Genomic DNA, 288,358 nt, shown 5'->3' on the forward strand with positions numbered 1-288,358 from the left:
ATGAGGAAGAAGCCCCAATGCCAAAACTACACCATCTGAGGCTAAAACGACCAAGCTAATGGTGGCATAATACTTTGCGTCTGTACATATACATGATTGTGGTATTAGGTCAAGAAGCGCATTGGTAAGAAACGTGCAATAGCTCAAACGGGGGACTCGTATTGTTCATTTTTCTTAAGGCATCTATTTTGTATAACGTCTTCTGTCGAGTCACCTCGAGTGACTTTATTTGCATTTCTTGGGGGAGGGGAGGGGGAGTGTCACTTGCACTTGTAGTAGAATTATAAATAGATACTTTACATATTTATACATATATACATATATATATATATCTATATCTATACAGTATATGGGAATTCCAAAAGAAATTAGTTTCTAGAGCTAAAACAAACAAGAGAAAAAAAAAAACTTTCTTTTTGGTGTTGCTCGAATGTCCAGGACCATTTGTAGTGAATGCTGCTAGAACTGGTAGATGTCTTTGTACTGTACATTAAGACCGCCAAAACCACAACACCACAAAGTGGTCATTTCAAAAGTGAACAACTAAAAAGGGTATTGACAATACATATCAGCGGTGGCGGTTGACGCTAAGCATTAGAAAAACTACTGATGCAATAGAACATCCTCTTTTAGTTATCAGTGAATTAGTTGTTACATAAACTATTTGGAGATTGCAAAAAAATGGGAATATAATTTATGAATAATTTTGGCTAACAAACAGTAAATAGTTTGGTTGTTTGAAAACGTTTGCCTGCATCAACTGAGCCTTTGAAAAAGTCTGAAAAGGGGAAACACGGGAAGTGTGAACAATCTATTTCAATTTCAAAAAATATATATATAAATATAATTCTCAATGTTTTATAATTGCTGTTTGCATGGTACCATGTGGCGATATTTGTTTTCGTGGTTTTTATAGTGACGCCGCGTGCTAAAGACGACAGTGGAGGGGGAAAGGCTGCCAAACGTCATTTTAGAAAAGAAAATAATTAAAAAACAGTTCACTTTACTGTTACTTGTTCTATTTATTGCTTAAAGTAGTCTTGTGAAAGAGTTATTTCTGTTGCGAGAATTTGGGGTGGTCATTTGTACATATGAATGAATCACTACAGCCACTGTTACTAGTGTTGTCTTTTCTTGTACACTGTTTGATCACTGTGGACTCAAGTCTTAGAGTTTTGTAAGATGATGTGCAATATTATTTATCTATTTGTTTTTGTTATTTATATCAGATCTCTACACTTGCTCTTTTTTTTGTCCTATTTGTCAGTCAGACGCATGGTTCGCTTTCATCCTGAAACGGAGAGACTGCAGCAGCGCTTTAGCGCCTTCTAGTGGCGCTAGCGTGCAGTGCAGATCTCAACGCCACCATCCACTGAAAAGCATGTTTTCTCTTTCTCTGAAACAAAGAGCTTTTTCTTTGAAATTAAGGATGAAAAACAAGCAATTGACCACCAACGTTCCTCTGTTTAGGCGAAAAAAAGAATTGAACTTTTTCAGATGTAGTGAAGTGTGCACATTTTGACTTTTTATGTCTGTCCACTTAACACAAAGAAAATTAAGTGTTGCTTCCTTTTGGATAAAAATCATAACGCAAACTGTGGCGAAACATGCTTTTCGTTGGGAAAACTTTTTTTTTTTCTGTTACCAAATTGTTGTTTTTCATCAGACTAGTTTGTATGTGTGTCTGTGTGTGAGTGCTCGCACGTGCGTGCTCATGTGTTTCGAATTTAAAACCATTTTTTATTACAGTACTTTTTTTTATTTTGATTTTGAAAATTCTATGTCCTGTATTTCCATTTTTATGAACTAAAACACAAACAAAAGTATGTTGTTGGATTTATCGGGGTGGGGGGGGGGGGGGGGGGGGGGGGGGGGGGGGACAAGACATCAACCCTAATATCATTTTGATTGGAGCAATGATTTTGTTTTACTGTCCAGTGACAAGCATTAATTTGCAAATAATTGTTTTTCAGTCCAAATTTATGTCGCGATGTGGACAAAGCTCACAACATGTGCATGTTTGGAATGCAATTTGGATAAAAATCCGATTGGAATACATATTTTGATGCAAATTTTGAGGTCTTTTTGTTTTTTATTGATGTGTCGTCAGTTGGCAGTGCAAGTCATTGTTGTCCAATGAAAAGCATGTATTTCCAAACACTTTTTTTGTTTTTGCTTAATCAATGTGATCAATACAGTATTTTAAACTGGATCAAGATGGACCCCCATTAAACCCGTGCCCACCGCACACAAACTGCTTTGTTTTGAAAAGATCTCATATACTTTGATTTCCTCCTTGCCAAAATACAAAGATTTCCTAACACGCAGAGTTCGTAGTGCTCAAAAATATTCATCCATTACTCCACAAAACCTTTCATCCTACCTCACCCTCCCCTCCTCCCCAACCTCCAGCTATGTATTTTAAATGTGACTGCAGCATCATTCTCAAAATTAATCCAAGAATATAAAACCTGCGCTTCCAACGCCGGGAGCGGCTCTGCTCGGACACTGCCCAAACAGTCCGTTTTGGAACCAGCGCGCACACCCCACACTGACCCAACCTACCCCAATTCCACCCCAAGCAACTAACTGTAGCATGACACACACACACACACACACACAAAAAAGCTGCCTGTGATCATTCCTCAAGTCTCCATCCTTAAATGGATGTCAAGGGCTCCGATTGAACACGAGTGAGCAGGTACGGGAGCAAAACAAAAAAAACAACACACCCCATATTGTGGAAAAGAGGTCACTCCTAATGTTGTGACAATATACATGTGACTTGAGTACATTACTAAAAAGAAAAAAAAAAAAAAAGCTGTAGCCATGTGCTGCGAGCAGAGCCGCTCTCCAATCACATTGTAAGCATTGTGTGCATGCATGTATGAACATGATTAATATAATTGAGTTTTTGTGCCCTCAAACGTGTTTTTTTCCCCTCTTTTTTGGGGGGTCACGCACTATTTCCCACCACTCCTCGCTTTCTTTTATCACTGGAAGAGTTTCCAAATTATTATTATTGTTATTATTAGAGTACAGAATTCTATTTTTCATGTATTATCTTGAGACAATGACTACCAAAGTATATTTAACTATATATATATATATATATATATATATATATATATATATGTATATATATATATATATATATATATATATATATATATATATATATATATATATATATATATATATATATATATCATGAACATGTTGTGCAAATTTGGGGAGAATCTGTAGCCACAAGTTGAACAAGAAACATGCCAAAAGAGTAAAGCCCATTTTATGATTTGAGAAAATACATGTGCAGCTAGACCAAGGGTGTCAAACATATGGCCCACCGGCCACAAATCCAACTCACAAGGAGGTTTGATCTGGTCCGCAAGATGATTTTGGGAAAGATTAAGAAAATAAATAAAAAATAGGACCAAACCCATTTGTATGGTGTCCATAATCCTTCGACAAAATTCTTACTTTCTTTAGCAATGCTCAGATGAGCACTGCAACTTCGCCACACTCACGTGAAATAGTTTGCTGATCATTTCAGGGACCACCACACTAGTGTTCACCTTAGCTCCTGGCTTCGTCATGCTACTGCTCAATGCAGATGAAATCATTTGATCACACATTTGCCTTTGGTCCGTTTTGTATGATAAACAACCATTGTTGATTTGTTTTTAATTTGATTTATTTACAGCTCAGCAGTTAGCACACAGGGCTTCCATGTTTGACTTGACATCATGACTTAGCCACCCAGTGTCCAAAAACCCTCCCCCCACAATTTTATTGTTTAATCTTTGGAATTCAATGCATGCCTTAAAAAAATTGTACAACCACGTTTTGATTGAGGCGTTTTCTTTCCACTGAATATTTGTTTTATTGTATTTGATTTTCTACAGTATATAAAATAGTGTATTTTATGTAGAAATGGGAGGGAAAAAAACAATTATTCCCCATTCAAATCAAGCAATTTAAGGAAAATTAATATATTGACATGTATAAGAGACTAAAAATCAACTTATTTTACTTATCTTTGTATAAACATATCCAACAACAATTCTTAAAAGTGACTGCCGCTATCCTGCTTGGAATTTGGGACCAGATTGGCACGTAGGAAATATCTACATATTACTTGACACATTTTTTTTTCCCTTCAGTTTTATATACGTAGCATGATTCTCCCAGTCTGGCCAACTTAATACATTTTTCTTCATGATGCGCATGTGCTTAATTGAGTTTGACACCTCTGATCTAGACAAAAGAGAAACGCTAAATTATTTGTGCTTTATAAACAAGACAATCCCTGCCTAATTTGATGAAATCAATTTCAATATTTATGTCATTTCATGTGAAGCCGTACACTACAAAGTGTCGTTACATTGAGTTACGCAATGTTCCAATTTATACAGGCAGCAGCAGCAGCAGCAGCAGATCACGACTTGATCAACCTCACGCATAGCCAAACTCACTTTTATTTTTAAAATTAACCAGTAACGTAATATGTCAAAATTATGCTGAATATTTCCTAGGCTTGTCCTGAGAGTAAAATTGCAAATTTAACATCCAATTTACTGTTTCCATAAAATGTCAACTTTGGGCACCACGATGCCAAAAATCCTAACCTTGTTCTCAATTAACAGGAGTCGTGGGAACAACTTTGTATGGCTACCAGAAACTTTACTGCAGGTTGTCAAAAAGTACTGCAAACATGCACGTCACAAGTTCACAACTGCGAAAGGTTTTTCCACAGTGAATTTTTCGTCATTGCGTTGTATTGATCCTTTCAGTTTTGTGGGGTGAAATGTGTTTTGCAGATGTGCTGGGGGCGGGAGGGCTGGTGGTGAGAGTGGGCTACGTGTAAATAAATTAAATAGTTAGTGTGGGAGTGTTTATTTTTTGTGTCTGTGTAAGTTAAATACCGTATTCTAAGGTTTGAAAAAAAAAATAGAAAAAAGTCAACATATATATTCTCTATTGTGTTTCATGGTACATTATATTAAAAAAAAAAAGAAAATAGTAGTTTTATCTTACATTTCAAATGCTTCTATCTCTATGGCTTCTGGCTATGATACCCATTCTATTTTATAGATTTGTCAGCACAAAATGCAATAAACCAATACCATTTTATTACAGCAGTTGTGTGGTGATTTTTTTTTTTTTAATCAACTCTTAAAAAGCAGGAGGAACAGTCTATGAACAAACATTCACATAAGTGGAAAAGACCGCAAAATCACCCTTACACCAACAGAACATGGACTTCAAACATGGGTTACAAATATTGACAAGATTTTAAAAAAAAACAAAAAAAAAAAACAACAAAAGGTTAAAAAAAAAAACGTCTTGAATACTCAATATTGTCGGGGATACATCTGTGCCATCGAGCCCATGTTGGCTGCTGGTCGAACTGGTGGAAGCTGCTGTTGTTGAAGGTTCAGTTGGGACTGGTGGTGCATTTGTTGTTGCTGTGGTTGTTGCTGTTGAGATGCCAAGTTGGCGGAATTCACTAGGTGGTTGAGAGCCGGTCCACTCTGGATGAGAGTGTCCAGAGCTTTCTGGACACTCGGGTTATCAAAATTGATACCGCCAGTGGCGTTGGCGGCTCTCGGACCACCTGCGGTGGCGGCGGCAGACGAGTTGCGGCCTATTGAGGAGCCGTAGCCTTGAGAAGCCACTCCGCCGGGGCGCGCCGAGCTGTAGTCCTGAGACTGTGCGGTGGTGGCAGAGGAGGAGCCTGAAGCGCTCGAGCTGCTCTTAAACAGACTAAGGATCTTGGCCTGAAGCTCCTGGTTAGGGGTGGTCTGCGTGCTTAGAGGAGTCGACAGTGGTGCCATTTGGCCAGACTGGGCCGCCATGTGGCCAGACTGGGTGGCCATGTGGCCCGACTGTGCCGTCATGTGGCCCGACTGTGCCGTCATGTGGCCCGACTGTGCCGTCATGTGGCCCGACTGTGCCGTCATGTGGCCCGACTGTGCCGTCATGTGGCCCGAATGTGCCGTCATGTGGCCCGAATGTGCAGTCATGTGGCCCGACTGTGCCGCCATGTGGCCCGACTGTGCCGCCATGTGGCCCGACTGTGCCGCCATGTGGCCCGATTGTGCCGTCATGTGGCTCGATTGTGCCGTCATGGGGCTGGACTGAACCACCATGGTGCTTGACTGCTGTGGTGCCATGAGACCAGATTGAGGCGCCATGAGCCCCGAATGCGGGGCCATGTGACTGGCTTGCTGCGGCACTGGGCGGCCAGAAAGAGCCGTAGGCAGTGCTGCCACCACACCCGCAACAGGCAGTCCCAGAGCTGAGGGCTGCTGGTCAGCGGTGACGGGAAGGGCTGCAACTGTCCGGAAAGACGGGTTACCAAGTTAGCATGTTAGGACAACCATGGTGCTTGCTGCAGCGACACGTGGTTTATTGATCGGTTGTACCTGCGTGAGGATCCGCGGGATTTCGTGTCAATCGTGCTCGCTTGTCACTGAGGTAAGCAATCAGACCGTCCAATTCCTCTGGCGTCAAAAACCTGCTCGATGACAACAACAAAAAAAGTTTCAGCTCTTATGGGCCAAAGGCAAGGTGCGTTCCGTACTTCACTGAGGGGGCTGCCATCACGAAGCCACGGTGCAATTGACTAAATAATTGAAAGACTGTTAGGAAAGTCAAAACCCAGATTGTACTTCAATGGGGGCATCCCTCACAGCAAACCAAAGAAAAATACTGCAAAAGATAGAGCGTAATCATCTATGTACTTGCACATATACGCATCTTCACCATTTGTAGGTTTTGTGCTTTGACTATGGCAACATCTGGTGGAACCTGTACCTTGTACCTTCCTTATACCGCCTATACAGGAGGTAGTACAGTGGGCCCCCGTGTTACAAGATTAATCCGTTCAGCGGTTAGGGTCGTAAGGCGAATTGGCCAAAAGACGGGCAACCCAAACCTATGTTAAATAGCTAATGTGTTTAGAACCCCAGGTAAAAACATCAAAATTGTACATACATATTAAAAATTGCTACCAAAATAGTAAGTTCTACATATATATATATTATATATATATATGTATACATATATATACATATACATATATATAATATACATGTATACAATCAGAAAATATCATAAATAAAAAAAATATAGAAAGGATTTATTTACCTTTGAGTGGCGCTTGTTATGCCCATATTCCCTAGTAAGGGTAGCTTACTAGCACAGGGGTGGCCAAGTTCGGTCCTCAAGAGCCACAATCCAGCCTGTTTTCATTGTGTCTCTTCAACTAACACACCTGATTCAAATGATTAGCTCATCAGCATGCTTTGCACAATCCTGATAACGACGCTGATTTGACTCAGGTGTGTTGGTTGAAGAGATACATTGAAAACAGTCTGGATTGTGGCTCTTGAGGACCGAACTTGGCCACCCCTGTACTAGCAGCTAGCTTTGTATTTCTTGGTTATCTCCAACTTCGTTTCCATGACGTTTCATCATTTTATTTCTCTCTCTAGCATCACTAGCAATCTTGGGACCCATGGCTAACCCTTTAAACTTTGAATAAAGCAGTAAAATGCACTATCAATATGGTTTTGTAACCACTCACAATCGAACAAAGCTTTACCGTTACGTCATTTTGAAACAAGTGAAGCCGACCAATAGCAGACCACCATCCCCGTGAGGAGACGCCGACCAAAAGCAGACCGGCATTGTTGTCATACGTTGCATTGAAGCAGTTAGACGGCAATAGTAAACAAGTGCAATTACCTAAAAACGCCAGCAAATGGTGGCAAAACAACAAATACAGCCAAACCCCTTGCATCATGACAGTTATTTTAGACACATAACCGGGAAAATGTCATAAAAAGGGGATAAAAAACTTCCACTTCGCAACATGAAAATGATGTAAATCACGGACATTGTAACACGGGGGTCCACTGTATATATTACACATATACCTGTTATAAAACTCCTATATACATGTATTGTTGTCGGTCATTTGTTTGTTGGTCACATATGACTCACAAATAAACTAAGAAAAAAATCAAGTTTGTCACAGACAGACAAAAAAAAATTAAAATTCACACTGGTATGAATAATTTTGAAGAAAGTGTACATGCAGTACAGTGAAAAGCACATCCGCCTCACAGTTAAAAGAGACCCGAGTTCGAATCCACCATGCTTCGGCCTTCCTGTGTGGGGTTTGCATGTTCTCTCTGAGATTAAATTGTCCTGTGGTGTGATTGGGTGCGTGAATGGTTGTTCGGGGTGTCCCTCGCCTTTGGCCTGAAGCCGGCTTATGGAAGTGACAATCACCCTCTTCAAATCAAGATTGAGTGTCCTGCTAGACACGCGATTGGCTGGACCATCGACCCGTGAGAGCAGGAGTTTTAATCTACTCCCGCCTCAACTCCTGCCTTCTTAGACCAAGAGGGAAGATCCGGTCTCAATCGTAAAACACAGACTGTTGATAGAGCCAAGGGAGAGGAGTAGAGACCTTCACTGGACCGTGGGAAATCTCTTATTTTTCTTTTATAATAAAACGCCATTTCAAGTGTAAACGCTATTCGTTATCATGTTTGATTATTGACAACTTTGACTTTAATTCGACTTCCGGGTGCCGCTAATATGACTGTGACTGCCGCGAGACTTCAAAGGATGGAAAGGGGTAACTGTGAGTTCCTGTATAAGCTTTAATAATGTAAGATTTAAGCATAATTATGTACTGCCGTAATATTTGTCTTAAATATGTATAGTTTGAAGACGGTACACATTTAAAAATCCCCCCCCCCCCCCCCCCCATTTCCGTGGGGGTGGGTGGCCCGCTACTTCGCAGTTATGACTTATCGCAGGGGGGGGGGGGGGGGGGGGGGGGGGGGTTATCGGGTTATAATTGTGTGGTTATCGGCCTCCTCAACTACTGATAATCAGAACTAGGCCTGAAAAAAAAAAAACTCGTGTGAATGTATACCCCGGCAATTCAATTTTCAATTTCTGACCAATCAAGTTTAATTTCTGACACACAAAATCTCTCAACACACACGAATGTTTAGCAGAACAGTGGTTATAAATCACAGAATAATTATTTTTTTGTTTACCTGTTCTCTGCAAGCAGCGTGATGGACGTTAGCACAGAGACAGGATGGCTCTCACGGTCAGGCTCACGCAGCAGCACGTCGTCAGCCATTTTGGCGGCCTTACGAACCATTTCCTCGCGCTCCTTCTCACGGGTCTCCATCTTGTAAGTGTCATAATTGTGCCCGATCAGCATCATGGCATCCTGCATCGGCATGTTCCGGTGTTCTGGTAATGGTCAAAGGAGACATGCAGTTTTCAACTGCCCCAAAAATTCAAACAATTACGAGGGATGTTGATAACATACCTCATATGATTCATGAAAAAAAATCCCACTGGCTAAAGAATAATCCCATACTTTAAATCCTATTTTGTTCAAATTTGCTTGTTTTGAGGTGTGGGTCTTGACGTGTGCAAATGAGCTTCAGAGAGAGGGGTGTGCCAATAAGAATATGATTCTATTATAAAAGACATCTAGGTAAGACATTTCCAACGGTCTGGTGAAGGTCTGCTCCTCTCTCCCTCTCTGCCTGCACAATGTGTGTGTGCCTACTGCTGTGGGTGCGAAAGTGCCTTTGGGGCGAGAGCTGGGGCGGGAGTAGATTCAAACCCCACAGCCGTATAGCTCATGAAGCACACCCCAGCTCTGTTGTTTACAACAGACATGCAGGAGGCAGAGACGTTCGAGGAGCAAAGACGGCGTTTCCCAGACAGTTGGAAACCTCTTGCCTAGATTTCGTTTACAATAAAATGGTATTAATAAACAATAAAATAAAATGGTAAAGAGTAAACTCTCCATTGTAATCATCTTTGATCATATACAGATTAGACTTTAATTCGACGTCTGGGCCGCGACTAATATGACTGCAGCTGCGCGAGACTTCAAAAGAAAGGGCTTCTTCCGTCGGCGGGCGGCAATCCAGATTGCTAAAGCAGCTTCCATACGGACGACCGTTTTATTACAAGCCGTCACAACTGGCTTCGCTGAATTGCCAAAGATGATGGAAGCTGTCTTATAATGTTCGCCTCGTCCTCGATGTAGCAAACGGTTGATTCTTTCACTCCCAAATGGCGGGCAACGGCCGCCTAACTTCTCCTTTCGAGAAGTATCACCACTCAGCAATTGTCATCATTTTTTGATGCCGTTTAGGCTCAGAACAAGCCTTCGTGGGAGCAGCACGCTTGGGGGCTATTGCATAAGTTCAAGACGTAATAAAAAAAAACCCTTGAAGTCGTGAATATGCATAATGGAAAAAACATCGGCGATGTGGTGAATCCGCGTAATGGAAAAAAAAATCCGCGATGTGACGAATCCTCGATAGTGGAACCGCGAAGTAGCGAGGGTTCACTGTATACTAAATGCAGGTTTATTTCTTTTGATTTTGATGGACATTCCAACTTTTAACAATGGAGGATATAGCTACATGTTGGAAAGCCCACATTATTTAAATTAAGAGTGCCCAAACTTTTATTAGAGCTCAGTGCAAGATCTACTATTCCAGCAGCCCACCTCCAGCGATTTACCAGGGGGTGGTAGGGCACCCCAAAATGTTTGTGAGGCACTATTGTTGACATCCCAATAACCAGTGATGCAAAAACACAAAAATATAAGAAATTGATATTTCACAGTGATATTACCAAACAATGTTAAGTGATATAGTTTAGTGAACTCCATGAATGAAAATACACATCTGGGCAGTGTGACTCACATGTTCAGACTTTGTCAAACTGCAGAGACAGGTAGAGTCTGATTTGCTGAGCTTACTTAGGCTTGCAGTACTCATTGCAGGCAGGGAACAATAAAATGATGGAGGCAGGATACACACTTACCAAGGAGTAACTACGAGATGAGATTTTTCTTTCCGTTTTATTTATTTATTTATTTTAAAGCTTGTGAGTAATCATAACGCAAAATAAAGACCAACAAAATACTGATGGCACATAACTGATATTGACATCAGAATGCTAACATTTATATGTTTGAGATCCCTTTTTTCTGGTAACAATAAATATTCTAATTTCTAGAAACGACATGGAGTTATTTGTGTCTCAATGCGGGTGGTCACTGAACATGTTTTCTTTGCACATAATGTTGGAACGGTATTAGAGATCCCCACCTAACAGAGACTCTGCTACATTGAAATCGGAGTATTTTCTGTTCTAAATATAGCATATTTAAGTTACCTTGAGGTGTGCCAAACAGGATGTTGACGGTGCAGGAACGGTGCACCTGGTGCTGCTGGGTAATTATGATTGCGAAGGGAGTGCGTGCACGGCCCACATCCTCCAGCGCCTGAGTCAGGGACACCTCAGTGTTGAGGAAGATCAAGTCCACCACCATGCCCAAGTCATGGACTTTGCGCCCAACAGTCTCAGCATACTCTCGGCTGTTAGTTTGAGCAAACACAGATACACATACACATACACACACACACGCGCACACACACACACACACGCACACACACACACACACACACACACACACACACACACACACAGAGGCCACACAAAGTGGGGAGAAAATTAAAACACGATTGATGAGTTTTAAAACTTGATTTGAAGTGATGTTCACCGAGAGAAGAGCGCTGCCTTACTTCTGTGCCTTGTTGACGACAATCACGGAGCAGTCAACAGGGCGTTCCGTTTCATGCCGGCGCTGCAGCTCTTCATAGTACTGTCGATAAAGTTCGTTACGTCGTCGCTCCTCAGGGCGAATGCTGTCATCTGTCGGTGATGACAGAGGCTAGCATTTAATGTTTTCACACTTTAAGAATGTCCAATATTTGAAAAGGTTAAAAATATTTAAAGAGGTTCCTCCCTCTCAATAACCCCCCCCCCCCCCCCCCCCCCCCCTTTTCTGCATGTCAGGCCACTCTGTGCATTCTGCCCATTTCTAATTTCTTGCTTATTCTACACTCTCACACCAGTCGCACCCATGTAGAGGAAAAAGGCTTGAAGTGAGCTTATGATGACAGGAGCAAGACAGGAGCAATTCGCAACTCCCCTACACATCCCCGTACGTGCAAGAGAAAATATACACCGATCTCAAAGTCAAAGTCAAATTCAAGTTTATTGTCAATTTCTTCACATGTGCTTAACATACAAAGGAATCGAAATTGCGTTTCTCACTATTCTCTGCGTTTTACATGTACAATAACAAAGTGCAGGTGCGCAAGACGAGACAAACCTAAAAACTAGATATTTATCTATAGTAATGTAAAGTGCAGTATGTGTGATTTACTTTGCCTAGTGTTACTAAACTAACAACTAAAACTAAAAACTAAATACGAAAAACCAGGTATGGCAAGAGTACCCCAAGAGAAAACATAAGTAGAAGCATATGACAGGACAATCCAACAGTACGAGACAAAGCAGGACAACTCTGGCTGTGGTTGTCCCAGTTGTGTGCATTTGAGGTAGTTGTTATAGTTCTAAGTGTAATCGCTAGTGCAATAGAAGTATAATTATAAATAAACATGGCAGCAGCAAGTCTGTGCAAATTTTTATAAGTGCATGAGTAAAGTTTGAGTTTAGGTGGGGGGCCAGCTAGGTGTTTCTTCTGGCTGAGGCTGAATGTGAGAGAGAGGAGTGGAGAGAGAGAGAGTTCAGCAGTTTCACGGGACTGCTTTTCACTGTCATATATAGTGGATTCCTTTAGGTGAATATCGGCTTTGAATATTGGTCATCGGCCCCCTTGAACAGATATTTACTATCAATAGTGTTTTTAAGCGATTTCAAGTGTATTTTTAAAATTCTCTCGAATTGTCTGTGTGCTCAAGCTGGTGCTCAACTGATGGTAAGAGCAAGCTGACGGTAGTTCAACATGGCTTGCTTTTCTGTGTCAAACTATCAGGGTACTCGGCACACGGACACTCGCGCTAAACAGTTAGCAAGTAAACAAAACACTAGTTACACTAACATCACACCATTTGAGCATAGTCCGATAATTGTTTTTATAGTTAATTTGCCACACCCACTCAAACGAATGACCATAATTGGACAATTGGCCTTGAAGGCGGTAGATTATATTAAACATTTTCTTTTTAGGGCTACCTTGTTTCAATGGTCATCCTCAGAAAAAAGAAAGTTTAATTATAATTGACACCTGACCCTCAACCCGCAATTTTGGTCAGCGATAGTAGCTAGAGCTCAAATATTGCCTCGGTGGATTACAATATGGCAAACGTCAAACCTATTTTAGGAGTCTCCAAAGAGTTGGGGCTTAAATTCTATTAATTGAAAGAAAATGATGTTTTACCTTCATCACGCCTCCCATTCCATGGGTCTTTGTATGGGTCCCTGTACAGATCATCCTTTCTTCTGGCATAGTAGTCGTCGGCAGGGTTTGCACCACGGTAGTAACGGTCATATTCCTCTCTGCTGCATTAAAAAATTTGGAAGGATTCAACCAAGTATTTATGGAGCTCCAACTGCAATGTGTAGGACTTACTTGTAGGCAGGATCTCGCGGTGTACCTCTTAGGTCCTTGTCTCTGTTTTCAGACCCGCGGTAGCGGTACTCATGGTCGCGTGAGTGGCTTCCCGATCTTGTTTCTCTGCCAGAGTCTCTGGCAGGGTCCCTCCCATCACGTTCTCGGGATTCACGTGCATCGCGATCTCGATTATCACGGGGGAACACCGGTGAGCGGGACCGAGGCCGGGGATCCTTGGCATCCCCATAACCACCATACGGCCTGAGTTGGAAGGAAAAAGCAGTGAGATGATCCATTCTCAAACTTTTTTTTTTAAATCATATAATTGGCACTTAAAACACAGTATGTAATACAAGTAAATAAGCACAAATAAATGCAATTAAGAAGACTCCAGCGCAACATGTGGATCTTGCTCCAAATGAAGATCTTGATTCCAGAATCAAAAATACCCATTTTGAGTGTTTACTCAGCTTATTAGAGTGCCGTTTCCCCGAAAGTCACATCATGCTGTAAATAAGCAGTCACGCATTAAGATTTAAAAAAAAGAAAGAAAAAAGGTTGAATACGCACAGCTTGCTTGTTTATCGAAAAACCAACACTCGTCAGTGTGCACGAGGTGTGTGAAACGTACCAGAAATTAGGTCACGGTAAAACCCAATCTATAAACTACAAGAAGTCCCTTTGATGTGTGTCAGAGGATCGCTTAGTCAGCATATATACAATGAGTCCCGCGGCGCTTTGTTTCACACGCAATGAGGCAACTGAGCATCCAACAGTTTCCAGCTGAGAAGAGAAATGTCACGGCGGAGCATACTTCCGACAAACCTGAGACAATGCGAATTCTCAATGTCACCAGGGCGACCCATTTTCAAGACAAGCACCTTAGGAAGACTGTTGATGGACCTGCGGTTGATGCCCTAAGTACTATATCCTTCCAGGGCGGCATAAAGGTATGCATAGAGGCCAAGTATGTGCATCAAAACTCCAGGGGTTGGAAAAGGGGGAAACTTGTAGTTCAGTGAAAAAAAATACGTTGATAAAAGCTGTGCAAATGCAAATTTACTTCCTCGATGTGTCATTAGCAAACCCTTGCTAAACTTGTTTTAGTGAAAGCTCATTTTGAGAGATAAACACATTTTTTGGCACAGAATCTTCACTTGTATTTGATTTTAATTATTGGCAAAAGTTGGCTCTACCAGAGATACATACACATTTTCCTTTAAAACATGTTAATTCAAAAATTGTCTAAGTGGTTCCCATCACAGATGCCTATTAGTAAGGCAGGCTGAACAAACCCACGGTTATGTAAAATAAAAATACTTCATACCACCATGGTTTTAATGTACACAGGAGGACCTTGATTAAGACAGTTCTTTTCACGGGAACACTGAATACCCCAAATTTATTCAGAGGTTCGAGAAATGGAAGTCAATCACAGCAGTACAAGTCATGTTTGTATCAAAAAATAAGACTAGAAAAAAAAAATTGTTTCTGTGCATGGACTCATTCTTGTGCATTCTTGTGCCCCATGTCTGCATTTTCTTATATGTGCTACTCCCATCAGTCAACCCACCCGAAAACAGAACAAACTACACACTGTATGCAAATTGCTGAATGCAGCAAATGCAAACTAAATAAATCAATTTGTAATACAAGAATGGTCAGTTGGGAATTTAACTCAATGAAGTAAAGAGAAATTCCATTCATAGGAAATGAGCAACTTAACACAGTGACAAATCGAAACTAATGACAAAAACAACTTTTCAGGGATGCGACTACCAATACCATGCCCCAGCATAAGGGCAATAGCATTTTTATTGACAAGTCCTTACTCCACATAACGACAGCTAATATCCATGTTAATCCTCTTATGTCTTTACTGAAATTTTTGCAGTTCTGTATATACATTTATGAGATGTATATTCATGCTTACTAATGCTTTGTTGGTCTTTTCCCAAAAAGTATAGCTCCTAATTCTGTTCTTGTACATTTTTTTTTTTTAAATATAAAGGCTCAATGTCTAGATATACTGACAAAATCATGTAACCAATTGTTACAAAAAAAATACAAAAACAAAGGGTGTGAGCGTGTTGGGTGGGCTGCATTGGCATGATAAAAAGTTTACAAATGTAAATACATGTTTTAGCATCTCAGCATTGTAGAGGCACTACACTTTTCAGACATACTGCAATGTAACTCATTGAAAATTCAACGCTCATAAGGAAACACTGATGTAAAAGGAATTTAAAAGCAAAAATATGATGACAAAAACTCTCCCTTGCTTCCTTTCACACTCCAAAAACATGCATGGCAGGTGTATTGAATACTCTACATCAGTGGTCCCCAACCTTTTTATCACCATGGACCGGTCTACCCCTTAAGATTTATATTGCGGGGGGGGCTGCTCTAAAAACCACATCATCCTTCTCACTATGTATGTTATATCAAAAGGGGTCAAAAAAACAAAGATCAAGCACAAACGTATGAACTGTTAAACTAAATCATCTCCAAAACATTATTTCGGGTGCAGCCCACGCGGCCCGGTACCAGTTGATCCGGTCCGCGGACCGTTGGTTGGGGACCACTATTCTAAATCACCAATGTTGTGCCCGTGAGTACCAGGTATCCCTCAAGGATGACAAGTACCCTGCAGGCCTATTCTGCAAATAGCTAACAAGACATAGAACATTGGTGATTTTCTATGAATTTTTCTCAACATTTACAACAGTGGTTCCTTAATTATAGTGAACAATCATTAACATGATTGGTGTCTTCACATAAACTGATAGCCCTTCGTATTACTCAGTACCAAAGTAGCAGCTAAATTGTCCTTAGGTTGTGATTGTGTGTGTGAATGGTTGTTTGCAATTGGCTGGCAACTAGTTAAGGGCGTCGCCTGCTTACTGGTCAAATTCTGCTGGAATAGGAACCAGCAAGCCAGCAATCTTAATGAAGATAAGCTGTTATAGAAAATGGAATGATTACAAAAAAAAAGCACAGAATTCTGAGGAAAAGAAAAACATTTGGGATGGTGCAGCAACACACCCTTTAAAACCCTTTTAGCCAGTGAATACAGCCAACTAACATTTACGAAATATTAATCTTAACCTGCAGCAGCATTTAAACATGCCATTGTAGTCAAATTTTTTTAAAAGAGCTGTCATGTTTGAAAGGAAAAGCCTTGTGTGACCTCATGACATTTTCCACAAAGGTTAAAGAAAGGCGGTATAAGTTAGGAAGCAAGCGAGTAACAAAAAAAAAAAAAAAAAAGTATGGATGGGCAATACTCCTCGACACATTTTATAGATGGCAAAGCTCTAAATTTTCTGTCAACAAAAACTAACAGTAGTGCACATAATGCTGCATCTGAATTGGTATTTTTTTTCCAAGTATTTTTTTTATTTTGATCGAGTGTGAATTGGACTGACAGCTGACATCTTGATTCTACTTCATCCAGATTCAATTCTAAAATATGTATTAATCAACTTGTGATAAGAACCATCCATTTAAATACGAGTACAAAGAAAATAAGAGGCTAAGGAAAAAAAAATGTGAATATGAATAAATTGTGACATTGCCTTACAGGATTTATTGTTTACTTGGTAAAGTTCCTGTCAAAGAAATGAGGCAAATACACAATACTGTCTTCCATCACCTCCATAAAACAAAGATAAGTCGACCACAACCCTTCAAGGTTTAAATTCTTGTTTTAGTTGCTTTTGACCGGCTGCTTTGGAGACGATCGTAGTTCTTCCCACCGAATTTGTGTTACTTTACCTGCGTGGAGGGCTCTGCTGGGTATGAAGTTTAGCGGACCGTCGCTCCACTGCCATATTTACATCTGAAAATAAATCAATCCAAACGTTGAACAAAAAACAATGGCATGTCAATCAGATCACGCGCAAAACGAAAGGAAACTCTTCACGTCAACGTCAAAGGAATTCCCACGGTCCAAAATGAAAATGGGATCCATTACTCCAATCTTGGGCTTCCTTACTGGACAAGGTCAAAATGCAGCATATGAAGACGCGGTCTGCCAAATTCGGTTCGCGATGACGAGAAGAAAATGCTTTTTTCACCCAAAGGTTCATGGCGCGGCTCAACTCCACAACGTATTAAAGCCATTCCGAAGTAAATGCAAAGACAATTAGGGGAAATTAAACGAGGAGTACAACTGTTTATTTGCTTTGTACGCCAATCATTCAAAATGTCTTCCAACAAAGTTTCCATGCAGAAAAGGCAAACACATGGTAACGAATGATTTCATCTACTTCATCCTTGTACTCAAAATGTATTAACTCAACTGAGAAAATCTAAAAAACAAGATAATCTCAATATAGACCAGTAATTTCATTTATTTGCATCATTTTAATTCTGCTCGTCACATCTTACGCATAAAAAGCATAGTCAGACTTGGTGCAGTCAAGGCTTACCTATTTTATAACCTTTATAAATCCGACCCTTTTGGGCCAACTTTGCAGCTTCAGCTTCCTCTACACGTTCAAATTGTACAAATCCATATCCACGTAACAGGGAAACGCCTGAAAAAGGGAAATTTTAGGTGGAACAAAGCACTGAAGTGGATACCTACCCATTTAGCTAAGCGCAGTAGAAATAAAGCTACAGTCTTAAATGTTTAGGAGTCAAGACAAATAAAAGCTACACAATTAGATGAGACAATTATCTACAAATAAGATTTAAATTATATTGGTCATAATGAGGCATTTACTGACCAAGTATCTTTCCATATGGACTGAAAAGCTCTTCCAAATCTTTCTTATCCATGTCTGAAGTCGGCAAATTCCCAACAAAAATCCTTCGTTCCATCTCCCGGGGATCGGTACTGCTACAGGTGCGTGAGAAGTGCGCGGGCGATGGACTCCGGCTTCTTCGGCGAGACATGACTTGATCCCAAAGGTTTTGCGGATTTGTTCTTCGTATGATCGGAAACGCTCGGAAATGTTTAGTTTTGAGCGGATACAAGCATCCACGATCCTGAAACATGTCAATGGGGTGACAAAACAGATTAAAATTTCTCTGTAGGATGAGAAGTTGTAAATGGAGCAGCGGTCGCGCATTGGAAAGGGGAAAATTCAAATCACGCCGCACGAGTCGGAAAGTCTAAAGAAATTCGGCCGAGCGCATTTCGCTAAAAGGCGCAATTTCTAGATGTGTATCCATCGATTGTACTTGACGCAGCAAATGGCCGGAACAATGAAATGATTGTTTTATTGGTGGTCATACGTTCACCAAAAAGCTTCAGCAAGGATCCCTGTTGCAATTTGTAAAGGGAGCATATTGCACTGGTGGCAAAAGTTGAATTCAAAATGAGTTGGGCTTCAGGCCTGCATTGGTCCCATGGGGTGTTCAGACACCATTTTTTTAATGCTTGCAATTTCTATAATATTACAAAATCTGTTTCCCTCTTTTTCCAGGAACTTTCCTGACTCAAAATCAGTTGTATGATTGACCCTATGAACTTTTAAGTATTGTGGTGTACCCTGCATGACCAACATTATTTGAAAACCCCGTGTGACCAAAGCAGGGTTAAACCGTTGCGTACAGGAAATCCTGTGGAAAACGCCTGAGGGCTAGAGTAGTTAGCCCTGATTAATGCAAGTCGGGTAACGCCACAGTCCATCACTAAAGCCTTCTGTCTTCTTCGGGTGTCACCCACGCATCACTGAGGTAATGCAGAATGTAGTTCTCCTTCATGCTACCGCACATCCAATCCGCATTTTTTTTTTGTAGTTTCACTTAAAATCGTGGTTGCGCTTTTCTTACACATTTGTTGGCAGTCCGACATCTGTATGCCAAATGCCCCCAAAATTTAACGGCAGTAGTTGGCTTCCATTTGCACATCTTTGCAGTGTTTTGAAGTTGAATCAAAGATGTGCATTATTCCACACCTCACACAGCCTCTCCTAGATGTGATACATCGATTTCATTTCAAAAATGGCGGTAGTGAGAAACCCAGCCAGGAAAAAGGGAGTACGTCATCACATAAAGAAATTGCGGAGGCGTCGATTGATGAGCAGAAACAACACCTGACGTGCGTGTCAAGTCGGCTGCAGATGTGCTACAGACATGTCACACGAAAACGCATTGGTCACGTGATGCAATGCGGCCATTGTCACACAAGCGTGGCATATAGAAGCCATATTTAAATATGTTAAGATATTAATCAAGTCACACAGTAAATATTTGGATAAAAACATTTTATGACAAAAATAAATTAATCAACTGAAATAAAAAACGTAAAATCAGTCATCGAGTCTGCCTTCTTATATTTATGCATTCTTAAGACGCAACGCACTTTCGTAACCTCAAGTCCAAAAACTTCTGTACAACGAGAAATTGTTTGTCTTGGCAAAGACACACTTCAAACCAGAAACAAAAAAGGCACACTTAACATTGCTCACTTAGTCTGATGAGCCCCTGTGAGAATGTACAAACACTACGTGCAAAATGACAATAGGTATTTGAAAGATGTAAAAATTAAAATCTGAGACGAGAAAATCCTAACGTATAATTTTTTCCTTGTCCTCCTTGGCAGTCGCTCCTTGCAAATGGTAATTGAAATGCAAGTGTCTTGACAAAAATAACTTTGGAGATATGATCGAAAGATATTGACAACTTGGTTTTTTCAAAGAAACGTTTGCTTTTGAACGATACTGACGGCACAACGCAAAATTCTTTCAAATTAAAATGTAGCCTTTACAAACAAGAAATGACAGGTAAACATTTCTATTAGGAAGGATTGATGTTCAGCTAACAGCCTTGCAAATACCTTGGTAGTTATGTGGAAGGTGAGGATGGCGGTTCCAATCAAATTGAGGTGCGTCTGAAAGAAATTACAAAAAGTGTTTAATGGATACTTAATTGAAGAAATCTGGTAGTGGCCAACACAAAATACACCACAAATATACACACAGACAAGACATTCACAATTTGGGCACGTTGATGTTAGTATCAGCTTGAGTAATTACAGTTTTCAAAGGCAATTTCTGAAAAGTAAATGTTTTATTCTTTACTTTTTAAAATGTTAGGTTGTTTTTTGTTTTTTTTAAACAAGACGTAGAAAGCTTTGAATTTCGTCATCCTTCAAACTGTTCACATCCACTAAGCGGCGTACTTTCATCGGCACCCGGTGACTACGCGATACAAAGATGTTCCGTGGGCCATGCACCATCACCGTTTATGTCCAAGTATTTAAATTAAATAGAACGTTCTTTACAAGAGGATTGCAGTGTCTAATCATCTGATTCTGGGTCAAATCACGCGGGACTCAACTGCCTGCGTCCCAGCTTGTCTATGTCGTTTCAACTATGAAACAAACAATATGGAGTCCGTCACCCAAGACCACACAAGCTTCTGCAAATTACGAAATTCGAAGCAAATAAACATTCACGCTAAAGAGGAAAACAAAGTCAATCTCTACAATTTATAGCCTGCACATTTAGCCGCTTTTTAAATACAGGAATCCGGGTCGTCTTTGTTAACGTACCTCAGGTCGCGCGCGTACACAACTGTTAGCCATTAACTGTTAGCTTAGCTCGCAAGCACGCAAACGAACTAGCACCGTCGTTATTTTTCAAAGCAGAGAGAAGCCACGTTTCTCTAAACACATCAAGACTTTGTAGTTACCTTCAAAGGGAAGTTGAATACGGTTTTATACGGTCAAATCCACGTCTGCGCTCTCTTCAAACAAATTCGACGACCCCGAGCTCTTCTTCGTTGTGCAAATCAGGCTAAAAGATGGACGCGGATGAGCATTTCCGCTACGATTATTCACTCGCTGCCGCCGCCCACAGGTCGGATGAATTGCGGATATACGTCCATGTACCATATTTTTTGATGGAGGATGGATAGGAAAAAAGATGAGTAACATCTAGGAGGAATTTAACACATGTAAATCCACTCTTTAAATAAAATGTAACGTATTTGTATCCGTAATAGCTTGAGTGCACGAGTCAGAACTGTGTATGATATGTTTTCTTGTGACTCGAATCAAATGTGTGTCATTGGATATTTCCCTCGAGACTACGAACTAAAATTGAGTGTTTTATACATTATGTTCTTGTCATTATAAAGCTAAAACTTGCGATTTGCAAAGTATTTTTCATACAACGCTCTCTTGTTCGACACTATCTTGTACGTACAGAGCTCCACTATATCGGACGGAGTCTGTGCACAAATCTCTCCTGTGGATTGCCATCTGTGGGTACAAATCGCTTTTCTGTGAGTAGGAGTGAACAATATGCAAATTGAGGTCATGCCAAGGTATCAGGGAAAATCGTTGAAACTGCAAGTCATCCATCGCGCATGCGTCAAAAAGAAACCAGCATGGCTGATGTCTATGCCAGGGAATACAGAGCTTTCAAATGGTCATCTCGTTTCACGTTTGTGAAATATTTTTCACATGTTGCAGACCAACATCATTACCGCCACAAATGTATGTTAAAAAAGTTTTTTTTTTTTTTCACATAGACTTGATCATTTTATTTAAGTGGAAGTTGCCATTGGTACAGATTGACAAAAAAGTGGGGTTAAAAAAAAAAAAAAAACCTTGATACTGAATTTTATTAATGGAAAGTTAGAAATATATGGAATAAGAGATGTGGAATGAAAATAAAAAGTTTCCTAGGTGATAGAAATCAGTACGTGCAGTTTAACAATTTAAAATCAGACGAGTTGTAGGTAACCTAAGGGGTTCCTCAAGGCTGTGTACTTGGCCCTAAATTATATTATATATATCAATGACATTTGCCGTGTCGTAATATATTAATTGCTGACACACCGTTGTAATCCTCCACAGAAAATCTGGTCAACTTCTGACTACTGTGGAAAAGGAAGTAAAAATATGAAGAACTGTTTTGACACAATTTATCTTTGAGTATAAATAAAATGGAAATGATCATATTTGGCACTAGAAAACTAAACAGTAAGATAAAACGACTCTTGATGAAATTGAAATAGAAAAACAATCTTGGGAGTGTTATAATTGATGCAAAGCTATGCAGAAAAACACATCTGCAGTGAGTTTTAAACATTACAAATAACTCACCTGTGTAGTTTCTAAAGAAAGCAGAGCTATGCTCACATTTGTACATGCTTTGTAAAGACAGGTCACTAAATTACAATGAACAGTCAATTGAAATGAATTCAGAGATGCTTAATATTACTGTAATTAATCCAAACTTGCATTTTGGTGTGTCACAAAAATTAGTTTAACAATGTTCACTTTGGATGAAAACTTAATTGTTAATGTATTTGTGAACAGCAGTGTGTTGGTGTCTAAATGCATTCTGGCATCGGAAATACTTTCAAGAAAGTTTAAGTTTAGTGTGTGCGTGTGTGTTGACTCTGATCAGAAGCTAGCACATGCACGGTGAACTTGGGGAATGCTGCTTTTCTGCCTACATTACCACCATTATCCAATAAATACCTTTTCACAGCGACAAGATTTTTGTGCACTGATAAGAACTCTCTTGTCACGTTAGTGTGCTTGGTGTGCAGCAAGGATCTGCAGTAAACAATGCATCTTTGTTGGATGTCCATAAGCCTATCCTTTAACAGAAACTGAAAGGAACAAACAGCCTTAATGCAAGCAACTGTCAAAGTAAACCAAAGTGCAGCAAAGGCAAGATTCTTTCCAGCCTGAGGAAGGTTGCTGGGCCGGCCTCAAATAGCATCGACGAGCTGCCTGCATGACAATACCTTCAGGGAACCAGCAGCTGGTCTGATCCATTCCCAGAGGTACAACTGTCATCAGTACCCTTCTCTTGGTGTCACTTAATGTGACATCATCAGATTCATTCTTTCCCATTTTTCTGAAAGACTCAGAAGATACCATTTGCCACCAGTTTCTACGTGAATGATTGTCCGGTAATCGTTAGCATGACTTTTATTTTGGTTGGTTTTAACTTCCTGTTTACCATTCAGGCCTTCCAGTTGGGGAAAGGCAAGGTGCGATTTGAATGTCATGCATTTTAGTGTGACCTGGTTGTGCTGCCATTCATGTGGATTGTAATGCTGCGGAAAGATTTACAGTTTAATATATCTCAAGGCAAAGGTGAGTCCATTAAGAATAACAATTACACATTGTTTTGCCAGATAGTTAAAAAGGTGTTTTATGACTCTTAAGGTTTCACTGCATGATGATGACGACGACATAGTTGTCCTTTTGCAAGCGGAAAACAACTTGACAACCACCAAAGAGTGTTCAGGATATGCATGCACTTCTCAAAAAAAGTAAATGATATTTGGCTTTGGGATGAAATTTCAGAATGGATGTGAAGTGGGCCATAACCTTTCAAGTGAAGCGACTTGTCCTGTATAAAGTTTTGAATGCCTATCTACAACCAAGCGTACAGTGTTTCAATACCTTGTGCATTGCTTGTTTCAGGTAAATGTGAACAGTCACCAACTCTAAGTCATGAAGTGAAACTGTCTCTGCCTTATTACTATGTCTTCACAGACACACGGTGAGAGCAGTTTGAATTGTGAAGGATCGTAGGTGTTTATGTCGGCATTGTATCATGTCTTTGCTACTACAAAATTTATCTGCAGTTTTGCCTCAATCTACTGGTATTGAAAAAAAAATATAACAGCATCTTAACCTCCAACATGAAAGATAAAAAAAAAAAAAAGCTCACTTGAACAAAGGTTTATCCTGAAATACTGTAGCTTCCTTCAACACTCCAAAAACATGCAAGACAGGTGTATTGCACATTCTAAATTGTCCTTAGGGGTGACTGGTTGTTCTTCCCTCTGTGCCCTGCAATTGACCGGCAATCAGTTCAGGGTGTCCCCTGCCTACTGCCCGTAAGCAGCTAGAAAGGGCACCATTAAGCCTGCGACCCTAGTGAGGATAAGCGGCTCTAGAAAATGGATGGATGGATAGCTGAAAACCCCTATATTTATATATATATATATATATATATATATATATATATATATATATATAGTTTAAATTAAAGATAAAATGTCTGCATTAGAACCACAAGAATTTAAACAAAGCTCAATTGGTCTATCAGGTCTGGTATAGAATACCAAACGGCGCACTAGAACAGAGACGGCACCAAGGGAGGAAAAACAAACTCCTCACTGTTACTTACTAAACTCCTGTAATATGCACAAAGAATGGCGACCTGCTGCAAACGTGCAAACAAACGATGCAAGCAAGACGTGACTTCCAGGCTAACCAGTCCAGCACAGATTCCAGCAGCGGGCGGGGATACCAATGAGCAGAATCCATCATGCTTGCCTTTACATTCAGGAAAGTTTGGGGTCTGTCAGTCATACAGTACATTTTGGCTCATGTTATTTTGACTGCTTTCCACTGTGCCAACGATCTATGCGAGCTAGTAATCATTAAGAGTAATACGGCAAGCACTGCTATGTTGCACGTTTGTCACATTAAAGGAACACGGAGGCAATTTATCTGTGATGCTCACAAGGCAAAGGCAAATACAGCAATCATTTGTTGCTCTAAATGAGAATGCCTCGGCACAAAGTGTACTTTGCAACGACAACACATTGAGAAGGATGTAGAAAATGTACAAAAAGGCACTAGGTGTTAACGCACGCATGTGTCGATATAGCAGGGCAAAACTCTAGACTGGACCTTCCTCAGAGAAATAGGATATTAGCAAGGAAGGATGTTCCCCATCCTTGCACGACGATATTGAACATGCGCTTCAAATCATTGCCGGATTACAAAAGATAAAAGAAAACACTTTGTTTTAAAGACAAAGGGAAGTAAAGCATTTTTTTTTCCTAAACATCAATTTCAAATAGACAGTTCATTTCCAGTATGTTTTGTTAAATTCGCCTGTCTGACTCCTATGAAATGCAGGATACAGTACAAGATGCCATTGGGGGGAAAAAAAAAAAAGAGTCTTTTTCATGTTTTCCCTCTCACTCCTTGTTTCGTGATTTTCACCAGGATGTCTTGATGGTTGACTCAAAAGAGCAAGCAGCCGCCTCGCTTCTTGCGCTTGCGGACCTGCAGTGCTGCCCTGGTGGCCATCTCGAATACTTCCCGCACACCATCCTTGGTTTTGGCGGAGCACTCCAGATAGCCAAAGGCATTGATCCTGTTGGCCATTTCGCGGCCTTCTTCAGTCTTGACCGGCTCCTGTGTGGGAGACAGGAAGTTCTCAATTTACAAACGTTTTGGCATGCAACATTTCAACATTATAAACTTTGCACAATAGTTTAAGGACATGAAGATACCAGTTCCTGCGATACTTGAAAGATTTCCATTATATAAGAAATCAAGACTTTTTAGAGATTAATGATACAATGACATAATTCTGTTCCACTGCTGCCATTTGAACAGAACCCCATCAAAACTCTACTCTTCCATTGGAAAGACAAGGCATTTCTTCTACCCAGGCTTTCCAATGACCCTTAATTGACCCTTAATCTTAATTGGAAGTCTCACTGCCCTTCGTCTCAGACAAACTTCTCCTCACCAAAAATAACTAAAACCCCATCCTTTTGCAAGTTAATCACCGCATCATTCAACAAGAATTATTAGTGACTGTATACGTACATTTTTTGTCGCTTTCTTATGCCATTTTTTTAAACACTTGTTAAGCTTTGTGTTAAGTGTTTATCACCCCTAGCAAGCCTCACTTCTCCACATGCATGAGATCCACGAAGAGAGCCAAATCTAAGGCCACAAATTCACCTTAATGCATTTAAACACGAAGTAGCAACATCTACTGTACCCTATCCAGACAATATTTAAGAAAATGACAACATATGGTAATTTCAAGACTTCTATTATACTTAAGGACGATTGGGGACTTGATTGCAGAAAATCAGATTTTAAGGAGACATGGCCCGCGTGCCAGATCTGGGCCGCGACAAGGTTGAAAAAAAAAAAGGAATAGGACCAAACACATTAGTCCGCTGTCTATAATACTGCAATGCCCTTGCATGTGTAAAAGGATTCTCTCAGTCGTGGGTCTGTCTGATCGCTTCTTTTATAGGAAGAAAAAAAGTGAAAAAGGGTTAACAAGCATGTGGTCCTCAAGCGCGGTCTGCCACAACTCATACTCGTGCTCGGCAGGCTTCCTCGTGCCTGACAACAATGAACGTTACAATACATAAAAAAATCTTACTCTTACAAGTAATGCCAAGAGCAGCACTATAACCTACAAGTGGAAGTGACCAGTCGCCATGCTTGTGCCAAATAACTTGCTGATTGCTTCAGTGACAGAAAGTGAAACATTCACGCTAGCATTTGCATCTAGCCTCAGTGCAGGTAAAATTCCTTAATCAAAAGGTTTCACAATTTGCCTGGGTCGTCATCTGGGCCATTACCAGACACCCAACCTGTTGGATGTTGGTTGGTTGGTACCTGTTGTATTAAACAATCAGTCTTGTATTTCTATTGAAATTTATTTACAGCTCAACCATTAGCACATAGAATCATTGTATTCAACATGACATCATGACTTCTTGTTATTTTTTTAACATCTTCAGTTGTGTATATCATTATATGGGTGCCACTCTTGGTGCCCAAAATGAGACATTACAGCACCATTTTATTCTGTTCAATTCTTTGCCATTCACTGTGCTCCTTGCAAAAAAGTTGCACAACCACAGATTTTGACTATTTATTTGTTTGTTTATTTTTAGTTCATCACACGATCCTTCCAAAATATGTATAAATATGTATGAAAATGTATAAATGGTCAAAAAACATTCAATTAACACCATGCAAATTAAGGAAAACTGCCATAATGGGATACATAGGGGAGCAAAAAGTTATTTGACTTCATCCTTTTTTTTTTCCTTTTTTCTTTTTTAATTTACGAGTCAATTTTATATTTACAGCTGACTCTCGCTATTCCTGAGGAATTGAGATCAGGTCAACATGCAGAGCAGAAATCGAGATATAATTAGCACTGTTTTAAAGATATATACAGAGAGGGGGAATTCAGCTCTAGAAAGTAAAAACCCTGCCAAAGTTTGGCTTTAGTCACGGGTGCTTCCACTTAACTGGCAGGTTAATGAGCTCATTTGACTGCAGGTTGAATAGAAGTACAGTACCTGTGGCATAAGGGTTTTTTTTACTTTCTGGACCTGGTTTTTCCATTTCTGAATACAGTAGTATGATTTTACCAGTCCGGTCCACTTGAGGTTTGGTATTCCTCCATGCAACCCCTGATCTAAAATCAGTTTGACATCCCTGATCCACGGGCACACTACCTCTCTTAGCTGCGACACTTTTCAATATTGGCCCATCAATCAAGGATTCATTTCTATTTGTTGTATTTTAATATCCATTTTCTATTTTGCCTGTCCTCATTTGTATCATGGATCAGTTACAGCCTTTTAGAGGCGTTGTCCGAATCGATATAATGATAATTTGACTTTGAATCATATTGGTTTACATCCTTATACAATCTCCGATATAATAACTCATACACAAGCAGTCCATTCCAGATGCCGCTCCTGCACTTCTATCGAAAAAATGAATCATGTTTTCTTAGTCAATAACTGGTGCTATTTTTTTGTTTGAACAGTAAACCTTTATAAAGTTTCTTCTGAGTTTCTACTAAAAAAAAAAATGTAGTCACTAAAAGCATATATTGCTGATAGCGTTTCAGATCAATAGTAGTACTGGACAGTACTATAGGCTGCAATATAGCAATAATATCAGAAGTGAAAACGTTGTATTGGGACATCCCAACAGTCTTTAACAGATAACTTCAGACAAAAAACAGGTTACCCACAAGTGCAGTGAAAAGACTATTCCTGTTTCTTTACCCTGTCTGTGGGCTGATTTTGAAAAGGTGCCAACATCCGGGCCGTTATCAGTGTACCTGCTTCATCTTGGCCAGCTCTCTTCGCGTGTGCTCGTCATTCCTCAGGTCCTTCTTATTCCCCACCAGAATGATGGGAACATTGGGACAGAAGTGCTTCACCTCAGGTGTCCACTTCTCAGGAATGTTTTCTATCCCAAGCGAGAGAGAGTGAGAGGAAGGATATAAGATGATGTACTCATGGGGTTAACTGTAAAAAGGAGGACAGGCTGTACAGAGTCACTTCTCATGATGGACTGCTTTATTGGCTGCTCAAGCTAAGGATGTTTTTAGCTCCATTAATCCCACCTGAGATCGGGCTGTTAATGTACTGACATAATCCTAAGGAATCAAACATTTTCTGTGATGTCATGAGCAAGATACCAACTAAATCAAACACACCTAAACTGTCCGGGCTATCAATGGAAAAACACATTAGGATGACGTCAGTGTCTGGATAGGAGAGAGGCCTCAACCTGTCGTAGTCCTCTTGGCCTGCAGTATCCCACAACGCCAACTCCACCTGCATTAAAAGTAGCAAGAAACGTGTCTAGGATGTTAAAAGAAACCTTCAACATTTACTCAGAGAATTAAAAGATCACAAAGAGCTGAAAAAATACACAATTGCCATTAAATTAGTATTGTTGAGCATCATCTCCTGCTAATTGTTGCAATGTATGAGTTAGGGCCTGTGAGATGGTGTGAGTAATCCCCACACCATCTTAAAGAGTACCAGTAGTGCACAGAAGATTAAAAAAGAAAAAAAAAAAGTAAGATGCAGCAAGGCACAACATCTATGCGGTAAGAGCAATAGAGCCGATTTGAGAAAGATCTGTACAATAAAACTCATTTTTAAAAAGACATTAAATCACAAATATGCCAAACGTCATTTATATGCAAATGTTACACTGTGGAAAGTACTTCAATATCATTTTAGTCATGTCGTCTTCCTTGGTGAGTCTTTTTAGATTTGCCCATAGTTCAAAGACAGACGCAAAAGCTCGGCAGTGTCCTGTTTTCTCTACCCTCAGAAATTTTTACAGTAGCTGCTTATGAAGCGACACGCCTCTACTTCTCTTGCGTGCTTGTGTGAAATCCAGACAAACGATTTTGCATAACCAAAATATCAGTTTTCGCCTATATTCTTTTGTTTTTCTCTTTTGTCAAAAACCTAAAAAGCATTTTTAGGTTTTACATTTTCGGTCAAAAGTTTGACGGCCGAAAATTTGGTGCATGTTTACAATACCTAATTACCGCAATTAACTAGGCTTCCATCTTATATTTTATTTGTTGGTATGTAAATGAATAAATAAAAAAAGAAAGAAGCCTACCTTTGTTACAGATATATACAGTAACATTTAAACAATTCAAACATTCAAGACTCACAACAGGAGTACATTTAAATAGGTGTTAAACTACTGAACAAGAATAATATTCAGAGCCATGATATGCAGTTTAATTTTATCAGTCATCCAAGTTTTAATGAGTTTCTATATATCCTTTTCTGCGCTCACATACCGCTGGATAGGAAACACTGCATTGGAGGACCTAATCACATTATAAGAGCTGGTCCCTTTGCTTTGAACAAAATAATTTTTACATATAGCAAAGCATTTTTCTGATGTCTTCATTTAAAATTACATACAAAAAAAAAGAATGTTTTCCAGCCACTGCTTGTTGTAGGCAGTCCCTGTTACAGTAAAATATATTGCAACTATCATTTTGAGTCTTTTTTTTTTTTTAATCCTAGGAAATTATGGGATACCATATGAGACAACTATACATGAGTAAACATGGTCATGCTCTACCTTACTGAGATGGCATGTAACCAAATCTGGTGCAGTAAAAATTGAAAAAGTTGGTAGCACCAGTGCTAGTAGTGCTGAGTCCAAATACAACTTTCTTGCTCTTTATGGAAATATACTTGCGTACGCACATTTGCGTGAAACACCTGCCCTCTCTGCCCAAACAATTTCTTGAGGAAACGCTGATACACACAATATGCTCCGACCCATTATGCCCCAAATCAGAAAACTCTCAATCTGCGTTTGTTTTTAACAGGCAATTTTCTACTCCATTCGTCATCATTTATTCATGCATAGACCTAGTTGTTAGGGTCAAACTCTAGAAATTATATATTTTGGGGTCTAAAATTTGGAGGAGGTTGCTTCCCCAGTCATCACCGTCTGAATCCTCATCTTATTTGTGTTGTACTTGCTGAGGACATTTACAGGGATTGCCCTCAACCCTACAAGCTGTTGATTAATTCAATTAGGGAGCGTGGGAGATTAGTGGGTATCAAACCAAATACCTACTGTGCTTGCGCATGGGCTAACAAGTGCAACTTCTTGCTCTGCTCCAATACTAATTAATCAATCTAAAAAGAGCACAAAAACTCAAAGATCTTTCACTTAAAACTCAAAAGTAAAAGTGATGCCTTTAGCGAGCACGGGCATGAGACCCAAAATAGAGGTCTGCAGAGGCAGGAGGTGGGAGGTAGCAGCATGACGCATGAGCAAGTGTAGCGACCATGGTCCCACGGGCTGTAGGCTTTTGGGAGCAAAGCAGAAAGAACCAGAAACATCTAATTTTAGAGAAACCCAGAGCCGCTTAAAGGTGAGAGATTTCAGTGAAAGCACAAATCCATATTATCTGGTTGTATAACAGTGTAATTGTGAAGGGCGGGGTGGAGTGTAAATCCTCCAAAAGTCACAGTGATCCCCCACTGGACCAAAGTCCACTGTGGATATGTAAATTTGAATTTCCTTTCATCCAATTGCCAAAAAAACAGGAAATGGGAGACTTTTATCGCATGGGACGAAGTCTAAAAGGATGGAACGGGGATTTGTGAAGACGACGTCTTCATTCCACATCTGAACAGGAAGCCGGGAGGTAGAGTCATTTCCTGTTATGCTGTTAAGTGGTGATCTGTGTGCGGGGAAACAAATCCCTCTGACAGAACAAGATATTTACAGCTCACACAAGACAAAACTCAGGACTCCGATAAGCAAAAAATAAAAGATGAAAAGGATTGCTACAATTCATTTGGTGTATGGTTTGGAAAACATTACAGTGTAATAAAAAAAAAAAAAAATCTTTCTAGGTTTCCTTCAATGACAAATTAACTACGCACCTATTGACTCATTTTACCACCGGTAACTATGTACAGGATAGCACTATTTGAGGAAGTTCATTGCCTCTGACATTTTTGGGGAATCGAGGGTACACTTAGATTAAGTACATGCAGAATGTACTTAAGTGTCACATCCCTAAATGTTCTTCTGTGATTTGTTCTGCATTACGTGCATGGCATGGCATGGCAATGCATGGCATGGAATGGCTCATGCAAACAACTGGCTAGTAGAGATGATCCTGATTGACTTGAGTTATAGATTTAGGTTCAGCACCCAAAATGTACATACGATGTTTATGGCAATACAGTGTGGAGTCCAAATTATAATTTTAGCTGGAATAGATGGGGATATACCTTTAAGATATTTCAAAAAGTAAAATGTTCTTTTTATTTATTTTTCTGAATCAGCATTTTGATTAGTATGGTGCCTCGGTTTCTATTCTGTTCTTTTTACAATAAAAACACAGATTGCTCTCTATCACGGTATGGACTTCCAGCATGGTACAAACCTGTTTGGAATCCACTTCAATATCAGCAATATAGTTCTCAAACACTGTTGGCACATAGACTTCAGGAAACTGGTCTTTACTGAAAACGATGAGGAGGCAAGTTTTCCCACAAGCGCCATCGCCGACAATAACTAGCTTCTTCCGAATGGCCGCCATACCTGTCAAGACAAAAACAGGAGGATGTCATATTTTGAAGTTAGCCAGACAGACCCAGAATTATTCTCCAATTACAATTTAATGCATATACCTCATGATTTTGACAGACTATTTCCATTTAGATTCAAGTGACACACCTGATATGTTGTGGTTTACACATACGTATGAAACAACCCACAGATTTCAAAATTGACTGTACAATGGGTCAACGCTGAGCAGTGACAACAGATTAGTGTGAATATTCAACTTTACATTATTTTTAGTAGGCTCTGTCTGACGACGGCTCGGTGAGGCAGTGGTTAGAACGTTTGCCTCACAGTTCAGGGACTCTAGTTTGAATCCTGCTGGCATTGTACATAAGTATATAACAAAATTGGACGTGCTGCTTCAAACCCTGATTTATCATGGGTTTTCAAAATGAATAATTGTCTGAAAATTAAATATTGTAATTTTAAGAATGTGCGCAGTAAGGGGAGGCTTGGTGGTGCGGTGAATAGCACGTCCGCTTTACAGTTATGGGGACCTGAGTTCAAATCCACTTGGCTCCAGCCTTCCTGTGAGGAGCTTGCATCTTCTCCCCGAGCAAGCGAGGGTTCTCTCCGGGAACTCCAGCTTCCTCCCACACTCCAAAAACATGCATGGCAGGTATATTCCACATACTAAATTGTCCTTAGGTGTGACTGGGTTTGTGAATGGTTGTTTGTCTCTGCGTGTCCTGCAATTGGCTGGCAACCAGTTGAGGGTGTCCCCCGCCTACTGCCCAAAGTCAGATGGGATAGGCACCAGCAAGCCTGCGACCCTTTGTGAGGAGAAGCAACTCTAGAAAGTGGATGGATGGGCTCTGGCTTAATTGTCTAGCTTTGTTAACCCACACACCTCCAGATTGTAAGAGTGACTTTGAAAGAAAATCAGACAAAAATGCTCCAAGCAGTGGAAGGAAAAGGAGAAGAGGGATAACGTCTAGGGCAATAACAGGGTATGGTTTGAATGCTCCATCCTCAGTTACCGCAACCATATCTTTTCATACCAGTTTATTTTGTAATCAAGCAGTACTCTGAATGCCTTGTAACACAAGTGTGAAAGGGCGACGGAGAACCCTCCTACCCCCCCTCCCCGCCCCCTCCAAAAAAAAAACAAAAGAAAAATATTCCGCTTCCTGTTTGTGAAGCCACGGTGACTCTTTTGTGAGCCTGTGAGAATTGAATTGGACATGCGAGCACGTACGCAATTAATCACACTTGTATACATACAAAGGCTCTGTGGATTCTATTTCGCCCCTCCAGAGTGCCAGAGGCGGTGCTAAAAGCACGGAATAAGACTTTGCTTTGCTTGATTTCAAAGTAAAAAAGTAAAAAAAAAAACAAAAAAAACAAGTCTTGTGGTTTCCAAGAGCTTTGTCTATGTTATCGTGAATGAATGAATGAAAAAACCCATAATTAATTCAGCACACATATCTTCAGTTAGAGGTGTGTAAACACTTCAAGTTAATGGTAATGTCGGTTGAACCGGTTTGTATAAAATCAATCCGGTTTGATGTTGTACACATTGAAGTAAAAAATAAATGAAGAAATAAATAAAAATCTGTAAACGACACCAAGACACCACATGACTTAATGCATGAAAAGAACAAGGCTTTCTCATTGGCTTCTGATGCTCCAATTTTGCAGATAATGAGTCTATTTGTTAATTAAGCTCAATGAAGAGAAAATAGCAACTGCAAACAGCTCTGGCAATACAGTACTACCTTTACCGACTTCTCCGGTCTGACTGACAACGCAGTTACACATTGTGAATACCATGTGTTGAATTGACAACTGAGATAGCAAACAATAAACTAGTTCATGGGGTATATTACATATGACTTAGCAATGGAAAAACTTTAACGTGGATCCACAGAAACAAACCGAGGCAGTCGTGCAACTATTCTTGCAATGTGGTGGGTTAATGAATACACTCCTTTTCCCTTGCTGAGACGGTTTCCAGAGAATTAGGAGCGGATGGCCGTTATGAATGGTTGAAACAGAGACAAAGCAGAACGTGACCCTGTTCTGCGAGGTAGGGCCACTTTGCAGATTTCGTAATGACCAGCACACACAAAGGAGAGCTCTTACAAGCATGCAAAAATTGTTATGGGAAGTCACACTTGGATGTCACAGCTTGACAGAGGCTGACAATTATTGGCTGCACCATTATAAATTAGCGAACACTCTGACGCAGGTTACAAATAACCTTATGAGCTCTTTACTTCACCTTTAAGACAATAAACAATACAGTAAATAACTTGTGTATTTTTTTCAATACAGAAAAATAAAATAAAAAAAGTGTGATTTTTCTCGATGAGTAGATTAATCAAGCCTATTTTGCTTGACATTAGTTAACGCCAACATACTAAATTGTCCTTAAGTGCGATCGGGTTTGTGGACTGTTGTTCGTCCATGTGTGCCTTGCAAATGGCTGATAACCAGTTCAGGGTGTCCCCTGCCTACTGCCTGAAGACAGCTGGGATAGGCACCAGCAAATCTGCGACCCTTGTGGGGATAAGCAATTCTTTGCTTAGTTTTAAATGGTAACTCATTTTGAAATTTCTCAAATTGAAATTTAAGACAGCCCTCTTCCTTTAACCATGGAGCGTGAATTACAAACTAGTCTATGTCCACAAAAACTCCCAAAATTTAATAAAAAGTAATACAAAAACAGCCAAGTAACAGCTGTTGATTGAAATAGGCTAACTGATTTGGCAATCATTTTTTTAAAATAACAAAATATATGGAGTTATGTGGAAAGGGCTTGAATTTTTATATCTAGATTTCCAATGTTCAAGTTACGATTGTTACGAGTTCCTGCCTGGTTGATTTGCACAGGAAGTGAGGTAGTTCTGCAACCATTATCCTGTCTTTTAGCGTACTGTTGGTGACGTCAACAATTGATCGTGTACAATGTGTCCGAGTTACATCCTCTCTAAAGGAGACAAAGGGCTTATGTTCAATAAAAGGGACATGATTATGGCCAAAGTCATCAGAATATTACTGCGGTTCAACCAGCCTCTATGTGAAAAGGAGAGGTCAAGCCAGCTGCCCCAAATTTATTTCATTCTTGGCATAATGACATCCAAAATAAAAGGCTCCCGTTTGGCTGACTTGGACGTGTACATTTTGGGTTATAAATTATTAAATTATTTGTAAATGTGCAGTTCCCGTCATGTCCCTAAAAGGCGTGGTCGAGGGGACATGGGGGAAGTCCTGAATTCCGGAGTTCTCCTCTGAATAAATGGCCCTCGAACGCTGACCCAAGGTGGAGCTTGCAGTTGACGAAATAGGCAGAGAAGAGGCAGAGTTAGCAATTAGCACTCACTTTATTATTTTTAAACATAACTCTAAGATCAGTGCTTCTCAATTATATTTTGCCAAGTATCCCCTCGGAAAGAAAAACCTTTCGCGCCCCACTGACTATAAATAAGATTATTATCGATATAAATTGTATGAGTATACCTAAACCTGTATCTTTTTAGCATTAACAAAAGAGCAATATGAATCAACTTTCAGCAACTGTTAATTATTTTTTGACACCGTTTATACGGGTTACAGATTAGTCTAAAACAGAAAAAATAGCCAAGTGCATCAAAGTGCCTGAAACTGAATTTAAAAAAAGAAAAAGAAAGAAAGAAAGAAAATTCTTATTTTATTGCAGTTACACTTCACATGACAAAAACAAAGCCTTTTCCCTGAGGTCATCCGTGCCCCCACCTGGCATCAGCTCACATACCCCCAGGGGGGTCCGCCCCACTATTAGAGCACTGTCTTAGATGGATGTCACCAAGTCCATTTTCCGCCTCAACAACTTTTCTGCCGCCACGTCTTTAGCACGTTCTCACTCGCGCATCTACTCCCCTGCATGCCATACCCAGCTCCCCATTGGCATCATACTCGCAACAGAGGGTTATTTTCAATCTTGAGCTAAAAGAAAAAAAAACCCAAAAAAACATTCATACAAGCATACTTACGTAAAATAACAGACAGCTAATGAAGGTGAAGTGCCGCTGGTTATCAGCGGCCATTTTCTGAATGCATAGGTTGAAAAAAAATAGGCATGGCTGGCTTGACTTGGTCTTTTTGAATGGAGGCTGGCTTGACCGCATTATTTATTGCCCTTTTGATATCATCCTAATTCTGTCAGAGGTATTCCTTCTGAAAAAAAAAAAAAAAAAAAAAATCACCTCACACTCATTGCAGGGCATCCTCTCTTTACAATGAAAAAATTGGTGGAAAATCCACATGCAAGAGATTTAAATATTTCTGTTATCAAATTTCTATAGCGTTCCAGGGACACCATCTCACTCAACCTGCTTATGTTAGCACTACCACTAGGGACGGGTTAAAACACGGATTCCTGTTTAACTCCGTTTTTCTTTTTTCGAGAGAGATTTCAAAATGTTCTGGCATTTTTACATTTTGGATTAACATATATTGGATTCTTCAAATTTATCTGTGAAAACAAACAAAAAAATCACAATATTAAAACACAAAATCCAATTTCATTGTTGTATTTTCATGAAAAACGGCTTTTATACTGTGTTTTAAACCAATTACAATTATTGCTCCGTTTTTTAATTTGAGTTTCAGAATCGGAAATAAAATGAACACAAGGTACACAGATCAACAATGATCCGATGTTGAACAACTGTTTAATAAGGTTACTGTTTGAAATGAATTTCAAAGATATAGAAAAATATATATATATATAAATATATTCCATACGTATTTTAAATGGTCACTCATGTATTTTCGCGCCACAACTGGATGCACAAAAGAGTCTGTATTAACATACCAATACTTGAAAGAAAAAAAAATGGAGAGAAAGGCATTCCAGTGCAGTCTGCTTGATAAGTAGGCCAAACTACTTTAGAAAGGGGCAGAGGCGAAGCCAGTCAGCGACACCAGCTGTCCCCGCTACCTTAAGCGGTACACAAAAATGTCTTATCAGTCTAAATCTGTTGGGATACACAGATCACATTAAGGATCAGACATGCTCCTAAAGTAATCTTGTGGGGAAGATAGCAAAAGTGAACCTATAGAACTCAAACTTATACTGTACTTTGCATTTCCTGAAACCATATAATGTATGGCTGGGGCAAAGTCGACCAAGTTAGGTAATTCAACTTCTAAAATTAAAAGGTTGACAAAAAACATCTGCCTCGAAACTTAGAGAACCCATGTTTACGTCATCGTTTTCTCCATGACCATTACTGTACTTGCATTACTTAAGAGTCACCTCTCACCCCCCCCCCCCCAACACACAAACACACACACACACACACACACACACACACACACAACAGCATTAAGATATCCCAAGTTTGGGATCAAAATAGCGTAATATGCACACCAAATAATACATGGACGGCAATGCAACGGTTCGCTTTTATTTTGAAGTTAGCCTTCATAGCTGTGTTTGCGGTGTTTGCTTGAGTTCTAGTGACTCCATTTTAATTGTTATCAGATCACAGAGCTATCATCATCAATGCACTGCTACTAAAACAAAACATGGAAAACCATTGGGCCATCAAATTCAGTCTAACATTTGGATCTAGTTAACTATGTTTCCAAAACCTAATGAAATAACCAGGCAGAACATCAATCAAGAACATCGGTTGAAAAAAAACGCCCAAAAAACTACAGTCTTAAGTTATCGCTTAGGTTTGTTGTTATTTTAGCACCCTGAATTGACAGTTGAACCTGATTTCAGAAAATCCCTGTGTTGTTTACATCAGAAGCTGCTCAGTCTCGGAACGAAAGATTATGGCGACCATGCTACCGGGAGGAACTTCCAAATCGAAGCATACCAAGGCCGTTTGTGTCATGCATTACTTGTTAAGGCGCAGTTTATTTTGAAGCATTGGCTGGCTTTCTCACTTCTGACTGTTTCACTATAATTCAGTCGCTTGACAGAGAGCACATTTCCCATAGGTTTCAATGTACTTCTGACCCAACAAAACTTAAAAATAAATAAATAAAAAATACAAAAAACAGATCTTGTCCCATAGTTACTGCCCAGTAAATGTGTCTATCTCGTCTGTGTCATTTTACGCATCCCTGGCTGAAAAGAGAAGCAATGAGTACTGCAAGCCCAAGTAAGGTGACAGTCTCTCACTGTAGTTGGACAAATTTATAAATGTGAGTGAACCAGCCCAGATGTGTATTTTCTTTTGTATGGTGTTCACTAAAACCAATCAATCAATGAAAATGAGGAGCTATTTATTGTGTTGGAGCTGAGCTGTATTTGCCACCCATCACTGGTCATTAGGATACCAACAACCAACCTCCTTATAAAAATGTGTGTGTGTGTGTGTGTGTGTGTTTGTATCATTGTTTACAAGAGGTTGGCTGCTAAAAAAAACAAGATCTCGGGGCAAAAAAGTTTGGGCACCCCTGAGATATAAAAGCAATTGATTCAGTGATGCTATTCGTAAGACAAACCATTCATGATTGTGGTGCTACAGTTTTCCCAGTGAAATGGAAATGACATTAATTCATTCCAGGCCCCTAGCTGAGTTTAACTGGCATTTTTATTTTCAACACACACACACACACACACACACACACACACACACACACACACACACACACACACACACACACACACACACACACACACACACACACACACACACACACACACACACACACACACAAATCCAGCTATTTTTGATAATTAACGTTAACTAATGAAGAGGGAGCTGAGAGCCTCCATGAATTTAAAGATGAAGCAACAAACTTTGATAGCTTGAAATGAAACATAAAAAAGCTACGGCGTGTATGCAGGTCACTCCTGCTTTTGTCCATTTCCATGGGCACCTTAAAGCCGCATTGTGTAGAATTAAAAATTGCCGATTATTGTTGTTACGTAAATGTAGCACATGCACTATGGTCTTTCAGAGAGATCATACCTTGGAAGCATACTGCAAGCGAATGAAAGCAAGTGAATACAAATACAATTTGCCACTGGTTTCAGTGCACAGTAGCGTGGAGTCTACAAAAGTTGGGCAAACGTGTATTTTGTTTGCACTATGACTGCTCATCTTGCAATAAAGTTGGGCAAATATCTTAACACTGGTTAGTTACCCCGGTCTTCTGTGGACATAAACAAGGACACCACAACTGGAGGTGGAAGTCCATCGGCACCAACACATGGAGACTGACACAAGCACTACACAGTATGGACTCACGATAAAAATCCAACACTTACACACTCTTCTAAACGTGAACACAACTCTTACCAGTAAAGTAGAAATCAGGACAGCGACCCAGACACACGATTAACATCAGGCAACAACACCGCGCATGTAGCGAACAGTCCGCAATACAAGGCAGCCACTTGGTCAGGTAAGTTCTTGTATCCATATGTCTTTGCCGGCGTTTCCTTTTGTCTCAAGCGTGTAGAATAACTAGATTCTAATGCCATAATGAATTTCTGTGCACTGTTGTGAAACTTGAGCTGCTAGTGGACCCCTTCCCTCATTCTCTTCCTTCTCCTTTTATTTATAATTGGCATACAAACATTTTATTTCACATTTTTTCCATTATTTTTTTGTGTTTGGCTGACAAACCAGAAATTCGTTTGGCTGCACGCAAGACATAAACGGACATCCAAAACATGATTGGAATCATGCTGGCAAAAATGTTCCTCTTTCGCTTTCCGTCACTAAAAGAAACATGGTGGCCTCCATCTGAGTTTTTTTTTTTTTTTTTAATGAAGAACTGTCTAAATATTACACATTGGCCCTTTAAGAAACCCCTCCAAGGAGTCTTCATGCACAGTAGGTAATGTCTTACTGCATGGGTGTGTTTCTCTTTAAGCTTTCAAAAACCTAATTGAAATATGATAAGTTATTAAAGTCTCGATAAAGACCAACTGAATTAGTAAATGTGCAGGATCTGACATAATCCTGTGATTCCCCTCATTCCCATGGGGATGCGGAAGATACCACCATGAAGACATTCCAAGGGTAAACGTTTGCCTCTGGGGGGACATTTTATGAGACCTTTTGAAGTTGTTCTACGTATAGTACAGTGTACATACGTAATTATATAATATGAGGGTTTTTTTTATGTTTGGAGATGCTACATGGCCTACTGACAATAAAAAAAAGTGACGGCTTAATTAATAAGGAATTGAAGCAGCGTCCAGGAATCTGTCGGGCGGCTCTTTCGATTTACCTTCTTTTTATACAAGTCGCCTCGGTGAACAAAGTGCACCAAGCCATGGTAGGTGTGTAAAATATCTGCTTTTCACACTATGAACTTTTTGATGTTGTTTAATACACCAAAGTCAATCAGAGATTAGAGGCACAGAGGAGGTTAGTTTGTCCAAAGGGGAAAGGGCGAATGTTTGGACAAGGAGCCACCACCCTAAATGAGTCACAACTACGATGTCACACAAAAAAAGAATGAAATGAAGAAAAGTACAGTTTTTATGCAAATGAATCTTAGTTACCTTCTCGCCAGCCACTTGAGTACTCTTTTCAAATATGAAGTCTCGGTCACACTTCCTTCCCAGACTTTGCCTTCTTTTTCACTGCAGTACTCGCCGATTGCTACACAGGGACAGGCAGCAAAACCCGCCCACTTGATTACTTACGTTAGCCAACTGATTCCGTCTAAGTTTTGAGAATAAAATATTTCCCTCACATAGAAATGTTATCCATTGAAAATGTGACGATAATGCATGATTTCTTAATATGATGATTATCAAATGTAGATTTAATAAAATTTGCTGCATATACGATTAGAACTACAAGGATAAATTGACGACCATCACTTTTGTTTTAAAGGCCCGTTATTCTAGTTTCCGGTATATCATGTCCTTTTGCGATTAGGCTGCTGCTGCAAAACGGCAGGATTCAGTCCCGTGCCTCCCCTCACTGGTCGAAGATGACATCATCTACAAAGTGAGAAAGAGCTACCACTACCAGTGCAACAGGGAGCGCTCAATTTGAAACTATGCTAGTTTATACCGTGGAGTAGCAATTACTTCCAGAGTATCATATTGTTATAACATGACGTGAATGACCGCAACAGAATAATGGATGATGCATGTTTCTTAAATCAGATCTACGTTTTTCACAATTACTGTCTGAGTAAACCTTTTAATTAAAGAAATACCAAGTAGAGAAAAAAATCCCCGGGCTTTATTGAGCCAAGGAAGCGCATATTTACAAAATTTCATGGCACTCCACCAAAAGGTAATTAAAATCATGCCTCAGTATAGTCAGTAAGAAACCTTAGGCCTGTTTGATAGAAGACAGATTGATATTTTCGTTTAATGTGTGGCAAGTGGCTGAACAGGCTAATTTGGACAAAGATACGATTTTTGGAATATATCAACAATTTTTTTTTTTATCCAATTATAAGCGACCTTGGCAAAGTGGTTGGGAATCATTGAATGAAGAAAAATGCAAGTAAATGCTTAAGACTTCACACTATATAATTTATTTTTATGATGAAATGTAGAATGTGAAAGGGAAAATGTGTAAATGCTTATTTAAAGTGGAATTATATTACGTCTACTAAAGCCAACATATAGAAACAGCAATACCACATATAATACAGCCAAGACAGCAAAGGTGTAGTGAAAGAGCAAGGGACAATGTTTAAGATTTAGATTGTTTTTCATTGCTTGACATCAGGTGCTGCATTCACCATTGTCCGTAGCTATAACTGACATGGCAGCGTCCGGAGGAGTGCCATCCCCTCATGTAATATAATTTATTTGATAACTAGACCTACAATTACATTTAAAACATACTGTTGGTCATTAAAAACACATTATTTGCAAGTTTGGGGAATTTATAATCATTTAATGTTTTACTTTTTAATGAAAAACGGTCTAAATCTTACACATGTCCCTCTAAGGCATCTCTTATATCAGATACATATGCATGACTGAAAAAAAAAAAAAAACACACCAAAAAAACCCCACAGTAACCATTGCTTTTACTATAGAGCAAAACAGCAATCAGAAACACAGATGCGTCCATAAAGTCAAAGCTTTTATGTCTTGTGTCGCGTACTCAGGGACTATCAAAGTCCAACTGATAAAGTTGCTCACATGCCAACAGGTGCAATGCTAACATGTAGCAACTTCAGAAACAAATTTTCCAAAATGAAGAACAATAGCCCAGAGAGACAAATGGGAAAATTGTGATTTATTTCTAAAGAGGAAAATGACATCATACACATTTCAAGTCGGCCTTATCTTATATATCACATCTTTCTAAACAAGCACTTACGGATAAGAGATAAAAATAAAACATTTTCAGTACCCTTTTAAAAATATATGGAGAATCTAAATAACAATCATAAGGACAAAAACAATAAAAAGAGGTAAACGTTACATTTAAGGTCATATCCCTAGCATGGTGTGATAATACAAACGCTTTAGTCTTTTTTTTTTTTTTATAAGGCATATGTGTGAAATTTATCACAGCTTACTATACCTAGACATTGTTACCCTTAAAAAACAAAAACAAAAAGCAATGATTCTTACCCTTCATGCTTAACATGTACAGTGTCTGCTGTTTTCAACATCAAAAATGACATCAATATGTGCAAACATTCTTCAAGTGCTGTTCTACCTTCATCACCAACAAAGCAGAATACAGACTGATAATGATTATGTGGCGTAGGGAAAGGTCCATTTACTTCAACCCCATGCTTCATTTTTTCCATGTTTTCATTCTAGCCTTGTGCCACAAAGGCATCTCTTTGGTTTCCTCACATTCTTGACGCTACACAGAGGCTCATTTATAGAAAAAGGATTCACATTTGTGAGTGTTGTGAAGATGCACAGACCATGCCAAATTTTTAACTAGCTGCCCAGCCTTGAACGTAAAGAGAAAGTACGACGCAGGGGGGGTTCAATCTCACCAGCAACTGTCACTGAGGAAGGCGACACAGTTGGAAATTTTCCTGTTAGGAGTCGGGAAGTGTAGGGTCCAAAAATCTACAGATGGATGAAGGTGCTGCTCAGACCCGAGTCTTCTCCCGGAAGGGTGAGGTGAGATTGGGTCACTCTTTTTTTCTTTCGCTAGAAGTTGTCGTGTCTCAAGTTTCTACCTCGTGTCCCGCCAGTGGAACAACAAACACTGTGATGTCGTCGCCTGAGCCCAGCCTGTCATTGGGAAGCCGCCATCCGCGCTCTTTCAGAACTCCTCGGGAGCGCATCAGCAGGTCCTGTGCCGCCAGTGTGTACCTGTGCCAAACATACATAAATAAGCATTTATTTATTCAGCTATTTATTGAAAGACAGTAATATACTTAGAATGAGCACAGTAAATGTGAGGTATGTTGCAGTCAGAGCCTATTTTGAAAGCCGCTAACACACGCCACCCTGTCACCTTAAAGCACATTGAAATTACCTCATGGGGTCCGAGGGATCGCAACAAGCCAGGTAGGCCGTGACAGCATCTGCCACCTCCTTGTCTGTGGTTACGTCCCAGAGTCCATCCGTGCCCATGACTAGAACGTCGTCTGGACCGTGTTTATTGTCATCAAAGTTGTAGACCTGCACCTATCAGAAAAGTGTATGAATTTCCTGTTATATTTGATATAATTAACTTTAAAATTGGATATGACAGTAATTTATCATAACTTGTTTGCTCTAGTCAAGGTCAAAAGTTTATTTAGTTATATAATCCTCACAAAGCAAAATAATGGCATAAAAACAACACACAACAAAGGCGTTCAGCGGGGAAAGTCAGTCTCCACACTTTAACAAGGTTATTATGATTATTATTGTTATTATATTATATTGTTATATCATACTGTTCACTTGGTTAAGGCAGTAATACAGCAAAATAAATAAAATAAGTTTATAAAGGTTTGATTAGAAACAAACTCAATCTTAATATTAATGTCACAATTTTGATGATGTGCTTATATACTAGAGCAACTTAGTAAAGGCTCGAAGTGACTCTAGTGGTAAGCTATGAGTAGAGTATTTATATAAAAATTCAAAAGAAAGGCAAGCCTGACACTCAAGTTGCTTTGTATTATGTTTGAAGGTGGGTGCTCACCTCAGGGACGCAGGAGAGGAATGGCTTGATATAAATGTTGGAGCTATACACCTTCAGGTCGTGATCGCCCAAACCGCGAGTAACTCCGATAGTCGCCATGACACGTGCCTGTTTAACACACGCACGCATGCGCACACACATGCACGCACACACACATGCGTACACACACACAACTAATGAGAGGGTTTCTTAAAGGAGGAGTCAAGTGAAATATTTCCTTCTGAAAAAAATAAATCCATGAGTAGAAATGACTGAATCACATCAGTGTGTGCATACTCCCTAGTGGACGTGATTGTTAATTGCAGTCTAGTGCCGAGGGAACTCACACTGGCAGTCCTTCTCAAATAGTGGTGCACTACCCCCCATGGTGGGGTGCGATGCAATGAGTGGCAACAGCATTTTTTTCTTCTGATTCAAATGAATGATTATTGTGGTTTAGAAAGCGCAGTTACAAGCAGCACAATCTTTATCTTTTTTCAGTGTCAGGGTGAGCTGTAATTTGATCAAAGTAAAAAGTCAACGTTTGATGAAAGTTTATTTAAATTGCTTTTTTCCCTTTTGTTAATGTTTTGTTAATAAAGGATACCATTTGAGGAGCAAAATAAAAAGGAAATAATTGAGAAACACTGCTTTTATTATAGATTGGAGGTGTCAAAATGTGTTTTGATTCCAATCGTCTGCAAAGCATCAGAGATCTTACCGTGCTTTTAATATTTTGCTGTAGTTGCATCTTACCTTTTTACCTTCTCCGTATATAAGAGGAAATTTCAAATCATCTTCAACGATTGTCTTGTAAGCCCTACAACAAAAAAGCACAAACCCCCAGAATATAAATGTAACATCACAATTAATCAACACAGTGACACCTCTAAAGTCAACCACACCGGAGGCCGGACAAGTAGTTAAGTTATAACGCGAATGCGTTGAAATGATTTTCAAAAGTATGTATGTGTGCGCGTGAGTGCAACTCACACAGCGGCAAGCAAGGCAATAAAGATGAGCAACTGGCTGTTGATGACATATGTAAACATATGCATGCATATGTGCATCCCCATTTTATTGGCGATTGACATACACACCAGAAACTCACTCGGCTCCACACAAGACACAAACTGACATTCAAAACGTGATGTGAATTACATTGCCGAAGGTTTTCCTCCTTTGCTTGCTGTAGCTAAAAGGAATATGACTGCCCTCATCTGGGTGGCCCTCCCCATGTAATATAAATAGTGATTACTAGACCTGCTAATATATATGAAAAAATATGTTGGTTGGAAAAAATATTTTGGTTGGATAGAACACATTCATTTATTATACCTTATTGAAATGTATAGTGGGTTTTCAAAATGAATAATGGTCTAAATATTACATATTGTCACTTAAACCAAATATGTGTACTGCAATGGGCGGCTCGGTGGCGCAGTGAATCGCACATCCACCTCACAGTTAAAAGGACCTGAGTTCAAATCCACCTGGCTCCGGCCTTCCTGTGTGGAGATTGCATGTTCTCCGAGAGCCACACGGGTTCACTCCGGCTTCCTCCCACACTCCAAAAATATGCATGCCAGGTGTGTTGGACATACTAAGGTGTGATGGGGTGCGTGAATGGTTGTTCGTTTCTGTGTACCCTGCAATTGGCTGGCAACCAGCTCAGGGTGTCCCCCGCATACTGTCTGGAGACAGCTGGGATAGGTGCCAGCAGCCATAGTAAGGATAAACAAAATTGAAAATGGATGGATGGATTTTTGGGGTGGCTGCAGGTGGATAATTTAACTGTTTCTAATTATATTTACTAGAGAGTTGTTAATAAGACATTTTATGATTGTGTTTTGTTTTGTATGCAGGGTTGTTTTCACAAGGTTACAACCTGATTGAATGCATTGATGGACTTTTTTTTTTTTATCTGGGTTTGAGATGTCCGACTGCATTTGAATTCACCGCTCAGTTAGCAGCTCATGCTAACGACTTTTGCCGTATCATATGATAACAGCATGATTAATAAGAGGTTCCTTAGCATCCTTAATAAGCGAATGAACTTGATTTTGGGATGGCGGTGTAAACACTAGCTGATGTTTTATCGACTTAATGCATCCATATCCATAAGTGAAGCAAAGGAAACGAACAGCTGTTAGTAAACAAATGAGCATGCATTAGGGAGTGCTGTTCGGGCTTACCAGCCACTCATTGTATGGTCTCTGTACAGGATTTTCTTGCCCAGCTCACCGTGCTGGATCCTGCGAGGGAACTCAATGTGAGTAAACTCGTTGCCCAAAAGCTCAGGCCTCAGGAAGCCCTGCAGTCAAACCAAGAACACATATTACAAACTGTGTTGAGTCCATTTATCCATTGAGGCATTTATCCATTCCTTTTCTACAGCGCTAGCCCTCATTATTTTTGTGGGTGAGCTGAAGACTATTCGCGCTAGCTTGAGGCAAGGGGAGCACTCCCTTGATTTGTCACCAGTAAATCACAGGCGTCATCAAAACAATAGACTAGTGATGTATTAAATCTTGACTATTGTATTCCTTTGTAGACTTTCCTCCCACATTCCACAAACATCTGTTAGGTGTATTTTCATTTCATTCGACACTCAAAATTATCTAAATTGCCCATAGATATGAATGCTTGTTTGTCAGTTTTTGCCATGTGATTTGCTGGCAACCAGTCCAGTAGATACCCTGCTTTTCTTACCAAATGCCAGTTGCGATAGGCTGCAGCGACCCCAGTAACTAGGTAAAGTACAAAGAAGATGCATACATGTATTTTTTGTATATGTTCATTACAAATTTTAAGACAAACAAAGGTTTCATATTTGAGGTACCGGATGATGATGACCGGATGGAAGGCGAAAACCCCCCCAAAACAAAACAAAACAAAAAAAAAAACAAACAAAAAAACAAAACAAAAAAACTTGTCAGTGTTTCAAATATTGCATCATGACAAGATGAAAAGTACCAGATACTGTAGACGCTGTCTTTCTGACTCTGGTGTAAACTCGTTGGTCATTGGAAAAATTTCCTTATTCCGGATTATTATGGCCCTGCAGTGACAAGAATTGCAATTGTAAGGTATAAACCTTTTATTAAGCTTATATATTTATAGAATATAGTCCACTAAATGCCTATTCTCAGATACAGTGAGATGAGCCTGCAGTGAGCAAAAGTAACACTCAGGAGGCACATGAAGCATCCATAACAAAGGTGGATAGTGATTCAGATTAATTCATTTTAAAATAAAAAATATTTGTTAAATTTGGGGAAAATAAGATATGTGCATATATGTGTGTGCATGTGGTATCAATATATAAGGATGAAATAAAAAGGCTGCCCTTCGTTTTTGGTTCTTAATTTTTTTTGTTTGTTTTAACAACTGTGATTCATTTTTCAGACAAATTTGACTTGCTTCATAACAGAAGGAATTGGAGAAACTACATTTGACATACAAACGACACAATGGATCTCACCTGCTATCTCCAGCATTGGCCACGTAGAGTTTGCCCATTAGATGTATCGCAGCTAAGGCACAACAGCCACCAGAAATGGCATAAGATGTTTTCTCCTTTTCGATCAGGTCATCCTGAAATGAAGTCACAAGACCAAAAGTAAACAAGACTTAATCAAGGCAAAACCTAAAACTATTCATCACACTTTGATAGCAATCTTCACTAATGTACTAGTAATAGACAGAAAAAGATATCTATAAAGCTCCAGATATCTGTTTTGGTCTAAGATAACTGCTTTTAAGTAGAGCTTTTCCAATTGTGTTGTTTATCTGCTGTACTATAGCAATAAAGTTATTCTATTCTATTCTATTCTATTCTATTCTATTCTATTCCTTTCCACTGGTCCTGTTAGGATAGACAATTGATTTTGTGTTTTTTCTTACGTTGGCATGTAGGCTTTATTTTTCTAGCTTTCCAGAGGCCCCATAATTTTCCACATGGTGTAACCAATAGGAAAATCAGAGAGCATTGTATTGGTAAAATAAAAGCTATTCTCTGAAATTTCCTGGTCACGCTAGAGCAGTGCTTCTCAAAAGTGTGTGTGTGTGTGTGTGTGTGTGTGGGGGGGGGGGGGGGGGGGGTGCCAGGTAATCAAGTATAATTGTAGTAATTATTTTTTTTTCAGGCACTTTGATTCATTTGGTTATTTTTTTCTGTTTTAGACTAAGTTGTAATCTGTATAAATGCTTTACAAATTAATTCACAGTTGTTGAAAGTTCATATTGGTTTTTTTTTTGTCTTTCCTTAATGTTAAAAAGGATACAGGTTTAGGTATCTTATAGTGCTTCTAGTGGGGGGGGGGGGGTTCTGTTTCTTAGAGGGACTTGGTAAAATATAATTGAGAAGCACTGCGCTAAAGTGTGTTTTCACAAGCATAAACAAACACACATACTAAAAATGTCTAAGTTGTCAGGTTGATCAAAGCCTAATTGCTCAATTATTATCAGAAACCACATGTTTTCATGCATTTTAAGGCACCCAAAAAGTAAAAATAATGACAAACAGTAATTCCTAAAAAGCCTAAGCAGTGCCTGGTGTTTCAATACTTTTATACACTTACCATATTTCTCAGAGTACAAGTCGACCTCTCCCTTTTCTATTTCAATTTGGGAGAATTTTACAAAAAAAGTGATTAAAAGTCTACCCCTGACTTTAGTGGTTACGTAGATTATCATGGCTGTCCAACTAAAAGACATGCTGTGTGTTATTAAAATGACAAAATTAAGGTACTTTTAGAGGCATTTCTACATCATACAGTATATCGAATGACATACTGTTGCGGTTATGGGGGGAGGGGTGGGAGCGAAACAAGACTGAGAGGCAATGTACGCATGCGTGTAGATGCAAATGCTGAACCTAATGTTGCAAGAATAACATTTAGTAGAATTTTCAATGCTTTTTTTTCAACACAGCTGAATATTAATTTGTCGAAAAGCCCTAAAAGTCGTCACTATCCGACAAGCCAAGAGATAATTTGCTGATCATCTTACTTGGGATATTCCCCCACGGTTTCTTTACCCAAGTGACGACTGCAGTGAGATCACAGTGTGGAATGTTGCACTTTGCTGTTTCTCCCCCCCACCTGCCGACATCCAGGCTTGTTCAAGGATACATCCATGGGCTGAAGGAGACATGTCAATCCGTTTTTTTCCCCTCAATAATGCGTCAAAGTCCGGCGTAAAAAAAAATTATTCATGCAGCCTCATTGTTGACAACAAAGAGGCAATTAGGCGGCGCTTGACAAAAGTGCATTATGCAACGTTCTGTGTGCTCTATAACAGCATACTATATTGAATTAGAGGTATATAAAATAATGTTAAGCCTTGTAAATGACACATTACTTATTTCTCATTCAAATAAATGTTATTCAAACACAGATATGTGGAAAATATTGTTCTGTTTTGAGTTGTACTCATGAGAAATGCGGTAAACAAAGGTAAAGATTGTGTATTATTGTCCTATATTGATTTTTTTTCTCATGTCTGCTCACCATCTGCTTGAATGCAGTCTCAATGACACCCATCACCAAGCTCTCCAGACTGACGACCTTCTCCATGTGGTAGCGCATCCCCGAATCGCTAATAGCGTCAGCTTCCTCGGACTCCTGCGCAGCCCCCTTTTTGGTATCGGCCTGGTAAGGGCTGCCGTTCTTGGCCAAACAGATAGGCGGCGCCGCCCCTTCGTGATTCTTCAACAAGTGGAAAATTTCACCCAGTCGGTCCCGAATAAGGCGGTGGAGCAGCTTGGAGGCCATGATGGCAGCACCAGACCCAGCGTGTCCATCAAAGATGCCCCAGAAGTAGATAGGGATCCCTGTGCCATCCTGAAGAAAAAAAGTTCAAATTCCTTACTCATTTAAAAAGAGTAACACTGCTTGATATATTTAACATCATATCTTAGATCAGGTTACACCATCAACATCAACTTTCTACCAGCAAACAATAGTCAATTAATTTCCTGCATTTGGACCACAAGTCTCTAGTAACAGGATGACTGAAATTTTGACTCCTCTGTCGCCCCTATGGGACTTTGCCATCAGAACAACACAGCGTACGAAATACAGTAAAAGATGAGGAAGTGTCCCTTGCCAAACATTTTATCTCACATCCACTCTCTTGGCTTCCCAATTGGAAGTTGTCATTGCAGTTTTGCCCTTGGCTCACCCCGTTGTCCTCCTGCAGAGTGGAGTTGCGCTGTTTGCCGCTGGGCTTCCTTACAAACAACTTCTCGCAGGAAGCCTGATCTTCATTTAGCATGCTCTTGCCAGCATTGATCACCCTGGTGTGGAAAGAGTCACAAGTTAGCTACACGAAATATAATAAAAATGCTTGTGTTTTTTTTTTTTTTTTTTTGTGAGGCAAGTGGGAAAAGGATAAAGATCTTTCCCACAGGTAACTTGCAAAAGCAATTAATTAATTGCAATTAATTTTACCCCGTATGCCGTAAGGTGGGTTCAGTTTGTTTCACGACCACGTTCATAATCCAAATGATCTCTCTTCATTGAAATAAAGGTATATGCACCAAATCCATCCCAGCCAAAGGGAAAAAAAAAATCCACATTTGTTTTCTATTAGATTGTTTCAAGAAAGATTGCACTCAATTTATTTGACATTTGCCAGAATAAGGACATGCAAATGTTGTTTATGTAAATATGTGGATTGTGTCCACTCTATTGCCATCCCACTGTTTTAAAGGGGTGACCAAGATGCTAATACAGGTACACCCTACTTGAACAAATAAAATAATTTGATTGGGTAAAAATAATACAGAACACCTGTAACTGGTTTCCATCACAGGGCACACATAAAAAGGAATATTGCCAAAAAAAAGGCCAAAAAGGCCCAATAGTAATTCTCCAGTTTGATGGCATCTGTTTCGAGGATTGCTTCCATGGCAGGCACAGACCATCTTAAAACCACAACTTCTATCAGCTTCCTCGACAATGGAGGCGAGGAACATGGTCTGCTTGGACTCAATATCCCCCGCCTCCCCCGGGATGTGGGAGAATCTCTGCCGGAGGTGGGAGTTGAAACTCCTACTGACAGGGGATTCTTCCAGACATTCCCACCATACCCTCACAATACATTTGGGTCTGCCAAGCCTGAACGGCATCCTCCTCCACCATTGGAGCCAACACACCACCAGGTGGTGATTCAGCTGACAGCTCTACCACTCTCTTCACTTGACTGTCCAAAAAATGTGGCCGCAAATCCGTTGATACAACCCCAAAGTCACTCAACAAACCGCGGCCTAGGGTGTCCTGGTGCCAAGTGCACATATGGACACCCTTATGTTTGAACATGGTGTTATTTATGGACAATCCATGGCGAGTGCCGAGATCCAATAACAAAACACCGCTCGGGTTCAGATCGAGGGGGCTTATTCCTACCTATCACGGCCCTCCAGGTCTCACAGTCATTGCCCACTTAAGCATTGAAATCCCCCAGCAGAACTAGGGAGTACCCAGAAGGAGAACTCTCCAGAACACCCTCCAATGACCCCAAGTGTCTCTCACTGTGGGAAACTCCACAGTGGAAGAGGCCAACTCCTATCAAGAGGACTCGTACCAAAGTCCAAGCTATGTGTGGAAGCGAGTATGACAATATCTTGCTGGAGCTTCTCTGTCTCGCACACCAGCTCGGGCTCTTTCCCTGCCAGAGAGGTTCATTCAGCTACCTCCTAGCGTGCATAAAAATGGGTAGATTTGGCTGCTCAATTTATACAGTTTTTGACACAATATTAATCAGAATACCCTGTTTAGACTAATGGGGCACCACATTCTCAATTTGCGCAAGGCCTGGTCTTGACATGTTATTCAGATATCCCCCCCATTGACTGATGTCTCACTCCAAGGTTTGGTCAAAAGTTGACAGCTCTGCACCTTTAAGGAAAAGTGACATTTTTCACACGGTTCTTGTTTAAAATCCTCATTGATCAGATTGCAGAGGTTTATTTACTGTTGTCATTTGAAATATAGTCACACTCAATTACATTGTACATCACATTTGCACTGGAAACCAGTTACATAATTCTGGCTTCATGCAGAGAGAGGGTTAGGAATATTCGCTCATGTAAAATGAACATAATGAGACAAGAAGAAGAGGGGGCCTCTGGCAAAATCATGCAAATGAAAGGAAACGCAAACACAATCTCTGACCGCTGGCTCTCCAGATAGTTTAGCTGATTACAATTGTCACAGAAATCTCTGGTATGGGAAAGGCCCAAATGGACAAATCCAACAAATCTGGATTATATTCTACTCTCCAAAAGGAAAAAAAAAAGTTTTTTCACTCCCTCCTTTCTAATCAGTTGAAAGCCAAGGGCTCAGTGGAGAGGGTGCACATCTGAACTAATGGCGATGAAGACTTAAAAGTCTCATGACAGTCATTTAAACTTGCTGGGCTCTTTGGCACACAAACCAGCACAGAGAGACACTCTTCCATATTACAGCCTGCTCCCCACCCCCCACCAACCACCACCAATTGCTTGTACTTTATTATGAACTGGCCAACAGTTTTCCTGTATCGTATTTGCACAAGTGATGTCCTGGAGGACTTTAATTGCTCAAGTTCAGATGAGGGAAGCATTTGGAAAAATACTAATGTTAATTTGCAAACGTTAAAGCCAAAGTGCATTTAAAAAAAAACTATTATGGACAAATGAGCAGCAAAAGGGACTATACATTTGAATGACTATCTTAAGTTCTTGGTTTGCGTCAGCCATCTTTTGTGGCGTTTGCATGTGAAACTGTGGGTCAAATTGAGCCAATATGAAAAAGTAATATTCTTGATATGAAAAGGCTCCCGTTGGAATATTATTGCTGATTCCAGCAAAAAAATATGCTGTATATAATGAAGGACAGAGAGTAAAACGCTAACTATCGTTACACAGTACAAAGTGGTTTATATTTTACTTATGGGGCAGCATGGTGTAACTGTGGTCTGCCTCACTACTCCGATGTTCTCAACTCAAATTCCAGCCCCATGGAATATTCATGGTCTCCCTACGTGTTCTCCAGGTTCTCCAGCTTCCCCACATATTACAAAAAATGTACTAGAATTATTTAAGACTCGTAATTGTCAATAAGTGTTGATGTGAGTGCAAATGCTTATTTGTCGACTGTGGCCTGTGATTGGCTGCTGACCAGCCTAGCCCAGTATTTCACCCTAAATCAATACGCCCAATACAGTACAGTCACAGTATGAGCTAATAGCAATGACAAGTGGCCACCATCTTTGTAAAACTTTCTAAAAAAAAAAAACATGGAATGAAAAACAATTGTTGTTGTTCAATTCTGAATGTCAAACGGATCATGGTATTGACTTGATTTATTTATAAAAAATAAAACCGTGTTGCAATCTTTTCAGAGCAAGTGTGATTTCTTTTGCTAACATTTTTCTTGTATGATGATGCCGATAATTCGATGATCATCTTTTTTCCCCACAATGTGCTATACTCTAAATATTCATTTTTCAAATTTCATATTAACAGTGAATCAAGAACAAAACAACAAAACAGACAGCCACAAACCTACATGCACACACACGTTTTCACGGCTTGTGAGGACTACATTAACATAATGCATTAACTATAGTAGCACCTAACCATCAGATATGATTGCCTAAGCCTAACCAGCCTTAACCTGAAGCCTGACCCAAATCAAATTTATACAGTGATGCCTTCTTTTTTGCCGTTATTGGCCGGAACCCCCTGACTATTTAAAAAATAAATAAATAAATAAACGTGAAAAGTCTTAATACTATATATAATATTTAAGACAAATATTACTGCAGTACACATATTTACTTAAATCTTAAATTAAATATTAAACCTTATACAGTAACTTAACAGTTACCCCTTTCCATCCTTTGAAGTCTCACAGCAGACGGGTTCATATTAGCGGTGCCCTTGCAGTGTCCTGCAAGACATTCAACCTTACTTCAAGAGGGAGATTGGCACTTCTATAGGACACTCGATTAGTTTCCGGCGCAACCATCGAGGAATGAGGGCAGGAATTGTAATCTACTCCCGCCCCAACTCCCGCTCCTTACACAGACCGGTCTCAATCGTAAAACACATAGGCTGTTGCTCTGGATAGAGCCAAAGGGAAAGGAGCAAAGACCTTCACTGGACCATTGAAAATCTCTTACCTGCATTTCTTTCATAATAAAATGGTATTTCAAGTGTAAACTCTCACTGTTATAATGTCTGATTATGTAAAGCTTTGACTTTAATTTGACTTCCGCAGCTATGACCGCGGCTGCCGCGAGACTTCAAAGGATGAAAAGGGGTAGCTGTTCAGTTACTATATAAGGTTTAATCATTTAAGATTTAAGTAAACAACTTATACTGCAGTAGTTCGACGTCCGTGGCAAGTCTATTTAATGTTAAATCGTCTGTCTGGCACGCAGGAAATCGTCACAGCACCTTTCTCCGCAATATTGCCCCCCCGCCCCAAAAAAAAATCTGCAATGCACTGAGGGTGCGTTAGGCAAGTAGTGAGGGATCACTGTCCTCTAAAAGCAAGTCTTGCTCCTCAAAAAAGGTATGAACAAGTGAGGACTGCACTTAATGTCTTCACTTCTCCAAAATATCCTCACTATGTCAGTAGAAAACTTAAAACGGTTCTTACAAGTATAGCCGTACTGAAACAAACACACATACGTTTGTGCGACTATATTTGTAAGGACATCTACTGAAATTATGAGTTTCCTAGCCCCTAAACTTAACCATCAGAATTATTGTCGAACGCTAACAGGCAAAATAACGTGAAATTACAATGGAATCAGTGGGTGTGCACCTCATTGATCAACAAAGTTCAATAAAGGTTTCCACAGTTCTTCGAACTCCTCTCCCCTCCTTCCATAGTGCAGAGTCAGTTTATCCATCAATTCCTTTGTCCATTGAAGGTACAGTACATCCATTTTTTCTTCATCAATGAAATCAGCCTCTGGCCTGCAGCAGTCCAAAGTTGATCAGAGTAGATTTGTTTGCGCAAACCACATCTGGTTAAGGTAGAACCAGCACAAAATGTTTTGCAATGTGAAGGATAGTAATTCCACAAATATTTGACATAATCTGTCCCACTCCTCTCCATTACTTTTGTATTTTTTTAGGCTTTAAGACATGTGCCATTCTCCCTGCTATAGCCTCCTCAGTCAGAGTTCCGTGCCTGTGATCTATCAATAGAGGAGTCAATGTCTCAAGTTACGTACCAAAACGGAGTAGCATAAAGAAATTAAACCCTTATCCTCACTGTGTTTCAAGTGAGAGATGCTCCAAGTTTGAGATGGGAGTTTCTGAATGAAGTTTTGTACTTCTGACTATATGAAGTATGTGAACTGCAGACATTTAAAGAAGTGTTTTTTATGTGTCTGATATTTCTGATGATCAGCATAATCTTGATGTCATTTTTTTGTTTTGTTTTACCATTTCATCTCACATTCAGGTAATGACCATTGATAAGCATACTATCGCGCTGATTTCTGGTTTTAAAATAATTTCTATCACAAGCAAGTTACCGTTTACAGCCATAGAACAAAAGCGGAGGCTTTTAGATGCAGCTACTACGTTAGAGTCATGCTTGTCACATGAGTCTAGTGACCTTTTAATTGAACATCAGGTCTACGGCGTGGGAGGATATGAGTGGAAACAACAAATCAACAATTGCACCCAGTGACCAAAAACCACAGTGAATGACTGTTAAAAGTGGAATGTGCAAAGAGCAGAGTTCAACAAGAGGAAGCTGAGGTGTTCAGTATAAAAATAAATAAATTAAAAAACATGCTTGCCTAAGGTTACATACGATTTGTAGATGTTGCATTATATTGGGTCATCTTCCCATTTTATAAAAGTTGGAACCCAACTTCCTATATCATGTAGTAACAAAAGAAATCCTGCTTATTAATAGCTCACCAGTCATAAAGTCACATCTTTTTTTCTGTGAAATCTATCCTCAGCTAATCATGGAAAAACTTGCCAATGTAGATATTGCCAATTTAGCTTGCTCAAGGAGATCAGGCAAACTCCACACAAGAAGGCCCGAGCAAGGTGGATTTGAACTCGGGTACCTGAACTGTGAGGCGGATGTGCTAAACACTGTGTCGTGAACAACACAGTATTGTTTTGAAATCACATTCAGAACACCAATCAAGTGACGACTGACATTTTTCTTTTTCAAGTGATTTTCTATGTTTAATGTCATACGGGCGACCAACAATAGTTTGGCGGTCGACCACGTGCGAGGCCCTGAGCACCACTGGGTTAGAAGATCCACCACACAGAGCAGAGGTTGTGGATGGAATCCGGGCTCCAGTCTCGATGGACAGATGGCTATTAAGTCTATTTTGAAAGCACTTTTTAATTCTGGCATATACTGTTGAACTTTTGTATTGCATTCCTCCTAACATACCAAATGTTGCATCCTCAAGACGAATTTTATCCAAAGCCAATTTAAACACCACGCATCCCTTATTGCTTTTGTTGTCATGCAAAGTAATTAACAGGGGATTAGCCTGCGGCCTGTGAGTGTACTTCCTGGCAATTATTACACTCAAATTAATTAAATATGACGAGGGGAAAAATGACTGGCCATTGAGTCTATTTTCTGCCCTTTTTGTGTTTTTTGCACTCTTTCAGAATCCCAAAGCTTGCAAATGTGCCTTTTGTATATGACTGTACAGCAATAAGACAAAAACATTTTAGACAATGTGCACATACTTGGTTGAAGTGATGTTGAATGTGTCAGCGCATCAGTTAGCATAGATTAAAACCAGATTTATGCCAAAACTCCAAATTCTTTGTATACACACAGTGAACGACAAAACTGTCACTGTAATTAAACTAAATTAATTGCCAAAACTTCAGGATGGCCAAAACATGACTGAATGCTATTTTCCTGTTGTTGTTAATCTATTTAGTACGAAGGCAGCAGAAATATCCATCGCAGATTCTATAGGGTGGCTTTCGTGTGTCATCCAAGTTTGCAAAGTGTGACAAGGACTGCTTTCAAAGAAGACAGAGCAGTTGAATGGCTTCCATTGTTTTGTTTTTGCTTGTCTTTCCAGAACGGGCTGCGTGCAGGCATCATGGCACTGAAGCCGTACAGAAGCCGACAGGAAGCAGATTGATTCCTTTTTAACTATAATATCGATTTGGGGACATTTTAAATCGATTTCAATCATAGTAAATGACAATCCCGATTCTTATGTGAATCGACTCTTTGGCACACCCCGACAACATAGTATGACCTGATGGTAGAACATAGTGTTCCCTCACTACTTTGCAGTTCAATTATTGCAGTGACTGTCTATTGAGATGTTTTATGTAGTTACTTATTTTGCCGGTTCACCATAATTTATCACAGGCTTGACCTTTCATTTTAAATGTTAAATTTATCAATTTATTACGTGTAACAACCCAGTGTTAGGAAGCGTGGGACCATGTGGACGGGTTCATGACGAGAGAACACTGTGCTGCAGAACTCGATGGTGGAATTTACACACAAACACAGCTCTATACTGAGAAAAATCCAAGTGGGAACCTTTAGGGGAAAAACAGATGTTACTGTTGACACAGAAGAACCTGAGGGTAGTAACAAGACGGAACCAAAATACATAACCCGAGGATGAGAAACAATTCAGCAGAGAAGCAGCAGAACATGATGGAAGAAACTACATATCAGAACTTGAGTGTAGACCACAGAGAAGCTGGAAGATCAAACTTAAAAAAAAAGAACCAGATGGTAGAACCTGCACACCAAATTCTGAGAGTAGAGGCAGAACCTGATAGTAGAACCTACACAAGCAGCAACATTAACCGCAGCTGGAGCTAAAGGGAAGAACCTCTGCAGCAGAACCGGAGGGAGCCAGTGCAGCAGCATTTGAGTTAAGTGCCTGCTGCAGATGCGTCAGTGCAGCGAGGTGGTGAGCATCCTGCACTACCACTTGCAAACGTTGGTCGTGACGTGCAATCATAGAGCCATACTAACCAAAATAACTAAAAGAACTCCCAAATGTACGTTAGTCAGACACTCACTCAGCATATCCGGTGTGCCAGGGGAGCCTGCTGCCTCGCTTGAGCGTGAGCACCGGCCGCGAGGCGTGCTCGGTAGAGTACTGCAGCAGCTCCGGCGTAAGCTCCAGGAAATCCGGGCGGCCGTAGGGGAAGCGCGGCGGTAGGCCGTCAGCTCCCCCGGACTGCGCCCCGCCGCCTCCGCCTCCGCCGCCGCCGTGATGATTGTGATGGTGGTGGTGGTGGTGATGGCCGTGGGGCATCATCCCTCCCACCAGCGTGGACATGGCGCTTTTCACTTTGCTAATCATCGTCGGCATCGACTCGCGCTGTGCGCAAGGAAAAATAAAATAACAAAATGAAAGAGCGAAAAATCAAAGGATTCGCGCTGGAGAGGCGAACGGAAGACGCAGCCAGTGACGAAGAGCATTTCAGGAAGTGATATCGCTTTTTTTCCCTCTTGCTTCCTCAGAGCGCCCATGTGACACCAGGCGGTGTTTGTGTCTGTGAAAATCTAAATAAGGGTAAAAAATCTCTGGATCCATATCCTGGTGGGTTTGGATGCAACATGCAAACCCACAACATTATATAATTAATGTATTCCGACGATTTTGTAGCTAAACCGGAGTAACGCTAGTGGTTATTATTACGGTTACAGCAACTTTTTGTGTGTGTCTATTAAATAAAAATGTAATTTTCTTTATCAGATTCTGCTACATAGATTGCTGTTAATTCCGTGTTTATCCCGTGGTTTTGCTGCACGTTTTCCACTTTAAGGTTCTGTAGCTTCTATACACCCCTGGAAACCGCCACGTAGAAAATTTTTCGTTCATATGTAAATAAATGCAACATTCTTAAACCTCTTAATGCAGCTTCCACAAATATTTTTTTCTGAACTGCATATTTAAAGAATAACGAAAGACCCCAATGCAAATTCCAAGCGCATCTTCCCTAAATAACGAACATTTGGTTCTGAAGTTAACATGAAATCAAACGTGTTACGTTTACAAAACAGAAAGCAAACAACATGACCAAGTAGTCATTGTTTACTTCCATAGCAGGCCTCCGCTCCCTAAACACAGAAATACCCAATGCATATGGCCACCGATGAGGGGCGACATCATCAATTGAGCGACTGTCCAAATATTAATAGAATTAACTGTAGATTCTAACCTTGAAAGGTCGTATGTCGGGACTGTCAAGGACCCCCCTCTTGTGAAGTCAACCAAAGGTCTATCAGTTTGATCTAATGAGGCATAATAATGTAATAATTGATTGTAATTGTTACTGCCCCGGAGTTAATTCATCTGCAATATGGTTTTACTATTGTGTTCGTAGTTTGCCGTATCAAATGACTGCCCTTTTAAATATTCTGGTTACCCATGTAGTCAGACTGTGTGTTGTTCATTCAAATTTTCTTGTAGCTGATGCAATGTCAATGTAACCTATGTGGGGTGACATAACTGAGCTTTATCTGAGTACACAGTCCACCTCTCAGTGTATCAACGACTCTGATATCAACGGTCGTGGTGATTAATTACGCAACTACAGTATTTGACTATATTGCAAGTGACAGCTGTTATTGTGACTCCATCTGTCAACAGTTACAACACTTGATAAACTCGCACCTTGCGCTACAATATTGTTTAGTGTATTTCATTGAATTCCCCTTCATTTTGTCTTTAAATATATGTTTTTATATAACCGTTATATTTTCTTGTATTGCTATTTCATAGTATTTTTATGTTCTGTTTGTTCATTGCAATGTTATTATGTGCGTAGGTGGTTGGGGGCGGAGGAGGAGGAGCGTAAAGGGGATCAACAAACTTGAGCTTGCACTTTTGACAATTGTCCAGTAGATGGAGTCCAAGTAACACAAGATGGAGCTTGGACGCGTTGTTGATGCTTCCAAAAGAAACTCCCACTGACTTGAAACAAATTACTGTATTTACTTTTAGTGAAAGCTGCCAAGATTTAAGACTTGAGAGTAGTCCAGAAGATGGAGTCCAAGTAACACAAGATCGAGCTTGGACGCGTTGTTGCTGCTTCCAAACAAAGCTTCCTGATTTGAGACAAACTATTTACTTTTAGTGACAGCTGCCAAGATTTAAGACTCAGTGTAACAACTGTGATATGTGACATGAAAGCAAACTGTGAAGTAGTGATTAGCGGATCTTCCAATCGACATAATTTCCAGGATCCTTAGGTGTGAGGCCCTTGTGGAGTTTGTGATCTTGCAACTTATTTTTTAACTTATCTTTTGCTTCATTGTTTTTGTCATTGTTCATATTTCTTCATCATCAATGAAATCTTAGTGACACTCTTGGTAGCTACTGTATTGTTGTGGTCTTCTTGTCCTCATGACAGGATCCTCTTCAATAAATTGCGTCATCATTTTGCTGTCTATTCTATTCTATTCTATTCTATTCTGTTCTGTTCTATTCATCTAGTCCCAAATTTTATGCCTTGTCTTTGTGTGCTGCTTCATCTTTGTTATTACTACTTTTGTCTTAATCTTCATTGTGGCATTCATCCGTGGCATCAGCTTCTCATTGTTTTAATGTCATTATACTTTTCATTGGCAACTTTGCAAATTGTCTACTTATTTTACAAATGTCTTCCTTGGCTTTGTCTCCATCTTCTTTCTCATTTTCAGAGTCTTCCCTTTTGTTTTCATTATAAAATCTTTGCTGTCATTTTAAGCAACATCAATTCGACATTCTCCATCATTATCTTGATTTTTTGCCTCCTAATACAGTTTAAGTTCTTCTATTTCCTCAAACCTAGTTGCAGAAAATGTCATTTCTGTCAACATTACGATTGTTGTCTCTGTTTTCAGCGCTGTTAACTTAGCCGGCCATTATTGCGGTAATCTTTGCTTTGTTTTCTCAGTCTGCTTGTTTCTTGTCTTCATCTTTTGCCATCATCTGCTTGTGCTCCTTTGTTGTGTGTCATCTTCTCCATCTTCTGTTGCCACAATTCTTGATGGCTTTTGCAATTTATTGTATTTGTGCACTGTTGTCCATCACCTAACATAGCCCAACCTCACCCCGAAACGACACGGTTCCCTTTGTTTGAACTCGCCTTTGATTACAGCTGTCCGCCCTCTTTAGAGAGTCGGCCAAGATGGCTGCTCCTTTTCGGGCGGGCTCTTGATGAAAACCCATTAACAGCTCTTGCGGGACAGAGGTCGGCAAAAGACGTGGTGTGTGCGCAGAGCCATAAAGCCTTGATGTAGCGGCCTCTAGCCGAGCGTCTGCGGCAGAGGAAGAATAACTGTCCCGGCGGCTGCGGACCTGTTGGACTAACGGGGAGCATTAAGCGCCGCTTTCTCTGCATTATTGATGGTTTGCTCCATTCCTGAGGCCATTATGCCTCCTATTTTCCCTCTCACCGTAGCCGGCATGCCGTCCCACATGTGTTCAGACACACTTCGGCAACAATGAAGGCAAGTGATGGTTCACAGGGAGTCTCTGAATAGCTCCCTGCAGTGTGCTGTTATTTTAAGGTGAACCGCCGCATTCACCTTTGGATGATGCAGTCATCATATCACAGCAAAATGAATGAAAACTGCCATTGTAAGTTTTACAATACAATCCACACTTATGGACGGAGCCGAGGTAAGTGTCGCTTTTACAGAATTGAAACACAAGTCAGGCATGGGGTGGGCAAACCTTTCTGCAATTGGGCCACATTAGGGTTTTAAAACGTTCAGATGGGCCAGGTCATCTGTAGATTGGGCAAAATTAATTACGGTAATTAAGTCATTAAACATCGTTATCATCTTCCATTCATCCTTTATCGTAATCGCTTATCCTCACAGGCGTTGCGGGCGTGCTGGAATGTATCCCCGTTGTGTTCGGGGAGTAGGCGGAGTACACCCTGAACCTGTTGCCAGCCAATCACAGAGCACATAAAGACCATTAACCACCCACAAAAACATCTGAGGACAATTTAGAGTATTCAGTATACCAACCATGCAACCTACTTAATACTTAGATCGTTTTTTTTTTTTTATCTTGTACTCCAGCACTCACCTGGACAAACCAAAACTGAGTGTAAATGATCGCTGGTCTACAGCAGTGGTTCTCAAAGTGGGGTTCACGGACCCCCGAAGTTCTGTGGCCTGACTGCAGGGTGTAGTTTGGGTTATTAATAAAAAAATAAATATTTGTGTTCATTTTATTTTATATTAAATTGTGAACGTATTCGTGACTCTTCAATAAAGCAATCAATCCAAGCAGTTTAATAGATTTTTAAAGATGCAAAAATTTTGGAATATGTCAACGCATTTTGTGTTCACAATTGTCTGCTAACGAGGCAATGAAGCCAGCAAAGCTAAAGCAGCGATTTGTGGGAAATTGAGCCTATTTGTTATAAGGAAGCATGCAATTTGCAATTTTTATTTTCTAAACTTCACTCACTTAAAAATAACAAATGCACATGTTGTCAAATTGAATCTGTTGGTGAATAAAAAGGGCATTTATGTTTAGCTTAAATTCTTTTTTTGTTTTGTTTTTGCAAACATTTGAGATGGGGGCCCTTGGAAAATTTGCTTTCTAAAAGGATTTTCTGACTCCCAAAATTTTGAGAACCCCTGGTTTACAGACTATGTTTTCTGGGTTTTGAGACAAGTCCTTGGTGTAGTCAAGCTGAGATGGACGGACTCAGTCATGACCATGATGCCTTTGGCTTCCTCATCAGAGAGCAATGACTATGGTGGCATTGAAGGACAATAAGGCTACATTCTGGTTGATGGAGTGTAATTTATCTCTCAAGATGATGGTGGGGGATTACAAATTTAGCAAACTCATATTGATGTGACTAGCTCTACACTAACAACCCAGGCTAAACTAAGCTCCTCCCTGAAATGCAAAACTTATTCACTTGGTTGAGCTGTAGCACTGTCACATACAGGGATCAAGCCATGTTGCTAATAGCATAATTCTGCAAATAATGGATGCCCTATAATACTCATACTTGTGTACAGTTGCCACAGGATTGCAGAAAAGAACTTTGCTTGAATTAATGAGTAAAGCTCTTAACACACTTCAAAATAGCTCCTGGAAACCAAAATGTCACAGAATGGCAGTCATAAAAACGATTTTTTTCTTACATAGGGCATAAAGGTGAATCACAAGCAGCGAATTGCAAATATGCAGGACAACAATATACTTCCTTGACACCCATGACAATTTTTAAGACTTTGGCTGCATTTACTGGTGTCCTAGCCCTGGAAAGACAAGGTAAAAAACAAACAAACCAAAAAAAAATCATTAACAAGCAAGTGACATGTTTTCATCAAAATTGAAGATGGGAATTCACCCACAAGCCATCCGGATTCTCAACAAATTCCTCACAAACTAATGTGCCTCCTACTACATGCATGAAAAATATCTTGCACTAAAAATTTTGCACTACATGATATTATGCACTGCATTATTAGCACCATTGTCTGTTTGTTGTTTATTGCTATTTATTTATTGCTCGATTGTGGAATGTAGTCTGCTGCTCGGGGAAGTGAACAGTAGCCTATAAGAATTTCATTGTGTGGTACAACGATACATATGACAATAAATCGCTTGAATCTTGAAGTGTTATGAAGACACCAAATGGTGCAAACAAGAGGGCCTAAGAGATCAAGTCCTTTCTTTTCATCGCGACGCCAAAGTGACCACAGCTACCTCGTGACTCACCTGGGCTGCCACATCTGTCGTCGAAGCTCACAAAGCAGAAAAGCCAGCGCCGGGGGCTTCTCCTATCTGTGGCCACGCAGCTTGAGCCTCCTCACCTCAAGGCCGACCTCATCCTGTCATATGATTTAATGAGCGGAGCCCGTGTCACAGACTACGGTGTCAGTGGATGACGAGACGGGTCGGCACAATGCGCCAAAGATTAATGAGGTCATCTCTTTGCACTGTGAGCGCTTGACAGAGAGGATGGGGGGGAAATATGATGTCTTTGGGGATCATAATGACGGACATAAATATAATTAAAAGAGCAGCTTCCCTATTCATAGGCATTTATTGAGGTGTGTAGATTTAGAACCTCGCGTATATCAGCTTGAAAATTTTCAGCTCAGCCAGGTCAATTATGATGACCTGACATTCTTTGTTATTCATCCACCTGAGATTTGTGTATTTGCCCCTGTGTGTTTCCATTCAGGATGATTACCTTGCCACAGGGTGTGAACAACCAATTCAAAGCCAAATCCTTACTTTGAGAAAGGTATTGATTCAAAAAGATTTTCGACACTAGAGTGACACCCAGTAGTGTGGACTTTGTCTCATTGGTGGCAATGTGATGCTTTTTTTTTTTTAATCTATAAGAGGTTTACCATGTTTAAGGATAAATCCACTATAAAATTCACTGGCTAGATCCATGCTAAAACATTTAGTTTCTTTAGGGAGCCGTACCACAAAAAGGAAAAAAGGAAATTTGTTGTAGTATACAGTAGATGGTCACGCTGAAAAGACTAACCATGTAGTGTACATTTTTGTTTGGATGCTGTGTGCCCAAGAGATAATCCTGGATCTTCTCTTTTGAAATGCATCCAAAAATAAAAAGCTTTCTCCACTGATCTCTGTCACGACCCCCTGCAAAGTTAACAGAAATCTGTAAAACTGTCCTTGACCATAAACAAATGAAACTGAACCTAATTAGTTACATTACAATATTACTGCATTTTAAATGGAAGGCATTACACTTGCATTACTTTTATATTACTCTCATCAACATAACTGGAAATTTGGATTTGCCATTCTAAATGTAGCTCATTACACTCATTACACAGTCAGTGGAAGGTTGGCTTGAGGCTAAAAACACTACAAATCATTTCATCTGTATCGTATTGTAAACCTTTAAAGACAAGATACTAAATCTTTTTTGTATTTTAATCCCTTTATTACTCATTTTACTCATTACTCATTTATTATTCACAGCATAGTGATACATTGTTAATGCTATAGGCATAGGCACAGTTCATGCATTCCACAATTTCAATGTTGATATTCAAACTTAAATTCAGTTGGCTAGGTTAAGGACACGTTTCAAAAATAGATGATGTCGGTGGTGCTTACATTAGCAGCTAGCCTACAGTACATCATTGATCTTGTGTTTAACCTGAGTTTTTGTATGCTGCATCTTTATACACATTGACCATAACTATTTATAAAACTGTTTATAAACTATTTATAAAATTTGTGTTATTTGACCTAGTCATTATTGCTAGTTGCGACAAGGATCTTGCTGACATGTTTCCAAATGCTGGTGAATCCCCTGTGGAAAACGGCATCATACCTATTACCGATGACATACGCTGAAACGAGTCTCCTACCCTCTATAGGTGGAAGTGGCGTCCCTGAGCAAGAGAACGATAACTCTGCCTGCTGTGTTTCGTCCGCACTCTCAATCCTCTTTTCACTAATTTCACAGTACTATAACTGCACCCTAAATGGTTTGTCAAATTGCTGGTGCTATTTCGGAAGTGGACAGCTCTTTGGGTGCTGCGCATAAAGTACACCTAACTATTATATTCTTCTTGTCTTTATCTCTGACGAACTGAAAGTAATGCGCGTATGTCCATCTTGTGTACATATTGTACACATCTGCTGTAACAAGTACTAATAACAGAAAGAGCCGACCTGTTACATTGCATGATTGCTAAAATATTGTATAGTATTAACGAAAGTTAAGTTTAGATGTCTACAATACAATGTAACAAAAGTTAGGCAAATATAAGAGAGTATGCGACTCCTTAAACTTCATTGTTGCCGGAGGATTTTGTGTATTGAGCATGCTGAGAAGCAACTGTGTGAGAAATGGAAAAGAAAATTGTGATGACAACAAAATTAGTGGAGGGAAGAGTTCCTGGTGCCAATATTAGAGAAGAGAGATGACCTGCTCTGGAGCTTGCATGGTCATGAATATGTCAGCAGTCAATGCATGAAACAAGATAAAAATGATAACCACATCATTTGCTAGGGTCATAATAGCCTCAAAAAAAGTTCAAACATGTTCTTTCCTTTTCAAACGAGTCATGGGGTTTGTTGTATCTGTTTGATATGCGTCATACATTACGAAACGTTACAAAGCATAACAATGTTACAACAGATTACATTATGAGAGATGATGCATTTGGTTACTTTAATGAAAGGTATGTTAAGTTATACACTTTTTTTTTATTATTAATTGCAACGCACATGCTTTACTATGACTAGTCTGTGTCTAATGCTTTAAAATACATTATGATATGAAACAGTCAGAAGTGTAGAAACATCTTCAAACGTTATCCAACACAATAAAGGTATTAATTATCAACGCTTAATCATTTATTGTGCATTCTGTCAAATTAATTACAATTACAAATTTTAATTTTTCAACGTAAGATTCAATTATTATTATTACATTATTATTAATAATTATTTAATTATTAATTATTAAATTATTAAACTTAATTATTAAATTATTAATTATTATTATTAAATTATTAAAAATATTAAATTATTAAAACATTATTATTATTATTAAAAAATAATGAAGAAAACAATAAAATGGAGGGTGTTTCTAAACGTGTGACTGGTACAGGTATGTTACAGTATGGTTACCTTGCCAAAATATTCATCTATGGAACATATGGAACATTTTTACATCAATTATTTTGTTTTTACCATAATCATCACCTCAATATTATTAATTATGACAGTAATAGATTACAGATTACATTAATTCATTAACTAACTAACTATATATATATATATATATATATATATATATATATATATATATATATATATATATATATATATATATATATATATATATATATATATATATTTATATATATATATATATATATATATATACTGTATATGTGTGTGTGTGTGTGTGTGTGTGTGTGTGTGTGTGTGTGTGTGTGTGTAAAATCCGTGTTTTTACAACCACACATTTACTTTTGGAACATTACTGACACATTAGAACGCACTGATGGAGAGCGGAATACAACAAAAGATATTCAGAAAAGATAAGACAGGACACGATAACACGGACCCAAATGTCTGCGCTGTGTTTCATAGAAGTAAAGTGGTGTTTTCACTCAACCGAACGAGGTTGCGCTGTTGCGCTGTTCCTCCTCTCTTCTCCTCTCTCTGTGAGAACAACCCAGCTGTTTGACTTAAAGTGACCACTGGGAGGCGCTACAGCACCGACACAGAGCTTTCCTGCTCATCCGCAGAACAGAGCAATGAGTCCGGACTCTCTCGCCAGCCATCCGACGCCGCCAATTCAAATCATCCTTCCGACCGGAGGAAGGCGCAGCTCAAAAGAAAATACGACCGCAACTGGCACACAGGATGGAGGTTTTTTCTTTTATAATTTGTTCTAAAGAATGACAGACGGTAGAAATCATGCGTGACGGCTCGGCGTGTGCGCAAGACGTTCGGAAGCAGCCGAAAACGAGAAGTTGAGAGGCTACAACTTTTATCGACTTTCAAGTCCACTCGCTGCCTCTCGTATCCATCACATTTGTTCGGACCGGTGGATGGTTTGTGCGCCTCAAGGAGAACAACACAACAACAAAAAGAACAACACTAACTCTGTGTATCTTCTCACATGAAGGTTGTGTTTTGTGGAGCCGAGGGGAAATTGCTTTTGCTTAAACAAGAAGAAGATGTCTGACTGGGCTTTATGGTTGAAAATGGAGAATAAATGAAATCTCGGGATTAATTGACAGCACGACGACAGGTAGGATGCGCCTCACTCTTAATTACAGAGTATGAAGTTCATCCATACATGGCATTTTGAGTGTGTTCTGTCCCATAAATGAAACCTATTATGGCATTCAATGTTTTCCACTCATAATCTTGAATCCAATAAGGATATGCGACATGTTGTCTTGAAACGTGTATTTGTGCACCATCGTTCCTTCATTTTGGATGCAAACAGACGCTCATCCGTTTTTCCCTGCACTACATCCATGTTGAGTGAATGCAGAGCACAAGTTGATACGTGATCTTCAGATCAAACGGCAGGAGAGACCCCCCCCCCCCCTCCCCCCCATCGTCTCTTGAGCAAAGACTGCATTTTGTCAGCCTTGACATGATGTATAAGATAGCATCCCATTTGTGCATCTTTCATTACTAAGAAAGGCATTTGCTCTTCATTTGGGTTTACTTTCAGCTACCATAGAAGGAGCAAGGAAAACAACAACAACAAAAACGCTAACTTCAGCTCTACATTTGGAATAGTTCTGTACAGCATAGCAAAGATGGTACTGGAATCCTTGAAAAAAACCAATAGCTTCATCATTTAACATGACATCATACAAGTGGCTTCTTAACGATCACAGTGAAACCCCAATTCGTGACGAGGTACACACCCACCTGCATTAGGTGAAAAGATTCTTCATAGAGAGGCCATATTAAAAAAAATGTATTTTAAAAATGTATTTGTTCATTAAAAAAAAGAAAAAATCATTTCCTCCCACATGCTAAAACGTTGCCCTTCATTTTATGTTATGATGCATCATGATGTTACAATGATACATTATAAATTATAATATCCATCCATCCATTTTCTAGAGCCAGTTATCCTCACAAGCATCTCAGGCTTGCTGGTGCCTATCACTGCTGACTTCGGGCAGTATTTGGGTAAAACCCTGAACTGGTTGCCAGCCAATGGCAGGGCACACAGAGACGAACAGCCATTCTTGCACACAATCACACCTAAGTATGTCTTTCACACTTTAGTATGTGGAATACACCTGCCATGCATGTTTTTGGAGTGTGGGAGGAAGCCGGAGTGGCTCGAGCACAGGTGTCAAACTCAAGGCCCGGGGGCCAGAACCGTCCCGCCACATCATTTTATGTGGCCCACCAAATGCTGATTTGATTTCAAGTTTCTAGCTAATCTTGCACATTGTCTTCAAAAATAACCATTTTCTGTTCCCGAACAATCTTTTGAACAGTATTTATCGGCCTCTGTTTTCAAAACTAGGTAAAGATGTAAACCAGCAAAAATGGTGTTTATTAGACACGTGTTTTTCTATTCTTAAGTCCTAAATTTTCAGGATTTTAGAGAAATTAAAGCGGTACGTTAAAATTGAAGCTTTTTTAGACTATTTTAAAATTTATTCCGGCCCTCTAACAGACACTAGAAGTACAATGTGGCCCACGATAAAAAACAGTCTGACACCCTTGGCCTAGAGAGAACCCACATGGGCCTGGGGAGAACATGCAAACTCTCCACAGGAAGGCCGGTGCCAGGTGGATTTGAACTTGGGTTCCTTTAACTGTGAGGCAGACGTGCTATTCACTACGCCACCTAACCACCCAAAGTTATAATAGATACGTTGTGCTGTAATATGTTACAATCGGTGTGGGCTGTGGTTGACAGCAGCTGCTGTATGACTGTGCTTGACTATGAATGTTTGTGAACGATCTGGCATTCTAAAACAACTGAAAAAGTGCAAGAGTAATCCCTTTCCATTTGCTAGGGCATTACTGATGGCAATGAAATCAATCAACTTATTTGTGAGGGATAGGGAATAAGCCTTGCCACCAATAATCAATAAAATAATCTGAGAGTTATTGGTTCATGAAAGTGTATGGATTACACTAGATGGTGGCAGAGCATCTTTGAAGATTCTCAAGGCACTTCAGGATAATTCCTGCATAACCAAGCTGTCCCATGACTGTGGCAAACACAACTTTGGTCTTAACGGACCTCCTCCAGTCACTGCAAAAGTATTCCTTTGCACGAAGATGCGAAGATAGCACACAAGCACTAGGTTTGTCTAAATAAAGCTTCTTTCAGATTTGTAATGTACCATTAACCCTCTCCAGGCAGGCGTTGCAAATTTGCAACAATAATATGAGAGTCCCCTAGGTATTCCACGTGAATATTGATTTTTTTTTTTTAGAAGTTTGAAAAATAAAATAAAATACTCTTAATTTGAGCCAGAAAGGGTTAATGCCATAGCTACTCTTTGTCACTTTATGGACAACCCTATAACTGGACTAACATTGTGGTGTCTGAGACTTTTCTGAGATTTTTATATGAATACAGTATTGCTGGACCTCTTGAATCATTCACTGCCATTGACTAGTGTACTTGTAAATTACACTTTATTCGATGTGGATTGGTGGGGAGCATCTGGTTCTGTAAATGTCTAATTTAGATCCAACTTTACTGATGTACAACCACAAGTAGATGACAGCAATGACCCCATTTTTTATTTAAGATCAACAAAGTGTAAGAGTCCAATGTGAGAAATCTTGGAACTTTGTATATATATATATATATATATATATATATATATATATATATATATATATATATATATATATATATAAAACGGAGAAAGGCAGAGAGGTGAATGTCTACAATTACATTGGGTAGATTCTGTGCATGTACGAACACATTATTGTGTGGGTTATGAAAATGTGAATATTCTCTGAAATGGCTGGCGGTAAATGAGTTAACAGAGGTGAGTAGGCCGTCACCAACCACGAACTGTCCATCTCCAAAGAACGCTAATTTTACCAAACGGAAGCCCCATCAGCATTTTTAAGGGTTACCTCAGTAGTTGCGAAAAGTAAGATTAATCTTCATGGATAATCCGAATTATACTGCAACAATTGACCCCGTCATTACTCCATGCCTTTTTTGCAATTGACCAACAATCACACCTTGGTTTGGCTTGTATAAATAGTGGACCAATGTTGACAGAATGGGGGCAGGGCACCAGCAAAAATAAATAAATAAACAAATAAAAATGAAAGAGGCCACATTAAAAAAAAACCTAACTGCATGCATTGGAACTTAAAAATACTGTGTTTAAAGTAACCAACTTTGACTTCTTTGAGTCAGTGTTAGTCAAAACCCTTACTTTCACACTAGCAAGCCAACACCTTGGGTGAGAAGTCATTATTTATCATAATAGCCAGAGTCATTGTTTCCTGAAATACTGTACATCTGTACAACTGTACATCTATACAATTTCCCGAAACAAAATGCAGTACACATATAACAATATTATACACACTTATATTAAAAAAAGTACCTAAAGTATGTAAAAGGACATTTTTAAAATTATGAAAAGACATTTTTGTCATTGTGCTTTTTAGTTATGATTTGAATATAGATGATGGTGTGCAAAATGGCGCTGGCCACAAGACAATTGATCAAATGATAGGCTGTGAGCGAGCAAATCAGTGCATGACCTAGAAGTAGACTGAGATCAAAAAACCAAAGTCATTGTAAAAAAAAAAGACACTTAGTAAATTCAACAGCATACGTTTTGTATACTAGTTTAAGTTACATCCCTTAATCAGGTGATTAGTTTATGTCAGCATGTGATGCATATGGTTGTTGTCAGACAAAAACATTTTATGCCCATTCCATCCATCCATCCATCCATCCATCCATCCATCCATCCATTTTCTCCCCCTCATCCAGGGTGGGTACAGTAGCTTCACAGCAGGTAAGATCAGACTTCCCTCTACCTAGCCACTTCTTTTAAGCCCAGGCATTCCCGGGCTAGCCAAGAGACATCTCTTCAGCGTGTTCCAGTTCATCCACGGTGCCTCCTCCCAGTAGGATATGCCCGGAACTCCTCACCAGCGTGGTGCCCAGAAAGCATCCTAACCAGATGCCTGAGCCACCTCAACTGCCTTTTCTCAACGCAGAGGAGCAACTCTAAGCCCCTCTCTGATGACTGAGCTGTCAACCTATCTCTAAAGGAGAGCCCTAGAGCCAGCTTGGGACAACCAAGGTCCTCACCCCTGGACGCTGCTCAGCTCACACTGCACCAGACTCCTATGTCCTCTCCCACAGGCGGTGGATTTATGGGAAGGGAGACCCTCATCACCTTATTGGGCTGCGCCCGGCCAGACCCCAGTTGCTCACCCCGGTGACCCGTGTCCGAGCAAGAGAAAACGTTCTCCAAATCTCTCACTCATCATTAAAGGTGTGTGAGCTGTATTTGGTCTGGTCCCTCACCTAGGACCTGTTTGCCATGGGTGACCCTGCCATGGGCCAAGTGCCTCAGACAACTTAGCTCCTAGGATTATTGATACATACAAATCTCTCTACCATGGTAAGGTGATGGCTCATAGAGGGGAATTTGGTCAATTCCATGCTTTTTTTCCCCCTAAGATAGTATTGGTCAGTCTCCATGTGGGTGTGGTATTTTCACACATTTTTGACCAATCTAAATTGTTGCAAAAAGCCTTGCAACATAGATCAGCGGTCCCCAACCTTTTTATCACCACGGACCGGTCAACGCTTTAGATTTATATTGCGGACCGGGGGTGTGCTGACCACATCATCCTTCTCAATATGTATGTTCTCCCTGTGTAATATCACCATGGTGCAGGGGGTCCTGCTGCTGCTGGCTGCTCTAAAAATCACATCATCCTTCTCACTATGTATGTAATATGAACAGTGGCCAGAAGCAGCGCCAAAAAAAACAAAAAACAAAGATCAAGCACAAACGTATGAACTGTTAAACTAAATTATTTCCAAAACATTATTTCGGGTACAGCCCACGTGGCTCGGTACCAGTTGATCCATAGACCGGTACCGGGCCGTGGCCGGTTGGGGACCGCTGACGTAGATGATCAACACATTTGTGTTTGTCGGTTACCAAAAAGATGAGTTCTGGAGATGCGATGATGCAACCTGATGAAAGCCATATGCAAAACAGCACCATTACATTCAACGCTACTGGGCAAGACAACTGAATGTCAGGTGTTAAACTTTGCACACCTGTCCAAGGATTTCAAAATTCCTGTGTTTGATCTGATCTGGTAAATATTGAACATGTGCAACATTTATGATTGTCTGCTCAAATATTATTAGAGATCTTATTACAAGATATTAAGGTTAATATTAGATATTAAGATATTATTACAAGATCTAGCGTGAAAATCTCAAGATACTTCAAACCACAGAATAAGTGTGCAGGATACTTATTAGACGTTCAACAAAATGGTCTTTGCCCACCCTCATTGGAAGGGGAGAATCAGGGCCAAATTCATCGTGATTATTTTATGTATAAACCTATGTTAACTTATGTATAAGTGAAAAAAAAAATAAAATCATTGCTTTCTTGAATTAAAGACAGCAAGGACTAACAGTCAAATTTGTTCTGATTATTGCTTTCTCTAAAAGGGTTGTGGGTCACTTGTCTCCAGGCAGGTTAACCAAGCATTCATTTGCCAGACTCATTTTGGAACACAAAGGACCTTTTGGACCACCCTCAGTTTAGGGTTTCAATTTCAAGGAGGGTGGCGGGGGTGCTGGTGCTGCTGTCTACAGATGTTCAGAAGCCGTGTCAATTATTGTTTTAAAGAGACGCAAATGTGATTTGCATCATCCTGTCTCTCATACCCGTGTTAACCTTGTTCACTTTCATCCTTTTTGACAACTGTTGTGCGGTCAGCTGTTTTTTTTTCCCTCCCCCAGCTGCCCATCCTCTCTACCGCTCCCCTCAATTAGCACTATCATCGCATTTCATCCTGCGGAGAGCGCATGGTAATAACCTTACACGCCTATTGCAGGTTGATGCAATTCAACAGTGATTAATTGAAGTCTCCTCGGAGAGTCCGAGGAAGCATAGATACCCCCCACCTCCCCACTCCCCCCACCCCCTTGGCTGACAGGAGAGCCATTATATTGTTTTATAGATCACCATCAGTAGCCCTTGAAGCTGCCTGCGGCCCACTGTTGTCCTGGAGGCTTTTATTGTGCCACGTTATTGGCTGGCATTGCTGACAGGCGGAGCAAAGGCCACCTTGGGATTAGTGGATGTGGGGGGCTTGGGGGCTGAGTGACAGTTAGTGAGTGACAATCAGAAGCTAGAATTGGGTTGGGCTGTTAGGCTAGATTCACACTGCACTTGTCAAATGACACAATTCAGATTTTTTTTCCCCTATTCGACTTGTACCTCATCTTTTGATGGCAGTGTGAACAACACATATCTAATTTTTTCAAACGCGATCCAGGCCACTTGGGTATGTAGTACTAAATCCGATACGTATCCGGTCTTTTGACATGCAACTTCAGTCTGAAGGGCAACAAGCAAGCAACAAATGTCATAATTCTGTGCTCAAAAAGCTGGGAGCAGCTTGGAAAAAAACAGAACAAACCAATAGCATAGGAGGCAAAGGAAAAGATGTTTGAAAATACCCTGAGGAAGGGACAACAAAGTATATTTTCTCTATGTGTGTCTCGATCCAAACATGTGAGGGAGACATTGTTATCATGGCACAATATTACCCAATTTTATCTTTTTTTTTTTCCTTCTGGACACTACTGCTTGCCTGACCAGCTATGTTCTCTTTTGTTTGTTTATTTGTTATTTTGTTCATGTTTTGTTTGTGTATGTGTATTTCCTCACCCGTTATCCCTCACGTCCTCTATCTAGTTTCTTTTTGTATACGTATGTCTCCTTAACATACACTTGCAATGTTTCTTTTGCAATGGTTAAATGTTTACTCATCATGCATATGAACATTAGAAGTCTGTTTCTTTAGATTGATTTATTAAGAGCTTGGGTTGTATGTAATACACCAAATGAGATCTTGTTAAATGATACAATTCCAGATAATTTTAATCAGATCGATAATTATACTCTTTATAGATCTAAAGGAGGAGGCGGTGCTGCCTATGTCTCAAATAAATTGTCATTGCATATTATTATTCCAAATGAAATGCCTGTTTACTTTCTATTTATTAAAATTAGTTTCCACAAAAAAAAAATATTACCATTGGTAATATTTATAGACCACCTAATGCTTGCGCTGAATCTACTAAATGTATCCTATATACTATTAACTCTCGTGACAACACAAATGAAATAATCATATTGGGTGAATAAGTGGCTTGATCGCGCATGTTCTTTGGCAAATTTTACTCAATTTATGACATAACCCACTAGGATTGATCCTTTTCACAAAACAGAATCTCTGCTGGACTGGATTCTTGTTAGCCATCCTGACAGAATTCTAAATTCTGATGTACTTGCGGATTGCTTTAGCGATCATTGTATTACTTTTTCTGTTTGAAAAATTAAAATAGCGCAACTGCCCCCCCAGATTTGTTAAACAGTTTAATAACATAAATCACAACCTTTTTATTTCTGATTTACTTAATATAAAGTGGAGCAGGTTGCAGTTAATACCTACAGTTGGAGATGTATGGACTTTTCTTTATGTTAAACTGATGAAAAGTATTGACATGCGCCCTGTCTTACCATTAAGGTCAACGGCAGAGATTTCCCCTGGTTAATTGGTGAGATCATACATTTATATAAACTATGAGATAAAACATGGATAATCCATCTGATTGTGAAATGTAAAAAAAAGCAGAGGAATACCTGTACAACTAAAACTTGGAATACCAACTTATTCCAAGGATTGCCTAGGCAATGATTTCAATAACTCTAAACAATTTTGGAAAAGACTCAATAGCATAATTAATAACAAAATCAACAATCTGAACCATATTAATATCAACAGTGTTACTATTAAGGATCCTACTAGAATTGCTAGTGCATTTAGTCAGCCTTTTTCATCCATATGGAGTTCCCACGTTCTTAACCTCCACATGCTCTCTTATACTCGTTCTAAATGTAAAAGCTCCGTCTCTTCTAAAAAAAAATCACCCAGTCGATGTGCAAAAATCCATTTGTGAATTGAATTCACGTACTGCTGTTCATGATGATTTGAAGATATTTTTTTTGAAAACAGCTTCGCATATCTTGTCTTATCTATTATCTGAATTATTTAATTCATCATTATTGTCATGTGACATACCACTTAGCTGGAAATGGGACAGAGTTGTGCCAGTTCATAAATTCTATTATCAATAGTGTAGCAAAAATATATGAAAGTTTGATTTTTAATCAGTATGTCACAGTACATTAATAACGTTAATATATTACCTCCTTACCAGTCAGGCTTTTGACCGAATTTTTCCACAACCACTACTTTACTAAAATTCCCAAATAATGTATGTAAAAGTATGTTTTTGGATGCTATATTTATTGATCTCAGCAAGGCCTTTAACATAGTCAATCATTATCCCCTCTGCGATAAACTATATCATATTGGACTGTCCAGGGAGGCCATGGTGTGGTTCAACTCAATTTTTCATCACAGACAACAGTTTATTTATCAGGGCAGTCAGTCAGATTTTGTTATAGTAGGGAGAGGTGAACCCCAGGGATCTTCCCTGGGGCCACTCCTCTTTTCCATTTTCATTAATGATCTGCCAAATATCATTATAAATAGCAAATATCATTATATGTTCCCATACCTAAGAGGGAAATTGGTCGATGTGCCTTCTGCTACAAATCTCCATGTGACTGGAATAGTCTGCCAAATTGTATTACATCTGTAAATCGGCATAACATTCTTTTAAGTCAACAATTGTAACTTATTTTAACCCATTGTGTATTTGCTCCTGTTTCCCAAGAGACAATTAAATATTACAGCTTGTGTGTGTCTGATTTGTCTATTCATATTTTTTCCTCCATTTTTACTCTTGTAAGATTTTGGTTTCGTTAGATTGACATCTTTTGTCAAGAATTATGTCTGTATGAGTTTGGATGGGGGAGAAGTGGGTAACTGGGCAGAGATGTATTGTGTGTGTCTTTTGTTGTGATCTGTGTTTGTGTATTGGACCCCCTCTAAGAGGAGATGGTTCATCTCAAGGTGTTGATCCAAAATAAATGAAATGAACAGGTGTCAGGAGATGATTGGATTGCAGAGGATGAAGATAAGCATCCAAAAAAAAAAGGACACAACAACAGCTCATTTTTCAAGATTGGGGCTTGTTTCAAGTTAGGTAAGTTAAGGCGCCAGTGTATATAAAAGGATCCATCACCAATGTGGATAAAAAAGATGCTATGATAAGCTAGCAATGGAAAATGGACTTTTCAAGACAAAATTAATATTAGTGGGGATTTGAAATTTGATTAGATTGTTAACACCACCTGTACTTTCACCAATACACCTGTCTTGCAAGGTTAACATGTTTTTATTTTTTGTCTTTGACAAACAACTCTAAAGAAAGGAGAAAAAAAATCAGCATTCAGGGAGAAAAGACGGCCAGTGCATTGTAATTTTCACTTTTTAAAAAGCAACCTTGGCACTACAAACAGGTGCTGTCGGCAGGCGGGCCGAAGTGATCGCCGAGCCTGTTTGAAATGCATGAGCCACCAGGTGATTTCCAGAAGAGGAGGAGGTGGAGAATGGCTTGGAGAAAGAGGCTGGTCCGGAGTTTTTAAGAAGCCACCGCAGGCTGTATTTGTGTTCTCTGCCGGCTTGCCGCTTGCGCTGTCAGATCAATAGTGCATCACATGGGCGTGTGCCTTTGCGTTTGCGTGTGTGTGTGTGTGTGTATTGGCAAGCACGAGACTAAAACAATGCGTGTATTGACTTCATCATCTGAAGTGTGTGCACGCAAGATGAATATGGATACATGTATTACACGGGAGAAAAGTTCATTTGGTTCAGTACAGTATTCCCTTGCCAATAAAGGGGTTCAACATTTGTGCTAAATATAGTAAGATATCCCACACTCCCTTGGGGTTAAACATAGCGGGATCCGACTACGCTTTTTCATTATACCACTAATAAGATTCAAGACGACGATGACAATATGTTTTAAGTGGACTTTGAAAAGAAATTAAAAAGTACTCTGAGGCTTCAGACAAGCAGACGAGTATGGGAAATCTGTGTTTGATTTGAGATTTGGATCCTTTCGAACAATAGAAGACACAAAAGTAGTTTACCACTCTGCTAATGAATGTCAATCTTGTCAATTCTTTTTACAGTTGCCAACTTTCATCAATCAAAATAACCCTGAGATGTCATTGGACCATAATTCAGCCTATGAACATTTATTGGTGAGGAGTGGGTCATTTTGAGGGTGGATGATTGGGGGTGCACTGCGACAAAAAATAGATGCCACTCTATTACACAAAAATACTCAGCTAAATATACAGTAATATGTCCTTAAACAGCGACAGAACAGCTTCCCTAGAAATCACTTTAATCCCCATAAGAAAGCCATGCCTCCAAATTTGTGCCGGTGTCCATGCAATGTTGTCTGTTTCCCAAACAGCGACAGCATGTGGAAAGCTGTGTTTTGTGACATCACAGCAATGCGTGGGACACACACCAAGTGAGGTGATTGACGCTTGATCTCACTGCTGTTTCATCTGATCTTGGATCTGAGGAGTGAAATCTGCTGCATTTCCAAAAGGTGATCATATATGAATCATTTGGTGGCTCATAAAACAGTAGTCCCCAATCACTGGTCTGCAGCCCATTTGGGACCGTACTGCATCCCACATCTGACAGTGGGGGCTTGTCTAGTCATATGTCTTGTGGAAATTTCAGAAAAGCATGAACTCTGTTCATTTGCTTACTTGTAATATATATATGTATATATATATATATATATATATATATATATATATATATATATATATATATATATATATATATATATATATATATATATATATATATATATATATATAGTACTGTTTTAATGAATGCACATCAGTCAGTTTAATATTTTCACTGCATATTTTTCCTTTTGTTGAAGCAAGTACAGCGGAAGCACTACAAGCATTATAACACTTTTCACTGTATTCTTCCCTTGCACAGCAGTTGTGAGCAATAAAAAAGTTGGCCTGTCGATCTCCATGATTAGTCTCAATTTTGGAACATGCCGAGTCTTTCTGCGTGGAAGTGTGTTGACTGGCTAATGTGTGTAGAAAGCACTTTGTTCCACCCCTCGACATGCCATCTTCAGCTGGCGGCGAGAATCCGGCCGTTTGAAGCAAAAATGGGGAGGCCCACCGCAGTGCACAGAAGCAACGTTGTGGCACTGCCTGATGATGATGAGGACAAAGAGGCGAAGGAGGAGAAAGAGCACATGGCGTGTTTTATAGATGCCATTTAAAGGGAGCATGTCCACGATGGGCTCGGCTGTGATCAAGTGTAACCGCAGACAAAAAAACACGAAGACAATAAACAAACAAATTGGTTTCCTGGAAGCCAGCGGTGTCCCGTTCGCTCACTCATGCGGCCTGATGTGGCAAGCTGTTTCTACCACCTACCTCAGAGATTAGACTCGGAGAGCAAGGCACAACTCCATCTCTTATTTATTCAGCCTAATTTGCAGTGTGCATGTCTGCTGGTTGAGCGTGTGGATGAGACTGTGAGTGTGTGTGTATATGTGTGTGTGTGTGTGTGTGTGTGAGAGAGAGAGAGAGAGAGAGAGAGAGAGAGAGAGAGTGAGAGAGAGAGAGAAAGAGAGAGAGAGAGAGCTGGACTGCAGCAGTGTTTCTAAAAAGCAGACTGTCTGAGGCATCCATAGTCACATACCTGCATTCTAAAACAGCTGTCTCCATTATGCCGATTGCTTTTATTTATAGCAACATTTTAACAAGGATGAAAATATCATTGCAATTAAATGATCCCCTGCTAACCTGGTATAACACAGTAAGATGCCACAAGATGGTGCCAAAGACTCTGGCTAGTAGGAAAGTAGTTAACACTGTTTTGGATGTCAGGTGAGGATTTTGGACCCAGAATTAGACAGGACATGTAAGTGGAAAAAAAGTAGGTCTTTTTACACAAAAATCCAACATATCCACAGCGAGCATCAGCAAAAAGACTTGAAAGCTAGACTCGGAAAGTAGATTTAGAAACTAAACCTGGAAAGGTAGACGCCGAAATAAACTAGGAAATGACACGACTGATAGCTTTTGAGTTTGGTGTTCGTACAACATGTTACTGAACAACTCAAACTGAACAATTGACCGAAACACTGAAAGATACCATGCCACTCCTAACCCTATCCGACAAAATATGTTCCGTATGCATTGTAATGCAACAAATTAGTGCATCATGATTTCTTGGAGGCATAATCCACCCTTTGTTACCCTTTCTGCTGGCCTAACATAACCTGACATCATTATCATTACTATAATAAACTATAATAATTGTAATGAATGACAATTTCATTTTAAATTCATTTTTACCAAAAAAAAAATAATTCAAAAAAAAAAAAAAAAAAAAAAAAAAAAAATATATATATATATATATATATATATATATATATATATATATATATATATATATATATATATATATATATATATATAGTACTGTTTTAATGAATGCACATCAGTCAGTTTAATATTTCATTCATTCATTCATTTTTACCAAAAAAAAATAATTCAAAAAAAAAAAAAAAAAAAAAAAAAAAAATATATATATATATATATATATATATATATATATATATATATATATATATATATATATATATATTAATTTATAAAATTATTCTCCATATTCTGTTCTTTTCGTATCATATTATATCCATTTGGCTACACTCCTTCTAGTGTTGTATTTTTAGGTTGGAGTTTTTAACCAATTAGAATTCAGCTAACTTGTGTCACCAGGCTGTATGTAATCTGCTTGCTCCCGGAGGCACAAGGACATTCGTTTCAACAGTAACAGCAAACAGCGTCAACACGGACTTGGGTGGGAGAAGGTAGACTTCTTTGGAAACAATGTATGAGCATTACTTTTATTATTATTATTATTATTATTATTATTATTATTATTATTATTATTATTGCTGTATCGTATCATTTGACAGAACTACCTTGTTAATTTTTGTACTTTAATGATATAAACCCACCTCCTCCCACCCAAGTCGATGCAACGCACTCTTGTTTGCTTGTACCGGGTGAACACAACAAGCGATCTCATTGGATACCAAGCTGTCAATCAATGTGCTTTTACAAGCTCTGATTTGCTGTCTTTGTGGCACAAACGTAATGTGTGAGCAGAACAGAGCGCACGCAGAGGAAGAGTCGAGCGAGCGAGAGCTCGATGTTGAGCGAACACGATGTCGAGCGAGGGAGGGAGGAGTATCGTGAGCGAGAGCGAGATGTTGAGCGAGAGAGGGCTAAACAACAAAACCAAACCAATTATAATGAGTTGTTCTTTGTTGACGATCATGATCACAATTTGACCCCAACAATGAAAGGTATAGGCAAAAAAAAAGACCCCAAAAAATTTCAATATTTCCTTCAACCAGTACAAGTGATTCAAATGATTATTTGATGACTCAACCATGATGAGGACAGTGTTGAGAAGGAAGATGAAGACAGAACAAAAGCACACAGCAAATGGAACTGATAAGTTCCCTTTCCATAACTTCTAATGGGGGCAAATTACACATTCTAAACTAACACATTCTGAAATTACATCATTAACGCTATTTATCTACGTTGAGAAATGTTGCGTTTGGACTGAAAGAACATGTCCACTGTGTACCAACTTGAGCTGAGCACAAGAAGGAAGAACAGGAGGAGGAGCCTCATTCTGGAAGATAAAAGTGAAGCGTGAAGGGCTGCTGCTGCCCTTGAGCTTCTTTCACAACGTTGGCAAGATATGAGACATTGACAGTCAAATTCTGGCTTCAACACCAAATATGTTTTTCACTCTTGAAAAAAAAATCATGAGATGCAGAGCAGTGGAATTGCGGTTATCAAGTTTGCCTCAGTTATGTCCTTGGTTTATGTCCCATCCCACCAAGGTTTGTTGAGCAAATGCATAGCAATAACCCATAAGGGCACATGTGTCAAACTCAAGGCCGGAGGCCAAATCCGGCCCACAACATCATTTTATGTGGCCCGCAAAATGCTATTTATGACTTGAAAGGTTCTGACTTGAAGGTTCTGAAAAATAACCAATTTGCAAGTTGTCTTCAACTTGAACATGTTTATGGGAAAACAACAAGCATATTTGGTTCCCAGTCCCTCTTTTGTACAGTTTTTACTGACCTCTGATGTCAAAACTAGGTCAATGTAGGACGATCATACTTCAAATTGATTTGACCTCAGTCATAATGGCCCTCGGACAGAAACTAGAAGTACTATTTGTCGAGTGCTGGGAGCAAAGTATTACAAAAATATTGTAATTACAACTAGCAATAATGACAAGGTAACCTAACACAAATTTTCACTGTACAGTTATTGCTATTAATAATAGTCTATGAATAGTTCTGGTCAATGTGTATCAAGATGAAGCGTACAAATATCATGTTAGACAGCATGTTAAACATTTTAACAATGATGTACGCTAGCTGCTAATGTTAGCCCCCCCGAAACCATCTATTTTTAACACATCTGTCCCTAACCTCACTGACTGATTTTAGATTTTAATATTAACATTGAAATTGTGAAATGCACTGTTTTCGCCTACAGCATAAACAATGTATCACTATGCTGTGAGGCTAAGGTATAGAGGGAAAAAAAAAATAGTATCTTGTCTTGACAGGTTTACAATACAATACAGATGAAATATTTTGTCCTGGTTTTAGGCTTTAACCAACCTTTCACTGGATGTGTAATGAGCGTAATGAGCTACATATAGAATGGCAAATCCATATTTCCAGTTGTGTTGGTGAGAGTAATCAAATGAAAATGCAATTGCTTTGTCGTCTTCTGATCGGCATGTTTATCCTCCTCATTAAAACTATCATTTTCTTGAATTTCTTTGTCAACATTGTCTCCTGCTCTACTGTCTTCTCCATTGCAATCTTCATATTCTTTATAGCTCTCTTCTTTGTCGTCTTTGTTTGTGCGGTTGTCTCATCTATGTTGTTTTCTGCTTCCTCGTCATCTTCAACTTTCTTGTCTTCTGTTTCAGCACCGTCTTTGCATTTGTTGCCATTGTTATCACTGCAGATTTAGTTTTCATGGTGTTGTTCGTCATCTTACACATCTGCTATGTCTTTTCCAACTTTATCTTGTCGCTTAATCTTTTTACCATTCTTTGTCCTCTTCTTCTTCCTTATCGTCTACTGCTTTTCTTTGACACTATCTTCACCATGTTGACTTCTTATTATTAATCTTGGATGCTCTCTTCAGAGTCATCATTGTCTTCTTTCTTCATCTGTGTTGTCTTCATCTCACTTGTCATCTCAGTTTTCATCGTTTGTTTGGGCATTTTCATTTTTTTTCTTTCTCCAACGTCTTTAACAACTAATTTATCGGTCTTTGTTGGTGTTTTCATCACCATCTGCTTTTTTGTTATTTTTTTCCCTTTTTTTTGTACATTAGTAGTGATTCCTTTTTTGTCTAAAATGTTAGGCATCTTGACCTATATTGTAATTCTATGTTAATATTGATTAATACTAGAGGTGCAATAGTAAATTAAAAAACATTTGATAATCAAATGAATCCATCTATTTTCTTAGCCGCGTTTCCTCACTTGGGTCACAGACCTGTTGGGGCCAGCAGTCGGAACTTGTCAGCTTGGTGTGGTGAAAACATATTGGAATGTCAGAATTTATTGCGGGGCGGGGCATCAGAAAAGGTTTTCTGATTTATTATGTTGAATCGGGTCGGTGTTGTCGAAAGTTTAGTTCGAGATGATGATAGGAGATGAGAACCGACAAATGCTGAAAAAACATGCAGGGCAAAGAGTACCGTATCAAATACATACGCAAAAGGTATGTAGTTGCTGGCGTCGCTACAGTGTGTTCATAGTGATTTTTCTGAGCTGATCTGCCAAACAGGTCGACGCTGTAGGTGGGACCATAGACGAACAACCAATTCACGCTTACAATCACAACCATGGGCAATTTGGAAGTTCCACTATACCTACCATGCAAGTTTTGGGGAATGTGGGAGGAAACTGGATTACCCGGAAAAAACCCATGGTGGGTACAGGAAGAACTTGCAGACTCTACACAATAAGGTCAGGAATCAAATCCGTGACCTGTGAACTGTGAGGTTTACGGGCTAATCACTCACCTGCCCCTCAGGTCTATCAATTATTGTTTTTGTTAAGGGTGAAATGTCAGCCGACTAGTTAGCACATCTGCCTCACACTGGTCACAGAAGTCGTGGATTCTTCTCCAGCTTCTGCCTTCCTTGTATGCCGTTTGCATGTCTTCTCCATGCCTGCTTGAGTTTTCAATTATATGTACATTATTTTGCATTTGTGTCGACTTGGTCCCAATGAATTAGTGGCAGTGAACTGTAATTATATGTTGTAAAATATATAGTTTATCATTCATAATTTAATCATTAAATAATATTTTAAAAAAACATGAAGGAAAATAAGTTCCTTTATGGTCCCCTTTATATCCCAAGCTACATTTTTTTCTTAAATGCATGAAATGAATAGAAATAATCTATTTTTTTCATAAAATCCATCCATCCATCCATTTGTCGCATCCAATACGGAAGCGCTGTGTGCCAAGTGGTGATCTGGTAGGAAAGTTTATTTGAAAAGACATACAAGAGTGATTGTTTGTAATTCAACATAGACCAAAGCCGAACTTCTGGTATTGGCCCAGATGGCGACCCCGACTCATTTTAAATCTCTTAGTGGAAATAGAAGGATTTCAACTGAATTCGACAGTAGCAAGTAGCACGACAAAACTAGATGCTTAAGCTTACGTGAACACTTGTGTGGCATTTCACTTTCTGCTTCAAAAAAATTCATTTTGCTGGATAGATTAAACCTTCTTCTGGGCCAGACACAGCCCGTGGAATGAATGTTTGACACCTCTGATCTAAAATAGTGTTTTTGGGAGTATAAATGCTTGTTTGTCTTTGTGTGCCCTGTGATTGCCTGGCAACCATTTCAGGGTGTACCCTGCTCACTGCCCGAATACAATTAGGATACACTCTGGCTTGTGACTCATGTGGGATTAAGTGGTACAATAATAGATGGTTGGATCGATGAATGTTTTCTATAATCCATTAATTGTATAAAAAAAAAAAAAATGTCCAATTGCTCCGAATTTCAGCCTCTCAATAGGAAATATTCTCAGATTTCTCAAGGCCCGAAGAAGACAGATTAATATTGTGTTGAATTAAAGTAAAACAAACTGCTTTTATTTTGGAAAACGAGGATCATTGTGACGTGATAATTTTCTGACATGTTACCAAACCATTAAAAGACTCGTAAAAATCATTTAAGTTTGGAAAAGAAAGTCCCATTTAGTGATTTGTGAAAGTTTTTGACAGATTATTAAAATCATCAAAAGTTGGAGCCGTAATTAATATTATTCTAAAATTGTGATTTAATACAAAACAACATATACATTGCCTTCCAAATTGGCACAGTTTAATAACGAAATGCCCTTGTCCACTATTTGAGGTTATTTTACCCTAATTTTATGATTATCGAAGAGATTTATACCTGTTTACCTCTTTTTATATATAAAGAAAAATTAAATGCCTACACCTCGGAAAAAAAACAAAAACAATTTACTTCTCCTGACCTTGTTGTTCTCTCTGACTGTTGTCACACTCTGTCTTTCTTCTGCTCGCACACACACAAGCACACTCTTACACACACACAAATTCACAAGGTCCCTCACCAGCAATATCACCAGCAGCAATCGCAGCGTGTGGCGGGATTAATTTCTCCTGGGCTTTGGACGCGGGTGCAAGAAAATAAAAAGGAAGGCAACTCAGTGGAAACGGCCCATGTGCACCTCGCCTGATTCTTCTATTGCGTCTCTGCTTTGCATCCGCCTCTTGCATTTTGTGGTTGCGGCGCTTATATGCTCAATTGTTTGCTCTCCAGGCAAATCTGCGCAGAAGCATTGAATTGTTCCATTTGGCACCGTGGCAAATATTGGATCACACTTCTTTTATTAAATAAAGCCCAACTTGTGTTTGTGTGTTTTCTTTTTTGAGAATTTGGTAACTGGACTTTCCCTCTTCAACTAGTGCTAGTACTAAACAACAGTTAGTGTTACTGTGTGTGTGTGTGTGTGTGTGTGTGTGTGTGAGGGGGGGGCTTTCATGTCACAAAATTACCGACAATGATCCTCGTTTTACCAGTGGTGGACCGTCAGGGCCAGCAAGGCCTTCTCTGCTAGCCTGAAATAACCTGATATGATCATAACTATAATAAACTATCATAATCATAACTATAATAAAAGTGAATTTCATTTTAAATTTATTTTTTCTAAATATATATATTTCATATATAAAATTATTCTCCATATTCTGTTCTTTTCTTGTCATGTTATATCCATTTGGTTACGCTCTTTGCTGTGCTGTAGATTTATGATAGAGTTTTTAGCCAATTAGAATTCAGCTAACTTGTGTCGCTATGCTGTGTGAAATCTGCCTTCAGCAGAAGCCAGGGCATTCGCAACAACACGGCGCGGGCTTCTGCGCAAGCGCAGATGGATATGTGAGTGGCCGTAATGCTTAATAGACAGCTGTAATAGTCAACCGAGTCATAAGTTCGCCATCTAGAGGCCTCATGTTGAATGTGACGTGACTGGATGCTAAAGGTGGTGCTATATCGATCCACCAAGTTTAACGTTGGAAATAGTTAAACAATGTTATTGTTAAGAACTCGCTGAGTCACAATGTAATTGGTACAGAAAACAATATTATGGGTCTAATTAATCAGAAAAAAATTAGGTCTAATATTAGATATTACTTAAAACATTTTAATTGCATTTTGTTTTCTGCACAGCAGATATTTTTATTTACGCAATCACCCGTGACACCTCCTTTCAATCTAGCGCTTACATTAGCAGTATCTTGTGCTACATTCACATGATCTTTTCATATTTGTCAAATAAAAGATGACTGATGACTGGGGACAGGAGTGGTGGGTCTTGCACCACATTTATACCATGGCACATTGTTACTATTACTATTTTTGTGTGTGTCATGCATTACACTACCGCAAAGCAAAAAGTAATGAATTACAGTAATTACATCACGTTTGTAATGCATTACTCTCAACACTGGTCACTAGCAGTGGCAGCCGGCGCGTTTCACACGTATGCCTTCAGTGGTGTCCGATTTGAATGAATACACCTCAGAAGCACACATAAGCATTACTGGGCGTACAGCTTAATCGTGTACAACACAGCCTATTATCCGGACCATTTAAACCTCAATAAGCCCGCATCAGCAATTAAAACTTAGAACATACGTGATACTGTCAAAAGTTAAAAATAAAAGTTGAAATTATTTGTCCACAAAGTTGTATTAAATCCACCAAATGCAGGCCAGCTTTAACAGGGTTGTACGCTAAATTACAAATCACAGTTTAATATAAGAACATCATTTTATTTATCTACCATTAATTGAATATGTTGCAGAGAGATAGAACTATATTGTATCCAAGGAGCAAGGAGCAGTTCATCCACACAGCAGCTCAGACCAGCTCAGACAACCAGCGATCGTTCACATGTGACTCAACAATGTCACTTTTATTCCTTTTACAAACTCCACTGCCGAACGTGGCAACTCCTGAGCATTCAGCTGAATGGTTTCTCTATCAATGTCCTCCTTTTCTTACGTTGACTGCCTCATAAATCAATGCGTGCCGCAATCGCCCGCCAATACAACGTAAACAAGTCTAATACATGCCCCCCTCGTAGAATTCGTATAGCTGCCCAGCAACATGCCTGCCACAACCAGTGCGCAAAATTGAACGTCCCCCACCATACACACGCACAAATGAAATCCACCCAATACACTCCCAATTTAGCGGCAATGAGGAATTTCTTTTTTTTTTTTAATTTATTTTTGAAAAAGCCAGAGATTGACCGCTCTACAGATGCACAGGACACAGGGATTGTCACAGCCAAACGCCAAGATTGCTTGACCTGCATACCGCTGCCTCCCATGATGGGTATCCAATCACATCACATACATGTCACCACCTTGTGACCTGATTGGCTATTGCAACTGTCCGTTATCTGTAGGTGCCCTTTCACTCACAGTGCACAGACGCCAGCAACTGTTGATTGTGAAGGCCTCGGGCAGATTTCATACAGCCTTGTGACAGTTGGCTGAAATCTGATTGGATAAAAACTCTAACCTAAAACTACAACACTGGAAGGACCGTAACCAAATGGAGATAATATGACACACGACACAAAGAGAACATAATATATGCATTTACGAAAAATCAATTTAAAAAAAAACAAAAGAACAATTGAATTTTATTACAATTATGATAAATATGTCAGGTTATGTTAGGCCAGCGGAAAAGGCCTTGCTGGCTCTGACAGTCCGCCACTGTTCACTAAAGGCTTGGAGAAGTCGGTAAACACCGTTAATGAGATGACAACACTGAGTAGCCTTCACTTGTTGTAACATCCCAGCTCCCTGCCGGTTGCCATAGTAAATAGCCCCCTCCCCCATCCCTTGCCAACAAGTCATTTTAAAAGTGTAAACGGCATAAGGCTCTTAGAGTTTAGCATTTACATATAGGAGGACTTCTTCCCTTCCTTCCTTCCTTCATTGTGAGTACAGATATCATCCTCCTTTTGTTCAGAGGTGACATCTCCTCCCCCAGGCGCTAATTCATTTACAAATATTCAATAATTCATGTCAGCGACCCTGCCCCGGGCATCCTGCCGCTGGCGGGTGTGTCTGCATGGACACCTTTTGTGCTCACTAATTGCATACTGACTCACACCGAGGCAACAGTTTTTTGTTTTTTTGTTTTAAAGCAGATTTAGGGTTACAAAATTTGGATGCTTCACATGGAATTTAATTGGAATTGACAGGGGGTCCATTTAGCAAATGGCTGTAGTGTAGCTTATGAAGCACACCCACTTTCAATCAGTCATCTAAATCCTATCCACTATGGATGACATTCTCAAGACATTATGGATGTCTTGAGAAAATGATCCTGTGTGATTTTCCCGTGGTGTGAAATGTGTTCAGTTATTTTAGCTTATCAGTTTGCTCTGAAAATGTTTATAGCTGACAATTGAAAATGCAATACCTGATATCTGGTTTGGAGAGGGTAGTCACAATTGTCTGTGGAGATATGGTTATGTGCGTCCTGTGTTGGTCCTTTTGAGTACACCACATTCACTATAAGAGCAGTAATCAAAATGATAGAGCTGTGTGTTACGCGAGGGATGGGGGTGCTTCATTATAGCTATGACATGCCACGGGGCGAGGGTAAAGTAGGATGAAGAGTGGCGTAATTAAGAGCTGGAAATCACATCGAGGGAGTTTCATTACAGAGTAAAGATGTCGAGAGGCCAGCGTGCAATTTTCTTCATCAAAATTGACCTCAAGGAGACTCTCATTGGCAGTCTGTCAATGGTCTTGACTCACGACCCCGATAAAAACAATTAAACCGAGAGAGAATTTGAACACGGTTCCAGCCGCATACTGACATGCAATATCTTTCAACATGGGAGCACATACTTTATTGAGTCTTTTTAATCACTTGGCCTTCGTTTTTGAGGGTGTTTTATCCTTCGGGGATGAACTCTATAACCCCACGCCAAATTTATAAGATGCGATGACATCATCTTTATGCGATTTGTGGAATAAACAAAAAAAGTTGTAAATGTGTTAACTGCTGCTACAGCTGCGGAGTGGGGTTGTTGTGCATGAGGGGGGCTTTAGCACAGCCTTGCTTGTGCCAGAAATCAATGGAGGAAATATAGAAGCAATTATTTTGTGTCCAACACTCGCTGACAAAGTGGCAGCAGAGCGAGCCAAGGAAAAAACGCAGAATCAAGCCAAGAGCGCGGATATGGATCTGGTGGGTCATATAAGATCCTGTTAGGATGCTGCGATCCATCACTTTTTTTTTCCTTTCACCATTTTATTATTATGGGACTGGGGTTGATGATTTTTGTGTGCCTTGTGAGGGTAAACACACCTGAGAAAGGTCACGCTCCAGTGTGGAGTCCAATGAAACAAAATATTCGGAACAGCGTCATCACACAGCTGCCTTCTGAACTCAGTTTGCTATCTTGCTTTTATCTTGCTTACATTTAGTAGTGATGAAAATAAACTGTTAGCAAGTTCAAATTTTACGGGAATCGTTAACGACAACATAATACTTAGTATGAACTTAAATATACTGGCTATTTATCCTTTATCTCGACCAGCCTTTTGAACCTGATTACAAGGTAGCATGGAAAATGTGACATTTATGACAGAACATGTTAAAAACTCAACAAGTAGTCATGATGGCACATCAACTACAGAAGCGCTGTGCTAACCACTGAACTGTAAATAAAAAATATTTGAAAAGAAACACAAGACTGATTGTTTATAATACAACATGGACCATAACCAAACGTCTGGTAATGGCCCATATGGCAACCCCCACCCAGTGTGAATCTCTCTGGTACACTCGACACATTCTAGCTGCACTGAGCATTAGCAAGACGAAGCTAGATGTTAATGCTAATGTGAATTCTAGTGTAATATTCTACTTTCTGTCACTGAGTGATTAGCAAGCCCAAGGTCCATACGTTTAACACCCTTTGTTACTGTGTTTACCGTTCACAATATGTAAAAAAACAAAACATAGGAAAAAAGATGCTGTTAATAAAACAGAAAAATAATAACATGACATGATAACATTTAATTTGGTCTCCTGCACGACCAAAAAGATGGTTAATCAGACCAGCACATTCACAAAATGTTACCCTACCAACTATTAGCATGCTGGCATTTCATCAATTCTCATTGCTAATGGTGCTTGACTACTCACTAATCAATCTGCCTTATCACATTTTGTTCTTTTAAGTAGCTCTCTCGATAACCATAGCATAGCATGTGATTGCATTTTCACATTTTCAACATTTAAATCAAAACAAGTGGAAAGCTTTTTTTCCTATTGTGCTATATATTTTTTTAACTATTGTAGCTCTTTGATAATAATCATTATTAATGTATCCTCGCTTTCCTGCCTTTTTTTCAGAACTCCAATTGTTTCAATCGGTCATTACTGAGCCGAGCAAGAAGACGGTACCTTGTTCTGTCTTCCTCTTTTTTTCCTTTAAATATATTTCTTTACGCCTCCTTTGTGGCCCTATTAACAGCACAGGAAGTCCATGCTAAGCAAGGGATAGACGGGAATGGGGAAGAACTTGACAGAAGTGGCTCCTTCGCAGTTTTAATGATTTGACAGAGGGCATTTTTGGATAGAAATATGGCATATGTTGCCCAACCAGAAAGCCCCTGGGCTGAAGAAGGAGTGAAGGGTCGGTTACGTGAAACGGCACATTTTGCGGAGGCCGTCCTCTCCCCCGAAGAGCGTGTTCTACAATTGTGACAGGACATCAGCGGTCAGGGTTGAGGCAAGGAGGAGGAGTAGAACACGTCGGGCTGAAATGAAAGGGTTCTGGCTCACTGCTAATGAACAGTGATGGGTGATGGGAGCTGTCAAGTCCAAGAAAACAGGAGGTATTCATCATTCAAGGAAGGAATGGTTGTGTAATGTTTGCACGTTCTCCTATGCATATTACTATTAAATCCACCAGGACGAGCATTTTACTGTATATCAATGTACCTTAGTTCGACCTGGGCTGTTAGTGGAAGCAAACAAGACTGCATGGAGGTAATTTTAAGCTACTGTGGTTTCCACTTGATGACGAAGTCGTTTTGTCATTGTTGGCAAAAATTCAAACCAGACATAAAAACATTGAGAAGGATAATAGTGAGATACATGCTGCAACAGCAGTAAAAACACTTGCCTGTTTCATTCATGAGCATTTGTGGGGTTTCACACTTTTAAGTTCTGTTACAATGTAAAAAATCGGTCTGCATGTACAAAAGCTGTTACACTGAATTAGTCAATCATTTTCCTGCACCTAATACCCCGACCAATCCGCTGCAGAAAATTCCTTTTTGTTTGCTGTCAACTCATGTTGAAAACTATTTCAGTCTTTCTTAGATTGTGTTTTATTGTTGTCTGTATGTGTTTTCTTTTGTTTTTTGTTTTGTTTTTTCTACTGTTTGCTACTTACATCGGCTTTTGTTACTTTGGTTTTCTTATATCAGTTAAGAACCGATAATGTGGAGCATCTAGTGTATGAAAAATGTACTATGTGTACGCACACATACTGTGCACGTATTCAAACAGGCAGCGGAGCTTGTCGTTTGTGCTGCCGTGTTGTTTTTCGCGCTTGGCTGAGCGCAGCAGATGCATGGCATTTAAGTGTTCTTCTTTTGGGTAAAGCAGGTGGCCCACCATGATAGATCATCAATGTGGACTCTGGCTTTCCTTTTCTCGCGTTCACATGCAAAAGCAACAAGTCCCGTAGGGCCACAATGAGTCCTTTCTGAAGCCTGCTACAGCACTAATGTTACATGGCACATTAGCATAAAACTTGGTCAATATGGTATTCTTATTTTATTTTTTTTGTAAAATGTATGTATTCAAAAGCTGTACACTTGAATATTGTGTACAGTAAATCAATCCTTGGTTTTGATTCTCTTGAATCAATAATTCTGACAGGTAATTACAAAAACATGCACCCTAACTTTATTTTTACATCCTTTGCCCCATCAACATACAAGTGCCACTTTGCACTTTATTTTTCACACCCTCTGTACTTCGATTTTTTGTTTGTTTTTTCATTAAGCTGTATTGTGAAAAGACATGCTGTGAAGGTTTCCCTGCATGCCAGAGACAAGTTGACTGAAACCACAGATGCCACGTGTACTCCTACAAGATGCGTGATTGACTTCCAGTGCGACCTCGACCTATGAGGGCAGGAGTAAATTACAACTGTCACGCCAGTCTTGTCCATGCTGTTGACTGTCTGTGCTACAGCAGCATTGAACCTCACACGCCAGTGAGAGAGGAGTGTATGAAGTACATGAGGCATACGTGCACCGCAAGAGGACTATGTAAGTTGAGGACAGAAGAGAGTGTTGGGCAGATGTTATGAAGAGGGTTGTTGTAAGAAATTGGAATGCTGAGTGTAAACCCTGCTCCTCTGTTATCATGTCTGCTACGGGCTCTACTCTCGGTCGACTTGCGAGGGCTGTTACTCAAAGTGCAACTCCGGCACTCTGTGTCCCTCAACTACGGCCAAGGAACGGAAACTGCATTGGATAACAGTACAGTTACTGTTTAAGGTGTACTAATGAAAGATTTCAGTAATTATGTGTGGAGTAATAGTTGGCTCAAATATGTAAAGCATGAATACTTTTAACACATTTTAGGACAAATTCTGGCACCCACATACACATGCAGAAAAATTGGGGGTGGGGGTGTCCAACTTTACAGATTTCACTGTTCATGTGGTGTTTTCTACCCACTTAACCGAGAAAACACTGTAGCGAAAAATCACACACTGACGAAGGATCCACACTGTTTAAAACGCAATGTATGACTCAAATGCTCTTTTTTCAAATTTTAAATGAATTCATTCTTTTCTTTATTTGTATTTATTTATATTGTTTTATTTATATATTTATAATTAATCTTTTTAATGTATCACTCTCCCACGTTTAATGCAATGTATCAGAAAGTATTCTCAGCACTTCACTTTTCCTATATTTTGTCACATTACAGCCTCATTGCAACATTTATTCTCTTACCTCAAAATTCCACACATAATACAGTACTTCATTACGTTATAAATTTTATTTTTTAGACATTTTCTGAATTTATTATGAATAGAAAACTAAGAAATCACATTTACTTCAGTTTTCACAGCCCTAGTTGATCCACCTTCGTCAGCAATTATAGCCTCAAATCTTTTTGAATATGCTGGTGCAAGCTTAGCACGCCTATCATTCGACAGTTCTGCTCATTCTTCTTTGTCGTAATTCTCAAACTCCGAGTTGGGTAGGAGATGTCTGTGCACAGCCATTTTCAGGTTTCTTCAGAGATGTTCGGATTGAAATCTGGGCTCTGGCTGGGCCACTCCAGGACATTCACAGAATATTTCTGAAGCCAATCCTTTGGAGTTTGGCTGTGTGCGTCGGGTCGTTGTCCTGCTGAAAAATGAGCCTTCGCCCCATGTCAAGAGTGCTATGGAGCAGGTTTTCTTCCAGGTTATCTCTGTATAATTTCGGCATTCATTTTTCTTCCTATCTAGACTGCCAGTTCCTTCTCCTGAAAAACATGTTAATAGCATGATGTTGCTGTTGGGGGGATGTTGTTGTTGTGCCTGGTGTTCCTCAAACATGATGCCTGACATTCACACCAAAGAGCTCAATCTTTGTCTCATCAAACCAGAGAACTTTGTTTCTAATGGTCTGAGAGTCATTCGGGTGCCTTTTGGCACATTCGATAGGCTGCCATGTTCCTTATACAAAGGAGTGGCTTTTTTCTAACCCAGGGGTCAGCAACTTGAGACTCCGGAGCCATATGTGGCTCTTTCAGACTATGTGGACGCCGTAACAAGCCGTGCATTTTAACATCTTCATTTCATTGGTGGATTGCTGCAGAGATGGTTGTCCTTCTGGAAGGCTCTCCTCTCTCCACAGAGAAACACTGTTAGACATTTTGAACATTTTGTCTTATTCAAACCAATTGATTGTCGATCACATTTGTTTACTTATTTATTGCTGTTATCATTTATTTATTTATTTTGTTTACCGTTTTTTTTGTCTATGTTCCCTCCTCTGGCCCATTTCATTTCATTTCATTTCATTTCATTTCATTTTCTGCCTCTGATGCTCTTTATTCATGGGAAAAAGAGGAAAAGAAAAGGAGGAGGAAGAGGGTGATTTGGAGCTGAGCCCAGAGCAAACAGGACTAAAAATAATGAGTGTGTGTTTGGCTCTATTTGCTGCTTCTTGCCTCCTGCCCCTTCAGGAATATCGCTCAACGCACACATGAGCTCAGGGCATGTGGCCTCCTCCCTCATTTTCTTAAATGATCCAAAAAAGAAAAAAAAAAACCCTTTTATTGATCTGAACTTTGGATATAGGAGATTTCCTTGTCTTGCTTGCTTGCAATGCAGCTCTAAGAAAGTGTGTTGAAATGTTATTATTAGCAGTACAGTGACATCATCTCTCTGAGGGGAACGTGAAGAGAGTTTGCTGACAATACTTCCGAAAATAATTTTATTTCCTCTGTGAATGTGTGTGTGTGTGTATGTATGTCCTCTGCACTTTGAAACTGCTCATTTAATTGCAATCAAATGTTCACAGTGCACACGGCTTGGCATATGCACGCGTGATAATGATGTGAAAAAAAAAGCAGTTTGGAGTACGAGAAAATAAACACTCGTTAGTCAGCCGAAGATACGTTGGCAATGCCAAATCTCAAGTAGAGGCAAGAACAAGGGAAAATGCAGGTAATTGTGCTCTTCGTCGCTATAAACACGAACACAGCATTTTTCTTCCTTAATTATCTCACTTCTCGTGTCCGCCATGCTGGACCTTTTTTGTGTAGACTTTGGCAAGGGGGAAGCGTTAACCTGGACAGCAATTTTTACTGCACCATGCTGACTCAACCTGACACAGGAATAAACTTTGATTTTCATGAGAAAATCTGCAAGCAGTCAGTCGTGCGTCACATTTTTCATGGCACGTCCTCAAAATGGAAGAGGGGAACCCATCTGTCTCAAATATCTGCTTCCAGTTGGGTTTCATTTGGGGGAATTCCTGAGCTGGTACAATAGCAGCCATTCTTAAATTGTGGTTTGTGTACCACTATTGGTACGTGAAAGAATCACTGAATTAAATACGAATGCAATAACGTAGATTGCACACTAACAGTTCTGGCTAATCCGGTCATCGCTGATGGAGTGCCCACCTTTGGTGAGTACTATGCATTTCTGACGTGTGCTTTATGATCCCAAGACTTGAAAAAAAAATACACACATTGGTCAGTATAAATAATCATTTATAGTCAGTATTTTTACAACTTGTTACATCACAAAACACTTGCTGAAAGTGTGGAAGCACTCTCCAGCAGTGACAGATTGATTTGGTGTTGGATTGCCTAGCTCTGCATATGAGAATGAATGAAAATATCTATATTGTGGACTATAAAGTGCACCGGATTTTCAGGAATAGTCTCAATGCGCAGGCCTTATTTTGGAAATTTCCATATACTTATATGAACTAGGACAACAATTGAGTCAAACTTTATTTAACGTCAATACAACATTCATACGCACGTTGCAGTTATGATAATAATAAATATACAATGCTTTTCGCTTTTAAAGTTGGTCATTTTCGTGATACTTAAAGCTCTTTGTATTTTTTTAGGTGATACTTGTTGTAATAAGTTTGAAACATTCTATACTGGGGATTTCAAAGAGAAAAAGAAAGAAAGAAAGAAAGAAAGAAAGAAAGAAAGAAAGAAAGAAAGAAAGAAAGAAAGAAAGAAAGAAAGAAAGAAAAAGCTATTTCAAACCAAAATGGGAGACTTCTTGTTCAGTATTGTGTTTGCGTTTTGAGTCGTATAAAGTTTGCACTCATAATCTCTATGTGACTAGGAACTTGGCCATTTCCACTCCTTGGCCAAATAAATAAATAAATAAATAAATAAAATATTTGACATATTTGGGACCAACTGATGAAACAATTTGAAACTTTGAGACCCGGAAACAGTGTAAGTTCCGTATTTCTGAGAGCACAAGTTGACCTTGCTTTTAAGTCGACCCCCCTTTTTTACTTCAATTGGGGTGAATTTTACAAAAACGCAATTATAAGTCGACCCCTGAGTTTAGTGGTTACATACCATTTATAACACATGGTGATTGTTAACATCCAGCCGACATCCAAGCTGGATTCTTGAAAAAGAAAAAAACTCTACTTGTACTCTGAGAAATAGGTTACTTCTAACTTTCACCAGAACTGCCAAGAGATCAGCTTTTAAGTTTGTTTAACAGGGTAAATTTCCCACCATGACACTTCGATAACCAAGATTTAATAATATATCGAGTGTGTGTGTTTGTCAGATGTGTGCAACTTACAGTATTTTGCTGGTCGGGCATTTGTTATTTAATTGTCAATCACGTCCACTTGGATGACTTAGTGATGGGTTGATGAGGCGTTATAAAGCATGTCGGAACACTGACACATTGTTTTGATACTGTGTTGATTTTGTGTCATTAAAATCCTGATACCTACTGGACGTTAAAAATCCCCGCAGGCAACCCACTTGACAAACTGAACTGACCTAGTGCATACTAGGGGCATCACTAGACCTAACAAATTAGGAATTATGACAGATTATGATAAAGTATTAAATATAATGAATGATCTTACAATATGTCAAATTTAATAAACTGTTTTTCGGTAAATGTTTATACTTAAATGTCAATTTGCCCAATGTAAGTCAATGGTACTTTTTGGAATAGAAAATGAGGATTTGTGGGAAAAGGATAAACATTTAGACTAAGAAAAATACATGATGCCCTCTCGAAAATATGTAGAATAATATGAAATTGGAAGTATCAAAATAGAAAAAATATTATTCATCTGAGAAGTGAAGGAAGTGCAAATACAGTCTGGGGTCAAACCACGGACTCTTCCCGCTTTGGCCCAGTACTTTAACCACCGTAGCAAGCCGCCATTTTTGGTCTGACAGATAAAAATCGTTTGAGAACGAATGGAACTGTCTCTCATTGGGAGTGACTAATAACATTCCAACTGACAAACAATGGGACTGTTTCCCATTGGGACTGAATGTTGAATTGGTTTTTGAAAAATATGGAATTATGGAAAAAATAGTGAAGCAACCGTGTGATTTGAGTCGTTTTAGCGGTTGCGTCGTGTTGACAGACGCACTTCCTTATGAACACAGTTTGCTGCATTCTTGCCGTGTCGACACAGTTCATTACATGGTCACGTGGCTGTCTTAAAGCAGTACATACACCGACACAGGGGTCGTTATGTGAGTTCGGCACATGCCGGCGCGTCGGTGTTGTGAGACACCTCACTAATTAATATGCTTTAATCGTCAGTAATTTGATACAAGTCAGCTATCTCTTTATACCTCTCTATCTTACAGTTTTAAAAGACAGTTTTATTATCATTTGTCTAAATTTGTCTACATTTCATTTGTCACATACACTACAAGTAAAACAAAGCATTGCTGAGGTTGAAGTCTTTAATTAGGAAATTTAGAAAAACGTGAATCTTGTATTTCCTGTCCCATAGCAAAATGCAAATATGGTGCAGGCCATTGGTTGCTTGAAATATTAATCACCCGCATTACAAACGACCACTAGATGTCCTCATTGAGCGTCATAAAGCCCTCACTCGACCATCATTAATCCCAGAATGCCCTGCTTTATCAGCAAGACATTTCTTTATGTAAAACCTTTTTAAAAAGCAAAATAACACGCAAGAAAAATCTCTTAACCCTGAATTCTAAAAGTTACTTTTACATTTTTTGTCAGCGAGATTGCGTACAGTATGAGTTCTGTTTTTTCAAACCCAGAAGATAAAAAGGGTGGAACTCCAAATAAGTCTGGTAAAATTGGACTTGGATGATCAATGTAAAATTTCCACAATACTGGTATATCACTCAGCTGGGTATGGTTTTCCACCACTTAGAAATGTTAACTGACCATTATGGGATTAACATTAGACTTTTGACATTTGCACGAAATGAATCCAGCAATATTATTTGCAACTATACAAGTCAGTTGAAATAAAATTAAGTTGGCGAAAAGGGGCAGGACGGCAGTTCTGACGATTACAATAACAGATGAAAATTGCACTTCCGCCATTTTTAATTCTCCGTTTATTTTGGGCATCCTTTGTCGGTCCGTTGGCAAAATGACTGACGGACAGTCCATCGATGCTGACGAAGTGCCCACTTCTGGTGTTTGAGTGTAGATGTGGGTGTGTGTGCACGTGTGCCAAAGCAGCCTTGCCAGAGGCAGGCGAATATTTTTGTCTTCCTAACTCTTGTGTCATTTTCATCATGTCTTGCTTGAGCCACAGCCAAGAATGAGGTGCTTTAAGAGGCCTCACCAACAACCGAACCTTGTCAAAGTGCTAGTCCTTTTTTCTTTTTTTTCCCAAGAGGAACCTATTAGCAGAATCAGCAAACAATATTTAGAATTCTCATTACTTTTGATGGTGCTCAATAAGAATGTTATTTTAATTCCCATCCCGTGATAAATATGTCCACCAAACTCAATGGCAATTGGCTCAACTGATGTTGAGGGCGGTTAAATTATTGTTGTAATTTTCCAGGGGATGCCGTTGAGATGGCTTTGAGAGGGATGTGTTTGAGACCCATAAAACACATTTATTTTTTGTTTCATTTGATGAGCTCATGAAGTTGTCTGCTTCACATAAAAATATATGGTTTTAGACATGAGACCCTCAGAGATTTTTGCGCGGCCTGTTACAATAAACATGTCATCAAGACAGAACAGGTGTCAGTGTCTATTTTAGCATAAAAAAAGCTGGTCTCGCATTTTTTGGACCAAATCAGTCATGATGATGGTTATGATTCGGCAGTGCCCAGCATAGACATATCTAAATACCTATCACGCTACAATAGTATCTTGGGCCCTTTAGTAGTGCATAGTAAGTCACTCTCTTTCCATCAAATTGTCATTGTATTTTTGAAAATACATCAAACTATCATGTTTATTCAGACCTAAGCCCCAACAGAGGTCTTTTTAATCCCTTGCATCCCCCATCGACTTCCTTGCCGTCACTCTCTTCTGGGCTCTATTTAATTCCTCATTTTCTGCTTCACCTCCCAGCCTCCTTGCTCATCCTTGCTTCTTCAGCTTTATCCAAAGAAACCGCATGAGACCCCCGAGCACCCTCCGAACGCCTGGCCTCTGCCCCTGAGTGCGTTTACTTTTCTCAGATGCGCTCGAGCCAGTTCCTCCATCTACATTCGCGGCTGAGAATTAAAGATGGCCTCTTGCTCTTCCAAGCCGCTTTGATGTTTGCATGAAACATGACATGAAATTAGTCCTCTCAAATTACATTTGCGCACTGGCTGATTTGCATGCAGTTGCTTCTTTAGTCACCGTAATGAGTAACAATTTGGATGGATGCTGTTGCCTTTTTTAATCACGGTAACTGAAGTACTAAAATGCTAGATAAACATAGTGAAATGAAAGAATGTTTTAGGACATTTGTCTAATTTTGCCCTAATCTCGGCATGCCTCGCGGGAGGTAAATTGTGCACTGCTGGTTCCTGATTGGATGCTTGCTTGGAAGCTGGCTTGAAGCAAGACATACTGCTGGATGCTCGATTACTACAAGGAGGATAAAAACAGAAACGACATGGTAAAAAGATCCAACACACAGTGTTGGTGTTGAGTTTCTCTAGTCCTTTTTAGTGCTTTGATTAAACGTCTCTGAGCGTGTCCTGCAGGTTTTTCTGAGATGAAAAGCCTCTGAAAGACACTCATCCCAGCATAACATTTTGTTTGAGGTTAAAATTCAAGATTTATTCATTTATTTGTTTTAATACAGTGACTGTGCACTAGAGTAGTGGGTAGTAGTAGTAGTAGTTCCTTCCCCCCGGTTTTGAATAACTGTATTTTCCACACTATAAGGCGCACCCAAAAGCCTGCTTTTTTTTTTAAAAAAAAAACTGACGGGGCGCCTTATAATCTGGTGCGCCTTATATATGGATCAAATCATGTGCTGACTGCTTAAACTATAGTTTGCCTAAAAAATCCAGTTCAAACCGACCTGGCCCGAGGGTATTAAAGCCGACACAGCCCAGCGCGATTAATTAACTTGATTTAAGCGTGCGTGGCCCCACACTCATGTTTGTCATTTGAATTTCCCTGACTTTCCTTTATTCGTAACTTCTTTGCGCTCCATATCGTAATAGCGGGTCGAAAACATATAATGCGTGCCAAGGAAATAATTAAAAAGACAGCGGCACCACTCCTTCACCCAAACTCATACCACTGCATGTTTGTCGTTTAAATTTCCCTGACTTTTGTTTATCCGTAACTTCTTTCTGCTCCATAGAAATAGCGGGTCGAAAATATTTAATGCATGCAGAAGAAAAAATTAAAAAGACAGCGGCGCCACGCCTTCACCCGTGCTTGGCTCCAAACTCATACCGTTGCATGTTTGTCATTTAAATTTCCCTGACTTTTGTTTATTTTTAACATCTTTGTGCTCCATAACGAAATAGCTGGTCAAAAATATATAATGCATGCCGAGGGGAAAATCAAAAGGATTGCGGCAAAGCGTTCACAAGTGCATGGCTTGATCTGGATGTATTCTGCGCTCTGCAGCTCCTATTTAGTAGTTGAATAGCAATTACCAATAAAGCATTCTCTGTTTTATCTGATTCTTTTTAATAACAAATATTTCTTAGTATAATATCCATACTCTTATATTGTATGAATAAAGTTATATTCTATTAATAAAGTTTGATGTCTTTGCTGATTGTTTTTAAAACATTCCCTTAGTGAAGCACCATCTAGTGGCTGCATAACGCAACTCTATCTAGTGAATGCATAATGCAACCCCAGCCAGTACTATGGTTTCAACTCTATGTGCGCCTTATAATCCGGTGTGCCTTATATCTGGCATTTTTTAGAAACTCAGCCATTCATTGATGGTGCGCCTTATAATCCGGTGCGCCTTATAGTGCGGAAAATATGGTAGTTTATCGACAGTGGGCTTCCCAGTGAGTAGAAGTAAATAAGATAATCACACTTCGATGCTGACATTCTGAAATGGCTGCTGTTTCTACTGACCACTTTTCAATGCACAGGGTTCAGTCAAATGTGTCTTCAGTGGGTCTGATGTCACTTTGTCATGCTAGCTTGTTGTTCTTGCAGTCTGCTAAATAAAAACAAAACTTTCAAAAGTGGGACATTTATCCTGGGCTTTATTTTATATCATTTTTTTTCCAAAATATTATCTCCTCTGGTCTTGTGATTTCATTCTCATGAGACATTTTACCTCGTGAGATTTGAATCCCTTATAGTACAGATTTATCACACGGTGAACTCTCGCTACTTTGCGGTTCCACTATCGCTGATTCGCCACATAGCGGATTTTTTTCCATTACGCGTTTTTTTTTCATTACATATTGAACTTTTGCAATAGCTCCAAGCATGCTGCTCCCGAAAAGGCTTGTACAGAGCCTAAACGCCATCAAAAAATGTTGACAATTGCTTAGAAGGTGATACTTCTCGAAGGGAGAAGTTAGGCGACCGTGGCCCGCCATTTGGGAGGGAACGAATCCACCGTTCGCTACATTAAGGACAAGGCGAATTCAGCGAAATGAGTTGTTAAGGCTCATAATAAAACGATCGTCCGCTGCTTGAACAAACCGACCGAAGAACATAGTGAAGCCCTTTCTTTTGAAGTCTCACACAGCTGTGATCATATTCGTAGCGGCCCAGACGTTGATTCAAAGTCTAATCTGTACATGATCAAGCAATATTGAGTTTAAACCTGAAATACCATTTTATTATAAAAAAAAAAAAAAATCTAGGTAAGAGATTTCCAATGGTCTGGAGGAAGGCCTTCTCCTTATTGTTGAGTGTCTCTTCCTCTTGCTTGTTGACAACAGCGCTGGGGTGTGCTTCATTCGTTATACGACGCATGCCTGTGGAGTTTTAATCTACTCCCGCCCCGCAGGCACGTTCGTGTTAGTCATCAAGCGTACCCAAGAGCAAATGCACACACCTAGATTTCTTTTATAATAAAATGGTATTTTAAGTGTAAGCTATCCATTTTAATAATATTTAATCATGGACAGATTGGACTTTAACTCAACGTCCGGGCCACTGCTAATCTGACCGCAGCTGTGACTTTAAAGGAAAAGGGGAACAGTTCACTACTGTACAGTGTATAAGGTTTAATTTAAGATTTAAGTAAATATGTGTACTGGAGTAATATTAGTCTTAAATAATATGTACAGTATAGCATCCATGTCCTTTTCATGTTTAAAAAAAAAAAAAAAAGTTTAATTTTTTTGTACGTGAAAAGTGGGGGTGCTACTTCGCGAATTTTCCCCTAATGGCAGTTCCGGAATGGATCTGCCGCGATAAATGAGGATTCACTTTACTCCATTGCTAAATGTGTATGTATGACTTCTGCTGCCAAACCCCTTAGTGTTTTTTTTTTTCCAAATAAATGGCATGTTAGTTTTTACTTATTTATACATCCATCCAGCCACTACTTATCCATCCACAATCATAACCGTGTATTCTCAGACGGCGGGCGTGCTGGAACCTATTCCAACTGTTTTTGGGCTGCAGACAGGAGACACCTTAATCTGGTTCCAAGCCAATCGCCTGGCAAACAATGTTGAACAATCTATTACACTCACAAAGGACACCTATGGACAATTTTGACTGTTGAATATACCCACTATGCGTATGGGAGGATAACCTGAGAACCTGGGGAAAACCCACACAGGTACAGGGAGGACATACATACAGGATGGCTGGAGCCGGAGGCGAACTCGCGACCTCTGCACTATGAGGTGGACGTGCTAGCCAGTTTTCCACCGTGCAGCACTTATCCATTATTTATTTATGTATTTAATTATTAAAGTATTTTCACGATGTAGCTCAGTCAACGCTTCAGAGAAACAGGAGGTGGTACTTGTACTGTACAGAATAATCTATAATCACCATTTTGAAAGTCAGGACGTCGTCAGTGCAGCTGTCCCCACCTTAACTCAGCACCCGATTACGTGCCGCTTTTGTCGTGCATGTGTCGCCGTGATAAAGACGCAACTAGGCAGATGTGTGAGAAAGATGTCATCCTCCGCCTCCTCGTCATCCTCATCCTCATCATGCCACACCAGATGCCAGTGTGTTAAAAGTGACACACTTTCAGCCCACTCTTGTGTGTGCACACTCATTCAAAGTGACTTCACTACGCTTGTATGCATCTGTTATAATTTTTTTTTAAAATAACCAAATATTTGTATTTATTTACTTCTTTTTACTGCACCGCAGCCTTGGGCCGCCAGTCTTTTCAGATTGTATGAAATTCAATAAGCACACTATTTAATTGCGCTCCACTTGCATCACAGCAAGTTAACGCTGTTGTTGTGCAATCCCAAACTGTCCATTTGTCCTAGTGTTGAAAAAAAAAACTCGTATTGCAGTTGGTAGATTTAGCACAATAGCACAAAAAACAAAATACAAAGTAATTATAATGAACGTTTGTGGAAAGCTCAGCTCAAATTTTGATTAGCATATTGTGTATATGTAAATGTTCAGGGGTGCACATACCTTTTTTCGTTACTCACATCAGTATCCGAACGTAGTGTTTGCTGCGTAGTGTTCGGTACGCAAACTTTCTTTCTTAAAAGGTCTTACTCAATGTCATTAATTTTAGTTTTTAGTTCAGTTAGTTATATATTTCAAACTATATATATTTGCAAAATATGATTACACAAATGAAAAAATGCAGTCTGTATATACAGTATATATATATATATATATATATATATATATATATATATATATATATATATATATATATATATATATATATATATATATATATATTTCTTTTTCTAAACACATTAGTCAATCAACACACTTCCACGCAGAAAGTCTCAGCATGTTCCAAAGCTTTTGTTCCAAAGTTATTGTTTGTGAGCAATAAAAAAGTTGGCCTGTCGATCTCCATGATTAGTCTCAATTTTGGAATATATATATATATATATATATATATATATATATATATATATATATATATATATATATATATATATATATATATATATATATATATATATATATATATATATAAAGGAAACCATAAGTTCTATTCACATGCCTGAAAAGGAATGGGACAAAGTACCATTTATCTTACCCCGCCCCCTTTTAACAACTCCTAAAGTCCCTAGCCATGAATCATATTGCATCACTTATCCCAACAAAACACTTGATTATGTTCTACCTTCTGATCGCTGAACACTTGACTTACACCTCCACAATGTTGAAATGTGCTCAACAGAAACATTTAATTCTCGGTGTCACTCCCACATTAAGCGCACTGGTTGTGTGCACTCAGCGATGTCGCGTTATTCAAGCTTGCATCCACAAAAAGTTTCAGAAGTCCATCAGTTATGGTTTGCACGGTACGTTCGGGACCCAGTTTAATTAGTCCAAGAAAGTCAGAGGTACATTCTCCGTCACTGTAGAGTGACGACGTAAATGATCTCCTTTACGAGAATGATACACAGCCCCGACAGCCTGTCCAAACCGCTTCATTAAACAAACAACCCTCCTCAGAATAGGAAGACATTGGATGTGCATGCTTAGCTTTATGAAAGAAGAGGAGAAAACTATTTGACAGAGCCTGTGTTCTTCCTACAGTTTGTCTCGCAACCTAGCAAGAAGGCGATTGCTTCTCGATTAGCTTGTTTTTTCGCCATGAGTTGAACTACAATCACTTGCTCTTTTCATACTTGTAAAATAAAGGAAGACTGAAAATACTTGATAACAAAAACACCTCTTTTCTTCTGCTAGATGAGGATATGAGCAGTCATGGAGCACATCCTGGAGCGACCTTTCAAAAAAAAAAAACAATCAGCTCAGGTTGTTGTCATGGGTAAAAGTTAGGTAGGTACGCAAATGCGAAGTGAAGCAAGTGATGGTACACATTGGTGATTTCTGTCACACGTGTACCTGCGTACACTTATATGCAATCCCTGCATATGTTTATGTTGAAGTTTGCTGCCGTCAAAAGTGTATAATGTCATATTGAGAGCTGCTGCATGAGGTAAATGACAAGATCAAGAAACCTCAATTTATATGTTTTGGATTTATGACTTTTGTGACCTGTGTGTTTTGTGCGTCAAGGTTTACTGTAAATGTGAAGATTTTTCCGAATATTTTTGTAGTTTTGAATGAAAATGCATTTGAATTTAACTATTTGCGGTTTTGCATTTCACCTCTGACCTATTGATAAAAGCCTACCATTGATCTGCTATATTATCGTCAAAATTTTGCATTCAGATTCACATTATGTACTTGAGTAGTCACGCTTACTTTTCTGCATGGTGAGAAAGAGAGGCGAGAAGCCATCTCTCTATTTGATGTCCCCATGAGATTTATTTTTGTGAGCTGCACTCACAGCTGTATGCACGGTAATATTCAACAGACAAGCAGCAACAAGAGACTCGAACACTAATGTCAAACTGATGAAGTAACACGTTGAGAAAGGGGAGATGTCAAGCTGTGTCCAAGTAAACAACAGAGAAAAAAGTATAATTGATGAGTAAGCTCCTGGATCAGCTGGAGGTTTAGCATCTGTTAGCAGTGTGTGTGTGTGTGTGTGTGATTGTGTGTGTGCGTGTGTGCGTGTGTGCGTGCGGGTGTATGTGTAGGCAGTGGTTAGCTGCACATATGCTTGCGCCTGCGAGATTATGCTAAACAAGCTTACACAATGCATTTAGCGCTCGGGTCGCTAATAAAGCATCAGCTTGCACAGTCACAAGCCTCATAAATCTTGCATTTGGACAAAAACGAGTGGCGAAGCAGCACATCATGTGTCAGTCATAATACCAAAACCCTTGCTTGTTATGCCAAAGTCGTCTTTGGTCAGTCTCACCTGTCAGTCATTATAGTAGCAGCACACATTTGTTTTAAATTGACATTCATTCAGAGAGGTGTTTCCCTATAGTTTGGTCACCTCATTTGGCTTTTTTTCTGCTTGGCTCACAACGAAGAAAGCCGCTCTGGTCCTGTCCCAGCCTTATCTCTTTGCCTTGATGACTTCTTCCTGAGCTCTCTTCGCTCCTAACAATTGTTTTAGCCTTCTGCTGTATTTTTCTCCAGAAATCTAACCATGGAATTGGTCAGCTGAGTTCTCGACTCAATTGACAGAAATTATTAACGAAAAGAGCAGGTAGAGGGAAACCTGACAATTTTGTCCATCGAGGACGTGGAGGACATCTGCATTATTGTAATCCTGAGAACAGGCATCCTAGAATTTATAAATCTATAGACGGGCGTGGCTGGATTGGAGAGCAAGCTGCCGGTCTTCTTGGGTTGTTTGGGACGAGCGATGAACACTCAGACTCATGCAACGAGTGAGCTGCACACCTATGTAGTCCTTATGCTCCCCAGACTCCTATGTGGATGTCTTGAGACTTGTATTGATGTCTTTTTGGCATGTGTGACATGTTTTAGGAAACAACAAAATGTGCATGTGAGGTGCCAACACTAATATTGTACACTTGGGGTTTCTACTCTCAACTTCTGTACTGTATGGCTTTAAAAGGCAGAGCCTGGCCTGGCATGTGATGTTGATATCAGATGAATAAATTTGAGTTCGCTGTTGTGAGCTCAGGTGAACTTGCCTGGATGTTGAATCCTGGCCATCAGTTGAACCCATAGAAATATTTCTGTTAGGGGTTAATGATGTCAAATTTTGGATATACTGTCTGTGAGGGACCATTTTCTCCTGGCTTTCCACAATGAAATATGTGTGTTCCTCCAATTACTTGTCTTTGTTATGTTACAGCGCATCAAATTGTTCAACCAAAAGGCAGGAACTGTATTCATTGATCACGAAACATACTGCTTTTATGACCCAATGTTGATCTAGATTGAATGCAGCATTTGCAAGGACGCCACAGCAAAACATACCCGAGAAGACTGAAAGGCTTTTTACACTATGTGTGCTTTGATTCTAGTTATAAATAGAAGAATCTATTTTTATCTGTAAAGGACCTCAATAAAAGAAACGGCTCATACGGCTTCATCTCGTAGCCTGGAATCAAGCTCTCAGAAAAATGTCAATATGCAATTAAAACAATAAATAAAGAAGAAATAAAATATAAATTCAACATAGTCCCTTGACTTGCCATTAGTTATCATTTTTCATGTCATGTTTTATGTATGATATCAACACAGTGCTTTTTATTTGAGCATTTATTTCATAGAGCTACAGAACCCATTGTATACATGGCATTATTAGGGTTCTGCATAAAAGGCACTTGAGATGTGTCACTTCAACATACTGTCTAAATGAACTGTACCATTTTTGTTCTTTAAGTGTATCTTGTGTCTTTACGGGCATTTCAGAAGGGAGCGCAAACCCTCATCATTTTTATGGGACGTGTGGCCAAAGAAAAAATGGTCGAGAATACGAAGAGCATAACTGTAATCAAATAGCTCACACAGAGACCCCGTAAGCTGAATAAAGGGAGGGAAAACATCTAATTGGGCCCAATTGGAACATTTTCACAAAACGGTGTCCTGACTTTTGTTGCCAGTGATTTAGACATTGATAGACATGTGGAATTATTTTCACTGTTCTCGGCTGCACTGACTACTCAACAATGCAGAAAAGTGTAATTTCTTCAAATAACAAATAAAACATTTACAAAAACATGGAGCCTTTACAAAAATGTAAGTGTTGTGGTCACTTTTTTGTGTTAATACGTGATGCGGTGATCCTACTTTTGACATTAAGCGCCTTCCAGTGAAACCTGTACAAACTGCATTAATTAATCCTTCTTTTCTCTCCTAAAACTAATCTTTTGGGGCAAACAAGCATAACCCGATGTACTGTTTGTATGTCCTGGTGGCGCCTGTTTAGTCCCGCTGCTTCCATTAAAAATAACACGTAAAGTGGTGGCTTGATGACACTTTTAGCTAAAGCCTTTGCAGAGTAGAGGTCGGAGGAATTAGTGCTCGCAGCTCCGAAGCAGAGTGGACTCACGATTTTGTGTTTAATAGCCCGCATATTCTCCTGTCCACTCTACAACACCCCCCCCCCCCAGCCCCTCCATCCCAACATATGTGCATGACTGGCTCTCACGGGGCTGCCCAACGCTAAGTGGAAAAGAGTGTTAAGTGTGGTTAAAAGGGATAGAGTAGGAAATTGGGAAATACGTGAAAATCGGCTTCAATGTTGGCCGTGGTGTGATGTAAGGTAAAATTTAATGAGCACAACATGGCCTCCCTCCGTCTCCTCTGAGCCATTTTATGGCTCAGGTCAAGAGGAGGCCATCATAGGCCAAACACTGTCCCTGTAGCTCACTTTTTTGTTTTTTTCCATTGTGAAGCCAAAATGCTGATATATTTAGGTAAATGGGTTGTCAATACCGGTTGACATTTTTTGAAACACTCTAATTCGGCTTAAAGGAACAGTGTGTAAGATTTTTCATTAAAAAGGAAGAAATTAAATAACTGTAAATTTCAAAAACTTGAAAATGAAAGTGTTCTTAATGACCACCAGTATGTTTTAAATATAATAATAGGTCTAGTTATCATGAAATGATATTATATTGGGAGTGGCACTTGTCTCCCGCCACAATAATTTTTCATATTTAGTTTTAGGATAATTAGCTCTGTTTTTATATTTCCTATAGAGGAAATTCAATAGTGCGTTGTAGAAATGTGATGTATAAACATTTTAAAATACTTCTACTACAACTTTTTATACTCATGTTGTTAAAAGTGGCTAACAAAATGGATTGATGAATGATAATAATTATGATGATGATTATTAGATACAGTAGCTATTGAAAGGCCACTCTTCTCCTTTTTTTTCCTTCTTAAAAATGGAAACAGAACTCTTTTCAACATCCACCACAGCTTCTTCACATTTCAGCCTCAGATAGCACTCATAAATCTTTCTTATTGAAAATGTCACCGCAGCCCCACCCATTGTCCCCCCTAGCAACGAACATCTACCAAACAAACAAAAACAAAAGATAAATATTTTCCGACAGAAAAATGATGGATGCTGCAGAATGACATAGCAGATAAAATTAGGTCCAGAATTGTATTCTATATTCAGTGAGTACAAAGCTATCAGGTAAAGGGTTGGTTGTAGGGGTCTCAGCAAAAATGATAACACAGCAGTTATCCATGTTCACCTGACGTCAGGTAGAATGCCGTTACAATATTTTGCTGTGCTTTCGGTTCGGTCCAAATGCGATGAAAGCATTTTTCTCTCTTTGAGCCTTAAGGCTCACCACCAATTATTTCACTATGCTGACAAGGTTGCATGGTTTCCCCCCATTTGAGGGAGCCCAACTCCTCAGGCCCCTTCCTGGATGATAAGGTTCCGACCCTAAAGCATATTACAGTAAAAAAAACAAAGATATAAAGAAAGCACCTCAAGAGCTCAGAATTAGCCTCTTAAGGATTTTTTAGGGTGATAATGATTACAGCTCTTGCAACCAAACACTCCCCCCTTTTTTTTTTGGAACAAACAAGCAAAAAAGAGTGATAAAGTATGGCACCCACTGTAAACATTTGTGTACATAGCTGAAAGATGGCTTCTAAAGAGTTTTGCGATAGCCAGGATGACACATCATGGAATCAAACAAACTTTTCTGCAAGATTACAAATACAAAATATGTCATAGTAAACAAACAAACAAACATGTCATGCAGTAAAATATGGCATCTTCAGAAAATAACTAGCTCAGCGAAGGCTTCACATGGAGGTTTGGCTGGCTGATAATAGATAACCCCGATAGGTGATGGAGAACCAAAGCGAATTATCCTGATGTGAAGTGGTTCATATGTACTACTTGCTGTTGAAGCCAAAACACCAGTTTGAGATTAATTTGGTTGTTTGCAAACAAACACAGTACGGCTCAGCCTCTGGTTTGCAGACATTATTGCTACCAATATGCATTTGCCGGTACGTTAAACCTGTTAGATTGTTTAGTCGTAAAACATAGGTGTGGAACTTCAGTCTTTGAGGGCCGGTCCATGATGTTACCATAATGCTTTGGGGTCACTTGACCATGATTGTTATACGGTGGTGCCTTGACCTAAGAGTCTCATTCATCTCATGACCACACTCATAAGTTAAAGCACTTGATGCCCCTAATAAATATCTCCCCTCATCGACATTCAAGAAATAAAACACCCCTGGTCACTATTTGCAAAAGCAGAGTAACCAAGCGCTCCTCTTATGCTTTTGGTGCTAAGCGGATAGGGCTGGGGTGATAACCTTTCTTGAAATAGTGTATTTCATCAATGATGTCTTAAGTCCTTTAATAAAGTAGTGTCAAGTGGCATCCGATTAGAAGAGTTGTCAGGTGATAAGTGAGCAGGAAGCAGACTAATTAAGTGTCACAACCCACCCCCAGTAACACCTTCTCCACCAGAGATACGTTCTCCCCGTGCTTGCGTGGGTTTTCTCTGGGCACTCCTGTCTCCTCCCTTATTCCACAAACATGCACAATGGGTTATTGGACAATCCAAATTTCCCTTTGGTGTGATTGCGAGTGTGAATGGTTGTTTATCTCTGCGCGCCCTTCGATTGGCTGGCAACCAGTCCCCCGCCTACTGCCTGAAGACGACTGAGATAGGCGCCAGCAAGCCAGCAATCCTAGTAAGGATACTGCAAGTGGCTATAGAAAATGGATGGATGGATTTTACTGTTCATTAACGGATCGCTTGACAGTGTAATTAAAAACAACTCACAGTGATGAATTAATCAATCCACCTTCTCCTCCGACTCCTCGTGAGTGCGGCATAAGGCTGAGCTGAAGGTTCAGTGGCTATTGCTGTTATTTCAGTGACAGGCAGACCAGGGTTCAAGTGCCAGGCAAGTCTTGTCAATAGGTGGATCATTCACATAGACACCTGTGATGACATGATACTTATTTTCACCTAATTTGGTGTCATTGGAGAAATTTTGTGTCAGCGCCGGGCTATTTTCCAACTCTCCTGGGGTGTTACTTGTTGAGTCCCTGCAATTGGCCCAGAACGTCTGTTTCAAAACAAATTGGGTGACTTATTGTACATCCTGTTGTGATAGATATGTTCGCTCCATTTTGTGTCGGCTTGAAAAATCGGTGTCAGGGGCTGATATTTCATTCTGGAAGGTTCTATTGACTGAGTTTTAAGGTCATCTTTGAGAGATTCATTTTGACCAGGATACAGCTGACACGTTTCAATTATTTTTCACAATACTACAGTTTAATACAGTTCAAGAAAATAAACAGTTGGCCCTGTTCCACCCCACTCTTGCACCCCTTTTTTAAACATTAAATCAGTGTGCAATAACAGGGAGGACCCTGCTCCAAAAAATTAGGGAAAAAAAGCAGTAAACACAAGACTCCCCGCTGAAAATACACAGATGAACGGCGCATAACAAAATCTTTTGACGGAGCCTCTGAAGGGGAAATTAAGCTGGGCCGTCAAAAAATTAAACTGGCTTCTGTTTGAGGAGAAATAGATTCATTTTGGCCCACAATACACGTAGGCTTGCCAAGATACTGCGGTTCACACTGCAGATGCTGCTGGCAAAGAGAGGAAAACCTCACGCAGTGTGTTAATAACGCTCTCTTTCTGACAGACATGGCACATCTGCATAGCATACTCTTAGCTTCAATTTAACCCTCTTGCTATATTTGCTTCTTGTTCAAGAAAAATGTTGGAAGTCAATTTTAACCCAGAACGACTCGACCCTAAAACATGCATTCTATATCAACAAGGAGCGTCGTGCTGCCAGGACACTTATATTCATACAGTATATCATATTTATACTTATATTATACTCATTTGTAGCATTCAAGAGCACTGGCTGTGAGAGTTTTGGGATTAATCGCTCTTCTTTTCGTGCTTGGCCAAATGGATTTGTCACGGTGAGGTTCAAAGTTCACCAAACTAAACTTTAAAGTCAGTCTGACAATTAGCTCATCCAAACACGGACTCACTTGGACGTCCAATTAATGGCGTGCTGCCCTCCCGGGGCCTTCATTAACTCCTCTCTTTGCAGCAATGAATGCAAACCTTTTGAAAATCCCGGCGTGATTGGACAAGGGGTCGGCGGGTTGATGTCTAATCCCGTTCCATAGGTTCTTTAAAGTCTTTGAAACCAGGGGCCTGTATAGAATTCCTGTCACCATACAGCACCAATTGAGCCTAATTTGAATTTTTCATTCATCAAATAAGATTATGGGATTGCTCTAAAACATGTTCTTGAGCAATTTTCTTGTACTTTGGGGTGCCATAAAACATATATATTTTTTTTTTTTGGCTGGAAAATGGTAAAAGCAGACAATTGTAGAAGTTCAACCTTTTCAAGTTTGTATATGTGGTCAAGACCAAGTTGGGCCCAGTCAAAGATGACCAGACATCCCAGTGTAACTTGAACAACCCCAGTTTTGAGCCTTGTGCCAAGGTGGATTTTTCCAGCCCTACAGTTGTGTCCTGATTTTACTTGTTGCATCAAGATATCCCGTTTATACAAGGCAGGCAATCGTTTGGATTATGTTTTTGTTAATCGCACAGTTGTCATTGCAATAAAAAAAAACAATTAAAAGGAATTTAAATGGTGGACTTTCATGTTCATGATTACCTCCATATCGAAGAATCTCGGGCAATGTTCTCAGACTGTAGTGAGCTCAGCGTTTCTGAAGGTTTCCAATGTTAGATTGCAAGGTATATTTTACCGATTGATTTTCTGTACATGAAAAAAAAATGCTTAAAAAAGTGGATTCAATGATCAGTAGCTGCATGAAACAAAAGAAAGCGTGTGCTGCACTTCCTCTGCGGTTGAATGAGGTACATTTAATGACCACTCACACAGTAGGACATCTCAAACATTTTACAAAATACCCTTTCAACATTCAGTGCACCAGCAATGACAAGTCAGTGAGCATATTGCAGAGGTACATGGCAAGATCCGTCCATCCATCCATCCATCCATCCATCCATCCATCCATCCATCCATCCATCCATCCATCCATCCATCCATATCTCAACCACATTGTAATTTTATCATTTATTTGAGTTGTTCCTGCAACGGCAAGGGGTACAAATTTTACTGGACTGGCACCATGCTGCGAGCAAGCAAAATGGTTGTCTTGTTTAGCACTGTTAAACTGTCATCCAAGATAGAATTTAGCAATGGTGGGCAGTCAATTTGTGTAGATGTACTGTCAACAGTCAGTCAATGACGATGCCCGTTTTGCCGACCGACCGCCGAATGACGAGAAACAGTTTTCGAGAGAAACTACTGACGTAGCCTGATGAAACATTAGATTCCATCCGTCACTTTCATCCGTTGTCGTAATCGTTACCTGTGGCCCACTTGGAACCTCCATATTTTCTGAGAAACATTTAAATTGACTTATACTTTAAAGTATGGGGGTCAAACACAGTCTTAAATAGGTAACAAGCTAAGACATGAACCCAGGAATAACGGGTGGCTTCTGAAGCTGCAATAACAATATAGAAAGTAAGCGTTATTAGAGTAGTTCATTGAGCAACACTAACATGAATTATTTTCTCATTGTGAGTGCCAAACATGGCTGGAAGATCAATGTTTGCGCTGCACTTCAGAGTTTGGTGTACACAGTCTTGCTCAGCATTCACTGGACAACCCTAAAGTAAAAAGCAATTTTCAGTTATGTTTTATGTTATTTTTCTTTGTAAATAGGATTTGAATGAATAAATTGCCCGCACATAGCTGAGCAAAGCATTCTGGACATGCCAAAAGTGGTCGACCGCTTATGTCAACTGATACTTCGCCGTAAAGTTTTAAGGTCAAAGTATTCCGTCTGAGTCCAGACACTGTCATGTGACTTGATTGAAAAAGGTGGTCTCAAATAATTCTTTCAGCACCAGTGTTGCTTTTCCTTTTTTTTATTAACTCTTGATTTGATTGAAAGTCCAGATTTGCAAATTTTCTCATTTTGGAAATGTAATCTTCCATTTTCACTCGAGAATGGTAAATTCAATATAAAAAACAGAACCAAGAAGACGATTATTATGAAGGCGGTGGTTCAAAAATCTAGGTTTACTAGCGCCCTCTGCCAGTTGTCTGGTGTACTGTTTGCTGCCACCAATGACTTTTTTACTAAGGTTTTATGATTTATCTGTGAGCCTAAACATTTTACAGAAATACATTTCCTACATGCTTATGATTCGGTAAAGACAACTGTTGTAGTGTTTGCAAGCATTTCAAAGCCTTTATTCGCACTATACACAGGGCTAACGAAAGACTGATAGCATCGTGTAGTTTATGAGGGATTGTCCCATCTAATGAGCAGCATAGCGATGTGTAGCCTCACAGCGCGTCTCCTCCTATTTGAACAGGACTTATGGAAATTTTGTCACGTTTAATGAATAAAAACCATTTAAATTTTGGATTCAAATTGAAGATGGGTTAATAAGTACATATCAGCCGACAAATATTCATATATATTTCATAACTAACCCTTCCTTCTTTTCAAGATTGACAGGTGAGGCGCCACCTCTCCTGCCTCCCCTGACTCCACGTCACTGACGTGTATCACAAATGCTCAGCCTTGTGTGTACCACACATGCAAATTGGGTTACTTTTGTTGTCTGCTTGCCCTTGTTGTTGTTGTTTTTTATGTCTGCGTTTTGTCATCATGATGTTCATTCTTCCTGGATGACTCACATGCACGGACAGCGTTCTTTTTTTCTCTTCTCTCTCACTCGTTCACTCTCACGCTGAGTGTCTTTATGCAAGTGCCTCACACGTTTATTATTTATGAATGCATGCAAAGCTGCTTCTGCTGAACGTGGGAACCCTACCTTGCTTTGCTGTAAATAATGCATGTGGTAAAAACTTGCACTTTTTCCAGAGGTGTGCGGTCAGGCTTTGGAATGGTGGACTCGCATCCACAGAAATTTGTCCCAACACCCTTCATCTACCCTCCGCTGTCCTCCAAACCTTAAAAAAAAGTTACAAAAAAGATAGTTTGTTTTTCATCCACTTCACACACTCAGTAATGTATTTTTCATGAAGTCCCTGAATTTTCAAATATGAGCAGTGATATCTCATTCTAAATAAAATCAAATGAAATGAAAACATACATTATTAAATGATGAAATCTTGATTAAGTTCACATGATTTTACAGATTTGCTCCATTTCATTTTAACTGCAAGTGCATTGTAGGAATTGTGAAGTACATTACCTTTGTGATTTTTTTCTATCTTCAAACTGTGAATGGCATCTAACATTTAGCCCTGTTTTAATTCTATTTAACCAATCTGAAATAAAATAAAAACTAAAATAAAACGGAGTTGTGAGCAATCACCAAATGTAAGACATTTGTCACGCAGGTGCATTCATCGTGTGCACACCCACACACGCGAGTCTTGTTCCGCCTTTGCCAATTTGGCAGAGCCGTTTCCATTAAGCAGGACAGGCTGGTATAGCAGCGGCAGTGTCTTGGAGATGTGTCTAGCAGACTGACAATTTGGTGGCAGAAAGTTGATCTCAATGCTGTGACAGATTAGACCATGTCTAAAACTAGCAGACAGTAGATAGCTGGTTTTATGTGACATTTGACTTCACTCATTATTACATGAACAGCGGACATCAAACCCTCAGAATCATTGTATCATTAGGGGCGTCAAAATAACAGATTGTGATCAATTAAATACAGTCCCAGTAAATATGATTTTTTTTTAAAAACTGTTGAAATCCTGTTAATCTGATTTATAATCTCTAGTTTTATGCTTTCTGTATGATGGTGATCTGTTTTTATGGCTTGGGCTTCTTGTGCTTGTTTGGGGGTGGAAAACAAAGGTCACTTTGGTGTAACCTGCTTGGTAGGCTCCTTTGGCTGTGATGGCAAGTTCAGGAGCAGGAGGAAAGCATGAAAATGGAAGAGCATGTGAGCGTTTTTGGTCCAATGAATAGTCAATTTAGCTTAAAACAAAATACACTCGGACAATTCCTTTGATAAAGGCATTCTTATTTACCACATAAATGCAAAGCAGTCGTCTTTAGGTGACCATAGCAACAAAGACGCTAATGCACTGTACTGACTCATAGCAAAGCGCTCTGCTAAACTAAACTCAAGAACACTCTGCGTTTGAACAAATCTTCAATGGACAGGATGGACGATATTCTGTAATAATATTATGTTATAATTATTTGGTGATTACCAAAAGAGAAGAGCACCAAACCCCCAATGGTCAAAACTAAAGGTTGCATCCAACAATTAGGAGTAATCCTAAATACAGTAGAAGGTGGAATGATCACAACTAAATCTGTTAAAGAAGATGACTGAATCCACTTTTTTTGTTGTAATGTCAGAAAAATTGTAAAAATAGTGATTATACATTTGCTATAATCAATATAACTGCTTGCAATAAAGAAATGATTTGCTGTGAGGATGGATCCACTTCTTGCACTGAAAGAATGTTCGCTATGAGAAGGTTGCTGTCTCGAACTTGGCTGTGGGAAGGACAGCCCTGACCAGCCTGCTCAAGCTTAACCGCAAACAGATATCACCTCACTTGCTATCTACAAAATATATTGCAGAATGTCTTGACACTCGGAATGCTTTGCCACACATGTAATACTCATACACACACAGACGTGCACCAGGTTCCGGCCATGGTTTTTTCTCTCTCGGAACCATCATTTAATTCAGCGTTTCTCAATTATCTTATGCCAAGACTACCCAAGGAAAGAGTAAACTTTTCGCGCCCCTAAGCCTGTATCCCTTTTTTTTTTTTTTACATTAACATAAGAAAAAAAGCAATATAAATCAACTTTCAATAGCTGTTATTTTTTTGACAGCATTTACACAGGTTACTGCTTAGTCTAAAATGGAAAAACATAACCAAGTGCATCAAAGTGCCTGAAAAAAAAGATGACAATTCTTATTGTATTGCAATTACACTTCACATGACAAAAACAAAGCTTTTTCCTAGGGAGGCCCACCCTACTATTTGAGAAGCAGTGATGTAATTAGAGACTTCTGAATCAAATAAAGAGAGTTTGGAGAGGCTGCTTTAGAGTGCAGTGAAATGTACTCGAGCAGTCCGTCTCCGTTCTCCTAATGCATGAGTTAGAAAGGAATGCTTGTTTTCCTTTTTTGCCTTTTCTCCTTCTTTGTGTATAGTTTCTTACAAATGTCTAACAGGTGAACCTGACGTATAGCTCTTATTTATCTGCTACAATAAAAACAATGTATCTAAATTTTAAAAAACAATAATTGAGGGTTTTTCTTAGAATTTAAATAAAAAGTTTAGTTACCGATCGATCAATTAATTACAATCTTATATGATTCTGCAATTGCTTTAACCTCTTGACTGCACTTTATGTAATATTTCTTAAATCATCCCACTGGGCAACACAACTCTGGAGGGTGCAATGTGGGTTGTCACAAGTCGCAGTGAAGAGGTGTTTGCACTTTGACAAGATTCGTGCGCAACTAGCATCCTTCCTGTATGTAAAGGGACATTGATAGGATATGACAAGTCAGTTATGACCACACCCTAGTGGTATAGCCCTCCATCTCGTAGGTCTGACGCCCTGCGCTTGTTTGCAAAATGTGCCTCCATCCAGGGATACGCTACTTGTGACATACAGTAAGTGCTACAGTCAGATTGAACTCAACTCAGTTCAATGAGATGTAGAGAATAATTTCATATTTTTAGGTGTCATTTTAATGCAGAATAGAGTTGAGACACTTAATAAGTATACAACTGGTACGGTAGGCTTGTTGAAAGCTCACAAAGCAGACAATAATTCCCACCTTGGAGAAGCAGAAAAAAGGAGCTTTTCAACTTTCTTGTTTTCCATCATCTACTTTATTCCCAATCTTATTTTGACTGGCGCTCACAAGTTTAAAACTGACCTATTTAAGACTTGAAACGACGGCTTCGACACTGCGAGTCGCACACTTTATGCAAATGGTGTTATTATTGCATTTGTGTCTGCGCTGGATTTGGGTCGGGCAAAGACTTTGTTCCACCACTTCTGAAACAAACTGTGTGTGTGTGTGTGTGTGTCCGTGTGTGTGCGTGCATGTGCGTTTGTATATATGGTATAGACCGCCAAAATACCAGACTTTTCACCTGGGAAAAGTGGACACTTGTGAATAAATTGACAAACCAAGTGTCAGTCTAATTCAAGACTTATATTTTAATTTTTTAGGGCATAAAAGAACGTTTTTTTGAAAAAAAAGAGGAAAATGTGAGCCTACTACTCAGCTGGGACAATAATTATGCTGTATTTATTTTCTAAATAACTTATAAATATGATTTTTGGAGCTGTCAATGTATTACACCTTGCATGACTTCTGTGTGTGTGTATGACACCCTGCTGGTCGTTTTTTATTATTGCACTTTCATACACACACACAAAAAACACACACGCTGGAGGCGGAGACGTGACGTAGAAGTTGGCGTGGCCTAGCACCAAATTTCCCGGGAAAGACTTCAATTTGCCGCGAAAGGGACATTGGACTGGCCTTTTAGGTAAGTATTCAATAAATAATCACTGTAAATACTTCTAGTTATACGTGAGTACGGTCAGCTTAGGTTTCACGAGGTTATTTTTTCATGAGAGGGCCTGTTAAGCCTTTTTTTTTTTAAAGACGTTTTTATGATTGATAACACGGGACGTTTTGTGCATTAGTTTATATGCAAAGGGGGCTGTAACAGGTGGCTCTCTAGGTTTATATGTGTTAAATGTTTTTGCTTGCTTGGCCTCGTTCGTTCGATCCTAGACCTGTACATTTAATTGAATGGACCAGGTAATTAACGGAATACTTTTCCGCGTTTGTTTACACAAACTATTTGCAGCTAGTTAGCTGCAAGAGCTAACGGACTTCCTCATCCTTGTCCCGTTACGGTGATATATGTAAGCAAGAATACGGTTGATATATAAATGCACATCTGAGCGTAAAAATTCTACTTATGTGGCGGACATATCAATCTAACTTTATTTCTGTCGAAAAAAATATATATAATTTTGAGGTTACTGTTGAGAAGACACACCCATACTTTTGACCTTCATTTTTGGGGGAAAAAGTCCATATTTTACTTGGGGAGTTATAGTACATTCTGCCTGGATCAGACAGTTGCTCTACCATAATAATTGTATCTTATTTGGAAGAAATGGCGGACATGCATACTGCACATTGATGGGATTCTGCATTGTGACAGATTCACTCTTAATTTTGTCACGTACTGATGAATTCATTGAATAATGAGTGCCTTTTGTGTAGTGCCTTTAAAACCCTTTTTTTTCGTTGGCTTTATTTGAATGAAGGAGCTCTTGATTCAAAATCAGAAAAAAAAAATGCCAAGGCGAAGGTGTCTGGATCCAAAAAATGAAGCAAGACTTTACATTGATTCTGGAAAAGACAAGCTTGGAATGGATGTGAAATACATCAATGCATTCAAAGGTAAGCTAAATCTCACAATGACATTTGACAATTGATTCTTTCACCTTACATCATTAATGTTGTTTTTTCAATTCTAGGGCGAGGAGTCTTTGCTTGCGCTTCTTTTGAAAAAGGAGACTTCTTGCTAGAATACCGTGGTGAACTTATCAACATACAAGAATGTGAGAGAAGACTGAGGGTGTACCATAACAACATGAAAGCCTTCATGTTTGAGTTTCGCTTCAATGGAAGAGCTTGGTGGTGTTTATCAAGTCCATGTTTAACCAGATTTTTTTTTAATTTATTTAATAGGATCGTAAATCATGATAGTCTACACTTCCAAGCATATACTTTAATAATGTGTGTTCTTTTTCAAGTGTTGATGCAGCAAAAGAGGATGGATCGCTGGGAAGACTGGTCAATGATGACCACATCAACCCAAATGCTAAAATGAAGTCTTTAAATGTGCAAGGAAAGCCCCACTTGTGTTTGTTTGCAACACAGGACATTTACCCAGGAGAGGAGATCACATATGATTACGGAGACTCTGAATGGCCATGGAGAGACAAGGTGATCATAACAGCATGTGATGAGATTGGTTATTGTTAATAGAAAAAAAAATGCAATCAGAAAAAACAGTGCTGACTGTATGCCGTTTCAATCTCAGGAATCTGGCCTATGTAAAAAGTCCCAAAACAAATTCATGACAGGGGAAAATACAACTGCAGCCCCCTTAAATGCTCTGAAATCATTTCAGGAGGTAAATTATGCATTCTTTTCACAGCTAATACACTTTTTGGCTTGAAAAGGTTCACAGTATAAGGTTAGCATGCATCCGAAAATAACAGTAGAAATTAAGAAGTCCACTAAGTATGTGTGTGTTTTGACCCTTTATTTTTCTGTATGTCAGTGTGTGATGGAGAAAAGGGACCTAATGACCTTGAGCCAGACTAAACCTGGTTCAATACAACAGCCTCTAACCAGTTGTGAAAAGGTAAATCACCTTAGCACCACTAAGTATCATCTAGAATCCAACTTCCGATGGAGTTCAGCAACTACAGTATTTTCCATGTTCTTTGTCGAATCACCAGTACTAAAACTATTTCGAGGCTTATTAATATTAATAGACAAGAGTGCGATTTACAGTGTTTTTTTTAGTCATTATTGCATTCTTAAGTCACACCAACGTCCATATATATATATATATATATATATTATATATATATATATATATATATATATATATATATGTATATATATATATGTATATATATGTATATGTATATGTATGTGTGTGTGTGTGTGTGTGTTTCCAGTTTAGAATATGGCTTACACTGACACTGGCATATGCTGCCATTCGCACCAAATTTATTTAGTGTAGAGGTTGAGGAGTAAAACTACATGTGTATGTGTGTGTTCACATACTGTAGGAATATGATTTAAATTGACATTTCACCTCGCTCTATCTACAAGTCTCACAGTCACATATAATCACCTATCTGTTAGTCTTCAATAACTTCACTTTATCGAACTTTGTTTATTAACAACTCACATTGCTCTCGTATACACATGTTAATCCCCGCCAAAAATGACTGTCCCTTTTTCTCCTTTGTCATCAGTATGCACTTACTTTCAATTGCTTTAGAATTGTATTAAATAACATAACAGTCATAAAAATTCAGCCTAACACGATCTATGGTCATCGAAGTTTAAGTTTTCTTTCCTTTCTGTTTACAGTATCCTGATATGGAGATGTCTCTCCAGCCCTCAAACCTTGAAGACTTTGAACAGGTACATCTGTATACATATGATATATAACATCAAAATATAAACATAATAATAACATAATATAAATTTAACACCATCACTGGAGTGAAAAACTGGCAAAGGTTTACCTTTCAGGCATATCCCTGCAACTTTATTCAATTTGTAATCAAACAATTCCCTGGAATCTGACTGTTCCTGTGTGTTCCTGTGCATATCTGTGTGTTTTGACCCTGTATTTTCGTGTATTTCAGTGTGTGATGGAGAGAAGCAACATAATGACTTTGAGCAAGACTGAACCTGGTCCAGTACTGCAGCCACTGACCAATTCTGAAAAGGTAAATCATCTCAGCGCCAATAAGCATCATTAAGAATCCAACTTCCGGTTGAGTTCAACAACTACAGTATATTCTAAGTTCTGTGTCAAGTCACCAGTACTAAAACTATTTAGAGGCTTATTAATATTAATAGACTTGAGCCAGATCCACTGGATTTGTAGTGTATTATACAGTCATTATTACATTTTTAAGTCACACCAACGGCTGTGTGTGTGTGTGTGTTCATCTTCGTATATGGCTTACACTGACACAGGCATATGCAGACATTCCCACCGAAACAATTCAGTATGGAGGTTTAGGAGTCAAACTCACCTCCGTATGTATGTGTGTGAGCTTGTAGGCATATGGTTTAAAGTGACATTTCACCTCACTTTATCTACAAGTCTCACAGTCACATATTATCACCTATCAGATAGTCTTCAATAAGTTCATGCTATCAAACTGTGTTTGTTTATTAACTTCTACATTGCCCTTATACACACATTACTCCCCGCTAAAACATACTGTCCCTTTTCGTACAATGTCATCAGTATGCGCTTACTTTCAATTGCTTAAGAATTGCATTAAATGACAGAATGAACAGAATACAAATTCAATTTAACAGTCTCCGGAGATCAGGATAAACTGACACTCTATCAGTACTCTGTGCACTACTGTTTGTGAAATGACTAAGTAAAACTCAATGATTCTTGATCTTGTATCACTCAAAATCACCCCTGTGATGTCATACGATGTGCCTCTGAAGGTAGGGTCATCGAAGTTTGAGTTTTCTTTCCTTTCTATTTACAGCATCCTGATGTGGAAATGTCTCTCCAGCCCTCAAATGTTGAAGACTTTGAACCGTTACATCCATTTTGTTGAATATAAATTTAGCGGCATCACTGGGAGTGAAAAACTGTCAAAAGTTTACCTTTCAGGCATATTCTTGCAACTTTATTCAATTTGTAATCAAACAATTCCCTGGAGTCTGATTGTTCCTGTGCATATCTGTGTGTTTTGACCCTGTATTTTCTTGTATTTCAGTGTGCGATGGAGAGAAGGGACTTAATGACCTCGAACAAGACTGAACCTCATCCAGTACTACAGCTGCAGACCAATTCTGAAAAGGTAAATCATCTCAGCACCAATAAGCATCATTAAGAATCCAACTTCCCAGTTAGTTCAACAACTTCAGTATTTTCTAGGTTCTGTGTCAAGTCACCAGTACTAAAACTATTTAGAGGCTTATTAATATTAATAGACTTGAGCCAGATCCACTGGATTTATAGTGTATTATGCAGTCATTATTACATTATTAAGTCTCATCAACGTCCGTGTGTGTGTGTTCATCTTAGAATATGGCTTACACTGACACAGGCATATGCTGACATTCCCACCAAAACTATTCAGTGTAGAGGTTTAGGAGTCAAACTCACCTCCGTGTGTATGTGTGTGTGCTTGTAGGATTATGGTTTAAAGTGACGTTTCACCTCGCTTTATCTACAAGTCTCACAGTCACATTTTATCACCTTTCTGATAGTCTTCAATAAGTTCACGCTATCAAACTGTGTTAGTTTAATAACTTCTACATTGCTCTCATATACACGTGTTAATCCCTGCTAAAACATACTGTCCCTTTTTCTACAATGGCATCAGTATGCGCTTAGTTTCATTTGCTTTAGAATTGCATTACATGACAGAATGAACAGAATTTAAATTCAATTTAACAGTCTCCGTGGATCAGAATAAACTGACACTATCAGTACTTGGTGCACTATTGTTTGTGAAATGACCAAGTAAAACTCAATGATTCTTGATCCTGTATCAGTCAAAATCACCCCTGTGATGTAATGCATTGTGCCTCTGAAGGTATGGTCATCGAAGTTTGAGTTTTCTTTCCTTTCTATTTACAGCATCCTGATGTGGAGATGTCTCCCCAGCCCTCAAATGTTGAAGACTTTGAACCGGTACATCCATTTTGTTAATATAAAATTAACGGCGTCGCTGGGAGTGAAGAACTGCCAAAAGTGTACCTTTCAGGCATATTCTTGCAACTTTATTCAATTTGTAATCAAACAATTCCCTGGAATCTGATTGTTCTTGTGCATTCCTGTGTGTTTTGACCCTGTATCTTCCTGTATTTCAGTGTGCGATGGAGAGAAGGGACTTTATGACCTTGAGCAAGACTGAACCTCATGCAGTACTACAGCCACAGACCAATTCTGAAAAGGTAAATCATCTCAGCCCCAATAAGCATCATTAAGAATCCAACTTCCCGGTTAGTTCAACAACTTCAGTATTTTCTACATTCTGTGTCAAGTCACCAGTACTAAAACTATTTAGAGGCTTATTAATATTAATAGACTCGAGCCAGATCCACTGGATTTATAGTGTATTATGCAGTCATTATTACATTTTTAAGTCTCACCAACGTCCGTGTGTGTATGTTCATCTTAGAATATGGCTTACACTGACACAGGCATATGCTGACATTCCCACCCAAACTATTCAGTCTAGAGATTTAGGAGTCAAACTCATCTCCGTGTGTGTGCTTGTAGGATTATGGTTTAAAGTGACATTTCACCTCACTTTATCTACAAGTCTCACAGTCACATATTATCTCCTATCTGATAGTCTTCAATAAGTTCACGCTATCAAACTGTGTTAGTTTATTAAGTCTTCTACATTGCTCTTATACACACGTTAATCCCTGCTAAAACATACTGTCTCATTTCCTACAATGTCATCAGTATGCGCTTACTTTCAATTGCTTTAGAATTGCATTAAATGACAGAATGAACAGAATACAAATTCAATTTAACAGTCTCCATAGATCAGAACAAACTGACACTCTATCAGTACTTGGTGCATTATTGTTTGTGAAATGACCAGGTAAAACTCAATGATTCTTGATCCTGTATCACTCAAAATCACCTCCCTGTGATGTAATGCGTTGTGCCTCTGAAGGTATGAGCATCAAAGTTTGAATTTTCTTTCCTGTCTATTTACAGCATCCTGATGTGGAGATGTCTCCCCAGCCCTCAAATGTTGAAGACTTTGAACCGGTACACACATTTTGTTGAATATAAATTTAACAGCATCACTGGGAGTGAAAAACTGTCAAAAGTTTACCTTTCAGGCATATTCTTGCAACTTTATTCAATTTGTAATTAAACAATTCCATGGAGTTTGATTGTTCCTGTGCATATCTGTGTGTTTTGACCCTGTATTTCAGTGTACGATGGAGAGAAGGGACTTAATGACCTCGAGCAAGACTGAACTTGGTCCAGTACTGCAGCCACTGACCAATTCTGAAAAGGTAAATCATCTCAGCGCCAATAAGCATCATTAAGAATCCAACTTCCGGTTGAGTTCAACAACTACAGTATTTTCTAAGTTCTGTGTCAAGTCACCAGTACTAAAACTATTTAGAGGCTTATTAATATTAATAGACTTGAGCCAGATCCACTGGATTTGTAGTGTATTATACAGTCATTATTACATTTTTAAGTCACACCAACGGCTGTGTGTGTGTGTGTGTGTTCATCTTCGTATATGGTTTACACTGACACAGGCATATGCAGACATTCCCACCGAAACTATTCAGTGTGGAGGTTTAGGAGTCAAACTCACCTCCATGTCTATGTGTGTGTGCTTGCAGGATTATGGTTTAAAGTGACATTTCACCTGGCTTTATCTACAAGTCTCGCAGTCACATATTATCACCTATCTGACAGTCTTCAATAAGTTCACGCTATCAAACTGTGTTAGTTTATTAAGTCTTCTACATTGCTCTTATACACACGTTAATCCCTGCTAAAACATACTGCCCCTTTTCGTACAATAAAATCGTACGATTGTTCTTCGACACGACCGATTTGTGTCATGTGTTTTGACAGTTAAGAGCAAGTCGCCGACTTCAAAACCTACGGAAGCATCATGCTCAGCGTGAGGAAGCATTTGATAAGGCCAATAAAAAACTGCTTGAGGGAGGGAAGCAAATGATTTTGAATCTGGTTAAGAGAATTAATGATTCGGTGAGTTTTTAATTCTAAGCAAAATTAAAATGCTCTTTTGGCCGTATGCCAATAAATCACTATAAAAGTGTATATGAGAACATTATTCTTAGAACACTAATTTGCTTGCAAATGTAGCCAAATTTCTCAAAACATTCAAATTCACCATGAACAAATGGGAAGGTTTCAACAGATTCCTTACTTACTAATTAATATAATTATTGCTATGGCTAACCTACCGCAAAGTAGGCTAGCCAGAGTAGTTTACATTAGTTTCACATCGTATACCAACACATCATGTCATGTGTGGTTGTCTTTGAGATTTTCAAAACCCTAACCTGCTACACATTTTCAATAGTGCAGCAGATTTTCTTATGTTAAATGCGCAGTGTCAAGAAAACTATTGGGTCATTTCCAATTGAAAACAACTGAGACAATATTACGCTAAGGAGGGAACTGAGGGAATATTAATTACATAAATAATGTTTCATTTATGTAATTTGATAATGGTGGAGTAATGACATTTTGTAGGCTTGATAATGAATCATTAATATGGCATTGTCAAATACAATTGTGTGCAGGAATTCAAATGTTACTATCAATGTAATCATTTAAAAATATATATGCTCTTTAGGATAGTATTGTGGGGAAGTAATACTACTTGTATATAAACAGACTGTCCCTTTTTCTCCTGTCAGCAGTATGCTCTTACTTTCAGTTGCTTTATAAATGTATTAAATGACAGTACAAACAGGAATACGAATTCAACCTAACACTATACATGGATCAGAAGAAACGGACACTCTATCAGTAGTTGTTAGACGATTGTTTGTGAAATGACCAAGTAAAACGCAATGATTCTTGATCCTGTATCACTAAGAATCCCCACTGTGATGTAATGTGTTGTGCCTACAACGGTTTGGTCATCTGAGGTTAATTTTTTCTTCATTTCTCTTTACAGCAGCCTGATGTAGCGCTGCCATCCCTAAGCTCAGAGTTTGAAGGCATTGAACAGGTAAATTCAGTTGGTAAATTGAATTCATCCATCTGTCCGTCCATTATCTTCCGCTTATCTGGGGTCTGGTACCAGGGGCCGCATCCTCAGCAGGGAAGCCTAGACTTCCACATCGTCCAGCTCCTCCATGGCTATCTCCAGGCATTCCTAGGCCAGCCGAGAAACATATTCTCTCCAGCGTGCCCTGGGTAATCCCCGGGGGCTCGTCCCGGTCTGACATACCCGGTGGTAAACGGGGGAGATGCCGGTCAGACCTGACAGACCCAAACATATTGTGCGGGTCTGCTGGGAATATCTGGTAGAGTCCCACCTCAGAAGGCGTTTCAACTCCCAACTCTGGAAGAATTTGTCCCACGTTTTGGGGGAGGGGGACCATGTTCCGCGTCTCCATTATCGAGGCGCCTGATTGAAGTTTCGTAAGGTAGTAGGCGCCTGTCGTGATGTAAATCCCTGTAACCTTTGGTTGACAAGGGTAAGGAATGCCTTCAAGCTGAAGAAGGAGTTCTATTGGGTCTTTTTGGCTTGTAGGAATCCAGAGGCAGCTGACAAATACTGACTGGCCAAGCGGAGTGCAGCTTGGGTATTTGACGAGGCAAAAACCGGGGTATGAGAGAAGTTCGGTGAGGCCATGGAAAATGAGATCCTGATTACTTTGAGAAAATTCTGGTCCACTATCTGGCGTCTCAGGAGGGGTAAGCAGTGCACCATAAATATTATTTACAAAGGATATAGCGCGCTGCTGACCTGTGGGCAGAATACTTCGAAGACCTCCTCAATTCCTCCGACATGTCTTCCTCAGAGGAAGCAGAGTCTGGAAGCACTTGGGCTCTCCCATCTCTGTGGCTGAAGTGCCAAGGTGGTCAAAAAAAAAAGTCCTTGGTGGAAGGCCCCCAGGGGTGGATGAGAACTGCCTGGAGTTCTTAAAGGCTCTGGATGTTGTGGTGCTGTCCTGGTCGACACGCCTCTGCAACATCACTCGGACATCGGGGACAGCGCTTCTAGATCGGTTGACCGGTGCGATGATTCCCCTTTTTAAGAAGCGGGACCAGAGGGTGTGTTCCAATTATAGAGAGATCACACTCTTAAGCCTTCTCTATAAGATATATTGGGGGTGCTGGAAAGAAGGGTGCGTCAGGAAGTGGAACCTCAGATTCAGGAAGAGCAGTGTGGTTTTTGTCCCGGCTGAGGCACAATGGACCAGCACTACACCCTTCGCAGGATCCTCAAGCATTTATGGGAGTTCGCCCAACCAGTCTGTGTGTGCTTTTTGGACTTTGAGAAGGAGTGAAGGCCTTAGACAGTGTCTCTCATTGAATTCTGTGGGGGCTGTTTCAGGAGGGGGGGTACCTAGCCCTCTGATACGGACTGTTCGGGCCCTGTACCATCCATGTCAGAGTTTAGTCTGTATTTCCGACGGGAAGTTGAATTCGTTTCCAGTGAGAGGTGGACACTGCCAAGGCTGCCCTTTGTCACGGAGTCCGTTCATTACCTTTATGGACAGAATTTATCGTTGCATCAGAAGTAATGGGGGTCTCAGTATTGCTTCTCTGTTCTCTGCTACTAGTGATGATGTGGTGTTGTTGGGGTCTTCAGGCAAGGACCTCCAACTTACAGAGCGATTTGAATATGAAACCTATCCATCCATCATCTTCAGCTTATCGTGGTTCAGATTGCGGGGGCAGCACCCTCAGCATTGAAGCCCGGACTTCCCTCTCTCCGGCCATTTCGTCCAGCTCCTTTAGGGGAATCCCCATGTGTTCCCGCACCAAGAAAGAGGCATAGTCCCTCCAGCGTGTCCTGGGTCGTCCCTGGGGTCTCCTCCTGGTTGGACATGTCCGTAACACCTCACCAGGGAGATGTCTGGGAGGCATGATAACAAGATGCCCGAACTACTACACCTCTACTGGCTCCTCTCAACGGAGAGGAGCAGCAGCTCGACACTGGGTCCTTCCCGGATGACCGAGCTACTCACCCTGGCTCTAGGGGAGAGCCCAGACAGCTTGCAGAGGAATCTCATTTCGGCTGCGTGTCTCTGAGATCTCGTTCTTTTGGTCATAAAAGACAGCTTGTGAGGGCAGGAACGTAGATTGCTTTGCCTTTTTGGTTCAGCTCTCTCTTTACCAGGGTTTGGAACACAGCAGATGTTGAATCGATCCGCCTGTCGATCTTCCATTCCATTTTACCCTCACTCATGAAGACCCCAAGATACTTGAACTCCTCCACTTGGGGCAGGACCTCATCTCTGACCCCGAGAGGGCACACCACCCTTTTCCGACTGAGGACCATGATCTCTAATTTGGAGATGCTGATCTTCATCCTTCTGCTTCACACTCAGCTGCGAACTGCTCCAATGAGATTTGGAGGTCACGGTCTGAAAAAGCCAACAACACCACATCATCCGCAAATAGCAGAAATGAAACTCTGAAACCAGACCCCTCCTCAATGCTTTGGCTGCGCCTACAGATTCTGTGAATAAAGGTAATGAAAAGAAATGGTGAAAATGGGCAGCCTTGGCGGAGTCCAACCACCACTGGAAACGGATTCAACTAACTGCCAGAAATGTGGTGTTAAAGGGACAAAATTGGCAGTATCAAGGCTTTGGGTACACCGTACTTCCAAAGCGACTCCCACAGAATTTCCCAAGGGACACGATTCAACACCTTCTGCAAGTCTACAACACACTTGTAGACTGGATGAGCGAAATTACTTGTACTATTGAGGATCCTGCCGAGGGTGTAGATTTGGTCCACTTTTCCACGGCCAGGACAAAAACCACCCTGCTCCTCCTGAAATCGAGATTCGACCCCTGAATAGAATTTACCGAGGAGGCTGAGGAGTGTGATTCCTCTATAGGTGGAACACACCCTCCAGTCCCCCTTATTAAAAAGCGGAACCACCACCCCAATCTACTAATCCAGAGGTGTTGTCCCGGATGACTATGCGATGTTGCAGAAGCGTGTCTGCCAGGACAGCTCTACTACATCCAGAGCCTTTAGAAATGCCGGGCGGATCTCATCCACCCCCAAGGCCTTGCCACCAAGGAGTTTTTTTGACCACGATGGTGACTTCAGCCCCAGAAGCCCGCCTCAGAGCTTCCGGACTCTGCTTACTCAGAAGAAGGCGTGTCGATGGGTTTTATGATGTCTTCAGAGTATTCTGTCCACTGGTTCACGGCGTCCCAAGTTGAGGTCAGCAGCACCCCATCCCCACTGCCATAGAGGTGACATTCCATGTCCCAAGAGCTAGCTTCTGCAGCTGGAGTTGGAGCGCCAAGTTTCCTGTCTTTGGCCGCCGCCCAGCTCACACTCCACCCGACCTACGGCCCATCCCACAGGTGCTGAGCCCCATGGGCTGAACCTGGCTGAGCCCCATGGGCTGAACCCGGCTGAGCCCCATGGGTGTGGGCTTGGCTACCAGGTACTCGCCAGCTAGCCCCACCTTCAGGCTTTGCTTCGGAGGGGGGCCACAGTGACCGGCGTCTGAATGTGGGCACCTCGACTCCATGTATTTTATCCTTCATTATAGGAAAATGGTTCATGCTTAGTCTGGTTCCTTACTTAGGACTTGTTTGCCCTGGGTGACCTTTCTAGGGGCATTAAGCCCCAGACAACTTAGCTCCTCGGATCATTGGGGCGTGCAAACCCCTCCACCACGATAAAGTGACGGCCCAGAGAGGGACGAGTGTGAAGTCTTGGGTCGATGATGATCAGAATCATGGTCTTTGTTGGAAAAAAGGTGGAGTACACTTTCCCAGTCGGGAGTAGATAACGTCCTGCCCCAAGTGTCGGAGTTTAAGTATCTTGGGATAATTTTTGAAAGTGTTGGTAGGAGGGAAAGGACCAAGCTCTCCATTAACCAGTCGATCTACATTCCTGCCCTCATCTATGTGTCATGGGTGAAAGAATGAGATCCCGGACACAAGTGACTGAATTGAGTTTCCTTCACATGATGATCTTACCCTAAGAGATAGGGTGAGAAGCATTGTCATACTGGAGGGTCTCAGTGTCAAGCCGTTGCTCCTCGGCATTGAGAGTAGCTAGTTGAGGTGGACGCCTCCCTGGTAAAGTGTTCCGTGCATGGGAAAAGGGCCTGGGATGACCCAGGACATGTCAGAGAGATTATGTGTTTGGGCTGGCCTGAGAACGCCTAGGGATCCTCCCAGGGGAGCTTGACGAAATGACCAGGGAGAGGAAAATCTGGGCTTCCCTGCTCAAGCTGGTACCCTCACAACCCAACCGTACTGTAGAATGAAGCGCTTGAAAATGAATGGATGGGTGGTAAGGGCGCGGTGTTGAGGCGGTATGAGAGCCGTTAATTGTCCTGTTTTACAATTTATCATGTCAACAGCAGTATTTTGGTGCACACAAAAACTTGGGTAATACTTTGTAATTGCAGCCACATTTGATCTATGCATCTTTGTTGTACTTTTTTTTTTAGTGTGCAATCCCATATGGTTTTGAAATGTTCTGCCAACATGCTCTACAGAGATTTTTTCTTTTGTCCTCAGGAATGTTGTGAACATCTTCTTGAGACAATAATACTGTCTGCCTTTGACAAGTGTGTTATATGCTTGGGACCTATATCTTCTTTGACATGGACTGGATACAAATGCAAAGGTAAAGTAAATTGAACGCATTGCTTTTTCCAAAATGTCCACAGTGAGCCATTATAGTCAGAAACCAAACAGCCTTGTAACCAAATATCCACAGCACCCTTGTTTCTGACTATGGTCCTCATGGTGTAACTATATAATTGATTGTAAAATTGTGTTGCAACTCTGACTGTATATTGGCCTAACATTTTCAAACTCTGTTACAGTTTGTTCAAGAGTCTGGCATCTATCCTGCTACAGACGGAAGAACGATGGGGATAGAATATTAGACTCCGATGAGAACAGCCAAAGTGAATATGTCCCAGATTCAGAATCTGATTCAGATTCAAGCATGATTTTGGAAAGAATACCATCATTGCCCAGTAGTAGTTCATCCAACAGATTAGACACATATGTAACAAACGAAGCCAGCATGACAAAATGTTTGCCCCCTCCTGCCAAGCCCGTAGAAGTCTCTCCCAGTGAAACACCAGATTCAGAGGTTTCTAATGAAGACTCATCAAATAGGCATGTGACAAATACAGATAAACAAACTCCACCTCTTGAGTTGAGCAACAGAAACTACTGTTTTGTATGTGGTAAACCACAAAGTAGACTGACTCGCCACCTGAAAGTACACATGTCTCACCCTGAAGTTTCATATGCATTTTATCTCCCTGAACACTCACAGGAACGCAAAGCGCTATTTCTTAAAATGCGAAACCGGGGCAATTTTCAACATAACACTGGGATCCTCAGAGGTGAAAAAGGACAATTAAAAGTAAAAAGGAGGCCTAAATCTCCGGCTGTGACTCAAAAATTCTTGCACTGTATGCACTGTCAGGGATTATTTGTACGCAAAGAACTGTGGAGACATGTCCGAAGATGTCCTTTTAGGCCAGAAAGTGAGAATTTGGATAAACAAGAAGGACGAGCCAGAGTTCTGTGTTTGGCTACAGCCCAACAGACTGTATTCAGCCAACACTTCTCAAGTGGAATTTGGAAGATTCTGACTCGAATGAACACGGATGATATTGGCCTGGCTGTGCGAAATGACCTATCCATTGTTCAGTTGGCCCAGTCCTTGTACAGCAAACATGGACAAGACTCAACAAAGCATGAATACATTCGTCAAAAGCTCCGGGAAGTGGGACGACTGCTGATTTGTCTGCGTGCTGACTTCTCTATCAACAGCATGGAAGAAGCCATAAAGCCCTCAAACTTCCTGACAGTTATTCAAGCTGTGAAGAAAGTTGCTGGGTTTAATGACGAAAGCCTCTCCTATGAAACACCCAGCCTAGCTTTGAAATTGGGACAATCGCTCAAGAAAATTTGCGACCACATTCATTCTCGTGCCCTAATGGCAGAAGATGACACATTGGTGAAGTCAACAGAAACTTTCATGAAACTGTACAGATCTCAGTGGTGTGAGCTGGTTTCCCACAAAGCTCTGCACACCCTGAGCAGTGCCAAGTATAATAAACCAACAACACTGCCTTTCACAGAGGATGTCCAGGTACTTCACCAGTACCTCCAGAAGACGGCACACAGTGCAGTTACTAACTTGAAGGAGCAAGCAACACCAAAGAACTACGCTGAGCTTGCTAAAGTTACTTTAGCACAAATTATTGTATTCAATCGTAGACGCGCTGGAGAAGTCTCAAAAATGCTCGTCAAAAGTTTTGACGAGAGGGACAGAACACAGCTGCATAAAGATGTAGCCATGGGCCTGTCTAAGCTGGAGCAGAGGTTGTGCAACTATTTCACCAGAGTAGAAATTGTTGGGAAAAGAGAGAGAAAGGTTGTGGTTCTTCTTGCGCCGTCTACGGTTGAAGCTCTATCACTGCTGAGTAGCAAAAGGAAGGAATGCAGTGTCCCGCATGACAATGTTTTTTTATTTGGAAGGCCTAAAACCCTGACCCACTACAGGGGACATGATTGCTTGCGTGTTTATGCAAGCTTGTGTGGAGCAAAACAGCCAGAGTTCCTCAGGTCAACTCACCTTCGAAAACATGTCGCCACACTATCACAAATCCTGAATTTGAAAAAAAATGAACTCGACCAGGTTGCAGATTTTCTGGGACATGATATTCGGGTCCATCGGGATTTCTACAGGTTGCCAGTCCCAACCACACAATTGGCAAAGATATCCAAACTGCTACTTTCCATAGAGAAAGGTGATCTTTCCGGGCTACAAGGAAAATCTCTGGATGAAATTGAAATCGAAGGTAAGCTAATGTTTTCTTTAGAAGCCCCCCACCCTCACCACACACGCATACATACACATACATCCTTTCGCGCTTGTGTCAATGGTTCATTGGTCATGTGAGCTAAGATCATTCTGTACTAATACAGACCAGTTTCTTCAGTTAAGGGTCTGATGGCTCACTGTTCTTTCATTATGACAACGTTTTTTTGTCTAGAAAGCTTGTCATTTAGTGAGACTGAAGATAATGACAGTGAGCCTAAGGGCATCACCAAAGGGATCAAACAACCATTGCCTGAACATGGCGAAGACCTGGATCCAGCATCAGTCTGTACGATCCTGAAACATGAACAGGAGTCTGGATTCAAGGGTGTGTTCTCAGTTTTCTTGATTTTTTTTTTCTTTCATTAGATGGGACAAGAATAGTCTTCTTGACAAGGCATTTTTCACAAGTAATTTTTGTTTTTTTTATTAGATACACAATCACATGTGATGTCTACAGGAGAAGACACAGTCCCTACATCTAGCGGTAAGGCAAAATTTAAGGTCTTTGAATGTTAAAACCCTCTTCCCATGGGTTCTCCTTTGGGAAGCACGGCTCTCAAGCACGCCTCCAAGATACATGATTCGTGACTGCTGCCCTCATTGGTCGATAGAAGGAGGACAGGGCAGGAGTTGTAATATACCCCAACTCCCATGATCACGCCTGGAGCCAATCACGACGTGTCTTGTAGGCGTGCTTGAGAGCCGGGCTTTTCAACGTCCCATATGCTGTTGTGACAGAGACTCAGAATGGAGCAATCGGGCATTGTAAAGAGAACTTTAGTCCTCTTTTCCAACCTGCAGCCATTTGAAAGCCTGCATTAGTCCCTTACCAAAAACTGTGAAGAGCAGCGGTTTCACGTATTTGTTTTGCAGCCTTTTTAATTTTCACACATTAGTCAGACTTACTTCTGATTGTTCAAGTACTTGTGTATAACTTTTGTTCTGTTTTTGACCATGCATATCTCTCAGGAAAAGATGATGCTGGTCAAGATTATGACGCTAGAAGACAGCCAAAGAGAATGTGGACCAAACCAGAAATCGCTGCAGTGATGCGACATTTTGGAGGCCACATTAGGAAAGGAAAACTTGCCTCTAAAGTTGAATGCAGGCAGTGCAAGGAGGCAGAAGACTCTGCGTTGTCACAACGTACGGTACAAAATATAAGAGACTTTGTAAGGAACCGAATCATCACAATCAAGAGGCAGCAGGCTCAGAAAAAGCTGTAAACCCATAGCCATTTTCAGCAATAAAAAGTTTTTTTTTTTTTCGATAATCAATCAATCAATTTCATGTACTCTTAATACTTTTACAAATATATTTTACTACTCAACTGAAAATTTCATCACCTATACTCAAGGCTCACATAGCGACAAATCCCGGCTCATCTTGGGAACGTCACATAGAGAATCCCCCAAAAAACTGTTGGAAAATGTGTTTTTAAATGTATTAATTGGACAGGAAATGCTAAAAAATGCTAAGAAAATGCTAAATAGGTGTATCAACTCTTTAGTTTACATTATTGCACTTGGATTAAAGTTGTTCAGATGCTATCCACATTTCCATGTTTAAGTTTGGAGTTCCACAATAGTTTTGCATTTGTTTAAATATTAATAAACAGCTCCACTATAAAACTCACACATAACCAAAAGTGATTTGAGTTAGTGGATTTTTTTTTCTTGATCTTGATAGACTCCGTTGGGTCTCTTGTTATTGTTAACTGAGAATGTCTGATTCAGTATTTTTGACAGACATTGTTTACAGTTTGATAATCAGGAATCGTTATAATTTTATATAATGCTGTTAATTTCATAATGGCAGGCTACTTGGTCTTTTCATTGAAAGAGCCTGGGTTAAATGAACCATTGTTAATAAAGACAATTGTCTACACCCTTCATGCAGTTGCTTCTTAATTTGGTAAATTGTAGTTATGACAACATTGCCGTTTTAAGGTCTCAACATTGTTGATACTCTTTACTGTCTTGTGTCTATTAATTAGTTGTGAATGAGCACTTACAAGGTTGAAATCATCACTCATCTACAGCCAATACTCACGTTTGCTTCTGTGCACTTATTGTATAGAGGTGTCTGGTTAGTGTTTTTATGTTAATTTTAGGTGTTGGGGGTGTGCCCTCGTTGTCCATTTAAAGTCAACATATTCTTGTTGTGTCCATGTATACCACAATTCAAGTGTCGTCATTGGTGTCTGGTTGGTGTGTTTATGTTAATTTTGGGTGGTGAGGGTGTGCCCTCGTTGTCCATTTAAAGTCATCATAATCCTGGTTTTGTCCATGCATACCACAATTCAAGTGTCATCCGAAACCACCATCTAGTCAGGTCTTGTGATCTCAGGTTCTGAACCTCTTTTCTAAGAGCTAAAGTGTTCTAAAATTTTCTCAATTTTTTGGTAGTGATTTGACCTTACTTCTATCGTTCTAGGCCCTTTTAAAAGGTGTGTCAACTTAAACCACCATCGAGCCGGTTTGTGACACTTGTCAATTTATACCCTATAAACACGTATGTGTGTGTGTGTGTGTTTGTGCGTGTGCGCGTATGTGTGCCTGGATCTATGCGTGTGTTATGGAGTTGCTGAGTATGCTGCAGAGACAGAGTGATGTTGTGTGTTTTAAACACCTGCTCACCATAAACTGTCATCAGAGCTGCTAAAAATGGCATCCACAGAGGTTGTAATGAATAGGCATGGTAGGAGATTTATGAAACGATAAAGAAAAACACAAACGTAGATAAACAAAGCACCCTTTACACAAATTATGAAAGTTGATATGTAATTAGCATGCACAACAACATTGTCCTGTTCTCAATTAAAACAACTTTTTAGGGAAAATAAATTTGTCAAAAAGATCATCGTGCAATAATATAATTAGCCCTTATGAATGATCACCTTGCACATTAAAAATAAAGAAAACTAGAATTGGATAAAACAGCTTTATTGTCATTACACCTGCACAAGTACAAGGGCACAATATTCAGTTAAACAGGCTTGAACCGTCCAAGAGACACACAAAAACAATAACTAATTGGGGAAAAAAGAATAGCCAGGTTTGTTGGCATGCACCTGCTGTGCGGACTCCGAGACCTTAGACAAGAAAGGAAAAACACAGGGGATGAGGAGGGAAAAATGTAGTCTTCTGTCCTTTCCCTAGTGAGAGGTATAGCATAAGCCTGGAAAAACACCTTGCTCGTGCATTAACAAAGAGATATAACCACTAAATATCGAGATATATATGTAAGTGGGGAGGGAAGGTGCACAATAAAAAGTGATCAATGGTGCGCACAGGCACACATTTTTTGCAATGTGCTAGCCTCATGATTAATGCCATCAGTTCTCTCATCAGTTATTCATTATTACTTTGCAGAATAGAAATATACCACACAGCAAAGCAAAACTCCATTGCATATTCATGCGCTTATTTTGATCATTCCTAATAAGTTACAGTATGATGATCACTTGGCACAATGCACAATAAAAATGACCGGAGCAATTTTGAAATAATACACAGATTTAAAAACTAAATAAACAGTGTTTTGACAGTTTGTATTCATACTTGTGGTGTTTGGTGTAAGCCCAACTTGTGTCAGTGCGGCGACATGCAAACAGAAGCTGGCTTTCTTTTGCAGGTGACACTGTCATTAATCACATCTGCCGCCGGTGTCGTGCGCTCGAAACCTGCCACACGCTGTTTCTCTTTGCATATTTTACTGTCTCAAACCCAGTTGTTAGCTGTAATTATTTGCTTGGGCTTCAATATTAATCACCCCCCACACACACATACACAGACACGCACACACGCACACACACGCACACACACACACACACACACACACCATCAGGAGTTACCTGTATATGACTGTAATTAGTAACACTTGAATTATTCACTCAGCAATATTGCCTTTAGTTAGTATTGAACTCTTTGCTGCTTCACTAGACTGAACAGTTGATTCTTTATTGATTAAAAAGGTGATAATACTTAAATAATATTACATTTATAGACTGCACTGACTGAAAGGGATTGTTTACTTTGTTGAAGCAAGTATCTCAGTCCATAGGGACAATAGCAAGGTATCCTGATTTAACAGCTAAACTTGTTCAATCAAGCTTGACATACGTATGTTTGAAACAAACGAGAACAACAAAAAAAGAAAAGAAAATAAAATTTTAAAAAATGGCCCACAGAGAACCAGTTGGCAGATTGGTGATTGGGGACCACTGTTAATACATCGTATTTCTCCGTGTACAAGTCAGCCTTGTGTATGAGTTGACCCCTCTTTTTGACTTCAATTTGGGTGAATTTTACAAAAATGCGAGTATAATTCTACTACTGACTTTAGTGGTTAGACATATCATAGCTGTCCAATTAAAACACATGTTTTGTGTTATTAAAATGAGGAAATTACGGCACTTCTAGACATACTGTTGCGGTTATGGTGGGGGGAGGGGGCAATACCAGTGCGAGGCAATGCTAAAACCAATGTTGCCACAATAAAATGACTTGAAGTTGTAATGTTTTTATTTTTTGACCCAGCTGAATATGAATTTGTTGAAAAGCACTATCATCACGATCTGACACGTCAAATAGCTTCTCCCATTTAAATCCGGGACGTCCTCTCCTTCCTGCTCGTCCTTTTACCCTCGTTACTCTTCCATGGGTGGTCATCCATGGACCCATCCAATTTGTTTGAAATGGTGATCTCCAGAAATGGTTTGCTCAAGCCTTCTTTATTCAAGTGACCAGTGTGGCAAGATCAGGGCGTGAATCGATTGCTCTTTGCTGTTTTTCTCCCCCCACTTGCTGACATCCACGTGTCAAACCACTGCTCTCAAATTTTTGTCTTGAATGGACAAGTCAAGCTGCCTTTTCCTTTTCATAATAAGTCAAAGTCTCATATTCGATCATCCAGGCTCGTTGACACCAAAGAGGCAATAAGGCGGCACTTGACGAAAGTGCATTTGAAAGTGCAAAGACCCTAAAACGGATGGATATTATATCAAATTAGAGGTATATATAATCATTTTTAGCCTTGTAAATGACATTAGCTTACTTATTTCATATTTTAATTATGTTATTCAATGACAAATGTTTTGAATATGGGGGTTGAGAATAAGGAAACAAATACTCAACTAGTGCAAGGAGAAATACTGTAGTTGTTTATATTGTAGGATTCATCTGATGGATTTGCGCCTTTAAAGCGGGGCTTGCCAATTTTAAGCTGACCTCGCTACACATGAGCGGAATGTAACTGCTGAATTTCTTCTTTTTTTCTTTTTGTATCACTTAAGCGGTGGTGATTAAATGCAAATGTATTTTCATTTTAAATTCAGTACGACCGAACTTCAGCGAAATTTAGAGCCTTGTATTAAAAATAGCATAATATGCTACAAAAATGCAGTTGTGGCTAAGTTAGTGATTCTTTTGGGTACACATTGCCCTTGGCATCTTACAATCATGGCGGCAGTTCACGTGTTAATGCTATGTTGTCATCTTGACAGCAGGCCAGAAGCAACACTGTGCGGTTGAAGTTTGGTATTTAATTAAAGTTATTAAATGTTGAAATTAATGGAGGAATTGCATTGACGAGTTGCTTTGCGGTGCTGGTGCCGCCATCAGTCAGAGTAGATGAGCTTCACGTGTCTTATCTGCTCCGTCAGTCAGTGGCAGCTTAATTGTGCCAGTGTGAGGACCCGAATGAAACACTGTTTATTCTCTTGTGACTTCCATTGCTTTTAAAGCGACCCAATAATTTTCTGCTCCGGCAGACACATTGTCGTATGAAAATGTGGTAATAAAGCTTGAAGATCCACTTAGCATTACTTTGATCTTATTAAGGCTTATGGCTGGCTTGGTCCTCCGGTTGATGTCAGATGCTTTTCACGCCTTGGAATAGGCATTAAAGTATGCGGAGGCATGCAACACATATTTGCCAAAAGATCTTTTTTTTTTGCACATTTCTGAGAGGCCAAATAGCAACACGACATTGATTAATCTGTTTTCTGTTGAACACACAAATAAATCAAAAGCAACCGCGACAATGTATGTGAAGAGTGTGGTAAATGTACATATATGCGGCCTGGGAGAAGTGGCCAAAAAATAAAATCGTTTTTTTCAGTCATTTTGAACAATTCTGATTTTATTCCATTTCATAAAAGCAATAAAACAAAACCCCTTAAAACCCCAAAGAAACATTTAAGCAAGGTGGTATTTGTTCAAAAATATGTTCTTTGCAAAATGTTCAGACAAGGGCTCAGTGACACATTGGTTAGCGCATCTGCTTCACAGTTAAAGGACCCGAGTTCAAATCTACCTGGTTCTGGCCTTCCTGTCAGGAGTTTGCATGTCCTCCGCGAGCCTGTGTGGGTTCTCGTCGGGCACCCCGACTTCCTCCCACACCCCAAAAACAGGCATGGACACACATATCAGACACTCTAAATTGTCCTGAGGTGTGATTGGGTGTGCGCGAATGATTGTTTTTATTGTGCTGTGCAACTGGCTGGCATCCAGTTCAAAGTGACCTGTGTCTATCACCCGAAGTCAGCTGGGATAGGCACCAGCAAGCCTGCAACCCTTGTGAGGAGAAGCGGCTCTAGAAAATGGATGACTGGATGGATGGATGGTCAGACAATCTACAGATTTTAAATTATTTTCAGAACTTTCAGAACAGCTATTCAGAATTTATGTATAACTTGCTTATATACCACAACCAAGTATTTATTAACTATTGTAAGAACATTTTGTTCACCAGCCATTGAGCATTTTGCCAGGACTTAGCAAATTTTGATGTATATGCAGTGGAGGGCATTTTAATTTTTTTTTTTTTTGCTGGTCAATTTGCAGTCTGTCTGTACCGTGGTTCCACTTTCTTCTCCATCAGTCCATTCTTTTGTTAAATTGACCCAATCACTTCAGGTTTGATTGACCTTTGGTGTGAAAAGATTTAAATCTCTTTCAGCATGCTCTCTTCTGATCACGGCTGTTTGGGAAATGTGTATTTTTTATTTATTTATTTATTTTTAAAGCAATTCACACTCCCTATTAAAGATCTGGAGCATTTCTTCAAAATGCTGGTTTCTCACCTGTGTTAAATGGCTGCATCGCTTCCCCTGTCAAGCCAGTAACACTTCTGCTTTATAATTGCAAGCTCTCTGGCGTGTTCCACAGTGTTTTATGTTTCCAGTTGAAGAAATTGGTTGGGATGATTGTGTTTTATAAGGAGTTTTTTTGTGTTGCGGCTTGCTGCATGAACATTAGACATGCGAATTAAAAATGTTTTGATCCTCTCAGCTACTGTATCATTGCAGCTTGGAAATAATTCAATTCATAATGTCCCTCACCTTTATGTAACTTTGGCGTCTTTAACCTTAGCTTCAAATACACTGATTCCTTCACTCTGAGTTTTTCATGCCCTCTTTCTCCCTGTGTGTGCACAAACTTGTTTGTGTGTGTGAGTCCCGCCTTCCCTGATAATATATTTCAGCACACATTTATATGTATGGAATTGTGGGGCTGCCAATCAGGAGTAAATACTTTTGACAGGCAAACTCAAATGTACAGTTTTACAAATACAAACATATTTGCAAGTACATTTGAACATATTTAAATTAATTCAATCTTACTCGTATCCAAAATGCTACAGTTTTTATAGTATACATGCTATTTTTTTACCATTTGGCTTAAGTTTTAAAAATATTTTCAAAAATCAAGTACCTTAAACATTGTTTATTTGAAAATGTTATGGTTTTATTATTCTGTTGCACCCCCCCCCCCCCGAACCCCCCTAACGCTGTAACATATGCACATCCGCAAGTCAATACCCTGCTGCCAAACTATTGCTTTTAGCATTCCGCCTACATGTGCATCCAAATGTATTTGCAAATATGTTTGAATGACTTTTGTTGCCTCATGAAAAGCATTGCACAACGTGTGAGGCTGGACATGTAAATCATTGTTTTCCATTAGGAAATTTGCGCCCATTTTTTATAAAAATGCAAAAAGAACAATTGGGGATTAGCCCGAATGTGCACATACACAGAAAACCCCCCAATGACAATGGTGTATTTTTACCTTGTCGGAAAAAGGCGAATCTGGAGAGAAGTCAAGTAAACAACACACAGTTGTTTTTTGAACCAGACCCTCAGAGTTGTGAGGCAGACATGATGAACGCTGGCTCACCTTGCTGCCTGTATGTTGAAACGGTACATTGAAAAAAATCTTTCATATACAGTCCTTTGAAACACCTGGGATTGTTAAAATGCTCACCTATGATGCAATGCTTTAGCTGTCCTAAGCCTCTTGTCCATATCATGTAGCTAAGGTGGCTTTCCTGTGCGGTCTCTCCTTCAATGAGGACAATAGCTATGATATGCAACAATTTCAACAATGACATGTGCAAAACACACACATGCTCCACAAAAGGCAGCACGTCCTAAAAAGGTTTCAGCGGCGAGCGATTTTCAGCCAGATTGGAATGACAGCATGATCAGCTAAGCGTGTCGCCCAAATCCCCGGATGAATGCTCCACGGGAGCGACCATTTCCATAAAGTGATGGAATTTCCCCCCCGAGCGTGTTTTTGTACCTCCAAATCCCATGCAATCCGGCAAGACAGCTGCAGACAAGAGAACAGAGAAAGAAAGGAGGGACAGATTTCACTTTATGCGATGGACCGCCCTTGAAAAATGGAGAGCGGTGAGGAACAGATGAGCATCACACAACCCAGCAGGAGAGAGTTGCAGAATTTGAAAAAAAACAAAAACAAAGAAAATATCCCAATTTGTGAGGGAATAGCACGTGTAATTTGCTGCCTAATTAAAAGGGTGGCATATGGCTTACTTGGCAGCAGGTTTGTATGCAATTACAAAGCTGTTGTACATGCATGGAAAATGAAACATTGCAAAACAAAAACGTACTCTTCTCTTAATTGCATGTCCGTGTGTGTTTGCATTTTCCATACATCTTATCGTGTTGAGGGTCGCGACAAGCTGACTTTGAGCAAAAAGTAGACTAAACCCTTGACTACTTGCCAGACAGATGGAGAGACAGCTAATGACAGACATTCACTTTGACATTCGTACCGTCGCTAAGTGCATAAACAGCATGCCAATCTTTGTATTGAACTTACAATCAAGTCCAATTTCACTCTGCACATAGATGACTACGATGATTGTACAATTGTAAGGCATTAGAAACATTTTTAGTTCAAAAAAAGGCCAAAATCTGAGGCCATGCGACTTGCCACTTCCCATTGGAGTTGCAGCCGCATTGAATCTAAGTACTGTAGGCAGGAGTTCAGGGCTCTGGAGGAGGTGTTAGGGTCTTCACGCTTGCACTCCCCTGTTGGACTGGCTTGATACTGTGCTACATCCATGGTGGCTGAGCAGAAAAGCCCAAGCATTTAGCTCTATGAGCCAATATTAGGTTCAGACCTATTGGAGGGAGAAACCCCGGGGGGAGTGGGGATGCAGAGCTCATTTTTTGTGCGTGTTGCTGGAGTGCTCTGACACACTTCGCTAGCTAGATTCCGTCCCCCGCCCCATGTCTTCTTTTTTTTTAAATCTCCCTTTTCTCCGTGGAGTAAGGTCTACTTGAATCACTCGCTGACCCCTCAGCATGGTCCATGCCACCGGACACACGGTAGAACACAGCATGGATCAGAAAGCTGTCCCTGTGCATCATCGCAAGAAGGCCAGAGGGAAAGTGGTGTGGGTGGGCGGTGGGTACTGAGTGCGGGCAGCATGACAGACCTCGTGTTCCAGCACAGAAATTGCATTCAACCTGCTGGAATGTCAACATTCCACTTTGGAATTTACTTGTTTTGTTGCAATGGAGTCCATGTACCAACTGGACTTTCCATTCTCATTTGGCAAAGACAAATTGGAAATGTGGCTAATTATTTTATGTTTTTCAATGTCAATTTTTGGTTGCCAATTTAAAATGGGAAGAACTAATAGCAGAACCAATCCAATTAGGTCATTGCTGGAAATGGGTTTTGGCATTTAACCATTACAGTAAATGAGCAGTCTTGCAATGTTATCAATGATTTACAACATTTGCTTGTTCTGGCCAGACTGTCAAAATTATGACATTTAACACCACGTTCTGCACACAATACATTGTGAAGGCAAAGCATCCTGTAAGTGTGCGCCATCTGCATATGACTAGTGGTCCGCATGCGGCCCTCAACCACAGTCTGAGGGTCCCATTGATTAAAGCTGCTTCGTTAAGGAAATCTCTACTGTTACGTGTGGCTGAAAATGTAACTGCGCACTCCCTTTACATGCTTGCTGCACAATCTCTTAAGAGTACAACATCATTACAGAAAACAGCACAGATGCTGAAATCCTCATAACCAATTTGCTATGTTTACAGAGGTTCTTTTTATGTTACTTCTGTAAACATAGCTATTTGATCATGTTGTTCAAGATTTTTGTTTGAGAAGCTGTGGTGGTTCCACCCCGACCACCCTTTCATGGGCCAAAGTTCTTCGGTTCAGTTCCATGTCCTAACTATTCTCGATTGTGAGGGTTTTAAATGAATAACAGTGTCATCTTAAGACAAATCTTCTTAAGACGAATCACATTCTGTTGTTATTTTAACCAAGTATTGCCTAATTCTTGGCGGCTGTTCTCCTGTTCTCTTCTGTTCTCCGTGTGCCCGCGAGGGTTCTCTCGAGGTTTCCTTCCGCATTCCAAAAACATGCATGATATGTGCATCGGACGCTTTAAATTGTCCTTAGGTGTGATTGATTGGAATTGATTGTCCCTATGTGCCCTACGATTGGCTGGCAGCCAGTTCAGGGTGTCCCCAGTCAACGGCCCGTAGGCAGCTGGGACCAGCGACCCTTGTGATGATAAGCAGCTATAGTGTGTGTAATGTGTAATCCTTTTTTTGTACTGTTTGACAGTAAAATTTAGTTAGGAGAGGCCTCAGAACAGCTTATGAACCTTATGAAGAGTTGCTGATTAATTGCCATATTGCTGCTAGTTAGGAAGGTTAAGTTTCCCAAATTCTTGCTTAGTCAAGTCACCACTTATGAATACAATCCACTCTGATTTTGGTTGGTTTATGATAAAGCAATCCAAATGCTAATCACTCATCACACAAAAGATGTCAGTTACAAATACATGGTACAGTTCTGTTTCATTTTATTTTGATGGCTACTGCATGACTGTGGAAGAATTCAATGTGCCTAGCTGCTAAGCTGAGGAATTGAAAGAGTGCCCAGTAGGTTTCTTTTTACACTGGTGTGCAGCCAGACGTTCAATATTAAATGAATTGGGGTTTTTCAAAATATACCCACTCACGTACAGTATGCACACATATCGACGCTCAAACACACTCATGCATGCACACACACACACACACACACATACACACACAAATGCATACATCCCTCAGGCCAGGCGATAGCAAACACTCCTCATGATGAAAAATGTTTTCAACGCAACGACAAATTGATTTTATAAACCGTCACGATTTAACCTCAAGGTCAATGAACTGAATTGAATACCTAAGTGTTGCAAGTAAGCGCACAAACTAAAGTACACTTTCCATTTCATATTAACCTTATTCAACTATTGGACTTATTGACAAGTGAATTTGCAAGGTGGAATCTATTCAACTTTATTGATCTTTTTGCAGCACAGTCCTTTCATACAGTACTTGCTCTTCATGTTTCTCACACTAAACATGGTACGACTACCTCAATAACGTGACACAAAGTGACTCAAAACAACAAATATAAACACACACACATATCAGTATCAGATTGATGCAAAATCTTGCATCATTAGTCTTGTGTCATTCAGTATGTATTACCTTGGTATCTAATTGAGACCAAATATCCATTCATTTCTTAGAGCCGGTTATCCTCACAAGGGTCACAGGCTTGGTGGTACCTATCCCAGTTGACTTCGGGCAGTAAGAGGACATGCTGAATTCGTTGCCAGCCAATTGCAGAGCACACAGAGACGAATAAACATTCACACACCCAATCACATCTAAAGACAAGTCAGTATGTCCAAGACACCTGCCATGCATGTTTTTGGAGTTTGGGAAGAAGAACCCAGGCATGCCCAGGGAGAACATGCAAACTGCACACAGGAAGGCTGGAGGGAGGTGGATTTGAATTTGGGTCCCTGAACTGTGAGGTGAATGTGCTAACCACTGCTCCACCAAACCACCTGACACCAAATACTGCATAATGAATAAAATGCAGTGATATTAGCCGTTTTTACGGTACTGGCTTTATATATAAGGTATGCTTATATCAAATCTTACACTATTGGACAGGACTTGAAAAATCTTTTTTTTTTTTTTTTTTCATTTTAAAAGCAGTTTAGTTAATGACCAATTTCATTTGAGAAGTAACTTTCTAATTTTGAGGAGCAAATGATTGCAGGTTGTGCACCTGTTTTGAAAAATAGGGCCCTAATTCTAGCATACTGTAACCAAGAAATGTGTTGAATATTTATCATTGATACTCGGTCTGTATGAACTTGCTTTCAGATCGATGCCAAAAAGCATTATTCAAGCAAAATTGGTTTAAACAAATCTGCAACTCGATGCATTCTAAATATTACTTTTTCATCACAAGGGATTTGTGTTTACAGTGGTCCTGACATGCATAGTTTGCATAGTATCAGCATTTTTTCCAAGTATGTCAAATATCGGTGCCAGTGACGTTGGCCTCATATGCTTTTGCTATGAGATCAATACCAGATCTCGCAATGTTTTAAAAAAGTGTCGTATCAGCATTACCAGCCCGGAGTTTAGTTTGGGTTGGATCAATACCAAGCCGTGCAATATCGCATATCACTAATTTGCCCACACAACTAAAGCGCATGTACAGTATAGCTCCTGCTGGCCATAAGGCACACATTAAAGTCAGATCAGTCAGCGAGTCTGCTGTGATGTCACGCATTTTGCGTGACGGTGTTACGGGTTGTCAGCGTCAAGGAGGAACGGCTCGGCCCGAGGCGTCGCCGCGTTTCATCCTCCTGTCGTCTCCGCAGCAAAGTAGCGCGACGACGTTTAGATAAAAAGTAAACATAAACATAATTTTTTGCCCCACGGCCATAGTCAACCTCAAACTCAACATTAACAGGAAACAATTCCCAAACCCGCTTTTGGCCAATATGTATGTAGAACTCACATGTGCATGCAACCATTATCTATTTGTTGTTTTTAGATCATGCCTCAAAACAACAAGTTCTCGTTTTCAAAATATTCCTAACCTAAACTTGAAATAGTCTGGACCTTATTTTGTGAGTAGTGAACCTGTAGTGCATTGTGTAGTCTAAATGGGTGGAAGGTTTTCTTTTCTTGGTATTTTTATAAACAGACTTGTGAGAAAAGGACATATGTGCCTTTGTAGATATGAACACAAAAAACATGATCAAAAGGCCGCTCCGCTCATTCCCTTTAAACTCTCCGCAGGTGAGGCGCATGATCTACATGGCAGAAAGAGAAAAAAGTCCACAAAGGAGGTTGCTATGCAGAAAATTCATTTATAGACGTTGGCCGCTGTAATCGTGCATCAATGGGCTTTTTAATTTTGTGCATATTACATTTCATAGTCTGTACATTTTCACTTAAGTAAAAGAGTTATAACACTACTACCTTCACAAGTGTATGAAAAAAAATATTTATATTTTTACACAAATATCTGGCTGTAATTCTTCTTAAGTGTATTATTGCCATAGCTGCCACTAGGATAAGACTTAATGAGTAACTGCATGAGTCACAAATAACAAAAGAGGTCAGGATCAAACCAGGCTTCTTCGCCCCCGACAAATTCCACCAAGCCCTTTCAGCGCCAGCTCGTTATCCCAAAATAACTTAAGTGGCTTAAGTGGAAAAAATAACAATACAGGGCTTGCTTATAACAAGGATGGCAAATGTTTTTTTTTTTCTTTTTTTTCCTTTTTTTTTTTTTACAAGACATAAAATGCATTCGGAGGAACAACCGGCGACATAAAACATACATTTACAAAGCATAAATTGAAAATAGAAAGAGATTGTGAAATGGGAGCACAATTATGGAGCGGCCACAATAAAACCTTGGCACGGGTCATAAAACCAGAGCTAATTGTGCTTTTTTCAAATTATTCATATCGCATCTGATTCACATCATTGACCTAAAGCTTGTAAAGTATCATACGAGCAGAGCGTGGCATTGGCTCACTTTGAATAGTGACTCGAGCATTTACAACGTTTTGGGTTATACACTTCCAACATAGTGAGAAACATTTCAGGGATTTCCCTTTCCTGTTCTATGTTGACTTATGAGCAAAACTTTGAAAGTACAGGTGACAAAGAACAAAATCTCAACTATTTTCCTAAAAAGAGGCTTCAACCTGCTCACTGGCAGTGTTAATAAAATAAAAATAAAGTTTGCATATTGATATCAGTATGTTTCCTAATTATTGCAATACGTTATCAAAATGATCGGTGGCTTCACAACTGGAGTGGATACCATTGATTATTAATAATAATAATGTCATGATATTAGTGTCGGGAGTAATGCTTTACAAAGTAATGTAATTACTGTAATTCATCACTTTGTGCTATAACACGTTAGTGTTATGTATCGCACACATAAAAATAGTAATATTTTATTCGGTGCAAAGGAGAGTAACACAATGCATTACAATGCATTTTAACCTGAAAATGTTTTTTTAGTTTGACTTTTTTTTCCCCCAAATTTGCCAAAAACACAGCGAGATCGGAGCAGAAAAGTCCAGAGGGAAATGTTTACTTTCTGTTATTAGTACCCACTACAGAAGAGATAAACGACAAGTTGAACATGGACAATACATACACAAGATGGACATACTTTGGTCACTTTCACACTTTCATACCTTCACTTACTTTCACTTTGTCAGAGACAAAGACAAGAAGAATATACTATTTAGGTGCTCTTTGTGCTTGACTCCACTCCGCCAAATAGCACCAGTAATTTGACAAAACATTTAGAGCTGTGCCATAGTAAGGTGATGTTAGCGAAAAGAAAACACGCAGAGCATCGAGAGTGGGGATAAAACAAAGCAGGCCAAAATGATCGTTCTCTTGCTCAGGGATGTCTCTTCGACCTCAAGAGGTTAGAACACTTGTGACGGAGTATCTCGTATGTTGAGGATAAGCTGCTTTCCACAGTGGATTCGCCAGCATTTTAAAACCTTCTCAGTGAGTTTCCTGTCGCAACTCACTGCAATAATGATACATTTTCACTATACAATTGCTATTAATAATTGGTCTATAATGAAAATAGATGTGGTCAATGTGTATCAAGATGAAGCATACAAAACCCATGTTAAACAAAATGTTAATTCCAATAACGATGATTTAGGCTAGCTGCTAACTTAAACCCCACTGAATTTAGCCAACTGAACTTAAATTTGAATATTAACATTGAAATTTTAAATGCGCTAACTGTTACTGCCTACAGCATAAACAATGCATCACTATGCTGTGAACCTAAGTAATAAAGGGATTAAAAAACAAAAAACATTTTTTTTTTACTTGTCTTTAAAAGTTTACAACATAATACAGATTATCCATATTGCTAGTTGTGTTGGTGAGAGTAATATAAAAGTCATGCAGTAATGGTGTAATGCCTTACATTTCAAATACAGTAATATTGTAATGTAACTAATTATTTGAAATGACACTAATGAGTAACAAATAATCCATTACAGTTTTGAAGTAACTTGCCCAACACTGAATGATATTACGAAAACATAATTTCAGCATATTTTTTTTGTTTCAGAATTGTGTTTCAAATTGGTGCTTTATTATTTTTGTATTTTTTTTATTATACATTTTTCAAATTTGATTTTTATATATTTGCGTTTTCTACTGTTTATTTAACTAAGTATGTTTGCAATTGGAAACTCCTGCGCATGTTACGTTATCAAAAAAGCTAGCTAAAAATATTTATGTTTTATAGCAGGGGTCCCCAAACTTTTTCCTGTGAGGGCCACATAACTTTTCCCTTCTCTGATGGGGGGCCAGTGTCAGTTTGTAACAGAAAAAGTGTGACGATCGCAGGGAGCTTAAAATTGTATTGTTTTCCAGAAAGCCACACATAACCAAATAACCCTTTCCAGGTTCTTTACAGAAAAAAAGTAAGGAAACAAATAATAACACTATTAATGAAATAAATAATAACTAAATAACCCTCTCTGAGTTCTTCACAGAAAAAACAGGAAATAAATAATAACTAAATAACTCTCTCTGGGTTCTACATAGAAAAAAAAGCCATGGAACATTAACTTTCTGTTGTGCCATGCACAATCTTAACAGATAAAAGTTCAGCTCAGTTGTCAGAGCACCGCTGTTTGCAGCTCTCTCATCAACTTGCCTGTGAAAACCACAAAGGAAGCAGGTTGAGAAACTGAACTAAGTGCACCTACACAGCACAATACATTTCACCACCAGTATGGTTTTAAAGATGGATTTTATCCCAGTAGATTTTATTATGATTATATTTGTTTATGCTCAGAATGACTCAAGTCAGAAAAGTGAGCTTACCTATGTATGTTCATTAGTGTGAACTGTGGGCCTGCATCTGGCTGGTGAGAAGTTGAATATCAGGTTCCATTCTAGTTACAGACAGTCTCAAGCACTGATGCAAATGTTCATCTGTCAATCTTGACAGTTTCGCCCACCATGCTAGGAGCCCCGTCAGTCGTGATGCTAGCTAGCTTTGACCAGTCCAGGTCCAACTTCTCCATGGTTTGGCACACTTTGTCAAAAATATCCTCTCCCGTTGTAGTCCCTTTGAGACTTTGGAGGGCTGCCAGCTCTTCGCATATCTCAAAGTTTGCGCTAATTCCACGAATAAAAATGAGCAGTTTGCGCTGTGTCTAGCAAATCCGTGCTCTCATCCAGTGCTAATGAAAAAAAGTCAAATTCTTTCGTCTTCTGCTGCAGCTGGGCATATACATTACTGCCGATTTCTTCAACGCGTCTGGTGATTGTACTCGCCGACAGACTTACGGCATTAAATACATCTTTCTTCTCGGGACACACCTCCTCCGCGACAGCATCCATACATTTCTTCACAAACTCTCCGTCAGTGAAAGGCTTACCGCTGCTTGCTATCAGTTTAGCAACCCGAAAGCTGGCCCGAACGGATGCCTGGTTCAGCTGAGTTTGGCGTACAAATGTATTCTGCTGAGATAGTAGTCCACTTTTTAGCTTCGAGAGTTTGTCTGCTCGTATTTGGCCTTGCAAGCTACCGTACTTGTCTTTGTGACGGGATTCATAGTGTCGGCGAAGATTGTATTCTTTGAATACCGCCACCGTCTCTTGACAGATGAGACGAATAGCCTTTTCTTTGGATTGAACAAAAAAATAATCGTTTGTCCACTGCAGGTTAAATACCCTGCATTCTGAATCAATTTTTCTCTTACTTAACCTTTTCGCCATTATTCCGTTCTCTCTTTGACGGGGCCGGGCCTAGGATTTTTTTTCTGGAGGCCAAAAAGGAAAAAAAATCCGATAGCGTCTCAGGGATTGTTCAGAGGGCCGGGCCAAATGTGCTGACGGGCCGTATCCGGCCTGCGGGCCGTAGTTTGGTGACCACTGTTTTATAGTGTCCTGTTTCGTTTTTATCACTTTTTGTTTTTTTTAAATGTGCCAATTCAAATGATTATCAAGTGGTTGCAGGGTCTAGGCTTAGTTTTGGAGTGTATTATTCAGAGTGCTCTTGATGCCGCACATCTGATCATGGACAAACCGTACTGCTTTAAACTTTTTGTTGTGTGTTTAACTAAATTGTCACTGAGAGTTTTCATATAGTCTATGACATTGTGTCTTTTATATGACTGTGTGCTGAAGTGTAATTGGATCAAACGCTGGCTTAATTAATTGCAGAGATGACAAACAGCTCACAGGCTAGAGGAAAAGTATCATTAAATGAGTTTTTTTTATTGTTTTTTTTTTAGATGAGCCACCTGGTCTCGGCGCCTCGTCCGTCTGCCGGAATCGTTTCTCTAATAAGCGTACCCGTCAGGCCACCTGAACACAACTGCACTCAACATGGATTTAATTCTCGTTTGGGCTCTAACTAAAAATATGCATGGCAGTTTTAATTTCCAATGTTTGGCTTTGTCAAGTGGTAATAAATGTCTGAGCTGAAAGTAGAAATGAATCCAACCATGCATGTGTTAAATGAACGTAGTTTACCTTTATTACTTTGGTATATATATATATATATATATATATATATATATATATATATATATATATATATATATATATATATATATATATATATATATATATGTGTGTGTGTGTGTGTGTGTGTGTGTGTGTTCATTTCATTTTATTTTTTATTAAATTGTGAAAGTATTCATGATTCTTCAATCAATTCAACCAATTTAATATAAATGTAATAATTTTCAAGCAATCTTCAATTACTTGCTGATGAAGCCGGCAACACGACAGCGACATATTATTTTATAATGCCGTTTTTGACCAAATAATTGGCAGGTACCTATTTGGAGGAAATTGACCTGGTTTGTTAATAAGGAGGCGTGCAATTTTCAATTTTTATTTTCTTACCTTCAGTATTGCTGAAAAGTAACAATATACTTGTTGTCAAATTGAATCTGTTGGTGAATAAAAAGGGCGCTTATGTCTGGCTAATATATATTTTTTGCTCTGTTTCCGTAAACATTTGTAAGAGTGTCCTTGGAAAGTTTGCTTTTTAAAAGGGGACTCTGGCTCCAATAGGGTTGAGAACCCCTGTCTTAAATAGTTACAATACTGAAACATTATGTATTTGTTAGCCCGTCTATGGCGTTTTGCATTGTATGTTAGCATTCAGTCGAATGCCTTTTTTGTAGCAAAGCTATCCAGTTGTTTTAAATATGCAACTGAAATGTTCTTTGTTTTATGTTTAATAGTCGTTAAATCGACAGTAAACAAACAGTCTTTTGCTTGAAGCTGTTATTTTCAAGAATTGACTTTTATCTGCCAAAACAAAGTGCTGCAATACCAATGTACCAATGCATGGTGTTTTATGTACAGTCATCATCTGTGGAAGTCAGTGCATTTCGGCGTAGGGACTTAAGTGACCTAATCCACTTCTGAGTTCAAGGTAGGACATGCATTACTGCAATATGATTAGCAAAACCTACTTAGCTTTGATGAACCAATGATTGGCAAAGGATAAAGGACAGCAGTTTCCAATGTATAGTTCTCCTATTATTTGTACATCATCTTATGCCTTACACTTACAGTATATGCTTTCTATGTTCATGCATTACTCCCTGTGCACATTTACTCAAATGCAATCTGCATTTTGCAACCTTGTATTTATGACATGTGTATAGAGAGTTAACATCACTACGAGAACAACCATAAATCTCAAATTACAAAAGTCTCTAATATCTACCCTCAGGAATGCAGTGGTGGTGTTCCAGCCTCTCTGATTCTAACTCCCACTGTAAAATGCATCACCTCTCTCATCGTACTCCAAATGAAGAGTCCCTGGCAGTCAGTACAAAGGCAGCCGAGGCAAAATTAAATTAATAAATAAGAACATACCATGCGCTCATTCGCCAATGCTTGCAAGGGAAGCGGGGAGTTAATTTCACGCACAAAAAAAAAAAAAAAAAAAAAACATGCACTGACTAATTTGAATTGTAGCACTGGAACACAGTTCAAAGTCAGAGCTTTGATTTGATTCTCACACGAGAGAGAAGGGAGAGTCCAGCGGGGCAGTGGTGTTGGCAGCAAGATTAGCCACTGATTGGAGCGCTTGTGTGGAGCTCTCAATGGGCCTCTCACTTGGAGGTGGAGAGCACTGCCATCCAAAGATGACTGAGACTGAGAACACTTGAAGACCTCCTGGGTAGCGCCAGGGGCACCTCAAATGTGCTGCTCATATTCTGTTTTGACAGAGTAGAAATGCAATGTTTTTAAACAACTTAATACAACACAATAATTCCTTGGTTTAAATAAGATAAATCATGATAACATATTATAAAATATTATTAAATATTCTGCCTGTAATTCATATACTATAGTTATTGTTGTAAGTGAAAAGGCAACAAAAAATCAAGTTCTTTGAGTCACTATATTAAAAATGCAATCAACATCTAATCAATCACCAAATTAATCAAAAGTCATTTTTTGTATTGGATTGGTTGTTTTTGAAAACAGAAGCCCTTCAAATGATCCGAATTTCAGCCTTTCGATTTGTAATCATCTCAGATTTGTTTTGTATGACATTAGACTATCACTCCTTTGAATCACAATATGACATAAACATAAACATCTACCTTTACTTTGGAACACAATTATCAACATTTTGTCCAACACCAAACATACAGACCAAACCAGCAACCAGCTCCAACAACTTGGGACTGTGGATAACATGCTAGGTAATACAAGTTCTTATCTTCATCATGTTATATAGTGCTGCCCTGTGTACGTTTAGCTCATTCGCATTTTCGTTTGTGCCATGTATTTCCCTTGAAATTTACAGCTTTTGTAATTCATTTTTTTGATTGACTTCTGTTAAAAAAATAAACATAATTGCTGAAAACACACAGGCGGCATGGTGACAAACTGTTTAGCAGGACTGCCTCACATGCTGAGGTCGTGGGTTCGCGTCTGGTTCCAGCCTTCCTGTATGGAGTTTGTACGCTCTCCCCCTGCCTGTGTGGCTTTTCTCTGTTTGCTTCGGTTTCCTCCCACATTCCCAAAATGAATGGTAGGCATATTGGACACTAAATTGTCCTTAGTTGCGCGTGCAAATAGTTGTTCATGTTTGTTTGGCCTGTGATCGGTGACCCCTACCGATTGCCCGAAGCCTGACGTGTTTCCATTTTTTTTTTCAATGTTTTTGGTCTTTTCATAAGTCATTTTAAATCGACAATGCATCTTCCTTTGAGATAGTCTACTGGCGTGCTCATTTGAGGGCACCAAGTTGTCGACTATGACTTGGCATGCATGTCAGGCAGAGAAAATAGCAAGGAAGCGGATTTTTCTTTGGCTGACTTCAGGTTGTTGTGTGTGTGTGTGTTTTTGCAGTAAATCAAAGCATTGCGGTATCTTGAATTGTTGACACAAAAGCACTCCAGCGGATGCCACCCATACTCATCCAAGTGTGTTCACAATCAGCAGTGTCTTGCAGAATAGTTGACCAAAGTGACCACTCTTTTTTTTTGTTATTTCAGAATGAAGGAGCGAGACCTGCGGGGAGTGTGCAGAAAGGTGTTGCTGCTGACCGTGTGTATGTTGTCTCTTTGGGGACAACTGAGCAGCGCGTCGTCGCACCGGAGCCACATCGGTATGTCCCTACAGGCTGTGACATCCATACAACGATGCAATATTGTGCTCTTATGTTTAATCCACAAGACAAACACTGGGGTACCTGGACCCTACACTTGGGGGGGATGTGCAATGAATTACGTTGCATCGTTTTAAAAAAGTGCCTACTGAAATATAGGGCCCTAGGCACCAATGAAACAGTAACAGTGAACCTATTACACGACTGCCTATACCTTCCCTTCGGGCCAATGAAAAGTTTTGATGTAATTGCAAATGCGATATATGGTCACATATATCTCAACTCAACTTTGTTTCTAGCGCTGTAAATAACATTATAAATACTAAACAATACATGTAAAAACACAAATAATAGTTATAAATATGTAATTTACTAATTAATACAATATTTTCATGAGTAAAACCAGGATATATTGAACGTTGTCATGTGGACCTGCGCTAATCGACCAATATGTGTTTTGAGTTGGACCACTTCCTCTGCGGCTCTTTTGTGAGCAAGGACCCAGTAGGCCAGACCTCTTACCCGATGGCCTCGCCTGCTGTCAAGGCATCTTTGCACTGGACGCTTCCTGCCTAATATGGCACAGTGTGTTATTTTTAGCACTTGGCATCTTGTGCAACCTGATGATCCTGTTAGGGGGCTCCTCCCACCTGTGGCCCCTTCTGACGGTTTCTTATTTTCCCCAGATGGGTTTTTTGAGTTTTTCCTTCCCCTTCTGGGAGCTTTGTTTAGGGGATGCTGTTGTGTATTAATGATGTTCTCTATGACTTCTTTTTCACCTGTAAAGCCCTTTGAGACTGCAGTGATTCAGTGCTATGCAAATGAACTTGACTTAAAACATATTTTAAAAATTGACATCTCTGCATCAAAACGGTTGAAAAAACTATGAGGCATAATGAAAAAGGAATCATTTTTTGTTCAAATTTTTAGAGACTATAATCCTGTTTCTGTCACAGACTAAAGGCATCACTTCAAGAGTGAAAGGTTTAACATTACAAGAATAAAGTCTTATTCAAATTAATTTGGTATATAAAGACTCCTATGTTGTTACATTTTTATAATATCTGTTATCTTGACAAAATACATCCCTATTCCTGCAAGTTTACAACCTTTTAATTTGGCAAAATCTACAATATCTATTTTCTTTGGGAAAATACTTAAAAGAAATTGCAATCTACTTTCATAAAATTGCAGTACATATTTTTGCTCTCGTCTCATGTTTCAGTAGACCTTTTTTACTTCTTTAAAAAAAAGTAATAGGTTTTTGGAATTGTTTTCTTCTCAAAAATAGGGCCCTTTTTTTCATTCAGGGTACATGTGCTAGTCAATTACTTTTCCTTTGGAAAAATTGCTCGCCTGTAATGGGTCCCTGCACCCAGCAATTCTGAGAATCCCTGCTCTAAGGTCATCAATTGGCTCCAATTGGTCAAAAAGCTGTAGTGTCACACCCAAGACCAAAGCTGACAACCGTGTAATGATATTTAATAACAGCCACGGGTGGCCAATGGCTATCACCTGTCAGAGGTTAAAATCTGTGTACATGACACAAAAAAGATGATCTTCACAGCGTTTTCATAAAGTAATAGTAATTTTATTTTTTTTTGTTTTGTGCACTCACCCCAAAGTTCTATCTGTACACATTAAACAGTTGAGCAGTCAAAAAGTTTTTGTGCATCAGTATAGTAATGGTGACCATGCATCATGGCGTGTTACTGCGTGTTTGTGTGCGCGTGAGTTTGTGTGTGGCTAAGGGAAGACAAGGCCTTTCAAAGTGATTTCCTTTAATGGATAGATGGTCTAGTCCTGGGGCAGGAGGGCACAAAGTGTGTCTACACATTGAAATAATGAGCCTCATTTCCGCCACACGGCACTTGGCGATGCGGTCGGGCGCTGAAACCCACAACCCCACCAGCCAAACTCTTTTATCGGACCAACCATCAAAAAGCACACATCCATGACCAGAGAGGCTGCACCTGGAGGGAACATGTGTGTGTGTGTGTGTGTGTCTCGGACAAAAGTTAAAAGCAGTAGACGCATTATCAACAGATTTTGCTTTAGTTCCTTTTAAATAATGAGATAGCATAGGGTTTGCTTTTGATCTGTAGCATTATGCATCTATATTCCAAAGGGCTCAGTTTCCAAAGTAAGCTTCCTCAAACTTTTAGAGAGTAGTAAGCAAAAACACCTGTGGTTTACTAATGATATTTGTCAAAGTTTGTTCTCAGGTTTGGAACTCAAATCCACACCCCAACTTTCCTGTGTGCAGGGGCGGACTGGGGTAAAAAAGTGGCCTGGTAGTCATAGAAACTGTACATGCACATACTGTCTACCAAAAGTCATATCATCCACCCTCAGCTTTTTATGGAAAAAAAAAATGCACACAGGTTGAGAACCTTGCTCAACCCTCATAAAACAGGCAGGCTGAAGTCAAAGTAAAAATATTTTGCTGAGCTGGATTTACTCGATACTTACGGTAATTTTATTTGCCCTTGCTTTGCTTTTGCAGAGCATCTCATGCTGTAATTCTATCTCATGCACTAATTTTCATTTGCTAGCTAACAGCCAATCAGAGTGATCCATAACCCAATTTACATTGTTTAAGGTGTATTTGGCTGCTCACCCTAAATTGTGGGATGGAACATAGGCCGACACCCAGCCATGCACATTTGTTTTTACTTTTATTTTTCTTGTGGCCCCGTATTCACCATAGGTCACCCTCGCCTTGTTTGGTGGTGCTTCCTCCCAAAATTTGTAATGTATGAATTTTCTTGCGAGATTTGTGGACATCATGCATAAAAATTGTAACGCCGCCAAATTCTGTGCATTTTCTTAGGCATATTTCCCGAAGTTTTGTGGCATTTGTCAAATTTTAGCACAGTTGTATCAGCTACACATTTGATACATCACAAACAGTAGAACCTCACTTTTTGTGATGAAACGGTATCAAAATGTCAGGCTAAAACTGAACCATATGAAAACAAAATAAATATTTCTCATAAAAAAAAAAATGAAATGAATAACTTCCAAGACACCCAGAAATATTGTCAAATCTACATTTCTTTTTAAAGCATCTTTTTAATCATGGCAACAGAAAAGGAGGAGAGGCAATATTATTGGCAATACAATCTTTCATTTTGTGAAACCTACATTTTTTTTTAAAATTCTATGTTGTTTCTCATCTTTGATATTTACTTTGATTGGAAGTCAAGTCAACAGTGGTCACGCCTGAAATGAGGCAAACCACCCTTTTTTAAATATGCCAGCTTGTGTGTGTCTGGAAAATTCCCAACAATTGGTGTTACACACCTTCACGCAAATGTATGGTCTGCCACTCCCTGCGCCATATTTGTGCCATTCATGAAAATAAAACAAACAAAAAAAAATATACAGTGGTACTTCAACTTACCAATGCTTCTTGTTACAAAAAATTCAGCTTACGAAATGCCTTGGTGCAAAAATATTGTCTCAAGAGAAAATGGAGAAAAGTCAATACATGAAAGGCGAGGTTGTAGGCATATAATATGAGACACAAGACACCAGCACTCGCGCCAACATGACTGTGACGTAATGTAATAATTATCATAACGTGTGATGTCTACCATATTTGTGACAGTTTGTGATACATTTATATAATTTATTAATATGCTGGGGGGCGGCTCGGTGGCGCAGGGAATAGCACGTTTTCCTCACAGTTGAAGAGACCAAAGTTGGTGATTTTCTATTAATTTCTTTTCTATTAATAACAACTACAGATGTATTCCATTTACATTACATATTACACTTAATTCACATATTTACTACAGCTGTTCCTTAATTACAGTAAAACTCCTCTACAACGAAACTTGCACGTGCAAAAATATCCCCCATTGTGAAAAAAAATCCTCTTTCTTACATCCTCATACAAGGAAAAATCCCCCCTAGCACAATATGAAATGTTTTTGCATTTGCCTTGCGCTGAAATTCACTACGGTGAAAACAAGCCTGAGTGAAAACTCTAGCTTGGTTTATACTTGACGCGCCTGCACACGTTTTGCAGCACTGTACTGTATACTATACTCGGAGTGGCTTTCCCAAGACATGAAAAGAGAAGGCATACAAGGCATACAATCACAAAGGTGTTTTTACTGGCAAAATTCTATAAGCAATAGTTTGTCCCACGTGTTGTCCGGTCGTAAAGAAAATTCTGGAAGATAGCGTTGCACAAAATCAGTTCCACCTGGACATCACTTTGATGTGTGGAGCCACGACGAGGTTAAACCAAGCCAACACAGGATAAAAGTAATAAAGTTGAAATATGGATCAAGCAAAGTAAAAGACATAACCTGTATGCAACAAATTGATGTAAATGGATGAACATGAATGCTTACTGTAGATTTGTCAATTTCTTTCTTTTTTTTTTTCTTTTTTAAAAGTTGGATGGTTTTGTTTTTAACTTCAATCAGATTCTAGATTACACATCCAATTTTTTATATTTTCGTCTGAGACATAGATTTGCTCTAGGAGAAAGTCCCCTGTTGTGAAAAATTTCTGGCTACAAATATTATTTCGTTGTAGAGGAGTTCTACTATATTGTGAAAAATCATTACCATGATTGGTGTCTTCATATAAACTGGTTGCCCTTCGTGTTACTCAGGACCAATGAAGTAGCTCTTATCTACGGTTAAGATTGTACATATTCACATAAAAACACATATGTAACATACCAATTTGGGCTGTCACGTCTGACGTTAGCGTTGTTAGCACTTCACTAGCACTTCACTAGCATTTAAGCATTGACATCACACAGGTAGCATGTAAACTTACGTGCTCAAAATAATACAAACAAAATGTCAATATTATTGCTCCTGTGGACTTGTAAATGATTCCTGGATAACTGGAAATGTAAAATAAAAATGTACACATTAAACGTCTTAAAAGGGTGTCCCTCTCTGCACTCATCACCAATACACCAGCACTATCTCAAGGCAAACAAGTGAACTGCATTCATATTGTCAACTACAACAATTAATATGATTAATTTAACGTTTTTTTATTCTTTATATGATATGTGGTATTATTCTTCCTCAATCCAAGCATTTTAGTATTTTATTTGTAAACTAGCATTTTATACTTCACCTTACTTATCTCTATCTTATTTTATCCCATGCATATATTGTACATACTGTACATCACTGTAAATTGCTGTATTTTATAGAGCGTATCTTTTGGGTTTTTTTTTTTTTTTTTTGCTTTTCTAAATAGACACCACCATGGAGTAGCACCTCAAATTTCATTGTCATGATCCATTGACAATAAAGGTGTTTCTGGTAATATATTTGGATAGTCATAGTATGTATTTATTACCGTTTTTTAAGCGTTTCTATTATTTAATAATTTTCATGAAAGGGTTTAGGAGCATTTCGGGGGGCTTGGAATGGATTAGGCTATTCCCATGTAAATAGTTGCTCTACTTGAACGATTCATGATATGAAATTACTACCGGAACAAATTAATTTCGTAAGTTGAGGTACCACTGTAAGTCTACTACTTGTAGTTAGTTCTCCGTCTTCTCACATGTTCTCAACAATTGCCTTCAAACTTAATGTGGAACCAGATATCAGATATCACTATGAGGGTTTTTAATGTTTTCTCTTTTTGGCAAGTGGGTCAGAAATATTAGTCGAACAGAAAATGACTGGATATCCCATTTCTGTATATACGTATGCACTGTCATGTGATGAGGGCAATGGCGACACATAGTGGTGAACGCAGGTAGTGCAGCGATGTGATGGAATAATGCGCCATGTTGATGTAACATTGAGCCAAATTGATGTAAAATTATCATGTAAATTATTGGCTTAAGATACCAGTCAGAATTGACCTCGACTGGAATAAAACAAATAAATGAATATAATATAAATATATTAAATAAATATATCATAAACAGCAGACACCAAATCATCTCTGAAGACAACCAACATTAAAGAAGTCCATGAAGTCAACTCACAATGTAGACACATTGTGAGGCCATAAGATCAAAGCAAGCTTTTAGCAATAAGTCATGCTCAATATTACTCTGTAACTGCCATTGGAAAAAGTGTCAATTGATCACAAATGTTAAGACCTATGTTCATGTTTATTCTGTAAATGTGCACATATGATATGTTATTGCCTTTTTTAGCCTGATTTGAAATATGCAACTTGTTATTACCATTTTAAACTGTATCTTTGATCAAGATACAGCTGAATCATATCGGAATGTTCGTGTGTTCAAGTGGAAAGTTACTAAACGGCCAGCACAGACACTGAGCTGCCAGGTCAGCATACCAAAAGAGGAACAAATGCCCATGTATGCTTATTCTTGGTGGAAAGGCTGCTGCCTGGCCTTGAGTTGATATTAGTCATGTCCGATCGTTCGATTAAAAGTGCTCAAAGTGTCACAGTGACACTTTCACTTCCTCCATTTAAGGCTAAGATCGTTCATTAAGGCTAAGATCGTTCAAAGTCCTCCATTTAAGGTTAAGATCGTTCAAAGTATGTTCCATTACGCGTACATCGAGTCATGGGATTGAGGTCCTATAAAAAGGCCAACACCCAAGACTCGTAGCTTCCTTTTTGCCTTTGCCTGCCAAAAGCGTGAGGATCCTCTCCAGGCTTCGGGTGTAAACCACCAAGTCGGAGTAGGACTCTGTCACTCTCAGAATTGGACACTTTTTAAATTCTTGCGACGTTGTTAGCCTTCGGAGGATTTCAAGCAGCAAACCGGTAAGGAAGTCATTCTAAATTCTAAATCCATCCGATAGCCCAACTAATAATGTCATTAATTCGCAATGTAGGAGGATTGAAACTGATCACTTTGATCCTCTTTCAAAATTGGTATTAGACTTTTTAGAAACTTTCCACTCCTTTCATTATGTTTTAAAATCTTTATTTCATTATACTTGTTTTTGTGCATGGTTTTTCATAGCCTTGGACGAAGTTTTATCTTAATCATTTATTAGCTGAAAGACAAAATGTATTGAATGTGTTTTTGTGTATTATGTATTAAGAGGGCATGGTAGGCCCAGCCATGTACTTTTTGATACTGTGAATAATTATTCGCTTTGCTTTCGCTAAATAAATACTTCAAAATTTCATTCTTTATTCTATCTCTGTCATTTTTATAGACCAAAATTAGAGAACCTCCTAGTCTTTTGTAAGTGAAATAATTATATTGCCTTTACATCGGCAGTGCCATTCTTGATTAAAGTTTAGTTACTCAGAGTTGGTTGAAGTTAAAACAAACGTACCCGAGTGGTCGTATAAGACTGCTAAACCCTATTCTGGTCTTAACAAGTGCAAATGATCTTTTAGAGTGAGGAGCAGCCATATATAATTTGCGTAATTTTTCTACCTTCTCGTCTCAACGGTTACTCGACGAGTCGGCGGATTAAAGTAAGATGGGTAGACGCTTAAAAACTTAAAGGCTGTGAGCACCAGAACGTATCCTCCTCGACACCGGCTTACGCAGATGTCCGTCGCCTGGCGATACAGCGTTAGAGCTGTGCTGGACTAACGGGACGTCTTAACCCTTTAATTGGAGAGTCGGTCAGGACTGTTAGTTGTCCTCAGATAGCTGACAGGACTGCGGTAAGAGCAGATCAGTCATGTGGCACCCCAAGATGGGACCCGATTAACAGATATTGCGTAAAAACGAGTATTTGAATCCACGGTTCCGAAAAATAGAAGTCGGTTTTATAGACGTTTTCTTCCCAAAACGTTGCGAGCGCGACTTAACCTTGAATAATTTCATGACTGAAAGCTTAAATTGATACATGATAGTATCTTTAAGGAATAGCCCGTCCTAGAAAAGAACTTTTCAAAGCGAAACTAGTGCGGCCTTGCGGCGAAAAGAATAAGACTGTCTTGTATCAAAGTGAGACAACGGCGACCAGTTTCCTCATTGTGTATGTGCCTAGTGTGGCTGATGTGCCTAGTGTGGCTGAAATGCGCTGCCAATTGCTGCTTTGGTGCGCAGTAAAATTAATGTTAATGTATTTAGCCGAAAGAGCGGCTGAAAATGCTATAGTCAGAGGAACTGTGTCATGGGATTGCGTAATCTATCGATTGGCAGAAGAAAAAGAGAAAACTGGAAGTCAGAAGAACTCAAAGAGTTTTAGACCAAAGCTTCCCTTTTTTTGATTTTTTTGGGTTCCTAGATGAGAACAGCAATCATCCGAGGAACAAGATTTTTAATGAACACTTGTTGCAGTGGTTGGCAATACTCTGTTGAATACAGACTTCCAGGAATTGCAAGCCTACACGGGACCAGTTGGTCCCTTGGGTTCTATTGCCTGTGGATCCTAGTGACTTGCAGCGTGGAATTCGCCTACCAGCGTGCACAAGTAAAAGTGACTTTTGAATGAAGACACTCTAGAACCATCGACAAGAAAACATCCCACCGTTGAAGACATCCAACGAAGAGACGACGAGCTTAAGTTGGAAGTCTTGGAAAAGTTTGAAGCAACGCTATAGAAAGTGAAGCTGAGTAACCAGAAACTGTAGTACGTCCCTGCCCCAAGGCGCAAAGGGGAGGCTTCGGAAAACGACAGTTTCACTCCTACAACATAAGAAGAAATTGCTAGGGAAGACAATGGCCACTAGCAGCAAGACGACAGAAAACCGTCTATTCTCCCTTGAAGAGGGAGCCATGAAAGAGGCACCAACACCTCAAGACTTTGGACAACATGACCTACCAGTACAGCTTGTGCTGTACGGAGGGGGCTTGCAGTATTGGCCCCAAGAAGAAAAGAGAACACTCGAACTGTTGAATCCATCCACCAAACCAGAAGACCTGGACAAAAAAGTGGAAGAAGCCGTCAGAACAAGCGGAATCTTCTACACCCAGCTCACTGGCGTTGGAGGCCAGCTGATCCTAGTGACAGGACACCCCACAGTGAAGTATTCCAAGGACGAAGCCGAGGGGTGGCTCAAATGGTGGATTGGAATGCTGGAAAAATACAATGTGATAACATTATCAAGCACTGCGCAAGTCTGGGACGCCGTAGTGAAGATGTTGGCCGCTGAAGCAAGAATTTCCAGTGAGCTGATCGGCCCAAAAGAGACGAAAGCGTCACCCCGTTACACCGAGCATCAGAAGTTCTACAACAAGATAGCTCAAGTAGTTCAGAAGAAAAAAGGAAAAGTCGCACCCCTGTCGGAAAGAAACGACTCGGACATGGAAATCACAAATCTTGATCAGGAGGAAGATCAAGACCAGGTGGTGACAGGCACCGAAGGAAGTTCCCGAGAACCTCCCAAGAGACAGAGCTACTTATCACAATTCAGCCCTCTCGTGAGGACAGAATCTCTGCCACCTATACCGTCTTCCAAGAGAACCTACATGGGAAACGGAATCACCCTGTACCAGTACTATGGTAGTATCTGGGACATAGTAGGGGATGCCCTCATCGTGATCACGGATGAGACCCTATTTCCTTATGACAAGAAATTCCGAACGGAATTGTTAAGTGAAGGGGCAGAAGATTACAGAAGAGAAAGAATAGACTTCCTGGACCAAGACACCGGAGATCGCTTCATCGTGTTGAGCGGCGGAGCCTCCAATCATTATCTTTTGATACATGTTCGCTTCCCGAAGTGGGGAATCGAAGTGGAACAGAAAAAATACCTAGAGGAAATGGCCCAAAGCCTTGCCACTGCAGTAGACATGGCATTGGAAAGAGGAGCCAGAAGAGTAGCCATTGATGTAAATGGAATCAAGTCCGGACGGATGTCATGGAAAATTGCTGAAGACATCGCAGCCGGAGCCCTCAAGGTACATGTGTCTTCTTTGACTGCCAGAGAAAACGTAGAGTTTGTCATAGGGATATCTACGGGGCAGAAAAAAGAAAGAGAACAGGAAGCCATGAGAGTTAACTTGGAACAAGCTCTCAAGAAAGCTGAGCAACAGCTACAAGAAGCTCAACAACAGCAGGAAATGAGACAACCTGCGAGGCTGAAACCACCCAGCGTGGCTTCATCCATCTTGACCTCCACGCCAAGGAGTGTCACACCATCGCCTGTACCCACACCAAGAACCAAAACAGTACCTGTACGAAACGAAGAAGTAGAGATAGCAGATGAAGCAGAACGAATGGTTAACGTGAGCGGAGGAGCACCAACCCCCAGCGGGATACCTGCGACTCCAGGAAAAAATAGCTCGCCCCGAGAGGAGCAAGCAAAGAAGAAAAGACGTCAGACCACTGTGGTAACATTTGACCCTGCAGCCGCAACACCACCGGAGTCAACGGACTCCTATTGCCCTCTACCACCGGAGTCAACGGACTCCTATTGCCCTCTACCACCGCGAACCCCTCGTGTCGAAGTTTTAGAAGCACTAAGAGCAGCACCTCAGAGCGCAGACAACAACACTGACGACGAAGGCATGGCTGCATTCCCTGAACCAGTACCAGAGGTCCCGCAGAGTGAGGAAGAAAACCTCAGCAATGATGAGAACGAAACATCCGAAGATGAGCGAGTGCCCGAAACAGCAGGCACTGACGGAGGGACTTCTGCTGAGGAAGAGGATCGACAGTCCGTAATGTCATCGGCCTCCCCCGTAAGTACGGGGAGTCAGGCTCTGAAGGTGATTAGGGGAGCTACTCGCAAGGGCATTAAAAAGCCGCAGCCAATTTTGGACATCCACCGTGCGTCTGAACGAATGGCTAAAAATCCTGAGATAGGATGTCTCATGACCAAGGATGGGAGGAAGACTTTCATACCCGAAGTAGGACAAAGAGAGTACTTGCATCCCATGTTTTGGTTGGAAAGAAAAGAAGACAAGGTGACCATAAATGTGAGGATCACCTACAGTGATGCCATGAATCTGCTGATACTGCCGACATACCACAATCTAGTGAGATGCACAGACCTAACCAAGAACTTCAGAGAGGGATTCGTGACTATCTTGTATGACGTAATGGGCAGAGTTTTGAAGCAGGCCGTTTATGATCATGCTAAAGCGGCGCTCAAAGCTTATGAAGAGTTGGATCAAGACGATGAGCCTACAACAACTGCTCCCGCACCGCTCGAAACAACACCACGAGTAGTGACTTTGTCAAAAAGAGGAATCAAGGCCACGGTTGACCAACCTGTCCAGAACGTGGGATATGGAATTGTGCACGAAAACCCTGAGAAGGACATGAAAGCCTTCAAGGCCCTGAAAACAATGGTTAGACCCAAGTACCAAAGAGAGACAACAAGAGAATACTTGTATGCAATATGGCCCCTGGTCCGAGATGCACCATGGGGAGAAGTGGCAAAGAAGATGTGGCTCCAATTCGTCACCGGAGATCCCGTCGGCCCGGAAGAAACTGCAGACGAGGTCTACAAAAGATGGGTGGATGACGAAGAGGAGGATGAAGATACCTACATCGACAGAGCCAAAGATCAACTGAAACAAGGGGTAACACTACTGAATGTGTGGTACAAGTTGAAACAAGTCATAACCCCTACTAGATATGTCAAAGTGTTAAGAAGAATTACAGAAGAAAGAGGAAGTGATACAACTTTCATAAGGATGGGTCCAGATGCAACTTTAAACAAAATTGAGGCGTCAATCAAGCAATGGGACCGGCTGGCCAAGCACTACAGTGAGAAGAGGAAGGCCTCGGCCACCCCTAATCGTTCGCGAGGGAATGAACAAACGCCAGCGCCGAGACCACAGCAACAACAACAACAACAACAACAAAAGCAAGCCTACAGTAAGCCTCAACAACAATCGAGATCGAACTACTCTAAGGATCGACAGCAGAAACCAGCTGAAGACCAAGGACAAAGTTCAAACAGCAACTTAAAGCAGGTCTACAAAAAGACAGGACCTGGAGCATATGTTTCAAAAGAAGAATATTTGAAAATGACACCAGAAGAAAAGAAGGCTCTCCATGAAGCTCGTAAAGAAGCGAGCTCTGGAGAGCCCCAGCAATAATGGCAGACGAGGCACGGGTCATTCTGTTGAAAGGTGCCTACCGAAGAGGAGACTGTCTCTATGCTGACATCGAGGGAGTACCCTACTTGGTGGACACAGGAGCACAGGTGTCGATGACCCGTAGAGCCTTAAAGCCACTAGGACACCTATCAGTAATAGTTGCAAATGGACGAAGAGAACAAATGAAATATGGAATATGGCTAGGAATTGTTTGGATCCTTGGCCCTTACAATTTATTGTCATTAAGAGATTTGGAAGAAATGCAAAGACCCAAAAACAAGCGACAATCAATGCAGAAGAGATTGAAAAGACTGAAGATGAAAGCAATACGAGTAGGTCCAACAGGAATTGCACCACCGCAAGAATGGTACAAGCCAGTGGACGTGCCCGCTGTAAGAGAACAACAAGTACAAGATAGCGATTTGTCGCCTGAAGGAAAAGAAAAATTGGCCAAGATCTTGGACAAAGCAGTTGTGGCACACTTCAAGAACGACTGCGGAGACCTTGGACCAAGGTATGTGCACACAATCGAAGGAGGAGTGCACCCACCAGTGAGACAGTACCCAATTAATCCGGGAGCTGTAACAGAAATGGACACAATAGTGAGAGAACTATTGGCACTTGACATAATCAGAAGAGAAGAAAATCCCATCACAAACAGCCCAATACAAGCCGTGAAGAAACCAGATGCAGTTGGAGGAGGATGGAGGCCAGTGATCAACTTTAAGGCTCTCAATCGCCGGACAGTAGCGAATCGAGCTAGCCTCATCAACCCCCAAGCTTCACTGAAGACTCTGACAGTAAGAAAATACAAATCGTGCATTGACCTTGCAAATGGATTTTTCTCCATGAGACTAGCCAAAGCTTCGCAAGGAAAAACAGCCTTCACCCACAAAGGCAAAGCCTATGTGTGGCAAAGATTGCCACAAGGCTACAAGAATTCACCCAACGTGTTCCAGACAGCAGTTTTGGAAGTGCTGGATGGACTGGATGTCACAGTGTACATTGACGATGTGTTCATTGCCAGTGACACGGAAGAAGAACATCTGGACACGCTGCAAAAGGTGATTGAAAGAGTCTCAGTCGCAGGTCTCAAACTCAATCTGAAGAAATGCCAACTTGCAAGATTCCAAGTGGACTACTTGGGTTTTCAAGTGACTGAGGACCTGGGACTATCAGAAGGATATCGGAACAAGATTGAAGCAATCCAGCCACCGAAATCCGAGAATGACCTGCAGAAAATATTGGGATTGTGCAATTACGTCAGGGATCATGTTCCCTACTACCAGAAAAATGCACGACCGCTGTACGCCAAGCTGAGGAAAACAGCGGATGATCAGAAACTATGGACATGGTCAGCAAAAGACCAACAAAACTTGGAAAACCTGAAACAAGCAGTCAGGGAAGCTGTGCGACTAGAAACAAGAAGCTTAACAGCAAGATTAGTTGCTGTTATACTCTGCGAGGGAGAAGATGCAATGGTAAGCGTCAGCAACGAAGGAGCAGGACTAGTTGCCTTGTGGACCTACACACTGGATGATGTGGAGAAGAAGTTTCCACAAGAAGAAAGGGAGCTAGCAATAATTGCCAAGTATTGGAGCTCTTTGAAAGACTTGGCCCAAGGACAAGGCATCAAGGTGGTCACTCAAAGCAATGTCCACCGATTCCTGAGAAAAGCAACCCTCGAGAGCACCAAAGCCACTAACGTCCGATGGGGAAGATGGGAAGACATCCTGTTGGACCCCGACCTGGAAATCGGACCTGACAAGGCTGGCAAAAAGCCAAAGGTGGAAGAAAAAGAAAAAGAGAAGCCCTATGACTGGGTTCTCTACACCGATGGCTCGAAGAAAGCCGAAGATCAAAAAGCCCATTGGGGCTTCATACTCAAAGAAAACGGGGAAGAACGAATAAGACGCAAAGGAAAAACATCCGGCAGTGCACAAGCAGGAGAAGCTACAGCAGTGCTGGAAGGACTTTTGGAAGTCATGACAAGAAACATAAAACGAGTGAGACTCATAACTGACAGCCACTATTGTGCCCAGGCTCTCATGGAAGATCTGACCATCTGGGAAGAGAATGGTTACGAGAGCGCAAAAGGGAAACCTATTGCACATAGTGAGCTATGGAAAAAGATAGCCGAGATAAGGTTATACCTGAACATTGATGTTGTCCACCAGAGAGCCCACGTCAAGGAGGGGGCACACTGGAAAGGTAATGATGAAGTTGACCGATACGTCCAAGAGAGAAAAGTTGTAGTTGTAGGAGCAACAAGCTGGGACAAGACCCCGCGTGGAAGGGTGGTCCCAGAAGAGTTCGTGAGGGAAGTGGTTACGGCCGTACATGAAGCGCTAGGCCACGGAGGCCCTTTGCCCACACGAAAAGAGTTGGAAAAGTTGGAACTTTGGATTCCCGACAAGAAAATCCGCGAAGTTCTACGCGACTGCGTACCATGTAACCAATACAACGCAGGACGACGAGGACAGCGGGCGGATGGACTGACAATCAAGAGCACTGTTCCCTGGGGATCAATCTGCATGGACGTAGCAGGACCCATGGGAGTAAACGGCACTAAAGGTGAGAAGTACCTTATTGTGCTTGTGGACTCAATGTCAGGACACTTTGGCGTGAACGCAGTGAGAAAAGCTAACGCCAATAGTGTCATAAAAACCCTGAATGAGGGATGCAAATGGCTTGGCATACCAAAGGAACTAAGAACAGACAATGGGACTCATTTCAAGAACGCTCAAGTGGACAAATGGTGTCAAAAGTGGGGAGTGACAAGGATCTACTCGCCCCCTTACACACCACAAGCCAACGGCGTTGCTGAAAGGACCATTGGCCTAGTCAAGAATTGGCTAGGAAAAAATGCAAATGGAAAAGAATGGAGTGAAAAATTGGTGGAACTGGGCGTCAACCTGAACGGGAGAAGTCGAACTGATAGACCCTCCCCTTCGGAAGAATTGAACCAACGGCCTTTCGTTGCCCAAGAGGCGGGGCGAACGTCAGATATAAAGACTCAACCAGCAAGAAAATGCCCATTTCGTGTTGGTCAGCGAGTCTGGATCAAGTCCCGAGAAGCGCCAAGCCATCTTGCAGTAAAAGCTAAGTATGACCGAACTGACATTGTTGAAGAAATATTAGACAGAAATACAGTGCGTCTAAAGAAGCGAGGAATTCAAGGAGTGGAGCAGCTCAAACCACTATCAGCTGATTCAGCTCCAACCAAGAGTAACTAAAACAAAAGAAGAATGGCATCAGAATTTGTACCACCCTATGTCCGCATTGCCGCGGTCAGAGGAGCGGTCGTCACACGAAGAACCGCAGGAGGAATTTATGTTGGAAGAGCGCTCATGAATTTGAGCAATGCCAAGAAAGGATATCTGCTGAAGGATGCAGATGAACACTTTGAATGGACACTGGATCAAGAAGCCTGTGTCATTTGCCTGAGACCAAACGCCCTGCGCACTCTGTTCTCCGGAGCCAGCTACTTGAAGCCAACGGATCTTGAGTTGAGCCCGGAGGAGCAGATTGAAGCGGAGGGAGGCTATGGCCTGGAAGGAAGAATCTCTCCAGCCAAAGTATTAGACTCATATGTATGTGAGCTATGCAGAATGAATCCACTACCAAGGATCAAGTTCTTCGCTCAGTGGAGCCTGGATCTCAGCAAAGCTGACCCAACTGACGGGAAGTGCCGTTGTGTGTGGGACGGCTTTGAGGTGAGATTCTGTGACCAGTGCTTGGAAAACATAACGGCAGGAAAACTTGTCCAACTGAATGAAGCAACTGGAGGAGAACTGACAAGAGCAGTAACCCCGCTGATTCCGTTGCCACCTCTCCTTACATACGGGGTGGGCAACAGCCAGTGGAGTAAACAGTTGGAGGTGCTGATAGCCCAGAATTGGCCTGAAGCTCCTTCTTCTGTTCCGGCGTGGCTCCGACGACTGGTGGAGCCTGTATCAAGTGTGATGTATGTGGAAAGCTACGGAGAAGATCCACAAATCAACAAAGTGAGGAGAAAATTGGAAAACGCAACACAAGGCCTGTGGACACTGACAACCTGGGCTAGACTGTTGAAAGAAATGATTCACTCCGGAGCGACCCAGGAATGGGAAGATGGACCAAAAGCACCCGAAGAGATCATTGGAGCGGACAGTGCACTGCACACCTATGTCACTGCCCTAGATCTCACAGAAAAAGAATTGCAGTACAAGAAGAAGGTAATTTGTTACCATCTGGCGCCGTACACCAGCAGTGGAAGCAGGACACCCAGAGAAGAAGAATTTGGAAAACTCTGGTACCGACCACGTCCTGGGAGAATACGACACCCGGAACAAGCCGTTATAATCAAAATCGCTTTCCAAGTCACGATGATACCTTATGATGGGATCTATGCCTTGGCCATAAAGCTGAGGGTGGGGACCGCCGAAAATTACCTAGAAAAACCAATAAGTGGAAATTCAGCGGAATCCGGTGAAGAAACTGAAACAGCGAATGAAGAGATAAATGATGACAAAGCAGAAGAATCCAAAAAAGGGCAGTCCCCAGAAGAGGAGGAACCAACTGAGGCTCCGCCCCCCAAGCTTAAAAAGCCCAGCCTGACCGACAAGCTTCCAATCTTGACTAGACATCTGAGCAAAGAGTCAGCAGAGAAGGAACTCTCCAGGCTGTGGAAGAGACCGTCAACCAAGACCGAGGGAACCGAGAACCGCCTGGCCATACTTGGTGAAGCATGCAGCCGGCAATTGGAACCCAAAACGACCTCAGTGGAGGGAGAAACAACAGAAACAGAGCAATGATCCATGGTGCGCTCTACAAGGATCATGACTACGTGCATATTGACCACACGACTGAAACGGACAAAGAGAAGAAGAAACTGGAAAACGAAGTTTTGATACAATCTATTGGAGAAGAGAAGGCGAAAATATACACAAATTACCATGCTTTGAATGACTTGATAAGAGAACGTGCAGGTAAGAAATTTCCTTTTATGCTTAGAGGACGCCTGGACTACTCACATTCATGCATCGGTAAGATGTCTCATAATTATCTCATTGAAACCGACATCACTTTCCGCAACGGAGATTACTCCGAACCCAAGAAAACCAAAGAACAGCTGCAGGAGGACTGGGGCTCAATGCCAAATCTGTTTAGCAACCCGCAGTGGTGCTATGCGGAAGCAATACTCAAGTATCCTACGCCTCGACAAGGAACTGAGCTTTGGAGAACAAAATTCCCCCCTGGATTGCCTTGGGTGCTGAATGCCCACCAGGATGAAGACATACTTGTCAGATGGGGACCAAACTACTATGATAATGTACAACCGCCTTACATCGAGATCTCCAGGACCACCAAGGAGGACAAAGAACTCCTGTGGACAAACGATAGAGCCATGTTTTTGGAAACCAAGAAAAGAGAAGCTGAAGAAGCAGTTGGGACCTACAACAACTTCAAACAAGTGCTGATTGTGAAAGTTGTAGGAGAAGACTTCTGCCGAGACAACCCACCGACTTTTTCATGCTTAAGAAACCATGAGTCCAGCAGAAACTCTTATTGGAAATTGACCTCACTGTTGGATGAATGGAGGCAACCTGTGTACGAAGAATTGATACAGGTATTGCAAATAAGACCAATTAGAGCTTGGAGCAGAGAGGAACACAAGAACCGCGCAGCGGGAGTTAAGGAACTGCCAGGAGAAGGGCGGGACCAAGAGGTTGAAGGCCCCTCCCCCAAACCAGGCGTGGTCCAAGTCACTGCGTGGAAGTGGGCGATGGCTGAAGACTACAAGAGGATTAGAGGAGCGAAGGGTCAGAAGTGGCAGACATCCAGCAAGAGAGCATCGAAGAAGACCTCTTGGAGAGCAGTCTCCACTTAGAAGACCCCATGGACAACGAACCAGAACCGGGCTCCTACCTCCACCAAACATCCCCGCAATTGACTTATGCCAACATTGAACCGATATACAAGAACACAGAACTCCTCAACGATCCAAGCTCTCCTCAAAGTGATGCACCTGAAGACCCATCTAAAGTGGTGCACCACTATGAGGAACCAGTGGTTGTAAGCCAACAACCACAGTCAATGGAAGAAATAGAATTGGTGCCTATTGAAGAAGCTGAACCTCCGATGATATCTACCCAGGACTTCAGCCCCAGCAGAGGCTTCCCTCTATACAAGCCATCCATCTTGCCTTTGGATGAGATACCTTGGGAAAAATATGTTTGCCGAATACTGTTTACTTGTTGTACGATAATCTTAGTGGCAGTATGGCTCAACTGCTGGTTCGGTGACATACGAAGCTGCAGAAAAATTGTCAAGCCTGACCCGCTAGAAATGACAAAATTCGAATATGGAACAAGCAAAGAATACAACCAGACCTGTTGGAAAACCAGAAGCAAGAAAATCAAGATACAATGGACCTACCCATACCCACTGATTGATTCTGGGGGGCTCGAAGGACTTATCAGAAAAGTTAAGGACGATTTGAAACCCAGAGTCAAGACAGGGATTGAACTCCTGAAGAATGCAACAACGTTTCGAGACCACAAAGAAGACTTTGAATTCACAGTCCATGATGTGTGGATGCTTGCTGGAAAATTGGACACTCTAGCTGAAATCATTTTGTTGATAAAGAAAGAAACTAGGTTAGTTAGAAGAAATTGGATTAAAATAGGGAATGAAACAGGAAAATGGCACTATTCGTCATATTGCTCTCCCTTGCCCGGGCGTGATGACGGAGAATGGATCGAGGGGACCAATTGGGTAAGAGATGCTCCAAAACCTAATAACACTTGTATTGATTTCCGCCCTAAGTGGGAACCTTGTTGGAGTTGTTTGAAATTAAATTGTGTGCCTGAAAAATTGTTAACCACTCCGGCACCAGTCCCCGCTAACCGTCATGCGCCGTTTAGAGCTAGAAATAAGAAAAGATTGGGGAGGTCTATAAAAGTTCTAGCTAAACACAAACTTGACATAACAAAGCATCAGGTAACAAATGTATGTCTTTTGGCACAAAAACTTTCAAATTGTTATTGGAATGTTGGCAGTAAATGTACTGAACAATTCCAGGTTTTAGTAGCCACAAGCATTTCTAACCCTGAATTTGAGGTAGCAAACCTCTGGGTAGACTCCCCCATCCAACCAATAACTAAAGTAGATTATGAACATTGGTTGAATGTGTCTCTCCCCTGGCTATGGGAGAAAAGACTTGACCTCTGGTATGAATATAGAACCACCCAAGGCTCTCACCATTTTTTCAAAACGCCTCAGAACATGTGGGTTCAGCGACTCCCAAACCCAGATGATCTGATGTCTGTACCACAAAATGATTTTGACAAAATTGATAAATGCGTAGCAGATAGAATCTACGACGCTCTGCACCAACAACAATGGTCTGTAGGGAACTCACCAAGGTGCCCCCTATACGAAGTTCAAAAGCTAATTTCGGTGCAATGGTTATATAATTGTTCTGGCCTAAAAACCAACAAAACTGTGAAGGGAATCTTACAGCAATGGAAAGAATTCCACACCAGAGATCTCACAAGAACATGGTGGGGTTTTTGGAAAACTGAAATGAAACAATATGTAATGCCTTGCCTAAATGTGTCGACCAACTACTGGGTCAAGTATCAGTATGTTGCAACTGTCTACTCCAAAGAACAGGACATTTGGCCCTCGTACACTCCGTACTTGTATGCCACTCCTAGACCTTGGAGGATGATTTGTAACAAAGAAAAGACTCAATGTTCAGTTACTTTGGCCCGACGACCTTGCAACACTTGGCCCCAGTGGAAAGATTATTGTCAAGAGAACTTTCCTGATGACGGTTCTACTGACGATGAAGGAGCCTTTTGGACAAAGCAGTCCGACGGGACATGGAAACGCAATCGACACGGAAATGAGACTTTCTGCCAGAAATGGATGAAAGACTACCAACTGTTCATCGCAAAACATCGGACTGCACCCACAAGGTACCGGCCTAATCAACCTCATCCCCTTCGCCAAATCATTGAAGGACACGCGCTCAGAAGGAGCCTGTGCTGGGGACAGGAAGTGATTGGCTACGACTGGGTGGGCCCGAATAAGATCTACAACAACGGGACTTGTCACTCCCCCGCTGAACACTGGCTGCAGTGTGGCAGCGGCACTGACCTCCATGATTGCGCATGGTACGAAGTGGTTGGCCTGGCCTTTGTCAAAACCACCAAGGCAGCCATTAGAACCAGCGTTGAGATTGTGGGGGAAGGGATGTCTGCTGTTGGAGATTGGATGGCTGAAGCAATTGGGGGACTGTGGAGATGGATTCTGCTGGCGATCGGAATCATCGCCGTTGCAGGATGTATCTACCTCATCACCAAGGGCGGAGTCCAGCGATTCATCTCACCGAGGGGACGACCCAAGACAACCTCCGATGACGCAAAAGCCAGCCCACGAAATGAAACCGCGCCCGAGGGGTGGAGCCAAACTGCCTATAAGAGCCGCGGCTCAGCGGCACGCTAGTCACTTGGTCTCTCGGGTCCAAGCTGAGCACTCAAAGGTGGAAAGGTAACCTTGCTGAACCATGGCAAACAATCTTAATGATACTACTTACGGACGACCTGGCACCGTCACTGAAGTAAGTAATGAAATTGAATTTTGGATAATTTTTGCTATTTGGATAGGATATAGCTGCACTGGCTATTGGGATTGGCGACAATTTACTCGACCTTTAATTCTAATTGTTTCTATATCCAAAGTTTTGGTATTAAGGCTGCTGTTCCGTACTTACACGTATGGCATGGGCCTTTTTCTTGTGTACATGCATGGGCGAGTGAAAATCAACCTCAACACAGCTGTGGGGATAGCGGAAACTGTCCTGCTGCTCTGCTGGCTGGTGTTAGACGTTGTGTCTGCCTTTTTCTTCCCTCTAGTCTACGGGGCTACTATTCTTGAAGGTGTGCTAGCCATGGCTCTGGCTTTGTATGTTATGGGCCTGGTGACACGGCTTAAGTGCCGCACTAGCTCCAGCCAGGTCTGGGTTATACGCACAGTCAAGCTAGTACTATGGGGCATAGTATGGGGAATAATCTCCCTGTTACTATGGCTTGGTATAGTTAGTCAATTGGTTTTAATTGCCTGGTTCTTTACTTATTCTGCATTTTTTACCCTTCCACCTCGGAATGCCAATCATGATGATAATTTGCCTAGACTTCATACATACACACCCCAAACACCCACATCACCAAGACGCACTCACACTGATCCACCACATGCACCCATACCACAACAGCACCCTTACACTGATACTCCACCGGCTATACCAAATTATACCGGACACAACCTTTCCAATTCTACTTCTTATGTTGCTAGAATCGCGCTCCCTAGTCCTCACCAGTCTCTGGAGATTATATCACCAGTGATTGCTGGACGACCTGGAGCTCCCGAGTAATACAGTTCTTCTGTATCTCGGTCGAGGCGAGCGGCAAAAAAGGGCAACCAAAAAATGTACAAAAAAATTAAGGAAGCTCCTGCCGAATAGGAGCAATTCGGTTTTTTGATCTTGTGGTTATGAAAATTATAGGTGAGCCTCCCTTCCTGTCTCCTGTGCGGGACCGAACGAGTGTGCTTCGCCTGGGTCGTGGGGAAGTCCTTCATGGGTTCCTGTTGCTTCCCTCCACCCTACTGTTCAGGGCCAAACTGGTTCCTGCCTGATGGTGTCTATATCAGAAATGATGCATGTCTGCTTTCAGAGCTTCGGCTGTCCCTGGAAGGATTTACAGGGCTAATTTTCGGAGCCAAACTGGTTAAGATGACCCGAGGCAGTTCACGTTTGCCTCCATCTCTTGTCCGGGATGGAAGTACTGCGCTCGGTTATGTTCATTCTTTGACTCATTTAACTTGGCGTTTTCCTGATTCCAGTCGCTGTATTACCTCTCACCTTAACAGTGGTCTTTGTGTCGCTACAAGCCCTAGAAGGATGCCCAAGCCGAGTCCTCCGGTGGCTGACGCCGGGGTCCCTGAGTCGGCTCCCGCTGTTACCACTGAGGTCCCCTTGAGCATCCCAGTGCAACCTAAGAGCCCGGTAATTGTACCGGTCTCGCCTATGTGGTCAGGAGCAACCTCCCCTCCGACCCTGTCACCCCAGGTTCGCTCGCCCATGGTGTGCGATTGCGGAGACCTTAATGATGGGGATACCCATGGGGATTCGGAGGAGGACGTTGTGGATGATGATGACCTGGCTCCCCCCACTGATGCCTCTCCTCGAGCTGACTCGCCCCTGCTATCTCTGCATGCTGCATTGCATGTATCCACATTGGCTATGATGACTGACTTTCCGCAGTCATCCAACACTGGGGTTGAGGATCTGCTCGACGAGATTAGGCGGGAACATCAGTTGGACTACGACTTCTGAGGGTTCTCCGGGATGGCCATGCCAAGGCTGCCTGGTACTGAATCCAAGGAGGGGGTGTCATGTGATGAGGGCAATGGCGACACATAGTGGTGAACGCAGGTAGTGCAGCGATGTGATGGAATAATGCGCCATGTTGATGTAACATTGAGCCAAATTGATGTAAAATTATCATGTAAATTATTGGCTTAAGATACCAGTCAGAATTGACCTCGACTGGAATAAAACAAATAAATGAATATAATATAAATATATTAAATAAATATATCATAAACAGCAGACACCAAATCATCTCTGAAGACAACCAACATTAAAGAAGTCCATGAAGTCAACTCACAATGTAGACACATTGTGAGGCCATAAGATCAAAGCAAGCTTTTAGCAATAAGTCATGCTCAATATTACTCTGTAACTGCCATTGGAAAAAGTGTCAATTGATCACAAATGTTAAGACCTATGTTCATGTTTATTCTGTAAATGTGCACATATGATATGTTATTGCCTTTTTTAGCCTGATTTGAAATATGCAACTTGTTATTACCATTTTAAACTGTATCTTTGATCAAGATACAGCTGAATCATATCGGAATGTTCGTGTGTTCAAGTGGAAAGTTACTAAACGGCCAGCACAGACACTGAGCTGCCAGGTCAGCATACCAAAAGAGGAACAAATGCCCATGTATGCTTATTCTTGGTGGAAAGGCTGCTGCCTGGCCTTGAGTTGATATTAGTCATGTCCGATCGTTCGATTAAAAGTGCTCAAAGTGTCACAGTGACACTTTCACTTCCTCCATTTAAGGCTAAGATCGTTCATTAAGGCTAAGATCGTTCAAAGTCCTCCATTTAAGGTTAAGATCGTTCAAAGTATGTTCCATTACGCGTACATCGAGTCATGGGATTGAGGTCCTATAAAAAGGCCAACACCCAAGACTCGTAGCTTCCTTTTTGCCTTTGCCTGCCAAAAGCGTGAGGATCCTCTCCAGGCTTCGGGTGTAAACCACCAAGTCGGAGTAGGACTCTGTCACTCTCAGAATTGGACACTTTTTAAATTCTTGCGACGTTGTTAGCCTTCGGAGGATTTCAAGCAGCAAACCGGTAAGGAAGTCATTCTAAATTCTAAATCCATCCGATAGCCCAACTAATAATGTCATTAATTCGCAATGTAGGAGGATTGAAACTGATCACTTTGATCCTCTTTCAAAATTGGTATTAGACTTTTTAGAAACTTTCCACTCCTTTCATTATGTTTTAAAATCTTTATTTCATTATACTTGTTTTTGTGCATGGTTTTTCATAGCCTTGGACGAAGTTTTATCTTAATCATTTATTAGCTGAAAGACAAAATGTATTGAATGTGTTTTTGTGTATTATGTATTAAGAGGGCATGGTAGGCCCAGCCATGTACTTTTTGATACTGTGAATAATTATTCGCTTTGCTTTCGCTAAATAAATACTTCAAAATTTCATTCTTTATTCTATCTCTGTCATTTTTATAGACCAAAATTAGAGAACCTCCTAGTCTTTTGTAAGTGAAATAATTATATTGCCTTTACATCGGCAGTGCCATTCTTGATTAAAGTTTAGTTACTCAGAGTTGGTTGAAGTTAAAACAAACGTACCCGAGTGGTCGTATAAGACTGCTAAACCCTATTCTGGTCTTAACAAGTGCAAATGATCTTTTAGAGTGAGGAGCAGCCATATATAATTTGCGTAATTTTTCTACCTTCTCGTCTCAACGGTTACTCGACGAGTCGGCGGATTAAAGTAAGATGGGTAGACGCTTAAAAACTTAAAGGCTGTGAGCACCAGAACGTATCCTCCTCGACACCGGCTTACGCAGATGTCCGTCGCCTGGCGATACAGCGTTAGAGCTGTGCTGGACTAACGGGACGTCTTAACCCTTTAATTGGAGAGTCGGTCAGGACTGTTAGTTGTCCTCAGATAGCTGACAGGACTGCGGTAAGAGCAGATCAGTCAGCACATTGACGCTTATGCCAACCCTGCCCCTAAAGAGGTATTCAGATGCATAGCGCAGTGGTACCACTGGAGTAAAAAATCTGTATTGTGTCACTAACTTGAAACACGCAGTGTAAATCCAGCCTGGAATGGAGCATTGATGAATATTTTTTGACAGTGACAGTGTTGCTGTAAATCCCATTTGTAGGACTGGAAACATATTGGCTCAATCAGTTAATGCGCAAGCTTATGTTGCCGCCTGTGCATTTGTGCCGCTGCGCGGGTTATTAGCAGCGAAGCGCGTCTCTGCACCCCCTTACTGCCGCGATGCATTTCACTAATCAGGCTCGCCTTTGCAGAAGTCAAATCAAGGTGGGCCATATAAACAAACCTCTTTAGCCCCCTCAGTGTTTACCAAAGCGGGGGCTTCGACAAAGCTGTTGAACTTTTCACCACAGTCATGACCGGAGCACACCATGCTCCAAACATCACTGCTTTAATAAGACCGCCCCTGCCCCCCACCCCCAGAGCACCATCTACATTCATTAGCTAGTCATGAAAGAGTGATGAGGGAAGAAAGGGGGCGAGGGCCAAACTGGTCTGGAGAGGAAGCCAGTGCGCTAACAAGTACCTTTTGGCTGTACAATCTGCTTTGGTCATGACTTGGGCTGATGATGTGACGCAAGGGTCAAATTGGAGTCGCGGCTATTTACGGGGAAGTCAAGTCAAACATTTTCTCTCCGGTAATGTTGTTTGTGGCCCCACGCATCTAAACACAGTATTGTGTTTAATATTATGTTTGTCAGAGATGAATTAAGATGTACAATCCATTCCTTTTTGTCCGTCTGAGGGCGGGGCCATTTTCCCTCTTGTTGGTTGAAAATGTCAACACGGTTGCTCAGGGCTCAAATGACAAATCACGGCTAAGCTTGTGAATGTCGCTTGACCAAATTCATGAAACAGGTGCGCAGTGATGCGATGTCCTTTTGACTTGACAGCAAGTGGCAAAACGGCCTCCCCTTGAGATAAATGAGAGCAGGTGGATTTTGATGCCAAATTTCTATTCCTCAAATGCAATATTCCTCAAAATTGATTTATATTTGTGGGCTTTTTAATGTACTTGACTTTCCTTTTAATAAACAGTGGATCCCCCAAAGTTGACGATTTGAGGACAAGGGCCAGCAACATAAGCTAAGTAAATGAAGTTGCAATAAAAATACTCACTAATTAATGCAATCAATTGGGTGAAATTGAGTCAACTTGGGGTCACCAACCTTTTTCAAACTGAATTCTTTCGTACTGAGTAATTCGAAGGGCTACCAGTTTATATGAAGACACCGATCATGTGAATGATTTTTCACAATAATTAGGAACAGCTGTAGTATATATGTAATTCAAGTGTAATATGTAATGTAAATCAGTGGTCCCCAACCACCGGTCCGCGACCCGGTACCGGTCCGTGGATCAGCTGGTACAAGGCCGCGTGGGCCTCATCCGAAATAATGTTTTGGAACTGATTTAGTTAAACAGTTCATTCATTTGTGCTTTGTTTGGCTTGATCTTTGTTTTTTTGGCAATGTCGTTGATATTACATTTTGTAGTTGTGTGGTTTTGAGAGCAGTAAGTCGGTGACGCACATGTTATTTTGCATTTGTGAAATCTGGCGCACACCTGTCTGTAAGTTGTACTTTCTTGGTAAGAATGTTGATATACGATAATATGGCAAAAATTAGTTTGTTTGTTGACCCAACAACTTGTGATCTTGGATGCCATGCTTGCTAATATTAATTGTTATCTACATCATGTTATATAGTGCTGCCCTGTATGCGTTTAGCTCGTTGGCTTTTTCATTTGTGCCAGGTATTTCCCTTGAAATTAATAGCGTTTGTAATTCAGTTTTATGATTGACTTAAATGTAATTTGCGAACATTTTTGTACATTTTGACCCCTCTCTGGTCCGCAGTAAAAATCTCAAGCGTTGACCGGTCCGTGGTGATATAAAGGTTGGAGAACACTAATGGCTATCTGGTGACCGCGGGCACCACATTGGTGACCTTTGGTTTATATTGTATGATTATTCCTAAAATATTCACTCATATGAATTAAACAAAAATCAGTACATTGTTATTTGTACTAAATTTCGAGTTTGGCTCATTTCCTTATCTATCCCGAAAGGTGACCCACCTTTTGACCCACCTATTTCTATCGTGAAGTGGGATTTTTTTTCCCAAGATCAGCAAATCACTGGGTGCGCGTGTGTGTGCGCGCACCTGAAAAAAAAAAAAAACTGCATTCAAGCTTCTTTGACTGAGAGGGCAAAAAGTGAAATGTTGACAGGAGGAAAACATTTTCCCAGTGAGGCTGCATGATGCGTTGAGAGTCGGGAGAAAAAAAACTAAAAAGAAAGAACATATGCAGCAGAATCGTTTGCAGGTTGTGAACCGCGTTACAGTTTTAAATGCAAGTCATTATGAGGTGCAGCTCTTGGATGCTCCTGCAAATTGTGATCAAACTGACTTCTCAGGTTGATATCAAGGTACACATACACAAACACACACTACACACACACACACATGCACTGACGCACACACGCTCACATACGCAAAGGGCCAGGCGGCCTTATTAATAGCATGCAACTGTGCAAGTGTGCATAAGCTCTCATTTGAAATTCAGTGCAATATTTCCATATTTGCTTATGGTGTATGCTTTGTGAAAGTATGTGATGCACCCTAATGGCTTACTCTCCAGCCAGACTTTGTGCTACATGGGGCTTTTGTCTCCTTTTTCCCCCCCTTTCATATGCAAATGTCATTGAGCTGTTTTCCTCCCTTATTCATTTTAAAGTGTTAACGCATGAAAAGAAAGATCCTCCAGAGCCCAAATTAATGTCAGGCTCCAACATTATATGCTTGATCTTGTTTAAAAGCAAGTACCAGTAGGCGAGCCACTGAGTTGTGAAAGGCTTCCGGTTATTTTAGGAATTTGGACCAGTGTGTAGCAATGTGTGGCACTTAACATTTTCCCAGAAATCAACTTGATATAAAGTTTAAAAAGTCCAATCCTGACCATTAAGTCCATGATCCGAAACGTGGTTTCTTAAAACAAAGTAATTGCAATTGGTGCCTATATACATTTTAAAAGTGAATTTAATGGCCTAATTTTCACTTTTACACAAGCTGACAGAAATATCCCTTTGTTACCAATCATCTCATCAAATTATCACATTCATTATTAGCGCTGTTCTCTTCCTTTGGTCTATTACGACAAGTTCTTTTGGCAAATTTTTTTTCTCAGATTAAGTAGGCTTGATATAGTTCCCATTATTTAAAGATTTTTTTGTGTGTGTGTGTGTGTGTGTGTGTGTGTGTGTGTTTTATGCTAGACAAAGTTGAATGGCTGAATAGTGTTTTCTTCCACCCGGTTCGACAAGGAAGCTCCACTCAGTTTTAGCGCGCCATTTTATAAGCAGGTCGACCTTACCCCGCAAACACAGTTTTTGCTCTGGATCGGTGGTGAAGGCGAACGGGTGGCCCACGCGACGATGATGGACGGAGATTGAGACACGGATGCTGCTTGAGATGCACTATGGAGGTTGACAGAGGTGATTCAGCCTCCCGTTTCACTGTGGCAGTTCCCTAGATTAGAAAACCATCAAATGTCCAGGCCGATCGGCCTGTGAATGGCATCTGTATAGATGAGTGGAGAGTGCCCGTGGGTGGCCTTGGATGCTTTTTGTGCGCGCTTGTGAAACCAACTGAGAGGGGACTGCAGGGATGGGGGCAGAATCCTAATGATTTTTTTCCACACAGTTTAACTGGACTTCACTCATAAACCGGAGTGAAATCGCAAGTAAGTGAGCTCTCCTCTACCCCCCCCCCCCCCCCCCCCACACACACACACACACACACACACACACACACACACATAAACACTACTCCCCAAATGAAATCATATAATTTGATCAATAAGAGTAAAGACATACAGTACCACTCTAAATTTTAATCTGGAATTAGATTTTTTTTGTATTTTTTACATCATTCGAGGAATATTGATCCGTCAGCCACATAAACTGAATTGCGAGGCACACACACAATGAACTGTGTGGCATGGAAAAGGAAAAACAATTGCTTGGAGCACGTTACATTGACGATGCAATCGCTGACCGCTCACATTGGGGGAAATCTGAAACACACCTAATTTAACCCGCAACAAATATATAATTTATGAATATGAATACAGGAAAATCTAAAGATTTTATATACAATATAAAGGTGTATTTTGTTTTGCTATAGGTATTACATTGTCGTCAAACTGTTGGTGCATCTTTACACAATAACAGAACATACCAGAATTTGACCCTAAAATTAAGAGTGTGTCCTATACACAGGTGCGTCTTATATTTGGGGAATTGCGGTATTTTTCTGATGTGAGTGGTTAAATTATTGGCAATTATTTATTTGTGTGTTTCTGTTATTGTGAATATGTAACGATGAGAGTAGAAGTAAGGGTACCTTTACACTTTCAAATGATTCGGTGTCCACTCTTGATACAGGTACTTTACCTTACTTCACCTTATCTTTTTTTTGGGGGTGCGGGGGGTAACAAAAGTGTATTTAAGGATGACCCCCCCCCCCCAAATAAATACAAAAATAAATACATGAATTCATCAAATAGTATTTAAAATATAACACTTATACTTATCATGAAAATAATATTTGACAAAAAAATATTATGAACATGAAAGAAATGAGCCAAAATTTCTAGAGTAAAAATAAGTGGAACATTCTGCAGTTGAAATAGCATAAACAATAACTTGATGTTACAAAATACAAAGCACAAAGCAGAGTTCATTACAATGTAAAACACAAGGAATTGGGTTAAGCAGTAAGAGAAGGAACAAAGATAACTATATTTTCATTCCCTATAAAGTAGTTCTTCGGGAATGCACAGCCTCTTTGGGGAGATTGAAAACTTTCACCTGCACGGATCGGTTCCACAATGAAGCTAGTGAGCCACTATCGTCGACGATCGGCAAGCTGTAGACTTTATACAAAGTAAGCAAAACTTTATGTGATAAAATGTTTAGTTGGCATATGCCTTTGTTGTGGTTTCAGGCAAGTGCCACTGTAGTTATTGTATTTTCTCCTGCGTTTCATCGTGTCGGGTTGGAAGTAAAAAGCGCTAGCGAGCAAATGTGCCGGCAGCCATTATCCCAGCGCTGAGTCTCTAATCGCAACTCAAATGTAAACCCATTAGCCCTCGACACTTTATGAGTAACTTGCAGCTATTCTGGAACGGGCTGGAATAAGGTATTTTTTTTTTGGAAGGGGGATTTTGATAGAAACCAAAGGAGAGGGGGATGATAGCGATTCGGGCTAATGAATGCAATCAGCGGAGAGGTGCTAACAGCATGGCAGTAATTGGGTCTTACACACTAAAAGCCTTCCTTTATCTTCCAATTAGAGAAGCCTCCTTTAAAGTTAGTCAATTGCAGTGTTGTTAATGGGCCATGCTTGGTTGGAGCTGAGCAGCAGGAGGAGATTCAAGGCTGCCCCCTTTTCAAAATGGCCACAATAGCATCATTCCTATGCGCTGTGCTCTTGAAAGGTATTATGCTCACGATGTATTCATGTGCTGGTGATGGTGATTTGCTGCACTTCCTAATATGACTTTTAATCAGTTTTTAATTAATCTTTTCTTTTGTATGACTTCAAGGAGCCATAATATGCTTTTTTTTCTTATCAGTTAATCAGTTCTGGTAATTCCTTTAGCAAAACACGATAAGGACCCAGATATACTTTTCAACTTTTTTTTTTTTCCTAAGCCTAGTTGAAAACCGCTTGTTTTGAGGGGGTGGTCCCATGTCTAAGCCTATTTTTGAAGGAGAAGTCCTGTTTCATGGAAAATGATCCACTGCTCACCCCGTCTACAATGTGGAGGGGGCGGAGCCTGTTGCAACAAGGTGACAAGCCGTTACGAGAAACACCTAATTCAGAACGACTTGCTTACAGAGATATTTTTAAAATATAGGCAACTCAAAAATGAAACATTTTGGTCTAATTTTTACAAAAGTTTCTGCGATGAATAGTGACGGGTTATACGACTTTCGCCACCGCCTTGATAATATTTTTTTTATTTATATATATTTTTCATGTATTTATGTTTTTTTTAATTATTCCACAATACAGGAGAATTCCTCTACAACTAAATCATATTTGCAGCTAGAAATCTTTCACAAGAGGGGATTTTTCATAAAAGCAAATCTGTCTCATGTTGTGCAATCTAAAAAACGTGTTGCGCAATCTACAATCTGAATGAAGTTAAAAACAAAACCATCTAACAATGAAAAAAAGAAATAAAGAAGTTACCAAATCGACAATTGGCCTTCATTTTCATACATCGATTTCTTGAATAATGTATTTTTCGTTGCTTCATCCATCTTTCATTTTTATTACTTTTATCCTGTCTTCAGGTGTTAAGCTTGGTTTAAGCTTCCGCAAAATCGTCAAAATGACGTTATTTCGGCAACCGCGACCCTACGCGCAGAGTCCACATGGAATGTGTATCTTCTGGATTTTTTTTTCCAACGCACAGCATGGCGGACAAACTATTGTTTATGGAAGTTCAGTTTGCCGGTAATAACACCTTTATAATTCGTCTGAAATGATCTAAATGCTGTAAACAGCTCCTGGCGAGCACCAAATTGTGGAGAGATGAGAAGTTTGTTTAGATTGCTTGAATCCACTCAGATTCTCTATCTCTGTCATAGAGTAGTATTGTTTGTATGCTGTAGAGTCCATTTACCGCCACCTAGAGTAAGGGAGAATATCAGCTGACTGGTGGGTGGGGAAAGCCGCAGAGTAGAAAGCGGTACAAAACGCGTGCCGGCGTATCAAGTTAAACCAACCAAGTTAAACTTTTGCTACAGGCATGATTTTGCCATAGAGAATTTAAGTGCAACGCAAATGCAGAAAAAAAAGAACATATTGTATTATACCACAAGTTTTTTTTTTCATTGTATAAGAAAGTAATAATGGGGGATTGGGGCTTTTTTTTTTTTTGCTCGTCCAGTTTTCGTTGTAGAGGAGTTTTACTGTATGTACGTTTTGTTGGCATGACATTGTTGTTTAGCGGTGTATTATTCAGTTTTTACACTTAAAATTGTGCTTTTGGAAATACTGGCATATTGAATGCTCACCTTTATCCCGCTCCAGGCAGGCGTTGCAAATTTGCAACAATAATATGAGAGTCCCGTAGATATTCCCCTTTAATATTGATTGAGCCATTTTTTTAGAAGTTTGAAACAAAACAAAGAAACTTAATTTGAGCCTGAAAGGGTTAAATTGCTACCCAGTCATTTTGGTCTTCACTCCAAGTTGAATTGTAAGTCGCCTCAGGACACAATTAAAAACCAATTTGACATGTCCCTGCACCTTTTTTAACAGGCCATTTCTCTAGGGGGAAAAAAAAAAACATCAACAAACCTTAGATAAAAACAAAAAGAAAAAAACGTAATTCCAAGAGAACTCCGGCAGTTCCACCTATTACATTTTACCCTGCGCTTCATTCTCATAAAGTCGGTGCTCCGCCTTGGTCGTTGACTTTATGGTCCAAGTGTGGACAAGTCGCTACTGCACTCTATTCTAGAGAAAGTCACGGAGCGCAGCGGCAAAAGATGGAGGCCAGTGTTTCACAGCCTATGCTTTTACTTCATTTACTTCCCCCAACATGAACTATCTGCCCCTAAAGAATAGAGCAGAATTAGTTAGGAAACTACCTGATGCAGAGTTGCTTCCTATGCGTGCTTTGACTGCAGATGAGTGCTTGCAAGTGTCTGTTCGGATTTACTTGATCAAACCGGTAGACAAACATAGTTTTGTAGGGGGCAGAGTGGAGATTTTCATGAAAGTATGATTTCTTTAAGTGTAACTGTAACCATAAGTTTGAACAGGAACGTGTTGTTTACAAAAGACTTCCAAGAATTCCCAAAATGCTCTGAGATGTCGTGAAACAATCCTATAAATAGACACAGAGCCTGCATTGGGGAGCTACAATACAATATAATATATACATAAAAAAAAAAAAATACAAATCAAAGGGAAAAAAATCCCAATACTTAAGCATTAAGGAAGAGTGGAAAATACATATGCCTTTACCTCAAGAGTTTATTGTTCGAAAGTCAGTTTAAGTATCCTGTTGAGAGCTCATGTTCTCCCCTCGCTTACATGCGTTTTCAAAAGCATGCATGTTAGGCTCACTTGACTGAATTGACCATAGGGGTGATTCGTGAATGAGTGTGTGAATGGTTGTTTTCTTATGTGTGTCCTTGGTGACTAGTGCAGACTGTACACAGTCTCTCAATTAAAGTCAGCTGTTATAGGCTCTACAAAGACTCCCAGAACACCAGATACAGTAGATCAGGGGTGGCCAAGTTCGGTCCCCAAGAGCCACAATCCAGCCTGTTTTCATTTTGTCCCTTCAACTAACACATCTGATTCAAATGATTAGCTCATCAGCATGCTTTGCTGAATCCTGATAACAACGCTGATTTGAGTCAGGTTTGTTGGATGAAGAGATACATTGAAAACACACTGGATTGTGGCTCTTGAGGACCGAACTTGGCCACCCCTGCAGTAGATGATCTGCAAATAACATAAACTAAAAGATGCTACTCCAAAATGACTGTATTCCATTAGAGCAAATGCCATGCATATAGTAATCAAACAAATAAACACAACACCTCGAAAGGAGGTCTCCTTTCCTTCTCCCAAGAACTATGCAAGGCATATTAAAAAAAACATAACAAAAAAAACCCCAATAAAGATTGTGTGCTTCAACATAATTAAATCATGAAAGTTAATGTTTCGGCAATTTTAAATAGTAACACAAAGAAATATTGTTAATGTGTTTCATATTTGTTTACAGTTCTTCATCTTACGTTATCTACTGTAGATTAGTTTGCATGTAGAAGAGCCACAACTTTGAATTACAATTTGTTACTTTCTTCCGTAATCATCTGTTGTTGGACTGCTAATCCATCCCAAACGTCATTCCAGACTTTTTGGAATGGCCTTGAATTGTAGCCAGGACTCAAAACTCTCCCAATGAAGCGTCCTTACAACTAAGGAGTTATCTCAGGAGGATATTTTCTTTAAATGTTTGCTGTTTAAAAGTAACCCCAAAACAGATGTGGTGCTTTGATAGGCGATTGGAGTTTAAAATAAGCAATCAAACTCAAACTGCAGTTAATTAATTAAAGTAGTAGTTTAAAAAATGTGAGCTAACTTACAAAATACGGTACGATTTGCAATTAAATTAAAAACAAACACATTAACCCTAAGAAATGCATGGTACTCTCTTGAGTTACAGTATGTAATGTAATATTTTATTTCACATGATATCATAATACACTGGTCATTTAAAACCTGTTTAAGATTTTATGACATAATCAAAAAATGCATATAAAGTCAGTAAAATGGCTTGGCGCATACTAAGAGCCGGTTGCTCTTTGCATGTGAGTTGATATCATATGCAGTGGATAGATTTGCATTGCATTGTTTGGGTTTATTTTTTCCTTTTTATTTGAATTTTTTACTATGCATTTAAATGGTAATCAATTATACATGGACTCTTGTTGTTTATGGCTGTGTTTGTATCCCTATCCCAGTGGGGGTCCACTGTAACAACACTTGAGTTTTTTACTGCAGCTACCCGATATTCACTTCTGTGAACCTACAACAAATGTATGATTAATTAATACCTAAATTAACGGAAAAGCAGGACACGGCACATTGCTTCTTCTCAACGACAGGTACTAATGAACTAGAATCCTCCTTCAAGGCCTTTGCCTTCTGCCATGCCGTCTATCTATCACTCAGTCAAAGCTACACGAGCTGAAAGATGAAGAGCGCAGCAATGCAGTTGGCGTGCAGCGACGGCACCCGTTTAGGAGCAGACATGACAGATAAGAGCTACGCGAGCATGTCAAGATGAAAAGCACGGTGGACAGAGGCGCTGCCGCTCTGCGGTTTGAGGCCGATGCGCGCGTGGCCAGCCCCGGCGTGGTGGCCTATTGATCGTGCTTTGAAAAGCCTTTCAAGAGTGCGCTCGTTAGCGGTGTCCTACTGGCTGGGAGCCAGAGCTCAGTTGCGCTCACCAAACATGCACAAATCACTGGAATCACTTCATCTGCCAAGGCCAAACTGGAAAAAAAGGCTATTTCACTTTGTTGCACCAATATTTTATTCATTTCTGTTTCAAATTATCGGTAATGCTTCTACATGTACATGAAAAAAGCTAAACACTGATCTAATTCACTGCCTGCCGTTTAGAGTGTTTTGCTTAATGACAATATAATCAGCAAATTTACAAAAGAAAAAAAGCAGAGTCTCTTCTCTAAATAGGGTGCAGGGGGACTGCTGTGAGACCTAATTTATAAAACAACAAAAACAACACTGAGTAAGGGCTTTTTTTGGCAAACTAATCCTTTATAAACAAATACACAGAACAACTTAGAGTGTGTCTTGAGCGACACACCATATTAATATCATACACACAATACCTAATACCCGTTCGAACGTGAGGCCTCTGAACTCCACCGACTTCCAATGTGTCAGCGTTTTACTTCCCCATAATCAACGTGACAAGCTGTTTTTCACACCCTAATGTTTATTTTCTGCAATCACAAATCCACAGTGACGAAATGCCGCCATCTGCTTAAATGCGTGTAATTACAGTGTTAGCAAACCCGACTCACAGAACTGGGCGAGAACCTCTTCCACCCATAGACATTGAAAAACATACTTGTCAAATATTTACGATTTTGGCAGTAAGTATTTAGATTCTAACTGACAAAGCGAGAGGAAATGGAAAAGTCAAATGGTACAGATTGTGATCAGAGTAGAGATGGAGGAAAATCGCTAGGTCAAGATGGTGGCTATGTACCAACAAGGTGCCTGTGCACGGTTGAGCTTACTGTACCCCGGGAAGACAGAATGGAGGAGGCTAACGAACGCAAGAGGGCCAAAAACCCAGAGCGCCGGAGCACTGGCTGGAAAGCCCGTTGCAACCCAGCCGAGTTGGGTTTTGCTGGCCAGTCACTGGCCACGGAAAACTCCTTGGAGCAAAAGGTAATCTGTGTGAAGATCCGTCAAGACCATCGTAGATGTGGCAGAAAATGGGTATGGATCCAAAGGGGAAATCTGTGGAGAAGTGGGCCACTTGGACGCGGCTGGGTCACCTGAGCAAGGGTGTTTGATGGTCAAAGACCTGAAACATCCTATGACCTCGGGTTCATCACTGATGATGTGACCAAATAGCACCTAGAAATGTATTATAAACAGAATGATGAATGTTCAAAGCAGTGAATGAGTTCCCCAAATATAAGACACACCAGTGTATAAGACCCACCCTTAATTTTGGGGTCAAATTCAGTTTTTTTTTATGGTACTATGTATAAGAAGCACCAACATTTTGGCAAGAATATTAAAACTACTGCGAAAAAGGATAAATTTCCTCTTCTGTAAACTTCACATTTTCATATGTTCATATCCATAACTTAAAGTTTAACAGCCAGTTTAATAGTTTAATAATGTTGAATATCCTGCTAAAGCCAACTGAGGTCTGGCTCGTCCCATCACAGTATTTGTTGTATTTAGGATTACGGCCATATAAAAATGCACACCTGTGCATCAAAACTCGGCTAATGTGGCTGACGGATCAATCTTCCTTGAACGATGTTGAAAAAAAAAAAAAACATCTAATTAAGCTACCGTTAATAGGATGTAACAGTCTTTTGGCCTTCAATTTTTGGAAAAAAAAGTATTTGGGGTATTATGGTATTTCTTCATGTTTTTTTTTTTAATCTAGATCCCCCTTGAAAGTTGTGACATTGCTCATTTGCACCTTTAGACAGCTGTCTTGGTTATGTTGATTACACCTTACCGATAAATGTGCCAATATTTGCAAATGCGTGTATCCTGGTGAAATGTATGATATGGGTCTGGAAAGTGCCTCTCCAAAACTGTCTTTTTAGAACCCTGTGGAAACATAGCAACAATCTGCCTCAGGCATCATTTTCACTCATAAACTCATTTAATTTGATGGACTGGAATATACAACAGATTCTGAAAAAATTCAAAGAAAGTCAGCCAATTTGGTTCGGAACAGCAAATTTAGAGTCAATCCTAAACCTGACTGTTGAGGCGAAGATCATATTACCGAAAATATGATACATGTCCGATTTTTGGGTACAGGCCACATATGGGCAAGGAAATCCTATTCGGATCGTATTTGCCTGATGTGTGAATGGTGCTCCAGACAAATGCGACACAGTAATTGCAAGTTATGTTTTTTTTTCCTGTCATAAAATTTTAATAAACATTTTACGGATTCACAGTAAAGCGGGATGTGAAAGACTCTTCATTAGTCCTTCCATGATTTGTTGCTATTTCTTTTTTTATCTTGACATGATCATTGTTGGATGAGCACTAAATGACGCGAAACCTCTCTTCATCGGTGTCGGACTTGTTAGCCCATCACGCAGATGGTAACAGTCAAGAAGCATTCAAGTACCTCCAGTAAATCAGGAGCAAACTAACATGCCTGCGAGGGTACTCAACCTCGCAATGTAGAAAATGGGATGGTGACAAATGCTTCAGTGGTGCCTCACGCTATTAGAAAGAGAAAATTGCATGTGAATAAAAGAAGAAACGCACCGGGGTGGTTCTGCGAACATCTATTACTACGTTTTAAAAGCCCAGACAACACACTCGTCCTTGTGTTGGATAAACGGGGAGGCTGCTCACTTGTAAGGCCGCGGGAATTAATCAGTCAGCGGCGGGTCTCCGGCAGCATGGCAAGCCGAATGAATGGTTCATCAAAAGCTCGGCGGGATGCGAGATCCGACTTATCTGGTGTTGTATTCCACCTCTCTAAAGATCATCCTTAGTGGGTGAAACGAGAAAACTAATCTCAGCTCAGTCAACCAGCAATCTGACCCGTGTGGATAACCAGTCTGATGAGCCAGCAGCACTCCTTTTACTTCGGTCTATCACAAGGCCAGGCGTTTCTCTTTGGTTCCTCTCAGAAGCAAAGTATAACAGGATAAATAAGAGATCCGGCTTTGTCGTGTTAAAGATTTTTTTTTACAGCTGACTGTTTCTCTTGGGATTTTCCTCGCCGATAAACGAAACAAGCTAAGTTACATTTGAATTAGGGCTGTTGATGTTTAAGCATTGGCTTTTTTGATCAATCACAAAACAAACCCCATGGTAATCACGCCTTTGACTTTTTATCCTTTAGCCTAACCACAAGTGGTTCGGTCAAAGGTGGCATTGGTTGCTATTAGGTCAGTGAGAGAATGGCATCGCCTACGTTTGTTCAGCGATGAGTGACTGGACTTTGTATATGGATTCAAACATTTAATATTTGTGATTGGCAATGCCAATATTTGGGATGGGCTTTACCAGGTAAAATTGAGAACGATATGCTCAAAAGAAACCGTTATCAGTTGTGAACCGTTTTAGTGGTCGAAAGACATCCGCTTTCAAAATTTTATTATGAGTATCTTTTTGAACAGCGCCACACTGTGTTCAAAAAAACCTCTATTGTTCACATTAGATCCTGTAGGCGTTTTACTTAATAGTTCTTATCATCATTGGAGTATGTGTGTGTCATCAATATTCCATCCTGGATATTGATTCCTGTAGCCGAAATTGGTTTGATTGATTGTTGTAAGACATCTGCTCAATTCTGATTTCAATTTGCGTTTTAAAGTGCATTAAAGGAAAGTTCAATGCAAAGATGTGAGAGCTTTTTTCTTGTACTTCCGTCGATATTCATGAAGCATAAGTCGAAGCAACCCTACTTCTTTTCTACATTTCACGCATGATTGTCGGCGCAGCAGGTTTATAGCCTCCAAAATGTCTTTTCTGAATACTTTAATTCAATTAAAGTCAGCTTTGCTGCATTGTTTCTCAGCAGCTAAAATGGGCGAACATTTGTTACGTCTGTCGGTTGAACGTCTCTTGAATTGTTTCACCTGTCTGTATTATTTAATACCTACTGACATTCACCCCCACGTTTTTAACTCCCGCAGTTGCAGTTCTTTTAGTATCACTGGGAGGCTTTTAGCTGAAGAATATTCTTTTTATGAGCTGCGATCAGCATAACGCCTTTGAACCTAAGTGGATTACTGAAATGTGGAGCAAACTGTATGAATCATTGGAATTTCATAGGGGCCCGGACCTCCTGGATTTATGTCTGCTGCACTCTGTATTTTATGTTTTGATGTACTTCTGCGTGAGCCGGCTAAAAAAGTCCCATTTTGGGTGTGCTATGTGTTACTGAATTGAGGATTCACACTATTTCTGGGTCTTGCAGAGCCAAAGCAATTACTGCATGCCTCAGAAGAGGAAACATGCTTGCTTCCTTTGCCCGTTTATGTTCACACGAAGGCTTTTCACTCATTCTCTGTGATGTCAGTGTCCGGTTTACAGTACATGGCAGTTTAAAAGGGACAGTGTGTAAGATTTTGAACGTTTAAAAAAAAAAAAAATAGATGAAATGATTGTCAATTTCAAAAACTTGCAAATGGATATGTTCTTAATGACGAACAGTATGTTTTAAATATAATCATAGGTCTAGTTATCATTAAATTATATTAAATCAAATTCATTCATTAAGTTATATTACTTCTCCGGAGGCGGCTATGTTTGTATAGGTACGGGCGATGGTAAATGCAAGAACTGTAAATTTTACACACTATCCCTTTAAAGTGTTATCAGTATAAATCCTGATAGCCATTGTTTACTGACATGTAACTGCTGATGCTAAGGTCTCACCAGCCAACATATTCTTCCGGAGTGATTATGCAAATGGTTTAACCTGATCTGCAACTGTACCCAATCTGTGATATTGTAGAAGGCCAGGTTCTCTAAAGAATTGGCACAGCTTTTGGGTGGTGCAAAAGTAAAAATAAAGAAAACAGATAGCAGGCGCAAATGGTGAAATTTGTCTCTGCCTGTCAAGCGGAATGTTTCTCTGTGCACCCGTGGTATTTGCATGTATATAAATGAGGCTAGTATACATATGATTGGTGGAGAAATCGTCGTTCTCTATGTAAATGTGCTTCATTTTTAAACAACGTCTAATTCACTCACATTGACGCAAACAGCGAAAGGGCATTTTTGCGGGTGCAAATAATAAGAGCTGAAGGCTGGCGTAAAAGCATAGTGCTCCTCAATAGAACTTCATACAACTTGAGGGGGTATTCTAAAATGAAAACAGCAGAAAATGGTTTTCATTTTGTTTTGAATTGTTATGAAAATTCACATGCACATCAAGCAAGGCACACTTTTCCCGCTTTACATGCCATATATGCTGAGGAGTTTCTCTTTGCCTTGTGTTTGTGGGTTTAAATTCAGTTCTTTGGTAACACAGGATAAAGGTGAGTGAGACGTTTTTGCCCTTTTGTTGTTTGGATGTGCATGACTCAGCATCCCAGTAGTGTCGTTATGAAGCCATAAAACAGACTAATGAAAGTGTGGTCTTCCTGTGTCATGTTATGTAACAGGCCTATTGATATTCACGCCTGACTTTTGCTTCAGCTTCTAATTTTATGCTGTAGATCTGAATGTGGTCTTGTCAAAAGAATACCAATTACTGCGAGTTACCATGAAAGAGCTTGGCTTTGCAGTTTCTTCATCTTTTCGTCATCTCCCCCTCCTTAGCGTGGACTCTTCTATCGTATTGATGTTATCTGATTTCACATGTGGTCATATTTACCGCATGGGCTAGGTTGTTGTCTGTCACTTGAATGTCATTACTGGTGGTTTTCACCACTGCCTTTGACAAGGTGTCTCTTGCCTTATAGCTGGGTTGTTTTCTTTTTTTTCTCCACATTGACATTTCAAACATATTGAAAAACTTGGTGGTGTGATGAAAATTCTGCCTGACTTCTCTGATTTCACACACTGACAAGAAATGAACAGTTGTTCTGTTGGTTCTGGTATACCAAAAAGGTTCATGGATGAATGTGCCTTGCGATTTTTAACATCAAAATGTTAAAAATTGCTGTTTATTGAGAATAAGATTCCTCGTTGTCATTGCAAAATATGCAGTATAATTTGTGACTACTGGAAAATGCCAAGAATATATTTAAAATCAATTGAGAAATTAGGGTTAAATTAGTCTCTTTGGAACACAAAAAGTTTGGGTCAGTCTGGCCTGCTGCATGTTAAACAACCATAACTGTCACACACACTGTATATACAATATACTGTAGCTATTGGTTTTGAGTAAATATCAGAAAATACTAGAAATAAAAATGAAAGTAAATAAGCTATCTGAGATGAGTTAGATATGTTTAGGGGCATTTTTATCTAGACTAAAAACATTCATGGGTCAATTTGAAACCAGAAGGGTTTACGATATAAGCAATTTAGTTTCAGGGTCAAGGTGGGCTTCTCAAAATCACGCAATAGACATACTGACCTTTCTGTTGTGTTTGTTTCATTGTTAGACCTAACACTTTCATACTACATTGCAAGATATAATTTACTATAATTATTATTTTTCAAATTTATATTTATTTTGATGACTAAGTTGAAATAAGATTTTCCTGCCCATTGCTCTGTCCGTTATGTCACATGAAACTTCAATATGTCAGTCTGACCCTGTCAATGTTTAAGACAGGTCATTTTGATCCCCAACATAACAAAAGCTTTTTAAATAGGGGGTTGGTCATGAGATGTTTGGTTCCCTTGTACGTAGTACTCTGCTAAATTAGGTCTCTGTTGGCATCGGTGATGGGCCACCGTTGTTTTGTTTGCCATGGCTATACCGTTTCCTCGAGTGGCCAGGTGAAGCTGATGGATTCAGTCGTGTGGCTGACAGCTGGGACACGCTTGTTAGTGATGCCTCCCCACCTGCATGTTGAATCAATTGTTTGATTGTAACCCTGGTGATTAGCGCAGACGTACTGACAACGGGAGCCGGGGAATGAGATACAATACTGTATAATGATATCAAGGATATACTGCCCCCTCAGTACTGCACCCCAGTAGAGCTGGACTCTGATTTATTGTAGGTCAGGACAAATTGCTTCCTAATTAGAATGGATGTACAGTCTGTGAAAGACAGTGACAAACCTAGCCAAGTTTGAATAAACACGCAAATGCATCAAGCTTCTTTGTTGTTTTGTCAAGACACTAGTCGTGTTTTCTAATCTAGTCTCAACTGAATTTGAATGTGTCTTGTCTTATTTCTTGTCAGCCAAAAAACAAATGCAAGGCATATCAGAAATAAATTCCCTAGCAAAAGCATTATTCACCCTGCAGAATATATAAACAAACTGTTTTTCGCCTTGTCTTCCTTTTATATCATGTTTGGTTTGTTTGAAATGGATGCAGTCTAAGTGTGACAGGGACAGTACAAATAAGTGGAAAAATGAAAGTAGTCTCTTCACGTGCTCTTTAAGTTAAGAGCTTTAAGTCCCTTGAAGTTTTTTTTTTAATTATTATTAGGGCCCGAGCAGCTACCGCTGCGAGAGCCCTCTTGTTTTTCTCCAGATTATTATTATTATTATTATTATTATTATTATTATTTACTGTGCAGCGCTTTTCCATTTTTGAGGGCCTAAAGATGCACGAAAAGTCACCAAAATTTGCACATTTGTCGGGCCCGGTGAAAAATTGGATATTTTTGTGTTTCCCAAAACAATGCAAAAAAAATGGCTCTGCAGCGCCACCTAAGGTCGAAAAAGTGCACCTGGTCCCGGCCCGTTTGACCTAGAGCTACGAAAATTTTTAGGCATATGTAGGACCTAGAGACCTACAAAAAAGTCAGCGCGAGCCATGTGCTCAGATGTACAGAAAAAGAGTTATGAATTTTTGAATGTGCATTTTTGGCCCATTTTTGCACGTTTGCAGGTCCCAAACTGCTCCTTGTTTCTCCTAAACGCTTTACTCAATCGCCTTCAAATTTGCTGTGGTCCATATTCACACATAGGGGCACAAGTGGGCAAAATTTGGTGCAGATCCGCTGACATATATGATAGGGGCGTGGCTTCAAATTATGTGTTCAATTTTTCCTTCGCCAAGAGGGACAAAAACCTTAATAACTTTGATGTACTAGCTTAAAAAAATCTAAAACTTCATAGGTACATGGAAACTTATGTCTTTAACACCTTTGAAAAAAGTTTTTTTAAGCATCTACTAGCGCCGCCTAGTGGTTGATTAAAATGTCATATTTTACACTTTCATGTATTGTGCTCAGTCTGTTTGAGTAAAACAAATGAAAATTGGTCAGAATATCATTAAGACATGGAATATTAAGGTTTTAAAATTTTATGACTTTTCGATAATGGGCGTAGTCTGCACGCCACCTCAAAGTCAGATGACTCGCCAAAACGAAAAAAGTGGCTGTAATTGGCCCCAAAATGGCCTTATGAGTGGAAAATAGCCTCTCACTCCCGGCCCGTTTGACCTAGAGCTCCAATAATTTGTAGCCTTATGTAGGACCTCGAGCCCTACAAAAAAGTCAGCGCGAGCCATATGCTCAGATGTACAGAAAGAGAGTTATGAATTTTTGAATGTGCACTTTTGGCCCGTTTTTGCTCATTTGCAGGTCCCGAACTGCTCCTTTTTTCTCCCAAACGCTTTACTTAATTGACTTCAAATTTGCTGTGATGTTTTATCTGACGGTGAGGCACAATTGTTCAAATTTTTGTGATGATCCGCCATCAAATATGTTGGGGGCGGGGCTTTATAGCATGCCTTTGATGATTACTTTGCCACATGTGAAACAAACCTTGATAACTCAGCTTTACAAGCTTAGAAAAATCTGAAATTTCACAGACACATGGAGACTCAAGCCCTTAACACAAGTGTTAAACAAAATCTTCAATTGCTTATAAGGCCATCTTGTGGCAAACAAAAATGTCAGTCTGATGTCTCGCCGAAACAAACAAAGTTGCTGTGTTTGGTCCCAGATGGTCTTATCTTTTCTAAACTTCATATATTTGATGGATTTCCAATGCGGAATACACCTATCAACGTATTTTTTGCTATAGTGCGAGCGCCACCTAGTGGCAGCCAAATATATAGCATTTTTTAAACGTTTTAATGTGTTTAGCTGAGCCCTTTGAAGTATTATCGCTGACATTAAGTCTGAAAAGCCTCTAGACAGCCCTGCTGACCTCCACCAAATTTTACAAAGTTTCGATAATGTGCGTGGTCTCTACAACCATTTTCATTCCGAAGCTTTATCTGTCCAGTAAAAGTTGCTGTAATTTGACCCAGATGATCTGATCTTCTCACAATTTCACACATTGGATGAAAATATTCTCCTGAACATATCGACAAAAATATATTCCAGTTTAAAGCTAGCGCCACCTAGTGGCTGCAAAAAATGTCATTAGTCGAAAGATTGGAGTTATTCCTGTTTGGTTTGACCTAACACTATAAAAGTTTTTAGGCATATGTAGGATTGTAAGACCTACAAAAAAGTCAATAGGAGTGATGTGCTAAGATGTACAGAATAATTTTTATGATTTTTTTTTATGTGCAATTTTGCCCCATTCTTAGACATTAGCCGGTCTAAATCTAGTGCCTTTTTCTCTTAAACGGTTCACCCGATTAACTTCTACGTTGGCATGGACTATTAGCAGATATAGCGGCACAAATCTCCCAAAAATTGTGAAGATCCCATGACTTGTAAGATGTGGGCGGAGCTTCAAATTGTTTTGAATATTTTCTTCGCCAAGAGTGACAAAAACCTTAATAACTCAGCTGTTTCAGCTTCAAATCATGTGAAACACTTGCAGGGAGTTTAAAAGTCATGCCCTAATACAGCTATGTGATAAACATCCAAATCATTTACAGCGTCACCTAGTGGCGGACAAAAATCTAATTTTTTACACTCTCATGTACTGTGCAATGTCTGTTTGACTACATGTACTAAAAAATGGTCAGAAAAGCTATGACACAGTGGAGAATGAAGGTTCTCAACTTTTATGATTTTTCAATCAAAGGCGTGGCCTATATGCCAGCTCAAAGTCCGATTTCTCACCAAAACGGTAAAAGTTGCTGTAATTGGACCTAGATGATCTGATTTTTGCAAAACTTCATATATGGGATGGGAGTCCAATGTGAAACACACCTACAAGCCTATTTTTTATCATAGTACGAGCGCCACCTAGTGGCAGCAAAATATATAGCAAATCCTTAATGTTTTTATGTACTCTGCTGAGCCCCTTGAAGTGATATCCCTTAAATGTTTTCTGAAAAGCCAGTGGCCATGCCTTATGCCCCCCACAAATCAGTACGATGTTTCGACAGTGGGTGTGGCCTATATGGCATTGAAAGTCACAAAATTGGAACAATAAAAGCTGCAGTAACTCCACACACATTGTCCCACCTTGTCTAAATTTAACATATTTGGTAATAGTCCTGCACTGAAGTCATCTACAACTACTTTTTCATCGTTCGTAGTCCTTGTTCATACCCCGACCTGTTCATACCTCAACGTGAACAGGTCTGCGAGGGCCCTTTATAGCTGCTTGCAGCTCTAGTTTTTATTGTTATTAATTGTCAGGTTCAGGTAACTTAAAACATTTCATAAACAACAAACAGGAAGGAAGACAAGAGCCTTTTACTCACAAGGAGAGCAGATAGGAACAAGCACTTTCTCAGCGCTCTTTCCGGTCTGGTTACACTTTCTGTTTGCCCCTATTTTACTCCTGAGGGTTGGCCCTTTTTACAAAACCTCTTACTGCTCTGAAAGGTTAGCGCAGACATTATGGCAACAAGGTAACAATCAGTTTCTGATAGTGGGGGACATTGGTAGAAGTCCATATACACAATCAGTCCACTGGTATTTTCTTGCCCAGAAACATGGCGACTGACCGTATACTCTTCCATCCTGTGATAAAGTCATCATGCCTGTGATTAGGTCATTGTACCTGTGATTAGGTCATTTGGTCATCGTGCCTGTGATTAAGTCCTTAGGTCATCATGCCTGTGATTCATTGCAGCTGCAGGAAACTTGACGTTTCTAACCGAAAACATCCATGTCTACCAATATACATGTCGCAGAAACAAGTATGGGATAACCTATATACAAATGTTCTAATGCGTAATTAATGTTGGTATTGAATATTGTGTGGTAAAAGTTTATTGTTGTTTTTTTTGCAAATATAGACAAATATTCCTGTAGAAACAAGGCTAAAAGTAAAGGGGAAATAAACTTTTTTCTCCAGTGCTCATGAAAACCGATCAGACTCAGGTAGCTAATCGGTTAGGGTTAGGGTTAGGGTTATGGTTGCGCCCTGTGTAAAAGGTGCACAAACTCTATTTGGTGTCACTGCACCAAAGCATTGATGGTTGCCCACCCCTGACGTACCCATAACTTGCTTACTGAAAGTAGACTGCACTTGCCGGAAAAAACTGATGCATCTTAAATTCTATGCCGGCACAAGTCTAGTTCAGCATGTTTGTGAATCTGATAGACACGCTACATCCCACAGCGCATTCCGGTGAATGCTAACTGCTAATTTGGTTCCCAAAATTAGACTAGATTTCAGACTACCTGAAAGATGGTCTATTATGCGACGCAGGTGCTACAGACCCAATGCAGGTAGTGTAAACCATGTGTTTACCATGCTCAAAATCTAGCAAATTACCAAAAGTAAGAAAACATAATAGATGTGCATACTTAGACTGTTCATTGCGCTAGAGCTGCAACTGAGCACCTAAATAAAGCCCTCAGGGACGGCGTTTTCCTTAGCGCTATTAATGCGCTAAGCATCAACAAAGCAAGAACCTATTGAAAATATAAATGATAGCACTCCGATGAATTCTATTATATTTACTCTATTTATTGTTCATATTTAATATGCACCAATCGAAGCAACGTTCCCAATTGCATTGTTTACCGGCTATACAATAACAATAAAAGACACCCAAACCAAAGTTTTAAAAGTGGGGGTCAACTAATCAGCGAGATCGACTTGTTCACGCAGAAATATGGTTCGTGTTGGACAGATACCAACTCCTGTAGTAAAATCCCATGATAAAATGTCATTTAACGTCCAAAAAATAATTGTTTAGCATTTACATCGTGGCGCAAATTGAATGACTGGTTGCATATGTATTCTTGAGCTTATCAATCAGCTTTGGTGGATCTGATGTTTGCTGCAGGAGAGTGCTATTGATTGTCTGAAGGGGGCGCCGGGATTCACGCCAGTCCTTGTTAGTGGTCTCTGTCCTTTCAGCTTTCTTTCTGTCTCATCTCCTTCCTGCTGATGTGATTCTAACTCATGGCAGGACTAAGTGTTTTAATAGAAATGTATTGATCTAAAAAACACACACAAACAGGACTGGACCTTGCACCCACCTACACCTCTGTGCTATACGCTCTCACTTGATTGCGTATGAAGAGCAGCTTTGTTCTTAATCAGCATGACAGGGTTTCTATGCTGGTTTGCTGGGCCACTTTGCACCCACAGAATCAAAGACTGCGCTTGCACATGCACTCACACACATGCTTACACGTGCTTCCTCCGTGTTCTGTCAAAGTGTCCTTGAAAAACACATTGACCTATTAGTTTCTTCCCTTTGCATGTACTGTATGTTCTCCTGTGTGCATGCTCCTTGGAGGTTCATGCAAAGCAAAAAAAAAAAAAAAAACACACGTGTGAAACAAGTGATTCATGCCAATAATAGACACGACTTTAACATTTGAATGAATGTTATTCAATCACAGATGTGGACAAAATGGTCTGTTTTGAGTTATGCGGTTCTAAGTTTTAAAAACTCGATTTAAAAAACTCGGCTTGTATTCGAAGAAATGCGGTGATTTTAAGATGCCGTTTAATAATAAATAATACTAATAATAAAATATGCTGAAACATTATTTTTATTCGTTTGAGGATAAATAAGTTCACCATTGTAAAAATCAAACCAAATGCAAATGGCTTTTATTTTAGAACATAACATTATTCTTATTTCACTATTTCCCTCCCCTTTTCTTTCCCCAAAATCGCCTTCAGTGATTTAAATTTTATGTGTGTATATATAAATAAATGGCACTTCCCACAAGCTTTTTTTACTCCACATAATCAACACAGTCCTGAATTCTTTACTATCACAGCTTTGGCTTAACGCTTTTTAATAAGTCATCTTTCTGAGGTTTTTTTGGTCCTCTGTTGCACTATTCTCAGTGCGTTGGCACAGCTCCTCAGTCAGATAGTTAGCAGCTGAGGCGGAGTTAGATGCGTTTATCCTAATTATAATAAATTTTAATTTTCGTGCCGAATTGTGACCTCGAAAACAAGGTACGTACCAAACTGTGACTTCTACTATTTGTTAGCCTTATAGCAATGCGGCCTGACTGAGTTCGGCAACTACATTGTTTTAGTAACAATGAGTTAAACTTATTTAGGCAATTACACTTTTAGGTTAACGACATGTGTATTACTATGCTAGGCTAGGAACAGTGGGATCTTTTGTTTACGTAACAACATTCTTTAGTCTGACAGTAATTGTTTTACCTCTCCCAGGTGGGTGTGTGCTTATCTCTGCACCATGGACTTGTCTTGATTGCCTATTGTCTCAGCGACATTCCCCCAAACCACATCTGAATATTCCCTCCATGTTAAGACTTCTGGCAGATTAACTTTGACCGGGAGCGTGCCAGTGGCTCAAAGATAATCACACCAAGGTCACATAGTCTGTCCTCTTCTTTTTTTACTTTATTTATTTAATTAATTATTTTTGCATCAGCAAGACGGCCAATGAGGTGAAAACGTGCTTAGTCGAGACTGCTACCTTTCGTGTGACTGCATATCGATAGGAGTGAATGTTTTTAATGTTGCAAATGAGATCTCCTGATTGGGAGCTAATGGGTAGATTCACTGCAATCTTGTTTTCAAATCAGGATCCTAATTGAAAATCTTCACAGTTCTAGTTAAGTCTCCTCTGAAAAATTGTTAAAAAAAATATACATTATCAGATAGTTTTTAGCCTTCATGGTGAGGTACAAAAACAAATGCTTAGAAAGCAATGAATACAAACAGGGGTGCACATAATTTTATTTGTGAATTTGTGAACCAGGATGTAGTGTTTAGTACGCACGCTTTCCTTCATTAAAAAGTCTTTCTCAATGTCATTGTCAGTGTCACTCCCACATTAAGCGCACTGTCTGCGTAGTTTGTGTGGTGTATGACACTGAAAAATAAAAGTTAACTATTGGACCGAAACAGAGACAGGACTCATAGTAACAAAGGAATGCAAATTTAACAACAAAAGATGCACATAAGACGCGAGTGGAACAGAGATACAGGGGAACAAAAACTAAACATACTGTGGGTCTAAACGGAGACCAAAAGGAGACATCGGCAAAACGTGTACGGTTTGAAGTCCTAATATACCACAGAAGTCAGGAGAGGCAGAACCGACAGAACGATGACGTCGACTCGTAACGACTAAAAGTAACAACAGAAATTGCTCAGAAATAACTCGAGGAACAAACAAAGTGAAAACATAAACAGACTCGAAAATACTCACAGAAGTAGCAACAGAAGAATTAACAAGGACACGAGAATGATACAAAAGCCCGACAGACAGTCCAAGTTGCTTCATTAAACAATCAGAATAGGAAGATATGGGAATCACATCCTTAGCTTAATAAAAGATGAGGAGAACACTATTAGACCTTAACCCTAATTCTTAGGGTCCGTGTTGTTTGTCTCGCAATCTAGCAAGAGTGTGATTCGCTATTGTTTCTCAATAAGCATATTTGTTTGCCATAAGTTGCGCTACATTCAGGTGCTCTTTTCATACTTGTCAAGTAAACGATGGCTGAAAAATGTTGACCCTGTATCAAACGCACCTTGTATTCTTTGCTAGCTGAGGACACGAGTGGTAAATCTTGCACCACATTTAAGTGTGCGTCAAGCCACAGCACATCTTGGAGCCACTTTTCAGGGGGAAAAAAAGTTCATAATGTCCTTTAAGACTGGTATTTTTCCATCAAAAATAAAAACAGCAAACATTATTCATATTAATATAAGAATGGAGAACAAAAATTATATATAAATTGCAGATGTGTCATTACTACCAAAGTTCTGAAAAACTTTAGAGACTCTTTTCATTGGGTTTATATATTGATTGTAAAACAATCCCTGAAGAACAATAAAAGAACACTTCTATGGCAGTTCTGAAATTGATAGATTAAATTGCAACATGGATGAAGAATTTACTACTCATAACCATTATATATATATATATATATATATATATATATATATATATATATATATATATATATATATATATATATATATCTATATATATATATATATATATATATATTTAGAAAAAAATATATTCAAATATGGTATGAGAGGTTTGGCACTTAAATGGCTAAGAAGTTATTTAGATGATAGGATTGCACAGTCCAATAATATGAAATTAAGTCAGTTGAAGATAACTCATGGGGTCCGTCAAGGCTCCGTACTTGGTCCGAAATGATTTATTCTCGATATTAATGATATTTGCTGTGTCTCAAAAATTCTTAAGGAATTAAGTTGTCTTTATAAAATAAAAAAACAAGAAAAAACATGTAGCCAATGTGTTTTAAGTAAAAGATGTTCATTTATGTATTAATTATGGAATAGAACTGGGAAGGTGTGAATAACTATGTTTAAAGAGGTAAAAAAAAATACAATGTTACAAAGATATCAAACAATTGTAAACCTGAGAAATAGCACAAAATCATTCATCCATTCCTTATATTCCGTTAATGGCAAATATTTCTTTTATGTCTTACTATTTATGATTCAGTTGTACATTTACATGATGACATGATTAGCTTTTAACATGAACGTCTTCCTTTTCTTTTAGAAACATATACATTGTAGTAACCAAATATATTGACCTTTTTTTCTGATTGTGTTTCTTTTTATCAAATTTGTCCTTATAGGTTCAATCAATCCACAAAAAAATATGATTATATTAGTATTTTGATTGTTCTGTTAATATTGACCGTAAGGCAACAACAACCTCACCACCAAGAAAATAGTTGACAACACATTGCGCTGTAATAAATTAAGATCTTGCAGTTCCACGGACAGGCCCTCCTTCACTTAGCCAGTGAACATTTAATTTACTCCGGAGTTTCAGAGAAAGTGCTGTGGTCATATGAAACCAAAGTTTAGCGTTTTGGCATCAACTCAACGGGCTGAATCTGAATATCGCCCAAAGAACACGATTTTCATTGATTTATAAGTATAATTATCTTTGTTACTGCAGAGCCTCCATATAAAGCTTAAGGTCAACAAAGCACTAGAAAAAGCATTCACTATGATAGAGTGAGGTTCCACACTCCTGCAAACTTCACAGGGAACGTATTATGGAAAATTGACTTTTTAATTGCTTCTATAGAAATTGTTGGGTCTCTGGAGTTCCTAACCACCCCTCAAGTGTGAAATTAAACAACTAAGTAAATCTTTTGTGAGCCGTCTGTTTCTGAAAATAGATCTGTGAGCAAGCCTTTCTGAATTTTGAAGGGTTGTGACAGTCCCCCCAAGTCGAATTTCTCTGCCCATGACTTGCAACCGAGGCTGGGTGAAGATCTGCTCTTTTCAAGCATTGGCTGAAATGGCTGTGGCTATTTGTGAATTGTGTATTGTATTAAACTGGTTGAAGTGATTGCCGTATTGAAGTCATGAATGCTTTCATAATTTCATACAAAATCAAATTAAATCAACACAAATATGTTAATAAATTTGTTATATATAAATTATGACTCATTCAATGCCAAAGACCTGATTTTATGTTTTTTTTTCCAAGGGACAGTGTGTAAGATTTTGACCGTTTTTCATTAAAAAAGAATAAATTAAGTGATTGTAAATTTCAAAAACTTGCAAATGATTTTTTTCTTAATGACCACCAGTATGTTTTGAATATAATCATACTGTAGGTCTAGTTATCATTATATTATATTACATGGGGGGTGGCACTTCTCCAGAGGCAGCCATGTTTGTTATAGCTACGGACAAAGGTAAATGCAGCACCTGCAGCACATCCTGCTGGCCATAATGAATAACTAAATCTTACACACTATTCCTTTACAGAGTCTATGTATATATATATATATATATATATATATATATATATATATATATATATATATATATATATTTATTTATTTTTTTTTTTTTTGGATGGAGAGGGGGCTAAAAACGGCTTGTACTAAATAAATAAAGTTCAACTTTAGGTACTAAAGCTAGTAATGATCTAAAGTAATTGATTACTTAATTTATTTAGCACCAGCTTTTTTTAGATGGCCGTTTAGCCATTAATTTAAAAAAAAAGTACCTGGGATTGAATGTATGGACTTGAAAAGTGTAAAAAGATGTTTTAGGGATTGAATGAGTAAAGAACTAAGGTAATTAACTATTTCAGGTAGTTAACGCTTTCACTGCCAATGACGGCTATAGACATCAAAGAAGATTTTTTTTTTAAATGACCTGGCAGTGGATGAGTTAATAACCCAAATTCTTTCACGGACCTCCGGCATTTTTTTTTTAAATGACCTGGCAGTGGATGAGTTAATAACCCAAATTCTTTCACGGACCTCCGGCAGTCAGGCCACGGATCCCCAAGGGTTTGCGAACCCCGCTTTGAGAACCACTGCGAGATATTAAGTTTGTAATTCATGTCAGTTTGCTTATGAAGTTTTGCCTCCATGTAGGACAAATTATGTGTTTATTTTGTCCTTCTCAGACATAGGCGAGCTAACAATTAGCAATGGTATCACAGTGTTAGATTTAGGTTTCTGTCACATTTTCAATTAGATTAGCAACTTGTGCAAGAGCAGGTATAATTGCTGTGACCTTTATTCTTGTCATGGCCTTGAGTGTTCCTATCTATTTGCTCACTTTGGTACAGTTACCAGTTGATTGTAGTAAAGTTTGTAGAGTCAACAGATCAATATCTTATGTCACGCTCTTGTGGGTGTGGATAAGGCAGTAAAGTAGAATAATAGTAGCATAATTTCTGACAGGGGTGCATCTCATCTGTTTCAATATTTTTATGTCAATAAATAAACAAATAGTCCAACCGGTAAGATACAGTTGTCAATGTTAGCATAGCGGGCATGAACGACAAGAATGTAATCGCCCTTGAGACACGAAATATTCATTCTCGAACGGTAGCACAACACAGATGTTGTAACAATACTCACAGGCATACATTATTTATCCTCTGCAAAGAATGAATAATATCACTACAGCTTACTGAGGCACTGAGAGCATTTATGTTAGGAGCATGGTCACGGAACATGTTTAACTTGCATCTAAGGGCTCCACTGTAGGCGTGTTGTGAATACAGCACATGCAGTCTTGTGGATCTAATTAGATTGCGCAGGTGTATCTAACGTCTTGCTGTATTATCTCAAAGGGTGGAATATGCCCACTCGTCCTCCAGGAGGGGTACGGGGTCAGCGGAGTAGCTGGTGCTCAAGGATATCATGCCAAGAGGGGCCGGACCGGGTTTCTCCGCATGGGGGTTGACCTGGATTTTAGCGAGCTGGGATGTTTGGATGTTGGAGGCAAGATTGTACTCAGAAATTACTCCAAGGCCCTCTCAGGACTCCTAATACCAAAAGGGAGGCGTGGGGGTTCACGAAGGTTCCGCAGCTCGACCTTCCCTCTCTCCACAACGCCAGATTAAAGTAGAAGCAGCTGTTTGTCGACAGACAAATAGCTCCTCAATGGTGCAATTGTATTGAACATTTCCTCGACGTGTATTTGTGGTGCACCGTGTGAACTCCTCAGGTGTGCATGCATAATACATGAGGTCTCGCTGAGCAAGCTCTGTGTATTCAACAATGAAAGCTTTGCACAGTCATGTGGGAGAAGAGCACTACAGTCGTTTCTTTTTTTCCCGTCCAAACGCTGCTGCTGCTTGGTCAGCGTCTCAGTGTGATATGATAACAGAGGTGCTCAGGCAGGCATGCGCTACAGCGTATGACAACAAAGTCAACGCTAATCCCACTTTTGGAAGGTGAGCATGACACCTTCTGAAAGTAAAACCGCTGTGCAACCGTAAGTGTGCAAAGAAACTGTCAATAATGCTTAGGATAAAAGAAAAGAAAAAGAGTTAACTCATCAGCATAACGTGAAAGTAAAGAAGTAAAAATGTTTTCTGGACACATACCCCGACAACAACTATCTCTACTACTGTTACTAAGACGACTAATCCAATTGATATTATTACTTACACTATTAGGACTACCTCTACAATTGCAATTACTGCCACTATTGCTGCACACTACGATTATTATTACTACGACATCTTTTGCAACATCTCAAATGCACTGGACTATAAACCGAAGGTATATGCTGGTATATGTAACTTAAATTTTCTTGATATATTTTTTAATTGTCTACCAACTGCAACTCTCTTTAACAGACTGAACATGCCTGCATATTTAGTCCCAACATTATATTTATAGAAAATGGATGGATGGATATTACCAACAGAATACTGCAGAATTAAATAACAGTTCAAACTTGAAATCAATACTTAGATAGCATTCTGTCTCCTGTTGTTTAATTGACAGATTATTTTAGTGAACACACTGCAAATAAATTTTATGCACAGTATATATAATATATACAATCATAAATTTATAAATTCAATCATATATACTGTATACCGTATATCAAATTTACACATCACAAACTTTTATACAAGATCTTATTCAATTTAGACTTATTCAATCATATATACTGTATTCCGCATATCAAATTTACACATTACAAACTTTTTTTTTTTATACAAGATCTTATTCAATTTAGACTTTTTTTTTTTTAATAATATATTTTAAAACTCTTTTTGAGTACAGCCATTGATTCACATTGATTTTTATTTCATAGTTGTTTTGACTCCTTGAACACACGTTTGCTTGACCGGTGGGAAAAACCAGCACATAAGCCGCACTGGACTATAAGCCGCAGGGCTCAAATCATGATGAAAAAGTCACGGCTTATAGTCTAAAAAATACAGTACTAGCATTTCATGGCTAAGAGCCAATTAGAGTGATTGTCACGGACACCGCTTTGCCTACAGATGTTGAGCTCCTCTCATTTCTTATTTTCAAAATTTCTAGCTTTTTCGACCTGGAATTTATGGTCCAAAAGGTGATATCTAATCGCCAAATTAAGGAGTGTCTCATTTTTCTTAAATATGTATCAAGGTGCCAGGATCACGCATTAAGGAGTTAACTCTGGCTAGCGCAAATAGAGGGACGTCTTAGGTATCATCTGCGAAAGTCTTTGAGCTCTATGATGGTGATGCACGAAAATGAGTGTGTACCACCTGGATGTTAATGGTGGCAAACTTCAAAATTCAAATTCTTTCTATGGGCACTTGGGACAAACTAACGTGCAACAAAATATAAGGTGGACATTTGATGTGATGGTAAGTATTTTATATTTGTGACTGTGACACGCATAGTCAGATTCATTTCACTTCATGAAGCATGACTGTGGAGCGCATAGCAAATGAGGTCCCAGCCATGATCAGCAATCATTTGAGGACAAATTAAGTCGAAAAGATGCTCCAACACATTGTTGATTTGTTTCCAGTTAGCCTCATTGCAAGCTTGCTTACTCGCTGCTAAGTCAGACCGCAAAAGCATGAGGCATTTTCCCCATTAGTCAGCAAATCGATGAATTTGTCATTTGCCAGCTGATGATTACAACAACGGGTAAAAAAAAGTCCATTGTTTCAAAAGTTTTTTTATCATTCGATCGTCGCACAGCAAAACGGGCATCAGTGGGTACCTATGGACTACCCACCACACTAACAAATGTTGCTCCTGTGCCTCCAGTTCACGTGAAGGCGGGAACCTGCGAGGTCATCGCCGCACACCGTTGCTGCAACAAGAACAAGATCGAGGAGCGGTCACAGACTGTCAAATGCTCCTGTTTCCCGGGACAAGTGGCTGGAACCACGAGGGCTGCTCCGTCTTGTGTGGATGGTAAAAGCAAGCTTCTTTTTTCTCGCGCTGACTGAAAAAGTAAGATTTAGAAGAAGATAAAAAAAATAAATAAATGCGGTGCAGTGATGCAGTTTGATTTGATTATTTGGGCCGCGGGCCATAACTAGAGATCAAATCAGTTGATTCACTTGGCACTCACTTGTTGAAGCCTGAACAGTTCACCAGAGGAGACAGCATCCAGACCGGGTCATTTAATATCACGTCAATTGAGGCCTCTGTTGCAACTGAATCAATCCATAACGCAAGTTTTCCCCGACAGGAGCCTCCTCCATGTTGACACTCGTCTCGACATTCTGCGAAGCCCTTTGACAGCTTCAGAGGCTCACAGCCAACATGGGTTGCTTTGATTTGCTTTACAACCCCTGTTGCACATTTCAAATAATTAGGCATTTTACTAAAAGTGATTTTTTTTTTTTTTTTACGAGGTTCTGCATGCTTTCTGCTTTCTTGGTAAACAAAACTATTTTCAAATAGTTTTGTTTACCAAGAAAGCTACTGAGAAAAAACGTTCCGTTTTTAAATTCAAACAGAAAGGTGAGCTTTGATTTTATTGTCACTGTTCTTAACATGCCCACCAGGATTGCACTCCTCATGGAGGTGACATAATTAACATTGTCTATAGTGCATTTACCCTGAACATTATTACTTATTAATTAAAAATGTATCATCTGACGTTGGCAGTGATTTCTAAGAAATAGCAGTTAAATAACAATGAAATATTATTGCATTAAATGGTAAAAGGCACCACAAAGTTCTGCACTCACCTGTTGCAATCTATACAACACAAAGTAGCCTGTTTTGGTAGACATGACGCTAATTTGGTCACAGTAGACTGGGCTTGGTGGAAAAAAAGGGTATCATTTAGCTTTTGTGTCAGTGCAAGAATAGTTCAACATGTTCAACATGTCAGTAAATGTTCAGTTGGATGCGGCGGCTCTCACCCTGTGGTAAAAGGGGGTTTATTTTGTGGTGCTGGTGGCATAGACACGATTCCGCTGGAGTAAAGGGAGGTGCAGGCATAAGGATTCTGCACTTGGAGATATGTGGAGTAGATGTAATCATATTTCTTTTATTAATTTGTGTGTGTGTGGGGTGGCTGGGTAAATGACGCATGGTTGAAGGTTGTCTCAAATTTCACAACAGTGTGGGACAATCCCTCTAAATTATTGAATGAATTATAATCATGGACGAATGGATCTGTGATTATTCTTTGTTAAATGGATTGAATTGTCCACCCATCCATTCATCCATTCTCTTAATCACTTATCCTCACGAGGCATCGTGGGCATGCTGGAGCCTATCCCAGCTGTCTTCGGGCAGTAGGAGGGGTACACCTACAGGGTGCCAAACAGTTGCAAGGCACACAAAAGCAACTTACAATCGAACCTAAGGACAATTTAGAGTGTCTAATGTACCAGGCACAGGGAGAACATGCAAACTTCAGAGCAAGAGATGAACCCACAACCGTTACATGTTTACCAGCCTGCCACCCTGCTGTCCTGTATAGATTATTTGGCAAATACGAAGGTAAGGTAGTATCCAATTGCACATGTCACATGCACAGCCAATTGCATCATCCACAAGGCAAAATCCTATAGTTTACTGTACATGTATTAACATTTGCCAATGTCAAGTACTGACCTGCGACTACATTGCTACTTCTGCAATGATAAACTTGGCATGCATATGGCACACCCTGAATTTTAAGGCAAATGAGGGTTAACGCCAAGATTGGCCAGGACTCATTTCGTTCTGTCCCACTATGACTCACAACGCCCCACTACAACCGATTCTATCATGTGCCAGGAAATTACAAAAAGATGATGAACGCCACCCATATGCAAGACTTTTTGCTTAGGGTTAGGGTTGGGGTCCCCCGCCACACTCCAAAAACGTGCATGGCAGGTCAATTAGACTTACTGAATTCTCCTTAGGTGTGATTGGGTGTGTGAATGGTTGTTCCTCTCTGTGTGCCCTGCAATTGGCTGGCAACCAGTTCAGGGTGTCCTGCCCCTACTGCATAAAGCCAGCTGGAATAGGCACCAGAAAGCCTCCAACCCTTGTGAGGATAAGCAGCTCTAGAAAATGGATGGCTGAATGGATGTATCAACTTTGGGTTTATTAAACTTGCCCAAAATTGACATTGTGTTTAAGTGAGTAAATTACTGCAAGACAAAATCATGTATTCTTCATTCATAAGATTTGAAAGGCTTTATTTTTAGTAGTAAATGTATCTTCAGTTACAATTTGGATGTGTTAAAAAAAAAAATCTTGATTTAATGTCAAAATTTTCTTTCTTGATTTGAAGTCAGAATTGTCTTTCTTCCTTCGATGCTTCCTTCATTTTTTTCATTATTTTCTGTATATTTTTGCTATACTTTACAGCATCCATTGTGGCACAGAAGTGGTGGTGCCAGATGCATCCCTGCATGGACGGAGAAGAGTGCAAAGTGCTGCCGGACTTTAAAGGATGGAGCTGCAGTACCGGCAACAAAGTGAAGACCACCAAGGTGAGTTTCATTTATACGCTTAGCAGACCTCAGTTGCGACATGGTAAAACAGCAGCAGTGGTACGACGCTAAAAATTACAATGGATATTGAATATTTGTTCTATCAATTGACATTAATCTATTCCAACAGTGTATTTTTTACATTTCCTAGCATTTCACTTTGGCTGCACTGCCTCAAGTAATCTATGCTGACTTTTATCCGATCAAATGTCAACCACTATGTATTACCACGACAACCTAATTTGCCCAAGGCCATCAAAATCAGCAGAGATGGCCAATTGAACTTAAACGAGATAAACCCATCACAAGTTTAATTTGCCTTACAGGTCAGCTTTCTGGCCCAAAATAAAGTCGCCATTTTTCTATCATCTGGTTGGTTGGACAGAGCAAGCCTAGTTCGACTAGCAAAATGCATGCGGCGATTTTCTAACAAAAATACATTTACGAATTACTTTATTCACTTTTGCTAAGTTATATGATAAATATTGTTTACAAACTGCTCAAGAGGATTTACTGCGCATGAAAGAGTTCTGCTCCGCTAAGTTGCATTCTTGTATAGTACTGATGGTTTTACACTGAAGGCCTTAAGCATTGCCCCCCCACTAATCTCTATATCCATCAAGAAGAACATGACCTTCAGGATGGGGAGAGAGAGATGATTATGTACAATAATAGGAGAAAATAAAAGTAAAAATAAGGTTGAATCCTAACACATACCAACTTTCATGAGGTGTTTTCAGTGTTAAATGACATGTAGAAGCACACGGCACTTGTGAAGATCCTGAGCAGAGCAAGCAATTATCACATATCAGAATGCGCTCGAGGGTGCGAGGCTGACTTGAAGTGGAATTAGGACGATGATTGAGGGCTGTGCTGGTGGTAGCCATCCGTCATGGTCCCTCCCCCCAAACCTCTGCCCTGCTCCGTGTTTGACTCGCCAAACGCCGTGTCGCCGAGTCGCCTCGTCCATTATTCATGTCCGCAGGAAACCCGGACGAAGGAGAGTCTTTTATTTTAGCCGGGTTAATAATTCAGGCTCTCCCACATTGCCACGGGGGGGAAGCAGAAACACGGGCGGAGACAAGCCAGGTGGCCCAAGAAGAACTCATCACAAGCACAATGACTCAGGAGCGTGCTGCACATTTTATGCTATAAAAAATTGAATGCAAAAACATTATCGATTTTCATTGATTTTGTGTAGCTCAGCTAAAGCTGCGGCTAATGTTCCATGTTTGCGCCTTTCTGGTGATAATTTCAATAGATTCTCTTGACAGTTTCAAGGGTTGTTTTTGTGATTACCAGTCATAAATGGTCATCAAATGTTCAAAGAGCAGTTCCTAATCTTTTGGTTCGAATTTTGTTTTCTAAAGACGTCTCCTGTAGCCATGCAGATACAAATACAATGAACTCCTGTTTACTATGAAAAATATGTTTGAGTTATGTTTCAGACTAACCCGCAATAATACAAACTACACAATACAGGTACATACCCTGGTATTGTGAAGCTTTCCACATTTTTAACATGAAAAATTTTCTCTTCAACGTGACGATGTACAACTGTTTCCTTAATAGTCGTTTATTAAGCATAAGGCACCTTAAAACGAAACACATCATAATAATATTAACAACAACAACACCAATAATAATAATAATAATAATAATAATAATAATAATAATAGGCGGGTTGGTGGCGCAGTGATCAGCACGTCTGCCTCACTGTTCAAAGGTCCCAGTTTAAATCCACCTCACTCCGGTCTTCCTGTGTGGAGTTTGCATGTTCTCCCTGGGCCTGCGTGGGTTCTCTTCGAACACTCCGGCTTCCTCCCACACTCCAAAAATGTGCATGGCATGTGAATTGGACATACTGAATGGATTGTGTGCGTGAATGGTTGTTCGTCTCTGCGTGCCCTGCGATTGCCTGGCAACCAGTTCAGGGTGTCCCCCGCCTACTGCCCAAAGTCAGCTGGATAGGCGCCAGCAAGCTTGAGACCCCTGTGGGGATAAGCGGCTCTAGAAAATGGATGGATGGATAATAATACATTAAAGGCAATTAAAAAACAAAAAACAAATTCAAGACACACCTTTACTCTGCTGGAATGAAGAACTCTATTGATATTGATTTCCTTCATATCTCCTATTCGTAGTCAGTTTTCAATTGATCCTAAAACTCTCCAGTATTATTACTCCACTCATTCCTGCAACCTATTGATTTTGAAGGACATAACCCCAAACATAAGTAAAGAACGGTAATCTTGTAGAGACATCCAATACTTGGGGTTTTGCTGATTACAAACTGCAAGTGAAGGAAAATGCTCAATATACAACCCGAACAAAGGAGAGTCTTTTTTTTTTTTTAGCCAAAATCAAATACAAATCAACATTGCAGTGTCGCAGAATGCAATTATCAAATCACAAAGACTATAATTAAAAAAAAAGAACTAACTCAGTTTCATTTCATTCAGTGGGTAGACTCTTTATCTTGACGCAAACTGTAGTAAATTATGTATTACTACAGTGTCTAGATAAGTTGACTGACTGCGACATAGTTCATTTACATATCATGAAACATGACAACAGTGATGTGATTATATGCATTTATTTTTCAAAATCCGTCATAGTTGCGTATCTGGTTTAACCAAATTGTTCCTTCCCGTAGCTTGCACTCTGCTCCGTCCATAGTCCTGCTGTCAGTGATGACAATCTCCCACTTCTTGCTTTCTGTCAGTCAAATCACAGAAGCCCCAAGATACTCTGAATTTTTCCCATTTGACAGGTGCGGGCATTTGCAAGTGATTGCTTTTCATGATAGTGTGGGGAAAACAACAATGTGGCCACAGACACAGTCACACCTGCCTGGTTTCATCTCACAATAATAACAAGAAGTGAAGGCAACCGGTGACCCTTTTTGTTGCACGCTCTCACGCCTTGCACGTAAGCGTGTCTTAAGCTTAGGTGACTTTTCGTGTTGAAAGTTGCAGGTTTTATCTCAGAAAAAAAGATTGTGATCGCAAAGTACAGTGGGCCCCCATGTTACGAACTTAATCCGTTCAGCGGCTACGCTCGTAACTCGAACTGCTCGTATGACGGGCAATCCAAACCTATGATAATTAGTGAATGCGAGCAACGCGTGCAAAAACCTTAGGTAAAAACATCATGACTTTATACACATATTAAAAATGAGGAACATAATCTACTGTACAGTTAAATTAAATAACATATACAAAGGAAAAATGACATTTACCTTTGGGGCGATGTGACTTGAGCTGGGCGGAGGCGGAGGGGAGCAGAGACCAACCCGCAGAATGTATTCATTTATTTTCTTAAACGGAAACTTTTCTCAAACTAGAATATATCACCGGCGATTTCCTTCTCTTTAATCCATAATAGAAGAAGCCTCTCCATTTTGTTGTCAACCGAGGTCCGTACCCTGGCAAGGTAAGTCTTGCCCTCAGAAGATTGCCGAGCGGTTACGGCCATACTCACGAGCAAGGTTAACTATGCGTGCGCCTCCTTTGTATTTTTTTTATTAGTATTATCTCCTGCTTCGTTTCTATTGTCATCATCCTCTTACTTCTTCCTATACCGCCACTAACAATTTTAGCAGCCACGTCTAACATATAAGGTTTGCAAAATCTTCACAACACTGACCAGCTGTGCCATCAAGCTAGATCCATGTTTTTCAACCGCTGTGTGCCGCGGCGTGCCGCGGCATTGTGCCAGCGACACAGATATTGTCAGTTGTGCCGCGGGAAATGATCCCCCCCGGTCCGCTGTCTAAATTTACGGCAATGACTGAGCCGCGGACAGCACCCACAAGGCTTTAAATGTGACGCGGTGATCAAAAGGTTGGGCAACACTGAGCTAGATGAAGGCGTTCGGCCAAGCATATCGGCATTTCTGAGATTGACGTGACGCCGGCCAATAGTATATCCGCATCTCCGTGAGTGAGACCGGGACTGTACCTTAATCGACCAATAGCATATCGGCATCTCCGTGAATGACTCCGTGACTGACACCGGAAGTCGAAAAGTTTGTAAGAGGGGGAGTTCGTAAACCGGGGCCCACTGTACTTCTGACACTGCAGGATGTGTTGTTACTGAACAATGGCAACAAAAACCGATTCAACGCTCATAATACCAGCTCACGCATCTCAGTGGTCCTCAAACTTTTTGCACAAAGTACGACGTCGAAAAAATTCATCACTGTAACTACACTGTTTGAATATGAACAAATTCAATTCTTATTGACAGTTATATACGTCAAAGAGCCCTGCAATTGGCTGGCAACCTGTTCAGAGTGTTCCCCAGCCTACTGCCAGAAGCCAGCTGGGATAGGCACCAGCAAGCCTGTGACCCTTGTGAGGATAAGCGGCTATAGAAAATGGATGGAAGGATGGATATGTCAAAGATTCATTTGAACTGGGCTGCTATCGAATGAGTTAAAATATACTGTATATTTTTGTTAAATACAAATGTCCCCGAAATAAATGCTATAAAACAGCTCAAAAAGAATAAATGCAAATAAACGTGAACTGAAAACAAATCGTTCAAACATCATGCACACTTTGAGCATTACATTCAGAGTTCCAAGAGGAACCATGAAGACATTTTCAGAATCACTGCTGTAGATCTCAAAGCCTTTCTAGTGGCAAAAAATGTGTGATGGTAATAATAAAATAGGAAATTGAATTGACAACATGTAGAAGTGGTCCAATGCGTCCAAATATTGGGAAACTTAGTAAAACTTTGAGATTTGATCTTAATCAACATTTGAAAGATTTACAAATGGATTCTTTTTTTCTAAACTGACAGTATAAGAGAACAGCATTTTCCAGTGGAAAGTTAGCTGTGTTTTATTTCCATGTGAACAGGCTCACCTCCCAGGCACAAGTTGTTATCCTCCAAGCGTGTGATTTTTTTTTTTTTTTTTTTTTTTTTACTGACAGGCTCTGTTTAAACACAAATGGATCTTGTATGTTCATGCTGGGAGGTGACATTTACATGATGGATTGCTAGGAAAATGTTGTTTTTTTTAAACCACTGATTCTTTTTATAGCCTATAAAATTTTGCCTGAAGGCTCATATTGGCAATAAGACAATCTGATGATATTTAACGGGGTAGTCAAATAAAACAGTTTCATAAAGGGAAAGTGTGTAAGATTTTCATTACAAAGGAATAAATTCAATGATTGTAAATTTCACAAACTTGCAAATGAATGTGTTCTTAAAGACCAACAGTATGTTTTAAAAATATTCATAGGTCTAGTTATCATGAAATTCTATTACATGGGGGGTGGCACTTCTCCGTTATAGCTATGGACAATGGTAAATGCGGCACCTGCAGCACCAGCATCACCTGGTTGGGGCTCATCCTGGAGCTGTCACCCCTCCGCATTGAGAGGGTGCAGGTGAGATGGCTCAGGCATCTTATTAGCATGCCTCCTGAACACCTTCCTGGTACGTTGTTTGCACTTAGGTAGCGTACATTTTGAATGTTGTACTTTTTTTCCTGAAAGAGTGGAATCAGTACTAATACAGTAGTCTATCTGCAGTTTTAGGCATGTTACTTCAAAACTGCATTGCATTATTTATTGTCATTCAAAGCCCTGGGAGCTTTGATAGGGGATGCTGTTGTGTACCCTATACTGAAAAGATGTCTCTGTAAGACCTCTTTTCATTCTGTGAAGCCCTTTGAGACTTCGGTGATTTAGGGCTATATAAATAAAATTTGATTGATTGATTGATTGATTCCGAAGGAAAAGTAATTAGCTACATTATATTATTATTGTATTTGAAATGTAAGGCATTACACGACTATTGCATTAATTTTACATTACTCTCATCAAAATACCTGGAAATATGGATTTGGCATTCTACATGTAGCTCATTACGCTCATTACATTTCTCGTGGAATGACCTTAAACTAAACTTAAGTAAAAATACATGCTCAAAATTATCCCAAAATAAAAATTACTGTTTGCGTGGACTTGTAAATAATGCCTAAATCCCTGGAAATGTAAAATGAAAATGTACAAATATAATGACTTAAACAAAGTTTATCTGCTTACCAACAATACACCAGCGCCATTTCAAGGCAACCAAATGAACTGCATTCATTTTATCTAGCGTTTTTTTTTTGAGGGGGGGGGGGGGGGGGGGCTATACTACATGATACACCATACATGAGCTAAAATAAATGTGCGTACTCTTTTACCTGAGTCTTGGTGAAATCTAGGAACTGATACCCTACTTCGCGGGTTTCAGACTTCGCGGGGGGTTGACATCCCCCATTAACCGCGAAGTAGGGGGATCACTGTATTCCCAACACTGTTTATCCGTACTGTACTGAAGTACAGGGTGTCATTACATTTGCAACCTATGCTGAGTTGGGTGCTTGACACCAACTTGGAAAATTCACCAGTCTCAAGTCTTTCTTTTGTTTGATTCCGAAGCAGCAGCTTCAAACCCTCAGCAGCTTTCGTCTTCTCAGCCATCCCCTTTTGGGTGATTACTCATCGATAACGCTCACAGCAACATCCAAGACACGCCCATCGTGCTTGATCATTCCTGCACTGTCTCCCGCCTTCTGCTGCAAGTGCAGCTGAAGAAAAAAAAAAAAAAATCTTTTTTTTTTTTTTTTTTTCTCACTGTTCTCAAAGTGAAAATGAGATGGCACATCCCGACACAGCAATCCCCATCTTCTGCTTTGGGTTAGCACACTTTGACAAAACATGTATTGCCTTGGGAAGGGCAGCACCTGTTACTGTAATGTCCATAAATATTTACACCGCAGGAATTGCATAGCTGTAATGTAATGCATTCCCTTCTTCATGCATGGCAGAGGATTAAACATTTCCGTATAAGTACCGCATATCATCTTATAAATTACAGAGCTTTTCAAAATGTATTCATAGCTTGTCTGGTTTTAAAATGAATTATTTTTGTCAAGATCCCCTTTGAATGTTTACCACTGTCCCATACAAACAAACCACAAAACTTTTATGGCATGCACACCACACCTCAAGACGCTCACCACTTCACCATTTTCTACATCACTGGTGTCAAACTCAGGGCCTGGGGTCCAGATCCGGCCCGCCACATGATTTTAAGTGGCCCACGAAATGCTGATTTGACTTCAGTTTTCTGACTAAAATGCCACATTTGCAAGTATTCTTCAACTTTTAAAAGTTTTAGGGGAAAAAAAATAAAACAGCACATTTTTTTTCCCCAATCTCTCTTTTGAACAGTATTTACCGGCCTCTGATTTCAAAACTAGCAAAAGTGTGTGACAAACTTGAATATTTTTTTGACTTTGTCATTCCGGCCCTCTGACAAAAACTATAACTATAAAGTGGCCCGTGATAAAAATCAGTTTGATACCCTAGCAGATTTACCATTATGTACAATCCATTTTAGTAGATTGGGCTAATTTTGCAGCAAAAGAACATTTTAAATATCGTCACTTTAATGTATGCAGGTGAAATTTCAAACTGGAAAAAAAAGTTGTTTTTTTAAATGCTATTAAATATCAAAACTGGTCAAATTGTACTGTAACGTTATGTAAGGGTTTAAAGCGATACACTGTCGTGAATCCCTAATCCACCTTGCTTATGTATGGATGGTAAACACTGTTGCATTATGTCTGCAGTCTCTGGCTGCCAACTGGCTCCTTACACAGCAAAAGAAAACCCGAGTTGCCAGATGGCGAAGAACGCACCTTGGAAAGGGCCCACATTTGGCAGGTGTTTTTTGTGTGCACTCTGAATGCAGCAAAATTATGAAACCGATGGCAAGAAGCAGAGGTTCATATCTGTACTGGAGGTTATATACAGTATGTGTAGTGCCTTCTACAATTATTGGAACACTTTTAGCTTTTAATGAATGTTTTCTAAATAGAAGGGAGAAAAACATGTTTTTAATCAGTCTTAAAATTGCGGACTTTCATCACAGATGAAAGTCTCACTCTTGGGATGGGATCAGTGCATTGATGTTGCCTACCTTGAACGATTTGTCCTCTTAAAATTTGAACATCGTATCATTGAAATGTTATTTTGGTGCATTAAAATGTTCCGTATAAAAAACAGTTTTTTGGGACCAACTATGTTTGTCCAACAAGTGAATAACCTCACCCCAACATGCCCGTAAACACGATTTAGTTTTTTTCCACCTTTCTCAAAGACAGCATGTTTATCCTAGTGGAAAGGTCCTAAACGTGCACATCATTTATCAGCACCTGCTGGAAAGTTGAAAAATTTTAGTATTAATAACAGTAAGTTGGCAGACACCAGTTTTGCCACATTCATTAAATTCGAATTTATTTTACCACTACTGTATATCATCATATATTATTTATTATTATTATATATATTGTTTTGAACTCCTGTTAGACAAATTCTAGGGTTTGTACATTTGTGAAATCCAGGGGATTTGCCAATGCCATTTAGTGCCAACCGGAAGAAGGCAAATTTCATATCAGCCTGAGTGGTCCTCTAACAACTCAGGGGTTGCGGGATCGATCTCCAGCCGTGGTGAGCAATGTGGAAATATCCTTAAGCAATAGTAACTGAACTCCTTGTAGCCCCTGATGCTGCGTCATCAGTCGTTAAATAAGTAGTCCATGTAAAGCGCTTTGAACAGCTTATAAGTGTAAAAGCACTTTATAAATTAAGTACAATTTACCATAAATAGCTGAGCAATGCTAAATTGTGAATCTTTTTTTGCTTGTTCTGTCTAATGTGGACGGAGAAAAAAAGTTTAATGATCATTTCTAAGTTCTTTCAATGCTAAATACAGCATTTATTAAGTTTGCCTCATTTTATTTTTAAGAACTGTCCTTTACTAGTAAACTCAATAATGCACAAGACATTGAATCAAAATTTTTTCCCCCGAAAAAAAAAAAAAAAAAGACAAGATCACATGTTCTATGGTATCGCTCTATTCCAATCTAGTCAAATGCCAAATGGATATTTTTTCTTTCCTATGATTGCAAACTGATTGCCTTTGGGCCTTTGGGTTATTTTAGGGCCAGGTCATATTCTTTTCATGAGAGGAAAAAATATGAATAAAACATGGAAGCTTTTTCAAGTGCCCTTAAAAATGTTACTTAGCACTTTCTCAATTTTTGAAAAAAGTATTAGTGAAAGCGGGCTATTGGAAAATGTTATGGAAAATAGAGATAGAGATTAAAGCCATTGATGATTTGTAACTTCATCAGATGTTTGCACTTCATGAAGGCTTATTATGCCCACTGGCTATTGCCTCGAGGACCAAATAAAAGTATGGGTAAAGTTTCACCAAACAGTAGGTCAGTTCCACGTCACAACCGCGGAGCTGTGCCGAGCTCTGTGTTGACAACACAAATAGTGATTTTCCATCTTAAGTAAAAGACGCGTTTAATGCTGATGATTGTCGGCCACAATCTTTTCTGATCAGCTCCCTGAGGGAAAATGACACTGAACGCATCCCACACGATAGGATAATCGCTCAGTATAATCTTTTACTGAGCCGATGATCAGACCTTTACTGACTTATACCGTAATTAGGGGAAAATAATGTTTGAATTTGTTTCCCAGCGTGTGTGTATTCTGCATTCGTCATTATTATTTTAAAGTGGAGAACTGTCTTCCCCAAACTTTCAGCACAATTCAGTCGTGGCAAAATATTTATCCTTGGCAACATGGCTCGGGGTTAATTCTATCCACATACAAGTGTAGGAAATTTTATTATTCACAGGCTTCATTCGTCCTACTTAAATGGCAAAGTACTCACACATTAAAGTGTGTGTGTCGCGCATGCATGTGTATATTCATTTTCATGTGATTTCAAAATGATTGCCTTCGGGTTAAGTGTTGTTGGTGGAGCGAAACAGAAAAGAAAAAGCGTAACACAATCGATACTAGCCGCCCCCATTTGAAGGAGGCGGCGTTCACTTTCACATATGATTGATGGTGTAGAGACGCACTTTATTGTACGTTTTATGGACTGTTGTTTATGAGCACTGCTTTCTAACTCTGCTTTCACTCTCTTTCTAGGTCACACGATAGTTGCCTGTTTGGGGCCAGGTGTCGTTTATTTCACAGTAGGACACTCGGATATCATTTTTTTCCATTGGATTGTTGGAAACGGGAGACCAATAGGAACTTTGGTCACGGACGGACACTCCCTGAAAAAAGGAAAAAGAAATGGGGCTTCATTTAAGACTGCGCATCCGAAAACGATTCCCAACTTTAGCGTCATCAGTAACTCGCGTCCCCGCCAAACATCTCTTTGTATTATAGTTGGACTCCCATGGACCAGAGGACTCCAACATGAAGATATTTATTAGCTGAAAAACTGTGGTTTATCATAACGGAAAAAAAAAAAAGAACAAAAGAAGAAAAATGTGACGTGATACCTTTGTGTTTTTTCTCACCGCATAGCGATCCCGAGACGCTCAATGCATATTTGTGTTGAAGATCAAGTGAAATAAGCATTTTCATTCCTTTTAGCCTTATGAAGAAGCTACATTATGTTTCATCGAGTTGTTAGGCTACCAAGTCATTTGTGCAAAGACTTTTCATGTAAGAAGGGTGGCCGTGCTATGATAAAAACACTGGTGGAGTTTTGCCAAAATGTTTAAATGTTGTTTTCAAAGCCAGACAACCACAATGGATTACAAATGTCAGTATTATCTCAATAAATCTAACCTAATGGAAGTTGCAGTCTGGTTGGATTTGGAATTTCGAGCACTTTTCGGAGGTTGCGCAAAGGATTTTATTGAAGTATAAATAGGTCGGCACAGAAGAAAAAGTGTCTGATTCTGATAAATCCAAAAAGCAAGGAATCCATCTGAAATCATTGAGAGAGACGTGATAATTATCTCTCACCCTGAAACACCCCATATCCCATTTGAATAGTTTCCAACAAGTCTTCTTCATCTTATGAGCCTTTGTTTGTTTTGAGCCGTAGTTGAAATAATATATCCCGTTGTCTACAAAGAGAATTTTCGTCTTTGTTGTTTTGGACCGAATGATTTCCCCCCCGGGTACTTCGTCTCACAATCATCAAAAGTTGCCTGTCCAGAGACAATAAAAGTGTCAGCTTGGAGGCAAAGAACAACAGGGGCAGATGATGGATGAATAAGTGAATCTATCAATGCGTGTGACATGTAGACTAGTAGGATCGATGGTGTATAGCGGTAAAATGCCAGATGGATGTATTTATGGATGAGTTGGTGGAAGGATTTTTTTTCATGTGGTTTAATAATGCATAAATTGATGGATGGGTGAAAACATGAAAAATATTGTTGATTAATGGACATGCTAAGGGGATGACTACCTGAAGAGGTGGCGCACAAGAAAGACAAATGCACATTGGATGGATTACAATAAAGGCTGAAAGGATGGATGCAGAAATGGATGAGAGGGTGAATTTGTGTGAAATTTGGGAGGAGGTTTGACTACAATATAGAAATGGATGAATGGAGCAGGAAAAGATATGTGGACTAACCAGTTAAAAAATAATGTCTATTTTTATTGATGAATGAAATTATTGAACAACGGCTCAGTGGATGGCTGGAATAAAGATTGGTGAACTGATGGACAGATTCAACAGATGACAAAACGAATGAGAGGAAACTATGAATGGATTAGTGGATCAATGAAATTGTGGGAAAGGTGTAGATTACAGTTGGTTACACATTGGAAGTAGGGATAGTTTGATTCTACTTATTACAGTAAATGGGGGTTGCAGGAAGGAATCGATTCATTGGTGGTAAATTAATAGGTGGTTTCTTGGTGGATGGAAGGATGATGGATAGGAGCATGAAGATCATTCTATTAGAGGCCAGATGGATGACAGAGTTGGGGTTGATCTATGGGTGGGATGTTGATTAGACAGCTGGATGGACATGTCTTGTGAAAAATATTTATGGAAGGTCTTGGTGGTCAGATGACTACTGAACAAAATGCATGGATGAATTGTTGAAATAAAGGATGATGGATGGATGGATGGATGGATGGATGGATGGATGGATGGATGGATGATGGATGGATGGATGGATGGATGGATGGATGGATGGATAGGTGGGCGGGCGGGCGGGCGGACGGACGGACGAACAGACGGATGGATAGAATTTATATCTCACTGCATGGCTGAGTGGATTGTGTTGATTAGTGGATTAGATGACATCAAAAGCAGACCAGTATTCTATCCGCATTATCCTCATGTCATTTCCATATCACAGATAGCGAATGATTCTAATTAAAGCATGTAGGCACTCTTATCAGCCACCACAATACTTGAGTCATTGCTGAGGTCTGCACTTCCAACACGATCGCCAGTCAAGTTGCTATGGCGACCGCCTCATTCATCCATCCACCATCCAGTATATATGTTTCATGACAGCCTAGCTGTATCTAAATTCCCCAAAAAGCAAGACTTTTTTTGCCAAAGCACATTTGAACCACAAATTAATCGCGTATCACCTCCATCAAAGCACCACTTTCACTTCCTGTCTGTAATTGAAACATGAACATTCACTGCAGAAAGATCCCTAATATCAAACATAATTAATTAGGCAAAACAATTGTTTGAACGCTCGTTCTCACAAATCCAGCCCACCGGACGGCACTGAAGGGGAGGAGTGTGTGTGTTTTTGTGCGTGTGTGTATGGGGGGGGGGGGGGGGGGGTGTTTAGTGATCCAGCTTGTTTGGTTAGAAATCATTAAATTACAGTAATGACTAATTTCTCATTCCTGCATGTGAGCCACCCGAGACCGCTGCGGATTTAATAAAGAGCCGGCGATGAATTACAAACAGGCGGCGGGAAAGGCTTGATGATTATACAGAGTAATTCAAAAGTGCATTAATAAAACAATACAGAAACATCGCTAAATCATTTGAGATAAAGGTTATTTGCATAATTCATTAAGATTAATCAGAGCGGGGGAAAACAGTGAGAAGATACCGATCCATCGCATGGAATAAACCTTTTCTCTCTGCAAGCATTGATGCAAATCTACCCTTGGATCTGACAATTAACCTCTGTGCACTTTACAGGCCCTTCGGCAGAGAAAATACAATCCGCCTGTCATTTACCTTTATGTGGGCTAATATTCTATTGATGATGAAAGACCTCTCCATAGCAAAGCTCCTTTGGGTTTTGTCGCTTTGTCATAAAAGACCTTCAATGGAAATGGACCGTCAGCGTGTCTGGAGACTGCAGTCGAGAAAATCGGCTGATTGTCATGCCGCGCCATGCGGGTAATTTGCTTTTCTCTTGTCATATGAGGTAAATACTTGAGTTTGGAGTTCCCGCAGTCCAGATAAGAATAGAGTTGTCCTGTTTTCACGCCAGCTGATCATCCCACAGTCCTCAAAATTCTTCTGTTCGTATTTTCTTCTGACACAATATAACCAGTCAAAATCAAATCCAGATATATACTAACTACAATTTCTGGACTGCTTATACTGTTGATGTCAAGCAGGGGTACTCACACTTTTTATTATTGTATGGCATAAGATAACTGCCAAAAAGAAGTATTTATGATTAACAATTTCTAACCGCAAACACGGGTGGAGGAATCGAGCTTAAATTACTTTTCCTGTGAACCTGCCGGTAGCCTGATGGGATGTCATTCATATTACCATATTTTTATTCATATGCACGTGAGGCAATCCACAGACAAGATTTGTTCACAGCCACAAATTCATGTGTAGTGAAGCTTCATAGTCATAGAAGGGAGAGGTGTATTGAGAAGCCCTCACAGGTTTTAGATTTGTAGTCATGAGGAAAAATAATATCTAGCTAATAATATCTACTCACAGGGAAACATATAGAACAAGTAATTATTACTATTACAGATATGACTTGTCAACTCATTAATCACGCATACATATGTGTTTTTCACAGTTTTCACAGTTACCCTACTCCATAGTACATCGGTATCGGTAAAATTGAGCCTGGGAGCCCGTCAAGAGCTGTTGAGATATGATATTGCCAACAGCGGCCGCTTTGATCAGAAACGTTCAAGGGTTATTTTTGACAAAAGCCACCCTCAGACACCTGACAAACACTTTCATAATTTGAAATGCATATACAGGTAATGTCTCAAGTAACCTTCAGCCGTTGTTTGGCACCCGCGGATTTGCATGTTCAATTTGAAAATAAAGGGTTTCCTCGCACTTGTTTTTGGAAAACACAGATTTTCGTTATCGGAGAGTAGGACCCGACTCGATCCGTTTGTAACGGTTGTGGATTCGCAGCCATAATTTAAACTCCTCAAAATTTCAGGAACCTTGAACCAATTTTTCAAATTTCTGTAATTACTGTGCTTTGTCATATAAAACTGTTACACCAATTTTACATTATATTCAATAGAAAATGTCAAAGGCCTCTTCCCTTTGAAATGTTTTGACTCAGGCGTTTTGCAGAATATCCCAAGAAGCCAAGCTCCCGCCATCTACCTCTTGGGGTGAGGGTAGGGGCGATGTCAGCAAACATTCTGTCTCTGTCAGTCACTAAAAATATTGGGAGAGCATTGCAAACACCTTACCGCGGCCACATTAGAGTGACAATGAGAGGCTCGTGCATGAGACATAACATCACCACTCAATTGTCCTGCGCAGCACCCACCCACAAGAACAATATTCTCAATCGTAATATTAGTACTATGCTAAATTTGTTACGTATGTGTATTTTAGCCCTGTGGTTTTGGCCTATTACTTTTTTCTTTGCATGTTACAGGTCATGGGATCTACCAATACTAATTTCAAGGGTTTATGCAGTGCTCAACTCTCTGTCACTCTTCAACAAGTTGTGTCAAAAATCCCCCCCCCCCCCCCCCCCCCCCCCCCGAAAAATTCATTCAGAGACTGCATTTCAATCACCAGCACATAGTCAACTGGTGTTGTGTTGCTCCTGATAATGAAATTCTTTGCGGAGGTTTCTAATACTGTGTGTAGGTCATTAGTTTATAGCTGGTGTCACTGCGACTTTTACAGGCGGATGCCTCTCAAGCTGTTGATTAAAATCCTCCCACTCCTTCTGCCTGAAATGAATTCCCCGGCAGAGCAGGTAGTGTGGATTGGGAAATAAAACGAGTAAAACAGTGGGTTTTAGTGGCTACGGTTGACTCTTTTGACTTTATATCAATGTTATTGTTTGCCCCCAATCACATATTTCTATCAACTCCTACTTGTGCTGTGTGTGACGCAGAATGTTCTTGTATTAAACATTATCGTGGAAGGGGAATATTTGTTGTATTAAAGAAAAAAAAAATGCATTAATTTAGCCATTTTTCTCGAGCGGTGGAGTCCTACGCGGTAGTGGTCTCGAACCACAAATTTTTTAATTCTAATTTATTTTTTATAATTTAATAATGTTGAATATTCAGCTTTTAAAACAGCTTCATTCATGATACATCTTCGTTATTTTCTCATCGGTTGCAGAAATTTCAACATGACAAGCAAACAACAACAAACAAGCGATTTAATGGAAAATAAAATTATCGCAAATTAACCACTTGTAATAAAATGGCTTACTTGTCAAAGAAAACATTTGCCGGTTAATTTTTCTGTGTCAAATAACCAAAACAACAACGCAAAGAGCATTTAAATTTGAAACATGAAGGATCGCTTTACCTAAGTGCTCCGATGGAAGAGCAAGCTTTCACTTACATAAACACCATCTGCTGCATTTATCTTGACAGAATGAATTAGTTTGGAAAAGTGTCAGATACACCAATTTAATTTGATTTTCTCATGTCGTAATGAAAGCTGACAGACTAATGAAAAACTGCTTAATCTCCAAAACACCCGAGATAAGCTGCAAATGCCTTGCAATAAAATTCTTGCACTCTGTACAATATCCTCTCTTTTTATGTCCATGTTTTTTTTTTTCCAAAAAAGGGATGTTTTATTTCATTTGGTGTCAGTCAGGAAGTCATTTCCTGCAGCTTGAAGTGTTGCGCATCACCAGTTTATTTCCAAGTGAGTTGTGCTGTTCTCTCACTATCCCACGGCATAATGGGATTATCCCGCTCAAGGCGAAAGCATGGATGCTCAGAAATTCTCCTATCAAAGTATTGCCGGTGTACCTGACGCCTTCAATTCGCCATGTTTTTCCACGCTAGGCCGGGCCCAAGAGGCGATTAGCCCGTGAATGATGACGCCAGGAACGCCAGCTGCCTCGGCCAAGTCACACACACATCCACAGTCACTTTTCTTCTTCTGATGACTCCTTAACAGCACACACTGTACTTTCAGTAGCATTTGTAACAAGTCTTGTGCAAAGTGGGTGGCTGATAGTCATACTGAAAGAGTGAACACAAAACAAAAGCTTTAGACCATAGACTTCCGCTTGAATTGAAGAAACATGTGCTTGAGAGCTAAAAAAAAAAAAAAAAACGGAATGCCATGCTTGATGTATGACCCACAATTCAAAAGGGGTGGGATTTATAAACATTCTATAAAATCAAAAGGCTAGATGCTGTGAATCTTGAGTTTATGACTTTCTGATGTCAAACAAGCAAATGGTAGAATTTTTGTCCCAAGTGGATTACAATGATTGATCTTCTGCATTGTGGGTCAGACATCATAGGTAACAGTCAATGTATTGCCAGCAGAAAACCATAAAGACCATACTCTACTGTGCTTCTGTATTTTATGAGCCCGCGATGTCAAAAGATCAAATGGGAGAAAGGCCTATAATCATGGTAACGCCACTGTGTATGTCCAATGGTAATGTGGTTATTGTGATTTATGTAACATGATGAGCGATGTACAGTTTGACAACCGAAACAAAAAGCAAACGTGCATCTGTATTTTATGACCCCGTGATGTAAAAAAATAATAAGTGGTATATATTTTTCCATATTAACAAGACTGCTTGTACAAAGTGATTGCACACAATGTGCATACAATTAAAGGACAGGGGCCATTCATGCCCCCTGGCATAATGTATTATACTATACACCTGGATTTTATGGCCATGTGAAAGGATCAAATGTAAAAAAAAATGTAAAATCCCCTCATATACTGTATAGACTGCTCCTGTGTAAAAGGATTGTGGTAATTAATTTATGATTGATTACATTAAAACACAAGGTATAGTTATTTGTAACACCTCATAGAACCATAAATAAATTCCTTTTCCAAACTGCTCTTCTTCGGCAGGTTTGAAGATGTGCTGAAGACTATCCCAACTGCCCTAAGGCAAGAGGCAACGTGAACTAATCAACAGCGGACAACCGATAGTGTTCAATCATTCTAATGAGTATGTGCTTGCATGGCAATTGGTTGCTACACTATTACAGTAAAATTAGTTACTAGAGATGGAACGAGACACAAATCCCACAGGGCGAGATGTCTCACAAGACTGAGTCAGACAACAAGACACAATAGTTTTCAACATTTGTAACATAAACATAAACAGGATCATCACTTTTGTTAAAAGCTCATTTTTCAGCTGCGGCGGTGATAGTTTAACAAAATGCTAGTTAGCTTTGGTGGTTGAAGTGATTTTTTATTTTTTTTTGCAACACTCACCAACTGTGCTTGTCATGTCTGCCAATATTATATCACCTTCTTTTTCAAAAATGGGAAAACAAAATGAATTTTAAATGGAATTAATTAATGCAAGACGCGGCACAAAAACACTGTCAACAGATACAATAACATATCAACGTAATTAAGTTGTTTTTTAGCGCCCTGAGATGGTGATTGAATGTGATTTTAGACCAAAGACATCTTGTTTACATCAACTCGCTGCTCACTCTCTGGTAGAAAAAATCTGTCAAATGGACCGTTATTGCGTCCATGCTTCGGGGAGGCTCTTCAAAATAAAAGCACTCCAAACATGACCAGACATTATTTGTGATGGTATGGTTTATTTTGAAGCATTGACAGGCTTTATCACCACATCATTTTACTATTCCTACTATACCAGAAGTGAGCCTATACCTAAACTGAGCCAGCCAGACTATGTCTCTTGCTATGGCCATTAAAATAGAACGTAAGAGAAGACTTTCCCTTTATGTTAGTTGTCAGTACAAGCACAACAAAGTGAAACAGCGCTAACCTTTACCTGAATATTCATAGAAGAGGACATGGTAAGGTTCCTGCTGGGCTGAGCATTCAGGGTGGAATAAAAATAAATAAACAAATAAATAAACCTGACAGGATAAATCCAACGGTGTGCTGCATGTGCATATTAACTTTGCGAGTTGCCCCTTTTTTATTCATCTTTGTAAAGTGTAACCAAACCTTTGGGGGTTTGTGCTGCAAGGACCCATGCCTACTACTGTGTCGCAATGCATGTTGTGGCGCAACATGCATGGTAATCCATCCCAGCTGATATCGATAACAAAAACGTTAGCACATAACGCCAAGGACTAGAAACATTGAGGACCAGTTCTCAACAAAAAACAGGTTTTTTGATGCCCATCCCAAGTCAACACGATCTTTACACACGTTGAATAACTGGGTTTTTTATTACTTTGATCGTAAGGCTGGAATCAGCCACAGGTGTGGCCTATAAATATAATGCTTTTCGGCAGCAGAGATTTGTCATAAGCTCTGACTGTGAACAGGATCTGCACGAAAGAAAATAGGTGGAGGCTCTTGTAAAGTGCATGAAGAGTCAAGATGTGAGAAGTGAACACCGTGTTTTGTTTACCACTTTCAAGTTCCAGAGGCACAACATCAGAGCAGAGGGGACATCTTCAAGTGGCCCTCTGTGATTCATACTAATGACTTATCAAAATGGGTCGTTTGAGCTCCTCACTCTCATTGCGAGCCAACCAGTAATTAAAGATGTGTAGGCCCACCAGGTACAAAGTAACCTCCTCCAACAGATGCTCCCCACTAATGATCCGTTGTAGCGTACATCCCAGGATCCCACAATTCCTCCACTCTCTTCCAGTGGAATGCCGGTCATCGCTTTTTCACATCCTTGTTCCGGGCTTCACTTGGGGCACGCCTCACCATCTGTGGTAGGGAAGCAGAGAGGTATGATACAGCCTACCAGGCAACAAGCTGCCTCTGTGCACTCATCTATCGCTGTCAAAGCCCAACTGGAGGGATACATCACGTAGAGTGAGTCTTAAACAAAGGCGGTGATTGAGTAATGACTCCTGATGGAAATCAATAAAATAGTAAAAAACAAATCTTTAAAATTTCATTTAAACTACAAATAAATAGAATATAAATATCAAATCAAAATAACAATATCATAATATAAAACAACAACAGCAAAGTTTGGAGACCTCACTAAATGAAAAAAAAAGGAGTTAAAAAAAAACCTTTGTATATAATCTGAATCACTTATTTTACCCCACGACCTACATTACAGTGTTGTTTAAATAAGACGCATATTGACACATTGTGTACAATACAAAAACAACATTTAAACAACAAAACAAAAAAACAATGCAGTGCTTCCTATGCATTAATTTCGGAGTGGCCGCCCATTCTAGCTGTCATTCTTTCAAATTTCTTTTACTGCTAAACATTGCAATGATTTAACTTGCCAAAGTGTCCGTCTTTGTGAAAATTTTATTCGATCACAGGACGGAGTACATGTTCTAATGTTTACGTACACAGATGTAATAGCATTCCTATATTTATTAATGTGATGCGGAAAGTGAAAAACAACCTCCCAAAGTAAAAAAGGTCAAGATCCCATCACACGCCAACAGCTGTGTTGTGAAGGCCAACTTCAAAATAAACACACCAAACAATACAAGGACAACAATTTAATAGCCGTAGGCTTTTATTTTGAAGTTGTTATTCCTTCTAATTTCCATGTGTTGGCTGTACGTAGTCGAGATCACAGGTAGCTGCAGTTGCCCTATGAGTAGGGGCTCAGACATCTAACTAGAGTTTACAGAAAGTAAGAGGATCCCAAAGTTTTCTTTCCTCCTCTCTTCCAGCCGCTCGTGTGGGATTCACACAGATAACTTCCTCCGCAATGACAAAAAACAAAACAAAAACAAAACAGTACTGCCCTTCTGACTGCCCAGTCCATCTGTCAATCAGCTCAAGGGGCACTCCTACAATACGCGGCCAGTCCTACAAGACACATGATTGGCTCCCGGTGCCACAATCGACCAATGAGGGCAGAAGTTGTAACCCACTCCCGCTCAGAAGTTGAAATCCACTCCTCATTGGTGCCTGCGTCTTGTAATAGTGAATTGACTGACAGATTGGCTGGCCAGTCAAGTAAGAACAATACTATTTTTTTCTCTTTTTTCATTGCCGAGGAAGTTCTCTAAGTCATTTACACACTAGCGGCTAGATTACACCTGCAAGGAGAAAAGAAAGCTTTGGGGTCCTCTTACTTTTTGTAATAAATTGGAATTTCAAATGGAAACTCTGCTTTTTAATCATGTTTGGTCAGCTACTTGCTTCACTTTAGTTAGACGTCCAAGCGCCTACCCGAAGGGCGACTGCAGCTAACCATGATCCTGACTCCATACAGACAACACATGTAAACTAGAAAAGGGGGGCAGGCAGTACTTTGCTATTTTTCACTTAACGCGGGGGGGTTCAGTCCCTATTAACCACGAAAAACGAGGGATTACTCTATAACATAAATTAATAATCCTGCTTCTGTCCTGGCTGTACTTCACCCGTCACCCGCGCCCCCATTTAGGACCATAATGCACTTGTTCTCAAAAGGTATTTCTAACATGCCGATTATGGCCGACATGGCTGCAGTGAAAGCTAATTCATGCCATTATGCGGAGTGCTTCTATCAACTAGACCTGCGTTTCTGATTCCGACATGTGGGCTGACAAGCAAAGTGTACTCAAAGGCGCAAAAGATAGATTGAAGATCTTTTCTAGAACATTTTATATGATGTTGGAAGTATCAGTTCCCGATGGGTTCCCTCACAAAAAACCTTATGAGTAGTATCAGTCATTTTTTTATTTTCTGCTTTCTGTGATTTTCTTACACAATGTTTTTTTTTGTCTTATGCAGCCATAATTAAGCAACAAACAGACTATTGACTTTTTTTTTTTGCAGTTTTAGTACAGACTTTTTCAAAAACAATAGTATTTGTACCTAAATTTGTCAGTAAATAATGCATGTTGTTTTTCTGTTGTTGTTGTTGTTGTTGTTGTTTTGTACGGAGGTATAAAGTATGTGGGTCGTATTTTGAGGAGGGATCATAAGTGGCACTCTGTTCACTGCTATTTGTAGAATAAAACTGCAATGTGCATTTTAAAACAATGCATTATTTAATGATTGTGAATCGCTAAACATACGTACCAGTTTCAACTTGTTGATCGATGACGCTGCCTAAGATAACTAAATTAATTTTGAAAAAGAGTTAGTTGTTTTGTTTCCTGCCTTAGTGCTCATTAAGAACTTCTGTTTGAAGCAATAACGCAGAGTTGCTATGCGTTTCGTTGTGGGGTGGCCCCGGCGTCATCCAAAGGCCTCTGCTGCGCTCCCCATTAGTTTGGCTGATTCAGGGTTGTTAGCCATTTTAATTTCCCATTAGACCCACAAAAGCTGTCTGCTCTCAGGTAACTCATTAATCTGCGCTGATGTACGTACGGTGGCGAGAAGTGAGGTTCCCTTTGCCAAGGTTTGCTTGGGCATTTAATGCATGCGAGAAATAACACAGAGAAAGGAAACAGATGGTTACATTAGGGAGCAGTGATACTGACACATACTGCGGCATATTTGCGTGTGAATAGATTACAAGCAGTCCATTTATGTGTGTATGTGCGTGTTTTGCTTTGCTTTTTGTGCTTGGATCGCATGCTGCCGCATGTTTTGCATGTCAATCTCGACTTGCCTCCTGCACAGCTGTGCCATTTTTCAACCTTGAGTGTATACAAGTGTGCAGTAGAAGTGGCTTTGGTCTCAGCCACTGTCTGATTGCGTTAGTTGAGCTGGAATGGTTGCCTTTAACTATTTTACTTTGTAATGCCTCGCGTCTCCATATCTCCATATCTTCTCCATATCTTTGTTTCGGCAAGTTAAAACCATTAAAGGGACAATGTGTAAGATTTAGACCGTGTTTCACTACGGACTGCAGGAGGTGCTGCCTTTACCATTGTCCGTAGCTTTAACAGACATGGCAGCGTCTGAATGAGTTCCACCCCTTATGTAAGATCATTTAATGAAAGCTAGACCTACAATTATATTTCAAACATATTGTTGGTCGTTAAGAACACATGTATTTACAAGTTTTTGACTTCTGTAATCATTTCATTTATTTCTTTTTAATTAAAAACAGTCTAAATCTTACACATTGTCCCTTTGAGACCAAGAACGACATTGTCAAGGCTATCTCAATGCTTCTCAATAATTTGTTGTAAAGCCACACCCAGGAAAAAGAAAACCTTTCCCCTGACTTTAGTGGTTACATAGTATAACACGTGGTGTGTGTTATTAAAATGACAAAATCGCAGTACTTTTTGTACATTTCTTCATTGTATATTGAATAATACATTGTTGCAGTCCTGGAGGGAGTGGGTGGGACGGAATCGAGACAAGTCCGAGGCAATGTGTGGGTGCGCAAATGCTGAAACTGATGTTGCAACAATAAAATGATTTAAACTTTCAATGCTTGATTTTTTTGACACAGCTGAATATTAATTTGTCGAAAAGCCCTAAAGTCATCATCACAATCTGACACGGCAAATAGCTCCTCCCATTTAACACCCAGATGTCCTCCCTTATCTCTTCATCAATTGTTCAAACATCTTTGAGTGCAAACGCTCTAAAATGGATACTATATTGAATTAGAGGTATCTATATATAATAATGTTAAGCCTTGTAAATGGCATGATAGTACTTTTGAACTAATATTATCCAAACACAGAAGTGAGGAAAAAAGTGGTCTGTTTTGAGTTATGTCCACCCCGAATATGGGGCTTAAAAATGAGGCAAAAAAAAACAAAAACTTGACTTGTACCCTGAGAAATACGATACGTAAAGCTGTATGTTTTTTAACAATGACTAAAGAAAAAAGCAATATAAATCAACTTTCAACAACTTTGGACTACTTTTTTCCAATGTTTATACAGTTTACAGGTTAGTCTAAAACTGGGGAGAAAAAGTGCTCATCGGTTCCTCAGAGGGTATTTATTTCCTTCCTTCCTTCCTTCCTTCCTGCCATACCATTTGTTGCATGTGTTCATTTTACATTCTAAAATGATTGCTTCTTGCTTTGGTTTCAACTGCCTTCAAACAGACTTCTTGCTCATTGTCAGAAGTTACAAATTATTGACCAAATGGTGTCTCTGGGGTGCCAAAAAGGAAACGATGGAGATTTAATATCATCTTTTGTAAACTCTTTTGTAAAGTATCACCTTTTGTAAACTCTTTATATTTTCATGTATTCATAAGTTATATATTTGTTGCATGTTAAGTTAAGATTGTTAAGTTATTATTGTTGTGATTCAGATTTCCTACATTGTGAAGGGCCAGTGGACACCTCACCAATATAATGTTGAATGTCCTCGAAGTTTTTGCTATTCCTATTCCTCACGACATGGTTCAAGTTCCTTTTACCATAAATACCTGAATTTGAGCAGCATCTGTGTATCAGCAAATTTCTTGTGCGTATATGCCAAAAGACCGCAATAAATAACCAAGTCAAATGGCATATCTTTCCATGTACTCTAACCGGCGCATTCTTAATTTTGAATCAACTGGAGTCATCAAAACTTTTACATGAGCCTCTCGGTTTTTGTAATATTCCCGTGTGAAAACAAGGATAAAGTCGGACACTGGTTCGGTCTGCCTGCTTCTTTTGTTTTTTACACAAGCTGTTGTTAGCTGCAACAGGCACCTGATGCTAACAGTGAACTGTCGTTCTACTTCTCTAGCTCATCCCATTACGGTAATTATTATAAGTAAGAATATGGGCCATATAAAAATGCTCACCAGTGCCTCAAAACTCTGTCTATGTTGCTTACAGATCAAGCTTCCTTGAATGGTGTTAAGCCATTCTTGCTGGAAAAGAGGCTATTGGGTCGTAGGATATTACTGAAAGATGCGCATCGGGGGAGCTTGGAAGTGGGTATACACAATGCTTACTCGAAATAAAGTGGGTATACATCGTATACTACTGTATATCCTTCACACCACCACTGGGCGGGGGACGCTCTAGACACTCTAGACTCTAGTTGCCAGCCAATTGCAGGGTTATATTTAAGAAAACTGAAATTGGTGGCCCAGAGGTAAAACTGCAAGCCTTTAACATTCAAAGAGCCATTTTGACTCACTTTTCACAGATACTAATAATGCTTACGTTTATATAGCGCCTTTCATAAAACCAAGGCGCTTTACAAAGCACGGCACTATCACAAAGTAAGACTAGTGGTGGTAAACTACGTTGCGTAGCCACAGGTGCCCTGGGGCAGACTGACAGAGGCGAGGCTGCCATACCGCGGCATATGGCCCCTCCGACCAACCACTGGAGGCAAGGTGGGTGAAGTGTCTTCACCCACCTTGCTCTGTCAGGTCTACTCTGACAGAGCAGGGATCGAACAGCCGACTGGTTACTAGACAACCCCCTCTCCTGCCTGAGCCATGGCCGCCCTGTGACATAAGACGACACTGGGAGCCGCAAACAGTTTATTACATCTGAAATGAAGATGTATAATAATAACGCCTTAAATTTATATAGCGTAACCAGTGGTGGTAAACTACGTTGTGTAACCACAACTGCCCTGGGGCAGACTGACAGAGGCGAGGCTCCCATACCGCGCCTATGGCCCCTCAGACCAGCCACTGGACACGTGATTTTGACAGAGTGGGAATTGAACAGCGACCCTTCGGTTACTGAATGACCCCCTCTACTGCCTTTATACATACACACACATATCAAACGTATTCCAACAGAATCAGTTGGGTGCTAGCAGCCAGAGGAGTTGCTCATAGCAGCTTTTGTCAACCAATGTTGTACCACATTATTTTTACTAAAAGACGCAAGCAGACCGAACCAACGTCTGAATCCATCCGTGTTTACAAACAGAGAGATTAATATGGGATTTATTCTGTGTTAAAAATTCCTCAAGTGCTCCAGTTTATATTGTTTATTTACCTGTATTATTTTATTCTGTAATATCTATTTTTACACCGCAAGGCCGTATTTCCTTTTTATGTTCTCCGTACGTCATTTAGCTTTTTTTTTTTAAGCAGTGTTCATTTCATTCAAGGTTGTTACCTTCTTGGATTCAACAAAAGAACTAGCAGACTAGTTTTTAAATCTTCAGTTATATCTTACTTTGAAAATGTGTTCTTTTAATCTGGAAGACCGCACTATATTTCCGTTTTCTGTTTTTAACCTTTCCCAAACTGATCGCCTGTCTCGTGTCACGTTTCGTGTTCCATCACACCAAACACATCTTATAGATCTCGGACTATCATTCAATCACGCAAACCTTATTGGCTGCGATTCATATGTGTCGCTTGCAGTATAAGGTGACATTGTTCCACTGTCTTCGTCTTTTCTTTCTCCCCTTCTTGTTTGCGAAATTTGTGTTTTCACTGTGGAGCCCTGCTATTGGCTCATACCCAATAAGAACAGGAAGCACGGTGGCAGTCTGGCTCGCACATTCACCTCACAGTGCCGAGGTCTTGGATTTGATTGAAGCTCTGACCTTTCTGTGCGGTGTTTTCATGTTCTCCATGTGCTTGCAAGGGTTTTCTCCAGGTCTACCAGGTGATGTATGGGTACATCACACACTGTAAACTGTCGTTAGGTGTGTATGTCATTGCGAACGGTTGCTTCTCTTTGTGTGTCCTGCAATTGGCCCACTGACAGAAATGCGCTGGGATAGACTCTAGTATACTTGCAAACTTTGTGAGGATAAGCGACCAAGATGATGGATGAATGGATATACAAGAAAAACTATATAAGGTTTTGATAAGCTGATGACTGATTTCACTTTGGAGATATTCAGGCGGTGTCATATTGGCGCATCTAGCGGCAAATGTTCAAAAGTGAATGACTCACAAGCCATTTATATCGTGTATAATTAGAAGCGTTAGTGATGTCGACACATTGAATTCCCATGCAGCAAACCGTAATTCTGTTGTCAAGTGTCAAAAGCACGTTTATGTATTGATTCATGGGAATGTCTCAATGAATGTGGTTCAGTGTAAATCCAGTCCTCCATTATATGGCCTTACAGATTCATCCTGTGTGATTAGGACAAGTCATTCCTATCAGTGACGCATGGGCCCTTGTGGGCTGGATTTGCAATACACGTGTCCAGAGACACAATTCCTCCTGTGAGTTTCTTTGCTCTGGAGCGGCACTATTTGAACTATCAGAATCAAGATCGTCTGTGCAAACAGAAAAAGTGCAAAATGAAAATGATTGATGCTAACATACAGATGGTTGCAACCATGAGAACACAGCTATCACTGTTCGTGTCATTCAATACACGTTTTCCATTTTGTCTCTTCAGTGGTATTGTTTTTGTCAAGTCTTGTTTTTTGGTTTGCTGGCATATGAATGTTGACACCAAACTCCCTTTTAGGATTTGCTTGTTCTTATCATTCATTTGTGCATCCTGACTTAATGCCCACCATTTCTGCATTTGTCTCCAACATGCCTAAATTACTGTACAGCCCCTTTAACTAATAGCTGCAAATCCTGGGGGGTTAGGGTAAACCCTGACCATTACACATGTAATTCTGGTGAAGAGGTGTTAAACAATATACATGTGCTAGTAATTTGCACCGGGTTTCCGATTTTCTGAATAAAGAAAGCAAATAGGGAGATATCAGATATCTCTGAAAGATTATCCTGAAGTTTGGAACATTTTAAATATAATTTATATGCCTTATCAAAAAGTTGCGGTGCTTGATTGGGCATTTTGGTTGCTTGTACGCAGGCAAGGGATGAACCAGGGAAACATAAGAAGCAAGGCAGGGGAGCAGGTATAATACCATGTGATTATATGCAGTATTTTTAAAACAGAATATAGGCTTCATGGAAAAAAACTAAATACTGTATTTCTCCGAGTAAAAGTTGACCCCCCCCTATTTATTCCTTCTATTTGGGTAAATTTTACAAAAACGCGATCATAAGTCCACCTCTGACTGATCGAATGTCATAGTGAGGAAGAATATCCTTGTACCCACTCTGCAACAGCCACCCCAGCAAACACACGCCCACATTATCCAAGAAGCTCCTTACTTTAGTTTTCCTTCCGAAGTTGGGGAAAAGAGATTTAAAGCGAGTTGAGGAGGGAAAGAAATGTAAAATTGATCGATTACAAGATTTTACTGTAGAAAATGTCAAATTGGCAAAAATGTGTGCTGGCTGGACAATCAGCAGGGGTTTGTGATCATCATTTCACGGAGGAAATGCATGGCGAACCTTCAACAATACAAGAGTGGATTTGCCGCAAAATTACAAATTAAAGTTAGCGTAATACCCATTATTGCACCCGATGGAGGCACCATAGCTCTAAGTACTCATTAGCTTTGTTGTATAATATTAACCACCTACATTGGATGAATTTATGTAACACATTCACAATGTATAAAAACTACTTTTATGAGACCATTTTCTTCTGCTACTAACTTCTTATGATTGTCAATGTGATGTACACATTGTGAAGTACAATGGGCCCCCGGTTTACGAGATTAATCTGTTCCGCAGTTGGGATGGAACACGAATTCACAACAAAGTGGGCAATCCAAACCTAGTTAATGCGCGTAAGACACCAGGTAAAAATATCAAAATTATATATACACATATAAAAATTGGTATCAAAATAGTATAGTAAGCGCTACTTATATATAATATACAAGTATACAATTATATAAAATAAAAAATGAAACATATTTCAAGGATTTATTTACCTTTGAGTGACCTTAAGCTTGTTTTGGGCAGCCTAGCCTAGGCTAGGCTAGCTTAGCTTTCTTCGTATTTCTTGATTATCTCTAGCTTTCTTTCCAGACAAATCATCTCCTACTTCCCTTTCTGACATCACTAGCAATCTTGGAACCCATGGCTAACCAATTAAAGTCTAAAATTAGCCCTAAAATTCAAAATAAATTCGATATTGAAAGCACTCACATGAGATCAAGTCTTTAGGCAGCCATTTTTGTGACCCCATGCGCCGACCAAAAGCAGACCAGCATCTAAGTGACCCCGAGACGCCGACCAATAGTAGACCAGTATATCAGGGAGTCGTGATGCCGACCAATAGCAGACCGGCCCTGCAGTGACGTAAGCGGTGACGCGTGTAGTGAAGTATGACCGTGTTTCCCCTAGTTGACACGCATGCACACTAGTTGTTTGATATTTGAGAAGTTGTCGCAAGGCGAAAAAATGGCGTAAAGAGATGACAAAATAACATCATGGTAAACGTCGTAAGGTGAAAAAAACGTAAGGCAGGGATGCTGTAAACCGGGGGTCCACTGTTCATCTACTTTTCTGTCTCTTTACATTGTAACGGTTACACACATCACTTAACATGCCCCAAGATTATGTTATTTTTTTTATTTGTTATCGTTCTATAGCCAGTCGACTTTTGAATGAAGTCATGAAGGGGGCTCGGCAGCCACACAATGAGAGACCCGCTTTCAGTTTTACTTCAGTGTCACTTCTAAAAAAAAATCCTATTTCATCAAAAATCAAATTACCAATTTCCAAAAGTAGAATCTCATTATTTTTATGCATATATCTAACAACAGATCATTTACAATACTATGCTACAAACTCTTTAATATTGAAAGAAATTCATCTACTATGTGAAGACACTGAAATAATTTGCCATAATAATCATCAACAATTATATAACAAGATCAGAAATGGGTGAATATCAATATGGAACACTTTTCCATGCAATCTCTGTAGGGTCAAAATGTTTACTCATTCAAATGATTACTTCTAGAATTTAGGAAATCACAATGTCACATCACTATTGACATATCTTTAGAATTGGTTTCTCATGTGGTCCTTGGGGGCTATCTGTTGGGCTATCTGGGGTTGTCTGTGAGCGCCACATTGGTGATCCCTGGGCTGAAAGTGCCTTTTTGGTAGACACAAAGCACAGCATGTGATGAGAAGTGGAAACTAAACTCTAATTAGTCGGCAACAAAGGACACACCCAAAAACAACAGTAAAACAATAAACATTTTTAGTATTTGGACAGTCACATAGCTTTTTCCACAACATTTTCAAGAAAGGGTAGTGTGTTAGTTCAGTGGTTAACCCATCTGTTTGTCTAAGAGTTGTGAGATCCGAGTTAGGGTTTTGAAACAAAAACATGTTTCATCAACGTATAATGTCTATTGGGGTGAATGTGGCTGTAAATGGTTGTTTGTCTGAGTTGTCAGAAGGCAGGACCTGCAGTGCAAATCCTTAGGAATTTACAGCTATTTAACAGCCTAACACATATGTTTGGACAGTTTTGAGTAAGTACCCACACAGAAAGTCCTACATTTAAAACACACCAGTGGAGAGTCTTCTAATCAAACTTCGAGCATTTTCCCCTGTGAAGCCACCAGTGAACTTTGAAATGAAGCAGCAGATCGAAGCGATCATCTCGGAGCGATGCCTCCTACCAGCGCGCCGCTCAAGATGAACTGCTGTCTTACACTCACACACATCTGTATTTGGCCAGGACACTGACAAATGGGACAATCTGCGATGGCAGAAAAAGTACTCCTAGTCCTCTCGCCGGTTCGGATAAGGCGATCCATCAGGCTCGCCCGTTGACCCGCCGCCTCCGCCTTGTCTCAAAGTGCTTAAATCCCAGTTCCGCCCACGCGTCTCTCTTGACTTTATTCCTGCCTCTTCTGTGACCAGCGTGGCTTATCATAGGCATACGAGCCTGTGATCCTTGCAGGGGAGTAGTCTAAAAATCTGCCCAACTTCAACCACTACTGGCTGTCATTTTAAAATAGAGTTCAACCGATTTGCATTATGTCCAGTAGGCAGCTGGTGCTTCTTTAGCACTGCAAATTGATCTCACATTACTTTGCATGCTAATGATCAATATTTATAACTGCTGTCGCATCCCAGCTGGTTACTTTCAGCCTGTGACTAACAGAAGGTGTAGCTGGCATATGTTCCATTTAAAGGATCAGGTTTTTTTTTTCTTTTCCCCCCACACACAGAGGACTTTTAATAGGTTTGATACTGTAACATTATTCAAATAGTATTTTTGTCTGTCTTTTCTTCCGGCATCCATAAGCACTACATAGACTGTTCTGGTGCCATAAATAATTTAGGTGAATAGTATATGTAACCAAGTTTAAAAATATTACAGCATGTTCTGTGAAACTCTTTGTTCATCAAGTTTACCAAATAGACATTTTTAAGAGGTAAAGTTCTATAAAATTATTGTCAATATGCAAAGGCTGTCGTTAAAAGTGTCAATAAGGACTCTTTAGAACTATGAATGGCAAGTAACTGTATTCGTTGTGATGGACTACTTGATGGAAGATGTCAGTTTGTGGACTTAGCTGCGTACACAAGGGCTAGTCAGCACGCACGGACTTAGTTAGTTAGCTAAGTAGTTAGCAACCGGCTAACTGCACAAGCAAGGCCGGTGTGAGTGAAAACTAAAAAACGAGAGGACGACCAAGACCCCGGGGGAGTCGGACAGCATTGCCAACTGGGAGGACATGGATCTGTATTTGTCAATCAAAAAACTCAGGTTAGCCACCTCTCAATATAGTCACCCATCCTGGAGAGGCACTTCATATATCATTTATTCATTCATTGGTCCCAACTGTAGAAAGTTAAACATCAACATTGCTGTTTTTGTGTTAATGTCCTTAAAAAATGCTTGTACATTCAATCATATTTATTGCTATATGTATGTACTGGTACTTGTAAGGGATTCAGAATGAATGTCCCTGGTTAACAAGTGACCCTTGAAAGTCTCCATTTAGGTAGTGCCAGGTTGAAAAACACATATTATAAACTCACGTTGCAGTGTAAGTACCTTTATATCAGGGGTTCTCAAACCTTTTTGAGTCAAGGACTTCTTTTTGGAAAGCAAATTTTCTAAGGAAGTCCATTGCAAATGTCTGGGGAAACAAAGGGAAAAAAAAATCATTTAAGCCAAACATAATTGCCCGTTTCATTCACCAACAGATTAAATTTGACAACAAGTATAATTGTTACTTTTCAGCCTTACAAAATAAATATTTTAGATTGCACACTTCCTTATAACAAACAGGGTCAATTTCCCCCAAACTGATTGCTGCCACAAATTTAGTGACTAAATAATGAAGCTCTTTGATTACGATGTCGATTTGACAAATTTCAAAATGATTAATTACATTTAAAAAAAAAAAAAAATCAACTGGTTGAATTGATTGCTTTATTGAAGATTCATGAACACATTCCCAATTTAATATAAAACAAAACATATTTTTTTTTTATGAATAACCCCTAGTTATTTCATGGATCCCTTGCAGTTGGACCCCACTTTCAGAAGCACTTTAGATGACCTGTTGTTTTCTATGCATTAGCTTTGGCATGGCTTGTTAGGAAAAATTGTTTTTTATAATTATTGTTGCACGAATTGCAGAACACATTTTCCTAGATTTGAGGCAAGTTGCAGCATACTATTTCAAAAATAACAAATTGTATTTTTCTTGCAAATGTAATGAAAAAAGGAGAGTGGACAGATTTTTTTGTGAATTCTTTTTTAAATATAGAGTCTTGATCTTGTTTTGGTTTCCAAAATTGGTTTTGTCTCCGTCTTGATACTCCCAAGACATCTTAGTGTGGTCTTGATTAAAACACTACCTCAGACTACCTGCACTGAAAGCAAGGCGTATTGAATCATAACAGTATTAATTACTTCACTTAATAGTGTGACTTCTTTTAGACAATAAGAAAGTTAAACACCAGCAGCAATGCATTGTAAGGTGTGTTAAATTGCTACAATTTATCAGGGACAAAGGCAAATAGTTTTGAATTGTTTTCGTTAACGAGTTATCAGCCTTCAGAGAACAAAAAGGCGACTCTGTTAATTCCACCGCTGCCTGTTTACATTTGGCTGCTCGTTAATCTGCGGTGTCTTGCCAAACAGCTATTGTGAAACACACAAAACGAAACAAGAAAAAAAAAAAGAGCATCTGCACTTTTTGCCGCCCTGAGAAATGATCAGCGATGTTTCACAGGAGGAAAGTGCCTCAGAGCCAGAGATGGAAAGATCGACGTCCGCAGCATACTGAGCTCCTCACAAGCCTGCGGGCCTCCTCGATGCCTCTGCTGAGTGAATTTAGAAGAGTTGCTGGCTGCAGACGAGGCACAAGCTGCCACCAGACCTGTGACCTTCAAAGTTTACCATGAATACCAATCGTGTACGAGCGCTTAGACATTCAATGTAGCGTATTATGGCTAATTGAGCTATACGGTAGGGCGAAGAAGAGTGAGTGTGCCGCATTTGTTTAAGTGCCACCCGATCAGCAAAAAGTTGGACATATTTTCCTGCTGCTCAATTAATGTGTATTTACAGAAGTGGGAAATTACTTCATTTTTTCCACCACTAGTTCCTCATTGGAGTTGATGGGGAAAAGCTGAAGTCAGAAAGAGTTACATTCTGTCATGGCTTGAGAGAAAGCCAATGGCAGTGTACCCTAAGAACAAATGTCGTACTGCGTGAAGGAATCTGAAGTACCGGAGATGTATGTTTCCATATTACAGAACACGTACAAGGGTGTAAGGTGAACTGTAGGTGTGAAAGAGGAGGTAGGACTGGTAGGATTGAGGGATGACAGTATCAGGTTATCAACTCCTTTCAGTGGACTGGGAGAGAGTGCTGCCTATCAATTATAGTAAAACAGAAATCACGTTAAAAAAAACAACCAACAACCAAAAAAATAAATAAAAAACGTGTAGTGTTGAAGTCACATTCACAACATGGTGTTGCTCTCAAATCCCTTTCAATTGTCAATTCATGGGGCGAACAAAATCCTGCAACGATTCCCAGCTGATATTCCTTATTTTCAGTTGCTCTTTTTTTCTCGATTGATGTTCTATTTTTTTGTGTGTGTTATTATTTCTTTTCCATGTAGGGCAACGTCATGCGGTCAACCAGCAGTAATTGACAGTCGACTGGTTGACCATGCTCGACGCATTGAGCATCACTGGTCTGCAGCAAAGGCTACTGTGGAAAGAAAGTGAAGAAATAGATCTAAGGTTTAAATGGGTAGAGAAAAATGTTGGAGGAGATAGGCTAGGTCAGTGCTTCTCAGTTATATTTTTATATATATTACATCACAACTCAATGCACGGACTATAAATTATTATTATTAACAATAATAATTATCTATACAAAAATGTACACCTAAACCTGTACTCTTTTATACATTAACAAAAGAAATGTAAATCAACTTTCAACAACTGTTTATTTTTTACAGTGTTTATACGGGTTACAGCTTAATCTAAAACTGGAAAAATAATCAAGTGCATCAAAGTGCATGAAACAAACAAAAAAAAAAAAGATGGAATTTCTTATTTTGTTTCATTTACACTTCACATAACAAAAACAAAGCCTTTTCCATGGGGTCATCCCCCCCGGCATCACCTCGCGCCCCCCGTGGCTTCCTCCCCACCATTTAAGAAGCACCGGGCTAGGTTCACACTGCAGCCTGAAATTTCCCCATACTGATTTTTTTGCTCACACTTGCCTTCTTTAATTTAGTCCCTTAATTTAACAGATTGAAAATATTCTGGCTCTGCTATGAAAGCCATTTCAACATTGCCATGTCTTTCTGTAAACATGCCCGCTGTCTGTGATACCACCGTGTCCTCAATGTGCATGCGGGACCGTTTTGAGCTGTCTAGCAGCATTACAACACGGGTGACACCCACGTCACATTTATTTGGAAATGTGAACAGCCTTACAAAAATATCGGCTTTCAGAAAAAAAAAAAAAACATCAGAATTGAGCATTAGGCCCTATAGTGTGAACCTAGCCTCATAAGATAGAGGAGCCTCCGGTTGAAGGGAGAATATCCATGAAAATGTTATAGAGTTGGCTTAGTTGATGCATGGCTTAGAAATAGTGACACTAAAAAGACAACCAGAAGCAGAGTTGGAGGTGACGAAGATGAACTCAACTTAACCTTATTTTTAGAGCATTTTGAAAACAACCATAATAGCATACGAACTGCTGTATGTAAAGAATAAAATAAAAATCAAATATATATATATATATATATATATATACTGACGTCGCGGGAGGTGTGGCAGGGCAGACGTCCCAGAGGTAAGGTTTTCTAAATAGGATGTTTATTTCATCACACGAAAGTTCAAAGAAAGTATAACAAAACAGGTGGCCCAAAGGCAGTAATCAAAATCAGGTTGGTTCTTAGAGTTCAAAACTACTCTCTTTACAAAGTACAAACGAAAGCCGGAAAATTAGATGATCAGAAATGCCCAAACTTGAAATTCTCACTGCTCTCTGGCTTTGGCTTCAGTGGCACTCTCCTTCTTGTTTCACAGGCCTCTTTTCCAGGAGCACAGTCTCCCTTCCCCTCAATCAGCCAGGCGGCCTTTTATCCCGTTACTTAATCAGCTGCACCTGTTGCGGCGGTAAGGCATGCTGGGCAATGGAGTCCTTGGCATGTCAGCCATATTGGGGTGTGGCGTTTGCCCATAGAAGGGGAAGTAGCGGCCCTCCACCACACGTCCCCTTGTGATGCCACAATATATATATATATATATATATATATATATATATATATATATATATATATATATATATATATATATATATATATATATATATATATATATATATTCAAATGACCAATCTATTTTTACAGTGTAGTAAAGGTCAACTATAAACCAAATTGTGAACTAGAAAACTTACAGCTAGAATACTAGATTCATACTAAATTAGTATACTTACAGAAGGGCTGCACGTTTATGGCCAATCAATCAATCAATATTGCGATCAGGATTATGCATCATGTTTGGTAAAATTTGTCTATTTATTGCACTTTTTTTTTTAAACAAGCAGTATATACTGTATAAACAAGATTTGATACTTAAAAACAATAGTAATAAACTAAAATAAATAAAGTAAATAATATTTATGGCAAAAACTTGCAAACCATTAAAAAAAATGAAGCCGACTTAGAACCAAGCACATTCTACTACAGACCTGTAAGAACCCCTACAACAGCCTTTTTTTTGCTAGAAAAACATAATAATACAAAAGAACCAGAATCACTCGAAGCGAGTATAGACTTAGCGGTCAAAATGCCAATTTTGGTCATTTCAAACCCAATTTATTCGAATTTCGCTAATCGGATTTTCCAAAATGGATCTCAATTGACAGCTTGGGGTATACTAGGAGCTGAGAAAAGCAGAGGCTTTTGGCATGTAAACATGTGGGAAACATTATTTAAAGGCTTTTAAGGTGGAATTGAAACCTGATATCTCTGCAGCACGCCAGTGAAACCAACTTCAGCATTGTCATCGAGTCCCACTCTTGATGCGTGAAAGAAGATTGGTGGAATCTCGCCGGCTAGTACATTCAAACGATCGAAAGTCTTCCAAGCTTTTTTTATTTTTTTTTATTTTTTTTATGAGACTCTTCGCTTTTGTGTACTCGCTCACCGGTATTCAGCGTTAAACATCGATAATAATCATAATAGATAGATAGATAGATAGATAGATAGATAGATAGATAGATAGATAGATAGATAGATAGATAGATAGATAGATAGATAGATAGATAGATAGATAGATAGATAGATAGATAGATAGATAGATAGATAATAGTCGATAACAATAGTTCGTCCGACATGTTTTCTTCCCGGCGCTTCCACGGGGTAACGAAATTCCAGAAGGTATGCGTTGTGGAAAATCTGGCCAGAGTGGACACCGCGCAGAGTGGCGTGATGACCAAAAAGACGACATTTTGACGCCTGGAGCCGTGTCGAACTCAAGGACGCGTCAAGCATAAACCAAGCAGCGGACGTTCTTGCAGGATTTGCTCGCTTGGTACTTCATAAGCTTAATGATGTCTTAACCTTGCATTTGCCCCCTGGTGGAAGGAAAGTGGTTGATTCGACATGTACTGCCAGGCGGCTTTTTAAATGTTAATATCGCCAATTTTCATCTTAATTAATCGAGCCAGCCAATATCGTGATCGCGATTAAAATTCGATTAATTTTGCAGCCCTAACTTAGAGTATACTTTTTAAAAACATAATTTATCCCAATTTATTGCGAACAAATATTACATTTGAATATTTTATGGTGCGCTGCAAGTACATACTTCATAGTATATTCTACTTGAATATAGTTGTTTATTTACAATACCACTTTGTGCCAAGTGTACAATGCAAACAATCATAGAAGATATGATTTTTTTTTCCCCCTGGAAGAAAGTATAATGTAAAACAAGATGATGTGAAACAAGCGTGGTTAAGATCCTGATTGGCTTAAGTACAGAGCGTGAGTATTTTGCCATCTCTGGCTAATTGAGCTGTTGCGGGAAGAAAACGAGCGAATGTGCCGCATTCGTTTAAGTGGCACACAATCAGCAATCATTTGGAGTTATTTTCTCTTCACTCAATTAGAGTAATGCAAGATGTATTTAGAGAAAACATCTCAGTGCGGTGACAATGTCCGTTCTAATCAGTTGGCAGATGATTAATTCATGTCTGCAAAGTCAACAGGAATTTAATACCGAGGTTGTGTTGGTGTCATTAACTCGGAGCAATTGTCACTTTATATGCGTGTTGTTGAACTTTTTCAACATCATCTGCATGGGTATCCATATTCATGAGCGCAGCCGCTTCAATTCGCAGAAAGTGAAGTGCTAACAAAGGTGAACGAGAGGCTGAGCCCTCTAACCATAAATCATTGTGCCTGCAAGAGATGTGCTGGGAGGGCAGCTATCAATTACGCAGACGTGGCAAAAGAAATCCATGCTCTACTTAAGATGAGGTACAGATACAGTTCTCGTGTATCAAAAAGTTTGGTAACTTATTGAACTCCCTGACTGAATATGTTGTAAAATTAATCGGCATATTTCTTTCTAATGTATTAAATTAGTTTGAAAATAATTGCTGAAAATGAAGTTGACAACTTTCCGAGCCATTTTGTAAAAAGGAAGGATAAAGATCTCTGTGTGTGTGTGCTGGCATGCGAGCGAGCGAAATCCAGTAAGTGTTCCTTCTCTCCAACCTGAGGCGCTGGCAGCTCCTTCCCTCTCTGAGTCTTGTCAATAACAGCTCCAACACCTGCGTCCCACTCAACGCAGGGTGTCCCTCTGTTTGGTTCAACGGCAGCCAGACTCCCCTTTGACGCCATTAATCCACTCCGCTAGCAGACCAAATCCGTCTCCCCTCGGCACCTGTTTGACAGAGGCTAAAAATGGGGATGAGATAGCAGGCCTTGGATCGATCCTTTCGATCTCTTTCTTGGTCCCTGCAGTCATTCATTCATTAGTGGTTGTTGATGTCGGTCATGTTGTTTTGGGCCTGATGCTGATACATGTCCAGACGCTGACAGAGGGGAAGTTACTTGATGACGAGTAGGGTTGAGTCTGAGGGGTTAGGACTAAAGTTAGGGTTAGGGACATACTAGGTGGGTGGACTAGTCCAAAATTATACTCAACTGTTACTTGATAAAACAGTATGACTCAAAATGAAAATATAGTCCTCCAATGTAATTACAGAGGTACTTCCACTTACAAAATAAATAAGTTCCGGAAATAATTTTCGAAGGTGAATCTTTCGTAAGTAGAACCCCTTTTCACATGTAAATAGACTAATCCATTTCAAGACCCCCAAAATGCTCCCAAACCCTTTAAATTATTCATATTATTTGTAGCAGTTGACAATATGAATGCAGTTCACTTGCTTGCCTTGAAATGGTGCAGGTGTTGGTGAAGAGTGCAGAGAGAGACACCTTTTTAGGACTTTAAATTTGTACATTTTTATTTGAAATTTCCACTGATCCGGGAATCATTTACAAGTCCAGGGGAGCAATAATATTTATTTTTTGGAATATTTTGCGCAGGTAAGTTTAGTTTGGGTTCATGCTCAGTGCTTTCTGTGTGATGTCATTGCTAAAGATCTAAATATGTGCTAACAACGCGAACGTCAGACGCGACAGCCCGAAGTGGTATGTTAATATTTGTTTTTATGCGAATATGTACAATGTTAGCCGTAGCTAATGTCAAATTTATGTTTGTTAGTTCTACGGTGTAAATTGTTGGTGCAAAGTGTGGATGAAATGAGTAAAGAGGATTAGAAACAGTAAACATTGGTGCAAAAAACTTGTATCTCATTTGAAGGCAAGTGGCATATTAATAAATTATAAAAATGCATACTGTAACAAATACAGTAACATCGCAGGTTGTGATAACGCACTACATCAAAGTCACATCGGTGTGAGTGTTGGTGTCTCGTGCCTCATTATATGCCACAATGTTGCCTTTTGTGTCTTGAATTTTATCTCGTTACTATAGACAATATTTGAGCATTGGTATTCAAATGTTCCCCAAAATCAATTTTGAACACATAGTACAGGTGAAAGTCCACAGACCTCTGGTGAGATTTTGGCAAACATCAGCCACTACCTTCACTGGAATTGACATTCCTAACATCCGTCCTTCGTTGGTATAGGGGCTGTAAAGTGAATATGATTTAATATTTGGTTTTATAACCCTTATTTGCAATACCTTTTTTTTTTTTTTTTTTATAAAACGTGTGACTCATTGACTTCATCACACTGTAGAATTCTTCTATGTGAGTTGCTTTTCTAGGCCAGCCTCTTTCAACTCCAGTTTGTTTCTGAGAGTTTCTCACTTTATTCTCCTTTTATAATACATAAAATCACTTTTAAGACAAATTACTCTACAAGAATTTTTTTTAAATTTACTTTATTTTTTTAATACTCATGAAAAGGGACAATACGCTTTCCAGGCATATATAATGAAGTGAACTAGAAAATGTGCAATTCCTGAAGAAATTCTGTGTGAAGGCTAAAACGCTGAAGGGAGAGGCATTGAATGGTGGAATGATGTGGAGCGTTTGAATCTGTGAAGTATTCTGATTATTAGTAATTTGGATGGGTTTGAATAGCCAAATAATGTAGATGATACAAGAGAAAAACTGAAAAAAGTGGAACTGTGGGAACATTTTGAATTCAGGGAAGAGGAAAATGGATACACCAATGAAATGGCGGGAATTGGGGGAATCAATTAAAGTTGGAACAGGTTAAATTGGATGAGTAATGGAGAAGAAGAAAGGTTACAAAGTTTTGGTGAGAACATTGGGAATGAATGTGGAATTATGGGTGGTAAGATTGAAATAGTTATGAATTATTGGAATGTGTGAAATAAATTAAGGTGAAAATGTGAAAGGAATTAATTGAATGATGTATTCGTGAAATGGGGAAGCTTCTAATGTAAAATGATAAATATGCCATTTGGGAATGAATTGTGAATAATTATAGGTGAAAAATATGGAATTATGGGAAAATATTAATCTTTATGAATTATTGGAATGAATGAAATGGTCCCTAAGGTGAAATAAATGAGATAAATATTGTGAATGTGTAATGGGAAAAATGTGAAACGTTAAATCTCCCATTGGATACAAATATTGGAATATTGAAGTGAAAATATCAAATTATGGGAAATATTAAAATGTATAAATTATTGGAATGATGGGAATGATCCATGAGGTGAAATGAAAGAGTTAAATCTTAAGAATGTGAAATTGGAAAGCTCAAAATGTGAAATGTTAAATCTCCCATTGGGAATGATTAGGGAATCTTCCCATTGAATATGAAATGTGGAATATTAAAGTGGGAAAAATATGGAATTACGGGAAAATATTACAACGTGTGAATTAGTGGAATGATCCCTAAGGGAGATGAATGAGCTAAATATTGAAAATATGAAATGAGAAAACTGTAAATATGAAATGTAAAATCACCCAGTGTTAAGTCAAAGGGATTTTTGGCGTAGAAAACAGGGAATTGTTGGGAATTTAGTAAATATTTGGAATGAGAAAAATTGAAGCAGTCGTTTCACAATTAATTGGAATAATTTTGAAATTGGAACGGTGTGAATCGGATGAACTGTGAATTAGTTAAAACACATCAAAAATGGGTGGAATAAAAAAGAGGAATAACACTAGAACTTCACACAATGAAGGCTTTCGCCTTCAGACAACTATGATTTGTTTGCTTAAACTCAAAATGGCATAGCTATCTGGATAACATCGCTCAGCAATCGCAATTACATTGTGAGAGTGTGATGAATGAAGTTGGGGCCAAAGTTTAAAAAAGCAAAAGTTTATCGCAATGTTCAGTCTGGATGGGCGCGTGTTGAATTTTCTTTCTTTTGGCATTTTTGAAAACAGGTGCAATGACAAACTGCCGTTTATTCTGTTGTCGAGACCGCATTCTGTCACAAAATTGTCAGGTGCAATGAGAGCGCATAAAAGTAATCACACTTGGTTCCCTGCAACACTCAGCATGGCATAGAGTGAGCTGCCAATTTTCCAAATGCTCTAAACTAGACTTGCCATGACACAAAATTGAAGATACAACAGTTTTCACAGAAAAAAACATCTAATGGAGAAAACAGCCAAATAGGGTAGTCCCACAAATCACTCCTATATAAGTATATTCATGCATTTATAATGTATTTACAAGTACAGAAAAATCTTGGCGTTCATTTGACAGGATTCCGGGGGGTCTGATAAATTTACTGAAGCTGTGTTGTTCTGCGCAACCTCTCCCTGCTGAGGCACCTAAATGACGTTTGCTTGGCTGCATGTGCGCTGTCACGACATGTCGGCTTCATTTGCATGACATTTTGCTGGCTTCGTTTGCTTGGAGGCGGCGCTTGTTCGGTGGAAGAAGCCCCTATTTGTTTGAGGTGACACAACTTACTCTATTGACTTGATTTTCATCTTTATGGGCGTGGAGCTGCCTATGGTGCCAGCAAATGTTTGACCGCTCAATGAGAAATGACCTCAAGGGTCACATTTTAGAGGGCGTGTTTGCAATAACCGAGACGTCTGCTTGGCTCAGTTTGCCCTTTACTGTCATACAGTGATACAGTACCGGCACCGTGTGCAGTCGTTGAAAACTTTTGATATGTTGTTTGTGTTCCGTCCTTCGTGTCCTCAATGACACGCCGTGGCTTTAAAGTGAAGCTCTCCTTCAGGGCGACATCAAGGTGGATGAAGGTTTGTAAAAACAAAACAAAAAATCCATCACAGCATATAAAAAATATCTTCCAGTAAAAAAACAAGAAATTGTTGTGTGCGGTTTCTGAAAGAACGTACAACAAAAGCAAGAAAAAAAACACAAGGCTAGACCACCGACAATTCGAGAAACGAGACGCATCAACAATCTTGCTGGCAAAATGCTCCGTATAACCTTGTGAAAGTCACATATCAAGTCATATAATCAACAGGAAGCTCACAGTAACTCACACCTGGATGATTGCAATATTTTATTCGAGATTATTATGAGATGACACTGTAAGAAAAAATACTTCTTAATTCAAAATAAGCAACAACAATTATTAAAAACTCACTTAATAATCCTAGTACACCATACTTGGATTGTGAAATATTTTTTTGAATTAGAGGTGTTTTTAAAATCGTTAAAATATTTGGCAACAGTATCACTTGCATCACAATATAATTGTATGATGATTGATCTATTGGAAGACAACTTCAGATGCATCATTATGTGACGAGAGGAGGAAACATTTTTGGAAAGTCTGTCGATGGAAACAATTGCCAGTGGTTTCTCTACAAAGTGGTTTTGCAGTAGTGATAATGATGGTCCTATATTGCAAGTAGTAGTGTGGCAAGACGAAGAAATCACACGTTGCTGTGCTAATGTACGTCTTTACTCTTCGCATGCCATCACAAAAACTGTACAACATTGTTCAAATCATCAAAGATAAAGCCACCAGGTTCAAAGCATCAAAGGTTTATTCCAACATGCCTACTGGGTGAGAGGCATGGTCCTAGTGCCCGCCACAGTAGTAGTAGTTTTAGGAGTGATATAATAAAAAGAGAACATATCTTCAACATCAGCATGTCATGAAATATGGGAAACTTATATGATTTATCCTCTTAAAAAATTACTACAATATTGCTAAAATTGCTTTATAGCAATAATGTGAGAAAGAATTGGATGACGTGACAATTCATCATCGTCCTGATAGAAAGCGTTCTTGAAATGCAAAATAATCCAGCGATTAAAAAAAAAAAAGGCTATGGATCAGTAGCAGTAGCAGTAGCAGACCATTCCATTGCTCGAACATGGAATGTAGTCTGCTACGCGGGGAAGTGAACGGAATAAGAATTTCATTGTGTGGTATAATAACACATTATACATATGACAAAAAGACACTTGAATAGTATGACAACACAGGGATTGTGTGATGTAATTTAAGATTGGAGACTTGATACAAAAAAGTCATAATTGAAAAGAGAGCTGTCGCTTCAAGGTCTTGGCAACGATATCACTATTCACTAGTGTCAAATTACAGGAATAGGGAGCGCCTTGTCGGCCAGTGGCCCACCTAATAAATTAACAGTTGGCGTCCAACTGTAATCTGAATTGTAATTTTATTTAGCGCCAATGGTGTGGGACACCATGCCATGATTTTGAGCTCATCAGTCCAACAAACCTGGCACTGAATTATTTGACCTTGGCGAAGGTCTGCACTCCAAAGAGAATGAGTCGGAAGTTATTTTCTGAGGTTTCATACCAGTTTTGAGAGCGAGGACACTGAGTTCCGCTGTCGTTGTGTGACGGGGGGGTGCAGTGAGGAGGTTAAGAGGGTTGGGAGAAAATCATCATAGCACCCCTGTGTGGCGTGCAGGCTCGTGTAGAGGTGAGAAAAACAAGGAGGTGCTGTGGTGCATTATATCAAGTGAGCAGGCCGAGCTGCTTTGAGATAGACGATTCGGGCAGAGATGTCGAGATGAAAGCGTTTTCTCACTATTAAAGCGAAAAAAAAATCCCTGAATAAAACAGAGATGGCTTTAAATTTACATCAGCAACTCTCATCTATTTATCTTGAGGACCAATGCGGACAAGAAAGCGGCCAAGATGAAGGCGGCGTGAGTTCTGTGGTACATCCGACACCGGAGGCTAAATCATGCTTAACATAAGTTGTCAGTGGACCTTTAAAAGTGTCATGGTGGCCAATATGTGCTGTGGGGATGCAGACTGGGTAGGAAGCAGCTTTTTTTTTCTTGCGTGTGCCTTTGGATCTTTGATTCATTTAAAACTTGAAAGACTAAAGAGTTTCTTCTGTTCCCTTTATCTTTTTCAATGTCCTACGAAGTGCCGTAATTGCCCAAATATAAGAGACAATTTTATTTAATAAAGGGCAAAAGTTTTGGTGCGTCCTGTAAATGGTAACTTAAAAAATCAATTTTATTTATTATGTATTTGAGATCATTCGAGGAAGATTGATCCGTCAGCCAGATAAACCGACTTTTGACACACCGATGTGCATTTTTATATCGGCCATATTCTTACTTACAAAAATTACTGTCATGGGTCGAGCTAGAGGAGGGGGGACGTCAATTTGCTGTTAGCATCAAGAGCCTGTTGCAAGTAACAGCAGCTTGTGTCAGGTGATGTTAACATCATTATTTTCAATAAAAGAAGCGGGCAGACTGAACCAACGTCCGAGTAAATCCTTGTTCACACACACGAATCTTACTAAAACTAAGCGGAAAAAGCGATGATGTCTCTAGCTGATTCAATTAAGAGTGCACCGGTTAGAGAACACAGAAAGGTAATCAATTAAACTCGTTTATTCATTTCGGTCTTTTGGCATATACGCATACTGATATACTTAATAAAACACGGGTGCTACTCAACTTTGAAGTCAAAATTGAAGTCGAACCACGTCGCAAGGAAAAGGAACAATAACAGGAAGCGCATTCAACATTACATTGGCAAAGCATTCACTGACCTCTCATAATGTGGGTAATCTGAAACCTGCCTAACACACAACAATTATATAATTTATGAATATGAACACAAGACAAGAGTTTTGAGATAAGATTTGTTCTGTTTTGCTATAGTTTTTACATTGTTGACAAAAAGGTGGTGCGTCTTATACATGGTAACACAGAAAATACAAGAATTTGACCCCCAAATTAGGAGTGTGTCTTCTACACAGGTTCGTCTTATATTTGCGGAATTGCGGTAGCTATTACCAAAAGTGCAAGGTCCTAATTTTGTAATCTTCTCTTCCATTAATTTCATTTTGTGCGATTCTTCCCTTCACCATAGTGCAAGTTGAGAGATGGGTATATTAAACATTTTTGATGTTCCGTTTTTCATCAGACACCTGTCAATGACAGATCGACAGACAGTTCATCGCTCCCCGACGTTTGAGCAAGGATTGAGTATAATCGCTCCTACAAACTGGCGAGCGTTGCAAGTAATGGGTCAAAATGTGCCGATGGCTTCGAAGCATGCTTCGGGCAATCTATGATGAACTTTCTAAAGCGCGTATTGAAGCGTGAATCATTCAAAGCAAATGATGCCATTGAGCCTCACCGTCTCAGGAAGTGGTTCTCACATCGGTGCGATTAATTAACAGAAAAGAACAATCTGTATAAATATTTTGTTTTCCTGTTGAAACTCAGTCAATTTTCCGTGACAAATAGGTTTATTCATGGAGTTCAAAATAATTCAAAACAATGTTCCAATATATGACGAGACACAGGGTAAATCTGCCCACAATATCACATCATATGCCTGTACGACATGAAACGTATTTCACAAATATTTGGTGGAATGTCATGTTACTCTTAGTAACATACAGCGGTACATACGAAATGCCTCTTCTTACGAAAAATTCAGCGGAAAAATATTGTCACTGGTAACGAGAGAAAATTCAAGACACAAAAGGCAACATTGTTGGCATGCAAAAAGAGGCTGTGACAAAGAGGCTGTAATAAAATGTTGTCACAACCCGCGATGTCTACTATATTTGTTTCAGTTTGGTACGCATTTTTATACAGTGGTACCTCGGTCCTCGAACGCCTCTATACTCAACCAAATCGGTGCTCGACCAAAAAAATCAAGTACGTAATGCATCGGACCTCGATCAGATTTTCGGTTCTCGACTAGCCGAGCCTAGCCGAGCCGAGCCGAGCCGAGCCGACCCGAACGCGCTCCTCGGCCCTTCTCGGCCAGCGGGTAAGCGCCAGTTCAACTCAGACCGCCAGCGGAGTAAGACGTTTGTTCGAGTATTTCTTCCCGGATTTAAACTTTTTCGTGTTGCTCTAGCCCTTAATAATGGGTCCAAAGAAAGACAGTGATAAGGGGAAGGCAAAGAGGAAAACAATGAGGACCACTATTGAACCGAAGAAGGAAATTATAGCAAAATATGAACGTGGTGTACCTCGCGTCGCAGTTAGCTAGCGTCATCATGGAAGGAGTAACTCCCTCCCGTCCTCTCCACATCCATTCCTGTATGCCATCAACCACTCTCCAAAACGTAAGTAAATTATACAAAATGGTTTATAATGCTTTATTTATCTTTATCTTTATCATGTACTGCTTGTGCACATTTACTTGTGCACACATACTTTCCATTATTTCTTATGGGAAAATTGCTTTCGGTGTTCGAACAAATCGGTGCTCGACCACCACCTCAGAACGGATTATGGTCGAGTACCGAGGTACCACTGTAATTTGATAATATGCCAGTTTGCCCACAAATGAGACACTAATTTTTTGCACCAATATTTACTGTAGATGTTTTCCTCTTTACTCGTTTCGTCCACACTTCCCACCAACAATTTACACCGTGGACCTAACAAACATAAAATTGACATTAGCTACAGCTAACATTGTACATATTCACATAAAAACACATATTAACATACTACTTTGGGCTGTCGCTTCTGACATTCGCGTTGTTAGCACCGTTAGCACTTTAGTCAAAACATCCCACAGGAAGCACTTCGCATGACCCCAAACTAAAATGAAGTAAATTTACATGCTCAAAATTATCCACAAATATTAATGCACCTGTGGACTTATAAATGATTCCTGGATCACAGGAACTGTAAAGTGAAAACGACTTAAAAGGTGTCTCTCTGTACTCATCACCAACAAATCAGCACCAGCTCAAGAAACAAGTTGACATATTGTCAACTTCTACAATTAATGATACATTTAGGGTTCGGGGGTGTTTTTGTTTATCATTAGCATTATTCTTTACATGGTTTATTTTGAATTTTATGATTATTATTCCCTAATGTAATTCTAATATGATTTTGTTACCATTTTTCATGCATTTTTGTACTGTATTAATATTCATATAAAGGGTTTTGGAGCATTTTTGGGGGCTTGGAAAAGATCAAGCTATTTACATTTAAAAAGTGGCTCTTATGAAAGATTCACGTTACGGGACAAATTTCCTAAATAGATGTACCACAGTATGTCCTAACTTACCGCTGGTCTCAGAAGGTGTTTTAAAATTCCAACCACAAACAAGTTTTTCTTGTTCTTCAATCATCTTCAGAGATAATATCATATACAGTAATAAAGAAAATCACAGGTGACAAAGAGGTTTGATGTGCCTCTCAAAATCAGACATTTGCAAAATTTTTGTTTTAAGTGTTGTAATTGGTCAAAATTAAATGTAAAGATTAAGGGACTCCCCTTTGAGTAAGGAAAAGGTATATATATATGAATATATAAGCATTCGGCAACATGGTGGCAGACATCCCCCAAACAAATTCAGAAATCCCAGGTTTGCTCTGTGCGGCAATTCTGTGTGGAGTTTGTATGTTTTCCCCATGTCCATGTGGATTTTCTCTGGGTACTCCGGTTTTCTCCCATATTTCCCAAAACATGCATGGTAAGTAATATTGGACACTCCAAATTGCCATTTGTGTTTTGAGTGTGGACAGTTTGTCATGGCGTACACCTCCTACTGCTTGAAGTCAGCTGGGAAAGGCTCCAGCATGTGGTTAGGAAAATTAATGAATGTATAAAAAGTATGCATAGACACTATTGTCTTTTGTTATTAATCAAATGACAAATACCATATGTGTTGGTTGAAGGGAAACAGGCGAGTTTGTGGATCTCGAGGACTGGACTCGAGACTGGACTCAAGAACAAACCGACATTCTCTTTTTGATGCATTCAGTGGTGGAGTGGGTGTCTTCCAACTATGAGGTTGTGGGTTCGATCACCAACCATCATTTTGATGAAATCACCAGAACGACAGCTTTAACAGAAGATGCAAAGGTGCCTGTCAGAAAACAACCAATCATGACCATAGTTCACATGAACATCAAATGCCCACATAGATCCTAATGGACATCTGACATGAGCGTCTTGGAGAGGAAGATGATGTTATATTCATGACCTCATTTAACGTTCATTAAATCCTAAATATTAATGAGCTCTTTTGATATATTCAGAGAGCATATATGTAGTGATGTGCACAAGAGTCTCCATGTTAAAGCTTTCCTTCCATATAAATGTCACTTGGGACAGTCCAGCCATTGTGAAGCACCTGGCCTACAATGCGCCTCCGTGTAAGTGGTCCACCAATCACGTAAGAGAAAATCATGAGAGATTAGGAAAGAAACCAATCATTTGCATGTGAAAAATAGTTATGTACATATGTAAGTAACCCTGTGTTGGAAATATAGAATTTTCAAACATTGTTGGTCAAGTTTGTACACCTCAATACAAAAAATATAAATATATACCGTAATTTTCGGACTATAAATCGCAACTTTTTCCTTGTGAGTTGAGAACTGCGGCTTATAGTCCACTGTGGCTTATCTGCGGTTTTGTTTTTATGTTTTTTTTTTTTTTTTTTTGCTAGCCACCGGAGACAATCCATGGGTCAAGCAAATTTGTGTATCTTTTCAAGGTGTCAATTTATGGAACAACCATTATATAGACCTGAAAAGATGTGAATCAATGGCTGAACTCGAAAAGTTTTAAAAATAAATCATTCAAAATATTAAAAAATGTGTAAATTTAAAAAGATTGCATATAAAAGTTTGTGATGTGTAAATTTGATATAAAGTATACATGATTGTATTGAAACGTTCATGATTGTTATGATATATCTGCAATGTGTTTATATGTTCACTAAAATAATCTAGCAATTAAACATTGGGAGACAGTAGAAGAGGATATCGAAGAATTGATTTTGAGTTTAAACTACGATTAATTCTGCAGTATTCTGTTGGTGTTATGTTGAAAATAATCCATCCATTTTTGCATAAATATGTTGGTGCTAAATATGCAGGCATGTTGAGTCTGTTAAAGAGAGGATGTTGCTGTTGGCAGAAAATTAAATCTGTTTAAATAACTATAAAAATTAAAAGACTTCCATATAACATACAGTATATAGGGTAATCATAGACCTGGTTCTATGAATGTAGAAAGTACCTGAAAAGAGATTTTTCCAATTACAGTATTTACTTTTCTAACATTTTGTCCTTGGGGTGGACCAGGTTTTGTCTGAGCCTGCTAGTGAGTCTAAGATGGATCAGTAGGTTAAATTTGTAGTAAATCCTCAAAACAGCCACTTCAACAGCTAGAAAAATCCAGTAACCCCCAGTCAAACTTTGGGAAATTACCATGACCTGGGTGACTACATAAACACATCAATTGCACTCAATACTTGTTACTTTGAGTCGCTAAAATAATGCCTCACCCCTCACCATTTCAGCACCTGTTGCATGTTTTCGCTCAATTGCTGTTAACTGAGGGATGACATTTTTTTTTTTCGCAGAAGAAATATTTTACGGTCCTGTTGTCTTAGACAAAACATCTTTTTTTTTCAATATAAAGCCATTCACAGCTGTTTTAATGAAATACCCATGATGTGTATTTCTGAAAATCGTCCAAAGGGTAAAAAATAATCGCACTTCCTTTCAAAGCAGACTTTGTTTGGCAAAAAAGGCTGAATACAGGACAACCTGGATTCATTTCCATGATGACTGAGAGAATGGCAACTCTAGTGGCTTCAACAGTACTTAAGAGAGGTTCAGAATCCAGAATTTGCAGCTGTTAGGACAACCAAACCATTTGTAAATGCGAAAAAAATGCAAATATTTAAAACATAGAAAACATATAGCGCTAGCATCAGGTGGAATTCGTAAACCTCTTCAAAATCATAATGCATTCAAGAGATTCCAAAATGGAAAGTTTGTCCAAACCTTTGCATCATGAATAAGAGCAAACTACTTTATAGATAACACCCATGTGTGTGGACTGAATAATAGTGCAGTATAGATTTTTGACAAGATATGAAATTCAATGTTGCTTACAAAGATTTGGTCTCTGCCACCTCTTTCTTTCTCTTTCTCTTTCTCCCCCCTCCCTCCTTCACTCTTAAATTGCTCTATGATAGATGGACGCACTGTACCTAAATAATATGATGAAGGTACCGAAAATGTAATAAATGCATAAAAAAATTGCAATTGGAATTATGAGAGTCACAGTGATTGTGTTGCTCTGTGACATAACTTCCATTCGTTTCCCAGTCACTGCTGTGCATTAACGGGTCAAATTAAAAGAAGAATTTGACGACATTTGAAACTGTTATGTCTACTATCATTGTTAGGCAGCCTAGTGATCATATCATTTTTTTTTCTCTTGCATTTGACAATGAATTTTGATATGAAGCTGAATATTGAGTTTTCTTCTTTAGTGGTTGTTTACACTGTTAATGCATTAAGGGCTCAAGTGCATTAAGGGATCAAACTCAAAATTCCGCTCAAATTCATGATGGTTATATTACATTATGTTGTATTTTCAACCTTCATTGGTTGCCTGGTACATTCATCCATTTCCTTAGCCGCATGTCCTCACAAGGGCAGTAGGCATTGAAAGCCCTGACCTGGTTGCCGGCCAATTGCGTGGCACACAAAGATAAACAATCAGTCACACTCATAAACATACCTAAGGTCAATTTAAAGTGTCCACTATTCCTCCCATGGATGTTATTTTTAATGTAGGAGGAAACCATAGTACCCAGAGAAAAAACAGGAAGAACATGCAAATTCCACACAGAAGCCGGAAGCAAACCCCCAACCTCTGCTCTTTGAGGGGAACGTCTGCCACTGTGCCAGCCCCATGTATATTCATATAAATAATTTGAAAAGTGATGGTAAGGGTGAGGTATTCGGGGTCATTATTAGTGCTGAGCACTATATTGTGAAAGCATATTGCAATAGGCTCCAATATAAAAAAGGCATATTGCAATACATATTGTGATATACTAGGCAATGTTTGTGAAATAATAATAATAATCATAATAATCATAATAATAATAATAATAATAATAATAATAATAATGATAATCTATGGTATATGTATTGATAACAACTGAAAAAAAAACGTTTTAATAAAATAGATAACTTTTTTTTCTGAAGCAGCACATGATTGACATCAGTATGGCATGAAATGTAAGAGTAAATAAATGTAGAAATTTTTTGAATGGAGATTTGTCTTGCTACAATACTTCTTTGTTTAATCGTTTGAAAATAAGTCCATTATAGCGTAATTTCATTTACCATTTGACCAAGCGACATGACTCACAGGTTTTCAAGATATGACCCGAGCTTCAGAAGATTGCTAGACATGCATAGAAATAAATCAAAATACAAGTTCTGTGTGGACAAAATGAACTCAAATTTAGTCACATCACAACAGCCAAACCTTCAAGAATGAGGCTACAAGCTGTTTATTGCCACTCCTAGTTGAATTCTATAGTCAAATTAAATATTTACCCAAACTACATTGCTTCGCTTTAAGTTGGTCCACTGAGTGCTAACAATACAACAGGTCAACGCTTGAGATTTTTACTGCAGACCGGGGAGAGAGACGGAGGCTAAAAATGTACAAAAATGTATGCAAATTACATTAAGTCAATCATAAAATTGAATTACAAAAGCTATTAATTTGAAGGAAAATACCTGGCGCAAAAACAAATACACAAACGAGCGTGTACACGGCAGCACTATATAACATGATGAAAATAAGAATTACAATTAGCTTTCTTTTTATCCAAAGTCACAAGTTGTTGGATCAACATACGAACTAATTTTGGCCATGTTATCATACATCAAAATTCTCACAAACTAAGTACAATTTACAGACAATCGTGCGCCAGATTTTACAGAGACAAAACAATGCGTCACCGACTGACAGCTATCAAAACCCTACCATCCTTCTCACTACAAAATGTAATAGCTACAGCGGCCAGAGGCGGCACCAAAAAACAAAGATCAAGCCAAACAAAGCACAGATGAATGAACTGTTAAACTAAATCAGTTCCAAACCATTATGTCAGGTGCGGCCCTCTTGGCCTGGTACCAATTGGCGAACCGGTGGTTGTGGACCACTGCCGTAACTAGAACTAATTTGGATTCTAGTAAACAATTCAAATTCTCCAACCAGCTTATCGAGGAATGGGTGCATGTGACTCAAAAGATGGTATCCAGTTCGAGACTACTAAACCCAGAAGAGTTCAGTAATTTTACCAATAACTTAGGCTCCTACTCCTGGATCCCTTCACTATTTATATGCTAAGCATGACCCTCAAAGGTCCCACCACCATACCACCCGTCCTTCCTGAGTAATTCCAGCCATCCCTTTTTAATCAATTCTCCTTTATCTCACTGTTGTTTGAACGCTGATATATTCGATTTAATTTCTACAATCAAGGGGCACGTGCGTGTGAAGAATCATGAAATATGATGAAAGGGGAGACCCCGTGACCACATTCACACGGTTTTAATAGACTCTTCCCTAGAGAAGTTTTTTTTTTAATCATGAGTGCAAAGGCCAAAGTCACATGAAGTCTAGAAATAATCATTTAAAACAGAAATCACAAACCCAATCAATTTGTTGCTGTCAGAAAAGCTCGAAAGATATTAAACAATAAATTGCCGGTTTTTATCTATCTATCTATCTATCTATCTATCTATCTATCTATCTATCTATCTATCTATCTATCTATCTATCTATCCATCCATCCATCCATCCATCCGTCCGTCCGTCCGTCCGTCCGTCCGTCCATCCATCTATCGAAGTTCTTTTTTATCCCCTAGTCATTTTTCACAAGCAGGATTTAAGTTCCTGGGTTAATTTGCCCTGGAGAACACATTTTATATATTGCCATCCATTATTGTAACCGCTTATCCTCACAAGGCATGCGGGAGAATAACCCAGCTGTCTTCAGGGAGTAGGCAAGTTGGTTACTAGCAAATCGCAGGGCACACAAAGACGACCAACCATTTGCACTGACAATCACACCGAAGGACAATTTGGAGTGTCAAATATACCTGCCATGCAGGTTATTGGAATGTGGGAGGAACTGTATGTAAAATAATCCAAAAGTGTCAAAAGAGTTAACGTGTCAGTTACCATTTCAGACGGACCTCCTTTTAAGGACCAAGGTACACCATTAAAGAAGGAATTGTATTGATTTTGGATGATATCAACTGCCATGAGGTCAAATTAGAATATCCAACCATCCTTTTTCAATATTGGTTGTCTTCATTAGGGTCATGGATGAGCTGGGGTTCATTTTAAGTGACTTTGGTCCCTGGACTGGTTGCCAGACATAAAACAAAACCAAAAAACAAAAACCTTTTACATTTAAATTCATACTTGTGGAAAATTGAGCATTTTCATTAAAGTTCATCTGCAAATTTGTGGGAGGTAGAAGACTGGTACAAACACAATCAAGGGAAAGCTTCACACCAAAGGGATGGAGCTCATATTCCAACTAAGAATCTCAGAAAGTGTGAAGCCCAGGTGGTAACCACTCTTCCACTATGCAGCCCCAAATGAGAACATTCCTGTTGTGCAGGAGTGGTAATTCACTCCCGCTCAGGAGTTGCAATCGTCTCCTGCCCTCATTGGTCAATGGTTGGCACAATCACATGTCTTGTCTTGTAGGAGGGCCCATGAGTTGAATGACAGTCTGCCTGGCCAGTCAGTTGAGAACAGTATCTTTCATTTCTTTATTTGGCAAAATCTTTATTTTGCCAGCTTGACATCTTGATCCCTTGTTTTGTGGTTAACCAAGCCCCCCTAAACAGCTTGGTGGCCGAGCACTGCCTAGTTTTATTATGTACTAATGGGCATGTAACGCTGACAAACTTAATCATTGGTTAGATGGCAGGCTCAACCCATGTCATTTATGCCCGAATGGCAATAAGGGCTTCAAGATTGCTTACTGCAAGGGTACCACTTAAGAAAATAAATGGTTTTCTCAAAACTCTGTTGTTCTCAATGCCTTGAAGATGTATACTTAGTTTGGCAAATCTGTCTTAATTGAAACATCAGCTCTTGCCCCTATTGTCAATGACCCTACCTTTTCCCAGGTGAAAACTGATTAGATGGATGATTAGAGATTATGAGAATGATTGGAGATTATGAGAATGGCTGCTTCAGTGATTTCACGTAGCACTTTTTTATTATTTTTTTTCCTGTCAGGTTAGGCAACTTTTCTATCTTCCTCAACCAGCCAACGATCTTAGATTTACTTTGTATTCACTTTGGAATCCACTCAAAGGTGTTCCATATCTACTATTTTTACTCTCACAAAATGACTCCATGACTCCTAATCTAATTACTTTAGACCAGTGTTTCTCAAATATATTTTGCCAGCCCCCCCCTAGAAAAGAGAACCCCCTCGTCGATGCACTGACTATAAATAAGATTATTATTGATGAAAATTATTTAAGTATACCGACACATGTATCCTTTTTAACATTAACAACAGAAAAACGCAATATAAATCAACTTTCAACGACTGTTAATTATTTTTATCGCGTTTATACCTGTTACAGCCTAAGTCTAAAACGAAAACAAAGAATGAAGTGCACCAAAGTGCCTGAAACTAAAAGAAAATGATGAAAATTATTACTTTTTTGCAATTACATTCCACATGACAAAAACAAAGCCTTTTTCCAGGGATCATCCACTCCTGCCCTGGCATCACCTTGCACCCCCCCAGGGCTGCCCACCCCACTATTTGAGAAATAAATTCAATACTTTTTTTTTTTTAATTTAATACCTATTTCATAGCCATATCAGCAAAGAAAGGCAAACCTGTAAATTTGTGTTATTGTATTTCTCAAAAGTGGAAATTTGGAATGAGTAAGATGGAAGAATGCAGTATATTGCAGTCAGATTGGGTGGATGGGTGAGTGAGTGAGTGAGTGAGTGAGTGAGTGAGTGAGTGAGTGAGTGAGTGAGTGGGGTGTTTGCTTTCATTTGCTTCCCCACATACAGTACCTAACGATTGTTAAAGGCAAGCACACTTTTTGTTTTCAAAACATTCATCAAATTAGAAATCACTTGGCACATGTACTCACAGTCCTACATTGGAAGCACACCACCAGAAACGCCCAGTTCGCTATGGCGTGACATCACCCCCCATGATTTTCAGACACAGAAGCAGGAAGTATTTCTAGTTCCTGTAACGCACCAACATGAATATGAATTTAACTGCTGCATGCATGAATTGCTATAATCATTGTGTGATGGCCAAACACATGGCCCAGTTGGTTTGGACTAAAAATAGTGGGATTTTGGGGTGTGGGTTAATCGGTCAGTTTAACAATCTTATTTTCTTAGGAGAAAACCACTGACTGCCTGACATGTATTTTAACCTTTGGCTCAAATAATAAATTGGCCTTTTCCAGTGTTCCACTGTGCAAGCATCTCCGGTGCATGTTGACTAGCAGGCTGGCAAGAGTCCCCCAGGTCACATTAGGTAAGGTATTTAGACTTATTGTGGCTGGAAGCTGGGACACAAGCATTACTTCAGAGGCGCAGAGCAGCCGCATTGATTTAACTTCTGTCTCCTTTGCCCCATTCCCTCGAACGTTATGCTTAGCCATGATTTCAGCTTCCTCGCCCATTTCCTCCCAAGCAAACCACCCCGATGAGAAATTCCGCCTGTTAATGGAGCTTTTATATAAAGCCTTTGCAGCATTAGTACTCCTCTACCTCGCCACTTTCTCTCTTAATAGTGATGCGCATGTCTCAGTGTGCAGGCTGGATGCAATCTGTAACCCTCCCCAAGAGATGGCGGGCGAGGTGGTAGCGAGGGTCGGGGGACTGCACCACCTGCAGAGACTACAGATCATCATCCTACATGTCTTGAACCCTGCCCTCTCCACTCATTACCTTTCATGTTCGCTCACCAAGAGAATGAATTTAAAAAAAAACAACAACTTCTCTTTGGGTACATTTGACGAGTCCTGTGGTGAAGACGAGACAGCACTTCAATGGCGTGTGACATTGCAGCAGAACACAATTATTCTGTGGTGCCGGAGGGTTCACCATGACTTGCTGGTCTTCTTTTATGTAAGTTCATAAACAGCGCGCAGAGTGTGTGTGAGCAGCTCTAATTGCCTACAGGACTAATTCTAATCAGTCAATCAAATTGATGGTTTATTTTCACGGTTGACGGAATGCAGTGCACAGGAGGAATGTGGCCGGCAGCGGCGTCGTGAATTCCAATAGTGTGGAGGCTTCAGTCTCCTGGCGGCTGTGGAATGTTTTGCTGTATATATTTTGAATCCACACAACAAAAGGAAAAATACACTTTAAAGGAGACATATTAAGTATTTTATTCCGCTGTGTAAAACAATTCCCAAGTACTTCACAAACTTTTCTGGCAACTGCTCTCATGAAAATACCTCCAGGGTCAATGATTAGAGTATACATTTTCTAGGACGTACAGAGGTGCGTGAATGGGGACCGAACAGACACCCCGCCACCAACTCAAAATTCAATAGTTTTATTGTCATATGCATAGTACTACCACACAATGAAATTCTTATTCTGTTCACTTCCCCAAGCAGACTGCATTCCATAATCAAGCAAATAATACGGTGGGCAATAAAACAAAAACAAAAAAAAATAGAGCAAAACGGGCAGTAATGTTGAACCACTAATAAATGAAATTACATCACATTACAGAGTAATTACTAATATTATGCTGCTTTCCTGCACTGTGCAGGGTTGTAAGGTGCATGTGTGCATGCGGTAAGAGGCAGATAAGTGTGTGAGGGATTTGTTCAGAATTCGGATGGCCTGTGAGTTGAAGCTGTTTGCCATCCTGGCCCCATGGCTCCTGTCACGTCTACTTGATGGCAGCAGTTCAAACAGGTTGTGTTGTGGGAGAGTATTGTCCGTGATGAGGTTGCGTGTCCTCCGCAGAACCCTGGTGTGGTAAATTTCCTGCAGTGAGAGGAAGGGTGCTCCACGGATGCGCTGTGAGGTCTTGATCGCATGCTGGAGAGCCTTCCTGTCTACATTTGCTGTACCAGACTGTGATTGAGGTGGAGAGGACACTCTGGATTGTTCATCTGAAGAAGTTGTTGAGAATCTTTGCTGGCATGCCAGATTTCTTCAGTCTCTGCCAAAAGTACAGTCTCTGTTGGGACTTCTTGATGATCTGTGGAGTGTTGCGGGACCAGGTGAGATCCTCGCTGATGTAGGTGCAGAGGAGTTTGAAGGTCTTTACCCTTTCCACCTCTGTCCCATTGATGAACAGAGGTGGTTTGTGCAGCTCCATCTGCTGCCTTGGGTTTATGATCAGCTCTTTGGTCTTGTCAGTGTTGAGGTGGAGATTTTTGATGCGACACCAAGCCACAAAGTCTGCCACCTCTTTCCTATATGCTGTCTCAAGCCCACCAGTGATCAGCCCGGTGACTGTAGTGTCATCTGTGTACTTAATTATGCTGGTTGTTTTGTAAGGCGACACAGTCATAAATGAAGAGTGTATAAAGCAAGGGGCTCAGGACACAGCCCTGGGGTGTCCCTGTGTTTACAGTTCTGGTGCTGGATGTGCTGTTGTGGACTCAGACTGACTGGGGTCTACATGTGAGAAAGTTCAGCACCCAGTTGCAAAGGCGGGGTGCCAGACTGATTTTAAGGAGTTTATCTTTGAATTTGTCAGGGATGACTGTGTTAAATGCTGAGCTGCAATGGACGAAGAGCGATGAGATTACATATGTGTCCTTGCCCTCTAAGTGCTGTGTGGATGGCGGTGTTGACTGCACCATCCGTGGACCGGTTCTAACGATATGCAAATTGTAGAGGGACCACAGTGTCTGAAATGGTCTTTTTGATATGAGATGACAATCTTCTTAAAGCACCTCATTGTGATTGGGGTGAGCGCAATGGGACAGTAGTCATTAAGGCTGGTCATGGTGTATTGCTTCGGGACAGGCACTATGGTGGTGGCCTTAAAGCAGGTGGGGACAGAGGCTTGTGAAAGGGACGGATTAAATATTTCTGCAAACATATCAGATAGCTCTGACAACCAACCCCTGAGTGCACGGCCGGAGATGTTATCTGGACTGGCTGCTTTCTGTGGGTTTGTTTGGTTCCGAACCTTGCGCAGATCTGCTGGTGTCACCATGAGATGAGGGTCCCGTGCACACTCCGTGCCCAGCATCCTTCTCTGCTGACCAGGATTCTTAGCGTCAAAGCAGCCATAGAACTCATTCAGCTCATCTGGCAGCGTGGCTTGGCTGGATGTAACTGCGCTGCTCCTCTGTCGATTGCCCGTGATATGTTGAAGTCCTTCCAACATGCGTCAAGGGTCAGCGGTGGAGTAATAGCCCTCTAGCTTCTGCCTGTACTGTCTCTTGGTCTCTCTGATGGCTCTACTCAGGTACTTTACTCAGGGTCTACCATCACGTGTCTTGTCGGAGTACATGAATATTCTAGGAGTGCCCCTTGAGCTATATTGTCTGGCGAGTTAGGTGAGAAAAGTTGACGGGTTTTTTTTTTTTTTTGTCATTGCGGAGGAAGTTCTCTGGGGCTCACCGTGATCCTGACTACAAACAGCCAAGGCATGAAAATGAGAAGAGTTAACAGCACTTCAGTTACTGTGTATGGTTTAATAATTTAAGATTTAAGTATATTTGTGAAATAAAGTAGTTCACTGTCCGAGGAGTGCCCCTGGTGTGTGCATTTACAGTTAAATTGTCTGTCTGGTATGCAGGGAACATTCACAGTGCGTCTCTGCAATATAAGTTTTTTTTTCCCCATGAATAAAAATCAGCGATGCAATGAGGGCGCGGTGGGGAGGCGTGAAGTAGCGCTACCCTTGCTTGTGAAGGCAGCTCCTGATCATAAATTATTCGAGGTGGGAATCTTTGGCTGTCTCATGATTCGATTCCGATTTTGGGTTCTCTGATTCGATTGAAAATTGATTTTCTATTCTTAACGATTTTCGATTCAAAATGATTCAATTCAATCAATTAAAAAAAAAAATCAGCTTCAGTCTATAGAAGTGCAAAGAATCGTCACACTATGTGGGTTATCGCTGCAAGACAGAATAACCAAAGGGAGACAGTTTATTCATTTGTTTTTTTTTTACTTTCATTAAGTTTTGATTTGTAAGAAGCATGCCTTTTTACACAGAAATAGCACTTGGACAACTGCTATTTCTTAAAGATACCTGTAAACTATAGCTTTTATAGTATAAAATAAGATCAGACAAAAATCAAAAGGGTTGAAGAGGATATATTGTCATTTCATAAGAAATTGCAGTACCAAAATATGTGAAAAACTGTTGCCCAAATGAAAATGATATTTCTCAGTGCATTTATGACAAACAGGATATGGAAATAAACTTTTTCAAGTGAGCAGCTAAATTGATAGTATGGGGAAAGCATAAAATGTGTGCCAGTTGGTTCATCTCGGAGCATATGGGGCATATTAAAATTCACAAAAGTAACATTTCGTTCAGTAGAGACAATACTTTCCTTCATTTACATGTGAGTAATACGTGCTTGTGAATTAATTCTGAGTTTGCATACATTTCTGTACATGCTGAGGTTTTGTGTTGTTGACCATTTGCTTTCTGTTCTGTATGAATATTTTTTGTGATTAGCTCATTTATTTCACTGGCAAGCAAGAGGGGGATTTGTCGGGTGTAAGTGAAAGAGAAACCATAAATGGACGCTAATAGTGCTGTTGTTGATCTGTTTAGCATGAAGACAGCAGAAATATTTATCACAACTACAATGTAATTAGAACCTGCGACAGTGGAAAGTAGCTTTGAATGCACATCTTGGCAAAAGTATACAAAAGTATAGAGAAAATAAAAATGTAAACGATAACTCAAATCAGCCATGTTCTTCAACAACACACTTTCACAGCAGGTGTACAACGGATACTTAAATTAACAGACAATTCTACAGCAATTAACAAACTAACATAATATGTCACTTCAACTTTCAAATATCACCTTAACAATTTAACAAACAGCATCATACATACAGGTGTTATCCCTGTAGGAGTTTCATACACATCTTGATGGGCATGGATTTCATCACACCCCCCCCCCCCCCCCCCCCCCACACACACACACACACACACACACACGCGCACACACACAACTGTGTAACTCCAATGCTCACAGGCTCACCACACTTCCTGTTAACAGAGCTTGAGACAAAATAAAATCATAGCTTCGAAACAAGCGTTGGCTCAAACTAATTAACTGAAAGTTGCCTGAAAGACCGAAAAGAACCATTTAAACTCGCAGTCGCGTGAAACTGACAAGACTGCTTTTCAAGCTGAGCAAGTTTGACAAACGAGCTGTGACGTCATGGCAGAGCGCTTAGGACGGAAGCCGACAGGAAGCGTATCAATTTCTGTTTGATTTTAATATCGATTTAATGACCTTTTACTGTATATCCATTTAAATTACAATAAATGAGAACTGCGATTTGGGTGAAAAGAGATTTTTTTTGGCATCTCCCTATAAATTATACCTGTTCGTCATTTTGCAGATAAAGTATGTGCATGTGGTGCAGGTGACCTTTGGCAAAACGTCAGCGATAGGTTTAGTTTTGCAAGCAATTTTGTTTTCTGTTGACTACCAAAGAATGAGATAGCGGGTTTGCACTTGTGCAAAAGCAAATGAGGATGCACCAGGTTTTCAAAATAATAACATTCAGAATCTGATGATCCATAAATTATTTTTGTTCACTTGCTGCATTGGACAGTGTAAATAGACAGGAAAGGACATTTTGCACAGAATAGCAGATGCATACATGTCCTTTGTTTATTGTGTCATAGCATACATGTGTGTGTGCACCCAGGTAATTAATTTCCAGCAAGCATAATCAATGAAAAACCCTTAAGGTTGGACCTCATCACTATATTGAGCAATTCTCAAAAATGTCCTTTCTCGTCTCTCTTTGCTCAACCTTTACAAGGCATATAGTGGTGTTTCTGCGTATGCATAATTCATGACACACACCTTGTTTTAATACGCTTAGCCACCCATGCACCATCTCTTTGTTTTCTATTGTGCTGTGTGTGTCCTTTCCACATTGCGGTAATTATTCATCACAAGGGTCTTCAATCCACGGTGATGTAGCCACGCAACCATGCAGCAATGGGCTTAGTTAGAGAGGCAGGTGTTGATACTTAACCAGCTGTCATTTTGCACTCAGACATGTATACAATAAGTCTATCACCAAAGGATAAATCGTTCTGGTTGTCTATTCTATTGTCGCTATATCATATCAAAGAAATAAAGAGTATCCCACAAGGTTGCCTTGTTTCGCAGCTGTAATGACTGGAAATGTAGTTGTAAATTGTATCTGACGTGAATTCAAAGCAACCACAGCTGCTCTCTAAAGGTTGAGCCTGGCACCTTGTAAATGTCACCATCCCAAAAGCCCGGGACGTTCTCCACGGTGCGTACGACTCTAGCATTGCTTTGCATTCACCAATCATTTACCATTATTGTTATTCTTCTTCAAGGTTCCAGAAAGGTATTGCTTTAAATGGCACCAACACTGCTACATTCTCCTTGTCAAGGCTTTAGCAGTCACAAGTTTCTTTCTTTAATCCAGTGTTTTCAATTATCTTTTGCAAAGTCCACCCTAGGACTGAGAAAACATTCCACCCCCCCCCCCCCCTCACACACACACACACACACACACACACGCACACACACACACACACACACACACACACACACTCACCACGGTGACTATAAATAAGATCATTATCAATTAAATGTTAAAGTATAGCTGAAATTGTATCCTTTTTTTACACTAATGAAAATAAAAAGCAATATAAATGAGCTTTCAACAAATGTTAATTTTATTTTTATAGGGTTTCAATTAATTACTGTGGTTAAAATTTTAGATTTCTTACACAGACTGTGATAATTAGAGTGCCACTCCACTAACTAGTGCCATGCCATTTTACAGATTACACTTCACATTGCAACAGCAAAACCTTTTACCTGTGATTATAGCCCCCCTCCAATCTGGCATTGCATCACGCCATGCTGTCCCACTATTTGAGGACTGATTTAACATATGTATTTTTTTTAGAGAGTGCAACTATAATTTTGTTTATGAAATGTGGCAAGAACCCTACTGATATCAGTGGTTAACCTCTTCCTATCAAATATGTGCATCGAATTCATCCCTGGGAACCCGTTCCACATTAGATCACTGTGTCTAATCCTTGCACACGCCGTTGTGGTGCACCTGGGGTCTATTTCTGCATAGCCCATCCATCGCTCCTTGAACATGGTGTCAATCCCTGTCCATCTCTGCGCAGCTTGTCTATCAGTGCACACCCTGCACTACTCTGTCCATCTCTGTGCACCTTGGCCTTTCTGTTGTGCACTGTACAACCCTTACCTGTCCCTGTGCACCCAACCTATCCCTGTACAGTCTTGTAATGCAGGTCGCTGAGGCTGCAGCAACAAGCCATGAATCTGGGAATTCTAGCTCAACACTCCAACTGGCCTTTGACACTCACCCCCCTCTGGCCCTCATAATAAAGCAGCTACTGCAGGACCAACAAGCACAAAGTCCCACCAGTAAAGAATGATGACCCGCCACCACCTCACTTTTTGGTTATGGCTGAAAATAAAACTAACGGGGTGGGGGGTTGGGGAGATCATTTTACTGCGAAAGCACAAAACTGTGATGCTGTGCACCCTCCTTTCGGAGGAGCAAAGCACACAGTCAGGAAATTTGGCTGATGGGCGACAGACTCAACCACACACAAAGCAGCAACACATCACCTTTGTTTTGCTGATCATGGACCAGTGACACGTTTTACTTGAAGGCAGCTGCTCTAGCACCACTGTAAAGTCTGTATCATTTTAGTCTTCTTGTAAAACTCAAAGGCTGAAGTCAATTTTAAACAATGAATGTTGGCGATAACTGTGGATTCGACAATGTGTAAGTCTGACTTAATGTTAGCCCCTATAATGATAAATATTCTTCTTTCTTTTGTTATAATGTTCATCGTAACTAATGGTCACTTAGAGCAGTGTTTCTCAAAGTGGGGGTCTGTGGCCTGACCGCAGGGGGTCCATGAAATAATTTGGGGGTTTTGGAACTGATTTAGTTCCTTTTTAAAGGTTACAGTTTGTGCTTTGTTTGGCTTAGTCTTTGTTTTTTAATGCGGCCTGTGGCATCTGTTGATTGTGCATTAAAAGTGCACTGTCTGTCTACTAGATAGATTTAGATTTTTTTCCAAAAATATATTATTTTAAAATAAACTGTAAAAGTGTTCATGACAAAAATCAATCAATTCAACCACTTTTATACATATATTTTTCAAAAAGTGATCCTTTTGAAATGTGTCAAACTGGCTTTTGTGTCTATAATTGCTTGCTAACAAGGCAATGAAGGCAGCAAAGCTAAAGCAGCATTTTATTTTATAATGCTGTTTTTGACTATATAATTGGCAGAAACCTTTTTGGAGGAAATTAACCCGGTTTGTTATAAAGAGGTGTGCAATTATAAAGAGGTGTACAATATCCAAATTTTATTTTCGCTGACTCCAAAAAGTTTGAGAACCCCTAAGTTAGAGGCTAAATTAATTAGGCTTTCAACAACAACTGCATAGCTCAAGAATGGGTTTTGGTTTAACATTAATCCTGATCACGTGATCACGTGTGAGAGCCTAAAACCGAACTTTTTTATAACTAGGTAAAAATGATACATGCTTTCACTCAAACCTTGTTGCAGTGTGCTTTGAATAAAAAAAAAATATATAGCACAGTCTGCAGTTTGTTCGTAAGAAATTGTTGACTATTTTGGACGGAAAAAAATTGTATCAGTCTGTTTAATTTGCTTGACATTCCAATAAAAGTGGACGCCATGCTTGCGACGTAGCTTATTAGGTCATTATAGAGTTGACCAATAAAAAAATAAAAGTTTACTATTTTTAAAATGCAAAATGGCACCAATACACCACTCTCACTAACACGCATTCCTCCAAAAACAGATCTCGTCCCATAGTTACTGCCAGATAAATGTGTCTAACCTACCCGGGTCAATTTCCCTGCCTGCCTGAAAGTAGAAGCGATGAGAGCTAAAAGCCTAAAGCTGAGCGAGTTAGATTTTGTCCCTCACCGAATTTGGACAAATCTGACCTTGTAACACAGCTCAGACATGCATTTTCATCAATGGGGTTGACTAAAGTGTCACTAAATATTACATTCTACTAATGCGTAGAAATGCATAAATGAAGGAAAATAGCACTTGGTTTTTAGTGTTTAGGGTAAGAAATCAACGATGGAACACGTTTAAAAGCTCCAAAAATGTTATTGTTAACATTTGTTAACATGTTATTACCCCTTTAAAGGTATTGAGAATTCTTGATTACTTTGGAGTGTCAGCATGCCATGAGCAATTTTCCGAAGGTTCAGGGTTTGAATCTTGTCAACATACTTCTTTTGCGGTGTTTACATGTTGTTCGTGCTTGTGTCTCTATTCTCTAGGTATTCTGGTTTATCGGGGATTCGGCAACCTACCACATGCAAGACTATCTGTAGATACAATTGGAACTGTGAATGGTCATTTTATGGTTGTCTATATGATCATTTTCATTTTCACATTTGGTGAATCTTTGATTATGCAAATAGGCAGTCTTGGTGAATCTTTGATTATGCAAATAGGGAATCTTGAAGGCTGCTGCATTAATGTCTTAATTCCACGGCGTGTGTAATACACGCTGCTGGATGATGACAGCGACACAAAGTGACAAGAGCGAAATTTGAAAAGCAGATGTGCCCCCCCTACATAAGTCTGCATGTAGGCGTGCAGTGACTCATTATCTTCATCCGCGCTCACAGGGATTGCTCCATAGAGTACCATGCTGCAGCTTGAACACGATCATCCCTCCCATGGTTCAGTGTGATCCCTCTCTTGTAACGAAAGCCTGAAATGGCCCTCATACTGTGCATGATCATTCACACACACCCAACCCTCCATTGGACGTAATATGTGAAGGGCCATTTTAACGTTCTCAAGAGCTCACCGGGATACTGGCCACCTGCTAAAGATGCCTCGCCCCCTATCAAGTGCACGGGCGCCTTTCTCTTTTGACTATGACTCCCCAGGGTCGCTGTATCACTGTATCTTCAGAAGATATTTAAGGCTGGTGGAAACATGTGATTTAAGTGCTCCTGTGGGAAATTAGGGTCACCGCTTAGGTTTCCTTATTGGGGTATACTTTGTGATCAAATTGTTCAAGACCCCTCAAAAGAGAAGGTATTTTCACCTAAATCTTCATTATTTTGCTGCGATGGTCTTCTCAAGGCCCTGTTTGCCAGCCATGTTGCTTGAAACATGTCATTTGTATTATCTCTAGAATGAAAAAAGAATGAGTGGAAATGTTGAAATGTTTCCAAGCAACATGGGCTAAATGGTAGCGTTGACGTTGTCAATATTTTACTAATGAGTGCCACTGACAACTGAGGTTTTTTTGCTGTTTAAATCAGACATATTATGCATTTTTTTCTTCCACAATTTCAGTGGCCTCTGGACATCCAAATAACATTTTTCCTAAAATCATTCATCAAAATACTTAATGGTGCCGTGAAGGAAAATTACAATACAGCGGAACCCTGATTAAAGACGGCCCTCTCTTACGTTTTTTTTTTCACTTTACGAAGTGGACTGCGATGTTCTTTTTATTCCCCCTTTATGGCATTTTTCCCACTTTACGACATCAACAACTGTCATGACCTTAGGCATTGGCTGTGTTTATGTGGTTTTGCCTCCATCTTCAGGCTTTTTTAGGTAATTTTTTAGGTAATTGCTCTTATTTTCTGGTCCTGTCAAACTGCCTGCGCTGTTGGTAGGCGTCACAGTGTCACTAAGATGGTGTCACTAAGATGCCGACACGCTAAAAAATATCAATCAAAACATACTTTTGTTTTCTCGTGTTTTATTAAAGCAACTTTTTTATAGCTCAAGGAACCAGGTTTGTAGAGACAACTTGTCCTGCCTCTATAATTGACAGTGTGTCAGTGCTGTCACTATCTTTCGTTTAACACACGGGATTTTCTCGATCACAATCTCTTCATAACATAGCTGTTAGCCTCATTATTTTCCAGTCAATAGGGTTTCCTCAGTATTGACTCTGCACCACTGAGACTAACTCAGAGTCCGCAGAATCTGACCAAGAAAACGCTGTCATCATTGCTGTGTAAAATCTGACAAGTTAACCAATTATTTGCATACAAGCAGTTAGAACCGACATTTTCCATGAAATGTTATTTATCCTTTTTAATATGAGTAGGAGGAGCCGTACTTTATGTTCTCTCCCCCCCCCCCCCCCCCCCCAAAAAAAAAAAAAAAGAATCTACAGCTCTCATTTGTCATTTTTGTTTTCCTGTTTTATTTTCTAATCTCTTCCCTGTAGTGTGCTGAACCCAGCTTACAATGCCTTCTTTCCATCAGTTTGGTCCACCTGCCCCTCGTCCGGCAAAGCACCACACTCTTCCTTAGGGTTTACTTGGCCAATTGGCTCTCTTGCTCGTCTCACCTCCTGTTACTTGTTCTGACATTATTTCGCAATGTGCCAAAGTGCTGCTCCTGTCTCTGTTCATTTTCAATTTCCCAGAAGTGTAAGTTACGTATGCAAGATAAGCAAGTAGGGTCATTACTTAGCGACATAAACATAATACGAAATAGAGAAAGAGGGGCAGGATAAAAGAAAGAAAATGAGAATTTAAGTCTTAAGTCCGGTCCTCGAGAGCTCCTATCCAGTCTGTTTTTAATGTAACCCTCATGCGGTACACCTGATTCAAATGTTCCGCTAATAAGCAAGCTTTGCAAAAGTCTGATAACAATTATGGTGACTTTTTGTGTAATCGTGTTTCTTATATGAACTGTATGAACTGTTGTAATTTTTGTTGTACTTTCCAGTCCTGATCATTTTTCTCTCATTGTTATTTTTGCTTGTTACTTTCGCTCCAGACGTTCTGCTGGCTCCTCACCGCCCTTTTTTGGTGGTGTGTCTTTTTGTATTGACTGTTTTGTGTCGCTCTTTTATTTGTACTTTGCACCTTTGCTCAGATTTTTGTTGATCCATTTCTCTTATATAGTGACTGTGTATTTCCCCACGTAGTTCCTGCGCTTTTGTTTTTTTCATTTTTTCTTCCTCCACGCTCTGCGTGCGTATTTTGTTCATTTTTTTTTCCCTCACGACCTGAGAGCCATCTGACTGTTAGGGGTCCCGCCTCTATTCACACTCCGAGGTTTATTCTTGACAATTGTTTTAAATCAGTAATGCCCCTTAAACAATAAAAGACCTCTCTGATTGAAAACCTGTGTCATGTGTCATGTGTTGGTTATTATATCTGTTTTAGTAATTCGTGGAAGTTTAACTCAAATCGACACATCTACAAAATGGATATTGTAAGGCAATTGCATGTTTAATGATTACCCTATGCAATTTAGATTACTCTTACAAATCCCAAAAGAAATATAGTCTCACTTTCAAAACAAATTGTAATGGTGGCACAGCAATAATGTGTTTCGAAGTCATAAAAATCACCAAAAGAAATTCATTCTGACTGCATGTGTCTTTAAGGAGCCATTCAGTCATAATGTAAATCCTACACATCTCTGTAAATCCACAACAGGCAGAAATTATGCTTCAGTGAACAATTAACAAGTGCAAGATTATACACAAAGAGCAATAAAAGCGAATCCAAGCCGGCCCTTGAAGCCTTCCCCTTCCAAACAAGCAATGTTGTAAAATCCTAATGTATTCTCATCGCCACAAACTTTAATGTTGATGTGCTTATCATTTTTATAGAGTGCAAATGCAGTATTTGTACATATAAGTCTTGAGACTCTCCTCCTAATTACATCATTAATCAATCACGTGTTTGAAATTTAATCTTCAGAAAACATTTTGGATAATTGTTTGCCATATATTGTATAAAAATGCGATAGCACACCATTAGGTGTCTTATTGATTTACTATATTAATATGTCAGTGGTTAATGTTGAAAATTCAACAGTGTTGATTTAGCCAGGCACTTTTGTAGATAACCACGGATCTTTCTACTGAGTTTAGGAAGGGGCGCTCTTAACTGTGTTTGCGAAAGTGATTAAACAGTAACTATTTTCACAGGCCGTAGAGCTATTGAGTTCTCTACTATATTGTGGCGACTTTAGCAAGGCCTGTGTTTGTGATCATTCAATGTTAATTAAGCTGATGCTGTGCGGCGTTGTGTGAATGCCAGCTAAGCTAATTCTTTTCCCGTTTTGAAGCTTTCTATTGCAGCCCAAAACTACATTGTTTCTTATCGGGAAAATAGTTTAGGGAAATCCCAACAAAATGGAATTTCAAGATTTGATTATTATTATTTGATTTTAGTGTTTTTACACGAGTGGAAAGGGTGATTAGTACGTCCGCCTCACGGTTCAAAGAACTGAGTTCACACCCAGCTCACTCAGGACCTCCTATTGAAGTTCTATATATATATATATATATATATATATATATATATATATATATATATATATATATATATATATATATATATATATATAAAATGAAGGCAACACATGCTATGCTAAGTGTATATTTGTATTTTCTCCTCAAGTGCATTCTGGAAAGAAAAATAAAATGTTTATAATTTCTGCTTTTAGTGCCTTCAATCATGACCTAGAAATCAAGGTTCATTACTGTGATTTAGGCATACCACATGTAATTTAGCTATGATAATACAGTATTAAAACAGGTTCCAATTTCATTCATGAGAGCACTACTCTTCACATCATTTCAAATATATCTTTTTATGATTCTCTCTTATTCTCATTTCATGTAATTTGAAGTGGTTTATTTATTTCACTTGTAAAACTAAAAACTTTTTTCATGTAAGGTTGGTAAAAGAAGAGATTGTGGAAAAACATTGCTAGGGAGAGAGAGTCATATATGGAGAAGTAAATGTGTTTTGGGTCCATGCTCCATTTTGCTGTACTGACGGGGAAGGAGAATGACGGCCATTGGCTGCAATCAAATCATTAGATTAAACATTCCTCCCTCTCCTCAAATTCCTTCTTGCCTCTCCTGCTGCTCTTTTTATTTCGCCATACCATCACCCAGGTTGCAGGCAGAGATGCACTTGCCAAAATAATGGTTACGAAGCCCCTGTCGCAGGTAAGATTGATAGGGCGATTACATATCCAGCAGTGAGCGTATGCATGAGCAAATTTTCAATGTCAGTGCTATCATGACATCATTAGGACACTTGAAATGTTTACACAAAGGGTGTCTTTGGAAGAGTGTGTCACCGGATTGTTACCTAGCTCAAGTCTTAAAGGAGACATGATAAAAATAAATACATTAATAAATAAAAAGACAGCCTTGCAAGACTGGCCCTAAAATAAATCAGGTATCCCCAAAATTCCTCAGGGCCACTGCGCGTCTGATCACTGGCAAAAGTAAGTAGTGTAGATTTTCATGTTAACCAGTCAAGGGTGCACCTCCCTTCTCACTAAAAGACATGGAGTATGTTCCAGTACACGTGTACGGTATACAAAATGGATGAATGGTTGAGACCCGTGATTCTCAAATACTCATACCCCCAGTAGAAGTACCCCTGGGGTTTTGTGAGATTTTAAGCGTTTCTGCAGGTATGAGCAAATCTAATTTAATACTTTTGATTACCATGACAGGAAAAGTACACTTTTCCTTTCAAATATTATTTGGAACATGAAAAGACTTGCTAAATTGTGTTATAGGTACCGTATTTTCCCCACTATAAGGCGCGCCGGATTTTAAGGTGCACCCTCAATGAATTACATATTTTAAAACTTTTTCCATATTAAGGCGCACCGGATTATAAAGCGCACCCTCAATTAATGACATATTTGAAAACTTTTCAATCATAATATAGTAATACTCCAAGTAATATCAATAATAACTCAAATAATAACTCTAAACTCTCAATAGCATAATAACTAATAATGTCAATAAGACCAAATTTGTTCAACTGTAAACACACAAAAGAAACAGGTAAAGCTTACTTTATCAGTTCATTCCCCATCTACGAATCCCAATCTCAATATTAATCCATATATAAGGCGTACCTGATTATAAGGCGCACCATAAGCTTTTTAAAAAAAATTAAGGCTTTTTGGTGCGGAAAATACGGTACTCATTTGCAAAATGTAAAATTTCTAATTCATATATTATAATGAGTTTACATAGATGCACATTGTTAATGAACATTCCCAGCAGATGAAGCAGAAGTTAAACAAATTATGTCACACAATCCATCTTCTGGACTTGCTGAATTATATACGCCAAGAGATACTTTTACAAACATTAATAAGTCAAACACAGATGATTTTTCTAAAAACTCACATGTTTTATCACTTGTAAGCATTTGCGGTAGAGGCCTGGGGTCTACTCATGTGATCCAAATTCCAAATGCTAGTGTCAACTAAATAGGTATATAATACAAATCATATCGAGCTAAAGCTGTACCAAAGGGTGGATGTTATATACTGTTATATACATTTACCTTCATTGTGATGAATTGGTAAACATACATTTTATCCAGCTAGCTTCTTTCTGCCTCATATATTGCTTTTATTACTGATGCAGCAATACTCACAAAGGTGTTTTTGCAGTTTATCTGCACAACAGAGGTCAATGTTACCTGAGCTGATTTTTTCATAGCTGCTTAAGTGGATGAGGTGAGGAGGCAATGTAAAAGTGCCATTTCCCAGGTAGTTTGAGCCCACCGTCAGGCAAGCCTTGGCAGACCCCGGACACTCTTCGTGCAACCTTTTACTTTGAGGTGGCTACACTGACCTGGAAATTTCACTCTGCTGATTGGTTTAGGAACGGGAGATGCAATCTGCTGATGCATACTGAAAAGGTCAAGGCGGCCTCTCTACAGGAAAGCCGTCCTGTTGTGTTACATGCTGTCTGAAATGCAACTGATAGCAGCTTTTTTATTTCTTCAGGTCTGATCCTATCCCTCGCTCTCCCTCATTCATTTTCAGTCATTTTGGTGAACATTTCGTACTCCAAGCGGCTTCCGCATTTAGTCCATGCAGAGTGTAATCACGACTGGGAATTGTATTGAGGGACTACAAATTATACCATCAGGCACAGATTTGTTTGTCTGAACAGTTTTCTTTTTTTCCTTTCCATTACCGCATTCAGTGAAATTATGAACATTATGCTCTTCAGTATTGAGGATCCAACTTTTCTGTATTGTATCCTGCAGAGTGTGAATATGGGCATGGGGTTATGTGTTCATGAAAGATTTCAGAATTTGTCCTCAAGTCCATCCATCCAGTCCATTCATCCATCCATTTTCTACTCTATAGCTGCCTATCCTAACTAGAGTTGCTGGCTTGCTGGTGCCTATGTCTGCTGATATCGAGCAGTAGGCGGGAAAGACCCTGAACACCCTAACCAGTCTGGCTTCATGCCACCACCATTTAAACATTCACAGTATGACTGCTAAATGAAAAAACTACACACAAGCGACACTTTGAATTTAGCAGGGCCATTTGTCCATCGTGGACAACAATGCCAGGATTCGGTGTACGTGAACATCAGAGTCAATCTTGCAAATGGGGTCACGGAAGACAGCTACCGCGCTCGTCTCCATCCATCAGCACGGCCTCATCTCATCGCGGGATGAAACGACAACAACCTACTGAACTCCTTCCCCGCACATTTGATAACTTATCTGTTGCATGCCTGATGCCAACAAAAGAAAAGCACTATCTCCTATCAAAAGTCTTTATGCATAAGAGTCACGTAGGTGGCTCAGCAACACTCACTCAACAGCGACGCACTTTTGCTGACATTTGCAAGCGTACGCTATTACCAAAAAGGCCTTGACTTTGCAGAGGTGACATTTGGGGCGTCTTGAGTGAGACGCATTATATCAACATTACATAGCTATTCTGCCTGCGTGGGAATATTAACATGTTGGAGGAAATGGAAAAATGTCAAAAAACATCCAAATATTCATGATTTTATCCAAAACATTTTTTTTTAACTTCTCATCAACCCATATTGACACATTTAGTACAAGACCATAAAGGTCCCTTTTTAATTTTATTTTTAATTTTGATAAATTTTTGTTTGATAATCTTTGATTGCCTTTTATCATTTTGCATGATAACGTAGGTAGAAAATGAGCAGGACGTAAATTTTCCTAGGTATTTTGTCGATCAAAAATCCTCAGGCGGGTCGGGGGCTTGCTAATGCCTATCCCAGCTGACTCCGGGCAGTAGAAATCCTGAAGTGGTCGCCAGCCACACACAGACACAAACAACCTTTTACGCATCCAATCACACCTAAGGACAATTTAGGATGTCCACTACACCTGCCTTGCATGTTTTTGGTGTGTGGAAGGAAGCCAGAGTACAAACATGCAAACTCCACACAGGAGGCCCTGAGCCAGCTGGATTTGTACTCCGATCCCTTAACTATGAGGTGGAAATGCTAACCACTGCTCCACTGAGACTTCTAACATATATATATATATATATATATATATATATATATATACAGTGGTACCTCGGTACTCGACCATAATCCGTTCCGAGGTGGTGGTTGAGCACCGATTTGTTCGAACACCGAAACAATTTTTCCCATAAGAAATAATGGAAACTATTTTAAACCGTTTTTACCATTAAGAAAAATACCTAAAATATTATAAGAACATGTATCTAAACAACAATGAGGACGTAAATGTGCACAAGCGGTACATGATAAAGATATATAAAGCATTATTAAGCATTTTGTATAATTTACTTACGTTTTGGAGAGTGGCTGATGGCATACGGGAATGGATGCGGCGAGGACGGGAGGGAGGGTTAATCCTTGGAAGGGGAATCCCCTTTCATTGCCTTTGCTTACTAATTGCTGTCACTCCCATTGCAACATCAGCTTTCTTTAACACTTCCTTATGCTTCAAGATAGTGGAAATGGTTGACTTTGCCATTTCGTACTTCGATGCGAGGTCGGACACCCGTAGACCACTTTCATATTCTGCTATTATTTCTTTCTTCCGTTCGATAGTGGTCCTCACTGTTTTTCTCTTTGCCTTCCCCTTATCACTATCTCTCTTAGGACCCATCATTAAGGGCTAGCGCAACAGAAAAAAGTTGAAAATTGGGAAGAAATACGTACTCAAACAAACTGCGTAAGCCTTACTCCGTTGGCGGTCTGAGTTGAACTGGCGCTTGAACTGGCCGAAAAGAGCCGAGGAGCGCGTTCGGGTCGGCCGAAAAGAGCCGAGGAGCGCGTTCGGCTCGGCTCGGCTCGGCTCGGCTCGGCTAGGCTAGGCTCGGCTAGGCTCGGCTAGTCGAGCACCGAAAATCTGATCGACGTCCGATGCATTACCTACTTGATTTTTTTGGTCGAGCACCGATTTGGTCGAGTAAAGAGGCGTTCAAAGACCGAGGTACCACTGTATATATATATATATATATACAGTGGGCCCCCGGGTTACGAACTTAATCCGTTCAGCGGCTACGCTCGTATCTCGAATTGCTCGTATAGCGGGCAATCCGAACCCATGTTAATTCGTGAGTGCGTGCAACGCGCGCAGAAGCCTTAGGTAAAATCATCACGCTGTATATATAAATTAATATTAAGTGACATAATCTACTGCACAGGTGCATTAAATAATAAATACAAAGGATAAATGACTTTTACCTTTGAAAAGACGTGATTTGTGCTGAGATAAGCAGAGATGAGCAGAGATGAATGCTCTAAGTCAATACGGTAAATCAGATATGCTATTGGTCTTACAGTGTCAAAGTAACTTTTTCAGTCAGGGTTTTCTCTACTTCCTTCCATCCCAACCAGCTGTGCCATCAAACTAGATAAAGGCGTTCGGCCAATAGCATATCGGCACTTCTGTGATTGACGTGTGACACCGGCCAATAGCATCTCCGTGAGTGAGACCGGGTGACCTTAATCGACCAATAGCATATTGGCGTCTCCTTGACTGACTGATAATTATTTGCACTTTTTTTTTAAACGGTTAGAATGTATTGACATCTTATTGATTAAAACACATTTAAATCTGTGACGATTTTTTGTCCTGCAATCGGCACACTTAATTTAATGTCAACTGTTTTTCCCGACGTGAATTGAGCACGGTGGAAGCGGAGAGGTTGTTGTGTGTGTTGCATTTACTAGGCAGCACACTTATGGCTTGTACGGGCGTCAGTTCACCTTTGGTTACTACTAACAAAATTGCAACAATGACGCTGTCCCAATGCATATCGGGAGATCGTCGACTAACCTGACATGCAATCTTGTCTAGCAACCATTATAAGGCGCTGTATCATCACCCGTTATAGGGTGCAGAGATTTACCTCTTGAATTAATATGGCAACGCATATAGGCTTTTGGTCTTACAGTGTTACAGTAACTCTTTCAGTCATGGTGCAAATCACGGAGATACTAAAACATCATCCTCTTATTTCTTCCTTTACCGTTGCTAGTAATTTTAGAAGCTATGTCTAACAGATAAAGTTTGCAAAGTCTTCAAAACATTCCGTTTTTCACTCATTTTGTCTACTTCCTTCCATCCTGTCCCATCAAGCTAGATAAAGGCGTTCGGCCAATAGCATATCGGCATTTCTGTGATTGACGTGTGACGCCGGCCAATAGCATCTCCGTGAGTGAGACCGGGTGACCTTAATCGACCAATAGAATATTGGCGTCTCCTTGACTGACTGATAATTATTCACACTTTTTTTTAAACGGTTGGAATGTATTGACAATTAATTAAAAAAAAAAACACACATTTAAACCAATGACAATTCTTTGTCCTGCAATCGGCACATTTAATTTCATGTCAGCTGTTTTTCCCTTTAGCTGTACAAACACTACACTTAAATGGTAATATATTTAGACACCGTGAGTGAGACAGTCAGTGTGAGATTGTAAGACCAATAGCGTTCACGTTACCGCCACAAGTATCTAATATTGATTGTAGATGACGCAACTGCTGAATATTTTGACGCAGTTAGGCGAGAACATTTCTACATACTCAATGGCTGGTTTGACGGAATGCTCGCAAGACGAGAGGTTTGCTCGTAAGCGGAGGACAAAATTCTCTGATCCACCCTCGTAAGGCGGAATGTTCGCAAATCAGGATGCTCGTAAGCAGGGGGCTGACTGTATATATATATATATATATATATATATAGAGAGAGAGAGAGAGAGAGAGAGAGAGTATATAAGAATATTTTGTTTGTCAACAATTCATGTTTGTGGTTCAAAAATCAAATCATAATGCCCCTCTCCCCTTCAAGTTTCGTGAAAGTGTTGTGCAGGATGCTTCTTTGTTGACCATTTCTGAAAACATTTCTCCCTTTCCTACCTAAAAAGCCCTCGCAGTGGATAGGACATTGAAATGCTTTATAATCCTCTGTCATCTTTTTGTAACCAATAAATACAATTCTCAAAATCTAATAATTCCATAATAGCCAATAGCTGAGGTTACAGTACATCTGTCTGCACTATATGGCGTTTTTCCCCACCTCATTCTAACTTCAGAGGGATACATAGGATAGCCTCTGCTTTCAAGTCACGCCCACGGGACCTTCACATCAATGCGATTAGTGGGGGCCGTGCTCAGCTGTCAGACCCATGTATCGAGCCTCGTCTAATTAACACCAAGCACCTGTCACAGAGTTTGGCGTCATGTGATGAGTCACGTCGGTTTAAGTGTATGATTGAGTTCCTTAATGTAGGACTGGATAAGTTTTTCATCAGGATGGAGAAGTGCTGGTGCAGAGACCACATGCAACTTTCAAAAGTGTTATTCTCAAAAGTACAAAAACATAAAAGAACTACTCATCACCAAAACACCACTATACAGTC

At 39.8% G+C, this 288,358-nt stretch overlaps 6 protein-coding genes and 1 long non-coding RNA gene across 15 annotated transcripts; 3 read left to right on the plus strand and 4 right to left on the minus strand.

Annotated features, from left to right (window-relative positions):
- Positions 1-4,158: 4,158 nt before the first annotated feature.
- ncoa5 (nuclear receptor coactivator 5) lies at positions 4,159-21,296 on the minus strand. 5 transcript variants are annotated; one of them, XM_088422440.1, is made up of 12 exons: positions 21,140-21,296; positions 20,283-20,336; positions 18,226-18,487; positions 17,926-18,033; positions 17,270-17,333; positions 13,511-13,753; positions 13,319-13,440; positions 11,655-11,784; positions 11,245-11,447; positions 9,084-9,288; positions 6,429-6,520; positions 4,159-6,340 (listed from the first exon to the last, which is right to left on the minus strand). In XM_088422440.1, exons 3-12 carry the CDS (start codon positions 18,392-18,394, stop codon positions 5,355-5,357), a joined length of 2,322 nt encoding a protein of 773 aa, XP_088278566.1. In that variant the 5' UTR covers positions 18,395-18,487; positions 20,283-20,336; positions 21,140-21,296; the 3' UTR covers positions 4,159-5,354. The 5 variants fall into 5 exon arrangements, with proteins under 5 accessions (XP_088278566.1, XP_088278565.1, XP_088278564.1 ...); XM_088422439.1 differs by lacking the exon at positions 21,140-21,296 and adding an exon at positions 21,000-21,087 and having other exon boundaries at positions 13,319-13,437; XM_088422438.1 differs by lacking the exon at positions 21,140-21,296 and adding an exon at positions 21,000-21,086.
- A 683-nt stretch (positions 21,297-21,979) lies between these two features.
- Positions 21,980-40,753, minus strand: LOC148418583 (rho-related GTP-binding protein RhoA-D). Its single transcript, XM_088422443.1, has 5 exons — positions 40,606-40,753; positions 31,960-32,117; positions 28,720-28,840; positions 28,339-28,469; positions 21,980-25,634 (listed from the first exon to the last, which is right to left on the minus strand). The coding sequence occupies exons 2-5, from the start codon at positions 32,113-32,115 to the stop codon at positions 25,461-25,463; spliced, it is 582 nt and encodes a 193-aa protein (XP_088278569.1). The 5' UTR covers positions 32,116-32,117; positions 40,606-40,753; the 3' UTR covers positions 21,980-25,460.
- A 1,548-nt stretch (positions 40,754-42,301) lies between these two features.
- On the minus strand, positions 42,302-63,461 carry ppm1j (protein phosphatase, Mg2+/Mn2+ dependent, 1J). Of its 2 annotated transcripts, none has more exons than XM_088422867.1 (11): positions 63,316-63,461; positions 58,224-58,528; positions 50,351-50,465; positions 49,678-50,010; positions 47,649-47,761; positions 47,141-47,225; positions 46,360-46,478; positions 44,921-44,984; positions 44,186-44,293; positions 43,529-43,680; positions 42,302-43,362 (listed from the first exon to the last, which is right to left on the minus strand). In XM_088422867.1, exons 1-11 carry the CDS (start codon positions 63,322-63,324, stop codon positions 43,215-43,217), a joined length of 1,551 nt encoding a protein of 516 aa, XP_088278993.1. In that variant the 5' UTR covers positions 63,325-63,461; the 3' UTR covers positions 42,302-43,214. The 2 variants fall into 2 exon arrangements, with proteins under 2 accessions (XP_088278993.1, XP_088278994.1); XM_088422868.1 differs by lacking the exon at positions 63,316-63,461 and adding an exon at positions 59,373-59,738.
- Positions 63,462-67,452: 3,991 nt separating this feature from the next.
- Positions 67,453-223,881, plus strand: tafa3a (TAFA chemokine like family member 3a). Of its 3 annotated transcripts, XM_088422871.1 has the most exons (7): positions 67,453-67,940; positions 78,040-78,111; positions 78,330-78,470; positions 155,211-155,323; positions 210,508-210,657; positions 213,064-213,188; positions 223,219-223,881. In XM_088422871.1, exons 4-7 carry the CDS (start codon positions 155,212-155,214, stop codon positions 223,228-223,230), a joined length of 399 nt encoding a protein of 132 aa, XP_088278997.1. In that variant the 5' UTR covers positions 67,453-67,940; positions 78,040-78,111; positions 78,330-78,470; position 155,211; the 3' UTR covers positions 223,231-223,881. The 3 variants fall into 3 exon arrangements, with proteins under 3 accessions (XP_088278997.1, XP_088278995.1, XP_088278998.1); XM_088422869.1 differs by lacking the exons at positions 78,040-78,111; positions 78,330-78,470 and having other exon boundaries at positions 67,455-67,940; XM_088422872.1 differs by lacking the exons at positions 67,453-67,940; positions 78,040-78,111; positions 78,330-78,470 and adding an exon at positions 152,731-153,124.
- Positions 115,308-142,662, minus strand: LOC148418586 (uncharacterized). 2 transcript variants are annotated; one of them, XR_015866562.1, is made up of 3 exons: positions 142,277-142,662; positions 142,082-142,197; positions 115,308-115,592 (listed from the first exon to the last, which is right to left on the minus strand). It is a non-coding gene; the product is annotated as an uncharacterized LOC148418586 (long non-coding RNA). The 2 variants fall into 2 exon arrangements; XR_015866561.1 differs by lacking the exon at positions 115,308-115,592 and adding an exon at positions 136,982-137,100.
- LOC148418587 (uncharacterized) lies at positions 118,698-135,900 on the plus strand. Its single transcript, XM_088424372.1, has 18 exons — positions 118,698-120,073; positions 120,151-120,313; positions 120,430-120,622; positions 120,720-120,812; positions 120,963-121,046; positions 121,790-121,843; positions 122,071-122,154; positions 123,178-123,261; positions 124,047-124,100; positions 124,280-124,363; positions 125,145-125,198; positions 125,369-125,452; positions 127,111-127,164; positions 131,672-131,780; positions 131,983-133,983; positions 134,179-134,331; positions 134,437-134,490; positions 134,976-135,900. Exons 1-18 carry the CDS (start codon positions 119,932-119,934, stop codon positions 135,230-135,232), a joined length of 3,801 nt encoding a protein of 1,266 aa, XP_088280498.1. The 5' UTR covers positions 118,698-119,931; the 3' UTR covers positions 135,233-135,900.
- LOC148418588 (uncharacterized) lies at positions 174,236-179,117 on the plus strand. The gene has a single exon (XM_088422427.1). The coding sequence runs from the start codon at positions 174,537-174,539 to the stop codon at positions 175,761-175,763; it is 1,227 nt and encodes a 408-aa protein (XP_088278553.1). The 5' UTR covers positions 174,236-174,536; the 3' UTR covers positions 175,764-179,117.
- Positions 223,882-288,358: the final 64,477 nt, after the last annotated feature.

The sequence above is a fragment of the Hippichthys cyanospilos genome, chromosome 9 (assembly GCF_059441005.1).
Source record: "Hippichthys cyanospilos isolate Australia breed blue-spotted pipefish chromosome 9, RoL_Hcya_1.0, whole genome shotgun sequence".
In the NCBI taxonomy this organism is placed as follows: Eukaryota; Metazoa; Chordata; class Actinopteri; order Syngnathiformes; family Syngnathidae; genus Hippichthys; species Hippichthys cyanospilos.

Coding starts and splice junctions, on each gene's coding strand:
- ncoa5 (XM_088422438.1), bottom strand. CDS start 21,032: ATGGCTAACAGTTGTGTACGCGCGCGACCTGAG. Junction 17,334..17,925: donor TTATAAAGGTTATAAAATAG/GTAAGCCTTGAC, acceptor ATTTATTTTCAG/ATGTAAATATGGCAGTGGAG. Junction 13,441..13,510: donor CCGCGAGATCCTGCCTACAA/GTAAGTCCTACA, acceptor TTTTTAATGCAG/CAGAGAGGAATATGACCGTT.
- LOC148418583 (XM_088422443.1), bottom strand. CDS start 32,115: ATGGCGGCCATTCGGAAGAAGCTAGTTATTGTCGGCGATGGCGCTTGT. Junction 28,470..28,719: donor TGATAGCCCGGACAGTTTAG/GTGTGTTTGATT, acceptor CGCTTGGGATAG/AAAACATTCCTGAGAAGTGG. Junction 25,635..28,338: donor AGCTGGCCAAGATGAAGCAG/GTACACTGATAA, acceptor TCTCCCACACAG/GAGCCGGTCAAGACTGAAGA.
- ppm1j (XM_088422867.1), bottom strand. Junction 47,762..49,677: donor AGACTGCATTCAAGCAGATG/GTGAGCAGACAT, acceptor ACTTCATTTCAG/GATGACCTGATCGAAAAGGA. Junction 44,985..46,359: donor GACCATACAATGAGTGGCTG/GTAAGCCCGAAC, acceptor TTTTTGTTGTAG/GGCTTACAAGACAATCGTTG.
- LOC148418587 (XM_088424372.1), top strand. CDS start 119,932: ATGAAGGAGCTCTTGATTCAAAATCAGAAAAAAAAAATGCCAAGGCGA. Junction 121,047..121,789: donor CTCTAACCAGTTGTGAAAAG/GTAAATCACCTT, acceptor TTCTGTTTACAG/TATCCTGATATGGAGATGTC. Junction 131,781..131,982: donor GACTGGATACAAATGCAAAG/GTAAAGTAAATT, acceptor ACTCTGTTACAG/TTTGTTCAAGAGTCTGGCAT.
- tafa3a (XM_088422871.1), top strand. CDS start 155,212: ATGAAGGAGCGAGACCTGCGGGGAGTGTGCAGAAAGGTGTTGCTGCTG. Junction 155,324..210,507: donor GTCGCACCGGAGCCACATCG/GTATGTCCCTAC, acceptor CTGTGCCTCCAG/TTCACGTGAAGGCGGGAACC. Junction 210,658..213,063: donor TGCTCCGTCTTGTGTGGATG/GTAAAAGCAAGC, acceptor TATACTTTACAG/CATCCATTGTGGCACAGAAG.
- LOC148418588 (XM_088422427.1), top strand. CDS start 174,537: ATGTGGGTTCAGCGACTCCCAAACCCAGATGATCTGATGTCTGTACCA.